At 42.2% G+C, this 216,598-nt stretch overlaps 6 protein-coding genes, 2 non-coding genes and 1 pseudogene across 21 annotated transcripts; 6 read left to right on the forward strand and 3 right to left on the reverse strand.

Moving 5' to 3' along the window:
• Positions 1 to 10,368: 10,368 nt before the first annotated feature.
• Positions 10,369 to 12,050, reverse strand: LOC109270347 (cytohesin-2-like; annotated as a pseudogene).
• A 14,618-nt stretch (positions 12,051 to 26,668) lies between these two features.
• On the forward strand, positions 26,669 to 49,568 carry PTGES3 (prostaglandin E synthase 3). 2 transcript variants are annotated; one of them, XM_019454811.2, is made up of 8 exons: positions 26,673 to 27,005; positions 43,677 to 43,790; positions 43,937 to 44,006; positions 44,508 to 44,606; positions 45,169 to 45,258; positions 47,164 to 47,226; positions 48,081 to 48,105; positions 48,415 to 49,568. In XM_019454811.2, coding segments are annotated over exons 1-8 (483 nt in total). In that variant the 5' UTR covers positions 26,673 to 27,003; the 3' UTR covers positions 48,435 to 49,568. The 2 variants fall into 2 exon arrangements, with proteins under 2 accessions (XP_019310357.1, XP_019310356.1); XM_019454812.2 differs by lacking the exon at positions 47,164 to 47,226 and having other exon boundaries at positions 26,669 to 27,005.
• Positions 49,569 to 58,639: 9,071 nt separating this feature from the next.
• Positions 58,640 to 65,749, forward strand: ATP5F1B (ATP synthase F1 subunit beta). Its single transcript, XM_019454806.2, has 10 exons — positions 58,640 to 58,813; positions 59,287 to 59,469; positions 59,700 to 59,874; positions 60,978 to 61,099; positions 61,338 to 61,522; positions 62,260 to 62,418; positions 62,548 to 62,670; positions 63,838 to 64,050; positions 64,471 to 64,672; positions 65,484 to 65,749. Exons 1-10 carry the CDS (start codon positions 58,687 to 58,689, stop codon positions 65,579 to 65,581), a joined length of 1,587 nt encoding a protein of 528 aa, XP_019310351.1. The 5' UTR covers positions 58,640 to 58,686; the 3' UTR covers positions 65,582 to 65,749.
• On the forward strand, positions 59,535 to 59,609 carry LOC128775188 (small nucleolar RNA SNORD59). Its single transcript, XR_008419831.1, has one exon. It is a non-coding gene; the product is annotated as a small nucleolar RNA SNORD59 (small nucleolar RNA).
• Positions 61,185 to 61,255, forward strand: LOC128775187 (small nucleolar RNA SNORD59). The gene has a single exon (XR_008419830.1). It is a non-coding gene; the product is annotated as a small nucleolar RNA SNORD59 (small nucleolar RNA).
• Positions 65,750 to 67,435: 1,686 nt separating the features above from the next.
• Positions 67,436 to 101,983, forward strand: BAZ2A (bromodomain adjacent to zinc finger domain 2A). Of its 7 annotated transcripts, none has more exons than XM_019454799.2 (30): positions 67,436 to 67,618; positions 72,394 to 72,478; positions 82,812 to 82,949; positions 84,525 to 85,118; positions 85,999 to 86,184; positions 86,783 to 87,001; positions 87,433 to 87,933; positions 88,071 to 88,131; positions 89,433 to 89,541; positions 89,708 to 89,809; positions 89,969 to 90,179; positions 91,473 to 91,573; positions 91,902 to 91,967; positions 92,152 to 92,385; positions 92,533 to 92,787; positions 93,167 to 93,381; positions 94,150 to 94,224; positions 94,440 to 94,620; positions 94,729 to 94,788; positions 94,981 to 95,125; positions 95,669 to 96,327; positions 96,484 to 96,706; positions 96,796 to 96,951; positions 97,059 to 97,210; positions 97,372 to 97,661; positions 97,760 to 97,892; positions 97,984 to 98,130; positions 98,515 to 98,741; positions 98,862 to 99,005; positions 99,108 to 101,983. In XM_019454799.2, the coding sequence occupies exons 3-30, from the start codon at positions 82,814 to 82,816 to the stop codon at positions 99,271 to 99,273; spliced, it is 5,748 nt and encodes a 1,915-aa protein (XP_019310344.2). In that variant the 5' UTR covers positions 67,436 to 67,618; positions 72,394 to 72,478; positions 82,812 to 82,813; the 3' UTR covers positions 99,274 to 101,983. The 7 variants fall into 7 exon arrangements, with proteins under 7 accessions (XP_019310344.2, XP_019310350.2, XP_019310346.2 ...); XM_019454805.2 differs by having other exon boundaries at positions 98,518 to 98,741; XM_019454801.2 differs by lacking the exon at positions 67,436 to 67,618 and adding an exon at positions 68,835 to 68,911.
• Positions 101,984 to 102,378: 395 nt separating this feature from the next.
• RBMS2 (RNA binding motif single stranded interacting protein 2) lies at positions 102,379 to 174,088 on the reverse strand. 4 transcript variants are annotated; one of them, XM_019454809.2, is made up of 15 exons: positions 173,719 to 174,088; positions 173,543 to 173,618; positions 134,252 to 134,418; positions 126,127 to 126,185; positions 125,188 to 125,279; positions 123,576 to 123,733; positions 117,375 to 117,454; positions 117,130 to 117,239; positions 116,748 to 116,794; positions 116,485 to 116,578; positions 109,888 to 109,965; positions 109,489 to 109,599; positions 108,821 to 108,901; positions 108,333 to 108,418; positions 102,379 to 107,575 (listed from the first exon to the last, which is right to left on the reverse strand). In XM_019454809.2, the coding sequence occupies exons 3-14, from the start codon at positions 134,392 to 134,394 to the stop codon at positions 108,338 to 108,340; spliced, it is 1,134 nt and encodes a 377-aa protein (XP_019310354.2). In that variant the 5' UTR covers positions 134,395 to 134,418; positions 173,543 to 173,618; positions 173,719 to 174,088; the 3' UTR covers positions 102,379 to 107,575; positions 108,333 to 108,337. The 4 variants fall into 4 exon arrangements, with proteins under 4 accessions (XP_019310354.2, XP_053751429.1, XP_019310355.2 ...); XM_053895454.1 differs by lacking the exons at positions 108,333 to 108,418; positions 173,543 to 173,618; positions 173,719 to 174,088 and adding exons at positions 107,929 to 107,950; positions 108,455 to 108,458; positions 172,560 to 172,903 and having other exon boundaries at positions 102,379 to 107,403; XM_019454810.2 differs by lacking the exons at positions 173,543 to 173,618; positions 173,719 to 174,088 and adding exons at positions 145,113 to 145,146; positions 172,560 to 172,889.
• Positions 174,089 to 196,348: 22,260 nt separating this feature from the next.
• On the forward strand, positions 196,349 to 211,191 carry GLS2 (glutaminase 2). Of its 4 annotated transcripts, XM_019454794.2 has the most exons (19): positions 196,723 to 196,837; positions 196,984 to 197,080; positions 202,298 to 202,397; positions 202,806 to 202,927; positions 203,540 to 203,669; positions 204,178 to 204,257; positions 204,344 to 204,507; positions 204,728 to 204,786; positions 206,089 to 206,121; positions 206,405 to 206,463; positions 207,191 to 207,257; positions 207,410 to 207,460; positions 207,682 to 207,858; positions 208,534 to 208,665; positions 208,779 to 208,871; positions 209,041 to 209,102; positions 209,804 to 209,880; positions 210,323 to 210,386; positions 210,520 to 211,191. In XM_019454794.2, exons 3-19 carry the CDS (start codon positions 202,317 to 202,319, stop codon positions 210,674 to 210,676), a joined length of 1,608 nt encoding a protein of 535 aa, XP_019310339.1. In that variant the 5' UTR covers positions 196,723 to 196,837; positions 196,984 to 197,080; positions 202,298 to 202,316; the 3' UTR covers positions 210,677 to 211,191. The 4 variants fall into 4 exon arrangements, with proteins under 4 accessions (XP_019310338.1, XP_019310336.1, XP_019310339.1 ...); XM_019454791.2 differs by lacking the exon at positions 196,984 to 197,080 and having other exon boundaries at positions 196,350 to 196,837; XM_019454792.2 differs by lacking the exon at positions 196,723 to 196,837 and having other exon boundaries at positions 196,848 to 197,080.
• Positions 211,160 to 213,886, reverse strand: SPRYD4 (SPRY domain containing 4). Its single transcript, XM_019454796.2, has 3 exons — positions 213,837 to 213,886; positions 213,086 to 213,406; positions 211,160 to 212,763 (listed from the first exon to the last, which is right to left on the reverse strand). The coding sequence occupies exons 2-3, from the start codon at positions 213,168 to 213,170 to the stop codon at positions 212,225 to 212,227; spliced, it is 624 nt and encodes a 207-aa protein (XP_019310341.2). The 5' UTR covers positions 213,171 to 213,406; positions 213,837 to 213,886; the 3' UTR covers positions 211,160 to 212,224.
• Between the last annotated feature and the right edge of the window lie 2,712 nt (positions 213,887 to 216,598).

Below are 216,598 nucleotides of genomic sequence, written 5' to 3' on the forward strand. Positions count from 1 at the left end.
AATAAATATTTAAAAATATATATATACATACACATAACTCCATATAAGTCCTATGAAGAGTAAAATTTCCGAGTTTTGGTTGTTAGGAAATGGTTTGGGGGGAAAGCAGAGAACTAAAATTTGGAAATAGGAAGACTACAAGTAAATAGGCAAGAATCCTAAAACAAAGAAGTGATAATACACCTAGAAGGAATGTTAGAATGGGAATATATCGGATGAACTTGGAGGGCTTTGGAGACTAAAGTTTAGACACTTCTTTGTTTTCTTTCTTTTTCTTTTAATGTTTATTTTTTTTATTATTTTTTTTTAATGTTTATTTTTGAGACAGAGCATGAACGGGGGAGGGGCAGAGAGGGAGACCCAGAATCGGAAGCAGGCTCCAGGCTCTGAGCCATCAGCCCAGAGCCCGATGCGGGGCTCAAACTCACGGACTGCGAGATCGTGACCTGAGCTGAAGTCGGACCCTTAACCGACTGAGCCACCCAGGCGCCCCTAATGTTTATTTTTGAGAGAGAGTGCAAGCAGCCGAGGAGGCAGAGAAAGAGGATGACAAAATCTCAGGCAGGCTCTGCACTGTCAATGCAGAGTCCAATGCAGGGCTTAAACTCCCAAACCATTAGATCATGACCTGAGCCTAAGTCAGGAGTCGATACTTAACTGACTAAGCCACCCAGATGCCCCTAGACATTTCTGTTATTGAATTCAGTTTGTCTTAGTAATCTCTACACCCAATGTGGGGCTTGAACCCACAACCCTGAGATTGAGTATAATATGCTCTTCTCAACTGAGCTAGCCAGGTATCCCTTGAATTTGGTCTCCTCGATTCCTATGAGAGTAGGTATTATTTTAACACGTGAGTGGAAGCTGAGGACCAAAGAGATGAAATGACTTCCCCAAGAACAGCTACGGAAGAGCAGGGCCTTTTCATTGCGGTAGGCTCCGTTGATAGAAAGTGGTAGGCTCCTGGAGAAACACAAGTTGCCATTGGGCTGAGAATGATGACTCGTTTCCATTTTACTGGGGTATAATCATTTGCTAAACAAAAGTCTCATGAAAATAATGATCGGTGCCTTGGCTGCCAAATCTGAGCCTAATTCTTTTTTAAATTTTTTTAATGTTTATTTTTGAGAGAGAGACCGCACAAGCAGGGGAGGGGCCGAGAGAGACAGGGAGACAGAATCTGAAGCAGGCTCCAGGCTCTGAGCTTTCAGCACAGAACCCTATGCAGGGCTCGAACTCACAAACCATGAGATCATGGCCTGAGCCGAAGTCAGACACTTAACTGAGCCATGCAGGGGCCCCATAAGCCCAGTAATTCTTATTTAGGGAAGAAATCTAGGGATGTTAACTACTACTAACCTTACCCTTCACTCCTGCGGAGTTAAACTGCCAATTCTTGGTTACTTTTTTTAATTTTTTTTTTTTTTTATATTTATTTTTGAGCGTGAGGGAGACAGAATCCCAAGCAGGCTGCATGCCATCAGCACAGAGCCTGATGCTGGACTCAGAACTTAGGAATGAACCGTGAGGTTATGACCTGAGCCCAAATTGAGTTGATATTTAACCAATTGAGACACCCAGACACCCTCTTGGTTACTTTTTTTGGGGAGGTATCTTGTTCAAGGCTATTACTGCTACCAATGCTATAGTTCTATTTCTTCCCACCTCAAGGACTCTTCTTCAGCCATTCATTAATCCCCCAAAAGCATTTCTTTTCACCACACTTGAAATGTACAACTAACTTTCTCTGTCACAGAATGATCTCAAATAATTTTGGCTCTCAAATTAAGGAATGTATATAATTGGAGCAAAAACAAAAATTTTGAAGAATTACTCTCCTGGTTCTTAAAATGATTAAGTCTCTATTCAAATACTCAATAGTCCATTTAACAATGATATTTTAAGTAACCTCTGACTTCATCTTTTAAAAAACAAGAAGCACCTAGATGGCTCAGTCTGTTGAGCATCCAACTCTTGATTTAGGTGAGGTAATGATCCCGGGGTCTTAGAATTGAGCCCTACATACAAGCTCCATGCTCAGTGTGGAGTCTACATGAGATTCTCTCTCTCTGCCTCTACCCCCTCTCCCATGCTTCCCCTCTCTTTTTCTCTCTCCCTCTGTCTCTCAAATCAAACAAAAAACCAGGCGCCAGGATTGCTCAGTTAAGCATGTGACTTAAGGTCATGATCTTAAGGTTTGTGAGTTCGGCCCCACATCAGGCTCTTTGCTGTCAGTGCAGAGCCTACTTTGGATCCTCTTTCTCCCTCGCTCCCTGCCCCTGCCCCACTAGCTCTTGCTCACGCACACACTCTCTCCTCTCTCAAAAATAAACATTAAAAATTTTAAATTGAAAAAAACCCTGATACTCCAAAACATGTATAGGATTGAAGAATCTGTGAAATTCACAGGTTATTTACTGAATGACCCTTCTGATTTCTAAAGGGAAAAAAAAAAAAAAAAGGCCAGTTTAGTTAGCTATGCTCTCACCGTGTTTCTCCATTAGATTTTCCTTTTATTTGGGAAATACTTCAAACATGCAGATAAAGGACTGTATGAACTTGTTACCCAGCTGTTTTGTTTTTTAAAAATTAAATCCTACAGATACATATGGAGACCCCTGTATACCCTTCCTCATTCCTATTTTCCCTCCCTCAGAGATCCAGCTATCCTGAATTAGTGTTTTAGAACTAATTCCTATAAGTGAGTTGGTACTCTCTCAATCCATATTTATGTACCCAAAGAAGTTAGTGATCTGCAGGTTTTATTTTTTCTTCTGCAAGTTTTGAAACTTTAAACAAAATTGTACATTACATATCTTGCAAATTTCTTTCTTTTTTTTTAACGTTTATTTATTTAGAGAGAGCACAAGGAAGAGAGGGAGACACAGAATCTGAAGCAGGCTCCAGCTCCGAGCTGTCAGCACAGAGCGCGACGCAGGGCTTGAACTCACAAATTGAGAGATCGTGACCTGAGTGAGCCAAAGTCAGTTGCTTAACCGTCTGAGCCACCTGGGTGCCCCACATATCTTGCAAATTTCTTTTCACTTCAACTTTGTTTCCATGATTTCTCTGTGGTAATTGATGTAGTTCTATTCATTCCCTTTCTAGTCCACTGTAGTCTGGCTTTTATCTGTACCTTTACCTGAATAGCTCTCAAGTTCATCTAGTTCCTATTTCCAATGGACACTCTTCATGCATGGCTACATGTGTATTTTCCTCAAATTAGTCTCCTTGACATCTCAGTTTCTCTTAAATCTGTTTATCTTCAGTTTCAAGATACCCAAAATTTGTTACATTACCTATCTACCTTGTCAAAATATTGCTATATGTATTCCCAAAGAAACTTGGTTTTTGCAACAAGTGGTGGTGGGAAAATCAGATACCCACATAGAAAAGAAGGAAGTTGGATTCTTATACCATATACAAAAACTAACTACAAATGGATCAAAGACTGAAATGTTAAGACTCAAAACCATAAAACTAAGAAGAAAACATAGGAGGAAAGGCTTCATTCCATTGATTTGGCAACGATTTATAGGATACCAAAAGCACAAGCAACAATAAGGGAAAAAGGTAGGGGCACCTGGCTGGCTCAGTCAATAGAGCATATGACTCCATCTCAGGGTCGTGAGTTCAAGCCCCATGTTGGGCATAGAGATAACTTTTAAAAAAACAAGTAAATTGGATTTCACCAAAATTTAAAATTTCTCTGCAACAAAGGACATAAATCAACAATAGAAAAGGCAGGGGCGCCTGGGTGGCTCAGTTGGTTAAGCGGCCGACTTCAGCTCAGGTCACGATCTTGCGGTCCGTGAGTTCGAGCCCCGCGTCGGGCTCTGGGCTGATGGCTCAGAGCCTGGAGCCTGCTTCCGATTCTGTGTCTCCCTCTCTCTCTGCCCCTCCCCCGTTCATGCTCTGTCTCTCTCTGTCTCAAAAATAAATAAAACGTTATAAAAAAATTTAAAAAAAAAGAAAAGAAAAGGCAAACCACAAGATCATGAGAAGATATTTGTAAATGACCTATCTAATAAGGGGTTACTATCCAGAATATATAAAGAACTACAAGATTAAGAAAATGGGCAAAGGGCTTGAACAGATATTTTCCCAAAGATGGTACAAATGGGCAATAAGTGCATGAACAGATACTCAACATCACTAATCATTAGGGAAATGCAAGTCAAAACTACAGTGAGACAGCACCTCACACACACATTAGTGTTGACAAGGATGTGACAAAATCAACCCCTGTGCACTCTTAATGGGAAAGTAAAATGGTATAGCCACTATGGAAGACGGTATGGTAGTTCTCAAAAGATTAAAGATAGAATTACCATTCCACTTCCGGGTATATACTCTATACTCCAATTGAAATCAGGGCCTTAGAGATATTTGTATATCTATACAGCATTCACAATAGGAAAAGGTGGAAGCAACCTAAGTGACCCTCACAGATAAGCAAAATGCAGTATATGCATACTGCATACAATATATACTGCATACTGTATATACATACAGTAGAATAGTATTCAGCCTTAAAAGGGAGGAAATTCTGGCACATGCTACATCATGCTACAACTTTGAAGGCGTTAACTCTGAAATGAGCCAGTCACAAAAAGGCAGACTTGTATGATTACATTTATATAAGGTAACTAGATTAGTCAAATCATAAAGACAGAAAATAGAAGGGTGTTTGCAAGGTGAGAGGAAGAATTATTTTGTTTGTTTACATTTTATTTTTGAGAGAGAGAAAGAGCACAAGCAGGGGAGGGGCAGAGAGAGAGGGAGACACAGAATCTGAAGCAGGCTCCAGGCTCTGAGCTTCAGCACAGAGCCCCATACAGGGCTCAAACTTACAAACCGTGAGATCATGACCTGAGCTGAAGTCAGATGCTCAACCAACTGAGTCACCCAGGTGCCCCAAGAATTACTGTTTAATGGGTACAGAATTTCAGTTAGGGAAGATGAAAAAATCCTGGTGATGGGTGGTGAGGTTGTACAACAATGCAAATATACTTAATCCCACTGAACTATACACTTAAAAAAGTGGTTATGATGGTAACCATTTATGTTTTTTTTTTAAGATCTTTTATTCTTAAGTAATCTCTACACCCAACATGGGGCTAGAACTCACAACCCTGAGATCAAGAGTCACATACTCTACTGACTGAGCCAGCCATGTTATGTAAGTGTATTTTTTTTAATTATTTTAAGGAGGGGTCCCTTGCTGGCACAGTCAGTTAAGCTTCCGACTTTTGATTTCGCCAAAGATCGTGAACTCACAGTTCATGAGATGAAGCCCCACATCAGACTCTGCACTGACAGCACAGAACCTGCTTGAGCTTCTCTCCCTCTCTCACTGTACCTCCCCCACTTGATCTGTCTCTCACACTCTCTGTCAAAATAAACATTTTTAAAAATTATTTTAAGGAAAGAAAAGAAACCTCAGTGTCAACCTAATCCAGTCACAGACTTCTTCATAGCCATTCCCTACTATATTTACTTTCTAAATATTTTCTGTTTATCCCCTTCCCCCCCCCCCCCCCCCCCCCGCCCCTTTGCTTCATTCCTAATGCCACTGCCTTAACTGAGAACCACCTGAACAGGCTATTGCTATCATTTCCTAATAGTTCTTCTACCCTCGGCTAAGAATCCCTCTACACTTGCCTCCATACGGTGGGTAGATTTCTAAAATCCTCTTCCACTTGGGGTGCCTGGGTGGCTCAGTCAGTTGAGCGATCAACTTTGGCTCAGGTCACAACCTCATGGTTTGTGAGTCTGAGCCCTGCGTCAGGGTCCGCGCTGACAGCTCAGAGCCTGGAGCCTGCTTCAGATTCTATGTCTCCCTCCCTCTCTCGGCCCCTCCCCTATTCATGCTCTGTCTCTCTCTGCTTCAGAAATAAAATTAAAAAAAAAAAAATTAAATCCTCTTCCACTTAAAGCCCTGTTGAATAAAGCAGCAACTTTCAAACTTTAGTCATGAAATCCTTTGTTCAAAATAAGTCTCTTTTGGGGCACCTGGGTGGCTCAGTTGGTTAAGCGCCGACTTCAGCTCAGGTCATGATCTCACAGTTCGTGAGTTCAAGGCCCGCTGTGCTGACAGCTCAGAGCCTGAAGCCTGTTTCAGATCCTGCGTGTCCCCCTCTCTCTCTGCCCCTACCATGCTCATGCTCTGTCTCTCTTGCTCTCTCTCAAAAATAAAAAATAAACATAAAAAAAATTTTTTTAATAAGTCTCTTTTTTAAAAAGTTTATTTATTTACTTTGAGAGAAAGAAGGAGAGAGAGAGAGAATCCCAAGCAGGTTCCACACTGTCAGTGCAGAGCCCAATGTGGGACTCAAACTCATAAACCATAAGATCATGACCTGAGCCAAATCCAGAGTCGGACACTTAACCTAATGAGCCATCCGTGCATCCCTATCCCTGTTCAATATAAGTCTTAATTAAAATTCTAACAGACTCTGACTGAAGAATCTAGGTCTGGAGACTTGCCTACTCAGCCTTACGTATCCCTCTTATTATAGAATAGAGTTCAAAGGGGTGTCTTGGTGGCTCAGTCACTTAAGCAGTCAACTTTTGATTTCAGTTCAGGTCATGATCTGGTTCATGAGTTCGAGCCCCACACTGAGCTCTGCACTGACAGTGTGGAGACTGCTTGGGATTCTCTCTCTCTCTCTCTCTCTCTCTCTGCCCCTCCCCCACTCATGCTCTCTCTATCTCTGCAAGTAAATGAATAAACTTAAAAAAAAGAGTAGAGTTTGAAAACAATGGGAATCAGTATTCATTCAATAAATTCCTCAATTTCTACTATTTGCTAAGCAGTGAGAATCCAACAGAATAAGATACGATATCTGCCCTTGTGGAAATTACAGGCTAATGGGAAAGGCAAATAGGACATTTTAAATTCCTTAGCTTAGTCTCCATATATGTCTCTACACAACTCTGAGCCTATTCATTTAAGGAATATTTATTCAGCATTGGAATAGGCTCTAATTATTGTTTTATTATTGTTGGGGTAGTGAAAGAGACAAATAGCTTTTCACTCATTTTTTTCTCTCAAGGGGTAGGATATTTCAACATTTTTGTTGATTTCATTTTGGGGTTTCATGGATAGGTGTGTTTTGAGAACTTTAGTTGAAATATAATGAATAATACTGTAATTATTGATATGGTAATAAGTCAAGTTGCTGTATCTGGTGTAGCTTATCATTAAGGAGGGGTTTAGACTCTTAATCTTTAACTTAAAAGATTAATGCTTTATAGGTTCTCAATGATATTACATATGGATGGAGACCATTTTTCAAAATATTTTAGTGGAACTAATTCAAGAACAATTGACAACAATGGTATAAAACTAATACGACACACAGATTCCTGAGCATTGTCCATAGTATAGTCCTGGTCATGTAGATATCAGGGTTGTTTGATTTAATCATCCAAGAATGGCATCTGTTTTCAGACCTAGGGAGGGAATGGTTCATAAGTGTAAGATGTCTTCAGATGAAATTAGTATTCAGAATGCTATTTCTTTTTTGTTTGTTTGTTTCAATTTTGAGAGAGTGCAAGCAGGGAAGGGCCACAGAAAGGGAGAGAGAGAATCTCATATAAATAAAACTTGAACATTACCAACCAACTTAACCTAATTTACATTTATAGAACACTCCACATAACTGCACCAGAGAATACACACTCTTTTTAGATACACACAGAACTTTTACCAAGATAGATCAATTCTGAACTATAATACAAGTCTTAGTAAATTCATAAAGATTCTAGTTATACAACTATGTCCTAGGGCCACAATGGAATTAAATTAGAAACCAATAGCAGAGGGGCACCTGGGTGGCTCAGTCAGTTAAGCATCTGACACTTGATTTCAGATCAGATCATGATCTCTTGGTTCATGAGTTCAAACCCTGTGTCAAGCTCTTCACTGACAGCATGGGCCTGCCTGGGATTCTCTGTCTCCCTCTCTCTCTACCCCTTCCCCACTCACTTGCTCTCTCAAAAGTAAATAAATAAACTTAAAAAAAAAGAAAGAAACCAATAGCAGAAAGATATCTTAAAAATCCCCCAGTATTTTATTTAGAAAATTGTTTTAATGTTTATTTATTTTTGAGAGAGAGACAGAGTGCAAGCAGGGGAGAGGCAGAGAGAGAGGGAGATACAGAATCTGAAGCAGGCTCCAGGCTCTGAGCTGTCAGAGCCTGACACTGGACTCAAACCCATGAAATAAAACAATTCTAAGTAACCCACAAGTCAAAGAAGAAATTGAAGGGAAATTTAAAAATATTGGAACTCAATGAAAATATCATAATTTATGGAATTCAGTAAAGCAGTAGTTTTGGGGATATTTGTTCTAAACCTACTAATTACTCAGCATTTAACAGAAACAAGCTATTGATTTATACAGCAACACAAATGAATCTCAATTACTATCAGTGAAAGGAGCCAGTAAAAAAAAAGTATATCTTGTGGGGCACCTGGGTGGCTCAGTTGGTTAAGCGTCCAACTTCCACTCAGGTCATGATCTCACGGTTCGTTCGTTTGAGCCCGAACTCTCTTTTTTGAGAGAGCGTTGAGCTCTGTGCTGACAGCTCAGAGCCTGGAGCCTACTTTGATTCTGTGAGTTCCTCTCATTCTGCCAATCTGCTGCTCATGATCTGTTCACCTCTCAAAAAATAAATGTTAAAAAAAATTTTTTTAATTAAAAAAAAAGTGTATCTTGTATCATTACAGTTCCAATTTTGATTTTTTTTTAATTTTTTTTTTAACGTTTATTTATTTTTGAGACAGAGACGGAGCATGAACGGGGGAAGGTCAGAGAGAGGGAGACACAGAATCTGAAACAGGCTCCAGGCTCTGAGCTGTCAGCACAGAGCCCGACGCGGGGCTCGAACTCACGGACCACGAGATCATGACCTGAGCCAAAGTCGGCCGCTCAACCGACTGAGCCACCCAGGCGCCCCTACAGTTCCAATTTTTAAACATTCTGGAAAATGCAAACATATCTCTAGTGACAAAATGGTCAGTGGTTATCTGTGCCAAAGTTTGGGGTGGGGAAAGAGGAGGGATTATAAAGGTGCATTAAGGAAGTTTTCTGGGGTGATTGATACATTTATTTTTATTTTGGTGATGGTGTATGGGTGTATAAATATGCAAAAACCTCAAATTGTCCACTTTAAATATGGGCCTTTTATTGTTAATCAATTATACCTCAATAAAGTATTTAAGAATTTTTTAATTTTTTTTTTTTTTTTTTTTTTTTTGAGAGAGAGCGAGCATTAGCAGGGGAGAGGAACAGAGGGAGAGACAGAGACTCCCAAGCAGGCTCTGTGCAAAGCCCAAGGTGGGACTCAATCCCATGATGCTTAACCGACTGTGCTACCCAGGTGCCCCTGTTTTGTTGGGTTATTTTAAACATTGCTCTCTTATGATGGAAAATTTTCCACTGGGCAATTAGTCACAGAAAGCAATAAACTTGGCCAAGCTTTTTTTTTTTTTTAATCCTAGTCATGTTAAAATAGTTCTTTATGTTCTATATATATATGTAATTTTATGTACTTGGAAAAATATCATTATACAAGTCTTTGGTTACTGCTTTCCAGTGCACACAGATTTCTTGAATAACAGCCTTGTAAAAATACTCTTAAACATTTTTCTGCATGTTTTATTATTCATAGAAATTCATGTTTTCTATTTCATAGAAATCTATTCAAAGCAACCAGTATAACTCTTTTTATTAGGTGCATAATAATTGTGGGAATGTCACATAATTTATTCATCTATTACTACTGGTGACATTCACATTGTTTCCAGGTTTTTGCCATCATGAACAATGCTATGATAAATGTATTTATTTGGTTTCTGTAATCTTTCTTGTTAACTTCTAAGTATTTTATGTGTTTGGTACTATTGGGAGTAGAATCTATTCGATTTGCCACATGCCTATTGCTAAAATAGAGAAAAGGTATTGATTTCTATATGGTTCCCTTTATGAAGGGTTGACTCTGAGAAAGGAGAAATGGGGAGTAAGGCGGCTGGGCGTGATTATTTTTTCATAACATGTATTACAGAATTAAGAGACCTTTTAAAACACGTGCATGTGTAATTTTTATAAAAATTAAATACAAAATAATAAATGGTAATGGGGCATCCCTATTAGTTTCTGATTTTATCTGAAATGCTGTAGTGTTTTACCAGTTAGGATAATACTGGCTATTTGTTTAGATATATAGCCTTGACTATTTAAGTTGTTTCCTGGAATTCTTATTTAAACTTATTGTTATTATTTATCATTTTATCATTTATATTATGATGTATAAATGCTGACTTATCAAAGGTTTTTCAGCACTTAATAACAATGTCACGATCCTAATATTATCACAATAAATTATAGTGATTTATTTTCTCAATATTAAGCCACCCCAGCATTCCAAAAATAGTCTTTACTAAGTTGTAGAATATTATTCTTTTGTACATTGATGAATTCTCTTTGCTAATATGTTATTTAGAAGAATCCCTCTCTGAGGAGGAATTCTTTCTCTTTTTAGTGGTTAAATAATGAATATGATTACCAACAGTGTTGATTACAAAGAAGAGAAAGGTGCTAGAGGTAGTGAATTTTTCTAAATGGGAAACCAGAATCTGGGCCCAGGAGTTCAGCTGCCAGGGAGGGGCAGCTGTGTAGTAAGTAATGGAGTTGGGGGCAAGGGGTCAGGGCTGCTCCTCCTTCTTCTCGACAAAATTAGCTTCTTCCTTGCCACCAGCATCTCACAGAAGGGGGTCTGTGCTCCCAGCTGCCTGGATGGACTTGATCCACTTGTCCTTCTCTGCCTGCATGGGGGCCAAGACCAGGTATACCCCCCTGCCACCTGCCTCCGTTTTGCAGAATTCAGTGAGCTGCCCCATGTTGTTGGAGATGCAAAACTCAAAGCAGTTTGGTTTCTGAGGCTCGTACGCTTCTTGAACGTTCAGATTCTCCACAGGGATGATTCCTGCCAGCTCCTTGTCTGTCATATTCTCAAAATAGTAGAGGCAGTTGTGGTGACAAACCAGCACCAACTCTGCGTCTTCACCTGACCTCCTCCCAGCTTAAGGAGCTGGCCCTTCTGGTCCAGGTTGAAGAAGGTATGGGTTAGACCATTCCCATCATCCTCAGGAATACTAAAGGGCTCATTTCAGATGCTGTCATAGAGGTTCCTGAGCAGCAACTCAGGTCCCACTCTTGTCGATGCCTTGGTTCATGGCCCCAGAGTGCTCGAGGCCGGACTTCTTCTAGACATTGGGATTGTGAAGGCTGGTGTTCAACATGATGAGGCGAATAACGGCACCTCACACGTATCTGTAGATTAAAAAACACTGGGATTGCACAGGCAGATTCACTGGGCGAAGGCTTCTATCATCTGGTCAACCATCTGGGCCTAGCGCAGGAAGCAGAAAGCTCCATAGAAATTGCCTGAGGGCCTGCACCACATCAAGGTCTGGGAACTCATACAGATCCACAAAGGCATGGAGCAGTGGCAAGTTCAGCCCTTCTGTCTGCCAGAGGTAGACCCCATGACCATCTCATTCAGGCCCTTGCCCTTGTACAGGATACCGGCATGTTCCGGAGAAGTTCCTTCTCCACCAAGAACTAGATCGCCTTCTGGAGTCCATGCTGAAGTTCCTCCTGACCACTGCTGTCTTTTGGTTCTGTTGCAAGGTTTTAGCTACCTTCTTTGGCCTCCAGACCCTCCACCTTTCCAGTGGCTTCACTGAGCTCCTATGGGCGCTGGATCTCTACCAGCAGCTCGGGCCTCTGCCACTAGAAGTTCTCCAGCTGCATCCACTCCTCCAGAGTTGGGTCTTGAGGGCTCACCGGCACCAGGCACTGTCCTCCATAGTGACTAGGAAGGTCTGTGGGCCTGGCCAGGATCCACTTAGGCCGGCAGGCTCGGGTGAGCCCACTCAAACTCCCAGGAGCCAACGCCTCCTTCTGTGTGCCAGTCTTCCACACTGAAATCTCTTCCTTAGCCTCTCAACCGCCCTGACTATAGGGAGTTTTGCACCTATAAGTAAGATCAGTCACTAGTTTTCTCTTAAGAAAAAACCAAAATAACAAAAACAAAAACAAAAACAAAACAAACAAAAAACAAAAAAATGGGCACTTGGGTGGCTCAGTTGGTTAAGCATCCAACTTCAGCTCAGGTCATGATCTCACAGTTCATGAGTTTGAGCCCCGCATGGGACTCTGTGCTGACAGCTCAGAGCCTGGAGCCTGTTTCGGATTCTGTGTCTCCCTCTCTCTATGCCCCTCCCCTGCTCATGCTTTGTTTCTCTCTTTCTCAAAAATAAATAAACATCAAAAAAAATTTTTTTTAATTAAAAAAACAAAAAGCGTATAGCAGGCTGCAGTGGAGAAGATGGAACAGCTGTGATGTAATAAAAAGAACATAACTTTATAAATCAGAAGATGACATTTAGCGTTAAATATTTACTAGCACACCAAAACAAGATCATTTTCAAAATCTAAGCACTATGTTCTATGATTCTACCACACTTTGGCATGAAACTTCAATCAAGATAAATGCAGTAATACAACAAAATTAGGATTTTATTACCCTTAGAGTGGCATCAGGCAACCACTGATCTTCCACTGCAATAGCAAGACAATGAATTTTTAGGTATCGAGCATCGGGTTCCATCCCTAAGGATAGAGGCTGTTAGTCTCTTTTTTTTAATGATTGTCATTGTTGGGGTGCCTGGGTGGCTCAGTCGGTTGAGTGTCCGAATTCGGCTCAGGTCATGATCTCACAGTCTGTGAGTTCAAGCCCCGTGTCGGGCTCTGTGCTGACAGTTCAGAGCCTAGAGCCTGCTTCGGATTCTGTGTCTCCCTCTCTCTCTGCATTCTGTCTCTTGCATTCTGTCTCTGTCTCTGTCAAAAATAAATAAACATTAAAAAAAATTTTTTTTTAATTATTGTCATTGTAAATTTCTACCTTTTTTTTTTAATGTTTACTTATTTTTGAGAGAGAGAGAGAGAGCAAGCAGGGAAGGTACAGAGAGGGGGACAGAGGATTCAAAGCAGGCGCTGCACTTACAGCAGAGTAGGCTGTAGGTCACTGATTTTAACTGAAATGATTTCGTGTTTTATCATTTTGTGTACGACTACCAAGTCATATAAGCATGAAAAGCATTTTAATTATTTTAGCTAATCCACAGTACTACTATTTTCACAATGAGAGCCCATCCCTAAGATCCATTATTCGAATTAATAATCCATTAATGTCTTCAATAGAAATTAATTCCTGTCATTCATTGGTTTAATAAGCAACATACCTAATGTTGATTAGAGTTAAGACAACTGAAGTGCTTCTAGCAATCCCTTTGGAGTATGATTTCCTAATTAGAATGCTAGCTGCACCTAGAGTATAATTTTAACCTAATATATCCATAATATTTTACTCTCTGTACTCAAATATTTTAAATTGTTTTAACATTTATTTTTGAGAGAGAGAGAGAAATAGAGTGCGAGTGGGGGAAGGGGCAGAGAGAGAAGGAGACACAGAATCTGAAGCAGACTCCAGGCTCTGAGCTGTCAGCACAGAGCCTGATGCAGGGCTCAAACTCACGAACCGTGAGATCATGACCTGAGCTGAAAGTGGATGCTTAACTGGCTGAGCTACCCAGGCATCCCTGTACTGAAATATTTTAAACTAAATTATAGATATTGTAACACTGGATTCATATACCAATTCTGCCACTTAATAGCTATGTAATATTGCATATGAATATAATTTGATCCCTCGAGACTCAGTTTCCTAATTGAGGATAATACCCAGCAGAATGGTGAGAATTGTATAATGGGTAGGAAAAAGCATTATAAACTCTAAAATAGTCTACAAATTTTAGGCATTATTATTGGATAATAATATCTCAAATAGAGGTTAGGTTCTTTTGAAGTCCTTTGAGGATTTATTCATGACAAGTAAGATTCGATGAGGTCTAATGTTCACCTATTATAAATATTACAGTTTTGATATTCTCTTTGTTTGTCTACAAAGACAGGGAAAAAAGCAAAATAAGTAATTATGAGGTCCCTTACCCAGAAGATCAAAATAATTACCCTAGACTGGCCCTGGGGCCATAATCCTCACTAATACTATTACAGTGGAGGATTCTCATATGAGAGCAGACTTAATAGATCTAATAAGAATAACTAATATTTGGGGCGCTTGGGTGGCTCAGTAGGTTAAGCATCCTACTCTTGATTTTGGCTCAGGTCATGATCTCACAGTTAATGGGATCAAGCCCCACATCAGGCTCCACACTCAGATTCTCTCTCTCCCTCTGCCCCTCTCCCCCATTCACACACTCTCTCTACATAAAATTAAAAAAAAAAAACAACTAATATTTATCCAGTGTTTACTATCTTCTAGGCAATGTGCTAAATATATTATCTTATTTAATCCCCTTAATAACCAATAAAGTGGTTATTGTTTTAAAATAAGGAGGGGTGGGGGCGCCTGGGTGGCTCAGTTGGTTAAGCACCTGACTTCCTCTCAGGTCATGATCTCACCGCTCATGAGTTCGAGCCCTGTGTTGGACTCTGTGCTGAAAGCTCAGAGCCTGGGGCCTGATTCCAGTTCTGTCTCCCTCTCTCTTTGCCCCTCTCCCACTCATGCTCTGTCTCTTTCTCTCAAAAATAAACGTTAAAAAAAATTTTTTTTTAATAAAATAAGGAGGGGTGCCTGGGTGGCTCAGTCAGTTAAGCATCCAACTCTTGGTTTTCAGCTCAGGTCATGATCTCAAGGTTTGTGAGTTCAGGCCCTACATTGGGCTCTGTGCTGATGGTGCAGGGTCTGCTAGTATGATCTCTATCTCTCCCTCTCTCTCTGCCCCCCCCCCCCCCCCCCCGCTCCCTCACACAAAAATAAACAAACTTCAAAATGAAGAAACTAAGTCTGGCTCAATCAGAAGAGCATGTGACTTCTTTCTTTCTTTCTTTCTTTCTTTCTTTCTTTCTTTCTTTCTCTTTTTCTTTCTCTCTTTCTTTTGGAGAGAGAGAAAGAGAGAAAGAGAGAGAGAGAGAGAGAGAGAGAGAGAGAAGAGAGGGAGAATCCCAAACAGGCTCCACACTATTAGCACGGAGCCTGATGAAGGGCTCAAACCCATGAACTGTAAGATCATGACTTGAGCCAAAGTCAAGTCAGACACTTAACTGACTGAGCCACCCAGGTGTTTCTCTTATCTTTTTTTTAAGTTTTTAAATTTATTTTGAAAGAGAGAGAGAGAGAGTGCAAGCAGGGCAGGGACAAAGGGAGAGAGAGAGAATCCTAAGCAGGCTCCATGTTCATCTTGGAGCTAGACTCAGGGCCAGACTCAGGGCTCACCAACCCTGAGATCACGACCTGAACCAAAATCAAGAGTCAGATGCACTTAACCAACTGAGCCACCCAGTCACCCTAGAGCATGTGACTCTTGATTTCAGGGTCCTTGAGTTAGAGCCCCATGTTGGGTATAGAGATCAATTTAAAAAATAATAATAAAGAAAAAAAATAAAGAAAATGAGGAAACTAATGGAGCATCTGGCTGGCTCAGTTGGTAGAGCATGTGACTCTTGGTCGTAAGTTCAAGCTCCATGTTGGGTGTGGAGCATCCTTTAAAAAAAAAAACAAAGTTGGGGGGGTGCCTGGGTGACTCAGCCAGTGAAGTGTCTCATTTAGGCTCAGGTCATGATCTCGAGGTTTGTGGGTTTGAGCCCACATCAAGCTATCAGCTCAGAGCCTGGAACCTGCCTCAGATCCCATATCTCCCTCTCTCTCTGTCCTTCTGCCACTCACACACTGTCTCTTTCTGTCTCTCAAAAATGAATAAATGTTAATAAATAAATAAATAAATAAATAAATAAATAAATAATTTTTTCAAATGAAGAAACTAAGGCTTAGAGAAATTAGACAACTGACCAAGTGGTGATTCAAGGATTTGAGCTCAGGCAGTTGTTGTTGTTGTTGTTGTTGTTGTTGTTGTTCTTTTTTTTTTTAATGTTTATTCATTTTTGAGAGAGAGAGACAGAAAGAGTGCAAGCAGAGAAGGACAGAGAGAGAGGGAGACACAGAATCCGAAGCAGGCTCCAGGCTCTGAGCTGTCAGCACAGAGCCTGACATGGGGCTCAAACTCAGGAACCGAACTTAACAGACTGAGCCACCCAAGCACCCCTCAAGCAGTTGTTCTTAACCTATATTCTAAATACAACAGTTAATATGTGAATTTTATATCTATATTTAGATGTTTTGTATGACCATATATATAAATTTTCCCTGACATCCTGGACTTAAGAACAAGGAGGCAAACAAAATGCATGATGTTGCCTTCTTTTACTAAAAACAAACATATATTCATTCATTTATACATTCAGCTAGTTTTCCTGGGGAAATTCAAGAATATTAACTGTGCACTCTCTCTCTCTCTCTCTCAAAATAAATAAATAAACTTTAAAAAATAACATTAGGGAATTCTGAACATAGATTTTTTATTCAATCATTACTGAATTACTAATTTTGTTAGGTGCAATAGTGGTAGTATAGTTTTGTAAAAGAAAACTTTTTTTTTAGAGATGCATGCTAATGAAGGTGGAAATGTCATTGATGAGATTTGGGGGTGATGGGGGGCTTAATGGGGTTCAGAGCTGGTGGCCAAGAAAGAATTCTTTTTTTTTTTATTTTTTTTTTTAACGTTTATTCATTTTTGAGACAGAGAGAGACAGAGCATGAATGGGGGAAGGTCAGAGAGAGAGGGAGACACAGAATCTGAAACAGGCTCCAGGCTCTGAGCTGTCCGCACAGAGCCCGATGCAGGGCTCGAACTCACGGAGTGTGAGATCCTGACCTGAGCCAAAGTCGGACGCCCAACTGACTGAGCCACCCAGGCGCCCCAAGAAAGAATTCTTGAAGATGTCTTTCGCGTAAAAAGGTGATTTTTAAAGGAAATTTTTCCTCTTCAATGTTTATTTTTGAGAGAGACAGAGTGCAAGGAAGGCAGGCAGAAAGAGACAGAGACACAGAATCCGAAGCAGGCTCCAGGTTCTGAGTTATCAACACAGAGCCCGATTCGGGGATCAAACCCACAAACCATGAGATCATGACATGAACCGAAGTTGGACACTCAACTGACTGAGCCACCCAGGCACCCCTCTCCGAGGTTACTTTTATTCATTCCTTTAGGATTTTTGGTCCTGAATATCTCTCCAGGGACAACTATCGAAATTTTTGGTGATTTCAATACCTTCATTTTAAGTTCCTTGACCTCTTCTCCTCCAATGATATTGTTCTTCATCATATCTGAGCCACTCATTTCAAAGGCCATACTTCTGCCCTTGTCATCACCAATAAATACAACTTGTCCATAATTTCATTTTATTACAAACTTTTTTGGCCACATACTTTAAGATATGTAATTTTATTAATTTAGTAGTCTCCACATCCAACATGGGGCTCAAACTCCTGACCCTGCAATCAAGAGTCACATGCTCTAATATCTGAGCCAGCCAGATGCTCCAAAGATGTGTAACTTTAATATACATTAAATAATTTGGAGATAATTATTACTTACATCTGTCTTAAAGATTTTGTTCTTTAAAAAAAAAATTGTTTAATGTTTATGTATTCTTGAGAGAGAGAGAGAGGGAGAGCATGCGACAGAGCATGAACGCAGAATCCAAAGCAGGCTTCAGGCTCTGAGCTGTCAGCACGGAGCCTGACATGGGGCTCAAACTCACAAATGGTGAGATCACGACACGAGCCGAAGTTGGACACCCAAACGACTAAGCCAGCCAGGCACTCCTCTTTTCTTTTCTTTTTAAAAATTTTTCTTTATTTTTGAGAGACAGACAGAACACAAGAAGGGGAGGTGCAGAGAGAGAGAGGGAGACATAATCCGAATCAGGTTCCAGGCTCTGAGCTGTCAGCACAGAGTCCGATGCGGGGCTCGAACCCACAAACCATGAAATCATGACCTAAGCCGAAGTCGGACACTTAACTGACTGAGCCACCCAGGGGCCCCAAAAAGGTTATTTTATTGAAGCACTGGGACAGGACCTATGGGCAGAAAAAGTTGCACTGGGGTTTTGAGGGGCAACTGGTTATATACCATGGACTTGGGGGAGGTAAAGTCCAAAGGGAAGTTTCCAAGGAGACTTTCATATGCTAAAGACACAGACTACTGGAGGCCTAGCTATTTATCAAGCTAAGGTTGTTTTTCCCTCTAGCAAAGCATTAACATTAAGACAGTAGGGAGTTCCTAGAGAAATATTTTACTCTGCCTGCCTCAAGTATCTGTCAATGGACTGCAGGTTATAAGAAAATTTAATTTTACCTGCCATTTCCTTCTTGCTTTTGTTCCCCATATCACTTTGGAGGGGTGATGTTGGGGCCCCAGGAAACTGAGTCTACAGGTTTCCGGAGATTAGGTTATTGATAAAATATTTGTAAACTGATGGAGACTCATGTCCTGTATGACTGTGATCTCTATCGGTTAACCATTTGTCTTCTTTTCTTTGCTTTGTTTTTGAGCAGCTAGAAGTGCCTGAGGAATATCACATACATCCCACTTTGGGTCGGGGGTGGTGGGGGTAGGGGGCAGCAGTATGTGCCAGCTTGTACTTTGTCCTCAGCCTTCGTTATGCTACCTTGTCAACATGACATCTGTAATTTTCATTAAAGTTGTTCAGCAAATAAACAAATATGGCCAAATATTAATTGTTGATTCTGGAAAGGAATATAGGTATTCATTGTACTAATATTTCTACCTTATGTGTGAAAATTTTCATATTAAGGATAAATATATAACAATTCTTACACATGAAAAAATCAAGAAAGTAATCTCACACATTTTCCTATGCCTACTTTTTTTTTTTAATTTTTTTTTTAACGTTTATTTATTCTTGAGACAGAGAGAGACAGAGCATGAACGGGGGAGGGTCAGAGAGAGAGGGAGGCACAGAATCTGAAACAGGCTCCAGGCTCTGAGCAGTCAGCACAGAGCCCGACGCAGGGCTCGAACTCACATACCGCGAGATCGTGACCTGAGCCGAAGTCGGACACCTAACTGACCAAGCCACCCAGGCGCCCCTCCTATGCCTACTTTAACTCCCTCACAGAAGTGAGAATCCGTTTCTCAAAAAGAACCTTTTAAATCTACCTACTTCAATCACCATTTCTCCCCTTCACCCTCTGTCTTTTGGAAACAAAGTTGATGGCCCTCCTGTTTTGTTTTGTTTATTTATTTTGAGAAAGAGAAAGGGAGCATAAGGAGGGGAGAGGCAGAGAGAGAGGGAAAGAGAGAGAATCCCACGCTGACAGCGTGGAGCGTAATGCAGGGTTGGAACCCATGAACCATGAGATCATGACCTGAGCCAAAACTAAGAGTTGGTGAGACATTTAACCGACTGAGCCACCCTGGCACCCCTATTGTTTTAATTTTAAAAAATGGGGGGGTGGCACTTGGGTGTCTCATCGATTAAGTGTCCAACTGTGGCTCAGGTCATGATGTCACAGCTCGTGAGTTCAAGCCCCATATCAGGCTATCTACTGTCAGCATGGAGCCATGCTTTGGATCCTCTGTCTGCACCCCCCGCCCCCAGCCCCTCCCGTGCTCGCTTGCTCCCTCTAAAACAAAATAAAATAAATAAAAATTATTTTTCAAAAAATTTTTAATGTTTATCAGAGAGGGAGACAAAGAATCAGAAGCAGTCAAAAAAAGCACTGTCAGCAGGAGCTCAACCTTTAACCATGAGATCATTACCTGAGTTGAAGTCCAATGCTCAACTGATTGAGCCACCCAAGCACCCTGATGTTTCTCCTTTGTATTTAAAGATGACCTTTAGGCTTTTCTTTCAGCCTCCTTTCCTCTGTTTCATCAGAAGCAACTCTCAATTTCTCCTTCTCCCTGTAGTAATTGTGGGTAGGGAGGGGAGGAAGAGAGGGATTTTGTGCCTTGATTTTGTCAAGTTGGCACTGTCTACTCAATGCTTAAACTTTTTTTAAAGTTTATCTATTTATGTTGAGAGAGGGAGAGCAAGCAAGAGCAGGTGAGGGGCAGAGAGAAAGGGAGAGAAAATCCCAAGCAGGCTCCACACTCAGCACAGAGCCAGAGGACAGGCTTGATCTTATTGATGAGGGAGCATAAGGCAGCCTGAGGGCAAAGTATGAGCTAACAACCTCCCCACTCCGCCCCAGGTGGGATAAGTGTGATATTGCTTGGAGACTTCTGGCTACCCAAAAACAGGAAAGGACAAAAAAAAAAAAGTTAAACTGGTAAGAGTCTCCACCAGTTTACAAGAAAAAAGCAATCCCATCAATGGTCTAAAGTCCAGGAACTTCCAACTGTCTTAATGTTAAGGCTTTGCTAGAGGGAAAAATAACCTTAGCTTGACAATAGCTAGGCTTCCAGTAATCTGTGAGCCTTTAGCATATGAAAATCCCTTTAGGAACTCCTTGAAGTTATCTCCCCTTACTCCATAAAATGGTCACCCCCCCCCCCCACACACACACACACATACACTTATAGTGCAGCTCTTTCTGCTCATGGGTCCTGTCCCTGTACTTTAATAAAATCACCTTTTTGCACCAAAGGCGTCTTCAAGAATTCTTTCTTGGCCATCAGCTCTGAACCCCACAAACTCCTCCATCACCACAAAACCTCATCACCATGACCCTGGTATCATGCCCTGAGCTGAAGTCAAGAGTCTGCTGATCAACCAACTGAGCCACCCAGGCACGCCTATGCTAGTTGTTGATCTAGAGTTGGATAATAAAAACCCAACTCAGACACATATATTACTTTACTGTTTCAAGCTCTTTTGTAGATATCACAAAAACAGTCATCTCTTTAACAGAAGACATCTCCCAAGGATGTGACTGGCCATTCTATCTAAATGTTTCTGGCCCATCATATTGCAGTTAAGTAGCCTTTGTTGCATAACAAAGCACCAGAAAGTAGCTTTAAACAACAATTTATTCTTACTATTTTGTGTGTTGGCTGGCCACAGCTGTGTGGTTTTTGTGCTTCATGTGATATCATCTGGGTTCACTCATGGGACAGTCATCTAGAGGCTCCACTAAGTCTGAGTGTCCCAAGGTAGCCTCACACATTGGTCGGTAGATGCCTGCTGTACAGTAGAATAGCTGCACTTCTCTACAAGGCTCCAAGAAAGTGAAAAGTAAAAGCTACCAAGTCTCTTGATCCTGATTCTCAAACTGTCACAGCTTTATTTTCACCACATTCTCATGGTTAAAGCAAATAGCAAGGCCAGTCCAGATTCAAGGGGTGGTGAAATAAATGCCACCTCTTGAAAGACCAGCATGCATATACAGGAATGAAAGGAACTACATTGGTCGTCATCTTTGCAGACAATCTATCACATACTAAAAACAGCTGAGGAGGGGCAGAAAGAGTAGGGGAGAGAGAATCTCAAGCAGGCTCTGTGCTGTAAGTGTGGAGCCCTATGCAGCGCTCTGATCTCAAGAAACTTGAGATCATAACCTGAGCCAAAATCAAGAGTTGGGCGCTTAACTGACTGAACTACCCAGGAACCCCCTGCCATGTCATTTTTTAAAGTTTATTTATTTATTTTGAGAAAGAGAGAGAGAGAGAGAGAGAGAGAGAGAGAGAGAGAGAGAGAGAGAGAATCCCAAGCAGATTCTGCTCTGTCAGCACAGAAGCTAACGCAGGGCTCTTTTTCACGAACCTGAGATCATGACCTGAGTCGAGATCAAGAGTCTGACACTCATCCATGTTTCAGGCATGATTTCAGGTGCCCCAAACATGAAAATTTTGATCCACAGGTTTTTGATTTCTGAATTGAGCACAATGATTCCTGACCTCTGTCCTGAGAGCTGCCTGTGCAGTCCCACCAATTAATTGATCCAGTTCTTAGAAATCAACATGTCAGATCTTTTCCGCCTTTCCATTTTGGTATAATTTTGGTTTAAAGAGGAAGCCACTGCCTAGATCCAGTTGGCAGCCTTGAGTGTGAAAGTGGAAGCTCCCAGGGGACACAAATTAAGGATGAAAGTTGCTAACTGCGCTTGGCCAACGGTATGATGGATAGTTGTGTCAGGGAACAAAGAAACTTCATCTTTTGTTATTTTAAATAAAGACAGGGACAATGGTTAGCAATTCACAATAGTTTGTGTCTCCAGCAATAACAGTCACTTGGGACCTAATAATAAAAACTCTTGACTTCCCCACTGAGCATTTCTGGTTATTTTTATATTGTTCAAGTAGTTCAGGAAAGCCTCCACCAAAATTGCAAGGAGAGACCACAATGCTGGGAAATGATCCATTAAAATGGGGATTTACTTTAATTGGGTACAACTCCTGTTTCTCTACCCAGGAGATACCCTAGCCAGACCGGGCAATCATTTTTACCCTTCATTAAAAAAAAAAAAAAAAAAAAAAAAAAATCTTTCTTTGATCCCACTCTCATCCCAAAGAGTGAGAAGAATATCGAATACTGAATACCTAGGCACACCCATGCTGTCACAGGTATCTGCAGGATAGGGGACCTTTAGAAAGCCATAAAAGTAGGACCTAGAAATGAAGTAGCTGGTATTCATGCAAGCCTCTGCCCCTAATTATCTCCAAAGCTCTTCTTTCTGCTATGCCTTCTCTTCTCTCTTGAAAACAAAAATATAATCAAATGTTGAAGTTATAAAGTAATTCTTCCAACCTCCACCTCTGGGAGGGGCCATGAATACCACCCAGGAATTACAATATAGTCTGTATTAAAGCTACCACAGAAATGCAGGAAATTATTGATAGGATGTAATTTACAATGAATTTACATTCAACAGCTTAAAACAATACTTCCTGTCCTTTGCCGCTCCCATACACACCCATATTCTCTTACCTAGGCAAACAGAGATTAATTTTACCTTTAAGAAACTATGAGGAGGGGCACCTGGGTGGCTCAGTAAGTTGAGCATCAGACTCTTGATTTCCTCTCAGATCATGATCTCGTGGTTTGTGAGATTGAGCTCTGCATGGGGCTCTGTGCTGACGGCCCGGAGCCTGCTTGAGATTCTCTCTCCCTCCCTCTCTCTGCTCCTCACCCACTCACACACACTCTCTCTCAAAATAAGTAAAAACTTAAAAGATACTACAGGGAGATAAGATGGCTAGAGTAGGAAAAACACAGGAGCTTTGGATCTTCACATTTCTTGGAGGCTTCTGGGCTACTACAGAGAACCTTGGATAGGGCCCAGAGAAGAGGGACTAGGGACCTGAGTCCTTAGGATTTTCTCTAGAATTTAAGAAATGAGGTAAAGGTAGTTGAAGTTTTCTATATAGTCAACCCAGTTCATTGGGGTAGGAAAGGAAATCAGGATTTATTCTTTCAAAAAATATTGTGCATTTATTTGACTTGTAGGTCCCTGCTGTTACATCTTTTCAGGAACCTTTGGATTATATACAACAGGCATGGGTGAGAGCACCCTCAAAACCTCAATAGTGTGCTGCTGGGATAGAGATATAAAGACAAGTTTGTATCCCTGCTTCAAAGAATTCAAGGGTTTGTTGTTGTTGTTGTCGTTGTTGTTGTTGGAGAAAGGCAGGTACATAAGACAAGTACATTAATAACAATAACTGGTAGTGTAAATTTTTAATTTGTAAATATACATATACATATATAGTTGATCCTTGTTATGCATAGATTCCATATCTGTGAATTTGTGATCATCCACAGACATGCAACGAGCAGCAAAAAACCTGAGTTGCCTGATGTGCACATCCCGGTTGCTGAACATTTATCTTCTTGTTTCAACTCTCATGCTATAAACATGTTTTTGTAGTGTAGTGCCACACTTTTTGCATTTTTAAAATATCACTGTATTTTTTAAATGTTTATTTATTAAGAGAGAGAAAGAGTCAACAGGGGAGGGGCCAGAGAGGGAGGGGGAGAGAGAAAATCCCAAGCCGACTTCGTGCTGTCAGCCTAGAGCCCGAAGTGGGGCTCAATCTCACGAACCTGACGCTTAACCAGCTGAGTCACCCATGCGTCCCTGATGTCTTGTTTTTTAAGATGGAAAGACCTAGGGGCACCTAGGTGGCTCAGTTTATTCAGTGTCCGACTTCAGCTCAGGTCATGATCTCACAATTCATGAGTTCAGGCCCTGCGTGGGGCTCTGTGCTGACAGCTCAGAGCTTAGAGCCTGCTCCAGATTCTGTGTCTCCCTCTCTCTCTGCCCCTTCCCTACTCACGGTCTCTCTCGCTCTTAAAAAGAAATATCAAAAAATAAAAAATAAAAAAAACAGCATAATTGCTAACCCACAGTCCCATGAAAAACATGTTTCCTAACTATATCATAGTATTTATGTACAGTTATTTTTGTCTTTAACCTTGCAGTATCCAGACAAGATGCTGCTTTCCAAAGTTACTTAGGGTAGTTCTTTTCATCTTCACTATTTCAGTGTTCTTAATATAGTTAGGTTCACGTGTTACTGTATGCATCCCATTTTGAGTTCCCTCCGCTTTCTTATTGGTTTGAATCTTTTGTGAATGTAAAGCATGTGGAGCACTACTATGGTTCTATATAAAAAGTTATTCTCGAAGAAGTATTAACCCTACTGTCATCCTCACCAGCTATTCTCATTCTCTTTTTACCCCTTTTCCAACCATCCTTGCAACCAATTTGATAAGTTTCTGAGAATTGCACTTTTCCCCCACCTTCTTAAAAATGGTATAATATGTGAACCTGTCTGAAGTAGAGACTGTTAGCCACCTATCTCAACATTTCTTCATCTTCCTAAATCACACTATCTCTGATTTTAGCCTGGCACTAATCACCTGGATTAAACACTCCCATTCTCCAAGTCTCCTTTGCAGATGGATATGGTCACACGAGTTGTCAATGAGGTGAAAGTAGAAATGTTGTAACACTTTTGGCAGACTGATTTAAGAGTGCTGGCAAAAAAAAAAAAAAAAAAAAAAAAAAAAAAAAAGAAAGAAAAAAAAGCTAGGAAAATGTCTTGTTTTTTTCTCTTCTCCTTCAATCCTCCATCCTGCTGACCGGAACAGGAATGTGATGGCTGCAACTCCAACAGCTATCCTAGTGCATAAAGAAAAGGAAGGGTCCTAGAGATAGAGGAGTGGGAAATTTTGGGGTGCCTGGGTGGCTCAGTGGTTAAGTGTCCGACTTTGGCTCAGGTCATGATCTCATTGTTCATGAGTTCAAGCCTCCCATGGGTTCTGTGCTGACAGCTCAGAGCCTGGAGCCTGCTTCTGATTTTTTGTTGTTGTTGTTGTTAATGTTTATTTATTTTTGACAGAGAGAAAGACAGAGCATGAGTGGGGGAGGGGCAGAAAGAGACAGAGAGGGAGACACAGAATCCGAAACAGGCTCCAGGCTCTGAGCTGTCAGCACAGAGCCTGATGTGGGGCTCAAACTCACAGACTGTGAAATCATGACCTGAGCGGAAGTCGGATGCTCAACCGACTGAGCCACCCAGGCGCCCCTGGGATTAATTTTTCTTAACAAGGCCTGTCCTAATACTTCTAGTCAATATCGACCTCTCCTCCTTCTATGCTCCCATTACTTTTTGTACTTCCATTATAGCACTCAATAATCTTGACTTGTGTATTTTGCTTTCCCAACAGGCAATAGACTTCTTAAAAACCACAGTACTTGAGAACTGGGATTTAACAACCCTCTTAAACGAGGTTTGAGATTTGAGCAGTGTCCAATGTCTATAGTTCCCCAACCCTGCCATGCACAGCATAGACCACCAAGTCCTTAATGCTACGAAGCCAGTATTTTCCAAAATGTCTTGACACTTAAACTTCCTTTGTATTCCAACTAGCAGTGCACTGATGTATTTGTCCCTTACTCCACTGTTAAGTGGCCTTCTAGAGTAGGCAGTAAGTACTGTTTTCATTCTCTTGGTTACTATCCCTCATTACAGCCCAACCACGTTCAAGGGACAAAGCGGCAGTTCAAGAGATAATGGTTGAAAACAGATGGGGTAACCTTCTCCCCCTAATGATGTGCCTGAAGACAAGGAGTGTCCTCATCTCATCTCCCCATTCCCACAAACTTCGACTCTCCACTGACAAAACCCCCCTGTCTCACCTATAGGCCTAATTATCTCAAAACAAGGGCAAATGCCCTCCCCAAATGACAAACGTTTCTCCTCAACCAAGACCTCAGATTTCCGCTGCCCCTGGATAAGAGTCTCCAGCCCCTGGGGAAGCAGAGAAAAATGGCCAGGTGCACCCAGCTCTCGATTCTGAAGTTAGATATTTCCCGCAAATATCACGAGCACAGGCTTTTCATATCTTTTTTGCGAGAGAATGTTTCCTCAGTGTACTGGCTTACTCCCTCAAAAGTAACCAATCTGTTTCACTTTTCAAGTCTCCCGACTTGGCCTCCCTCCGCTTCGGCCTTCCTCCTGCTGTCAACACAGCCGTTTCTCCCGGAGATCGCCCAACGCGCGTGGCCAGGCGGTTAGGGCGGCCAACGGTTTTCTAACGCGAGGGGGGAGCGCGAGAGGAGAGGCGGGAACCCGCCGGACCGAAGGGAGCAGACGCAGGGCGGGGCCAGAGCTAGGAAGGATCGCGAAGGAGCTGGGAGGCCCCGCCCTTTCCGTAGATATCTCTAGAAAACCGCGCAGGAGCCCGAAAACAAAGAGTGCGCACGCGCGGCGGCAGGGCCCGGGCATTTTGCTGCGTCACCAGCCGCCGCCCGGCCTCACCACCCCTCGCTCGCACGCACGCACGTTCATTTTCCGTCCTCGCGCCCCTTTTCCTACACTTTCCTCTTCTCCCCGATCGGAGGAGCCGCTCTCTCCGCGCGGTGCATTCTGGGGACCCAGGTCGAGCCCGCCGCCACCGTCGCCTGAGGGAAGCGAGAAGAGGCCGCGACCAGGAAGAAAACGCCGGAGTCGCCACCGGAGTAGAGTCGATTGCCCAGCAGCTGCCGCCGGAGAGGCCCGCCCACCCGTTCGCCCGTCCCCCCTGCCCCGTTCACGATGTGAGTGCGACACCCCGCCGAAGGAAGGTCGCCCCGGAGGGAGGCCGAGGCCGCGCAGGGGGCTGCCGGGAAGCCCCCCCCCCCCCAATCCCCCGCTTTCGACCCCCTCGGCTTTCTCCCTTCTGTGGCGGCAGTCGTTCTTTCTTGTGGTGGGAGGTCCAGTATCCTTGTTCCGGTTACCGTTGGCGGGTGGAGGACATTTTTCCTCCAGATGTCCGCTTTCCCCACCTCGGAACGGTTCCTCGCCTTCCCCGCGCCGGAAATCCCACTTTTCCTCCTTTGCCAGTCCCAGTTACTCTAACTCCGTAACTTAGCCTTAGGCCTTACTCTTCTGTGAGTTTTCTGCCGTGCGGGCTTTCTCAAGGCGCGGGGCCTCTTGGATAGCCACTTCGCTTTTGGGGCAGTCTGGTTCTGCCCCTCGGTGATGTTGGGACCAGGCCCTGGGCCAAGTGCACCTGTGGTGGGTGCTACCAGAAGGCTGGCGGTGCTCCCCGCAGAGCACCACGCGGCCTTCCGCCGTGAGCGACAGTACTGCTAGGCAACTGCGGGGAGGTCACACCGTCCCCACAACTTATTTTCCTTTCCGGGGTCGTGATTTCTTGGGTATGGACGTTTCCAGGCCTCCTAACTCCAATCCCTTGAAAGGGGGGAAGCTTGCCAAAACTCACCCTTGTCCATGGCTCGAGGAGTTAGCATTGAGCAGGTCGTTCCGCACGTGTCGAGTGGAAAGATACTTGTGGACGTTTTCAGTGTTCTGCATTAAACTTGAGGCGAGGTTGCATTATCCTATTTTAATTAAGGGTGAAATAGGTATGTAGTTGCCTTTTTGTTGCCTTTAAGAGCTTACATTTATTTACGTTGAGGTGACAAGGATTTTTTTTTTTTTTTTAAGAATTTTAGTTTGATGATGGTAAAGAAAAACCTTAGTGATTTTTTTTTTTTTTAAACCTAATAAAATTTTTGGCACTCCCACTTTCAGGGCTTACATTCTTTTCAGGAAAAACTCTGTCTTTCCAGATGTGAGAACTATCGGTTTTATAGGATTTTTTTTTTTTTTTTTTTTTTGGTACTAACTGCTCCCTGAAAGATACGTACAGAGAGTGATTGAAAGGTAACAAGTTTAATTCCTGTGAAAAGTAACGCACTTCCAAAGGGTTACTTAATGATACTGATGATGATTCTATTGGGTTAAAGGATACGCTGCTGTTGGTTAATGATGGAGAGCAAGCCTCTGGAACACAGTATTATTGTGTAAAGGGGACATCTAGAATTTTGGAAGGGTTGCCCCTCCCCATTGGTATTCAATATAATATCTTTATGTAAAGTAGCTTTCACTTTTCTTTGGAAAAGCTTTATTCCAAAAAATGTAGCAGGATTGTTAGTCTTAAGGTGCCTTTTATATTTTGAAACTCACTGAGGAAATAAATGCTTAGGTAAGCTGCCAACTGTTAATAGACTAATGTAGCCAAACAAAATACCTTTTCACTAAGAAATATGTTTAAAATTATTTGAAATATACTTTTGGGAGGTCACATGAAATAGTTAAATAGAGATGTTAAGTAAATAAATTCAAACCTCAGATGGAAAGTGTAACAGTATTCCAAAAAGCAGTCTAAGTTACAAGAATGCTTTCAACCTGAGTGTTTTGAAGACACCACATAAATCTCCTTTTTATTTTTATTTTATTTTTTTTTAACGTTTTTATTTATTTTTCAGACAGAGAGAGACACAGCATGAACGGGGGAGGGGCAGAGAGAGAGGGAAACACAGAATCGGAAGCAGGCTCCAGGCTCTGAGCTATCAGCCCAGAGCCCAACGCGGGGCACGAACCCGCGGACCGCGAGATCATGACCTGAGCCGAAGTCGGACACTTAACCGACTGAGCCACCCAGGCGCCCCATAAATCTCCTTTTTAAAATAAATGCCATCTTGCAAATTTAGGAGATCTTGTTGAACTAATTGTATTCAACAAACTTACTGTTTCAAGAGGAGTATTATGAATCTGTTATTTGAGTTAGAAAAACCCTTCAGTGGGTCTTCCAGTCCTGGGAAGAACCTGGCTTATTGATAAGGATCCATTTGTTGATGTTTGATATAAACATTTAAAAAAATTTTTTTAAGTTTATGTATTTGTTGAAGTAATTTCTACCCCCCAGCTTGGGGCTTGAACTCAACACCCTGAGATCAAGAGTCATTCATTCGCATGTTCTAAACATGATATAAACATTATTTTAGATGTGGAGAGAGACTTTTACGTCTGGATATTTTAAGAGTTTTAAGGTCTTTTTTTTTTTCTCATTTGAATACTCTTTAGTAGTGATTGTCTAGGTACATTTTTTTCGATCAGGTTTTTTTTTTTTTTTTTTTTTTAATTTTTTTTTTCAACGTTTTTTATTTATTTTTGGGACAGAGAGAGACAGAGCATGAACGGGGGAGGGGCAGAGAGAGAGGGAGACACAGAATCGGAAACAGGCTCCAGGCTCCGAGCCATCAGCCCAGAGCCTGACGCGGGGCTCGAACTCACGGACCGCGAGATCGTGACCTGGCTGAAGTCGGACGCTTAACCGACTGCGCCACCCAGGCGCCCCTCGATCAGGTTTTTAAGGTTTAGTCTAATAGTTTACATAAAAACTCAACCTGATTTTCGAGAAGGCTGAGATTTTAAGACCTCTCTCCTTCAAACTAGGGTGGGGGAGAAGGGAGGTGTGCTAGTTAATTGTTACTGCTTTTTTTTTTTTTTTTAAGCTATTGTAGTTCTAATTCTTTTTTTTTTTTTTAATGTTTATTTATTTTTGAGACAGAGGGAGACAGAGCATGAATGGGGGAGGGTCAGAGAGAGAGGGAGACACAGAATTGGAAGCAGGCTCCAGGCTCCGAGCCATCAGCCCAGAGCCCGACGCGGGGCTCGATCTCATGGACTGCGAGATCGTGACCTGAGCTGAAGTCGGACGCTCAACCGACTGAGCCACCCAGGCGCCCCTGTAGTTCTAATTCTAATTTGAACTCAGTAACCATAGATAGAAAGTAAATGTTTTTTTAAAGGAAAGGTTTTTGTTTTTATTTAAGTTTTTTTGTTCTTCTTTTTAGTAATCTCTACACCCAACGTGGGGCTCGAACTCAGGACTCGGATATCAAAGAGTCCCATGCTCCTCCAACAGAGCCAGCCAGGAGTCCCTGTTTTATTCAGTTTTGAGCTATTTGAAGTCATTCTTTCAGTGGTCTTATACTTGAATTAATAAATTGTCCAGAAACATATTGTGACTGTCTCTAACATTGGTTGAAATCTTGAATACTTTGCCATCATTCAACTTTATAGAATTGAGTCCTAAAAACAAAATCATTAGTTTTTCTTTAGCCTCCAACATAAATGGTAATAGTGAGTATATGCTGTATGGTTAATTTCTGTAGTTAAGGAAGAGTAACTGATGATGGTTTTTGTTCAGTGTTGATTTCTTAACCACTGTAACCTAGCAACTGGATTTTCTTTTTTTTTTTTTTTCTGTGCTTAGTTAGACTTTAACTAGAAAGCAGTAGAAACTGGAAGGGATAAATCAGTGCAGACCAGTATGTACTGTTAATTAAGATACCCATGTTTAATTGTATTTTCTGTTTTAAAATCTTTTTTTTTTTTTAATTTTTTTTTTTTTAACGTTTATTTATTTTTGAGACAGAGAGAGACAGAGCATGAACGGGGGAGGGACAGAGAGAGAGGGAGACACAGAATCAGAAGCAGGCTCCAGGCTCTGAGCCATCAGCCCAGAGCCCGACGCGGGGCTCGAACTCACGGACCGTGAAATCGTGACCTGAGCTGAAGTTGGACGCTTAACCGACTGAGCCACCCAGGCGCCCCTTCTGTTTTAAAATCTTGAAGCTATTATCATTTTGAGGTCTTAGGTGGTAGTGATTGTCACTTTTCAGGAAAAAATACTTTTGTGATATGAACTATTCAGAATTAGTCTCTAGCCCTTAAATTTTTACAATACTTTATCAGAGTTCTTAAATTGAAGATTGTTGCACCTAGTGTATTTTATTACAGAAATGCAATGTGTGTTGTAGTAAACTTTGTATTATTTACTCTGTAGATTGGCACTGATAGATTTTAAATTGAGGCTGACTTCTCTGCTTCACCAGGACACCTTTGAACTTCTGGTTTTTCAGGAAAATGCCAATTACTTAAATTTTTTTTTTTTTTAACGTTTATTTATTTTTGAGACAGACCGAGCATGAACGGGGGAGGGTCAGAGAGAGAGGGAGACACAGAATCTGAAACAGGCTCCAGGCTCTGAGCGGTCAGCACAGAGCCCGACGCGGGGATCGAACTCACGGACTGTGAGATCATGACCTGAGCCCAAGTTGGACGCTTAACCAACTGAGCCATCCAGGCGCCCCACCAATTACTTTAAATATTACCTTGAGCAGTAGTATGAACTCCTTCATATTGTAGTCCAAAGTCAAAATGTGCTATTAGGGATTTTCTGTGCAGTAGTTAATCTTCACATGTTGTCATACTTTATTGCTATAAAGTGTTTTCTTTGGGCCCTTTCTAACTCAGCATTTTAATTATCTTTGTGTACTGAAAGGATCTAAGTCACAGGTGTTCTTAAAATTTTTAATATGTATTAAGTTCCAGGATCTAGTTTTTCAAATACTAATTCACACAGTGCTAATTAGTATGAGGAACTGTCCCAAATAGGATTGGAACTCAGGATTTCTGACAGAAGCCTTATTTTTTCCACTTTACAAAAAGGGAGAATAATTTTCCAGGTGAAACTTTTAATTTCCAAAGAAATAACTATATCTCTGTAGTTTTGCTAATATCGTCTAAATTGTTTGTTAAACCTGTGTCACTTCTTGACATATGGTTGTGGAGCCCCAAGGCTCTGAAATTTGTGACGGAGGCAGTGAGACATTGACCTTGTTTGAATTTTATTTGTATGAAGAAAAATTGTTGTGTTTGCTTTGAGGATGTTTAAAGTGATGTGTGCAGAAGTAGGAATGTACGAAGGTTGGAGTTGGATGGAAGAAAGGCACTAAGTTTATCGGGGGAAATCCTGTCTTTAAGAACAGCTTTCTTTCATTTTTTTGTTTTAAATTTTTTAAGTTATATATTTATTTTTATTTAAAAAAATTTTTTTAATGTTCATTTTTTGAGAGAGGGAGACAGAGCATGAGCCTGGGAGGGGTAGAGAGAGAGGGGGGGGGGGGGGAGAGAGGGAGACACAGAATCTGAAGCAGGCTCCAGAGAGAGCGAGAGAGAGAGAGAGAGAGAGAATGAATCTGAAGCAGGCTCCAGGCTCTGAGCTGTCAGCACAGAGCCCACGTGGGGCTCGAACTCAACCATGAGATCATGATCTGAGCCGAAGTCATTTAACTGACTGAGCCACCCAGGTACCCCAAGTTTATTTTTTATTTTGAGAGAGAGAATGCCCAGCGGGCTCCACACTGTTAGCACAGAGCACAACATGGGGTTCAAACTCAAGAACTGTGACATCATGACCTGAGCCAATGTCAATAGTTGGACTGAACCCACTGAGCCACCCCTCACTTTTTTTTTAGAGTAGGAATTACCAAATAAAGGAACTAATATAGAGGTTTCACAAGTGTTCTTGGTTTACCCCTTTTTTGTCTTAGTAGGGCGTGTGTGTTTATGGTGTTGGCCAAAAGGAATAACAGTTCTGTTTATTAGGTAGCTAGGTCCAAACAACTTAAGTAATTTGCCTAACAGCCTAGTTAGTAGTCTTTCAAAAACTAATCCACGAAAGTTGAAATAAGTAGCTTCTTTTATAATCACCATTTAGTAATGGAATATGTATGTGTTTTGGGCATGTGTACCTTTTTCCCCCCTCAATGTCTATTTTTGAGACAGAGCATGAGCCATCGGGGCAGGGGCAGAAGGAGAGAGGGACAGGGGATTCAAAGCAGGCTTCATGCATTGACAGCAGCGAGCCTGATGTGGGGCTCGAACTTCCAGACCTTGAGATTATGCCTTGAGCTGAAGTCAGATGCTCAACTGATTGAGCCACTCAGGTGCCCCGGCACTGCGTAACTTATACCTTGAAGTCAGATTGGATACTTCCATTTCAATTTCTGTTTCCCGCTGCTTTTTTTTTGTAGCCCCCCCCTTTATTAAATTATAGCAACCACCAGAAATACAACTGTGCAAAGATGAAGGTTAATGGAGAGGGATGTAGTGCAGTCTACCTTGAAACTGAACCACTTGGTGTCTTGAATGAGATTGAGTATCACTAAATTTTTCTCAAACTTAAAATCTCAGCAGCCCTCTTAAGTTTCTCATGGTGCCCTGATGCACCTTGGCACATAATTTGGAAGCCACAGGAGTAGCATGTGTATTCAGATCACCTTTCCGGAAAGTTTTACGTGGTGGTACAACTGATGTACAGATGATCTGAAAGTATGAGAAGCAGATCTTGGGGTTTCTTTAAGGAAAGAATATGTGTGTAAGAGACTGGTTTTAGACATTTGTAGACAGGGCTTTTGAGGGAGGAAAAACTGCTCAGTCTATGAACCTGGAACTACTTTTTTCCCTTTATATAACAGAATTTCATGTTTCCATATCATTCCTCACTTACTACAAAGTGAAAAAGATTTACCACTGTCTTGATTCCCTTTTGCAAATGATAGACTAGTTTAAGCTAAGTTGAAAACTTAGTTTTAGAAAATCAGTAATTCTGAATTTTATAACATCTTTTTATTGCTGACTTTTTTTCTTGATTTTAATGTTTTCATCTGTAATCTTGATATTTAAAGATACTTAGAGATGTATTAAAAAAATGAGTGAATCTAGTCTTTAAGAAACTTCCTATTTAATAGAAATATGTTTATTCCTAAACCTAGAAGATATTTACTTGATTATTAAGCTCTAGTAAAAAGCTAGTTATTTGATTTCTGTTGTTTTATCTTAGAATTCAAAGTGATCTTTTAATTCAGACAAATAATCATGCTCCATTAACAAATTTATAAGAGGAAAAAAAGAATAAACTTGTAAGGAAACTGTCAATAATTAGTTAAGTACAGTTAATCCTTGAATAACACTGGTTTGAATTCTGTGGGTCCACTTAGGTAGATTTTTTTTTACAATAAGTACAGTACTGTAAATGTATTTTTTTTTAAGTTTATTTATTTTGAGAGAGCACATGCAAGGGAGGGGCAGAGAGAGAATCCTAAGCAGGCTCTATGCTGACAGTGCAGGGCTCAATCCCATGAACTGTGAGATCATGACCTGAGCTGAAATCAAGAGTCAGACACTTAACCCATTGAGCCACCCAGATACCCCATAAATACAGATTTTTTATATACACACACACACACACACACAGACACACACGTGTGTGTGTGTGTGTGTGTGTGTGTGTGTGTGTATACACACACACACACACATACACATATATATATTAATGTTTATTTTTGAGAGAGACAGAGTGTGAGCAGGGCAGGGGCAGAGAGAGAGAGGGAGACACAGAATCTGAAGCAGGCTCCAGGCTCTGAGCTGTCAGCACAGAGCCCAACGTGGGGCTTGAACTCACAGTCCATGAGATCATGACCTGAGCTGAAGTTGGCTACTTAACCAACTGAGCCACCCAGGTGCCCTGTTTTTTTAAAAAAGTTTTTTTAATGTTTATTATTTTTTTTAATGTTGAGAGAGAGAGAGAGAGAGAGACAAGAGCATGAGTGGGGGAGGGGCAGAAAGAGAGGGAGACAGAGAATCTGAAGCAAGCTTCAGGCTCTGAGCTGTCAGCACAGAGCCTGACAGGGGTCAAACCCACGACTGTGAGATCATGACCTGAGTCGAAGTTGGACACTTGACTGAGCCACCCAGGTGCCCCTAATGTTTATTATTTTTGAGAGACAGAGCAAGCAGGGGAGGAGCAGAGAGCGATCTTGTGATTTTTCTTAACATTGTTTTTTCTCTAGCTTCTTTGTAAGAATACAGTGTATAATATATATAACATGCAAAGTATGTGTTACTCGTGAGGGTCTGATCAACAGTAGCTAAGTTTTAGGGGTCATAAGTTCTTGGATTTTCAACTGCTTAGAGGGTCCCTACTCCTGTGTTGTTTTTTAAAGCTCAGCTGTGCTGATAACCAGAAAATGTTATCTTTTTTTGTTTGTTTGCTTGTTTTTGAGAACCTTGTCTTATGATATATTGCCTGTTTACACATTAATAAAGGCCACTAGTAATGGATCCGATCCCTTTACCCCCATATTTCTTAGGAGATTTTTGGACTAAATTTCATCTAACTTGAATTGTAAGCTTTGTCTATTTTGTTCATTGCTCTGTCTCCAGAACAATTCCTAGCCCCATGCTTAATACATATTTATTTATTGAATAACATTCAAACTCTAAATGTATTTTAGCTGTTAGACTTGTCTACATGAGGCCATTTTTTTAAGTTTCAAGGAAGCAGCTCATCTCCTGCACAAGTGGAGGAGGGGCAGAGGAGAGAGAATCCCAAGCAGCCTCTTTCTCTCAGACCCATCCTTCACCATCAAACTCTTCATGTAGCACCCCTACATGAGGTGCTTGATGGTGAGAGTTGAGCATAAAAGGGGTCTTTTACTAGTAGTCCTGTATTCTGCTCTGTCACATTTGAACCAAATTCAACTGTATCTGCTATAGATTAGAAAGTAGATCAGTGGTCAGTAGTTGAAAGATAAAGCTGATGAGAGCTACTTATAAATCAACTATCTGATTTTATATTCTGTTAATTGAGGCTTTGCTGTATTTTGGGAAACCTGGAAAAGAAGTACTACTAAATCAGTATATATTCTCCAAGTACATTTGACTTCTGAGTCCTTTATTTTGGGAATATTTATTTTGGGAATCGTTTATTGGTTATGTTTTGGATACACTATCTTTCTTAATTGTGGGTAATTGCCATTAGGTTCCCCTTTAACTGATTCTGTCCTACCTCCTCCCCAACAGTTTTTTAAAATAAGTTTATTTATTCTGAGGGGCAGGGAGAGAATCCGAAGCAGGCTCTGGGCTGACAGGCACCCACTGTTTGATTGATTTCTTCAACGTTTTTTTTTTTGTTTGTTTGTTTGTTTTGTTTTTTTATTTATTTTTGGGACAGAGAGAGACAGAGCATGAACGGGGGAGGGGCAGAGAGAGAGGGAAGACACAGAATCAGAAACAGGCTCCAGGCTCCGAGCCATCAGCCCAGAGCCTGACGCGGGGCTCGAACTCCCGGACCGCGAGATCGTGACCTGGCTGAAGTCAGACGCTTAACCGACTGCGCCACCCAGGCGCCCCTGTTTGATTGATTTCTTAATGAGACCATTAATTAAAGATAAAACAGATTAAAAATATTTTTGCCTATTGGGGCTCCTGGGTGGCTCAGTTGGTTAAAGGGTACAACTTTGGCTCCAGTCATGATCTCATAGTTCATAAGTTTGAGCCCCACATTGGACTCTCTGCTTTTAGCACAGAGCCAACTTCAGATCCTCTGTCCCCTTCTCTTTGTGTCTCTCCCCTGTGCACACGCCCTTGCGCGTTTTCTCCCAAAAAATAATATATATTTGCCTATTTTATCATAAAGGTTATTGTTAATTAGCATCTTTGTATCACATTTTTCAGTTCCTTAAATACTTTTACAGAAGTAGAACTTTTTTTAAAAAATTGTCGTTATTGCTATTTTCTCCAGTACATTTGTCTGTATGTTTTAACCAATTTTTTTTTTTAATGTTTATTTTTGAGAGAGTGCAAGTGGGATAGGGGCAGAGAGAGCAAGAGGATTCCAAGTGGGTTCCGCACTGACAGCAGAGAGCCAGATGTGGGGCTGAAACTGGAACCTTGAGGAATGTCCCATATGTTGGGGAGGGGGTTGGTTTTGTTTTGTTTTAAGTAGGGGATTATTTACATAGCATATGCAGAAGTGAAAAAAGTTTTTACATCCATAGGTATTTACTATTAAGGTGAACTGACAGACTTGGACAGTGGTTACAGGTTTTGTCAATGTTAGTATAAGGCTAGAGATAAATCCAATATAATTAGTTTATGAGCTAGTGTTCAAGCTAAACCTGCTCCTCTTTTGGTTACTAGAAAAAAAGGGATGTGAGTTTCACAGAAGACAAGCAGGATTTCAAAATCAAGCTCTCTTCCAGTTGAGTGAATATATGTGTTTTTTACTGGTTTTTGGTTACGTGTAGGGTCCCCTCTTGTATTTTTGATAGTTGAAATCAGCATTACCTAGTAAATGCTAAGCTTTGCAGACCACAAATATCTCTGTCCTACATGCTTGTTTTTATAACTCTTTAAAAATATAAAAACCATTTTTGGCTTCTGTGCCAACCCCTGGTTTAAATGATCATTTAATTTTGTTATTTGGAAAATGATTGTATTAGCTTGCATAACAAAGTACCAGAAATGGGATGACTGGGCCTCTTCTCCTGCGTCTTCACAAGCTCTTTCTTCTGTGTCCTAATCTTTTGTAAGGACACCAGTCATGTTAAATTTATGGCCCACCTTAAGATTTCATTTTAAAGATTCTCTTTCCAAACCTATTACTCACATTCTGAAGTCTTAATGTGAATTTGAGGAAAAGAAAAAGATCTCTGGTTCCAGTGTCTTCAATATGAACAAATTAAAGAGTAGTGTACTACTTGGCTTTTTATACAGCCATTGTAATAACCATGTCACCATTAGTGTGCTTGTCTAGAGTTTATTGAAATACTATTTGTAAAATGTTTTGGGAAAAGAATCCTCCTGTTAAACTAAGTGTAACACAATTTCAAAGTTAGACTTGGTTACACTTAAAAAGAAACTAGTCCCTGCTAGAATCATTTAATAACTTTTTTTATATGAAATTTATTGTCATTGGTTTCCATACAACACCCAGTGCTCATCCCAAAAGGTGCCCTCCTCAATACCCATCACCCACCCTCCCCTCCCTCCCACCCCCCATCAACCCTCAGTTCTCAGTTTTTTAAGAGTCTCTTAGGCTTTGGCTCTCTCCCTCTCTAACCTCTTTTTTTTTTTTCTTCCACTCCCCCATGGACTTCTGTTAAGTTTCTCAGGATCCACATATGAGTGAAAACATATGGTATCTGTCTTTCTCTGTATGACTTATTTCACTTCCAGTTCCATCCATGTTGCTACAAAAGGCCATATTTCATTCTTTCTCATTGCCACATAGTATTCCATTGTGTATGTAAACCACAATTTCTTTATCCATTCATCAGTTGATGGACATTTAGGCTCTTTCCATAATTTGGCTATTGTTGAGAGTGCTGCTGTAAACATTGGGGTACAAGTGCCCCTATGCATCAGTACTCCTATATCCCTTGGGTAAATTCCTAGCAGTGCTACTGCTGGGTCATAGGGAAGGTCTAACTTTTTTTTTTTTAAAAGTATAATGAAGAGGGGTGCCTGGGTGGCTCAGTTGGTTAAGTGTCTGTCTTTGGCTCAGGTCATGATCTCATGTTTCGTGAGTTCGAGCCCCACATTGGACTCTGTGCTGACAGCTCATAGCCTGGAGTCTGCTTCAGATTCTGTGTCTCCTTCTGTCTGCCTCTCCCCCAATCATGTTTTGTCTCTCTGTCTCAAAAAATGAATAAACCTTTAAAAAAAAAAAAAAAAAAAAAGCATGGGGCGCCTGGGTGGCTCAGTCGGTTAGGCGGCCGACTTCCGCTCAGGTCATGATCTCGCGGTCAGTGAGTTCAAGCCCCGCGTCGGGCTCTGTGCTGACTGCTCAGAGCCTGGAGCCTGTTTCAGATTCTGTGTCTCCCTCTCTCTGACCCTCCCCCGTTCATGCTCTGTCTGTCTCTGTTTCAAAAATAAATAAACGTTAAAAAATAAAAAATAAAAAAAAAGCATAATGAATATAATCCTCATCTACCTGTCATCCAGATTAAATGCTTAGTAGGCCTTTGCCACATTGCTTTATTTATCCTCTTTTCCTTTTCCTGGAGTCTTTTTTTTTCTTCTTTTCAAGTTTATTTTTGAGACAGCACGAGAGACAGTGTTTGCAGGGGAGGGGCGAAAAGAGGAGGAGACTGAGAATCCCAAGTAGCCTCCACACTGCCAGTATGGAGCCAGACACGGATCCCATGACAGCGTGAGATCATTACCTGAGATCATGACACTTCATCGACTGAGCCATGCAGACATCCCTCCTGAAGTCTTTTAAAGCAAACCCCATATACTTAAGTTTTCATCTTGAATGGACTCTCCCCCCCCCACCCCCCCGTAAAAACAATGCCTTTCATGCCTAAAAAAACTAACAATGATTTTCATATTCTCTAATATCTAATGCCCTGTCTGTATTTAGGTGGTCACAGTTTCAGTAATCTCTTTTTATGTCTAGGTCGGCGGGGGGGGGGGGGGGGGGTGGTTTGCAGACCAGGTGCATAAATTGGATATGTTTTGTTTAATGTTAGTTTATTTTTGAGATAGTGAGTGCAGCTTGGGGAGGGGCAGAGAGAGAATCCCAAGTAAGCCCCTCGCTGTCAGCGCAGAGCCCGATTTGGGGCTCCATCTCATGAACTGTGAGATCATGCATGACCTGAGCTGAAATCAAGAATCATGCTTAACTGACTGAAAAACTACTCAGGTGTCCCTCTACGTGTTTGATAACTCTTCGGTTTCTTTTAATCTAGAGCAGTCCCTTCTCTTCTTTATAGCATTGATTTAACAGTATTCTGGATTTCTCCCTTCCTCATTGTATCATTAAAAAAAATTTTTTTGGGGGCGCCTGGGTGGCTCAGTCGGTTGAGCGTCCGACTTCAGCTCAGGTCACGATCTCGCGGTCCGTGGGTTCGAGCCCCGCGTCGGGCTCTGGGCTGATCGCTCAGAGCCTGGAGCCTGCTTCCGATTCTGTATCTCCCTCTCTCTCTGCCCCTCCCCCGTTCATGCTCTGTCTCTCTCTGTCTCAAAAATAAACGTTTAAAAAAAAAAATTAAAAAAAAATTTTTTTTTCCTCTTCTTATAGACTGGAATTAAGTTTTCTATGGAGTATATCATGTTGCATCAGATTAGGAGGTTGTAGGTCTGGTTGTCCCACTTTTAGTGATGCTGAATTCTTTATTAACTATTAATTGTAAATTCTTTATTAACTATTAATCTAATCTTTAAAAAAATTTTTTAATGATTTTACTTTTTGAGATAGAGCATGTGTGGGGGAGGGGCAGAGAGAGGGAGACACAGAATCTAAAGCAGGCTCCAGGCTCTGAGCTGTCAGCACAGAGCCTGACGTGACGTGGGGCTTGAACTCAACGTGAGATCATGACCTGAACTGAAGTCAGACGCTCAACCATCTGAGCCACCAAGTGCCCCTAATCTAATCATTTTAATGGTTTCATCCATTGATCATTGCCAAGTCAGTTTAAAGGTTGCAAAATGGTGACACATGCCCCCCCCCCACAATTGTATTCCATTCCAAAGCTGAAATTCTATAAAGAAGTTTCCTTCTATGAATTGATCTATCTATCCAGTTACCATAAATAAAGTTTCATAAAGAGAAAGAAGGAAAAATGCCTAATTCTTTTTCTGTTAACAGCCAATTTGTAGAGAATTGGATCTGTAGCATCTTCTGGTAACCTAGAATTCTCATTGGCCAATGCAGGGAGACCCTTACTATTGCCTCTGGTTCTGACCTCATAGTTTTGTTTTGCTCTCCCCCACCCCCCAAGAGCCCGCAAGCGAGTTGGGGAGGGGCAGAGAGAGAAACCTAAACACGCTCCGTGCTGTCAGCGTGGAGCCCAATTCAGGGCTCAATCCCATGAACTATGAGGTCATGACCTGAGCCAAAATCAAGAATTGGATGCTCTGCTAACTGAACCACCCAGGTGCCCCATAACTGACCTCATAGCTTTTAATAGCTTCGTTTGCCCAAGATGTCCCAACCTCATCCCATCTTATGCCTGAGGTCAGTCATTTCTGTATAGGAAATCTGTTTCCTTTAGTTGGAAATAGTATTTTGTCACTGTGGTGTTCATTGCTCTGGATGATTTTCATTAGCGCTTTTTAAACATACTGTATGGTCACTTCAGTTTGAAAATCTGAACTTAGGGATGCTTGGCTGGCTCAATTGGTAGAGTGTGCCTGCAACTCTTGATCTCGGGTTGTAAATTTGAGTCCCATGTTGGATGTAGAGATTATTTAATAAAATCTGTGAACCTAGTCATTTAAAATTTTATCTATTAAGTTAGCAAATATTGTCAGTTAAAGACAGCATGTTGGGGCGCCTGGGTGGCTCAGTTGGTTGAGTGTCTGACTTCAACTCATGTCATGATCTCATGGTTCATGAGTTCGAGCCCCACATAGGGCTCTCTGCTGTCCTTGCAGAGACTGTTTCAGAACTCTGTCCCTCTCTCTCTCTGCCCCTCTCCTGCTCACACTCAAATACGTATTTTTTTTAAATGTTAATCACAGACCACTGTTTTGGAAAGAAAATGAGCTGCTAATGTGTGGTCTATTGTCACCTATTCATAAAACTCTCAATTTGTTAGCCATATTAACATAATACTAGAAGTTGTGATTCCTTAGTCCAACAGAAGTTTGGTTAGACTTTTCTTCTAAGGCATGTAAAAATCTGGTTTTTGTTTTTAATCTGTTGATAGATGCCTAAAGAAATAGCTTTACTCTTGCTGATTTGCTGGTATTTTTGGACTTTGAAAACTTCCATCCGTAATGACTATAACCCACTTCAGATCTGATATCAATATCCCAAAGTGGAATGTGACTAGTCAGATTTAACAGTTGTGTAAAAATGTTGGTGAGCAGTTGGTTGCAATTTTTTATTTATTGGAGGGACTTTAAACTGCTACTCCTTAGGGTTGGGAATTTCAGCATTTGGAAACAAAACAGTTCCTTTCATTTGAGTTGATTTATGAGTAGTGTCTGAACATAACGATGATTAATAGTTTTTAACTTATATCTTAGGTTTATAGAACAGTTCAAAAAAATACAAAGAATTCTGGTATAGCCAAATACTTCAGTTTTTAGATTATCAAAGCAGAACATGCTTGCTTTAAGAAAATAAGTGAAACCATTGAGAATTATGTGGTTCTGCTTCCTTGCCCTCATTGTCTTTCTGGTTCATTCTGTAGAGGCAAATGTAGTTGGGGTCTGTGTGTGAATTCTAGGAATTTTTACACATATAAAGATATTTGTCTAAAGATTACAAAGAACAACTTTATTTTTTTTTTTTTAAGTTTTATTTATTTTGAGACCGCGAACACGAGTGGGGAAGGGGGGGCCAGGGGGAGAGAGAGAGAGAGAGAGAGAGAGAATTCCAAGTGGGCTCCGTACTGTCAGCACAGTACGCTGACATGGGGCTGAAATTCATGAACTGTGAGATCATGACCTGAACCAAAACTAAGAGTTGGGACGCCTAACCGACTGAGCCACCCAAGTGCCCCATACGAGAACAATTTTAAAGAAAAGTATTTACCACATACAGTCTTTATCTCCTATTAATCAACTATATTTGACTGCATTTGCTTCTAGCAGTTTTTTAAGCCTATTCTAAAACATAATTTTAATGGATGGATAGAGTTCTAAGCAGCTGACACCATGAAGAGGACCAGGTACATTGCAGGAGACAGCAGAAGAATAATGAGGAAGCAAATACTCCAGGCTTCTTCTAGTATAGTATATATCCAATACATTTGTAGATAGAGTAGAAGATGAGGCTGTAAAGAAGCTTAATTCTTAAGTATCATTATTTAGAATCATTAAAGTTGGTTAAGAAAATTTGTTCCTCAAAAAAATGGTTGTTTGGTATAGTCAGAAATAAGCTACAGATGAGAACTTTCTGGAGACAAACACTATCAGTTTTACCCACCCAGCCACTGCCATGCAAGCTCCTGGCATTGTAACATTGTAAGTAAAAATGTTGAATACATATTTCAATATTTCAATTGACGGTGGATCAGTTCTGTCTGATTTTTAACGTTTATTTTTGAGACAGAGAGAGACAGAGCATGAACGGGGGAGGGGCAGAGAGAGGGAGACACAGAATCTGAAACAGGCTCCAGGCTCTGAGCTGTCAGCACAGAGCCCAACGCGGGGCTCGAACTCACGGACCGCGAGATCATGACCTGAGCTGAAGTCAGCCGCTTAACCGACTGAGCCACCCAGGCGCCCCAGTTCTGTCTGATTTTTTAATTCTGTGACATTGACATTGAGTAGCCAGGCTCTAAAGGAGTAGCACATAAATTTTGACAGGGCTACCTAATGGTTAGCCCTATTGAGCACTGATTCATTTTTTAATTCCTTCATATTCTGAAATTAGTTATAGTTGTGTTTTAACTTGGAATGCACTTGTTAAGAGTAAAGATGTAGGTGTTTTTTAAGTTTATTTATTTATTTTGAGAAAGAGCATGATCCCCTGTGAAAGTGGGAGAGGGGCAGAGAGGGAGAAAGAATCCCCAGGCAGCTCCACACTGTCAGTGCAGAGCCTGATGTGGGACTCCAACTTAGGTACCATGAGATCATGACCTGAACTGAAGTCAGATGTTTAACCTACTGAGCCACTCACTTGCCCCTAAGGATGTAGTTTCTGTTTGAAATTATAATAAGCTGTTTCCAAATAATCCGTCTTCTAATGGGAAAGAGAAATGTTACTTATATACCAAAATTTTGGAGGTTATGTAAATACTCAGTTAATGAATTCCAGCTTAACTTTGTCTAATTTTATCTCTTTGTAGGCAGCCTGCTTCTGCAAAATGGTACGATCGAAGGGACTACGTCTTCATTGAATTTTGTGTTGAAGACAGTAAAGATGTTAATGTAAATTTTGAAAAATCCAAACTTACATTCAGGTAAATTACCATTTTACATCATTGGGTAAGAAGCTTATTTCAGACAACCAAGTAACTTTGGCTTGCTTGTTTTGTTTTCACTGAAGTTATTACTAATCTTTATCTCTTTGAAGAGGTTCATTTTTTTTTCTTTTTTTTTTACACAGTTGTCTTGGAGGAAGCGATAATTTTAAACATTTAAATGAAATTGATCTTTTTCACTGTATTGATCCAAATGTAAGTAGTCTTAAGGCTTTAATTCCAGTTTAAATCATGAAGAAATGGACATAACATCAAGTACTCTTTTTAGCAGTAACCAGTAATTGTTTTTCTTAACAGTTCAGAGGCTATCTAGAGATTTATATTTTCACAATATTTCCCCTTTGAATTACTTTTCTGCAGCCCCCTTTTGTTCTTGCTGTCACTGTTCTTTAGGCTTGTCTTAGTCTAGCCTTTTAGAATTTTTAAACTATTCTGTGAATGTACCATATTTAGTCAAAAAATTTTTTTTACTTGATTTTTTTTTAAGGCTTTATTTTATTCACCGTGTGCAGGGAGGGAAAATTTTTTTGCAATTTGGATAGCTAATGAAATGTTTAGTAAGCTAGGGGATGTTTCTTTGCCTTTAGAGAAAATGTAGAGAAAAAAATTAGAGTTGAGGAATGACAAGCTACTTTTCTATTCTGTATGATACTGGAGAGATAAGTGGTGTGATAGTGCTTTTGTTTTTGTTTTTAGGATTCCAAGCATAAAAGAACGGACAGGTCAATTTTATGTTGTTTACGAAAAGGCGAATCTGGCCAGTCATGGCCAAGGTTAACAAAAGAAAGGGCAAAGGTATGTGTCTTTTCTTGGGGGAGTTTAACATTTTTAAGTAATAAAAGACACATTTGTTTTCCATGAGGAATATTATGTTTTTATTTCATAGTTAAGTGTTATTAAAGTCTTGTGTTCTTATAGGTTTTTTTCCTTGTTTTTTTTTAGTTTTAACTTAAAACCAAGTATGGTCAGAAGAAGATCAGTCACTAGATGCAGAACTTTTGTTGAATTCAAGAGGCAGATTTTGCCTAGAATCTAAAAGTTACATATCACAGAGGAGCATACTTGGTGCTACAAAAAAAAGTCCATTGTGCCTGAGAATAGTTCCTACCAATGAGTTTTGTTTTTGTTTCTAGTGGTTAGGATTGTTTAACAATTGTGAAAGAAGCTTCGTGAAACTATCTTTGCTAGTACTGCATTTGACTTTTGATTTTGCTAGTCTGTTCTTTTTTGTGTGTGTGTGTGTTAATTCCATGCCTCACTAATAACGAACCCACAGTTCAAGCAATGAAGTCTTAAGGTACATACCAATAAGTGTAAGTTAAGCTAATCATAGGGTGATGTTTGTATTGATTTGTAGCTTAACTGGCTTAGTGTGGACTTCAATAATTGGAAAGACTGGGAGGATGATTCAGATGAAGACATGTCTAATTTTGATCGTTTCTCTGAGGTAAGTTCTTGTAAATGGCATTTTTCACCTCCCTCTCTGTACATTTCTGTGTGAATTTAATTTGGTTTTAAAGCACCTAGTGGTATTTTAAGACCTGCATTATTTTACTTTCAAGGTCATTCTGCAGCAAAACCAAGTAAGATCTTAAAAATGGTCATTTAATCCTGAAGCTTAACATAGTATAATTTTTTTTAAAAATTAGTGGTAAGTTCTAAAGTTGATGTATAAAGACAAAAAATAAACTATACAATTCATGCAATATAGCTAGTTTCTATTCTAAACTGATTTTTTTAGGAGCGTGGATTGGTTTGCATTTTGGAGCCATGTAATATGAATATAAACCTTTAAACACAAAAATGGTAGTGAGATGTGCATGATAAGTGGTGTGTAAAGATGTTTTAGTTAGCAAAATCAAGGAAAGAATTTAAATACATATTGCCAAAGGCTAAAGGGGCAAAATCATTGATTTCCCTTTGGATAGAATAAACCTTGTGAAGTCAGGTTTTAATTGACTAGATTTTGTTATGTTTCTTTGAAAACTAAGAGCTAAAATAGTAAATATCTAGTGTCATGTTTGCAACTACTTAACATCTTACATGGTTCTGGCACCTTGATTTCAAATTAAAGAGGAAAAAGAAGATGGGGCAATTCTTTTCAGCTGTGCTATTCCCATTTCTTACCTGTAGTAATTGGTGCCGCCATTTCGCCCAGCTGTGCATGTCACAGCTTAACACTATTCTTTTACTGCCTGTATCCAGTATAACATTAGCGGCCATCTTTTTTTGGTTTTTTTTTTTTAACCTCCTGAATAGCTCTTGAATGTATTTAGTTCATCCTATTTCTATTGCCATTGTATCTTCAACACCTAATATTGTATTTGGCACATTTTGAGCATTTTTCTTGCTCAAAGAAACTTAACCAAAGTGTTCAACAGTGCTATCAGACGTAGGGAGACTCTTTAATAGTTACTCATATTATTTAAGACTAGATTGCCCAGAACTTTTACACTGAGCAATTTGGTGATTAGGGATCTTTCAAAGGCCCCTTCTAACTGTAAAGTGCAGGTGAGCGTAGATTTTAGAAGTTTTAAATTTTGTGTATAAAGTTGTATATGGTTATTGAATTTTTTAATTTTAGGAGATTTATAGAAAAGTTGTAGCTTGGGAAGATAAGTCCCTCCCCATCTGTTAATAGTTTAGTTTTGGGTTATATGTACTTTTTTAAATAATACATTGCTTACTTTATGATCAGAAACAACTAAATAGGAAATTAGTACTTCATGTAAGTATGTTGTTATTAGTCCCAATGTTTTGTATGTCTACAAGAGTACTTACATATGCAAGTGTATTTTCTCCATAATAATATGTGTCTTTTATTTCAAGAATCATATTTCTTTTCTGTTTTTAACTTTTATTGCTGTTTAGTCTTTGGTTCAGTGTTCAGGTCTTTTATACAACCTAATCATCCTGAAGGACTTTATTTTAAATCATTTATTGGTTCTTCACAATATTTAAAACTGTAGTGAGAATACCATAATACACATGCCACTTAGCTTAAGATACAAAGCTTTAGAACTACAAATGAATCCCATTCTTTTCCTTAGGCACCAGAGGTAAGCACTATTTAGGATTTCGGTGTTTAATTTCTATATCATATATAAATAACTTGCTGGATAAGTTTTAATAATTTCACTTTTCTTCAGTGAGAACTTAGTCTTAACTTCCCTACAAGTTGTCAGGATTTTATAATTTACTTTTTCCGGAAAGGAAGGTACTTAACATTTGTTTTGCTTTTTTTATTGGTGGAAATCTATGACAGACTTAAGGTTTATTCTGGAGCTTGCAACCTAATAATTAGGGCTTAATTTAACATCATTTTTAAAACTAATTTTTACACTTCAAATAGATGATGAACAACATGGGTGGTGATGAGGATGTAGATTTACCAGAAGTAGATGGAGCAGATGATGTAAGTCTATAAATTCTTTTCTCTGTTTACTTAAATAGTAAGAAACAATGTATTTATAGGTTGTTTTATATAGATTTAGGATTGCTTTTTTGCCACTTCTTGTTGGGTTGGTTTTTTTCCCCCTCTCTCAGAAATACAGCAAAAAGCAGATTTTAAAATGTGCTAATTTTTGAAGGATAGGTACCTACCAGGAAACTGGTGTCCCATGGGCCATTCTTAAGGGACCAGATTTTCAAGAGAATCATTGCATCGTATACCTTATTCAATTAAGAATTAATTTAGGGATTATTTTGACAGAGTTAAACAGGTTTTGCAGCAGAACTGGTCAGAAACTAGAGTAAATAGATGGACATTGTGAATCTATAAGAAGGATAAACTGGATCACTCTTCTCAACATTCCGCTCTGGCATCCTGCTAACATCTTCAAGAAAGTTGTTGAGTATAGTTTGAAAAATGTTTAGACAATTCAGCAGCTAGGGTTGGAGTTCTTTGTCTTCTATCAGTCCAGTGGTCTTCGCAGTGAGCTGTTTCCCTGTTACACTGAATGCTAAGAGAGAAGTGAAATCCATTTTATACTAAAATTCAGTCTACCCGACAGGAAGGGATTTAAAGGGTGAGCACCAATTCCCACCAAAAGGCACACATCTTACAGGAAGATAGATCCTCAGCTGTACATCTGTTCATCTTCAGTGAATCTATTCTTAAGTCCAGTGATTAAATTCATAAGCTTGATATAACCACATATTTTTGCTACTTTAGTAAAAGTACAGTGCTTCAGCTTTTTAAGGCAAACTGTTCAGTTAGCAGAGGAATGTTTCATCAACTTGGTAACTTTCAAAATTCTTCTTCTGCAGGATTCACAAGACAGTGATGATGAAAGTAAGTATCTTTGTAAAAAGTATGTTTTACAGTGATATTTCACATCAAAGACAAAACTCTGAAAATGGAGACATTAACTTCTTTATAATTCTTGAGAGAAAAATTATTTTTTCATGGCCTATAATAGCCAAAGCAGAAATTTGAATGCTTTGAGATTTACATTTAGAAAAGGCAAAAAATAATAAAACGACAGTTCCCTAGGAAAGTATTAACTCTGTTGTTGACTGCTTTTTTTTTTTTTTTTTTAATAAGACTTTGAAGTTGATTGTTCCCTTGTACTTCATACTAATCTTTTTTAAAATCTTTCAGAAATGCCAGATCTGGAGTAAGGAATGTTGTCATCACCGGATTTTGAGAAAGAAAAATAACTTCTCTGCAAGATTTCATAATTGAGAGAATTCCTGAGTTGATAGCTCTAAAGGCAGATGCTGTATTTGCCTCCTTTAACCCATTTTTCAACCTGTTTGTTTTTTTAAGGCTTCACTAAGGGTTGATATGTACCATTGTATGGGGCAGTTTTAAGTCAGCTAAGGCAATAACCTTATGCATGAACTTTTCCCAGACTTCCATGATGCTGTTGAGGTCCTAGACAATTGATACAGCAGTTGTGATAAATAAAAACATTTCACCTCAGTCTCCTTTACTTCATAACATAGATACTGACATGATAGGAAACTCTTGGCTTAGAAGAAAGAACTAAATTTTAGATTTTAGAACATGGACTCAAAAGTGGCTGATGAAACAAATTGGTTGATACCTTAAACTGGTAACTTGTTGTTCTTCTGGTATATCCTCCAGGATTATTCCACTAAAGTTTTATTTTTCAAAAAATTTACTTCACATTATTGTAAGTGATCACTTGTCAGTGTTCCAGATGTATCTTAGCTAAAACTAGTGAATGCCCTAACTTAGATGGTTTTGAAGCCTGTACATTTGGTATTGTTTGACCCTTAAACTTTTACATCTCTTAGCATGGAGGACGAAGAAAGGCTGTACATTGTTGCTTGAGAGTCTGTACATTTAGACCAAATTGTATTTGCACTGTCAGTATGGCAAATGAGTGAAAAAAATGTTAATACACTATTGGATTTTTTATTTCTTTTTTTGATTCAGCTTGTCCCAGGCTGAAAACCTCAATTTATGTTCATGACAGTGGGGATTTTTTTTTTTTAATGTCTACCTACATTCTTTCTAATAAACTGTTGGAAGACTTTTTGGCTGTCCTTTTAAGTGTCTGGTTTACTGTAATTTCATGTATTACCATTTACTGGAATGGAGTTTTTATTTGAGGAAGAATTGGGAATATTCCTCTGTTTGGAAAAAAAGAGGCTTGCTGTAATGTCACAGGAAACCTTTTAAAAGTGGATCTGTAATAGCAAATTGTAGATGCACTTTGCAGCAGTTGGAAAAGAAAGTGTTGTGATTTGATTGAAATAAAACTAAATGTGTTGTCCTCCTGTAAATGTTTGAGCTTCTGCATTTGGCAGTTTTTATTCCCTCTAACTTCTGTGTATTTGTCATAGCATAGAAATGCTTCCTATATCAGTACTTTATGTCTTATATTAAGGACCTGTGTTACAGGAAGTTTTAAGTGCTGGGGATACAAAGACAATCCTTCAGGTACTTGCTGTGCTCAGGGAGTCGCAGGCTAGACAAGAGCACAAACAACAAAATCTTGATAAATGGGAAGTGTGCCATAATAGGTTTGCATGGGACATTATGGTGGTTTAGAAGGGAAAACATTTTTTCTTTCCCCTGTTGAGTATATGACTTCAGAGTGATATTCACAACCATTTTCTTGAAATGGTACAGCTAGAAAAATCATCTACTTTCCAGGAGGCCTGGGCATAACACTTGAAATTCAACTCTATTTTCTTATATTATAGAAGTATAACATGGGTTCTGGGCCTGTTAAGGGAATGCAGTTTTTATTATCTTTAAGTAGGCTCTATGCCCAGTGTGGAGCCCAACATGGGGCTTGAACTTGCAACCCTGAAATTGAGTCAGATGCTTAACGGACTAAGCCAGGTAGGTACCTCTAGTCCTTTTAAGTTATTGTTTTAAACTTGGTCGCATTTGTCTGGAGTATGCCAAAGGTATTAGTGTGATTGATAAGTAGAGTGTAGTTTTTAGCTTCAGGGGGAAATTTTTTTGAAGTTAAACCCTTCTATTTTTAGTGTAGTTCTCTTGCAAAACATTTTGTGTATCAGTTCTAGAAGTTAAAGAGTCATTAAGGGTTCTGGTGGTTTTATTGCCAGCCATTGAGCTATAGAAATAAAGTATAGCTTGATGGGTTTCTGACTGTGTCCTGTCTCGTAAGATTTTCTAAATTTAATTAAATTTATTTTGTGTTCAAACACTTGAACCTATTCAAGTGTTTCATTAATCCCTTTTGCTCAGTCAGGTACCAAGCCTTACGGATGGCATCTGATCCCTCTAACTCCAGTATTTCTGGCCGAAAGGTGAATCAATAGGTCAAAACTTGAGAAATATTATTATCTCATCTGAATTGTAGTTAGTATTGCTTTAAAGAAAATTATTGGGGAGAGGATCACTTGAGTGAGTTTTTAAGTTTGGCATCTGTTCCCATAGTTTTTGTCCATTTTGACATGTGATAAAGGTGCTTATATTCAACTTTCAAAAAAAAAAAAGTAATAATCCATTGATTTTTGAGAGAGCACAAGCAGGGGAGGGGTAGAGAGAGAGAGGGAGACTGAGAATCCAGAATCTGAAGCAGGCTCCAGGCTCTCAGCTGTCAGCACAGAGCCTGATGCGGGGCTCCAATTTGTGAACCATGAGATCATGACCTGAGCCAAAGCCGGATGCTTAACTGACTGAGCCACCTCACCTTTATACTGTGAAGTTCCCTTCAAGGAAGGGAAGGAAGGCAATTAGTTGTTATAATTGCATGAAGGTTTTATCTACCAATTTAGTTTGGGCTAGTTTTAGTTTCTTCTGTTTGATGGGGATTTTTTTCTTTTTTCTTTTAATTAAAAAAAAATATATTTATTTTTGAGAGGGTGTGAGTGGGGGAGGAAGAGAGAGAGGGAGACAAAGAATCTGAAAGCAGGCTCCAGGCTCCAAGCTGTCAACACAGAGTCTGATGCGGGGCTCGAACCCAAGAACCGTGAGATCATGACCTGAGCCACCCAGGTGACCACCCCCCACCCCCCACCCCCGCCTTTTAAATATTTTTAGAGAGCACAAGCACTCAGCTTGAAGCGCAATGCAGGGTTTGATCGTACAGATAATGGGAGAGGCAGAGAAGGGGGGACAATCTGAACCAGCTTCCAGGCTCTCGGCTTCGAGCTATCGCACAGAGCCCGACAGGGGGCTTGCACCCGTGAACTGTGTATGAGATCATAATCTGAGCGAAAGCTGAATATTCTACCAACTGAGCCACCCAAGCTCTCCTAGCAGTCTTCTAAAGTGGAAAATCATGTCACTTGCTTATAACTTTTATTGTCCTGTCTGAATAATTTGTTAATGTGAAGAACCTATCCATAAGTGTAGCCCAAATATTTCAGCTTTAATCCAGTGACCTTCACTTCCATTGTCCGTCTAGCAACCTATTTCCATGGCTATATGTAGTAATGACCAAAGTTCAGGAGAGAGAGTACTATAAAGCTGCCTCTGCTACAAGTGTAACAGCTTTGTCCCTTAACCGCTGTTCTTTGTTCTCACAAGTAATAAGCCTCACAACTCTATAGAGTTGGATCCTTCTATTTCTCTGTGGTCATCTCAAACCCAGTGGTTCTCAACATACCAAAATCATGGGGCTTTGTGATAATGTGGATTCCTAGGTCCCAATGCTAGATAGGCATGTAGGTCCATGTGGGGGCCAGAAATTTGCACTTTAACTGATACTTGAGGTCAGTGATTCTTGAGGTGTGATCGCTGGACTTAGCAGGAGTCTCTAAACAGGTCTACTGAGTCAAACAGGATAGAGGCCAGTGATCTTTTTTATTAAAAAAAATTTTTTTTAACATTAATTTTTCAGAGACAGAGTGTGAGTGGGGGAGGGGCAGAGAGGGGGACACAATCTGAATCAGGCTCCAGGCTCTGAGCTGTCAGCACAGGGCCTGATGCGGGGCTCAAACTCACAAACCGTGAGATCATGACCTGAGCTGAAGTCGGGCACTTAACTGACTGAGCCACCCAAGCGCCCCCAGTGATCTTTTTTAAGTCATCTAGGTGATATGTGCCAAAATTTGACAACCACTGTTTTTTGTTTGTTCAGTTTTAGAATATTTTAAAGAGAGTGTGAGCAGGGGAGGACAGAGAGAGGAAGGTACAGAATCTGAAGCAGGCTCCAGGCTGCAAGCTGTCAGCACAGACCCTAACATGGGGCTCAAACTTAAGAACTGTGAGATCATGACCTGAGCCAAAATCTGGCGCTTAACCAACTGAGCGATCCAGGTGCCCCCAGAATCTGAATTTTAGATCCAAAACTGGTTGTTGGGGAGACAGTGGTTCAGCTCACGTCATGATCTTGCAGTTCATGAGTTTGAGCCCCACATTGGGCTTACTGCTGTCAGCACAGAGCCCGCTTTGAATCCTCTGCCCCCCTCTCTCTGCCCCTCCCCTGCTTGTGCTCTCACAAAAATAAACATTTAAAAAATACAGATTCTGAATCAGTTTATGCTGCAGGTATATCAGCTCTGTTCAGTGAGACTGACTGATGAAGGAAATATTCTATATGTTTATTGTCTGATAGAGTAGCTACTAGCCACATAGTTATAATCTGAAACGTGGCTAGTGTGACTGAAAAAAGGATTTTTTATTTAATTTTAGTGAATTTAACTCCACCCCATATGGTTATAGTGGATAGTGTAGTTTTGGTGATTCTGATGCTGGTGATACCTGGCCCACTTGTTAAAACAATTCATTAATCAAATTCTAACCAAATGCTATGGGGAAATCCTTCCAAGCATGATGTAAAATGTAAAAGCTATAAAAGAAAAGTTAAATCTGACATTAAAAATTAACATGGGGGGTGCCTGGGTGGCTCAGTCGGTTAAGCGTCCCTTCGGCTCAGGTCATGATCTCGCGGTCTGTGAGTTCAAGCCCCGCGTGCGGCTCTGTGCTGACAGCTCAGAGCCTGGAGCCTGTTTCAGATTCTGTGTCTCCCTCTCGCTGACCCTCCCCTGCTCATGCTCTGTCTCTCTCTATCTCAAAAATAAATAAAACGTTAAAAAAAATTAAAAAAAAAATTAACATAGGTTGGGGCACCTGGCTGGCTCAGTCGGTAGAGCATGTGACTTGATCTCAGGTTTGTAAGTTCGATTCCCACATTGGGTGTAGAGATTACTTAAAAATAAAATCTTTAAAAAAAACAAAACAGGTCAAAAGCTATTAGGTTAAAGGATAAGTGCTGTACTAGAAAATATTTAACATTTTTTTTTTTTAACATTTATTTATTTATGAGACAAAGAGCATGAACGGGGGAGGGTCAGAGAGAGAGGGAGACACAGAATCCAAAACAGGTTCTGGTCTCTGAGCTGTCAGCACAGAGCCCGATGCAGGGCTCAAACTCACGGACCGCGAGATAATGACCTGAGCCGAAGTAGGACGCTTAACCGACTGAGCCACCCAGGTACCCCTTAACAACCTTTAACAAATATTTGAAGAGCGTCTGACTTCGGCTCAGGTCATGATCTCGCGGTTTGTGAGTTCGAGCCCCTCATCAGGCTCTGCTGACAGCTCAGAGCCTGGAGCCTGCTTCGGATTCTGTGTCTCCCTCTCTCCTTCAAAAATAAACATTAACAAAACATAAATTTAAGGGGTGCCTGGGTGGCTCAGTCGATTGAGCATCCAACTTCTGCCCAGGTCATGATCTTGCGATTTGTGAGTTTGAGCGCTGCATTAGCCCCGCATTCGGATCGTGTGTCTCCCTTTCTCTTTGTGCCCCTCCCCTGCTCGTGCTCTGTCTTGGTCTCTCAAAAATGAATAAATGTTTAAAAAAATTTTTTTTAAATTTTTTTTTTAACGTTTTATTTATTTTTGAGACAGAGAGAGACAGAGCATGAACGGGGGAGGGGCAGAGAGAGAGGGAGACACAGAATCGGAAGCAGGCTCCAGGCTCTGAGCCATCAGCCCAGAGCCCGACGCGGGGCTCGAACTCACGGACTGCGAGATCGTGAGATCGTGACCTGAGCCGAAGTCGGACGCCCAACTGACTGAGCCACCCAGGCGCCCCTAAAAAAAAATTTTTTTAACATAATTTAAGCCAACATTTCTAGGAATCTATGTTAGAAGTATTAGTGCACACTGTGTACAAGATTTATTTTTCATTCATTATTGCATGTAATAGCCATTTGAAACAATCCAAGTGACCATTAATGGGGAAAAATAAATTATTACATGTTCTTAGGGCATAATGTGCAGTCATAATCAATAAAATAGATGTATTGGGGCTTCTGGCTGGCTCAGTTGGTACAGCAAGTGATTCTTGATCTTGGGGTTGTGAGTTTGAGCCCCAAGTTGGGCATAAAGATTTACTTAAAATCTTTAAAATTTAAAGAAAAGAGTAAATGTACTGACACAAGGTTCTGCAAAACAAAGGTCATACAACTTAATTTTTCTGGGGGCACCTGGGCTAAGTCAGTAGAGCATGCGACTCTTGATCTCAGGGTTCTAAGTTTGAGCCCCACCTTGGGTGTAGAGGTTACTGAAAAAGCGGCTCCTGGCTGTCTCAGTCAGAAAAGCTTGTGACTATTGATCTTGGGGTTGTTAGTTCAAGCCCCACATTGTGTATGGAGATTACTTAAAAATGAAATCTTTAAAAAAAAATTACTAAATAAAAATAAAAGTTTTCTGCAGTGTGCTTCCACTGAGGTTTAAAAAGATGCAAGGGTGGGGGTAGTATATAAAGTTCTATGTGTAAGGAATTGGATCGAAAGTGAATGGGGTATATGCAAAACTTTTAGTAAGAAAGGGGAAGTGTGATTTTGGGGGTAATTGTACTGTTGAAAGGATTTATTTCCTGTGTATCAAGAATATGTTCATGTATTACTTGTGTAAAGAAAAAAACCAAAACTGGTGTTACAAGACAGTATTCAATTTCTGAGGTAGAACTTTTTTTTTTTTTTTAATTTTGAGACAGAGACAGGGTGAGTGGGGGAGGGGCAGAGAGAGGGGGAAAGAGCCTGCTTGGGAGCAGACTCCACACTGTCTGTGCAGAGCTCCATGCGGGGCTTGAAATAATAAACCACGAGATCATGAACTAAGCCGAAATCAAGAGTTGGTCGCTTAACCAATGACACCCCCCCCCCCCCCCCCCCCCAGCAACCCTCTGAGGTAGAACTTTTAAGGATTACATTTGGGAATGACTGAGGAGTTAAGATGCTTAAGTGAAATGTGAGTGTGAAATTAATTGGAATTCAGAGGTTAAAGAACTCTAGAAGCTAGAATATTGCATGGATTGTTTTCATGAATTTGAAATCATCCAAAATGATAATAAAAAATGTAGAGACAAAAACATCCTAGCCATTACAGGGTACTAGAAGAATGTGTGGCATGACCAAATAAAATCGGTAAGTTTTTCAGTCACACATTATGCAGTCATTTGGAATTAACTTCAGGTAAAAAGCCAGATTAGGTCTACGGGGTTCCTATTGTCTCATTATAAATAGCTTCTGTTTCAAGTAAAATATTACCTTGGGCTATCCGGGAATCAAGAAACATGATATAGGACCAAAACATACCAGAACTCTAAACTAAATGACACAATTTGTTCAGAAAGTTCCATCTCAATTCAAACTAACCACGTTTACATTTATTTTAGACAGTATTTACAAATTTAGCAGCTTTTCTGATTTCAGAACAGGACCTAAAGTTGCTGAGGGCAAACACTGACAGCAAAAATAAGTTCACAAACTTCAGGGGTCCCTGGGTAGCTCAGTCCGTTAAGCATCCAACTTTTGGGTTTCGGCTCAGGTCATGATCCCATGGTTCGTGAGATTGAGCCCCGAGTCAGGCTGTGTGCTGACATCACAGAGCCTGCTTGGGATTCTCTCCCCCACCCTCTCTTTCTGCCCCTCCCCTGCTTGTGTGTAAGTGCTCTTTCTCAAAATAAGTAAACATTAAAAAGTTCACAAGCTTGGGGCTGGGTGGTTCAGTCAGTTAAGCGTCTGACTTCCACTCAGATCAGGATCTCACGGTTCACGACTTCCAGCCCCACAATGGGCTCTGTGCTGACAGCTCAGAGCCTGGAGCCTGCTTCATTCAGATCTTGTGTCTCCCTCTCTCTCTGCCCCTCCCTCACTTGCATTCTCTCTCTCTCTCTCTCTCTCTCTCTCTCTCTCTCTCTCTCTCAAATATATAAACATTAAAAAAAATTTTTTTTAAGTTCACAAACTTAAGCATAATGGAGAAACATCTCTTAGACATCTACCTTAGTAACACTGAAAGTTAGCATTGCAATGTGATTCAAAGATGTTTACTGATAAATATCCAAGAAAAAGTTAAATTATTGATTATCTGCTAAGGGAACAAAGAAATATGTGACACATTTGAAAAAGCAATGAGCTTCAGTTATCTGGAAATTTATGAAAATCTAATACCTGGGTTTAGTGAAGTGTCAGGATAAATGTGTTTGATGATTAATAAAATTTTGGCCAAGACCAAAGTTGGTGATACAAAACCAAAGGATCTTAACACTAAGTCAATAGGAAGTTGTAATACTAGCTGACATAAATACAGTGTTAATTATGTGCCAGGTATTGTTTTAAATGCTGCTTTCATTAATAATCTTAAATCTCAGAACAAACCCTATGAGATTATTTCCATTTTATTATTGCCTTTATAGATTAGAAAACTAATGCTCAGAGAATTTAACTTGCCCAATGACATCTATTAAGTAGCAAAAACAAGATTTTAACCTTGACAGTCTGGCTTCAGTGACAATACTCTAAGGAATATCCTAGCCTATCTATACAAACTTAAGCTCTAATAGTTGAGGGAGGCTAGTAAAATATATAGGATCTTATTAACTGGGATACTGTGCCCAGCCTAATGGAAAGCACACATGGGTCACAAATCAAAAATGTGGATTATGTCATATGATGCAGCCCATTGAAATCTTTGACCCTACTTACCCAGGATATAAATCCCCAGTTTTCAAACCTAATTGGTTCTTTTCAGCCCTTATTTTACAGGATGTTTATGTGATTGGTGCTATTGACCACTTTCTCCTTAACATTGTCTTTCCTAATTCTTAACATGGTTTTGGTCCTCTGCTTCTTCCTTCGCTATTTTTCTCTACCTGCTCCATACATGTTGCTGTTTTCTTGGGTTCTTTCCCTTTTACTAGGCAAGATTACCCAAATTTTACATTCTCTTCCTGTTTTCTCCTTCAAATTCTTTAATAGCTCTACCTGCCAAACAGGAAAATTTTTCACTATCATTCAGAAAGATGAGAACTAATGGGAGCTGGTGGGGAAAAGTCTGGGGAGGTAGCACCATTATAAACTCTATATAGCCAGGTTCTAATAGATTAAGGTCTCGAATCCCACCCCCAAACACAGAAAAGGATGCCCTGTTTCTGCTTTTCCATACTTCAGGAACACTTCCTCACACCTACCTCTGCCAGTCTCCATTCCATCCAAAGCACTGAGAGCTGGCTCCTGTTAATCTTACTATCCCTTCTCTTTTTTCCTTCACCTCTATCTAACCTTCCTCACCTGCAGTTAAAACAAAAGGAGCATACGGTTTCATGCAAACGTGTGCTTGGAATAGTCTTCCTACTTTATCCTAGGAATTTCTACTCGGTTTCACAACAGGTATATCCATCTCCTACTGTTAGAGGCAATTCCCCTACATCTCTAGGTGACCCATATTTATCCCCTCTTTCGTGCACCCACTTAACCCTGTACTAATCAGGACCCATCACATTTTACTGCATTGTTTTCTGTTTTTAAAAGGGAGGTCTTAAGTCTTTTGTTTCCTCAGTGCCTAGCACACATCTGTTAAGTGACTGGGTTCCATTAATTTCTTTCATTGTACGGTTTAAAGTGATTTAGATTGTCCGGATTCGTGACATGCTGAACGGCCTGGAAGCTTCCAAGAGTACTACTGCAAAAGAAAAACCGAGTTCTGAGTCTGGAGAAGTCTCCGGACTTTTCCAAGGTCACCGTCAGTGGTGTTTCCCCAGGCTACTACTTCCCCAACCCCCGCCCCTGAGACTGTCAACCTACTTCAAAGTCCTATCTAAGGTGAGAGCCCAAGGACAGTCAAAAACAGCCCACGTGCTTCACAACAGGAACTCTGCCCCTTTCTTAAACGTAGTTCCGCCAAGTACTCTCTCCAATTGACATCGCTGTTGTCCAATTACATTTCGAGTCTCTGAGGGTTGCCCCTAACCAGACAATATCCAATGAAAAAGAAGGAATTCAGATTGGCACCAATTTTGACCAATGGTTGAAAAGATCAGAGATTATTAACCTATAGGAGCAGCACTGAGAGTGATATTCAGCAAACTCATCCAATGGACTTGCTTACTGAAGAGTAGGCCTCTCCCCAACGGCGGGGGAGTTGGCGGCCGGGACCGCAGCAGCCCTCAGTCCCCACCCGAGCTCCGCCATGTTGGGTTTCGTGGGCCGTGTGGCCGCTACCTCGGCCTCCGGGGCCTTGCGGGGACTCAGCTCTTCAGCGCCGCTACCCCAAGCCCAGGTCTTACTGCGGGCCACCCCGGCGGTGCTCCAGCCTGGTAAGTGCCTTCCTCTAGGAGCTGGGGTTTTTTCTGCCGCCCCATGACCTTGAGCCGGGGGCAGATTTTCACTTGGGCCTAAAGCTGTCTCTGGTGTTAGAAGGACGTCAGGGCCAGCGACCTGCCCTCTAATGGCGGGAGAACCAGAATAGGACGCCCACGGGAGGTTTCTTAGACCTAATTCGTCTCATTTTGGAGAAGGAGTTCTCTGTGACGGAAAAGTGCGGGCAGGTGCACTGACCTTACTGTGAATGGGGGCACTGAGCCCTCGAATCATGGGGTTTTGTGCATGGGAAAATTGTGCAGACGCATTCTCGGTTGTTGCGCGGCCTTCCCTCCGGACTCGTCTTACTAGCAAGCGAGACGAGGCCGGTCATGGGCCGAATTTACCAGTTCTTGGGGGTTAAGACGGGGCTTCCGATTACCACTAACAGCCCTGACCCCGATTCCTTCCAATCTTTTTTGTTTGTTAGCTAGAGACTATGCCGCCCAAACATCTCCTTCGCCGAAGGCAGGCGCTGCCACCGGGCGCATCGTGGCAGTCATCGGTGCTGTGGTGGATGTCCAGTTTGATGAGGGACTGCCACCCATCCTAAATGCCCTAGAAGTGCAAGGCAGGGACACCAGGCTGGTTTTGGAGGTGGCTCAGCATTTGGGTAAGTAGAATTTGTTAGAAATGGTAAAGAGCTTGTTTAGTCCAAATATCCCCCACATCAGTCTTCCTTCTATGATGATTTTATCAAAATGACTTTCGTTCTTCTGAGTATGCTGAAGCCACATTTAGGTACTGAGAAGGAGTCTTGGTTGATTTAGGCCTTTCAGCCAGCTGAACTTCATCATATGAAGCCAACTTGTCCTTCTGTATAACTTGCAATGCCTTTAACAGGTGAGAGCACGGTAAGGACTATTGCCATGGATGGTACAGAAGGCTTGGTTAGAGGCCAGAAAGTCCTGGATTCTGGTGCACCAATCAAAATTCCTGTTGGTCCTGAGACCTTGGGCAGAATCATGAATGTCATTGGAGAACCTATTGATGAGAGAGGTCCCATCAAAACCAAACAGTAAGTATGCCTCTTCCTGTATCTACATGCAAAGGAACTGCTTTTTCTGTAGGTTGTTTTGGGGTTTTTGTTTTGTTTTAAGTAAGCTCTACATCATACCTGGGGCTTGAACTCCAGAGCCACATGCTCAAGTAGACTGAGCCAGTCAGACACCCCTCTTGCAGTTTTGTACATTAAGGCAACACCTAGTGTAGCAAAATTTTCCTGCAGAGAATACTTAAAATGCCGATACTGTTATTAAAACCACAAATGTAGTTTTTTCTGAGGAAAATTGAGAACGTAGAAGTTCTAATTTTAGAAAACTTGATTCTTAGGACTCAAATTAAGTGACTTTTAATACCAATGGCTTAGGTTGTGGAGTTTCCAGAAGTAGCAAGTCTTTGTATTTCCTAATGATATATGAAGAAGTGCTGTTAGGTTAGGGCTTATTAAAAAGAAAATCTTTACGACGGTTAGGAAATGGGGACAGGGACCTGGGTGGCTCAGTCAGTTAAGGGTCTGATCTAGCCTCAAATCATGATCTCACGGTTCATGGGAATGAGCTCTGTGTTGGGCTCTGCAAGGACAGTGTCGAGCCTGTTTGGGATTCTCTCCCTCTTTCTCTGCCCCTTCCCTGCTGGCTCTCTCTCTCGCTCGCTCTCTCTCAAAAATAAATAAACATTAGAAAATTTTTTAAAATGTTAGGAAATGGGATCATTGCTTCGTGAGATAATGGAATTCCCTTTATTGCAGAACATTAGGCTAGGTGCCACATGACAACTTGTCTGGAGTGTTATATAAGAGGTGAGAGGGGCACCTGGGTGGCTCAGTCCGTTGAGCGGCTAACTTCCGCTTAGGTCATGATCTCGCAGTCCGTGAGTTCAAGCCCCACATCAGGCTCTGTGCTGACAGTTCGGAGCCTGGAGCCTGTTTCAGATTCTGTGTCTCCTTCTCTCTGACCCTCCCCTATTCAGGCTCTGTCTCTTTCTGTCTCAAAAATAAATAAACGTTAAAAAAAAAATTTATAAAAAAATAAGAGGTGAGACTATGAGTAAAGGGTTAGAATTGGGAGGAACCTTTCAACAGGATGAATAGACCCTGCTCCTCTTTTCCAACCTTTACAGATTTGCAGCTATTCATGCTGAGGCTCCTGAGTTCATGGAGATGAGTGTTGAGCAGGAAATTCTGGTTACTGGTATCAAGGTTGTGGATCTGCTGGCTCCCTATGCCAAGGGTGGCAAAATTGGTATGTTACTGGTGGTACATATTTTCCAAACCTAACGTGGGAAGAAAAAATCCTATCATGTAATGAGTGGGTACTGAGATCTATCCCTCACTGATGAGTAGCTTCTGACTTTCGTTCTTCTGAGTTTGCTGAAGCCAGATGCCATTCCTGAGAAGGGAAAAGAGAAAAAAGGGTTTTTTGAAGTTTGCTTATTTGGGAACACAGCACTCAAATATTGCTTCTTTTCAACCTCTTCCAGGGCTGTTTGGTGGTGCTGGAGTTGGCAAGACTGTACTGATCATGGAGTTAATCAACAATGTGGCCAAAGCCCATGGTGGTTACTCTGTGTTTGCTGGTGTTGGTGAGAGGACCCGTGAAGGCAATGACTTATACCATGAAATGATTGAGTCTGGTGTTATCAACTTAAAAGATGCTACCTCCAAGGTAAGGAGTAAGCTGATTTATGTTCACATAGTAGTTGTGCCAGGGAACCATTTTAGTTGACTGCAATGCTAGCTGAAACCCTGTGTTAGAGTTTCATTTTAGTGTCCTATGACACTTTTTTTTTTTTTTTAAACTTTTTTGTAATGTTTATTTTTGAGAGAGAGACAGTGTGAGCAGGGGAGGGGCAGAGAGAAAGGGAGACACAGAATCTGAAGCAGGCTCCAGGCTCTGAGCTGTCAGCAGAGCCCGACGCGGGGCTCGAACTCACAGACCGTGAAATCATAACCTGAGCTGAGGTCAGAAACTTAACCCGACTGAGCCAACCCAGGCGACCCACAAAGGAAATTCTTGACAGTGTTTTCCCCCAACAATCTAATACATTAACACACATTTTCTTTTCTCTTTGATATCAGATTACATTTTCAGACTTTGTTTTTAGTAGGTAGTCCCATCATTTGAAAGTTAATTTTGGAAAGCTGGAGGTAATTCAGATGTCTCAAATAGCCCTATTTTGTGCCCTTCACTTAGTCTTATTTCCTATTTCAGGAATTTTGCTTCAATAACATAAATCTTTGTGGTGTTTGAACCACGTCTCTAAAAGGGAAAAGAAATTTGCAAATCATAATGACACTTGCTGAGAAGGAGGGTTTTTTGGTAGTTTCTCTGGTTTGGGGTCCTTGGGCATATGGCTTCCATATTCCTCTCCCAGGTTTTCTGATTGTGTATGATTACTTCAGGTAGCGCTAGTGTATGGTCAAATGAATGAACCACCTGGTGCTCGCGCCCGAGTAGCTCTGACTGGACTGACGGTTGCTGAATACTTCAGAGACCAAGAGGGTCAAGATGTACTGCTCTTTATTGATAACATCTTTCGTTTCACCCAGGCTGGCTCTGAGGTAAGAGAAGAAGGTTTGGGAGGATCTGTTTCATTTGACCTTTTTATGGAATGATGCAGATGAGGCTAAGATGTAGACACCTAAAACCTGTGTCCTCATTCCCCCTTCTTTTCTTTTTTTTCCCTATAGGTGTCTGCTCTATTGGGTAGAATCCCTTCTGCGGTGGGCTATCAGCCTACCCTGGCCACTGACATGGGTACCATGCAGGAAAGAATCACCACCACCAAGAAGGGATCTATTACCTCTGTGCAGGTAAGAAAAATGAAATGGATGAAGGTCTAATTTATGTAAAGTTAGATACAGAGAAATATAAAACCTAGTTACTTCTCTCTCGAGGTTTGTTTTTTATTTTTTTTAATGTTTATTTATTTTTGAGAGAGAGAGAGAGAGACAGCACGAGTGGGGGAGGGGCAGAGAGAGGGAAACACAGAATCTGAAGCAGGCTCCAAGCTCTGAGCTGTCAGCACAGTTGCAGGGCTCGAACTCACAGACCGCGAGATCATGACCTAAGCTCAAGTCAGACGCTTAGCCAACTGAGTCACCCAGGTGTCCCTCAAGGTTTTTAACAAGGTTAATGAGCTCCCTGAAATAATGTGTAATATTCTATGGATTCATGTTAGAGACTAAAAAGTTAAGAAATGCTCCTTTAAGGTAGTTAAAGGCATGTATGTGAATGTAGATTACAAAGTGTAGTGGTTTCTAGCCTGAGGAGTCTGGAGATGCATGGAAACCGGACATTAATTATTCAGTGTATTTATGCACTGTACTTATGTGCTACACTATGCATTTTCAGACATATATGTAGATGGTATAAACAGTAAAATTATCTAAAGGGTCTAAATTGTAGTAACTTTCAGTGAGGCATTCCAATCGTGCAAGGTTTTTTGTTGTTGTTTTTTTTTTTTTTTTTTTTAATTTTTTTTTAACATTTATTTATTTTTGAGACAGAGAGAGACAGAGCATGAACGGGGGAGGGTCAGAGAGAGAGGGAGACACAGAATCTGAAACGGGCTCCAGGCTCTGAGCAGTCAGCACAGAGCCCGATGCGGGGCTCGAACTCACATACCGCGAGATCGTGACCTGAGCCGAAGTCGGACACTTAACCAACTGAGCCACCCAGGCGCCCCAGGTTTTTTGTTTTTAACTAAAAGTGTAAGTATCAGTATAATAGGGTTAAAATGTAGGATGAAGAACAAAAGGAAGGACAGTGAAAATTTTTCATCACAGCTTGGAGGGACCAGATCATCTATAAGCTCACTCAGCAGGTGTTAGGGATGGTAAGAAGTCTTTTTGGGGGTGGACTCTTAAATGCTAAGAAGTTGTAATGAAATAATGAGGAGAGGGCAGAAAGGCAGTGTGGCTTTTAAACAGAATTATTTGGCTTCCTGCTGCTCTTCATGGGTTCTTGACTCACTCTAGGCTATCTATGTGCCTGCTGATGACTTGACGGACCCTGCCCCTGCCACTACCTTTGCCCATTTGGATGCTACCACTGTGCTGTCCCGTGCTATTGCTGAGTTGGGTATCTATCCAGCTGTGGATCCTCTGGATTCCACCTCTCGAATTATGGATCCCAACATTGTTGGAAATGAGCATTATGATGTTGCCCGTGGGGTACAAAAGATCCTACAGGTGAGTACTGCAGGTGAGATCAGTGACTAGAAAGTCATATAGTGGGTATATGGGTACTATATTAAGACCAAAGCCTTCCTGGTGACTTGTGTGATTTGCTTTGGAGCAAAGAGGAGACCTGCAGTTTCTATTAAAGAGTATTAATGAGGGTCTCTTGGGTTTCCAGGTACTTAGATTTAGAATCCATTTTTTCCTAATGGCAGTAGACTAGAAGTGGGGAGAATAAGACACTGATCTTAGCTGAGGGCCCTCATGCTTCCAAGCGTGTAATTTCACCACTATTTCACTTGCAAAGTGAGGTAATGTGCTAAAATGCTTTGTACTAAGCTCAGTGTGAATACAAGGTGGTATTAACCCTGAGGTTTTTGTCCAAATTTAAAAGAATCTGAATATTTATTCAGGCCTCCTGTTTTCTTACAGGACTACAAATCTCTCCAGGACATCATTGCTATCCTGGGTATGGATGAACTTTCTGAGGAAGACAAGTTGACTGTGTCCCGTGCACGGAAAATACAGCGTTTCTTGTCTCAGCCATTCCAGGTTGCTGAGGTTTTCACAGGTCATATGGGGAAGCTGGTACCTCTGAAGGAGACCATCAAAGGTTTCCAGCAGATTTTGGCAGGTGAGACTGCCAGTATAAAGCTGAATATAAAATAGCAGAGAAGCTGAAATCTCTAATGTTCACTGTGCTATGTTCCCATGCCAGCCATCATCAAGCAATGTATAAGCATGTTGTGTCTAAAGAATTTTTTTAGTTAAAAACTATTGTCTGTCAGTGTTCTTTGGAAATAGTCTACTTCTGAGAGTGAAATTTGTATCACTTGATTGTTGTCATACAATACTCAACACTTACTGAGTGCTTTCAGTCCTAGCTACTCTTCTGAGTGAATTACAGATCCTTGTTTTTACAAATTAGGAAAATTGAAGCACAGAAAAGTTTAAAATAACAGGTTCTGATACCATCCAGCCAAGGTAGAGAGCAAGAATTTGAACCCAGATTATGTGGCCAGGACCATTCTTTTTTTTTTTTTTTTTTTTTTTTACGTTTATTTATTTTTGGGACAGAGAGAGACAGAGCATGAACGGGGGAGGGGCAGAAAGAGAGGGAGACACAGAATCGGAAACAGGCTCCAGGCTCTGAGCCATCAGCCCAGAGCCCGACGCGGGGCTCGAACTCACGGACCGCGAGATCGTGACCTGAGCTGAAGTCGGACGCTTAGCCGACTGAGCCACTCAGGGGCCCCAGGACCGTTTATTCTTAATCCCTACTATATCGTCTTGTAAATTGGATTTAAGACAGAAGTTTGTTAAAAGATTTCTTGGATGACACACATTTATCATATTCTGACTGGTTGCCCCAAGTGGTGAAGTATTTATATACCACAAAAAGTTTATCATTCCACTTCTCACCATTGAATTTTTTTCCCATACAGGTGAATATGACCATCTCCCAGAACAGGCCTTCTATATGGTGGGACCCATTGAGGAAGCTGTGGCAAAAGCTGATAAGCTGGCTGAAGAGCATTCGTGAGGAAATCCTTTTGGCAAACTAAGCGCTTGTCCTCTGTGCTGTACTTTTCCTTGCCCCTAATCCAAAAATCTGTTTACTCCTTAGGCCACAATCAGAGCCTTGATTGAAGACATTGTGTTCTGTCTGAAGAGTATTTAAGGTTTCCAATAAAATGTACACCTGTCAGAATTGGTCTGTTTTTCTTGGTCCTGACAACATAACCAACACTGAACATTAGAGTGGCTGTAAGAAACAGCACAAAGTAGACCACATATGTTTGAAATGGGGTCATCAAAAATGAAAAGCCATTGTCTTGATGGACAGCTGTGGGTCTTGTGAGGGGTTCCCTGTAGATGATGTGATCTCAATAGTAGGGCCTCAGCTTTGGCCTTTTTGTTATTTGTCAAAGCAAATTATTTGCTTCTTGAATATTCTATGTAGTTTATTCCTGTTGGTTAAAAAGCACGTATTTTTTATTTTTAGAAGAGTATATTGTGGAAAAATGGGTCTGGAGGGGACTATTCTAAGACAAAGCAGGGGTTAATGAATGAATCCAGTTTTTAGGAAATGAGTGTTCTGAAGGATTAATAACAAATATGCAAAGATTGAGTCAAAAGGGCCCCCCCTCTGTTTTACCTAGGCTTTTTTTTTTTTGGCTTTGCTCCTTCCCCTCCCCCCACCCTCCTTTTTTCAGAAAGTTCCTTGACTACTGCCTGCTGATTTATATTTTGGGCAAACATAGAGTTGTATGATTGTTTCAGGCAGTGCATGGTGTAAAATAACTATGAGGCCTAATCCTGAGCTCTGCTGAGATCCTTTAGGAAAGTTAGGGAGATTGAATCTTAAAAGGAATGCCAATTTCCAGAGTTTGTGGGGGTGGGGTTGGGCTTCTGAAATACATAATGGAATTAGATAAACTACCCTTCATTTTAGCCACTAAAAGTGCAGGGTTAGGAGTACTCAAAAGTATCGTTTCACAGTGAAACAAGTGCAAGGTCAGATTTGGTGCCCCTTAAGTGTTTTCTGAGCCAGGGCCCATCTCCTACTGCCCTCTGGTGGGAGGACTGGAGGCTGCAAGAACTCTGATCTCACCATTTTGAAATCCATAAAGGCCATTTGCTGGGATGTGGTTCTTCGCTAATGACTGTTTACAAACCAGCTGGGGCTTTTGTCCTGAGGAGGAGCCTGCGTCTATAGGCTCCACCCCTGAGGCATTCAAGTTGGGTCGAAGCAGGGCGGGGACAAACTGAGATCCCAATTCAGAGGCCCCTGGGGGCTGAAGGTTGAGGAGGGGCCTTGGGAAAGGTGCCAGGGGTGGAGTAGAGGCCTGTAAGTTTCCTCCCATCTGCCTATGACGTCCTTGGCACTAGTCTCTCTTGTGTCATGATCTGGACAGAAGGTGGAGCCCCTGAGCCGACTGTGCCTGGTCGTTTGCACCCAGAAAAGCCTGGATTTGGGGAAATGCTGAGTTATAGGGGTGGGGGCATTTTCTCCAGGTTCTGACTCGAATGGGTAAGAAACTGGTGCAGAAAGGCCCCAGGATATGGGTCAGCTCTTTCTGCTTTGTTTTTCCATGTTACCCAGATGCAGACCTGGTAACTGTGATCCTTAAGGTCGTTTGTATCCCTCCATCCCCTCCCCCACACGTTTACGTGCCTCAGCATTCATCGAGAACCTTCTCCCTCTCACTAGCTGCAACTATTTATTTCCTTCCCCCTTTACCACTCTCTTCTACCACGCCTCTGGAGTGTCAACACAGATCTAACCTTCCTCCATATTTCTCCTGGTTCTGCCCTGTCCTCGCCTCCTCCTCCCTCTCCACCCAGAGAAAGCCCCGCCCTTCCCTCCTCCCTCCCCACCCCAGTCTGTCACACAGGGACATCACCCTACAGCAGTTCAGGCTGTGGTTCGCAGGAAGCATACATTGGCTTTTTGATTCGTGCTAGTTCCCAGCTCACAGTTTAGGAGGATCTAACACCAGCCTTCACGTGAAGGGGGAACCAAGGACAGTGAGGAGCTGGGTGGTCCCAGCCTTGGAGCCCTGCCAGCTGGACATGGGTAAGTATGAGGACCAGCCCTGGGGGAAGGCCTGAAGGATGCCTACCTCCCTCCCTGGCTGACTCAGCAGGGGTGGGGCCTAACCTTTGCTCTTTTGGGGGGTGAAGGAGGGGAAACGGGACTATAGGGGCACAGGGCTCAGATAGTGAGGCTGCCGACCAAGGGATCATGAACATTGGCAAGCTCGGTTCCCAGGAAGAGCCTGAGACTGTGCACCTCAGGTCGGGGCTCTCCCCACCTCACTGTCTCCCCCACGCCCCCACACAGCCCCTTGCTCCTCCCCATTTAAGCTGCTGAAGATTCAAGTAATATTTTACAGTATTCACTGCTGGCCTCCCCCCCCCCCCCCCGCAAAGTAAAGCTCACTTTTGGCTGCGTTGGAGAATTTTTAAGGTGCCTCTCTTTCCCTTATTTTCTCCCAGGCCTTTTAAGTCCCTGACTTCTCTCCTCCCCCACCGCGACCCACCACCAGGTGGGGGCTGCACTGAGCAGCTGCTTCCTGTTGCCCCAGAGGTTGCTGCAAGGGTGGTGGTGGTTGGGGGAAAACTGAAATAAAGCCTATTCTCACGGTCCCACAGCAGTCCCACTAGGGCTGCTACTGGCGGCCCCCTAAGCTCCAGTCACTAACACTGAGTGAGAGAGTTGAAAGGCAGGATTGAGGTTGAAAGGCCTAGGAGGTCTTTGCCCTCGTGGCTTCCTGATTCCAGAAGCTTTTAAACGTGGGCAGTGCTGGGGGAAGGAGACTATGCCTTTCCACAGCTGTAGGAAATCGGGCCCTGTGGAGCTGAAACACAGAGAACCTGTTCACCTAGCAGGGCCTCTGTGTGTTACCCCCAGCAGCCTCGGCCTTCCTTCTTCCGCACCCCCACTCCTCCTTGGCGTCCTTAGGACTCTCACTGCCTTCCCGGCCCTCCTTTGTGAAGAGATCTTTGCCGGAGTCCCGAGAGCGCGGGCGGAGCTCTCCCAACTCCTCCAGTTTGGACCCACCACCATCCCCCACTTCACCATAGAAGTTTGTCTCTTCTTCCTGGGATCTCTTCTCTTCCTCCATCTGGGATCCTTCCTGGTTCTGGCCCCTAGGAGACGCCACCCGCTTCCCCCTCCCCCAGCGGATTCTTCGCGACTGCCTTACCCTAGCGCTTGTCCTTACCCCAGTAGTTCCTGCCCCTTTAAGTGCTACCCCCCCCCAACCCCCACACACCGCCGGCGGCCCAGGGCTGGGGGAGGAGGCGCCGCCGCCGCCACCCGGCTCGGGCCACCTGCGCCGCCGCCCGCGGCCCGGCCCTGCTCCAGGTGAGGCCCGGCAACCCCATCCGATACCAGAGTCCCCGGGCAGGCCGCTCCTGCGGTCCCCTGCCCCGGGGATCCCCGCTGCCCGGGACTCAGGATCTGACCCTCCCCCTGCGGGAGCTGCCCTTCCTCTCTCCCCCGCACTATCTACTCGCCTATTTCTCCCCTGTCCTCTGCGACCGGAATCCGAAGCCGCCTCACGCTTCTCGGCCAACCTCTCCCGGGTACCCGTCCTGTTCTACACCCAGGATCTCCCCCCTCCCCCGCGCCTTCCTCGCCAGAAAAATCTCCCGCGGTCTGGGTTTCGCCTCCTCCCCTCTGGATCCAGAGCTTTCCCACGCCATCCTAACCTCCAATGGGAGGGGGAATAACCGCCACCCCAATTCCTCTTCCTCGTAGTAAGTGAAGGTTGGAGGGTTAGCCTAGGCTATAGGCACTTTCGGGCCCTGCTCCACTTAGACCTTCAAGTTCAACTAAGCCCCATCTAAAGCTTCTCTGTAGCTCTCACCCCACCCCACCCCTCCTGGAGTTTAGGGGTCCGACCTCAGCACCCGCCAACCAGTCTAGGTGGGAGAGGCCTTCTTGAACCTGGGGTGGGCTGATCCAGCTTAGGAACGCTCCTCCAGAGTCAGGGAATGGGGGGAGGGGGGGTGGCAGAGAGGGCACACCCAGAATCTTCTGATTATGGGCTTAAGGGGCTGTTGGAAGATAGTAGGTGAGGGGCTGGAACTGAGCCTCTAAAGGTGTTGGGAGAGGCGTGGGAAGGTTAGCCTTCTCTGCTCAGATGCAAAAGTCCCCCACCCTAAGGAAGTTCAGACTTTCTCCATCCTCTTCTAAGACCACCATGGAGAAGCTCATTGGGGAGTTCCAAACAGGTATGTGAGCTGAGGGCGTACATATACCAACTTGCAGAGAAGAGGAGGAGGGCTTATGGTCCTTTTGATGGGTTATAAGAGAATCTAGCCTCCCCAAAATATAGAGGGGGAGGAGACTGTTTTGCACTAACCTGAAGAGGGAGGGGAGCAAGTTGGAATGGTTATTGGGTTGGGGGCTTTCTCTCTACTAGATCATATTAACACTATAAACTATTCAGCCAGGGAGGGCAAGGGAAATCTTTAATAATTACATCACCTCTGTTGGGGAATTCCCCCGCTCCAAGTCCAGCAGTGCCCCTAGCTCTGCCCCTTCTTGTGCTTTCATCCTTCCCCACTGTTCCCCACTCCAGGATGAGGGGACAGGGTGTCTGGATTTGCTTCAGACTTTGAGTCCTGTTCCATTGGCTGGGAGGTAGCTGGGGGGAGGAAAGGATGGTCAGCAGTGGTGTTGGGCTTGAATTCCAGGGATATCTGGAGGGGGAGAGAAAGAGAGGTGGGTAGAGGGATGCAAACAAATTCCCTTCTTTCTTCCTTTCTTTTTCTTCCTCCCAGCCCCAGCCATCTGGCTCCAGAGTGGAGCCAGGCACTGTGGCAGCTGACCCCAGAGTCAGGGTGGTGCAGCAGGATCACAGGGAGGGTGAGAAAGGGGGAGCAGGTGCTAATTTTTCCCTTCTCATTTTCTTCATTACCCGTCCACTGGCGTGGCTTGAGAGAGGTTCAGAGTATTCCCTAGATATCCTTCTCACAGGTTGCTGAAAAGATGACCATTTGCCCCTTCCCCTTTCTAGTAGCTTCCTAAAGGGAGATGGGGTGGGTGATTGGCCACATCTGATGGGACTGAGGAATGTTTGGGGACATATGGGGTCAGTCTGCCCTCTGTTGTCTGAATGGTGGGGAGAAGCACAGCTGCTGCCTGGGGTGGCTTCTGACTAGAAGTAAATACCCAGCTGTTGGGCATATTGACACCCCACCCTCACCCTTCTTCAAAGAGTAAGGAAGATCTCTGCTTAGATGGGATGAGGAGGGGTCTCATTCAGGGAGGAAGGTAATTGAAGTCCTTCTGCACCAGATGGGAAGAGTGGATCTTGCCTCACTTTCTTTTCTAATCCCAGGTGGCCTTTCTATCCAAACACCCCTCTTTCCTACCGCTCCTGGCTGGGATAGTCCTAGGGGTTGCCCTGGAGACTAGGCCTGGGGCTCGGAAGGGGTGGGGGCAGTCAGTGGGGCACAGGAGTAACCGGCTCTTCCGGAGCATAGTGGAGCCAGCGGGTGGGTGTGTGTGGGTGTGTGGTGGTGGGGGAAGAGGCGTGGCTACACCCGTCTGACTGGAGCAGTCTCCTCCCCTGCCTCCCGACTCTGACTGGCCAGCTCTATGATTGGGGGTGGGAGGTAGGAAGATTCTCCCTCATCTGTCCTGGAAAAGGGAAGAGAAAAAGATATGTAGCTGCCCTTTAGGAAACCATTTACAAGCCCTAGCTCTCTTTTTCATCTGCCTTTATTTTTTTACTTTTTTATTTTGGGGAAGGTGGGGCATTCCTTAGCAGAAGTTTGCTGGATCCCTGCTTTCTCCAGAAGGAAGGACCTCTGTCCCCTGAGTGTGGCTCCTATTTAATTCAGATACTTAAGGTCAGCAGGCTATTGGGGTCCTTATTTTTTTCTTAACGGTGACCTATAAATCTATTATTTAGTCAGGGAAGAGAGAAGGGTTTTGATTTCTACCTGTCTGCTCCTTCCCCCTGGTAATCTGCTTTTCTCTGGAGAGGGAGAGAAACCCTTTTAACCCTCTTAAACCTCCTCACTCTGGCCCACACACTTTAAGACTCTGCTGAAGTTCGCTTTTTTATTAGCCTCTGAGCCGTTTGTAGTGCGGAGTAGTGTCTGTTCCCAAAACTGAGGAAGAGTCCACTCCTCTGTGAAGTAAGGAAATCCAGTCTAGACTGATGTATTTGGCCCTGCCTTGCCCCCACCCAGTTTTCAGATTTTCTTCCTCGCAGACCCACATAAGAAAAGGTATTTGTTGACCCCTCAAAACTGCCAGAGTTTCATTATTCACACTCCATTCCTCTTCCAGAATATTCAGCCTGAGTTTTGCAATTGTTTGTATAACTGCATTGCATTGCACTGAATAGGAATTATCTTGAAGCCTGCAAAGTCTGTTGAGTTACAAGGAAAGGAAACCTGGTTTCTGGTCACAATTTATCCACTCTTTGACCTTGAACAAGTCAGTTAACCTCTCCAGGCCTTAATTCATCTGCCAAACAAGAGCAGATTGAGCTAGAAAATCTGTAAATTCTAACCTTATGTGACACTGTTCTCCATCCTGGGGCCCTGCATTAGACATTTTAGATGAGAACCAAACCCTAGTCCTCTATTTTTTTTCTTTCCTGTTCTTGAGTTTCATACAGTCCTCTAATCCTGTCAAAAAAAAAAAAAAAAAAAAAGTACTGGGATTATAGAATAGGTGGACATTTGGGGCATCTTAATTGCTGTGTCAATTTTCCGGGTAGTCCCCTGCCCCTCTGACCAGGTTTGGGCTAGACTCAGGTCTTGGCTAGACTCAGGTCTTCCTTGTCTGGTTCCAGAGCCAATGCTTCATTTTCCTACGCACAGGCATCTTCCTGACCCCCAGAGCCCTGCAGATGTCGCTGGGAAAGTGGTGATCCAGGCAGGACCAGGCTGCCCCCACGGGACAGAGGTGAGTGGTCAGCAGATGCTGCCGGCTCTTTCCTTTCTCCACCCCTTTATCAGGACTGAACTTCCCTGACTTCAGCTTCTACACTTCGTCTTTTCCGCTACACAGCCTGGGAAATAACTGCCACTGAAATGATCCCCTTCACTTCCACCCCCACCCCTGTTAAGGGACTGGATATGCCTTGGTCCTAAAATTTTGATCTAGTCTTTTAGGTTAATCTTTGGGACCTTGGCACGCCTTTCTGTTTGCTCATTGTGAAACAGGACCACAAGGAGACTTGGTGCAGAGGGAGCTGCTCGCAGGCTAGGGAGACACCGCGGCGCTAGGACCCAGATCCAGGTCTGGGAGCTAGGATGCCCGGCGCTAGGACCCGGTGGTGGAGGCCGAGGAGGGCGGCTCTCTCCCGGCCGTAGCTTCCCCGCCCCCCTCCGGCTTCGGCTCACTCCTCCCCCGCCGGCCATGTTGGCTCCGCTTGGGCCCCGCGGTTGAGCCGCGTCCCCCTCCCCCCTCCCGGACCCCAGACCCCCTCCCCCGCGGTCCCCTCCCCTCCTGGCGCCCGGAGCGCGGCCATGTGAACCGCCCGTACCCCGGGGAGAGACAAGCCCCGAGCCAGGCTGGACGCCGCCGCCTCAGGTCTGTTGGGCTACGTCTGGGGGCCTGAGGGGAGGGAGCCCCGCTTTTATCCTAGGCTTCCCTCAGGGAAGAGAGGCTCTAGTGCTGCCTAGAGCCTCGCCTTGGGCGAGAAGCTGACTTGAGCTTATTTCCAGTTAGGACCCAGCCCCGGGCGGGAGTCTCTCTGCCCAAGGGGCTTGGAGGAGAAGGGGGCTGCTGGGGCTGCTGAAGACCCGGGCGGGGGCGGGAGGAGCTATGGAGGCTCCCGGCGACGGCCGCAGCGACGACGACGAGGAGGCGGAGAAGCCGCCTGGCTGGTGGAGATGACTCCTGTGGGGGACTCGGATGGAATCCCCGGGAGGGGCTCCACCTCCTTGGGTGGGGGTGGGGACTGCACGAGTGCGAAGGGTGGGTGAGGGGGTTCCCTGGGCGGGTTAAACACTCTGTGGGGATTGGGGCGTTTTGGCAGCGGCAAGTGGAGGGTGGAAAGGGGTTCGAGTGGTCTCAGGGTGTCTCCCTCACTGAGCGGCGCAGGTTCTCTTGAGCGTGGCGAGCAGGAGAGGGCCTTGCTGGAGTGGTGCTGTGCTTGGCTTGGGGCCCTCGAGTCCCGGGAGTCTCCCCCTCCGGGGATGGGGGTTCACAGGGCTGATGCTGAGACGTCTGCATTTGAGCTCGGCTTTTAGGGGCTGAAGGGAAGAATAAAGAGGGATCCCCCTTGGAAGGGGATCCCTCACTAAGGGGATCCCCATTTCCGTGACAGAAAAGATGACCCTGTATCATCCCTTTCTTTCCTAATGTTCCCAATTTTCAGAGGAAAGGAAATGCCTATAGCAGACATCCTTTGTAGGATTTATTGGAGTGCGAGATGTGCGTCCTTGGGGGGGCGGGGGGGGGGGGAGATGAGGGGGGTGGCTTCCACCTCCATCTGTACACAAACAGCCCCTCCCCCAAGCCTCCCGCAGGAAGTGGCCGGGAAATGGCAGCTGTGCGTTTGCTGCTGCGTCTCGTTGTTTTGAAATGTCCATTTTAATCAGATTTGGTTTCATTTTCTGAGGCCTTCTGGGCAAGCTTGGATCCTGCCAACAATGTGGTCTTAGAGTCCTTTCGTTTGACTTTTTCTTTCTTTCTTTCTTTTTTTTTTTTTTTTTTGTAAAGTTAATTTGTCAACTGGAAGTGTAGTCACTGCAGTTGACTCACAGAATCCCCATCCGTACCCCCACACCCCCCTCCAGAGCATCTCTGCCTCCCTGTCTGGATTCTTTTTTTCCTTGAGCTAGAGGTCATCGAGAAGCAAACTTAGTCATCCACCAGCCCTGCTGCACTTTCAATACAAGTGATGCAAATTCTCTCAGCATGGAAAGCTGCCAGGAAGATTTGGAATCTTTTGTGGCATGAGAGTGGCTTTTTAGGGTCCTGCTTAATATATTTTTAAGTATAACTTTCTGTATTGCAGAGCACCTTGTCAAGTGAGCTTGTGAGGTGACAAAGGGTAGACTCTGAGCATGGAATTTATTATGTGTTGGGATAGGTACTGATTTGCAGAGTGCAGGTGGTGGACTTGTTTCTCACTGGTGATTCTAGCCTAAGTCCCTATGGGAAGCCTGTTAGTTGATGTAGGGTACTGGAGGGTGTACCTTTTTAATAAGCAGAACCAACTAATAAGGAGAGTTAGCTGTCATATGACTTACTCTTTAGTACATAAAAGACACCTTCTATCTTCTCACTTCTTAGAGAGTGGTAAGCTTTTCCTTTGTTCTGCACAAAATCATGCGTCCAGGTTTTCTTTTTCTCCCCCCAGATAACTGCAGAAGATTTCAACTATAGCATATAGTGATGGACTGTGTGTACTATGTCCTGAGGCACTTTGTTAGATGCTGGGTTTGGTTTGAGAGGAGTTGGTGACAGGATTTTACGTTTTGAGAGGTGAGATTTTAAGATCGTTTGGACTATCCTAAAAACTGTTTAATGTTTAAGACTGGCATTTAAATAATTTTTTCAGGGGTGCCTGGGTGGCTCAGTCCGTTGAGCGTCAGTCTTCGGCCTGGGTCATGATCTTTCTGTTCCTGAGTTCAAGCCCCACGTTGGGCTCTGTGCTCACAGTTCAGAACCTGCCTGTTTCAATTCTGTCTCCCTCTCTCTCTCTGCCCCTCCTCCACTCACATTCAGTCTCTCTCTCTCTCAAAAATAAGCATTAAAAAAATTTTTTTTTTAAAGAATCTTTTCAGTATTTTCCAGTCACAAACCTCCCACCTGAACTGTTAGAGGTCCAGGATAAGAATGGATATATGGTTATGTGACAGCAGCAGCATCACTGTTAAGATAGTATCATTGCTGTGTTCAGTGGAGATTTTGGGGTTGATATTATGGAAATAATAACAAGTCCGGTGTCATTGTCCTTTTTTCTTGCCCCTCTCTTTGACTCGTTGGTTCTTTTGAGTTGCTTTTGATAGGGTGGATTTGATGCTGATTTTAAGTTCCCCTTTCTTCAACCTTTTTTTTTTACCTAAGTTGGGACCTGACAGAATAGTAGTAAATTGATTTTCCTTGTTAGGGGTTAAAAAGTGAAGGAAGGGAAAAGACCACCTTTTTTTCAATGGACTCTTTAAAGGAAACCGTAGATTTTAATTCATTTGATACATGATTAATTAGCTGACTGAAGCAGACCTTTCCATGTCCTTCTTAAAAATTTTTTTTTAAACATTTATTTATTTTTGAGACAGAGACAGAGCATGAACAGGGGAGGGTCAGAGAGAGAGGGAGACACAGAATCCGAAACAGGCTCCAGGCTCCGAGCTGTCAGCACAGAGCCCCACGCAGGGCTCGAACTCACGGACCGTGAGATCATGACCTGAGCTGAAGTCTGATGCTTAACTGACTGAGCCACCCAGGTGCCCCTCCATGTCCTTCTTGTAAAATGGATGCATTTTTCTATCAGAGCAGTGGATTTCTTAATATTGACTGCTTCTTGTCTGTATTTCCTTCCTAAAGGAAATTTGAGGAATAGAGAGAACTGTGTGCGCTAACATCAAAGCCAGTCAGAAATCTAGAATGTGTGGAAAGGCTCATCTTGCCCTCTTGGTGGTTCTGGAATCAGGGGTTGCCAAGAGAGAAGCAAAGCTTGTTACGGTTACTGTGTCTTGCTGCTGTTGACCTTTCTTATTACCTTTGAAGAGGTTTGCTATGTTATATTCTTTTTTTTTTTTTTAAGCTTTATTTATTTAGAGAACAAGTGGGGGAGGGGTAGGGGGGAACAGAGGATCTGAAGCAGGCTCTGTGCTCACAGAAGAGAGTTCGATGGGGTGCTGGAACCCACAGACCATGAGATCATGACCTGAGCTGAAGTTGGACGCTTAACAGACTAAGCCACCCAGGCACCCCTGCTATATAATAATATTCTCTCGCTGTTAAAATAGCATAGGAGTTAGTCCAATAACTAGTATGATGTTTGACCTTGTATCTGATATGTACAGTAAGGCAATAATGCTGAAGTTTTTATGTCTTAGAATGAAGTATAAAACTTAGGAGGTATTTCCTGGGGCAAATAATCTTCCTAATTTTTTCTTGGGATATGGATGTCTTCATATACCCCATAGGCCAAGATTAATACTTAATCAGCATTGTTGCACATGGGTCAGAAGGACTATTTATGTATGTATTTATTTATTTATTTTTGAGAGCGCGCGAGAGAGAACGCGCATACATGAGCATGGGAGGGGGCAGAGAGAGAGGGAGACACAGAATCTGAAGTAGGCTCCAGGCCTGGGCTGTCAGCACAGAGCCCAACGTGGAGCTCGAAGCCACGAATCTGGAGATCATGACCTGAGCCGAAGTTGGACACTTAACTGACTGAACCACCCAGGCGCTCAGAAGGCGCTCTTTAATCTCTGTGCTCAACATGGGGCTCAAATTCAGGACTTGGAGATCAAGAGTTGCATGCTCTACTGACTGAGCTAGCCAGGTGCCCCCAGAAGGACTTTATTTATTTTTCTTTACCAGCTTGTCAGTCTGAATAATTTTGAAATTATGAAATCCTGCAAAATAGAAAACCTGTCTTTGAAGAACTCTGCAGATGGTTCTTAGATTGGGTCCTGGCAGTAAAAGTAGCATTGTGTTACTGTGTTATTCAGTGCTTTGTCCATTTCCTAGTTATCGAGAATAATTAAGAGGGCATTTTATGGACTAAAAGGATAATCCAACTTTACCAAAAAATTCATCAAAAAACTAAAACATGAGGGTACTTAAGAGAACGGTGGTCTCACTACTTTTGGTCTCCTGAGATTAGATTCTTCATGACCTATCCCACTAAACAGGATCCTTAACCTGCCTGCTCAGTTCAGGTTTTTTTGGGAAGGGGATGTCTTCTTGAAGGAAAAGGCCAAGTCCTTAACTGTTAGAGCTGAAATTCTGAGAAACGCTTAGGGCTGAAAGAGGGAAATAACCTTGTTACAACCTCTGGAATGTGACTTTTACTGTCCTGCAATTTCAGACACACTTCCATTTCTCTGACAGTGGAGTGACCAGAGAGAACTGTGGCAGAAAACCTATCCAGATGATTATATTGTTCCTTTATTCAGTCAACAAATATTTTAATGTTTATTTATTTTTGAGAGAGAATGTGAACAGGGGAGGGGCAGAGAGAGGGAGACACAGAATATGAAGCAGGCTCAAGGCTCTGTGCCGTTAGCACAGAGCCCGACATGGGGCTCGAACCCATGAACCATGAGATCATGACCTGAGCCAAAGTCGGACAGTTAACTGACTGAGCCACCCAGGTGTCCTGAGTCAACAAATATTTTAAAACCTACTATGTAACTTGAGTGTTCAGTTAAATCAAGCAAAACATTTTACTAATTTAGAACTCAAATTTATTGCCTCTGTACATTCTCACTACTTTCCTGTTTCCAGGCCTTATTTTCTGTAGGGGATAGCTGTGTAAAATATGTCAAAGTATGGGACCTCTCTTCTAGAAATTGTTACCTCTGTGAAGAATTAATTTTTGGGTTCTCTGAACAAAAACTACAGCCTTTATTAGATGAGTAAGCTGGCAGTGGCATAAAAGATAGATTTATTCATTCATTTGTGTAATCTGTGCATTCAACAAATATTTCTTTTGGTTCTTTTATGTACTTAGCTCTAAATTAGGTGCTGGACATACAATGGTAAAACATAATATCCAATTGATGCCGTAAAACCTACATAGTTTGGAAGAAATAAGGACAGAGAACAGTCATCTTTGTGTTCTCCTGAGCAGCCTAGACATAGCAATTGTCTTTGAGTAGCCCCCCTTAGTATATATAGTCTTCTTTCATCATTCTCCTGCCTCACTGCCCTGACTATGAAAGGGGTTAAAGAAACCACATTTTGAGAGAATGAGCCTCAGTCTGTACATGCTGTAGTCTGAGTCAGAGTTCCAAGGGAAGATTGTTACCAGGGCTGTCAGAATGGGCTGTCCTTTACTAGAGAAGAAGGCATGGGTTGGCACTTTGCACTCTGAATTAGTGGAGGAGAACAATTTAGCCAGGGAAGGGATTTTTAGATATAAAAGTAATCCCTCAGGGTGTGGGACAGGAGTTGGGGAATGGGGCAGTTTTTGTATTAGAACAAGATTTTTCACCCTTGGCACAAATTATCTCTTGAACCAGAAGATTCTTTGTTGTGTGTGGGCTGTCTTGTGTATTGCAGGATCATTAGAAACATCTCTAGCTTCTGCTTACTAGATGCCAGTAGTATATACTTTTCAACAACAATTCTAAATGTCTCCAGAGGCAAAATCACCCCTGGTTAGGAACCACTTATTAGGGTATGGTAGGTGAATCCAGAGATGAGTAGAGTTGACAAATATCCTTTGTAACATTCACAATTATGGAGCCAAAAGATAGCGGTATGATTTATTTACTATACAGTAAAATTTGCATTTCCTGTTTAATAAAAAGAAAACATTTGAAATCTCTTCCTACCTCTTCCCTCCTACCCTCCCTACTCCCCTGACTGCCCCCCCCCCCCCCCCCCCCCATTTAGGAACCTCTCTGTGGAACTTTGGTATACTATATAGGAAGAATGAACCAAAAAGCTGCAGCTACTGCCAAAGTATCAGGCTGGATGGTTAATGTGTGTTGTCTTTCTGGGGGTAGCCTCAGAAGTCTGGGTGTTAGAATTGGTCAGGGCACCTGCAACAGTGTTGAAATCTATAATCTGTATTTCAACATTTTGTGCATTGTCAGCCTTTTTGTGTTAAAATCATGTCACAGATCCACAGGGTAAGTAGCTCTTCAATTGGGACTGAGGAAAACAGTTAAAAAGCAGCCTTATTTGGCTGTGTGGCAAGGGCTTTACTGCTTCAAGCATAAGGAGCAATGTCCCTTAATTCTTAAAAATGAAGCATAGAGTCTCTTAAGAGATCCATTTACATACTCCTGGGACTGGGCTGGGTGCTGGCCTGATTGTACTTCCTGGTCATGAGAGCTGTCTGCTATTCTGGGGGTTGGGTGCTGATTTCTTTTTTCATTTGGCCAAAATCCTATTAGTTCAAAGGGAGAGACTCTCCTTTGCTTTACCTGTTCTCCTTAGTAGGAGGGAGAGTATAGATGGGAGGGCATAATTTACCTTCAGGCATTATTGTGAAAAGCATCTTGGGTAGGAAGGTTGAAATGAAATAACCCTGGCTTTATTGCTGTCCACATTTTTGCATTCCTATAGTATGATCCCGTAGGTAAGTGACATCTGAAATCAAGAGTCAAGGGTAAAGAAGTCTGACTGGAAGGATTACCCCTAGTTTTATAGTACTGGTAATGGTTTCAAATTATATTTATATTTTGATCTTTGGGGCTGGTTATCTTTTTATCCTCACAAGCCATGGAGGTGAGTACTAAAATTTTTAGTAATCCTGAAACTAAGGCTCAGCAACATTAAGTAACTTGCCCAGGGTCACACAGCTAATAGTAGTAGAGTTGGGATTTGAATGTAGAGCCCACTATGTTGTGCTATTTTCACTGCACAGCACAAAGAGTATTTTATATTTCTAGGAATCTTCCTGTAAATGAAGCGATTGTGGTCCTGATGACCCTTCAGTGGAGGCTAGTGGGGAAACAGACCTCAGGCACTAGATAACTTCCCATTCCTTTTACTTATCTGATTTCTGTGAGCCATCCATTTATTCTTATTAGTATGTAATTTATGAGACCGGAAATGCTGTGCTCTCCCAGAGTAGCAGAGAGGAGAAGGTCACTAGTTTCCTCACAGATTCAAATAGAAATTGGAAAAATGAACTGTGGCCTATCATTGAGTGGAAGCATATCCTTTGGTGTACATAGGAGAGAAGGTGTGTATATGTCACACACACACCATGGGGGGTAGGGCTATGCATAAAACTGGGGGAGGAAAGAAGTGGGGATCCAATGAGATTGGCTCTCCAGGAATAGCATTTCTAGGACTTCCGAAATGAATTACTGCATGTCCTCTTTGCTCTGTGATGTAAGCTTTGGAAGGAACCTAACCTAACCTAGAAGATTAGGGAATGAACTTTCCTCCTTTCATTTCAGAAGGATCACTAATCTCATGATGCTTATTTTTCAGATCCCTCATTACTGAGGAGTGGCCCTTTTTAAATTGTAGGGAAATCCTGGGGGATCCTGAGGTCTTTTCTCTATAAGACCCAGTTTCTTTGACGCACAGCAGGTTTAGGTCTGTTGCTTATTTTAGAGTGAAGATGGGAAGCAGATCAATCCTAAAAACTTTTCCTCTTATATCAACAAAATACAGATTGCTTTTATTTTATTTTTATTTAATTTCAGTTAAAATTGATAAAGGTAGGGACAATTAGGGTATTTAGCCTGGAAAATCTTCTAGCTATCATGTCATAAATACAGTTCATGCTTAGAACACCTAATGGTGTCTAATTTGCGTTATCTAGCGTATTTAAAAACATGATTTTTCCAAACCTTGGGCAGTGGTCATATGGTCATATATGTTTTTAATTCTTTAAAAAGTTTTACTTCTGATTCTTTTTAAAAAGAGGTTATTTAAAATGTCATCTAGATTTGCTTATTGCCTCATCTTGGGAGCTTGATAAAGAAATCTTTCTACCTTGCACCTGGTGGTTCAGTGGGTTAAGTGTCCCACTCTTACTTTTGGCTCTGGTCATGATCTTGGTGGTTCATGGGTTCCAGCTCGGAGCCTGCTTGGGATTCTCTGTCTCCCTCTCTCTCTGCCCCTTCCCCATTCACATGTGCGCCTGTGTTCTCTCTCCCTCTGGAAATAAATAAACTTTAAAAAACATTATTAAAAATATAAGTAAATAAATAGATTTTTCTACCTGAATTCTTCTGCCCTTTTTAAAAACATAGTAACCCAAGGAGTTGCTTTTTCTGTATTAAGACAGATCATGTTTCTTTTTATTTTTTATTATTATTATTTTTAACGTTTATTTATTTTTGAGACAGAGACAGAGCATGAACGGTGGAGGGTCAGAGAGAGAGAGGGAGACACAGAATCTGAAACAGGCTCCAGGTTCTGAGCTGTCAGCACAGAGCCTGACGCGGGGCTTGAACTCACGAACTGTGAGATCATGACCTGAGCTGAAGTCGGACGCTTAACCGACTGAGCCACCCAGGCGCCCCGATCATGTTTCTTTCATATCAAATTAATATGCACTACTACATCATAGGTATCTGATTGATGTATCAGACTTTTACAATAATTCTGGCTTCTGCATCTTTTCTTTCCTCTTATCTTTGCTCTGTCAAAGTTAAATATATTCTGACCAAGGGCTTTACTACTTCTTCTTCTTAGTAGTATATCACCTCATATTCAGGACAAGGTGAAGAGCTTTTTAACCATACTGCCCCCCAAATGAGCCACCACCCTTTATAAATGTAAGATGTCCAGCTATTCTCTCTGTCACCCTTTACATTTAAGCCACAAAACTAAAACATTAGGAAGTAACCATATAGGTATAACAGACCAATATTCCTTTGGACACCCTCTTTAATCAGTTTTCCACCTCTGACATTTTTCTGAGCTATGTTCTTAGAAAACCATGAAAAAGGAGTAGAAGTGTTGCTGGACGATTTGAGTTTTGCTATTATGGTCCCCTTTCCTAAAATATATTCCTTCCATATTCCTTTGCTAAGGTACTATACTATCTTCTTCAGATGTTTAGGGCTGTGGATAGGATAACATGGAAATTATTTAACTCAAGTATAATAATAAAGCAGCAAATGTATCAAATGCTTTTTCTGCCAACAACCCCCATCTCCATGGCTTCCTATCAAAAAGATGGCTTTGAGAACCTTCTGTGGTCCCTGGGAATGGGACTCTGGCCTTACCTTGAGGGGAAAAGAAAAAAAAAAAAAAGGATGGAGAAGGTTAAAATGTTATAATAGAGGGTTAATATCTAACATAGAGGGATAACCTAAACTGGAAGTTTAAGAAGTATGATTCACACAAGGGAAAGATTCCTTCAGGCTTATAGCTTGGTTTTTCTCACTAACTCTGTATCTCTATGAGTCTGACTTTAAAAGACTGTTTCTGTACGGTCATTGTCCAGTTAGGGGTATATTTCCTCCACCTCATCTTTCAACCTGTACCCTTACACACTCCCCAGTACTTAGGTAGGAGAAGGGTAAGTAGATGGAGGGGAGGGGGCATTCCCTCTAGAAGATTCCAGGTGACATAACCTTGTTTAACCGCCAGTATTTTTTTTTCCCCTCTCTCTCCCCTCCTACAGAAATGGAGGCAAACGACCATTTTAACTTTACTGGCCTTCCCCCTGCACCTGCTGCCTCAGGACTGAAACCCTCTCCCTCCTCAGGGGAGGGCCTCTACACTAACGGGTCTCCCATGAACTTCCCCCAGCAAGGGAAAAGTGAGTGTGAGGGCCACATGGCCTGGGGAGGGAGTGGGCATCATTCCTTTAGAGCAGGTTGATGGGATAAGATTTGGCTCCCCTACCTCACAACAGCTCTTTTTCTTGCCAGGTGGGGAGGGAGGAAGTAAATCTTCAGAACTTCAGCTGCTGGAGAGAAAGCAAGTTTCTAAGAACAAGTTCTAGGGGTTTATGAAGTGATACTCTTAGTCTTGACTTAAGGTTGGAAAGGGTTAGAAAAACATCCTGGCTTTTTCATCTTAGCCTGCTCTTCTGTCAGCCCTGTTCCCTGGCTACTGCCAGAATGGTGAGGTGGCTACTGCTTCTGATAACTACTTGTGGACCCATGAGAGAGATAAAGGTCCAGCCCTCTGAGAAGCTGTTTTTAAAGCTTGGAGAAGCCAGCCCTAGGATTGGGGGTGGAGGGATTGGGTAAAGATTGGGATGTATTTGCCTTTCAGTTTGTGTAGCAAAGAAGAGGGCAGATGCTTGAAGTGTGTGTGCCACCCCTGTCCTTGAGAGTTGAAGATAGGGACAGGGAAGTTTTAAATGCTTACCTAGTTCCCTAGAGAGAAACGTCTATAATTCCAGACAGAAGTGTTGCTGCCAGGATCAGGTCTTTTCCTGGATTTGGCTTATCAATTGTTCTGTACCATAGCTGTGCCAAGTACTTCTCTAATCTTGCCTGGGTCTCAGGTACTTTATGCTTGGAAGCAGAGAGAAGCCCAAATGGTTTCCTCCTTCCTTGCAGCAGAAAAATACTGCTGTAGGCTTATACTTAACCACCTCTCCCTTCTGTTCTCCACAAGGGGGTTGCGGATAGAAGCTCCTTTATTACACTGAGGACCCTCCTCCCCCTCAGCTTCTTTAGTATCTGGTTCCTTTTATTTGAATTGTCCTCCAGTCTAGAGGTGGCCATTGGTGTTGAGAACTGAAGTCTGTAGTACTAGTCACGCAGTGATTTTTTTTTTTCCCCCCTGCAATATTACCCTCCAGTTCCAATGGGGAGGGACCAAGCCCAGCCTTCTGAGTTGGGATCTTGCCGCTGTGGTGACTGCAGATTCTATTCTTAGCCCAGCACAAAGTGCTGGATCTGCATGTGCCAGTGAGGTGGAGGCTGTCCCTTCTGGTGCCACTGTGGGGCCAAACAGGCTCTGGGGTAAGGGGGGGCCTGGAGAATTCAGTCATGCCACTTCCAAGGGAAGAATTCCTCTAGGGAATGAGGGTGGAGAAGAATGCAAGTCACTGTAGGGAGTCTGCAGGCAGCTTCATATAAAAAAATAAAAAAACCCTGAGCAGCAGCAGCAGCCAGCTCTCTGCTGGTCGCTCCTGTGGTAGGCCAGGAGAGCTCCCCAGCCCCCTACTCAGCAGCCTCAGAAGCAGTTGCTAAGCTTACATCCAGGAGCATCTGGGTTTGGTGTTCCCTGGAGACTGAAAAGCTATAAATATAGTGGAGGGGGAATCCCCCTCCCCTTCACCTTCCCTTTTTCTAGTCAGTGCTGTTCTTTTGGTAGAGGTGGTAGAGTTACTTGCATACATATCTGTAACTGACCCTTTTTCCTCTTTCTCTGCCAGGTTTGAATGGGGATGTGAATGTTAATGGCTTATCTACTGTATCTCACACTACTACTTCAGGGATTTTGAACTCTGCTCCCCACTCCTCCAGCACCTCACACCTCCATCACCCCAGCGTGGCCTACGACTGTCTCTGGAACTACTCACAGTACCCATCTGCCAATCCTGGCAGCAACCTCAAGGACCCACCCCTTCTCTCCCAGTTCTCGGGGGGACAATACCCACTCAACGGCATCCTTGGGGGCAGCCGGCAACCTTCATCCCCAAGTCACAACACTAACCTTCGGGCTGGGAGCCAAGAGTTCTGGGCCAACGGTACCCAGAGTCCCATGGGGCTTAACTTCGACTCACAGGAACTGTATGATTCCTTTCCTGACCAGAATTTTGAGGTGATGCCCAATGGACCCCCTAGTTTTTTCACCTCCCCACAGACTTCTCCTATGTTGGGATCCAGCATCCAGACCTTTGCACCCTCCCAGGAGGTAGGCAGTGGTATCCATCCCAATGAGGCGGCAGAAAAGGAGCTGACTTCAGTTGTGGCAGAGAATGGCACTGGCTTGGTAGGCAGCCTGGAGCTGGAAGAAGAGCAGCCAGGTATAACTATGGCTCTGTGAGTTGGGTTGGGAGAGGAAAAAGGGGTCTGTGGGGGGCAGTGGCTTTTTGAGGTGAGGAAAACTTGTCTTTCCAGCTCTCTGCAGTGGAGGCTGATTTGCATGTTGGTGATTAGCAGAGCCAAGTGGCTGGTGTTTTTGTGGCAGCAGCACCAGCTCGAGAGTGGGAGTGCAAATTATTTCAAGCTCATGCAGAGCTGCTGGCCTGGAGAGGGCAGGTGGGCGAGCCTGAAACAGCCCCAACAGACACCCTGCATCAAGAAGGGCTTCTTCCAAAATATAGGAAGGGGTTGGGGCTTTAGCAGGGGGCATTGAGGCCAATTTTGACTTGGCTGTGGCAAGGCCAGACTGGGCTGCTAAAGTGGGCTGAGCCCTAGTAGTGATTGACACCTGAAGGAGGGAAGAAACAGGCAGAGCATACCATTGCTTGTTTACTCAGTTTCCTGTTGCTTGTTGTTGTTGTTAGCACTGGTACATGTGACAATCCTCTTATCTTTGTCCTCAAAATAGATAAATGCTTAGTTTGCTATTGATTCCACATATAAGGGTGACCACCCTGTAAAATCACAGGGTATTTTCTCTGTTTACCACCTGTTCCCACTAGATGGGGGAAATAGCTGAGAACATGACAGGGTTCTTGTCTCAGACCCCACTCTCTTCTCCCTTCTCTTTACCTGCAATAGGATTTTACTAGCACTGCTCACTAGAGTATCTTGGTATGATTGGGAATCCGACATAAAACTGGTACCCCTAATTACTGAAAGAATGAACATCCCTCTAGCAAAGACTGGCTGTCTACTGTAGCTGAATGAACCAGTTTAAGGCCCTGATTTTGACTTTTGCCCTCCTCTGGGATTTCCTAGAACTGAAGATGTGTGGCTACAATGGCCCTGTCCCTTCTGTGGAATCATTACACCAAGAGGTCTCAGTCTTGGTCCCTGACCCCACAGTGAGCTGCTTAGATGATCCTTCACATCTTCCTGATCAACTGGAAGACACTCCAATCCTCAGTGAAGTCTCTCTGGAGCCCTTCAACCCTCTGGCACCGGGTAGGCTTGGAGGCTGGCTCCATTCAATATGTCCATGCAGAAGGTAGCCAGCTCTGTCACCTAGAAGAGATAGTAAACCAGGGAAAGTATTTAGGAATTTGGGGCATTGGGGCCTCCAGATAATCCTGTGGCCAACCACAGGTTCATGCCACTGGCTGACTGGGCCAACTGCACTCTGAGCTGAATTGGTTCATTTCCCAGGTTCTCTCCTAGTGTTCCTTTTGGCCAAGAGCCCTGAGCTGTAATAATTCACTGGATAAGGACTTATTACCACACAGTTGGGCTATTTGAGTTCTCAGTAACTAGAAAGGAAACTGTTGCCAGTGAATAATTACCTTTTACCCCACTGAAATATAAGAAAGGCCTATTTTGTGATGGATGCTAGAATTTTCCGTTGGTGAGTGGGTTAATACAGAGTCAATGCTTTTCCCTTCATTTCTATTTCAAGCTTTTACAATCCCTAAAGTCTGGTGACTACTGTTTCAGGGAGAGACCTGTGATACGTCCTTAATTTAATATTAGAAAGATGGGAACTAGAATTGGGATATAATACCAGTATTTCTTAAATCTTGTTTTCTGATTTTTCCACATCCTGAAGAGCCAGTGAGTGGAGGACTCTATGGTATAGATGACACGGAGCTGATGGGTACAGAGGACAAGCTGCCTCTTGAGGACAGCCCTGTGATTTCTGCCCTTGATTGCCCTTCCCTCAATAACGCCACTGCCTTCAGTCTCCTGGCAGATGACAGTCAAACTTCAGCCTCTATCTTTGCCAGCCCCACCTCTCCACCTGTCCTTGGGGAGTCTGTCCTGCAAGGTAAGTGAAGAGAGGTAGGACGGAGAGTCTGTGGCCCAGGAAAAGGTGAGAGAACCAGTTCCATAGTTATAGTCTTAGGGGTGGGTGCCTTGCTGGGAGCTGAGGGGGCTATGGGATAGACTAAAGGCATAGGCTGTTACACTCTGACTTCTGCCCTCACCCAGAAGAACTTGTGGGAAAGGAGGAAAAAGGCCAGGGGCCTTACTGGCTCCAGGTAGAAGGTACTTCTTCACACAGTGACAGCAGCATCTTTGCTCTTTGACCTTCATGAATGGTTGGGGAGGATAGCCAGAGGCTACTTCTCATTTTCCAACCCCAGGGGAAAGCACTGGAAGTAATTCTGTTTAGCTTAGTCTAGGTTTGACTGAGTAGATTCTCTTTCTTTGTAGGACACTATTTTTTCTTATCCATCTTATCCCTTTCAATTCCAGATAACACCTTTGACCTGAACAATGGTAGTGATGCAGAACAGGAAGAAATGGAGACTCAGTCTTCAGACTTCCCACCATCTCTGACCCAGCCAGCCCCTGACCAGTCATCCACTATTCAGCTCCATCCAGCAACTTCACCAGCAGCCCCACCAACAGCCTCCCCGGCAATCTCCCTGGCAGTTTCGCCAGCAGCCTCCCTGGAAATCTCTCCAGAAGTCTCCCCAGCAGTTTCGCCAGCAGTCTCCCCAGAAGTTTCTCCAGTCATCTCTCCAGCAGCATTCCCAGCTGTCTCTCCAACTTCCTCAGCAGCCCTTCCACCAGTCTCCTCAGAAGTCTCCTTGACGGCCTCCCCGGTGACCTCCCCAAAAGTGTCCCCTGCAGCTTCCCCAGCAGCTGTCCTCCCAACAGCCTCCCCGGCAGATAAAGATGTCAGCAGCCTCCCTGAAACCACTGCCGACCTGGAGGAAATCACTGGAGAAGGAGTCACTACTTCTGGTAGTGGTGAGTGTCCAGATTCTGTTTTACTCCTAGCCAGTTCCAAGAAAAGTTTCTGTCCTATGTGACATTTAGCCCTTCCCTGCTGGCCTTCCCTGTTTTGCTTGAATTCTTAACTCGATATTCCTTGTCTTCCTCCCAAGGTGATGTCCTAAGGAGACGTATTGCTACCCCAGAAGAAGTTCGTCTTCCCCTCCAGCATGGGTAAATGCTCTAGTTTGTTCCATATGTTGACCTTGACAAATTTAACGAATGACTCTAGGAAGAAGGAGAGAGGTCATCTCTTCTGAGATGGAGAGGAATGGGCTAGACAAGAATGGATTAAAGGACAGTTATCTGCAATGATAATGCCTGACATTCTTAGGCTATTCTTCTCCCAGCATCTGCCTCCCCTCACCTATTCTTCCCTCATCTAGTGGCTACTTTTTTTTTGCTCCAGGGGCTGCAGCTGTTATCTTTTCCAAAGTCCGCCGGTGACCCTAGAGCTCAGATATCCAAATTAGCTGACTTGTTTTATATGCTTAGAGAAGGGATAGCAGTGAATGAGGAATGGCTGAGTTCTGATAAATTGGGATTGATTATTTATTCATTCATTCATTCATTCATTCATTCATTTATTTATTTTTTTTTTAATGCTCTTTGGAGAGGTAAGGGCAGGAATGGTATTTGACCAGAATGAGCAAGCCAGTTGACATCAAGGGACTTATAAGAATAACTGCCTTCCTGATCTTCTCCACTCCCACCCCTCTAGGCTACTTGTGGTCACCAAGTCTGAGTTCTGCTTAAAGGGTTGATTTGTTTTTTAATATATATTTTTGAGAGAGAGAGACAGGCACACACAGTGCGAGCAGGGGAGGGACAGAGAGGGAGAGACAGAATCTGAAGCAGACTCTAGGTTTTAGCTGTCAGCACAGAGCCAGATGCAGGGCTCGAACTCAAACTGTGAGATCATGACCTGAGCTGAAGTTGGAAGCCCAATTGACTGAGCCACCCAGGAGTCCCAGAATTCTGCTTAATGTTTTGAGAGAAAGATAGGGCTTAGTCTTAGAATAATCTGTTTCTCAGAACAGAGTTCCTCACTAAACCTTGGCCTGTGAAGGCATTTCATGGAGTCAGCAGCAAGTTTACTCTTCTGCTTGCCTCCCCACCTGTCTTTTCTGCCTTTACTCCCTCAAGTCTTCTTCCTCTTTGCTGGAAACCCAGACATTGCCATGAATGGCATCAGGGAGGGGGTTCCTGGCTGCTCATTATACTGACTTTATGTAAAGGCAGGAGTGGAGGTCTTTCTGGGCACACGTAGTTGGGTGGGTTACTTTTCTCCAAGGCCCTGAGGGATTTGTGGATCTGCTTTCCAGCCAAGTTTGTGTCTCATGCTGTTTGCGTCTACATGCAGTTCTAGCGAGACAGATGCAGGGAGGGTCATCTCAGTGGGCTTGGCTCCTGGGGTGGCTTGTGTGTGGGTAGGGGTGTGACCTGGCGGCAGGGCACGTGTGCTTCTCTGGCAGGTGGCGGAGAGAGGTGCGCATCAAGAAGGGTAGCCACCGATGGCAGGGGGAGACATGGTATTATGGCCCCTGTGGGAAGAGGATGAAACAGTTCCCAGAAGTGATCAAGGTAATGTAGCTTTCACGGGTTTTTTAAGGGAAGCACAGGCCCCTTTCTTGGGCCCAGTGGCAACAGGCTAGCATTTTCTGCTCTTTGGCTTATCCTTGTGCTATTGCTGGACCAAGGCATGATAGGGCTGTGACTTCATTAATGCCACTTTTCCTTCTCCTTTTAGTACCTGAGCCGCAACGTGGTACACAATGTCCGTCGTGAGCACTTCAGTTTCAGTCCCCGTATGCCTGTTGGAGATTTCTTTGAAGAGAGAGACACACCAGAGGTGCACATTGCAGGGTTAAATACACTTTTGTCTCTGAGAAAGAGTTGGTGGACAAGCTGTAGCTTCCTCTTGTGGGGTTTGGAGGTTCTGGGCATTGAATGATTCAAGGATCTGGTGGCTTGCACCCTCACATTATAACAGGTTTCTTCGTTACCTTAGGGCTTGCAGTGGGTGCAGCTCTCAGCAGAGGAGATCCCTTCCAGGATTCAGGCAATTACGGGGAAACGGGGCCGACCTCGAAACACTGAGAAGGCCAAGACTAAGGAAGTCCCCAAGGTGAAACGGGGACGAGGTCGGCCACCGAAGGTCAAAATCACTGAGCTGTTGAATAAGACAGATAACCGCCTCCTAAAGAAACTGGAGGCCCAAGGTACAGTGGTGTTTCTTACTTTAGGATTCTGCTTGCTATGTGAAGTATTAGAAATGTTAAGGACTTGCTGATGCCTGGGTTTCTCAGGAGCATGACTGATATTAATTGTCTGGACAGAATGAACCTTCTGAATCACCTTCTCCTCCCTGGAAAGCAGCACCAGGGTCCCAGCGCTTTTGTGGTACTTTTTTAACAACCAGTTTCTTCTTGAATTGCTTATCCTAGTGGAGCCTTGGGCAGTCCCCAGATGTTGATAGGAGAGGAGAGGGCTTCCATGTCCTTTCTTGCCATCTTTTAGCTCCTTGGCTTATTGGTTTGGGTTGTACACTTTTACCTTACTCATTGCCACCATCATGGAGGTTCAGAATTCACATCTGAATCTAAAGATTATTCATGCTGTTTTAGTGGATAGACAGGTAATATGTGTAATTTTTCAATAAATATTGCATGTACCCTGCTGTAGAGTGAAGAATTTGAAAAAATTTGAAAAAAAGTCTTCTGACTCCTCTTCAGAGTTCCAGCTCTGCCACATTCTGACCACATGACTTGGAGCAAGACACATTTTACTAGAAGTGTATACTGGTTTATCTGCAGATAGTGTCTATCTAATTTGGAGGGCTGCTGTATAGCTGTGGTGCTGGTAGTGTGTCCATGCCAGAATAGAATATGTATTATGCTATCAAGAACATCAATTCTAAAATATTCTATTGTTTGCAGCATTCCACTTCAATATGCAGTCTTGCAAAAGCAAAGAAATTTGTATTTTTTAGTAGAGTAAGGCATAAGAGCCGAACATAAGCAATAGTTATGTCACTGTTGATCCAGTTCTACTGCGATGTCCATTACTTGAGCCCTTTCTTTCTGGCACATTTTTTGTTAATTGGTGCCTCCAACTTTGGAGACGACCCTCTTTCCCTGGCAGTTTTCTTTCTCTGCTCTAAAATCAGTGTGTGGGTAGCTGCCCTTGTTGGGTAGCCTGGGAGAAAGATGGGCTACAAAGCTACTCTGTTGGGGCTTCTAGGACCCCTTCTAAAGTAGTCCCACCTGTTTTAGGGGCTGGGACTTCTGGACAGGAGATACCATTTGAGTTTTTTGTGCTACCCCACAGCCAGTGTCTCTTCTACATTCCCCCCCCCCTCCCCCGCCCCCAACATTTTCTTATGTGTACTAAAAACCAAACTTTTAGATTTTTCAGGGAGCTGCTTGGGAAGCCAGCTTTGTGACAGGCATGTGCTACTCTGAATGCTGGAGCTCTATCTGCCACACCCTTCATTTTTCTTTCTGCCCTCACAGAAACACTGAATGAGGAGGATAAAGCAAAGATGACTAAAATCAAGAAGAAGATGAAGCAGAAGGTACAACGAGGAGAGTGTCAGTCTACTGTCCAAGGGCAGGTGAGGGACATCAGAGAGATTACACAGTGGGTTAGCTTTTCCTACAGTCTGCTTTGTTGTCTCTTCTTCCTTCTCCCTCATTTGCCACCTCCCCACCTCATGTAGCAGCATACCTTCATTACCTGGAATTTTGGGGGGCTTGATTTAGAAAATTGGGCTTGTTCGAGAATCACATGGGTAACTCCAGGGTGAGAGAATTGATCCATTGCCAACCCCTCATCCCATCTCTCACCTCTCCTCCCCAGCACCCTTGTCTGTTTTTGAATCCTAGCCCAAGCAGAGATGCTTTCAGAGTTTGAGGAGAAATGACTTCCCTTATGGTTTACAGGCCAGAAACAAGCGGAAACAAGAGACCAAGAGCTTAAAGCAGAAGGAAGCTAAGAAGAAACCCAAGGTAGGTGCATGTACACACAAGTATAACTTTGAAGTCACCAAACTGATTTTGCAAGACATGTGTGAGTTGGTCTTGTTTTATAGCCATGTTTGTGGGTTCTGAGGTCGGGAGGATGGGGACCAGGGAAGGGTGGTGACTGGAATCTTTATGGAACTCTTGGTTCCTCTCTCCCTTGGGTGAGTAGGTGGAGAAGGAGAAGGTAAAGACAAAGCAGGAAAAACTGAAGGAGAAAGTGAAGAGAGAGAAGAAAGAGAAGGTAAAAGTGAAGGAAAAGGAGGAAGTGGCCAAAGGCAAGTCAGCCTGTAAAGCAGATAAAACGCTGGCCATGCAGAGGCGCTTGGAGGAGCGGCAGAGGCAGCAGATGATCTTGGAGGAGATGAAGAAGCCCACAGAGGATATGTGTCTGACTGACCATCAGGTAGTGAGGGGACAGTAACAGGTTCTGGGTTTCTGGGTTCTAGAAGGGCCAGTTGTGCAGACATTTCCATTCAAGGAAGAACTTCCTAGATATCCGGACTGTTGCCTTCAGTTATGTTTGACAACCCTACCACTTTTATCCTTACAGCCTCTACCTGACTTCTCACGCATCCCTGGTCTGATCCTGCCCAGTGGGGCCTTCTCAGACTGCTTGACCATCGTGGAATTCCTGCATAGCTTCGGCAAGGTGCTGGGCTTTGACCCTGCCAAAGATGTACCCAGCCTGGGGGTCCTACAGGAGGGACTCCTGTGTCAAGGCGACAGCCTGGGTGAGGTGCAAGATCTGCTGGTGCGGCTCCTGAAGGCTGCACTCTATGATCCTGGCTTGCCTTCCTACTGTCAGGTGAGGGCCTTTCCCAGATGGGTTGGGGAGCCTGGGATCCAGGGCTTTGTCTCAGTTTTGTTTTCTCTTTTAGTTAAACATATGAAAGCCCCTCCCTAAATGAGGGCAAGTGAAGGGAGATCTGATTTCTTCTTATTTCTGTTTTCCTTATATTTTCTCTTCTGTTTTTCTTTCTGACTTCCCTCGGCTTATTTTATTTTCCTTTAGTTTTACTCCTTTTGTACCTTTTCTTTGTCTTCTCATCACATCTTAGCAACTTTCATTCTTTACCTCTTCTCACCTCATAGTTGTCTCCTAGTGTATTTTCTTATTCCAGATTCTCTCAACTTGTGTTGTTCCACTTTTTCTTGTAACTCCTATTCTGTTCTCCTCCAAACAGTCCTTAAAGATCTTGGGAGAGAAGGTGTCTGAGATCCCACTGACAAGAGACAATGTGTCTGAGATCCTGCGCTGCTTCCTCATGGCGTATGGAGTGGAGCCAGCCCTCTGTGATAGCCTGCGCACCCAGCCTTTTCAGGCCCAGCCACCCCAGCAGAAGGCTGCTGTCCTGGCCTTCCTTGTACATGAGCTCAACGGTTCCACGCTCATCATCAAGTGAGGGGCTGGGGTGGGGAAGGTTACTGTATGCCTTGGTGGGAACGAGAAGGGGAGGAGTTTAGCCATCCTGAAGTGTGTGGTGGGTGTATCCACTGCCATGCTCTGGAGATGCTGGAGCAACTTGGGACTGTATCTTCGTACCTTCCCAGGGAGAATCTAAGACTTTTATCCAACCTAGGCTGTAGGATGAAACTCCTTTTTTCTTTTCTTTTTTTTTTTAACGTGTATTTTTATTTTATTTTTTATTTATTTATTTTTTTTTAATGTTTATTTATTTTTGAGAGAGAGAGACAGAGCATGAACAGCGGAGGGTCAGAGAGAGAGGGAGACAAAGAATCGGAAGCAGGCTCCAGGCTCCGAGCTGTCAGCACAGAGCCCGACGCGGGGCTCGAACTCACAGACCGTGAGACCATGACCTGAGCCGAAGTCGGACGCTTAACCGACTGAGCCACCCAGGCGCCCCGACGTTTATTTTTATTTTTGAGAAAGCCTCCGAACGGGGAGGAGGGGAGGGGCAGAAAGAGAGGGAGGCAGAGGATCAGAGGCAGGCTCTGCGCTGACAGCAAGCTCCATGTGGGGCCCAAACTCAAAAACCATGAGATCATGACCTGAGCCAAAGGTGGAAGCTTAACTGACTGAGCCACCCAGGTGCCCTTCTAGGATGAAACTCCTGTTCAGCTACAGCCCCTTCACCCTTGAGTCTCCCTTCTTTTCTGTGTTTGTTACCACTTCTACCTCAAAATCTCATTCCCTGTTCTCCTCCAGTGAGATTGACAAGACTCTGGAGAGTATGTCCAGCTACAGGAAAAACAAGTGGATTGTTGAAGGCCGGCTCCGGAGGTAGGCACAGGACAGAGGATGGAGCCCAGAGAGGAGAGAAGGGGAAAAGGGTGAAGCATAGCCAAGACTTCCTTTTGCCTGGAACTCGATGCTGCGCATATCCTCTCCCCTGGGGCCGGGATCTTACCCCAGGGCTCAGGATGGCTTAGATTCCAGGTGTTCCTTTTGTGGCAGTCTCAAGTTCCTCACCACAGCTTCCTTTAATCTGTTTCAAGACTGAAAACTGCTCTGGCCAAGCGAACTGGGCGACCGGAGGTAGAGATGCAAGGGCCAGAGGAGGGCCTGGGGCGGAGGCGCAGTTCTCGAATCATGGAGGAGACCAGTGGCATGGAGGAAGAGGAAGAGGAAGAGACTGTGGCGACTATCCATGGCCGTAGGGGTCGAAGAGATGGAGAGGTACTAGCCACACATTGAGGACAGTGGGAGTTAGAAAACCGATTTTTTTTTCTCTTTCTTGATTCTAATAATTCCCTTTCTCTCATTGTCCATTTGTTTCTTTTTCAGGTTGATGCCACAGCATCAAGCATCCCAGAGCTAGAGCGCCAAATAGAAAAACTCAGCAAGGTATTGTGCTCCTAACCTCCCAGGAGCTGGAGATGTGGGCTGCAAGAGATTTGATCACCTTATGAGTGGGGTCCCAGATGGTATCAATTTTATAGGGAAGCTGAGAGCCATTGCCCTTTTCCCATGTATCGGACAGAGTTACTCTTTGGAAATGTGTTTTTTATTCATCTTCTTTTTCCGCTGCCTACCCAGCGTCAGCTCTTCTTTCGAAAAAAGCTGCTTCATTCATCCCAGATGCTTCGGGCAGTCTCCTTGGGTCAGGACCGCTACAGACGCCGCTATTGGGTCTTGCCCTATTTGGCTGGTATCTTTGTGGAAGGAACAGAGGAGAGCTTAGGTAGGTATTTCATGGGAGCCTGAATTGAGTCCTATCTAACCAAAGTTAACCAGTTCCCTTTCTTCTATCTAGTCTTTTTGGGCTTTTTTCATTTTATGAAAATCAGTGTAGTATAGTGGTTAAAAGAACAGGCTCTGGAGTAAGACTTCCTACCTACTTGCTCTGCCATTTACCAGCTAGCTATATGCTTCAGTTTCTTCATTTATAAAGCGGAGATAATAATAGTATGTGTACTTCATAGGGTGATTGAGAGGATTAGAATGAGTTAGTTCTTAGGATAGCGTTTTACATCTGTCTGGTTCTTAATGAATGTTAGCTTATGATTATGCTACTTCTGATGATTACTTGAGAATAGTGTTTCTTTCCCAGATACTTTGTTTATTGGCATAACAACTTGTTCCCAACTGAATCTCAAGCCGAGGAGGGGGCAGGGCAGGGGGATTAAGTCCGAGAGAAAAATAAAATGTATATCCAGTATTATTCACTCTTTCCTTCTCCTTATATATCAGTGTATGTCTTAAGCTCTTCACTTTCTCTTTACAGTTCCTGAGGATGTGATAAAGCAGGAAACTGACTCCTTAAAAGTGGCAGCCCATCCAGCCCCCAGCCCAGCCCCCTTCTCTCTGAAGAAGGAGTTAGCTGGCTCCAGCACCTCTGCCAGTACTCCTGCCCGGGCCCGAGGCCGACCTCGGAAAACTAAGCCTGGGTCTATGCAACCTAGGCACCTTAAATCCCCTGTTAGGGGTCAGGGTTCAGAACAGCCTGATGCCCAGCTTCAGCGTGAAATTCAGCCCCATCCTCAGCTTCAGGCTCATGCTCAGCCCCAACCCCAGCTTCAGCTCCATCCCCAATCCCAAAATGGGTTCCTAGAGCCAGAAGGCTCCCCCTTGTCCTTGGGTCAGAGCCAGCATGACCTCAGCCAGTCAGCTTTCCTGTCTTGGCTGAGCCAGACTCAGAGCCATGGCTCCCTACTGAGCAGCTCAGTCCTCACACCTGACAGCAGCCCTGGAAAACTGGACCCAACCCCAACACAGCCCTTGGAGGAGCCAGAGCCTGATGAGGCAGAATCCATCCCCGATTCTCAAGCTCCCTGGTTTAACTTCTCAGCCCAGATGCCTTGCAATGCTGCCCCTACACCACCCCCTGCAGTTTCTGAGGACCAGCCTACACTCTCCCCTCAGCAACCTGCCTCCTCCAAGCCAGTAAGTGGCCAGAATTAGTGGTATGCAATTGACTTCATCTTGCTACAGGCTCCACTGCTTGCGTGCGGGCTGTTGCTGAAGCCGGGGCAAGGGGTAGGGCCATTAGGTTCCTCTAAACACTAAAATACCCTCATCTCCTTACGTTTCATCTCACAGATGAGTAGACCCAGTGCTGCCAACCCCTGTTCTCCAGTGCAGCTCTCTTCTACCCCTTTACCTGGGATGGCCGCTAAGAGGCGAGCAGGAGACCCTGGGGGAACACCACAGAGTCTCACAGGGCTAGGACAGCCAAAACGGAGAGGGAGACCCCCCAGTAAGTTCTTCAAACAGATAGAGCAGCGTTATCTAACCCAGCTGACTGCCCAGCCCGTCCCCGCAGGTGAGTACCCTTGGGGTGGCATCAGATAGAGGCCATGGAATTCATAGCTAGTTCCCCACTCCCCACCCCCACACGTAAAATCTTCACAGAGATGTGCTCTGGCTGGTGGTGCATCCAAGATCCTGAGACACTGGATGCCATGCTCAAGGCCCTGCACCCCCGAGGCATCCGAGAAAAGGCACTTCACAAACACCTAAACAAGCACAGGGACTTCTTACAGGAAGTCTGCCTACGACCTTCAACTGGTAAGATACTTTGACCCAAAGCTGAAGAGCCAAGAGTAAATGTTGAGCTGCTGCTCTGGACAAGAGCCTGATTGATGGGCCTTTCCCTCTGTCTTCTGTGTTCTCAGACCCCATCTTTGAGCCCAGTCAGCTACCTGCCTTTCAAGAAGGGATTATGAGCTGGTGCCCCAAAGAGAAGACCTATGAAACAGACCTGGCTGTGCTTCAGTGGGTAGAGGAGCTGGAACAGCGGGTTATCCTGTCTGATCTGCAGATTCGGGTACACTGGGGCTGGCACCGGCTAGGAAGTTGAGGGGGAGGTGTTCATCTCTTGGACTCTGTTAGGAAAAACCTTGGGTCCTCACTTCACAAGTGACCTCTTATGATGCTTTTTTTCTATGCTTATTTACAATGAGTTTTGTTCCTCTCTCCCACCTGCAGGGCTGGACCTGTCCCAGCCCAGACTCTACTCGTGAAGACTTGTCCTACTGTGAGCATCTACCTGACTCTCAGGAGGATATCACCTGGAGAGGTCGAGGTAGGGAAGGACTGGCACCCCAGCGTAAAACTACCAACCCTCTGGACCTGGCTGTGATGCGGCTGGCTGCCCTGGAGCAGAATGTGGAGCGGCGGTATCTACGGGAGCCCCTCTGGCCAGCTCATGAGGTGGTGCTAGAGAAGGCCTTGCTCAGCACGCCCAGTAGTGCCCCCCAGTGCACCACTACAGAGATGTGAGTGATCCCTCTCGCCCATTCTCAGTCTTGGGGGAGAAGGGGTAAGTTTAATGGGTCCTGCTCCTCATCCAAAGATCGCCACCTTCTCCCCCCAGATCATATGAGATCACCCCTCGCATTCGAGCATGGCGACAGACACTTGAGCGGTGCAGGAGTGCAGCCCAGGTGTGCTTGTGCCTGGGCCAGCTGGAGAGGTCGATTGCCTGGGAGAAGTCCGTCAACAAAGTGGTAAGAAGCTGGGACAGCCAGCCGGGTGGGTGGGGTCACTAGCAGGCAGAGGCTTGAGGGCTCACCTCGCCTCTTCATATCCTGGGTCTAGACCTGTCTCGTCTGCCGGAAGGGTGACAATGATGAGTTTCTTCTGCTTTGTGATGGGTGTGACCGCGGCTGCCACATTTACTGCCATCGGCCCAAGATGGAGGCTGTCCCAGAAGGAGATTGGTTCTGTGCAGTATGTTTGGCCCAGGTAAGGCTTCTGCTTTCTCATTCCCACTTCTAAGCAGAAGTCAGAGGTTTTCTTTCTCACCCCATTTGTTACTAGTCCTACAGATAACCACTTCTTACCATGCCACAGTCTCTCCTTGGAAAGAGCTCCAGGCTGGGTGCTGGGAGACCTGGGTTCTTTCTGGTCCTTCTTTGGAAAAGTCACTTAAATTCTATAGCCTCACTTGCTTTCCTCATGATTATACTTTTTCCTTTTACCTCCTTTATTGGCTTACATGAATAGATGCACATGTGTGGAAGTATTTCGAAGCCTCAATCACACTTAGACAAGCAGGGATTGTAATGAACTGGAGGGTAAGCGAGTACTCGTCCAGCTGTTACTCATCTCACCTTTTCCCATCCTCAGCAGGTAGAGGGAGGATTCACTCAGAAGCCTGGTTTCCCAAAACGAGGCCAGAAGCGGAAAAGTAGTTATGAGCTGAACTTCCCAGAGGGGGATGGCCGCCGACGCCGGGTACTGTCAAGGGGTCGAGAAAGCCCAGCGGCGCCCCGGTACTCAGAAGAAGGGCTGTCCCCCTCCAAGCGGCGGCGACTCTCCATGCGGAACCACCACAGTGATCTCACATTTTGCGAGTGAGTTGAATGAATTCTGGGGACTTCTGGCTCTACCTTTGCCTCAGTAAAGGGCTAAGAGGGGTCAGGGTATGTGCTTCCTGTGATGCAGCCTTCTCTGTCCCTTTAATGAAATGACAGGATTATCTTGATGGAGATGGAGTCCCATGACGCAGCTTGGCCTTTCCTGGAGCCCGTGAACCCACGTTTGGTGAGCGGGTACCGGCGCATCATCAAAAACCCTATGGATTTTTCCACCATGCGGGAGCGACTGCTCCGGGGAGGGTAGGTAGACATCAGCACCTCCCCTGGCTGTGTGTCGCTGCTGTAACTCTTCCTCCCCCCACCCCCCACCCCTACTCACAGCTCTGCCTCCATCCTGCCCAGGTACACCAGCTCGGAGGAGTTCGCGGCAGACGCACTCCTGGTCTTTGACAACTGCCAGACCTTCAATGAGGATGACTCTGAAGTGGGCAAGGCTGGGCACATCATGCGCCGCTTCTTCGAGAGCCGCTGGGAGGAGTTTTATCAGGGAAAACAGGCCAATCTGTGAGGCACGGGAGGTGGGGAGTCACCTGGTGGCATCTCCCCCTGCCCTCCAAACAAAAAAATACCCTGCCATTCTTACCTGCTGATGCTGCCCTGGGTCCAGACTCGAGTCAGAGATCTAATCCTGATTTTTGACCCCACCCTTGGCAGCGCCCTACATCCTCTTATCCCTACCTACACCCCTTTCTCCCTTTCCTCCTCTTGCCCCTCAAATAAGAGGGGCAGAGATGAGGTCCTTCTGGACTGAAAGCCAAAAAAAGAAAGAAAGAAATAATTTTTCCTTTCTGTTTTATTTCCTAATTTAAAATGAGGAGGAGGAAAGAAGTCCCTGCTTCCTCTTCCCAGCTTCTTCTCCTTCCCTGTACGTGCCCCAGCATTCTGGGGCTGTTTAACAATAGCAATAGTTCTAGTGAATGTGTGAAACCGAGAAACACTCTGTACTGTGTGTGGACCCGCAGTGACGGCCAGTAAAGTGGACTTAACTCCCAAGTGTGTCGAGCCGGACACCGGGCCCTGAACATGCTGCTTCCATGTTCAGTCCCTCCCCTGCTTCTCACTTTCTCAATTTTTCCTTTTCCCTACTTTCAGATTTTCTCTCATCCAATAATGTAAAACTATCGTGTACGGGTTCCTCTCCCCCTCTCTCTTCCCCCAAATCTTTTTTCCCTTCAAAGGAAAAAGAAGTTCAGAGGTCCCTTTCTCTCTGTCCTCATCTTCCTGCCAATAGCTATCCCATTTATAATGTTGGATACTCCTCATGTGCTGAGTTTCTAGCCTTTTTTGAAACTCAGTAGCTGGGGAGAGGGCAGGGAGACACCCTGGACCCTGGGCCTTCCAGCCTCCTTCCCCACCTCTTACCCAAACCTCCCTCTTGGGAACTCCTCAGGGACAACTACTGCTGAGTTTGGGCGCACTCCCAAGATGGAGGCCAGGTAGCAATCAGCTGGCCTCAGAGAGAGGTGTGTGTGTGTGTGTGTCTGTCTGTGGGTATGTGTGGTGTGTGTGAGGGAGTGGGAGAAGGGGGGAGGGTGGGAGGATGCTGTGATTGTGCCCTGTGTTGTTTGATGGCATCCAGGTTCCCTAAGTATCTGTTTTTATTTCCACCTTCCCTAGTGTTTCAAACCATCGCATTTTTGTCCTTGGGAAACCACAGGAGCAGTTTTTCTGGGTATAAGGCTGTGTCTCCTCTCCCAGGCATTTCTGTTCCAGCCTCTTCAAACTGTGCAATCTTTCAGCAGGAACTTCCTCTCCTTTCAGTAGCTTGGAGTCTTAAGCTTCTGTAGGGAGAGGGGTAGAACTGGATCTTCTCCTAATCCCATGAGCTTCTGTGGGTTTAGTTGTGCTTTTCTTCCCTTACCTACTTCATACCCGGGGCCCCTTTCCCAGCAGCAGAGACCCCAGAGCACAAGAGAGTAGGGAAGAGGGCTCTGGGCCCACCGCTGCCCTACATGTGACTATGCCCAGGTTAAGCCCCAGCTTGTGAGAGGAAAGCTGCTAACTCCCAGCCACAGCCATGGGCCCCCACCCCCTGCTCTCCTGCTCAGCAGAGCCCCTCCCATCAGAGATTACGGGTACTTGCACTGGGGAGGCGGCTGCTGGCGGCCCAAGCAGAGAGCCCAGGTGACCAAGAAATGTTTCATTGGTGGGGGAGGGCGTGCCAGGCAAGGTGGAGCATTCCTTGTCCTTCTGGCAGCACTGGACAGCCACTGAAGGGGGTGGGGGGCAGTGTGGGGAGGTCCTGGGGCAGCCCCTTTCTTATTCCTTTATGCCCCCCACCTCCCCCATGGCCTATTTCTAAAGTCGCCTTTTCTGTCAGATAAACCTCAAAACTTTTAATTTTATGTTTTTTTGTTGGTTTTTTTTTTTTTTTTTTTTTTTTTTTTGCTTTTAAGAGGTGGATTGAAGAATATTTGAATTGACTTTATATTATGCATAAATATTTATATTTTATCTAAATAACTGCGCTGTAACAAAGTTTGTGTTAGTCAAACGTTTGGAACTGTTATAGTTGGGGGCTCTTCTTTCTCCCCATGGCAGTTTTCCCCTGGTGTAAAATGTACTAGATTAATTTCTATTGTTGGAGGCGAGGTGGACGGGGGAGTGAAATCTCCATGTTCCTGTTTTGTATTCCTCTCCCAGCTCCATCTCTTTCCCTAGGGACCAGGCACTCTTAAGGTGGGGTGGAGTCCTAGCCTCAGTTTGAAGAAGTGGGGGCTTTAAGGGGGGTGGGGTAGGGCATGATCAAAGGGGCCATTTCTCATGTTTCTTTCCCTCATCTTCACTGCCCCTTGAGCTAGGTGGATTTTTCTCTTCTTGTCAAATAAGAGTATTCGGTAGGGAAGGCAGGTAAAAAAAAAAAATAATAAAACCCACCCCCTGCCCCTTTGTTTCCCCTCCCCTCTATCAGTCTGGTAACAGGAAGAAACCACACCATCGACACCAACAAGTTTCCATGTTCCTTTTACAACAAAAGGGACTTGACTTTTTATATAACCAAATGTGGTGTTTTAGTGACTTTTTGATAATGTACAGTTTTTTGTGAATTTAAATTTATTTCTTTCTATATTTTTAGGACCAATCTCATTTTTAATAAGGTTTAAAAAAGAAAAAAAAAGGTCTAGAGAAAAAACTCCTGTTTTTGCCATGTGATGTTCCACAAGTGCAGCTGTAGAAAAGTGCTTGTCAGTTGAAATAAAAACCACATTTGATAGAGATTCAAAAGACTCTTGTGTATTTATCTTCCCTTCAGCATAGGTTCTCACACTTGCCTAAGGGAAAGACTGGGTGTTAGGGTATGACTTGTATAGGAGACAGCAGGCAGGGGAGCAATATGCCCCTAAACTTCCAAGGTGTAGCCCCAAACCTCCAAGCTTGGCCTTTGCTGTACAAGAGGCATCATTGAGAGTAGGATTTCTGCTTACGTGGATGGAACAGATTCTTCGTGCTCCTGGCCAAGGTGCTGGAGCAAAGTGGGATTCAGAGTGCCTAGTGCCCACCTTGTGAGATGCCGCCTTGGCTTCCTAAGCTGCCACTTGTGTTCCCACAGTAGCAGATACGGGCCCATCACCAACCTCCCAACTTCCCCCCCAATGGATAAAACACCAGGAGGTAGACTTTTGTGTTTTATTTCAAAACAAAAGTTGAAAGACAAAATGAAGCTCTACCAAATTGTAGGGAAGGAACATGAAAATACCAAGGGTCAAAAAGGAAGAATAAGCTAAAAGGTAGGTGGCACTGGCATAGACACGAAAAGAGTATACAACTAGAAGCTTCCGGATAAAGGAAAAAATGTACAAAATGTATTTGAGTATAAATTAAACTTCTCCTGTCCAAGATGACGAGGGCATGCTAGAAAGCACCACTCACAAAAAAATGGGATAGGGACACCATAATGGAGTGAGGACCTTTACTCAGGCTGGGAAATCTCCCCACCCTCCAGTCTGGAAGTTTTATTTTGGTGAACCCTCTAAAGATACAAGGTACAGGAACACCAGCTTCCAGCACCATAAAAATCAAATTCCCTTTTTGATACTTGTTAACCCTTCTTGGCTATACAGCAGCCACACTGGTCAACTCCCTCAATCCTCAAGTTCTGAGATGTGCACCAATGGTGGTGGTTCTGGCAGTGGCTCCCAAGCATTAATTAACATCCTAGGCAGTCATTACATGGCCTGTCCCCGCTCCTCGAGCCTATCACAATGAGATCTAACTGAAGAGTGCACACTATTCCAGGGTGATTAATGAGCTAAAAATCCCAAAGGAGACATTTCAGAAATAGAAATTATTGCATTGGATCATGAACCCTTTCTAGCCTCCAGCTCATGAAGGTAAGGACAGAGTACAGAGGTAAACCAGGTGCCTATGCCCTTGTTTAACTGTGAAATTGTGAGGTAGATGTGTAACAAGGACAAGGAAGTTCTGGTACATGGAGTGGATGTGGCAGGGAGAAAGAGCAATGGTAATGGGCAAGAGGGCACCTGTCATGACTGCAGCCGTGTGGGGAGCACCCCTGGCAAGGTCAGCAAAGATCAGAAGGGTGACACAACTCACAGGCTGGCCTTAGTGGCTGAAGGAAGACCCTCCTTACAAAAGAAAGTGGTTAACAAAAGCTGAGTAAATAGGGCTCTGCTAATGCCTGGAAGGACCTAAAATGTAGCTAAGCACCAAAACGGAGTAATTGGTTTAAAGAGGAATCGGTGTGGCCAGGCACAAGTTGAACACCTAGCCCTTACACACGAGCTTCACAACCCCCACCTTCTTCTCTGAAGCTAGTTTAACAGGGCCTGGGGACAAGTTGAGACCTGATCATTGACCCAAGTTTCTTAACTACTGGTTAAGAAACTCCGTCGCCCTTCATGAGTGCAGTTCTCCTGCTCTCCCAGAAGGTGGAGCATGTGCACAACAGAGCAGGGAGGAAATTCCACCCCCCACCTCCCACCCCTCCAAAAAAAAGAGACTAAATCATCCACGATCCCCGCAACATCCCATCCCAGCTGGGCCTCTCAAGCACCTATGTGGTGCAAACTGGCAACCCATACTTAAGGAGGACACTGAAGCAGCAAGGAATGAGCACTGCAGGCATCAAGGGGGTGAATGAACTCACCGACCAGGTTAAGAAAGGAAGAGGAATGGAGCTAGGCTGAGGTGGCCCAACCCAGGAATGGTTGGTAGAGCAGCACGTCTAGTCTTCACCCTCGACGAACGTAATGTCCTCCACCCCTGCCTATCTATTACTGACAATGGCTGTTGCCTCTTCAGAGCCACCAGGCTTCCTAGTCTGGGCAGCTCTCCAAACTCTTTGGTTTAAAACAGTCTTAAAAAATAACATCTCTCCCTATCATCATTCCCACATCTTCTGTACCCTCTACCCACACCCTCCTCCAAAAAGTCTAATCAGCCTAGGGTTTGAATATCACCCCAGAGGGTGAAAGGAACAGTAGGAACACTGATGTGAGATAGGACAGGCAGGCTCTGAGCCTAGTAAAAGGATTATATCATCAGAAGGGACTCTGATGTATTCTATTTGACCAAAAACAGAAAAGCACAAAATATTTTCAGAATGTTACAAGCATCTGTAATGAGTGGGGGTGAGATGTGACATGCAGACAGTATGATCTTGGCTCTTGTGAAGACAATTCGGAAAATACTAGGCACAGTGTTTAAAGACTTTAGCCCGGCCCGAGGCTGTGAGCTTGAAGGCCCTCCTACAAGTCCCCTGCCACTGCTGCCACTAACAGGCTATTTCATGAGAGAAAAAGCATCCCTCATTCTCCCCTTTCTCCGATCACTCACCCATGTTAGCAACTGACTGTTAGAAATGAACTAACAACTAGGGGGAAAACAGGAGCATAACCCAAACACTAAAATTCCACAGTGCCATTAACTACTACAAAAATAACTTCAGGCTCCCACCACTTCCCATGCTCCAACCTGCCCAAACCAGAAACACTCAACAGAACCCATTATGTAGATTCACATGAATCGAATACACAAAAGGTAACTTCATGATTTAAAACAAGCACAACCCTGGCCCTTTAAACATTAAAAAACAACAACAACACAGAAAATACTATCAAGAGTTCTGGGGAAAAAATTTTTTTTAAGTTAAAAAAAAAAAAGTCTGGGAGGGCGGAGGAGAGGCAACAGTTGCATGAACAACAGTTTCCATACCTGAAACGCCCCTGCTGCACTAAAGCTCCTGGGTATAGCAAGGCGCCTCCAAATTATCAATTAAATGAACAGGATTGTGGATTTCTTTTTTCCTCTTCAAGTCCACTTATAAGAAATCTATGGCATACTTGGAGACTCAGAAACAAGAGCTACTTGCCCAGTCGGCCAAACCCTTCTAGAAAGTTACTGGGTTTGGGGCTGTTTTACAAGGGATAAGCCCTTCCTGAGGTGGGACTTACTTATGAGAAAATTAATAGTGGCAATTATGTCCTTTACATTTTATACATGACCCAAGCCGTCCACCTCCCCTGCCTGCAGGGCTGTACAAAAGGGCAGTCGAGGGGCAGAGAGCACAAAGACTCACTTCTGGGACAGGGGGAGGGGTGGGGTGGGGAAGCTGGGTCCAAACTCTTTGTACAAGAACTGACACCACAGCTTCTTTTCCCTCCGCATCATCCCTTTGCTCTCCCAACAGCCAGCCTACCAAACACCCATCCATCTCTCCATTCTCTATCATTCGGCTTGGCTTTCTGTCTCATGGACTGGTGAAAAGCACCTGACCTTGCAGTGAAGGGGAGCACAACTCATGGTGCGCAAGGTAGTGGCTGGGAGAGGACAGTCACAGGATCTTACTTCGAGGGGATGCGCGAAGGCCTTCTCCTCTCTGTCTCCATGTCACAGAGTCCGGGCTCGCAAAGGAGATGGAGTTAAAGAGCAAAATATAGATTTTAAAGGATTCCAACCTTGGAAGTAATGAGATGGGATTTATTGCCCTTTTCTGTCCTAGCTCCCTGTAGTCCTTCCACAAGAAGGAAATTTATTGTTGATATTCCGGTTCCCTGGAAAAGGGATCCAAACACACACGAGGGTAGAGCAGGTTGCCCCGGACAGTTACAGAGAGCTTTGTCCTTCTCACCCTGCACAGCGCACAACACAGAGCGGTCCCCATACCTGGATCCCGCTGAACGTGTGTGTGCACGTGCCTCTCGAGGGCAGCTCTCACTGCATGCAGAGGTGTCCGAGGTCAAAGCCTGGGGAAAATTCAAGGGCCCTAGTTCCGTCCCTCTCAACTAGTTACGCTGAGTGTCAAAGGACACTGTGTAGCCAGGGTTAGGGTGGGAACTTACCAAGTCCTCTGTTACAGGAGGCAGTACAACACTGTCCACAATGAGGTTTCTCAACCTTGGCACTACCAACATTTGGAGCCAAATAATTCTTTGCTGGGGGAGCTGGGGCCGTCCTGTGCACTGTAAGATATTTTAGCAGCACCCTTGGTCTCTGGCCACTGGATGCCAAGAGCACACAGCCCCCAGCCCCAGGCAAGAGATTTCCAGAGATTTCCAAGTGGCCTCTAGGGGACAAAACCACCTTCTTGGTTTTTTCATCTAGACCAGAACTACTGGTCTAGATGAAGCAGATGATCTTCCACAGTGGGGAAAAAGCCCAAGTCGATTCAACAAGGTCACAGTTGCAAAGGCTCATCTGAGTACAGCAATGTGTGATAGGAAGACAGGACAGAGACCCCGGGCAAAAAAGAAGATCCTTCAGGAAAACAGGAAAGCTGGTATTCCTGTAAACCTGTCGCTGGAGAAGAGACACTTCCTCACACGGTGTTGATCTCAGTGATCTGAAGAATCAGTCAGAAGTCAGAAAGTCCACCCTTTTGGAGCTTTCCAGGAAAGACCTAGTCTTCGTCCAAATTTGGCTCAAGGATGGCTTCCAAAGACTGTGGGACTGTCTCTTTAACAAGCCTGCATCACATCTCTCTTTCCTGAAGGCAAAGTCTGGTCTTTCTTCCAAGGTCGTGAGGGTGCAGCAAGGCAGAGGGAGGACAAGCTGCTTCCACTGCCTGCTTAGTGTTCTACCTTGTCCCTTGCCCAGGCCTCTAAAAAGTCCACACAAAATTTCATTCAAAAAAGAAATTCACAAAATTAAAAACTGTAAAAAGGCAAAGTGGGCAGGCTCTGCTGTATGAAAAGAGAAAAAGAACAGTCTGGATGAGAGAAAGAAGGCATAAAATGTGTGAAGAAAAGACAGGATGTATGAACTAAGACTTTATAAAATGAAACTTCTGAAGTCTGTATATTCTTCTACACACACCAAAATAAGCCCATAACTAAAATCTGTGTGAGGGTCCACAGTAGGACTTCTGCATCTTTCTTTCTTTCACACCTTTTTTCTTTTTTTAAAAAAAGAAATGACAAAAATTTTTAAAGCCTCCCCAGAGAAGCCCAACACATCAAACACTGTTTTGCGTAAAGATGAGAAGAAGCTCCAGGCACTGTCTCTTTGGGATATGGAAAGAGTATATTGCAGTTGAAAACAAAATAGAAAACTTTCTTTGCAAAAAAAAGAAAAACAGTTCTTTTGATCTCCTTGGCTGAAGCACACACAAAAAGTGACGGCTCCCCCAGGCTCCATCAGGAATGGAGGAATAAGCAGAGGGCAGGGAGTGCGTAGATTTCTCTTTCCAGGGCCCCGCCAGTGAAAAACGATGACCGCATGTTAGTCGTTAGCAGGACCCCACAGATGGTCTGTATTCCTGGTTGGCCCTCTGGAGTCTGGGAGCATCAGCATTGCCGAGAATTCGTTTGCACAGGCATGCCTTAGAGAGATTGCAGTTCGGTTCCAGACCACTGCAATAAAGCAAGTATCGCAATAAAGCAAGTTCAAATGAAATTTTTGGTTTCCCAGCACATACAGAAACTATGTTTACATTATACTGTAGTCTATTAGGTGTGCAATAGCATTATGCCTAAAAAAAATAAGCATACCTAAATTTCAAAGTACTTTTTTTTTTTTTTTTCAACGTTTTTTATTTATTTTTGGGACAGAGAGAGACAGAGCATGAACGGGGGAGGGGCAGAGAGAGAGGGAGACACAGAATCGGAAACAGGCTCCAGGCTCCGAGCCATCAGCCCAGAGCCTGACGCGGGGCTCGAACTCACGGACCGCGAGATCGTGACCTGGCTGAAGTCGGACGCTTAACCGACTGCGCCACCCAGGCGCCCCTCAAAGTACTTTTATCGCTAAAAATGCTAACCATCACCTGAACTTTCAGAAAGTCATAATTACTGATCACAGATCACCATAACAAATGTATAAAAAATTTGAAATATTTTGGAATTACCAAAATGTGACACAGAGACACGAAGTGAGTAAATGCTGTTGGAAAAATGGTGCTGACAGACTTGCTCAAAGCAAGGTTGCCATAAAACTTCAATTTGTAAAAAAAAAAAAAAAGATGTAATATCTGCAAAGCTCAATAAAGTAAAACACACAAAAAAGAGGTAGGCCTGTACTCAGCACAGACGGGGAGGGGGATCCTAAAGGAGGCAGAAGCCAGAGAGGGGAGGGAGGAGGATGACAGACATGAGAACCTATGGTTCTTACCGCTGTTACTTGTTGAACTGGAAAGAGTAGACCCCATGATCTGAGGGAGCATCCACCGTCACCTGATTTTGCTGGCCGCCACTCTCCTGCACCACAGCCAAGGTAGGAGGGTCACCTTACACATGCCTTTGGTGACTTCCCACTAAAGTAGCCTAACTAGAACCCACCCAGACCCACCCCCTTCTGCACACCCGTGAGAGCACACACACACATGCGCACACAGCATCACCTCCTCAACGATTAGAGCACTCTGTCTTCTTCCCAAGACACTACTCAGTACGAGCAGCATTAACCACTGTCTGTCCAATGTGAGGAAGGGCCTCATTCAAGGACACAGACGAAGTCCTTATTTCCTACATTCACTCACATACCTACCAGCTGACTGGGAACACAGAACCAGCATCACTGTTAGAGGGAGATCTTGATCAGGTGAAAGTCTGCCTGTTTGTTGTCCTATCCTCAATCCAAAGAGACGAGAAAGCTCTTACCTCAGCTGAGACACTAGACGGCGGCACAGGCGTGTACTGGGAGATGTACGCTCCTTGCATAGCAGCAGCCGTCGGCATGTACTAGAGTGAAAACCAGCAACAGGCTCAGAGATGGGCTCTTTGGCTACATTTAAAGTCCCTGGGAAGCTTTAAAAACCACTGATGCCTATGTTCCATCCCCAGAGAGTCTAATCTAATTGTCTTTTTCAAGAGCACTTCAGGTGGTTCTAAAATGCACTGGCTTAGAGAGACATCCACCTCCATGCCTTCCTTTCCTGATCTTTCCTGCCTTCTGCTTTTGCTCATCACACAGCCTTGAAGCTCTCCTGTGCAAGCCAGAATGCAGCCGACCTACGAGAAACTTCAAGAGCTTCATGCATTCTTCTTTCTATGATTTTCGTAAGGATTTCTAAGGACATGTGTGTGAGCTCCTGGATAAACTGCTATGAAGACAGAAGCACTATTTGTTTAGTTTTCCAAGTAGGAATCAGTTAAAAGGAGTGAACTGGGGAACAGAACGGCCGTATTCTGTTTCTCTCCTCGTCTGAGTGTGCCTTCACTGATGCCGAAGTAACCGCCGCCCTCACTCACAAGTATTTATGCTGAAGAGTATGACACAGGGACCCCTTGCTCAGTATGAGTTGAAAATCAGAAATGTCCTGCTTTACCGTGCCTGTACTGCTGAGGGAGAGGTGGCCCAACTGCTGGGTAATAGGTCCCATCATGGAGGCAGGCTGGAGAGAAATGGGGTGATCCATCCCTGGTGTCAGAACTGAACCCTACAGGCAGCACCAAAGGACAGGGTTAGTGATTCACATCTATCAGGACCACTGAAGGCAGACATTTAAAATTCCTGGGAAACAACACGTGAGTAGTAACCCAGCTGTACAACAGAAACGGGAGCTCTGCTCATTGGTGTGGAGGAGTCCTTGTCTTGGAATAACAAACTCTGAGTTTGTTCTAAGCCAGAACTCACACCCACATTGTTTTTCTTTACATTGTTTTTCCCATTGTTTTTCTTTACATCAAATTGCCTCTTTGGCTTCTGCCCACTTATGAACACTCACTGAAGGCTGCATGAGGTATGACTGGTGGTGCATCCAAGATGGGTTAGGTACTTGTACAGGAGATGTCTGAGTTACTCTCTAATGCAAACAAAATAAACAGACAAACACATTAACTGCCTAGAAACCACTGTTTCTCCCAGTGATCTGATAGTTTGGTTTCAGCAAAACCCCAAAAAAGTTGGAATGCCCCCTCACAACATAGAAACATTAAGAATAAACTCTTTATAAAATATATTAGCAACTCTTACATGTCAACAAATAACCCAATTTAAAAATGGGCAAAGGATAGGAATAGATACTTCTCTAAGAAGATTCACAAATGGCCAATAAGCACATGAAAGAGGTTCAACATCATTCGTCACTAGGGAAATGCAAATCAAAACCACGATGAGATACAACTTCATACGCACTAGGATGGCTGTATTTAAAGGGAGAGGATAACAAGTGTCATATACTGCGGGCAGGAATGTAAAATGGTACAGCAGCTTTGGAAAACAGTTTGGCAACTGCTCAAAAAATTAAACACAGAGTTCCTATGTAACCCGGCAAGTTCACTTGGAGGTATATACCCAAGAGAAACTAAAACATGTGTTGACACAATAATTGTACACAAACGTTCAAAGCAGTATTATTCACAATACCCAAAAGGCAGAAACAACTCAAAGAGACATCAACTGATAAGTGAATAGCAAAATGTGGTATAGTCCCACAAAGGAATGTGACTGATTCAGTCATAAAAAAGAACCAAGTACCACTATATGCTACAACACGTTAAACCTTGAGAGCATGCTAAGTGAAAGAAGCTTGACACAAAAGACATATACTGTATGCTTCCATTTATTTTTTAAAAATTTTTTAATGTTTTATTTTTGAGAGAAAGAGACAGAGCACGAGTGGAGAGGGGCAGAGAGGGAGACACAGAAGCCGAAGCAGGCTCCAGGCTCTGAGCTGTCAACACAGAACCCGGCATGGGGCTCGGACCCATAAACTGTGAGATCATGATCCAAGCCAAAGTCGGAGGCTCAACCGACCCAGCCACCCAAGAGCCCTGTATGCTTCCAATTATATGAAGTATCCAGAGTCGACAAATCTATACCCATAGAAAGTATATTAGTGGTTGCCAGGGGGTGGGGGTGAGGGAGAATGGGCAGTGACTACTAATGGGTACAGAGTCTCTTTCTGAGGTGATAAAAATATTCTGGAATTAGACAGTGGTGATACTTGCATAACTTTGCAAAATATGCTAGAAATTACAGACTTGTCTACTTTAAGTGGGTGAATTTATTTTTATTTTTTTAAATTGTCTTAAATATGAAATTTATTGTCAAATTGGTTTCCATACAACACCCAGTGCTCATCCCAAAAGGTGCCCTCCTCGATACCCATCACCCACCCTCCCCTCCTTCCCACCCCCCATCAACCCTCAGTTTGTTCTCAGTTTTTAAGAGTCTCTTATGCTTTGGCTCTCTCCCTCTCTAACCTCTTTTTTTTTTCTTCCCCTCCCCCATAGACTTCTGTTAAGTTTCTCAGGATCCACATATGAGTGAAAACATATGGTATCTGTCTTTCTCTGTATGACTTATTTCACTTAACACTCTCCAGTTCCATCCACGTTGCTACAAAAGGCCACATTTCATTCTTTCTCATTGCCACGCAGTATTCCATTGTGTATAAAAACCACAATTTCTTTATCCATTCGTCAGTTGATGGACATTTAGGCTCTTTCCATAATTTGGCTATTGTTGAGAGTGCTGCTCTAAACATTGGGGTACAAGTGCCCCTATGCATCAGTACTCCTGTATCCCTTGGGTAAATTCCTAGCAGTGCTATTGCTGGGTCATAGGTAGGTCTATTTTTAATTTTTTGAGGAACCTCCACACTGTTTTCCAGAATGGCTGCACCAGTTTGCATTCCCACCAAGAGTGCAAGAGGGTTCCCGTTTCTCCACATCCTCGCCAGCATCTATAGTCTCCTGATTTGTTCATTTTAGCCACTCTGACTGGCGTGAGGTGATATCTGAGTGTGGTTTTGATTTAAGTGGGTGAACTTTATGGCATATGAAGTATATCTCAATTTTAAAATGGAAAAAAATTAGCAATGAGAAACTAGAAATGCATCACAATAAACAAGTAGGTTTACCCCATAAATATAAGGATTGTTCAACATCAGATACTCTATAAAGAAAAGTCAAAACTGAAGGAGAAAGCCATAGTATGAGATGCTGAAAAGGCATTTGATAAAATCCAGCAGCAATTTATTAAAAACAAACAAAAAAACACCAAAAAGTGAAATAGAGACTAGAAACTACATACATATATTGAAAGCTATTACCAAAACCTAGCTGTTAACATTAACCTAAACAAAGAAATATTAAAACCCCTGCACTTATGAAAATAGTAGTTTACAGTAGGGTCAAACAGGTTACAATTAGATAAGAACACAATGGCATAAAATTGGAAAGAAAGAGAAAGCTATGATTTTGCACTGATGATATAACTGTATACCTAGAAAACTTAAAAGACTCAGTAAAAAAAAAATGCTAGTAGTAGTATTTAGCATGGTAGCTGCATACAAGATAGATGAACATAAACCAATAGCTTTTCTTCAGTGTATCCAGAAGTATCTAGAAATGCTTATAAAAACTATGGAACACTTAGGAATATATTCAACAAGAAAAGTATAAGACCTATGTAAACAACACGAAAACCTTGTTGACGGACATAAAAAGAGATTTAAAAACATGAAAAGAAATACCAAATCTTGGGTGGAGGGAATACTTTTTAAAAAGTCAATTCTCAAAAAAAAAAAAAAAAAAAAAGTCAGTTCTCTTAAACTAATCAATTTAATGTAATTCTAATTAAAATTATCAGTTTTCCGGGGCGCCTGGGTGGCTTGGTCGGTTAAGCGTCCGACTTCGGCTCAGGTCATGATTTCACAGTCTGTGAGTTCGAGCCCCGCGTCGGGCTCTGTGTTGACAGCTCAGAGCCTGGAGCCTGTTTCAGATTCTGTGTCTCCCTCTCTCTCTGCCCCTCACCTGTTCATGCTCTGTGTCTCAAAAATAAATAAACGTTAAAAAAAATTAAAAAAAAAATTATCAGTTTTCCAAAAATTAGATAAAATGATCAATCATAAACTTTACACAGAAGAGTAAATGCCAAAAATAGCAAAAAGACTGAAAAATTTGGAACAGGTTTGTCTTATATTGGACCATATTATGAAAGCCACTGTGATCAAGTCAACGCATCACTGGAGTAAGAACAGACACAATGAGCACTGAAAGAGGATAAAGGATACAGAAACAAACCCCAATATTTATTATATGACAAAGGTGACAATTTAAGTCACCATTTTTAATAAAAAAAATTTTTTTAATGTTTTATTTTTTAGAGAGAGACAGAGTGTAAGTGGGGGAGGGAGAGAGAGAGGGAGACACAGAATCTGAAGCAGGCTCCAGGCTCCGAGCTGTCAGCACAAAGCCTGATGCAGGGCTTGCAAACTGTGAGATCATGACCTGAGCTGCAGTCAGATGCTTAACTGACTGAGCCACCCAGGGGCCCCACCATTAATTTTTAATTTAATTCACCATGTTAATAATACATTAATTCAAATATGATGATATAATAATCTGGTGCTAGGACAACTCGCTAACGTTCTGAAAGAATTCCGTAAAATCCCTATCTGGTGGGGTACCTGGCCGGCCCAGTCAGTGGACTGTGTGACTCTTGATCTCAGGGTTGTAAGGTTGAGCCCCTGTGTTGAATGCAGAGATTACTTATAAAATCTTTAGGGGTACCTGGGTGGCTCAGTCAATTAAGCAACAACTCCTGATTTTGGCTCAGGTCATGATCTCATGGTTCATGAGATCAAGCCCCATGAGTCTGAGCTCTGCACTGACAACTCAGAGCCTGCTTAGGATTCTCTCTCTCCTTTGCTCTCTGCCCCTCCCCAGCTCACGTGGGCATACACGCACTCTCTCTCAAAAATAAACATTAAAAAAAAATCCCTATCTGCTACCATATACAAAAATAAATTCCTGGGGGCGCCTGGGTGGCTCAGTTGGTTAAGCGTCCAACTCTCTTGATTTCGGCTCAGGTCATGATCTCACAGTTTATGAATTCAAGCCCTGCACTGTCAGCACAGAGCCTTCTTGGGATTCTCTCTCTCCCTCTCTCTCTGCCCTTCCCCTGCTCACACTCTCTCTCACAAAATAAACTTTAAAATATATATATTAAAAAAATAACTTCCTGATGATTACATATTTAAATGTAAAACAACCAAAATAAATCTTGGAGGGGGCACCTGGGTGGCTCAGTTGGTTAAGCGTCCAACTTCAGCTTAGGTCATAATGGTTCATGAGTTTGAGCCCCGCATTGAGCTCTGTGCTGACAGCTCGGAGCCTGGAGTCTGCTTTGGATTCTGTGTCTCCCTCTCTCTTTGCCCTTCCCCCACTCATGCTCTCTCTCTCCCAAATAAAACATTTAAAAAAATAATAATTAAAAAAAAATTCTTGCCTCCTACCCTAGATGTATTGAATTGGAAATTCTTTGTGTGGTGCCCAGTAATTTAGGTTTGATAAGCTCTCCAAGTGATTCAGATTTACAGTTCAAGACTGAGGACCACAACACAAAGTCAATGGACAAAAAATAAATTTGGAAAAAAATATTTGTAAGAAAGATAACCAGAGGATTAATACTTAAATAATATACAAATAAGTTTTTTATAAGTTGATGGGAAAGGAATAACCAAACAAAAAAATGGGCCAAGCATATGAAGAGCAATCAGAGAAGAGCAAATCAAAATATGATAAATGCAAAAAAAAACAACAACAACAACAAAAAAGCTTAAACTCAGCTATAGTCAGGGAAGTGCAAATTAAATAACAATGCAGGGGTGCCTGGGTGACTCAGTCGGTTAAGCATCCCTTCTGACTTCAGCTCAGGTCATGATCTAACAGTTGGTGGGTTTGAACCCCATGTCAGGCTCTGTGCCTGGAGCCTGTTCAGATTCTGTGTCTCCCTCTCTCTCTGCCCCTCCCCGACTCATGTTCCATTTCGGTCTCAAAAATAAACATAAAAAAAAAATTTAAAGCAACAATGCACTTCACACCTATCAAAACAGGAAAAACTTAAAAAGAGCAATGTCACTTATGGCTGGAGGGAAATGGGCACTCCCATACATTGTTTCAGTTCACTCTCATAATGTGAACTGAAACATTATGGAAAGCAATTTGGAAAGCCTTTATGGAAAGCAATCTGGCAACATCTATAAAACTGAATGTCCAAGGGCGCCTGGGGGGCTCAGTCGTCAAGCGCCAGACCTTTGGTTGCAGTTCAAGGCATGCATGATCCCACTTTTCCTAAGACTGTATCTACCCCCACCCCCCAACTGTGTTCGGCTCCTGTGCTGACAGTGCAGAGCCTGCTTGGGATTCTGTCTCTCCCTTTCTCTGTCCCTCTTCTGCTCACATGCACATGCGCTCTCTTCCTCTCTCTCAAAATAAATAAACTTTAAAAATACGTATTAAAAACAAAAAGAACCCTGAAAGTCCATATATTATTCAACCTAGCAATCATGCTCCTTGGACTCTAGTCCCCAGAAATAAAAGTACTCAAACTTAAGGATGTAGCCATAGGGGTCTTTACTTATGAGTGGTTTTATTTCTGGGAGCTAGAGTCCAAGGAATGTGCCTGCTAGGTTGAATAATACATGGATTGGAGTGTTAATTGTACCACAAAAACTCTGAAATCCAAGTGAATACCCTTCACCAAGATAGAGTTGAAGAATTCTGGTATATCTGCAGCATGAAATATAATGCAACTATTTAAAAAAAGAAATAATTAAAATAAAGAACCTCAACATTAACTACATTAGAATCACATGTAGAGCTTGTTAAAAATTTAGCTTTCCAGGGGGGTGGAGGGGTGGGGTGAAGATGGACGAAATAGGTGGAAGGGATTATGAGCTACATACTACCAGGTATGAAGTGAGTCACAGATATGAAAAGTACAGCATAGGGAATACAGTCGATACTACTATAATAACTTTGTATGGTGACAGATTGCTGGGACTCATCCCCAGAGTTTCTAATTCAGCAGATATGGGGTGGAACCCAGGAATTTATGTTTTTTTAAAATTCTCAGGTGATTCTACTGGTCTAGGGACCACACTTTTGAGAATCACTGGTTTAAGATACTGTTAAGTGAGAGGAGAGAAGTATAAAAATATATTTAATATGGCCAGATTTCTGTAAAATAAACGATGACTTCCAAAACTGTATACACATTAAACGATGACTTCCAAAACTGTATACATATGTGTATACCACATGAAGAAAAATATGGAATTTTTTGAAATATATGGAATAGGAAATTAATATGGGTTTACTTATGGGGTGGTAGACAGAGAGTAAGAGGATGCTACCATAACAGTCTATATATATGTAATGTGATCACATGTTATGCTTTCAAGTAAAATGATTTGTGAGCAATATACATAAAGGAAACACCAAAAAATAAGTAGTTTCCAGCCTTATATTCCTTTACCTAAAGCACAGTGATAACGGAAAACCACCACACCCTTTTTTGGGCATGAACACACCTGATATGAAGACACAGGAGATGGAAGATATGGGGAGAGTGCAGACTGAGCAAGCATCCTGCTGGGGGTGATGTTATAAGGAGCTGGGTAAAACCTGGAAGAAGGAACCTCATCAGTAAGGAGTCACAGGAAACCACAAGGGCCCCATTAACAGACACAGCCACTTCCCACTAACTGCTGTTTAAAAATCAAGATGAAACATCCCAGTACCAGGACAGGCTGTTGTCATTTTCAGGTAGCCCAATGATAGCAAACACCCTTACCCATTCTGAAGAGCTGTGGTGGGATCATAGGTCAAAGCCATACCACCCTATAAAGGAAGAACACAGTGATCAATCATATTGTGAGCCCTTGGGTGGTAACAGGAGGAAGCCCAGAATGTCAAGACTAGGATGTGTTTGATGCAACAGATTAGAGCAAAGTCTGGACTGGTCCCATTACTGCTGTTCTGGAGTTTTTCTGGTTGTGCAGGCTGCAAAATCCTGCTCAAGACCCACACTGAAGATCATGTTAAGCAGCCAGCCATCTCTCAGTTACATGCTATAGCTCTCAAGCTTGCCACTAAACTCACAGAAATCAGGCCATGGTAATTTCCATTCCACTTTAATAACCTTAGTACTCCTGTCTCCTCAGAGGTCCTCTTACCACATCTCCATTCCTTGGCCAGGCCCGTCCATTTTGCACATATTTTCCTTGGTTCTGTCGTTTCTTTGGACCACCATCAGCAAATTTGCAAAGCAAGGGATCAGAAGGGGCTGCCAAGAAAGCAAGCAAACAGGCAGCTGAGTCCTACCTCACTTAGTCCATTCACACTCATGCAAAATGCCTCCAGAATCTTCCCTGGAAGTAACAATCTGTGACTCTCTCAGCCTGATTCCCAGATGCCTCACCTGGTACTCCAGCAGGTGTCTTAATATATTTTCCATTAAAGTGGGTGATGATGGCTTCACACTTCTCTGTGGACTCCATCCTAAGGAGCACAAGAGGGGTTAGGCTCTAGCTTCTCCAGGATCTGTGCTCCCCCTACATTCAAAGAGAAAGCTCTAAGTTCCCAGCCCCACAAATGCTCTAAAAATTATGACTCTAGAAACACAGTTTTCTCCACACAAATTCAAGGTATCTTGAAGAGGCAACCGCATCTTTTTTTTAAATGTTTATTTTTTGAGAGAGAGAAAGAGCACAAGCAGGGAAGAGGCAGACAGACAGGGAGACACAGAATTCAAAGCAGGCTCTAGGCTCTGCACAGAGCCCGACACAGGGCTCAAACTCAAGAGCTGTGAGATTGTGACCTGAGCCGAAGTCAGGTGCTTAACCAACTGAGCCACCCAGGCACCCTGTGGCAACCCCAGGGTCTAAAAGCTCCCTCAACTGGTTCGTATAGGGCTCCTAAAAGGAAAAATGAAGACCCTCATGCTATGAATATCCCAAAGAAGTTACTGATGGATAGGCCCACTATTAGGTGTGGTTCACAAACAAGAATAGAATAAATAGTGGCTGTCACCATTATTTATTTTATTTTATTACTTATTTATTTCTTAGGAATAACTTTTTTTTTTATGTATATTTTTGAGAGACAGAGAACAAGTGTGAGCAGGGGAAGAGCATAGAGAGGGGGGCGGACAAAGGATCCCAAGCGGTCTCTGTGCTGACGGCAGCGAGCCCAATGTGAGGCTCAAACTCATAAACCATGAGATCATGACCTGAGCCGACATCTGGACACCTAACCAAATGACCCACCCAGACACCCAGATTTTTTTATTTAAAAAATTTTTTAATATTTATTTGAGAGAGAGAGAGTATACACAATACAACTGAACGAGGGACAAAGAGAGAGGGAGAGAGGGCATTCCAAGCAGGCTCCACGTTGTCAGACAGAGCCCAACATGGGGCTCAATCTCACAAACTGTGAGATCATGACCTTATCCAAAATCAAGAGTAGAACACTTAACCAACTGAACCACCCAGGCTCCCCTGCCTTTTTTTTTTTTTTTTTTTTAAATAAGCTCTATGCCCAGTGTGGGGCTTGAACTCATGACCCTGAGATCAAGAATCACATGCTCTACCCACTGAGCCAGCCAGGTACCCCATGTCACCATTAGTTTTTATTACAAAATTCCTAACTTCACGCCAATAAAACTGTATAAGCTAAGAACTTGCTAATGTTTATTTTTTGCTTTTGTAGTCTAATTAGCTCCTAATAATATTAAGATTTTATAAAACTGTAAGAGGAAAGGGAAGACAGAGTTCATGGTCTATAGTGACAGAAACAATGTTGGGAACTACTGAGTTAAACTGTCTTATTGGGGAAAGACGACAAGTAAGAAACTAGAAAATCTAGGTTCCAGCACCAGTTTACTACCCAAAGTTCTGTGAGTTAGGACCTGCACAAAAACCCACTGGACCTATTCCTCATTTCTGCTTTAGGGATAATATCCACCCTACCCTACTGCAGATCAAATGAGATCATGTCTTTTAAGTGTGTTCTAAAAATTCTAAGGGTCTGTATGACACAAGGTACAGTATCTTCCCCTCCTTCCATATTTAAAGTAAATCTCATTGCATTTTCTATGCCAATAACCACTAAAAATATGAACCATTCCTATGAAGGTGGTCATTTTAAAACGGTCTCAAATGGAACCTTTTAGGGAAAAACCACAACCTAGGTATTCCACAGCAGCAGTCTTTAGTTGGGTTACTTCTACTCCTTAATCTTCCAGAAGGCTATGCAGGCATGGGGTATTTTAAGAGAACTGTTTTCAGACCCTCCACTTCCTCATAAGCTCTTTCCTAAAACTGGTCTGCCTGGGGAGAGCCTGTGGCCACCAAAGGTCAAGTGCCCTCTCACAGCCACCCCTTTCCACAGATTTTGCACCCATCCCCAAACTCCACAAGAGGCAATGATGCCTGGCTTTTAAATCATTTTGTAAGTCAGATGTTTCTAATTCTTCTTTCCAACAAGCTGGATAACTCAGTAGGTTGTTAACGGACACATTAAAAAATCAATTTTGACAAATCAATCACATTGGTTATTGGCATATAAATAAGAATTCAAAGAATTCCTATTTTAACAAAACTCTATTCCCATTTACTTATTTATGTGAACAGGTTTCTCAGCATGAAAACAAAAAAACAGTTACAGAGAAGTACGACAGAATGATCCATAAAAAGACTTTCAACTATAAAAATATTTTATACTGGAATACAATTTTGTAAGGAAGTGGAATGGAAATACAAGATCAAGAAAAGGGGGGGGGGGGGCGGCGCCTAGGTGGCTCAGTCGGTTAAGTGTGTGTTGATCTTGGCTTAGGTCATGACCTCATAGTTTGTGGAGTCGAGCCCCGCATCTGGCTCTATGCTGACGGCATGGAGCCTGCTTGGGATTCTCCCCCTCTCTCTCTGCCCCGTCCCCCGTCAAAATAAATAAATAAAATTTAAATAGTCCCTAAACACATCAGTCTATTAAAAAAAAAAAAAAAAAAGAAGGGGCGCCTGGGTGGCTCAGTCAGTTAAGCATCTGACTTAGGCTCAGGTCATGATCTCCCAGTTCATGAATTCGAGCCCTGTTTTGGGCTCTGTGCTGACAGCTCAGAGCCTGGAGCCTGCTTCAGATTCTGTGTCTCCTTCTCTCTTTGCCCCTCCCCTGCTTGTGCTCTCTCTCTCTCAAAAATAAATAAAAAACACTAAAAAAAAATTTTTTTAAAAAGAGAAAGAACATCATAATAAGAATGATCTAAGAGTTATGACTACTGGGGCGCCTGGGTGGCTCAGTCAGTTAAGCGTTTGGCTCTTGACTTGAGCTTAGATCATGATCTCGTAAGTTCAAGACCCACGTCGGGCTCTGCCCTGGCAGTGTGGGGCCTACTTGGGATTCTCTCTCAATCTCTCTGCCCCTACTCCATTTGCATGCCTCTCTCTAAAAAAAAAAACAATAAACTTAAAAAAGTTATAACTATTAAAAAAGAAATGTCCTATATATTTTTAAAAGGATGATTTTGTATATCACATTGCTATGACATTTAGATATATTTGCATACATTTGTAAATGACATGACAGTTTTATTTAAAATGTCAATACTTGTAATTTGCTGGAAATTATACTTTGCAAGATCTAAATGTATGAAGAAAATATGTAGATAGTAACATAGAAAGATGCAAAAGATTTCAGTTTTTCAAGTCTTCAAAGCCACAGTTTCCAAACTGGGCTCGGAGGTACCCTGTGCCTCTGCAGTGAGCTCACAGAGGCACATACAGGGAATTTTTGAACTTTCTGAAGAAAATACAGCAACATCTGTTGGATACTGGATGGACTACTAACTCTAAACAGGTCACTATTTCAATATTAGATCACCCTACAATCCTTTGATAATGTATTATTACAAAGCTAGTTTTTCAATGGTGGCTACGACAAAAGCAAATACCATAAGAAAACCAATGTGTAACAGGAAATAAGGGTGTAAGTGTCTAATCTGATTCCAAGGCTTGGGAAGTTGTGCAGTGTTCAACAGATGAGAAGTTGTGCAGTGTTCAACAGATGCACATCCCATTTATAAGTACAGTAAGTATAAAGATTGAAATAAAAATATTTTCTCTTTTAATGCATTTTTGAAATAGCTACAATTTTTTTAATTAAAATTTTTTTTTATTTTAGAGAGAGCGCACAAGTGGGGGAGAGAATCCCACAATCCCAGGATCATGACCTGAGCCAAAATCAAGCAAAAACTAACTGAGCCACCCAGGCACTCCAAAATAGCTACAAAATTTTTAACATAAAAACTTTTTGAGTTGTTTAGACCATTAAATTACTCAATAAACTGAACTGTTATGCATTTCTTTTGCTCAGTTTTTTTTTGTTTTTTGTTTTGTTTTTAAATAAACTCTACCCCAATGTGGGGCTCGAACATACAACCCCAGAATCAAGAGTCGCATGCTCTACTGACTGAACCAGCTGGGTGCCCCTTCAAGTATTTCTTTTGGTCTAGAGCAAAAAACAAAGTATTGAGACAACATAAGGTGCCATGAACTGAAAAAGGTTGAGAACCTCTGCTTTAAGAGTATGGGAGCAAAAAAAAAAAAAAAAAAAAAAGATGACTTCAAGCCTAGGAACTCTCTTTCAGTTATACTTGGGATTGCCAGCAGGTGGTGCTACCAAGATTGAGTTCCCAAGATCTGAAATACTCCAGAGTAAGGGAGTGTTCCTGGACCAGACAAGATATTTTAACACAAAATGGGACCTTCAGATCACTTATTCCAATAGTTTTCAAACTTTTAGAAAAAGTGACAGAATCTCCGTTTAAACAAAATCTTAAAATAAAGGCAGAACCATTTCTTAAGTGGGCTAGGAGATTATGAAACCCTACAAATGACACTTAAGCCCAGAAGAGGTAGGCAACCTAGAGAACTCCGCAGCTGTACGGTATACCTTAAGAAAACCACTCATCTATATCAATCTCCACTTCACAGAGTAAACCAAGTCACATAAAGGTCTGATATCACAGGGGCAATTAGTGGCAGAATTGGTCTAGGATCTAAGTCTCTCAACAGAACTGAAAAGGTAGACCAAATCTTCATCCCACTGATTTTAAAGCCAGAAGGATTACCACTCACTGTGGGACCTTGCACAAATCACTTTATATTGGGGACTCTGGTTTCCTTATCTATAAAATGGCTTTTTTTTTTAGAGTATCCTTTTATTTTTATTTTTTTGAGAGAGAGAGAGTAAGCACATGAGTGGACAGAAGCACATGAAGGACAGAGGGAAAGACAGAATCCCAAGCAGGCTCCACACCCAGTGCAGAGTGCAACACGGAGTTCAATCCCATGATCCTGGGATCATAACCTGAGTCAACAAGAGTTAGAAGCTCAACTGACTGAGCCACCCAGGTGTCCTGGTTTCCTTAAAACAGAGAATATTTACAGTAAAACCTTAGATTGCAAGTAACTTGTTCTGTGAATGTTCTGCAAGATGAACAAACATTTCCAATAAATTTTAACTTGATAAATGAGCAATGTCTTACAATACAAGTTGTATGTGATGCCAAATGTCACATGATCACAACTGAGCCAATGGTTCTTCTCTCTCTCTCTTTCTGCGGGACTGTGGATGATCATCTCTATGTTTGAATGCTCAGTCTTAGGCCGCAGTGTTTGGCAGAAATCAGTGATTTTTCAGAACCTTGGAAGATGCCCACAACAGGCACTAGTGCATTTTTTGTCACTTCAAAGCACCTATGGACAGTCCTTTGCTTTTGTATGGACAGTCCATACAAGAGTAAACTTAGGAATGCTTTGCTTCGTTCTAGGTCAGGCTGCCTGCAGGTATACAGACCTTTCCCTCTGCTGCCTTATTGCCAGTTACATTAAATACAGTATATGATAAGAGTTTATTAATATTGCACTGGAGTCAACATCCGTGTGACCATATACTATGGCCGCCACGTAGAAAAAGATTCCACTGAGCCAACAGATAGCAGTGATTCTGTTAGTGAAAGTCGCCCTACACAATAACCCAACTCTCTCTTGTCTCCCTCACACCAGCCATGAAGGTTTTCAAAGGTAAGTGCAGGTTAATTTATTTTTCTTTATATTTTTATTATGGTAATCATTTAGTAATAATTTTCATATGAATATTTTTGAGTTGTAGCACAAATCATCTGAGTTTCCATTATTTCTTATGCAGAAATTCACATTGATATTCAAGAGCTTTGGATTACAAGCATGTTTCTGGAATGAATTATGCTCGCAAACCAAGGTTTTACTATATTTCGTGGGGTTGTTGTAAAGATTAAATGAGATAATAGAATGAGAAACTATTCAGTAAACTGTAAGAAGATATAGAATTATTGTATTCTGCTTGGGTCTGGATCAAAGGAACAAATGCTACAGTAGCAAGAAATAGTGGAGAAAGGATAAAGATTTGGGAGCAAATGGGTTTTTGAGTATTGTGACCTCTAATTAAATGAATTTCTGATTCACTGTCAAGTACTTTAGGCCAATAATTTGTCCCTTGGGGGAGGGAGTACAGATTTTTTTGGTGATCTTCTAAGTGACATTCTTTATTAGCTTCATCATTTCCCATTCTTGATATCCCTCACCTTGCAAAGCCAACCCCTCTGCTGGTCCCACTGGTATCTCGAAGGATTCGAGTAGAGATAACCTGGCCAAAGGGCTTCAGCATCCCCTCCAGTTCTTGTTCATCCATTGATAATGGAAGGTTTGATATGTATAAATTTGTGGGGTCCTGCTCCTGTTGCTATGGGGAAAAAAGTGAGAAAATGAAGCTCACATCTCTTATCCCTCTCCCACCCTAAGCCCTCATCACAATACGACATCTCAGAAAAGAGACAGTAGGAAGGGGCCCACATAAACAAAGAGTATCTTAACTATTCATAACACCTAGTCTCACTACCATGGATTGTATGTTGAGTCAAGGGAAAAAAAAAAAAAGCAGATTCAATATTTCCAGTACTTTACACACCCATAATAGAAGTCATTGGTGATGTTTTGGCTGTCTCTTTAAGAACTAGGCAGAGCAGCTACTCCTCCCTCCCCAGCACTGGATTCCCTTGGCCAGCACTGCTTCCTGGCTGGCCTGTTTTAAGCAATCCCCCTCCCTCCTCTTCCGGCCACAGCAGAATCCTCTGAGTAGGAATGCCTGTTCAATCCTCTGAGTTGGAATGCCTGTTCACTCTCGACTGAGGGAGAGCAGGAAGAGGGAGAAGGGGAAAGGAAAGGCAACGTGCTGGGGGCTGTGCTAAGGGGCAGATGTTTAGCTCTCTGGGTCACCATGCAGCCCTCAGAGCTCTAATCTCGTAGGAACTCTGAAGTCTCCTAAACGCCATTGTCAGAGGGCTTTTCTCAGAAAAGAGGAAAGAGGTGGAAGAGCCCCCACCAGGGGGCAGAATGTGCAAAATGGCAATAACTTTCCACAGCTGTATTTTTAAGAATTTAAGCAGTCACTGCCCTAGAGAGTAGGGTCAGGTCACCAGCAACTTCAATCCCTCTTCTGCCTTTCCCCTCAGGGCTTTGTTTTTCTTTAACCATACAGAAAAGAGTGACGGTCAGGCCCACCTCATCAGCTCTACAGAGTATTCACAATGACTTCAGAAAGGCAAGGGGGCAATCCCGCCTCAAAACAGAAGGGAGAGAAAAGCCTCAGGGTTTCTAGTAGTCTGGATTAAAACAAAAGCTCCCCAGAGACATGACAAAGAGGGTCAGCTTCCTTCCTTGCTGTGGCTTCCCTCTCCCCAACCCCTAACAATTCCCCTACAGATACCCCACCCCCAGCACAAGCAAAGGGAACAGTGTTGGGAAGTGAAGAGCACTTCTTAACTTCTGAGTTGCACAACTGGCTTCTTCATAGAATGTTGCTAAACTACCACAAGCTGTCTGGTAGGGAAGTGGGGCCAGGGTGTAAATGGAGAAACAGCAGGAGGAAGGGAAGCTATCTTGACCCTCTTACCTGCTTATAATACTTGATGAGAGGAAGAGTCGACAGAGCTACCTACCACAGATTTTGAAGAACACCTTCCTCTGGCAGCCAAGGGATGCTCAATGGGACGCTGGCCCAGCCTTTCTTTGGTCAGATATAGTCAAAAACTACTGCACATGGCCCTTGCCCATCAAATTCATGGTCTTACACCCTCTGGAAGCCTTAGAACTGGACCTCTGGTGCTAGGAGGAGTAGACATGGGGTAGAACCCTTACCTTTGCCATCTGTGCCTGCACACCACTGGCTTTCAGTGCTGTGACAGCTTTCTGTGCTGCCGAAGGACTGTCAAAGTCCACAAAGCCATAGCCTGGAACAGGGAAATAGCATCACTGGGAGGTGGGGGTGTAAGGGAGGCAGGAGGCCCAGGCTTGTCAGAAGACAGAGGAAGAGTTATGACCCATGTAACAGAGTAGAAGGGAGAAAGAAATTAAGAGGTTTCAAGTGGTTATCCACGTGCTCTTCAAACCCCATGAGATTTAGTCTATTTTACAGCTATGCATGCCAAGGGCGATGGGGTCCTTGTGATGTTCTTGCCTTTTCCCCTCCCCCTTAAGAAATAGGAGGTTTCAGAAACTAGGCTCTTCTAATAATCCACAGCCCCCACCCCTAACGAACTCCTTCCTGTTTTCTAGCCACATCCCAGGAATGCCAGGCATGTAGGGAATATAGCCTCTCCATTGCAGACAGCCAGCCACCTGTGAGAAGCCCCACCCCACCCAATAGATAGTCCTTCACCTCCTTCTATTCCTCCATCCACACCCAGCGCTGCTCGAAAGCTCAACAAATTCATCCTTACAAAATAATACCCACCAAGTCATCGCACCACTACCACTACTGCAAGGCATTTACAATGCTTTACTAAATAGAAACAATCTTACCTCCCATATCCACCATCCAATCTGGGGAAACAAGAAGTCCAAAACAGGCTGAGGGACTCTGTGCAGGCTTCTAGCCTTGGGTCCCCAAAATAGCATTTTCAGCTCTAGCTATCTGGTCACCAAACAATCTAAATATCTATTAGTCTTTTAAGCCTGAAAACCTTAGAAATTCCTCCCCAGCACTGAGTACTAGGAGCTTTGAGCAGTAAAGATAAGAGACAAGGGATGGCCTCACTCATAGGTGCTCTCCATCACCAAAGATAGCTGTTCTCTCACCTTTGCATTTGTTTGTACTCTTGTCCAGTATGGCCTTAGTGGAGACAATCTTGCCATATCTAAGGGAAAAGAAAACGCAAAGTGATAATGTGGGGCAGGGATTTAGAACAGGACAGAGATCAAGACATCTAGATGAATCCATGCCCTTTCTTCAAAACTGTTCCTACTCAAACCTTAATAAAAACAAGAAGAAATAAATTTAAAATGTCAAGCTCATCATATAAACCTATTCTCCAAAGATGCCTACAAGAAATAACATAACCGCAGTCCCTACAATACCAACATGTTTCTCTCTTCTTCTCCAAATAAGACTTAGAAACTAGGTGGGAAGAGACTATTATCTTCTTGGGAAAAGAAGCCTGGTGATATCCACACAGTGTGTGTAGGGGCAGAGCTCTGGCTGGAATTCCTTGGGGACTAAATATAATCCTTAATAATCAATTACCTTCTTCTGGACAAACACCATTCCTATGAAAAACCTATAGACATTTCTCTTCTCTGCATCCCATTACCCACCTCTGATTGAAGGTTAACCTGAGCCAAACTTTTTCTTTTTGTACAATTTTTTTCCTTCTATATAATTTTTTCTACATAACTTTATATTTTTTTCTTCTATATAATTTCTATATATAATTTTCTTCTATATAATTTATTTTTTAATTTACATCCAAGTTAGTTAGCATGTAGTGCAATAATGATTTCAGGAGGAGAATCCAGTGATTCATTACCTACATATAACACCCAGTGCTCATTCCTTAATGCCCCTTGCCCAATTAGACCATCCCCCACCCAAAACCCCTCCAGCAACATTCAGTTTGTTCTCTATATTTAAGAGTCTCTTATGTGTTGTCCCCCTCCCTGTTTTTTTTAAATTATTTTTGCTTCCCTTCCCTTATGTTCATCTGTCCTGTACCTCAAATTCCACACAGGAGTGAAGTCATATGATATCTGTCTTTCTCTAATTTCCATTAGCATAATACACTCTAGTTCCATCCACATTGTTGCATATGGCAAGATTTCATTCTTTTTGATTGCCGAGAATTACTCCATCACATATATATATGTATATATACATATATATGTATATATATACACACACACACGTACGTATATATATGTATATGTATATGTGTGTGTGTGTGTATATATATATATATATATATATATATATATATGTGTGTGTGTGTGTGTGTACACACACACACACACACACACACACACACACACTACATCTTTATCCATGCATCAGTTGATGGACATTTAGGCTCTTTCCATAATTCGGCTATCGTTGACAGCACTGCTATAAACATTGGGGTGCATGTGCCCCTTCGAAACAGCACACCAGTATCCTTTGGATAAATATCCTTTGGGTTGTAGGGTAATTCTATTTTTAATTTTTTGAGGAACCTCCATACTACTTTCCAGAGAGGCTGCATCAGTTTGCATTCCTACCAGCAGTGCAAAACGGTTCCTTTTTCTCCACATCCTTGCCAACATTGGTGGTTGTCTGAGTTGTTCGTTTTAGCCATTCTGACAGGTGTGAGATGGTATCTCATTATGGTTTTGATTTGTATTTCCCTGATAAAGAGTGATGTTGAGCATTTTTTTATGTGTCTGTTAGCCGTCTGGAATAGGGGAATAATTCCAGTAGCCTTCTTTGGAATAGTGTCTATTCATGTCTTTTGCCCATTTCTTCACTGGATTATTTGTTTTTTGGGTGTTGAGTTTGAGAAGTTCTTTATAGATTTTGGATACTAACCCTTTATCTGATATGTCATTTGCAAATATCCTCTCCTAGTCCGTCGGTTGCCTTTTAGTTTGGTTGACTGTTTCCTTCACTGTGCAGAAGCTTTTTATTATGATGAGGTCCCAATAGCTCATTTTTGCTTTTGTTTCCCTTGCATCTGGAGACATGTCAAGTAAGAAGTTGCTATGGCCAAGATCAAAGAGGTTGTTGCCTGTTTCATCCTCTAGGATTCTGATGGCTTCCCGTTTTACATTTAGGTCTTTCATCCATTTTCAGTTTATTTTTGTATGTAGTGTAAGAAAGTGGTCCAGGTGCAGTCTTCTGCATGTTGTTGTCCGGTTTTCCCAACATCATTTGCTGAAAAGACTGTCTTTATTCCATTGGATATTCTTTCCTGCTTTGTCAAAGATTAGTTGGGTATACATTTGTGGGTCCATTTCTGGGTTCTCTATGCTGTTCCATTGATCTAAGTGTTTTTTGCCAGTACCATACTATCTGGATGATTACAGCTTTGTAATACATCTTGATGTCTAGAATTGTGATGCCTCCAGCTTTGGTTTTCTTTTTCAGGATTGCTTTGGCTATTCAGGGTCTTTTCTGGTTCCATACAAATTTTAGGATTGTTTGTTCTAGCTCTGTGAAGAATGCTGGTGTTATTTTGACAGAGGTTGCAATGAATATGTAGATTGCTTTGGGTAGTATCAACATTTTAACAATATTTGTTCTTCCAATCCATGAGCATGGAATGTTTTTCCATTTCTTTGTATCTTCTTCAATTTCTTTCATAAATTTTCTATAGTTTTCAGTGTATAGATTTTTCACCTCTTTGGTTAGATTTATTCCTAGGTATTTTATGGGTTTTGGTGCAATAGTAAATGGGATCACTTCCTTGATTTCTCTTTCTGCTGCTTCATTATTGGTATATAGAAATGGAGGGGCGCCTGGGTGGCTCAGTCAGTTAAGCGTCCGACTTCGGCTCAGGTCATGATCTCACGGTCTGTGAGTTCGAGCCCTGCGCCAGGCTCTGTGCTGACAGCTCAGAGCATGGAGCCTGTTTCGGATTCTGTGTCTCCCTCTCTCTCTGACCCTCCCCCATTCGTGCCCTGTCTCTGTCTCAAAAATAAATAAATGTTAAAAAAAACTAAAAAAAAAAAGTAACAGATTTCTGTACATTGATTTTATACCTGCAACTTTGCTGAATTCATGAATCAGTTCTGGCAGGTTTTTTGTGGAATCTTTTGGGTTTTCCACATAGACTATCATGTCATCTGCAAAGAATGAAAGTTTGCTTCCGCCTTGCCAATTTGGATGCCTTCTTTTTCTCTGTGTTGTCTGACTGCTGAAGCTAGGACTTCTAATACTATATTGAACAACAGTGGTGAGAGGGAACATCCCTGTCGTGTTCCTGACCTTAGGGGGAAAGCTCTCAGTTTTTCCCCATTGAGGATGATATTGGTGGTGGATCTTTTGTATATATGGCTTTTATGATCTTGAGGTATGATCCTTCTATCCCTACTTTCTTGAGGGTTTTTATCAAGAAAAGATGCTGTATTTTGTCAAAAGCTTTCTCTGCATCTACTGAGAGGATCATGTGGTTCTTATTCTTTTATTAATGTGATGTGTCACACTGATTGATTTGCAGATATTGAACCAGCCCTGCATCCCAGGGACAAATCCCACTGGATTGTGGTAAATAATTCTTTTAATGTATTGTCGGATCCAGTTGGCTAGTATAAACTGCTCATTTCAAACCCTAGTTCTGACACTCTATAGCTGTATGTCATCTCGGACAAGTCATTTAACCCCTATGGGCCTCAGTCCCATCGTCTGTAAAGCAGAGATAGGATTGTTGGGAATATGAAATGAGTTCATGGATATAAAGCACTAATGTCTACCATATGGTAAACGCTTGAAAGTTCTTAACTACTATTATCATCGTTACTACAGTCAAGGAACCTCAACTTTAGTGCAAATGGTTCTCTGTCCTGCTTTACTTTATTCTAAGACTTCTATTTCTCACTGTCAAGATTTGAGCATGTTAGGGAGGTGAGTGGGTACAAAACCAGGTGCAACAGCAGTGTTAAGAAATTACCCAAAACTTGACGATAAGGTAAAGTGAAGATCGTGTATCCTTTCAATGTCATTCTGAAACACTGTCTAAAAGGCCTACTTGAAATATATTTAATTATCTAGGGGGATGTTTCTTTTTTTGACTTACTGTTTACTACTGCTTAGGGTCCAGGCCTTGTGAAGATACATATTAACTTGTAGATTTTGTCCAGTAAATGCAAATAATTTCTGTCCAGTAGAAAAGAGATCCCAAAAATTCCTGTTTTATATTGTCCTATAGGATATGAACCAGTTTTGTATATAACCCAGCCATCTTTTTTTTTTAACATTTATTTTTGAGAGAGAGAGAGAGAGCGTGTGTGTGTGTGTGTGTGTGTGTGTGTGTGTGTGTGTGTATGTGTAAACCGAGAAGGGGCAGAGACAGAGACACAGAATCCGAAGCAGGCTCCAGGCTCTGAGCTGTCGGCACAGAGCCCAACAAGGGGCTCAAACCCATGAACCATGAGATCATGACCTGAGCCAAAGTCCACCACTTAACTGACTGAGCCACGCAGGTGCCCCCAATCTTTTTTTTTTTTTTTTTTTAAATAGGCTTCATACCAAGCATGAGCCCAATGCAGGGCTTGAACTCACAACCCTGAGATCAAGACCTGAACTGAGATAAAGAGTTGAATGCACTGAGCCACCCAGGCACCCCTATAACCTAGGAATCTTATTCCAACATTATTTCTTCAGTATCTATAAATACTCAGTCCCTCAAATGTCTTTGAATCCATTTTACCATCCCTCTGGTTCCCTTATTAATGAATGAAATAAATCTTGGGCATGTGTTTACCTATATTTGTATGAGAATCATGTTTTTCAACTTTTTGAAAATTATACTTTGGCAGCAGTCATGTGGAGTCCCCCAAACTCAGCAGTGGAGTATCCCAGGTCAGGATCATATTAGAAGTGTTCCACTAGAAAGACATCTCTACATCCCACCCTAGGAGGGTGAAAATATTAAAGATACAGAACAGAAATCACTAACAGAATCAGAAGTATAGGATTTACCTGAAAATAGCTGGCAGGGACTGAATTTGAGACCAATACCCCAAACAAGTGTTTTGTTTTTCACTTCCCCTCTCATCCCTAAAGAACATATGATGACTGATATATTTGTTTTGTTCCTGGGCAGGCTCTCACTGACTTTTTTGGTGGGGCTTCTGTCATCCAATGGATTAGACAGAAAAAGCCAAGTAATGCCTTGGAGGCTGGGAAAAGAACACATCAAAATGGGGGTGGGGATGAATATGATGATCCTAGCCCTTCAGGACTACATATTTGGATTCTTTCCCAAACTTAGGCAAAGGAAGAGATGCAGGAGACTGGCCAGAGGGCATACAGGTTGCTATCCCTACCAAGGCCCCAAGGTGGAGCTGGCTGTGGGTCTGAGCAGGTTGAGACCTAGAGCTCAGAGTCTGCACTGCAGTTGGCAACAGACGGTTTGGGTTTGCTTCCTCCTTGGAAGAAGAAGCCCCTCTAAGAGAACAAGGATTCCAGTCCTACACTCCATGCCTTTTCTTCCTGCCCACCAGGGTTTAGGATCCAGGAATATTCACTTCCCCTACAACCCAGAGAGAGATAACTAGGAAGAAAACAGGAAGTCCTTCTATGCGTGGGAAACACCCTTCCTAGAAAGGTTTAACTCCCAGCTTGCAGCATCCAGCAGGGCTCCAGCCACCTGCTCTTCTCAGCTCCTTTTTGTCATAACTCATCTAGCACCTATTCTTTCCCTGCCTCATTTCTACGTCTCTATAGTCTCCTATTGAGCTCCTCAGTTCCATCCTATATGATGACCCTGACTATTCTCATCCCTTCTTCAGACACATTCAAAGATAAGGCAACTGTTGTGAAGGGCAAAGTGAAAGTCTAAAAGTATTGTGAAGTAGAAGTGAGTTTTGTCTGTCTTGTGAAGTGAGAAGATTTTTGTAGCATATTATATTTCGTGCAAGAAACCCAGCATGCAGAAATCAAGGAACTAGACTGATATGATAGCCTTTTCCTTCACAAACCAACATTTCTGCCAATTCCCATTCCCCTCAAAAATTACTAGTCCTAGACTAAGTTCCCTCACTCTCATTTAAAATACCTTTCGGGGCTCCTGGGTGGCTCAGTCGGTTAAGCGCTGGACTTTGGCTCAGGTCATGATCTCATGGATCGTGGGTTCGACCCCGCATCAGACTCTGTGCTGACAGCTCAGAGCCTGGAGCCTGCTTCAGATTCTGTCTCCCCCTCTCTCTCTCTCTGCCCCTTCTCACCTCACACTCTCTCTCTCTCTCAAAAAAATAAACGTTAAAAAAAAATTTTTTTTAATAAAATACCTTTTAACCAAGGTAATCTGAGGTAAACAAAACAAAACAAAACAAAAAAACAGTTTCAAACATACATCTAGCCTTTAGAGACTGAATCTATGCAACCTGGTGCCAGCAAAAATCCCTATGATTTGCATGGACCAAACCTCAGAAGAGTAAGGGATTTATAAAGCATCTCTGATGCCTCTCACACCTACATTTTGGGGGCAGAATGTTCTGCCTTTCCAGGATTTGGAGCAGCTGGAACTTTACACATACTGTTGTGGGATTTTGAATTAGTTTAACCACTTCAGAAAATTATTTAGTAGTATCTACAAAAGCTGAACAAATGTATATCCTATGACTCAGCAATTTTACTCCTAGGTATAAACCCAACACATACGTACATCAAAACACATGTACAAGTTCATGGCAGCACTATTCATATAGATAATAGTCACAAACTGGAAACAACTCAAATGTCCAGCAACAGTAGAATGGGCAAATAAACTATGGTGTATTCCTATGATGGAATTCTATAAAGCAATAAGAATAAACAAAGTTTTGTTATAATTCATATGAATGAATTTCACAAATAACACTGAGCAAAAGAAGCCAGACATAAAAGGGCATGTATGCTGTATCATTGTTTATATGAAGTTCAAACAAACCACACCAATCAGTCATTTAGAATACAGACAGTAGAGGGGCGCTTGGGTGACTCAGTCGGTTTAGTGTCTGACTTGGCTCAGGTCATGATCTCATGGGTTCGTGGGATTGAGCTCCACATTGGGCTCTGTGTTGACAGCATGGAGCCTGCCTGGGATTCTCTCTCTCCCTCTCTCTACCCCTCCCCCACTTCCTCGTTCTCTCTCTCTCTCAAAATAAATAAGTTAAAAAAAAAAAACAGTAGATCTTTGTTTGGAGGTAGGGGGATAGAAATTGACAAGTGGGCTTCCAAAGAGTGGGTAATGTTCTTTTCCTTTTCATTTTTTTTCTAAGTACACTCCATACCCCATGTGGGGCTTAAACTCATGACCCCAAGATCATGAGTCAGATGCTTTACTGACTGAGCCACCCAGGCACCCCAGTAATGTTCTTCTTCTTGATCTGGTTACAAGGGACCGTTGCGAGGATACGTGTACCTTATGAAAAGTCACTGCTGTATATACACTTATGATTTGTGTACTTTGTGTTATATGTCAATAAAAGGTTTTTTTTGTAATGGTAATTACACAGTCTAAGGTTCCTATTTCTATTTCTTTCTACCATTCCCTACCCAAAATCAATTTTCCTCTTCCCTACCCCCAGACTTCTTCCTATAACCATTCCCCCAAATGTATCATTTGAAACACGTATTTTTCTGCCAAATGGAACGGAGTTTGCATCTTTGGACTCTTGCAAATTTTTCTAGCATTCTTAACTGGGCTAATTCCATGGTAGTTATCTCTACCTCATGACTCAAATCCACTCTGAAGAACCCCAAAGGTCTTTAGGGGGGTATATGCAGAGTGTCAGCCTCTTTCTCCACCGTCTCCTTTATCCACTAATTTGAGAGCTCCTCTGGTTCACTGGGATTACTTCTATCAGCAGAAACTCTCCTAAATGTACAATTCAATTGTTTACTTCCACTTTCTTCTATCCCTACTGCACTGCCAACTCTGTCTTCTAATCAGTATCTTTAGAGATACTGAGCATTTCAATTTGAGGTGTAAGGATGGGAATCTCTCCACAAAGACCATCAGTTCTGGGTACACAGTCACCTATTAGGCTTCAAAGGCCAGCCCTATGCTGGCTTTCCTCAGAGAAACGCAAGAAGGTTTCATGTATTAATAACAAGTAGAATTTAAGAGGGGCTGCTAAGAAATCTTGTGACAAATAATACTGCATTTCAGGACAAGAGTATTTGGCAAGAAGTCAGTATCGCCAAACCTGTACTGTCCCTCGAAGCCTACCCACATGTCTGCCAACTTACGACTGGCACAATTTGACAAGGTCTTGGTCAGTAGTGCCTGGTTGCAATCCCCGGATATAGAGGTTGGTTTTGCTCAGCTGGTCATTTCCATTGCTCCCACTGTTGCTGTTAGGGGTACTGCTGCTTGGACTAGGTGGTGCCATTTGCTGAGACAGTGACACATATGGCTGCAGAGAGACATGAGCAACAGAAGATCAGAAGATTATACATTTAAATACTGGAGAGTGAGGAAGATCCTGGCTCCTTGCACAGAATGATTCCAAACTTTAATAGCAATTAACTCAATAGAGAATTAAAAAACAAAAAAAAACAGAAACTAAAGAAATTCCTCTCTGCCATTCTGCCATAGAATAAGAAAATATAGAACTGTCTTACCTGTGTTTCAGGAATGAGAGGCCAAAATAAGCTTGTTAAAGGTTTTTAAAAAAGGTACTTTGGGGGCGCCTGGGTGGCTCAGTCAGTTAAGCATCTGACTTCAGCCCAGGTCATGATCTCGTAGTTTGTGAGTTCAAGCCCCACATCAGGCTCTGTGCTGACAGCTCAGAGCCTGGATCCTGCTTCGGATTCTGTGTCTCATTCTCTCTCTGCCCCTCCCCCACTTGTGCTCTGTCTCTCTCTGTCTCTCAAAAATAAATAAATGTAAAAAAAAAAAAAAAAAAAAGGTACTTTGTTATAATGGAATGTTTTTATCATACCGATACTGAAGAACACAACGTATGCCTCTTAAGTAACTTATGTAATGAGACAGGGCTAATGAAATCTAGATTCCACTTAAAAATGATAAAGAGAAGGGGCGCCTGGGTGGTTCAGTCGGTTAAGCAGCCGGCTTCAGCTCAGGTCATGATCTCACAGTCTGTGAATTCGAGCCCCGCGTCAGGCTCTGTGCTGACAGCTCAGAGCCTGTAGCCTGCTTCTGACACTGTGTCTTCCTCTCTCTCTTCCCTGCTTGCTGTCTGTTTCTCTCTCAAAAATAATAAATATTTTTAAAAATGATGAAGAGGAAATAATAAAAATTTATCAAATCATGGAAGTGTAAGTAAGTTTAACATAGATTATTCAAAAAACTGTAGAATATGTGAACTGCAAAATACCTGGAACTTGAACATTACTATAAACTTAGACAAATAAAATGAAATACTAATGACCATGTAAAAATACTAATTACCAGTAAAAACTGAAATTTGTTACCTTAGTAAAAAGAATTTAGTCCTAAGTTACTTATAAATGTTTTAAAGTTTAAGTGAATGAACAACAGCTACATTACGGTCAAGGAAACCCAAGATTTGAGATGAAGCATCCCAAATCTTTCACTACTAATACCAGGACAAGCAACCAGACTGGGCTACAGTATTTTTTTTGGTACTTCTATTAGAAGAAAATACCAGGTTGGCTGGAGCATGGATCCATTCCTTCATGAATATTTTAACTCTTTATGTTCTAATCAGGCTTTTAGTGTTTACATTTATATTTGGTTCATAATACTCTAAATTTACATAGTTACCTATAATATCGTGCATTTTACTACCTCACACTCATATTCCAGTTCTCCCTAGGTGCAAAGCACTTCACAGTATAAATCTATTTGGAATTACTTCCCTCTCAAATGCTAGTTTCATCTCCAGGTTTTTCACTCCGTTCTCTTTTTGGTGGTGGTGTTGAGGAAGTAGAGAAATAACAGAAGAAAAAGAGAAACATGAATATCAAAGAGTGAAAACCTTCACCCGAAGAATCTTTAATATGAAATGTGCCTCTTATATTTATGCCCCTGACCTTTAGCAAACCTCAAAATTAAAATCTTTGCTTGAGCTAAAATATGTTGTAGCAGGTATTTTTCTATCTTTATCACTGTACACAATAAAAATGTGTACCTGCTTGCACACACACAGTTTATCCCTGCAGCAAAGAAGAAGAGACCCAATATCACATTCTGGGATGGACGAGACTCATGACCTACTACCAACACAACATTTATATTTCCTATTCCTGTCCCCCTCTCTTTGCCAGCGCTTACACTAAGATCTCCCATACAGAACAATCCATGTGACAGTGGTAATGATGATCATCCATATGATGATGGTGACAGTCACATTATACAGTCAATAAGTGCAGGAGGGTGCATCAGACATGGTGTATTTTTTAGCAACTTTCAGACAAGACAAAAATAGGGCAAAAAAACCTAAAGGTCATACATTCAGCTCTACAAATTGCAGTACTTTTTTGCCAGCGCCTGGGTGGCTCAGTCGGATGAACATCTGACTTCAGCCCAGGTCATGATCTCGCAGTTTGTGAGTTCGAGCCCTGCGTCGGGCTCTATGCTGACAGCTCAGAGTCTGGAGCCTGCTTCAGATTCTGTGTCTCCCTCTCTCTCTGCCCCTCCCTCATTTGCTCTCTCTCTCTCTCAAAAATAAACAAACATTAAAAAAAAAAATGAATGACATTGAAATCTCCACTGAATTACTAGATCTGCAATAATAATCAAATACTAGGGGCGCCTGGGTGGCGCAGTCGGTTAAGCATCCGACTTCAGCCAGGTCACGATCTCGCGGTCCGTGAGTTCGAGCCCCGCGTCAGGCTCTGGGCTGATGGCTCGGAGCCTGGAGCCTGTTTCCGATTCTGTGTCTCCCTCTCTCTCTGCCCCTCCCCCGTTCATGCTCTGTCTCTCTCTGTCCCAAAAATAAATAAAAAAACGTTGAAAAAAAAAATTAAAAAAAAAAAAATACTAGTGGGTCTAGGCCCCCTCTATTATCATTACTATCATAATTGCACCACCCGATTTAAAGTACAGTCAAGGGACACCTGGGTGGCACAGTAGGTTAAGCGTCCGACTTCGGCTCAGGTCACGATCTCACAGTTTGTGAGTTCGAGCCCTGTGTCGGGCTCTGTGCTGACAGCTTGGAGCCTGAAGCCTGCTTCAGATTCTGTCTTCCTCTCTCTCTCTGCCCCTCCCCTGCTCATGCTCTGTCTCTCTCAAAAATAAACATTAAAAAAAATTAAGTACAGTTAAGAAAACTGTGACCTATATTCTAATCATGGCTGTTCCTGAGTTCAGAGCAAGATCACTACTGGAGATCATTCAATAATATAGGTCTTTCCTCATCTCTAAGGAATTACTATTGTTTATCCTTAGGCTGAGAAAGCCAAAGGATATTCTATGCCTGGGGTGATGATGATGATGATAATGATGACACCAACAAAACAGAAAAAGCAACTCTAGTGTCATAAGACCATGTGCCAAGCACTGGCACAGGAGACCATTTGCCTGAGTTTATCTATCCCCTGTCCCAATATGAGAGAATATGTCTAACAGAAAGTATCAAGGATGCCAGTACTGTCCAGAAAAGAACACAAGGGTTACTAAGTAAAGAAATAAAATTATTGATTTGCTACATAGCTATAAACCTTGGTTTTAACACTAAGGTCTTAGCTATAATTTAAAAATATGGCTTAGTCAATAATAAACTTGCTGTAGGCCAGAAAAATTCCTAGGAAAAAAGATATGGCTAAGAAAAACAAAAACAAAAACCAGAAAACGAAAAATGAAAAAAAAAAAAAAAAAACCACGACTTTTTTTTTTTTTTTTTTTTTTTTACATTTTTTATTTATTTTTGGGACAGAGAGAGACAGAGCATGAATGGGGGAGGGGCAGAGAGAGAGGGAGACACAGAATCGGAAACAGGCTCCAGGCTCCGAGCCATCAGCCCAGAGCCTGACGCGGGGCTCGAACTCATGGACCGCGAGATCGTGACCTGGCTGAAGTCGGACGCTTAACCGACTGCGCCACCCAGGCGCCCCTAAAAACCACGACTTTTGTCTCTTGATATTTTTATGCAGCTTCTGAAATTGCCACATAGGTTTGGCTCCGAAGAGAAATGGTATATATATTTATTTATTCATTTTGAAAGGTAAGACAATCCAAGAGAAGGAAAAAAACAAACAAACAAACAGCTGAGAAAGCCCCTAAGAATAGCTTACCTGGCTTCCCAAAACAAAATGATTTGGAGAGACATAATAACTAATGTAAACTAAAAATCCATGTTTACCTATGTAAGAGAGAAAAAGGTAGTATTTAGAAAGGTCCAGAGAACTGAGATATTCTTATCAGTAAGGGAAGGACAGGGCAGTTTTATCTCTCTTGACTCCTACTGAAATAGTTCTCTGAGGTCACTGGTCATCTGTCAGGCCTAACTTACAAAGTGAAGCGCAAGATATTTCTTTCCTTAATCCTGCTGAACTATGGAAGATTTCATAACTCAAAGCAGACCATAAATCTTAAAGCTAATTTGCTTTTTATAGTTATGTCCTAAAACATGTCATTTTCATGTGAGGATAAAATTCAGGGTTATTAGAGAAGCTAAAATGGCTGACTTGTTAGTATACCAGGTTCTCTTCAGGAAGGGATATAAATCTACTATAGTATCTATCAATTAACTTCATCCTTTTGAATGACATGTAATTTTGTTTTGCTCCCAGAAGAAAAAGAAAGATAGGTAAGTTTTTACTTATAACCTTGGTTTGTATTCATGTAGGTGAAACTCCTGAAGTCATTTGGATTAGTGGCCATGTAGAACATGATTCAGAACTGTACTATGCCCTATAATTCCAATGTTAATGTGAATTCTTTAAACAAGGTCCCTCACATTTGGCCTAGAATCTTAGATACATGAGATTATTAAATATGCCTTCAGAGGGATTGCCTGGGTGGCTCCATTGGTTGAGCGACCAATTCTTGATCTCGGCTCAGGTCATGATCCCAGGGTTGCAGGATCAAGCCCCCTTGGTGGGCTCTGCACTGAGTGTGCAGCCTGCTTGAGATTCTCTCCCTCTGCCACTCCCCCGCTGGTATGCCCATGAACGCTCACATACTCCCTCAAAAAATAAATTTAAAAAAATTCTTTCTCTCCCTCTCCCCCACTCATTCTCTAAAAAACAAAACAGAACAAAAAAAAGCCTTCAGAAATAAAGGATGCTAGCATATTATGTATCAAAGAAATACATATAGTTACCCAGTAAAAGAGTACCAGTATCAGTATTCTTAAGAAGGAGATTTAATTCTGGAAATGAATAGGAAAGATTATGGGTTTACAACAGAGAAACGGTATCACATATCTCAATTGCATTATCAAAGCTGGTTCGGAGAGGTGGGAGACCAGAGATGATGAGAGTATTTAGACAGTATTAGACATGAAGGAAGGTGAGGAAAAAGCCTAATTAAATGATTGGTAAGGTGGTATTTAAAAGGATGTGCAGAGAACGCTGTGATATATCCCATTAAGAATATCTAACGATAGGGGCGCCTGGGTGGCTCAGTCAGTTAAGCGGCCGACTTCGGCTCAGGTCATGATCTCGCGGTCCATGAGTTCGAGCCCCGCGTCGGGCTCTGTGCTGACAGCTCAGAGCCTGGACCCTGTTTCAGATTCTGTGTCTCCCTCTCTCTGACCCTCCCCTGTTCATGCTCTGTCTCTTTCTGTCTCAAAAATAAATAAACGTTAAAAGAAAATTAAAAAAAAAAAAAAAAAAAGAATATCTAGGGATAAATACCTGGGGAAGGGCTGTTAGGATGGGGAAACAGAAATGTATAACTCCTTCAACTTCAACCAGGGGAAAAAAAACAAAAAATCAAACTCCCCTCTTCCTGTAGCATGAATTTTATGTTTCCAGTCTTGCTGAGTTATAGGAAACTGGGAGACAAGACAGTGTTCTTCCTTTGGCTCTCTTTCAAGAGATCATAATGATAGAGATGATACGATGCCTACTTACCAATCACGAAGTTTTGTTGTTTTTTTTTTTAAGTAGGCTCCATGCCCAACATGGGGCTTGAACTCATGACCTGAGATCAAGAGCAGCCTGCTGTACCAACTGAGCCAGCCAGCTGTCCCCCAATCACTAAGTTTTCATCAGATCTTTAAGAGAATGATCCAGTCAGATTAGATACTTGTTAACCAAATTATAATGTAAGTAAAACACTGTCTTTATTCTGAAAATTAGATTCTGATCAAGCGTTCATTTTGCATTTCAAAAAATTTGAAAATCCTATATCCATTCATTTGCCATCAAGTTTATCCCCATCCTGGGCCCTTAACATTATTATCATCAAAGCAGGAGAAAACCTCATCCCAGCTAGCTGAGTTCCTAGCACACAGTATACAGGCATGGACATTAACTAAAAGGAGTAAAACAAACTTAGGGGATTTGCTAATTGTGTTACCTTTTTTTGTTTTTTAATGTTTACTTATTTATTTTTGAGACAGAGAGCGAGCACAAGCAGGGGAGGGGCAGGGAGAGAGAGGGAGACACAGAACACAAAGCAGGTTCCAGGCTCTGAGCTGTCAGCACAGAGCCCGACGTGGGGCTCAAACTCACAAACCATGAGAGATCACGACCTAAGCCAAAGTCAGTTGCTTAACCAACTGAGCCACCCAGGTGCCTCTAATTGTGTATCATTTTAATAAACCCCTAAAGAATCTCAAAGATATACAATCCACTAGCCTGACATCAAAATTCCTATTGCAACTTGAATATGGATAAGACATGTCCCTGGAGCCAATGATCTCTAGGACGTATGATATATCTAAACATTTTTTTAAGTTTATTTATCTATTTTGAGACAGAGCAAGTGTGAGTGGGGGAGAGGGAGAGAGAGAGAATCCCAAGCAGGCTCTGCACTGCCAGGGTGGTGCCTGATGCAGGGCTCGAACCCACGAACCGTGAGATTGTGACATAAGCCAAAATCAAGTCAGATGCTTAACTGAGTGCCCTTATATCTGAACATTTTTGTCCAAAATACATTATTTCCTTGATTCCATCATAGTATCTCCTAATAAAAGAAAGTTGACTTTCCCTGAGAAATAACAGACTTCCTGATAATCATTCATGAGACCCTTTGCACTATTTGAGTCAGTCAATAAATATCTGAATACCAACTATGTGCAAGCCCTACGTGATGCAGTGGGGACTCACAAATGCGTAAGAGTAGGAGTGAAATATTTCATAATAAATTTAAACACACACCCACAAGGAGCCATTAAGGAATTCACAAACCAGAGCTTACAATCTAGATAACTAGCAGAATGACATACGTGTGCTAACGGGGATCCAAGCAAAATTGTACAAGAGTATGAAAGAAAAAACAGTTAAATCCTGAGGAAAAAGTTTCTCAAAAAAGATGGTTGTATCTTTATTTTTTTAATATTTAGCTTTGAGAAAGACATTACATGCATGAACTGGGGAGGGACAGAGAGAGAGGGAGACTGAGAATCCCAAGCAGGCTCCAAGCGGTCAGCACAGAGCCTGTTGCAGGGCTTCAACCCACGAACCATAAGATCATGACCTCAGCCAAAACCAAGACCCAGATGCTCAACAAACTGAGCCACCTGGGCACCCCCCAAAAAGACAGCTGTGTCTTGAAGGATGTGTAGGATATTAAATTCTTAACAAGGAGCTTTATGGCAATGCAAATCATTATCATAATGAGATACCACTTTATATCTACTAGGATGGCTAGAATATAAGGATTATGACTTTAATCAAAAGTTCTAAGTTTGATGTTATAATAAAAAATAACAAGTGTTGGTGAGAATGTAAAGAATTTGGAACCCTTCTACACTGCTGATGGGAACATAAAATGATACAGCTGCTTTGAAAAACAGTTTGACAATTCCTAAAACAGTTAAGCACAGAGTTATCATATGACCCAGCAATTTCACTCCTAGGTATGTACCCAAGAGAATTGAAAACATTATGTCCACACAAAACCTGTACACAAATTTCATAGCATTTTTTATAGTAGCCCAAAGTGGTAACAACAAAAATGTCTACCAACTGATGAATGGATAAATAAAATGTAGTATATCCATACATGAAACTATTATTCAGCTATAAGAAAGAATGAAGTACAGATATATGGATGAACCTTGAAAACATGCAAACTGAAGAGTCAGTCACAAAGAACCCCATATTGTATGATTCCATTCATATGAAATGTCTAGAACTGGCAAATCTATTCTAGATTAGCAGATTAGAGATTACCTATGACTGTGAGAGGTGAGTAATGAGAGAATGGCAGCAGGGGGTGGGGGTAGGAGGGGCTGATGGTTAAGTTAGTGGGGTTCCTTTTTGGGGGTAATGAAAATGTCCTAAAATTGATTATGGTAATGGATGCAAACTCTGTGAAAACACTAAAAGCCACTGAACTGTACACTTTAAATGGGTGATTTGTATGGTATGTGAATTATATATCAATAAAGCTGTTGTAAAAATTTGATGGGGATGGGTGGAAAGAGGAGCACATTCCAACCACTAAAAACATCTTGAGATGTCAGGCAACCACGGGTAGCGTGGACTAGCACAGAATTCAGCCTAGGCTGGCATCACCACACTTCATTTCCAGATAAAAAAGTCATGATATTAATGTATTTATTGAAATTCAAGTGGAAATATAGATTAACCATCAAAACATATCAGAACAAGAAAGGGATATTTCCGGGGCGCCTGGCTGGCAGAAGAGCATGTGATTCCTGACCTTGGGGTCATGAGTTTGAGCCCCATGTTTGGTGTAGAGATTAAAAAAACAAAAAAAAACAAAAAAAAGCTTTGGGGCACTTGGGTGGCTCAACTGGTTGAGCATCCAACTCTTGATTTTGGCTCAGGTCACGATCCTAAGGTCGTGGAACTGAGCCCCAAGTTGAGCTCTGTACTGAGCATGGAGCCTGCTTAAGATTCTCTTCTTCTTCCTCTGACCCTCCTACACTCATGCTCTAAATTAATTAATTAAGCTTTATGGGGAAAAAAAGGGGATATTATCTTACAGTCCCCCTTTCCTAAAAACAAACACTAACAATATTAAAACTAAAACAAAAAAGGCATCTCTGGAAAATGCAGAGCCTGCGCCAGAGAATACATACCTCCTATCTGTCCACCATAGTTGGTTGATTGATTGATTTTAAGGATTTTTTTTTAAATTTTTATTTATTTTTGAGAGAGACAGAGTGCGAGTGGGGGAGAGGCAGAGAGAGGAGGAGATACAGGATCCGAGGCAGGCTCCAGGCTCTGAGCTGTCAGCACAGAGCCCGACGCGGGGCTTGAACTCATGAACCTTGAGATCGCTACCTCAGCCGAAGTCAGACACTTAACAGCTGAGCCACCCAGGCGCCCCACCATAGCTGATTTTAAAAGCTGACTTGGCACTTTCTACTACTTCCTCTGAACTCAAGTAAACCTGACACCATCTCTAGCTCCTCATCTCCTCCTCCTCTTTCATGGCTCTTACACTAGAACAGCAATCTGTTTCCCCACATCCCTTGAATACCAAGATGGGAACAGTAAGGTACACCAAGCATATGGCCTCCAGCCAGTTTCTTACATTTATACCAGGTGGTATTCAAACTGGGTCTCAAGTATACAACAGACATTTAAAAGCCCTAAGCCAAAATGACTATAGAATCCTCAGTTAAGCATGTAACCACAGAATGCTACCCAGGAATCTATTTGCCTTTCCAGATCCACTCACCATTCTTGCTCTCCTTGCTTTGTGTACCAGGAAGCTGACCATGTAGAGTGCATGCACAGGCTCCCTTGCCCTCTGGCTTCCAGCTGGGTTTGGGTAACCAGATGTATACCAGCAGAAAATCAAAGGGCAGGAGGAGAAGGAGGTCAGAGTATTTATTTCCCTAGCTCCTGCCAAAACACCATGATTTGCAGCCCACAGTTCCCTCCATATAGCTACTCTTAGATTCTGGTATTCTCTCTCAATACTTTGCCCTATTAGACCTAGAGGTGATGAAGTAATGTAGGCTCTGGAATTGCTGGCTATAGGGTACTCTGCTCTCTCACTGGTTTCCTTCAACCCATTTGTAAACAGTCTCTTTATTAAATCTTTCTCAAATTACTCAATTTGGATATGCCATCTGTTTCCTTTTAGGACCCTGAATAATGAACCAACCAGTCTACTTTGAAGACTCAGGTGGAAGATTTGATGGAGAAGGTCTTAAGAAAAAGTCTTCTTCAAAATCGGATTAAAAAAACCCTCACTGTGCAAACATCCTCAAGGCCAAGTTTAACACAGAATTCTGTTCTATATCCATTTGTTTAACCTTCAGCAGTGTCTTAAATCCTATCACATTTATGATTTCATTTGATTTTCCTCACAACTCTGAGCTGTAACAGGGAGTGTTATTCTCTTTTAAAACTTAGAAACTGAGGCTCAGTCTTATTTCAACATTTCCTCTGTTGTTATCACCTTGCTTTTTGTTAAGCAGAACCAAATAACAAAAAACCTGAACACTGAAAGTATCCAAACCATGCTAACAGCTGAGTAAACACATAAAGCAGCCCTTTACAGGACCTGTATCTTTTGTTTCTTTCTCTTCTGGAAAGAGAACAGTTCTAAGTTCTTAGACAATGGGTAACGTCCAGTCAGAGTAGAACATGTAAGGAACAAAGGTATCTGAACTATGACTTAAACAAGCTAGAGGAATATCTCTTATGTAATACTGGTGCTTACATAAACCAACCAGAGAAAGAGCCCTCAACTGAAGTATATGGGCAATTTTATGGTGGGCAGAGCCCTTTTAAGCACAGTCTTTTTAGGGAGCACACGCCCATGCCTGCAATCCTGTAATAACCATGTCACCAGTTTGTGGGTACATGTCAGTGTGGCAATAACTCATATGTACCAGGAAACATACAGCAAAAAGTTTAATAACTTCTTAGGACAGAAGAAGGATCTTTAAAGATTAAGCAGCTGCAGTAGGAACAGGACAGCCGACTGCTTGGGGAGAATATGTGTGGAACACAACTGAGCCCCCACTGAGTGTTATTCTGCATTACCAAATCCCTCCACTATTCAGCTTGGCTGACGGATTACCTGTGTTCAGGAGAATATATGGCCCAGGAAGGAACTGCAAAGTGAACAAAAATAGCAGCATCATTAGAACTTCATGGCTTTCAGGGCACCCGGGTGGTTCAGTTGGTTAAGCATCTGACTTCGGCTCAGGTCATGATCTCACAGTTCGTGACTTCGAGCCCTGCTTCAGGTGAACAGGAGCCCCGCTTCTCTCTCTCTCTCTCTCTCTCTCTCTCTCTCTCCCACTCTGTCCCTTGTCCACTTGCTCTCTCTCTCTCTCTCTCTCAAAAACAACTTCATGGCTTACAGAGAAATGTTATCTGCCTCTTCCACAAGAGAGAAAAGGGAGAGAAAAAAACAGGAAAGATAATGCCTGCCTATAGTTTGTTGTACCCTACCCCATCATTTACCATATGTTCATCATTTGACACAATTTCATTTTGGCCAGAAATAGATCAAAAACCCACAAGAAGTCAGGAAACACCAGCACTCCTCTTTTCCACCCTCACTCTACCTGTTCAAAGAATACACAGATTGGTAGACTGAAGATCTGGTCTTATTAAGACTCAAAGTCAGAAAGATTCTGCTCCTTTGGTCATTATAGATTTTTTTTTCCTTATAGAAAAGACAATAAATACTGGCAATACTACACACCTAAAGGAACTGGCCTAATCCAAGGATATGAAAGGTATGTATGCCTAGTCTATTTCCAGATCAAAATAAAATGTGTATGTGCAACCACCCAGCAATACATCAGGTATATAAAGTCCTATCCTTGTTCTAGTCTGCTTTTACAAGTCACAAAGAACTCACAAAGTTTGATATAATGTGTATACAACTATCTCTAAAAAGATACAAAAGAAACAGTTTATAATCCTGGCTACTAGGTAGAAAGGGACTAGGTATACGTAGGATGGGGTGAAAACACAGGCTTTTTCTATGTGTGTTTCATTAATACCCATTTGAACATTTTGTTTTATCCCAAGGCCATACATCTATTATCTATTAAAAAACAAAAATCAGAGGATGTGGCTGGCTCAGTCAGTAGAGCATCTGACTCTTGATCTCAGGTTGAGTTCGAGCCCCACACTGGGTGTAGAGATTACTTTAAAATAAGTAAATAAGGGGCACCTGGGTGGCTCAGTCAGTTGAGTGACCTGACTCTTAATTTTGGCTCAGGTCACAATCCCAGGGTGATGGGATCCAGCCCCACATCGGGCTCCACACTGACTGAGTGTGGAGCCTACTTAGGATTCTCTCTCTCCCTCTGCCTCTCTCCCCAGCTTGCGTGTTCTCTAAAAATATAAAATAAATGTCTTTTAAAATCTGACATACTATATATTTTTTTTTAACTAGGATAGAGGGCCGCTTGGGTGGCTCAGTTAGTTGGGCATCTAACTCTTGATTTTGGCTCAGGTCATGATCCCAGAGTCGTGGGATCAAGCCCTGTGACAGGCTCAGCACTGAGTGTGGAGCCTGCTTCAGATTCTCTCTCCTCCTAACAAAAACAAAACTAAACTAAATTAGTCCTTGGAAAAGTGTTAACCTACTTTCTCAAACTCATGATCTAAATCTACAATTGGAATGGGGCAGAGGTTACAGGTAAGAGGTGGAAGTGAGGACTGATTGCCAAACTGAGCACTGAATACCAAAAATGGATTACAGTTCATCCTTAACAACATGGATTTGAACTGTACAGGTCCACTTATACGTGAAATTTTTTCAATACAGTATATTACTGTAAATGTATTTTTTCTTCCTTGTGATTTTAATAAGATTTTTCTCTTCCCTAGGTTATTGTGAGAATACAGTAATATGTAAAACATATGAAATATGTCTTAATCAACCGTTATTGGTAAGGCTTCTGGTCAACAGTAGGCTATTAGTACTTAAGTTTCAGGGGAGTCAAAAGCTACACCTGGATCTATCGACTACACAGGGGTTCAGTAACCCTAACCCTTGCATTGTTCAAGGGTTAACTGTATAAGCAAAAGGATAAATTCTCCAAAAAAGGAAGAGAAAATTCTATCCAGTTCTTGGATAGTAATGTGGAAGATGATGTAAGAATTTCTACAAGGTCCAGTACCCACAGTCTCATAAATATGTACTATTTACATAACAGCTACAATATACTACATCTATAAAGAATATAGGAAAAGGCGTGGTGGGGGGGAGGGGCGCACCTGGGTGGCTCAGTCAGTTAAGCACCCAACTTTGGCTCAGGTAATGATCTCACGATTCACCAGTTTGAGCACTGCATAGGGTGAGCTCAAGCCCTGCTTCAGGTAAGCTTGAGACAATGCTCTGGGCTCCACACTCTCTCTCTGCACCTTGTGGGGTTCTCTCTCTCTCTCCCCTTGTGCTCTCTCGCTCTCTCTCTCTCTCTCAAAACTTAATTATTTATTTAAAATGGGGCACTTGTGGCTCAATCAGTTAAGTTCCAACTCTTGATTTCAGCTCAGGTCATGATCTCAAGGTTGTGAAATCAAGTCCCTCTTCGGGCTCCACTCTAGGCATGGAGTCTGCTTAAGATTCTCTCTCCCTCTCCCCTGTTCTGTCTCTCTCTCTCTCTGTTATTCATAAATAAATACATACGTAGATACATACATAAATATATACATAACACAAAATTCGGGATGCCTGGGTGGCTCAGTAGGTTGAGCGTCCAACTTCGGCTCAGGTTATGATCTCCCAGTTCATGGGTCTGAGCCCCACATTAGGCTCTGTGCTGACAGCTTGGAGCCTGGAGTCTGCTTTGGATTCTGTGTCTCCCTCTCTCTCTGCTGCTCACCTGCTCATGCTCATGCTCTGTCTCTGTCTCTCTCTCTCAAAAATAAACAAACATTAAAAAAACTAAAAAAAAAACCCAACTACTTTCTCAGCTCACCAATAAGAAGCAACTCCTCATGCACTCAAGTTTTATTATGAGATTGCAGCAATTCAGTCACATATTCAGACTCCACTTCTGATTCCAGTTCTCTTGCTATTTCCACATCTACAGTGACTTTCTCCACTGAGGTCTTGAGCCCTTCAATGTCATCCTTGAGGGTTGGAATCAACTTCTTCCAAACTCCTATTCATGTTGGTATTTTGACCTCTTCCCACGTATCATGAATGTTCCTAATAACATCTAGAATGGCGAATTCCAGTAAGGCTTTCAATTTACTTGGTCCAGATCCATCAGAGGAATCACTATCTATGGCAGCTATAACCTTTCAAAACGTAGTTCCCTTTTTTTTTTTCTTAATTTTTTTTAAGTTTACTTATTTTGAGAGAGAGAGAGAGGCAGAGCACAAGTGGGGTAGGGGCAGAGACAGAGGGAGAGAGAACTCCAAGTAGGCTCTGCACTGTCAGTACAGAGCCCAACGTGGGGCTTGAACTCACAAACTGTGAGATCATGACCTCAGCTGAGATCAAGAGTCAGAGGCTTAACAAACTGAGCCACGCAGGTGCCCCCAAAATGTAGTTCTTAAATGATAAGACTTAAAAGTCAAAATTCATCCTTGATCCATGGGTTGCAGAATGGATGTTGTGTTAGTAGGCATGAAAAAAAACATTATTCACATTGGATAGCTCCATCAGAGCTCTTGGATGATCAAGTACATTGTCAATGAGCAGCAATACTTTGAAAGCAATCTTTTTTCTAAGCAATAGGCTCAACAGTGGGCTTAAAATATATGGTAAACCATATTGTAAAACAGATGTGCTATCATCCAGGTACTGCTGTTTCATTCACAGACCACAGGCAGAGTAGACTCAGCACAATTCTTAAGGGCCCTAAGATTTTCAGAATGGTCAGTGAGCACTGGCTTCAACTTCAAGTCACTAATTCCATTAGCCCTAACAAGACAGTCTGTCTTTTGAAGCTTCGGCACTGACTTTTCCTCTCTAGCTATGGAAGTGCTAAAGAGCATCTTCTTCTCATAGAAGGCTGTTTCATCTACATTGAAAATCTGTTGTTTAGGGGCACCTGGGTGGCTCAGTTGGTTAAGCGGCCGACTTCGGCTCAGGTCATGATCTCGCGGTCCGTGAGTTCGAGCCCCGCGTCGGGCTCTGTGCTGACAGCTCAGAGCCTGGAGCCTGTTTCAGATTCTGTGTCTTCCTCTCTCTCTGGCCCTCCCCCATTCATGTTCTGTCTCTCTCTGTCTCAAAAATAAATAAACGTTAAAAAAATTTTTTTTTTTTTTTAAAGAAAATCTGTTGTTTAGTGTAGCCACCTTCATTTAACTCTCTTAGTGACATCTGGATAACTGGTTGCAGCTTCTATATCATCACTTCCTGGTTCACCTTGTACTTTTATGTCATGGAGGTGGCTTCTTTCCTTAAACGCTATGAGCCAACCTCTGCTAGCTTCAGACTTTTCTTCTTCAGCTTCCTCACCTCTCTCAGCCTTCACTGAATTGAAGAGATTTAGGCCCTTGCTCTGGATTAAGCTTTAGATTAAGGGAATGTTGTGGCTGCTTTGATCTTCTGTCCAGACCATTCAAACTTTCTCCATATCAGCAATAAGGCTGTTTCACTTTCTTATCATTTGTGGGTTCATTGGAGTAGTGCTTTTACTTTCCTTCAAAAACTTCTCCTTTGCATTCAAAACTTGGCTGCTTGGTACAAGAGGCCTAGCTTTAAGCTTATTTCAACTTTTAATAGGTCTTCCACACTAAGCTTAATTATTTCTAGGTTTTGATGTAAAGCGAAAGACACTGAACCCCTCCTTTCACTTGAACACTTAGAGGCCACTGTAGGGTTACTAACTGGCCTAATTCAACATTGTGTCTCAAGGTATATGAAGGCCTGAGGAGAGGGAGAGAGATGGAGGAAACAGCCAATGAAGTGGTAAAATCACACACACTTACCACTTAAGTTCACCATCTTATATAAGTTCACAGCACCCCAAAACAATTACAATAGTAACATCAAAAATCACTGATCACACATTACCATAAATATAATAACAATTAAAAAGTCTGAGGGGCGCCTAGGTGGCTCAGTTGGTTAAGCGTCCGACATCAGCTAAGGTCATGATCTCATGGTTCGTGGGTTCCAGCCCCGTGTTGGGCTCTGTGTTGACAGCTTGGAGCCTGGAGACTGCTTCAGATTCTGTGTCTCCCTCTCTCTCTGCCCCTCCCCTGCTCACACTCTGTCTCTCTCTCTCTCAAAAATAAACATTCTGGTTGGGGCGCCTGGGTGGCTCAGTCGGTTGAGGGTCCGGCTTCGGCTCAGGTCATGATCTCACAGTTTGTGGGTTCGAGCCCCACATGGGGCTCTGTGCTGACAGCTTAGAGCCTGGAGCCTGCTTTGAATTCTGTGTCTCCCTCTCTCTCTGTTCCTCCCCAGCTCATGTTCTCTCTCTCTTCTTCAAAAATAAAGACATTAAAAAAAATTTTTTTTAAGAAAAAATACAAAATAAACATTCTGGGGCGTTTGGGTGGCTCAGTCGGTTGAGTGTCAAACCTCAGCTCAGGTCACGATCTCGAGGCTCGGGAGTTTGAGCCCCACAGTGGGCTCTGTGCTGAGAGCTCAGAGCCTAGCCTGCTTCAGATTCTGTGTGTCCCTCGCTCTCTTCCCCTCCCCCCCTCACACTCTGTCTCTCTCTCTCAAAAATAAACATTTAAAATAAATATTTTAAAAAATTTTTTAAATAAGCATTAAAAAATTTTTTTTAAGTTTGAAATAGCACAAGGATTACCAAAATGTGACATGAAGTGTGCAAATGCTGTTGGAAAAATGGTGTCAATCAACTTGTTCAACACAGCATTGCCACAAATCTTCAATATGTAAAAAAACACAATACCTGCAGAGCACAATAAAGTGAAGCACCATAAATGAAGTATGGCTATACACATTTAGCTTTGCTATTCCACACTGGTTAAGTTTTAAAGGGGTAAGTCACCAGATGGGGAAGTCTATAGCTTTCTATTTTTGTTTTGTTTTGTTTTGTTTAATCACTGCTGTATCCAGGTAGATAAATCTGTCTAATTCTGGGGCAGTAGTAGAAATCCACTGGCCCATAGATATAAGCTACCTCCTTGAATATTAGTTTTATTAGAAATAAAAGCAATACCTTTATTATTATCTCTCAAACTTTTTCTTATTTCTCACATGGAATGGAGGAAGAGGAATGCTTCAAAGTGAAATCCCTCAAACCGCAACAATCTCTGAGAGCAAGGCAAGTACCATCTTTGGTAGTTGAAATGAGAGAGGGGATGGGTAAAGTGTTAGCATGCCTGGCTCTCCTAGTTTGTAAACCCTACAAATGTAAAATAATGATTTAATAATAATTCAACTTAGGTTAACAAAAAAAAATCATTTCTTTCCTTTTTTTTTCTTTTAACATTTATTTATTATTGAGAGACAGAGAGACAAAGAATGTGAGCAGGAGAGGTGCAGAGAGGGGGGTGGAGACAGAATCCAAAGCAGGCTCCAGGCTCTGAGCTGTCAGCACAGAGCCTGATGTGGGGCTCGAACCCACAAACTGTGAGATCATGACCTGAGCTGAAGTTGGATGCTCAACCGAGTGAGCCACACAGGCGCCCCATTTTCTTCCCTAATGTAAAGTTTTTATTTTATACATAAGGAAAAATTTTTATACACATGTAAAAATTCAGTTTTTATATAGGCACTCAATTATTCACTATTCATTTAAGAATTAAGTAGGCAATGAATCATTGTTTACTAAATGTCTTTTCAAAAGTATCTTTAACTATATGTCCCATTAACTAGCAGGAAGTGGTTAAAACACAGGCTCAAAATTCACAAAGACTTAGGTTTAATTCTTCTAGTGTTGCCATGTATTAGCTGTGTGACTTTGGATGTGTTGCTTAGCCTTACCTGTAAAATGGCAACAGTAACAGCACCTATGCAACAGAATTGTTATGGAGATGAAAATAAATACATGTAAAGCTCTTATACTAGTGCCTGAAAAATTAAAAGAGTTCACATCCATTTACTCAACATACACTGAATGCCTGCTTTAGAGTACCAGGCTATGTCAAGTACTAAGGATGAAATGCTGAGCTAAATCAGAGATAGTCTTGGTACTAATGAAATTCAGCGTTTAGCAGGGATAGAGACATTAATCAAATAATCATAATGTAATTGCGTAATTACCCATTGTGATAAATGGGCTAGGAAAAAAAAAAGAACAGAAAGCTGTGACCTAATTTAGTTAGTGTGGTCAAAAAGGTGGCATTTAAGTGAAATTTCAAGGATGAGAAAAAACTAGCCATACAGAGAATGAAAGAGAGGATCCTTTCAAAGAGAGGAAACTTGGGCAAAAGATATAAAGTGGGACATTCAAATGAACCTAAAAGGAACAGAAGGTCAGTAAAGCTAGAGTGTAATAAAGGATGGAGAGGGAGGCAGATCCTTCCAGCCTGTGCTGAAGTATTTGGCTTTCATTCTCAACACATTAGACAGTCAGTGAATAATTTTAAGTAAGAAAGAAGTTACAAGATCTGATGTAGGTTTTGAAAATATTACTGTGGCTAGTCTGGGAAGAACAAACTAAAGTGAGGCAGGAGTTGAAATATCAAAACAAGAAACAATGCAACCTATAACTGGAGAAACAGCAGTAAAGATGAAAAAAAAAAAGTGGAAAGATTTGAGATTTAATTTATAAGGCAGAATCAACAGGACTTCTTTATAGATTGGATGTAAGAAAGGACAGTATCTAGCTTGAGTAACCAAACAGATGGTGGTATCATTTATAACACCACATAGAGATCAGGGGAGTGCAATTTGAGGACTACAAAGCAAGCATTACATTTTAAATATGTTAAATTTGAGGGGTGCTTGGCTGGCTCAGTCAGTAGAACATTTGACTCTTGATCTCGGGGTCATGGGTTCGAGCCCCACATTGGATCTACAGCTTACTTTAAAAAAGTAGAGGGGTGGGGCGCCTGGGTGGCTCAGTCAGTTGAGCGTCCCACTTTGGCTCAGGTCATGATCTCACAATGTGAGTTCGAGCCCCGTGTCGAGGTCTGTGCTGACAGCTCAGAGCCTGGAGCCTGCTTTGGATTTTGTGTCTCCCCTTCTCTCTGCCCCTCCCCTGCTCGTGCTCTGTCTCTCTTAAAAATAAACAACAATTAAAGGGAAAAAAAAGAAGTCTTGCTACCTTTAATAAATTAATCAGTCAATAAATAAATATCTCATTCTTTCTCTTCCTCCTCCTGCCCCTCTCCCCAACTCACGTACTCTCTAACATAAAAAAGAACTTGAATAACTTATAAAATTTCCAGGAAAAAATATCTATTAGGCAGCTGGATACACAGTGGAGAGATCTGTCTGGCAATTATAATCTGTAAATCTGTTAGCATACTAATAACTAAAATCTAGGGAAAAAAGTATATTTAAAGAGAAGGTAAGGTAGGAAGGCCTAAAGAATTCTAAATAATCAGGAATTGAACAGAATAACTGACAAATAGACCAAAAGAGAAGGGCCAAAAGGGCATGACCCAAAAAGGTTGTGTAACCAGAGGCAAGGAAAGAGAGCGTTTCAAGAAATGGAGAATAGTCAACTCTAGCAAATATTGCCAAGAAGTTATGTAAGATGTAAACTAAAAAAAAAGCTAGTTGGATCTGGCAACTTACAAGTACCTTATAGGCTAGACCAAACAAAAGAATCACTGAGCCTGAAGAGTGGTCCTTTGAAATTATCCAGTCAGAAGAAAAAAAGGAAAAGGAATGAACAAAGTTAATGGGACTTAGGGACATGTTAACAGAAACAATTTATACATCCCTAGAATCCCAGAAGGAGAAGAGAAGGGGTAGAAAGCTTATTCAAAGAAACAATGACTAAGAACTTCCCAAACCTGGAGAGATATTTGGACATCCAATTCATGAAAGTAATAACTTACCCCAAAATTTCAATCCTAAACAATCTTCTCCATGATAGATTATAATAAACTGTCTAAAATCAAAGACAAAGAATTTAATTTATTCAAAGTAATCTCTACCCCAATGTGGGGTTTGAACTCATGACCCTGAAATCAATAACTGCGTGCTCAAACTGAACCAGTCAGTTGCCTGACAAAGACAGAATTTTATTTATGCTTGTAAGTATTTATTTACTTATTTAGAGATAGACACAGAGAGAGAGAGACAGAGAGCGAGCAGGGGAAGGGCAGAGATAGGAGAGCTGTCAGTGCAGAGCCCAATGTGGAGTTTGAACTCACGAACCGTGAGATCATGACCTGAGCCGAAATCAAGAGTCAGATGCTTAACCAACCAAAAGAGAGGTGCCCCAAAGACAGAATTTTAAAATCAACAAGAAGGGATGTCTGGCTGGCTCAGTTGGAAGAGTGTGCAACTCTTGATCTCAAGGTCTTGAGTTCAAGCCCCACATTGGGGGTAGAGATTACTTAAGTAAATAAAACCTTAAAAATAAATAAATAAATAAATAAATAAATAAATAAATAAATAAATAAATAAAATCAACAAGAAAACAAATTCCCTCATACAAGGAAACCTCCATAAGGCTATCAGTGGATGTTTTAGCAGAAACCTTGCAGGCTAGAAGAGAATGGGATAATATAGTCAAAATGATGAAAGAAAAAAGAAAAACGCCAACCAAGAATAGTTTACCCAGAAAAATTGTTGTTCAGAAATGAAGGTCAGGGGGTGCCTGGGTGGCTCAGTTGGTTGAGCGTCCGACTTCGGCTCAGGTCATGATCTCACAGTCTGTGAGTTCAAGCCCCGCGTCGGGCTCTGTGCTGACAGTTCAGAGCCTGGAGCCTGCTTGGGATTCTGTCTCCCTGTCTCTGCCCCTTCCCTGCTCATGCTCTCTCTCTCTGTCTCTCAAAGATGAATAAACGTTAAAAAAAAAAAAAAAAAAAAAAATTAAAATCTAAAAAAAAAAAAAAGAAAAGAAATGAAGGTCAGGAAGACTTTCCTTAACAAACAAAAACTAAGAAAATTCATCACCATTTGACCTGACTTACAAGAAATGATGAAAGAAGTTGGTGAAGCTGAAATGAAAGAATACTAACTGGCAACATGAAAACATATGAAAAATACACAACACACTGGTAAAGGTAAACATATAATCAGATTCAGAATATTCTAATACTGTAACATAATGGTATTAACCACTTAACTCTAATATAAAAGTTAAAGAACAGAAGTACTGAGGCACCTGGCTGGCTCAGTTGGTAGAGCATGCAACTCTTGATCTCGGGGTCATGACTTCAAGCCACCCATTGGGTGTAGAGCCTACTTTAGAAAAAAAAAAAAAAGTCCTACAATAGCTATACTTAAAATAATTTGTCAATGGATATACAACATAAAAATATGTAAACTGTGATATGAAAACATAAAATGTCAGGGGGAGGTTAAAAGCATAGATTTTGTATACAAAGACAAGTTACCAGTAATCAGTAATTATCAGAAAATCATCAATTCACAAAAAAAGTCAGCAAAAGAGGAAGAAAAGAACTACAAGACAGCCAGAAACAGGGGTGCCTGGTCCTTGATCTTGATCCCAGGGTTGCGAGTTCAAGCCCCATTGGAGGGTAGAGTTTACTTAAGAAAAAGAAAAAGAAAAAAAAAAAAAAAAAAGCCAGAAACAATTAACAAGATGCCAATAATAAGTCCTTACCTAGAAATGATCACTTTAAACGTGAATGGATTAAATTCTCCAGCCAAAATGCAGAGTGGCTGAATGGATAAAAAAACAAGACCCAACTTAACATGTTACTTACAAAACACTCATAAGAACAAAGTGAACGGTTGGAAAAAGATATTCTATGCAAATGGAAACCAAGAGTGCAAGATAACTATACTTACATCAGAAGAAATAGACTTTAAGTAAAAAACAAGAGACATACATTATACAATGATAAAGCAGTCAATTCATCCAGAGAATATAAAAATTGTAAATACGTATGCACCCAACATGAAAGTACTTAAATATATTAAGCAAATAATAACAGATCTGAAGGAAAAACAGACAACAGTACACTAATAGTAGGGGACTTCAACACCCCACTTTCAACAATGGATAGATCACCCAGCAGAAAATTAATATAGAAATGCAGGACTCAAAGTATACTTTAAACCAAATGGCCCTAAGAGACACATACAGGACATTCCAACCAACAGGAGAATACACATTCTTTTTGCAAGTGTACACGAACATTCTGCAGATTAGAGCATGTATTAAATCACAAAACAAGTCTTAGTAAATGAAAAATTACTAAGCCCATCAAGTATCTTTTCTGGCCAAAATGGTAAAAAACTAGAATCAATAACAGAAGGAAAATTAGAAAATTCACAAAATGTGGAAATCAAACAATACACTCCTGAACAACCAATGGGTCAAAGAAGAAATTTTTAAAATCCTGAAACAAAAAAAAATGGTAATACAACATACCAAAACTCATGATATGTAGCAAAAATATTGCAAAGAGGGAAGTTTATAGCAATAAATACTCACATTAAGAAAAAAATCGGGGCACCTGGGTGGCTCAGTAAGTTGAGCGTCCAACTGGCTCTGGTCATGATCTCGCAGTTTGTGAGTTCGAACCCTGCATCTGGTTCTGTGCTGGAAGCTCAGAGCCTGGAGCCTGCTTCAGATTCTGTGTCTCCCTCTCTCTCTGCCCCTCCCCTGCTCACACTCTGTCTGTCTGTCTGTCTCTCAAAAATAAACATTAAAAAAAATTTTTTTTAAAGAAAAAAAAATCTTGGGGCAGCTGGGTGGCTCAGTCAGTTGGGTGTCGGAATCTTAATTTCAGCTCATTATCTCACAGTTCATGAGACTGAGCCCTGTGTCAGGATCCACATGGACAGGATGGAGCCTGCTTGGGATTTTATCTCTCCTCTCTCTCTCTACCCCTCCTCCTGCTTGTACTCTCTCTCTCAAAAGTAAATATTTAAAAATTTTTTCAAACAACCTCAAGGACCTTGAAAAAGACCATATTAAGCCCAAAGTTAATAGAAAAAATGAGAGAACAAAGGTCAGAGAATAAATAAATCAAATAGAGAATAGAAAAACAATAGAAAAGCTCAGTGAAACTAAGCGTTGGTTTTTTGAAAAGATAAACAATTGATAACACTTTAGCTAGACTTACAAAGAAAAAGAGAACTCAAAATTGTACAGAAGAGACATTACAACTGATACCACAGAAACATAAAGGATAAGAGATTGCCATGAATAATTATACACCACCAAATTCGATAACCTAGAAGAAATAAATAAATTCATAGAAACTTATGCCTACCAAGTATTAATCATAAAAACAAACAGGGGCGTCTGGGTGGCTCAGTCAGTTAAGCGTCCAACTCTTGATTTTGACTTAGGTCATGACCTCATGGTTCATGAGGTTGAGCCGTGCATTGGGTTCATGAGGTTGAGCCATGCATGTACTGACAGTGAGGACCCTGCTTGGGATACTCTCTCCCCCTCTCTTTCAGCCCTTCCCCTGCTCACGCTCACTCTCTCAAAAATAAATAAAACATTAAACAAACTACACAGAAAATCTGAATGGATGAGTAACAAGTGAGGAGCCTGAATCAGTAATCAAACACCTCCCAAGAAAGAAAAGCCCAGGACCAGACAGCTTCATGGGAGAATTCTACCAAACATTTAAAGAATTAACACCAGTTCTTCTCAAACTTTTCTAAAAACTAAAGAGGAGGAAACATTCCCAAATTCATTTTGTAAGGCCACCATTATCTTGATACCAAAGCCAGATGAGCACACTAAGAGAAAACAACAGACCAAAATTTCTGATGAATATAGATACAAAAATTCTCAACAAAATACTAGCAAAATAGGGCGCCTGGGTGGCTCAGTCGGTTAAGCGCCCGACTTCGGCACAGGTCATGATCTAGTGGTTCGTGAGTTCAAGCCCTATGTCGGGCTCTGTGCTGACAGCTCAGAGCCTGAAGCCTGCTTCAGATTCTGTGTCTCCCTCTCTCTCTGCCCCCCCTCCTCTGTTCACACTGTTTCTCTCTCTCAAAAATAAATAAACATTTTAAAAAATTTAAAAAAAATACTAGCAAAATAAATTCAACAGCACATTAAAAGGATCACATATCATGATGAAGTCAGATTTACCACTGGGATGAAAGAATGTTTTGACATACAGAAATCAATAAATGTGATACACCACAACAGAATGAAAGATAAAAATCATACATCTCAACAGATGCAGAAAAAGCAACTGACAAGATTCAACGTCCTTTCACTATAAAATTGCTCAACGAATTTGGTATAGAAGGAACATAATTCAACATACAAAGGCCATACACAACAAGCCCACAGCTAGTATCATACTCAACAGTGAAAGGCTGAAAGCTTTTCCTCTAAAATCAGGAACAAGACATGGATGCCCATTCTGACCACTCCTATTCAACACAGTACTAGAAGTTCTAGCTGTAGCAAGTAGGCTAGAAGAAATAAAGGCATCCAGGGTGGTAGCAGGTGCGCCCTTAACATGCAGAATGACACCAGGGAGTTCCTGGACTTGTATTACCACAGAAATGCTCCGCCAACAACCATATCATCCACCAAGAACCACACATTCAAGGACGAGATGAATGCGGCCAAGGTTGACAAGGTTCAACAGTCAGTTTAAAACCTACGCTATCTGTGGGGCCATGTGCAAGATAGGCAAGCCAGATAATAGCATCCTCTGACTGGCCAAGGCCCATGGCCTCATTTCAAAGAACTTCTGCCAGGGGCACCTCAGTGGCTCAGTGAGAGGAGCATGTGACTCTTTATCTCAGGGTCATGATTCAAGCCCCATGTGGGGTGAAGAGATTACTTTAATAAAAAAAAATTTAAAAAAAAGAGGATCATAGATGTGGAATATTTGTCATAAATAAATAGCAACTTGCCACCCAAAAAAAGAAAATAAAGGTATCCAAATCTGAAAGGAAGAAATATAATTGCTGATAACATATCCTATATACAAAAAATTATAAACCTCTACCAAGAAAGTGTGAGGCCTAATAAACGAATTCAGTAAAGCTTCAGGATACAAAATCAACATTAATAAATCAGTTGTTTTTCTATATACTATCAATGAAATCAGTTACATCTCCATATAGTATCAGAAAGAAAACAATTCCATTAACAAAAGCATCAAAAACAATAAAATACTTAAAAATAAGGAAGTGAAAGATCTGTATAATGGAAACTACAAAACACTGGTGGAAGAAATTGAAAGTGGAGTGCCTGGGTGGCTCAGTGGGTTAAGGGTCTCGCTCTTGATTTCGGCTCAGGTCATGATCTCACAGTGCCTGAATTAGAGTCCGACGTTCAGTCTCTGGGCCATCAGCTTGAAATTCTCTCTCTCTCTCTCTCTCTCTCTCTCTCCCTCTCTCTCTCACTGCCCCACCCCCACTTGCATACACCCACAACCCTCTCTCTGTCTCTCTCAAAAATAAATAAACCCTCAAGAAACTGGGATAGAAGGATCATACCTCATGATCATAAAAGCCATATACGAAAGACCCACCACTAATGTCCTCCTCAATGGGGAAAAACTGAGAGCTTTCTCCCTTAGGTCAAAAACACGACAGGGATGTCCACTCTCACCACTGTTATTCAACATAGTATTGGAAGTCCTAGCCTCAGCAATCAGAGAACACAAAAGAATAAAACACATCCAAATTGGCAAGGAAGAAGTAAAACTTTCACTCTTCACAGATGACATAATACTCTATACAGAAAATCCAAAAGAGTCCACAAAAAACTGCTAGAACTGATCTATGAATTCAGCAAAGTCGCAGGATATAAAATCAATGTACAGAAATCTGTTGCATTCCTATACACCAATAATGAAGCAACAGAAAGAGAAATCAAGGAATCGATTCCATTTACTATTGCACCAAAACCCATAAAATACCTAGGAATAAATCTAACCAAAGAGGTGAAAAATCTATACACTGAAAACTATAGAAAGCTTAAGAAAGAAATTGAAGAAGACACAAAGAAACCCATGCTCCTGGATTGGAAGAACAAATATTGTTGAGATGTTGATACTACCCAAAGCAATCTACATATTCAATGCAATCCCTATCAAAATAACACCAGCATTCTTCACAGAGCTAGAACAAACAATCCTAAAATTTGTATGGAACCAGAAAAGACCCTGAATAGCCAAAGCAATCTTGAAAAAGAAAAGCGAAGCTGAAGGCATCACAATCCCGGACTTCAAGCTGTATTACAAAGTTGTAATCATCGAGACAGTATGGTACTGACACAAAAACAGACACTCAGATCAATGGAACAGAAGAGAGGACCCAGAAATGGACCCACAAATGTATGGCCAACTAATCTTAGACAAAGCAGGAAAGAATATCCAATGGAATAAAGACGGTCTCTTCGGCAAATGGTGCAGGGAAAACTTGACAGCGACGTGCAGAAAAATGAACCTGGACCACTTTCTTACACCATACACAAAAATAAACTCAAAATGGATGAAAGACCTAAATGTAAGACAGGAAGCCATCAAAATCCGAGAGGAGAAAACAGGCAACAACCTCTCTGACCTTGGCTGCAGCAACTTCTTAGTCAACACATCTCCGGAGGCAAGGGAAACAAAAGCAAAAATGAACTATTGGAACCTCATCAAAATAAAAAGCTACCCCCAAAATACATAAAATAAATAAAAAAATACAATAAAATAAAAATAAAAATAAAATAAAATATAAATATAAATAAATAAAAAGTTTCCAGGGATGCCTGAGTGGCTCAGTTAGTTAAGCATCCAACTTCAGCTCAGGTCATGATCTTGCGGTTCGTGGGTTTGAGCTCCACATTGAGCTCCACATTGAGAGCCTGGAGCCTGCTTCAGATTCTGTGTATCCCTCTCTCTCTGCCCCTCCCCCACTCACACTCTGTCTCTCTCAAAAATAAATATTAAAAAAATAAAAATACATAAATAATAAAAAGCTTCTGCACAGCAAAGGAAACAATTAGCAAAACTAAAAGGCAACCAACAGGGGCGTCTGGATGGCTCAGTCGGTTAAGCATCTGACTTCGGCTCAGGTCATGATCTCGCAGTACATGAGTTCGAGCCCCGCTTTGGGCTCTGTGCTGACCGCTCAGAGCCTGGAGCCTGTTTCAGATTCTGTGTCTCCCTCTCTCTCTGACCCTCCCCCGTTCATGTTCTGTCTCTCTCTGTCTCAAAAATAAATAAACGTTAAAAAAAAAATTAAAAAAAAAAAGGGCAACCAACAGAATGGGAGAAGATATTTGCAAATGACATATCAGATAAAGGGTTAGTATCCAAAATCTATAAAGAACTTATCAAACTCAACACCCAAAAAACAAATAATCCAGTGAAGAAATGGGCAAAAGACATGAATAGACACTTCTTCAAAGAAGACATCCAAATGGCTAACAAACACACGAAAAAATGCTCAACATCACTCATCATCAGGGAAATACAAATCAAAACCACAATGAGACACCACCTCTCACCTGTCAGAATGGCTAAAATGAACAAGTCAGGCAATGATAGACGTTGGTGAAGATGTGGAGAAAGGGGAACCCTTTTGCCCTGCTGGTGGGAATGCAGACTGGTGCAGTCGCTCTGGAAAACCGTATGGAGGTTCCTCAAAAAACTAAAAGTAGAACTACCCTACAACCCAGCAATTGCACTTGTAGGTATTTATCCAAACGATACTGGTGTGCTATCTCGAAGGGGCACATGCACCCCAATGTTGATAGCAGCACTATCAACAATAGCCAAGGTATGGAAAGAGCCCAAATGTCCATCGACAGATGAATGGATAAAGAAGATGTGGTGTGTGTGTGTGTGTGTGTGTGTACATACACACACACACACACACACACACACACACACACACACACACCAGGAATAGTACTCAGCAATAAAAAAGAATGAATCTTGCCATTTGCAACAATGTGAATAGAACTAGAGTGTATTATGCTAAGTGAAATTAGTCAGAGAAAGACAAATATATGACTTCACTCATATGTGGAATTTGAGATACAAGACAGATGAACATAAGGAAGGGAAGCAAAAATAATATAAAAACAAGGAGGGGGACAAAACATAAGAGACTCTTAAATATAGAGAACAAACTGATGGCTGCTGGAGGGGTTGTGGGTAGGGGGATGGTCTAAATAGGCAAGGGGCATTAAGGAAGTCACTTAGGAAGGAAGATGAGCACCGGGTGTTATTTGCAGGGGATGAATCACTGAATTCTACTCTTTTTTTTTTTTAAATGTTTATGTATTTTTAAGAGAGACGGACAGAGAGCAAGCAAGGGAGGGACAGAAAGAGGAACAGAGACACAGAATCCAAAGCAGGCTCCAGGCTCTGAGCTGTCAGCACAGGACCCAACTTGGGGCTCCAACTCACAGACCGTGAGATCATGACCTGAGCCAAAGTCAGACGCTTAACCAACTGAGCCACCCAGGCACCCCTGATTCTACTCCTGAAATCATTATTGCACTATATGCTAACTTTGATGTAAATTAAAAAAAAAAAATTTTTTTTTAAATTAAATTTTAAAAGAGTACCTGGTTGGCTCAGTCAGTAAAGTATGCAACGCTTGATCTCAGGGTTGTAAGTTCAAGCCCCATGATGGGCACAGAGCTTACTTAAAAAATAATAATAATAAAATTTTAACTAAAAAATTTAAAAAGCAGACACAGACCAATGGAAACAGAATCAAGAACCTAGAAATAAATCCACATATACACTGGCAACTCAAATTTGATAACGGAACCAAGAACATTCAATGAGGAAAGAACAGTCCCCATCAATAAATGGTAATGGTAAAACTGTATATCTACACACAAAAGAATGAAATTGCACCCCTATATTAACAACCACTCACAAAAATTAATTTGAAATGGATTAAAGACTTAAATGTAAGATCCGAAACCATAAAACTCCTAGAAGAAAACAGTGAAAAAGCCCCTTCACATTGATCTAGTTGATGTTGTTTTTTTGGATATGACACCAAAAGTGCAAGCAACAAAAGCAAAAAATCAGTATTGGGGCTATACCAAACGAAAAAGTTCTGCACAGCATAAGAAACAATCAACAAAATGAAAAGGAAACCTAGAGAATTAAAGAAAATTTTGCAAACCATATAGCTAATGAGGGGTCAAAAAACCAGAATATATAAGGAACTAATATAAATGTATAGCAAAAAAAAAAAAAAAAAATTAAAAAATGAGATGCCTGGGTGGCTCAGTAGGTTGAGCATCCAACTTCGGCTCAGGTCATGATCTTGCGTTGCAGTTTGTGAGTTTGAGCCCCACATCAGGCTCGCTGCTGTCAACACAGAGCCTGCTTCGGATCCTCTGTCCCCTTCTCTCTGCCCCTCTCCCACTCATGTTCTCTCTCTCTCTCTCAAAAATAAATAAACATTTTTTAAAAATGGGCAGAAAACCTGAATAGACATTTTCCCAAAGAATACATACAAATAGCCAATAGCTAAGTGAAAAAGTGCTCAATGTCACTAATCCTTAGGGAAACACAAATCAAAACCATAATGAAATATCACCTCACATCTGTTTTATTGTCATAAAAACAAGAGATAACAAATGCTGGAAAGGGTGTGGAGAAAAGAGAATCCTAGTGTACCATTAGTAGGAATGTAAATTGGTGCAGCCACTATGGAAAAGAGTATGGAGTATGGAGGTTCCTCAGAAAACTAAAAATAGAACTCCATTAGATCCAGCAATCCCACTTCTGGGTATAGATACATGGGAGATAAAATCACTTTCTCAAAGAGTATCTTGAGTCCCATGTTCACTGCCACATTATTCACAAGCGCCAAGACATGGAACCAATCTAAGTGTCTACTGACGGATGAATAAAGAAAATGTTGTATATACATACATACAAATATTATTCAGTCATAAAAAGAAGGAAATTTTCCTATTGGTGACAACACGGATGGACATGGAGGGCATTACACTAAGTGAAAGAAGTCAGAGAAAGACAAATACTGTATGATCTCATTTACATGTGGGATCAAAAAACATCAAACTCATAGAAACAGAGAACAGAATGGTGGTTGCCAAGGGTTAAGGGGTAAGGAAAATAGGGAGATGTTGGTCAAAGGGTACAAACTTCCGATTATAAGAGGAGTAAGTTCCAGGGATCTAATGTACAGCATGGTGATTAATTATGGTTAATACCACGGTAACGTATACTTTAAAGCTGCTACGACAGTAGAGGTTTAATGTGCTCACCATAACAACAACAACAACAACAACAACAACAAGGTAACTATTTGAGGTGAAGGATGTGTTATCTGACCTTAAAGTGGTAAACCTTTTGCAATACAGATGTATATTAAATCATCACATTTTACACATTAAACTTACAGAATGTTATATGCCAATTATATCTCAATAAAGCTGGGGTGGGGAAGTTGGGATGGGGGGGAAATACCTGATGATTATGATGATTTCTCTTAGAGGGCTAGTAGGGGCAGAAGCCAGACTGGAGGGGGATGAAGAATGAATAGAAGATTTTGAACTGAATATATGTAATTACCTCTATAAGCTTCCCAAATCCCACTAAAATCATAAAAGTTTTAGAAAGACACAGGAGTGTTCTGACTGGCTCAGTCGAAAGAGCATGCGACTCTTGATCTTGGGGTGGTGAGTTCAAGTCCCACACTGCATTTACACCCAGTAAAAAAATATAAATAAATAAATGAAAACTTTAATTTAAAAAAAAATAGGAGGGGCACTGGGGTGGCTCAGTCAGTTAAGCGACCGACGCTCTTGGGTTTCGGCTCAGGTCATAATCTCACAGTTTGCAAGTTTGAGCCCAGCATCTATCAGTGAGAAGCCCACTTGGGATTCTCTCTCTCTCCCTCTCTCTCTCTCTCTCTCTCTCTCTGCCCATCCCCCCACCTCATTTTCTATCTCTCAAAATAACTTAAAGAAAAAAAAAAAAAGGAGCACCTGAGTGACTCAGTCCGATAAGTCACTGACTCTTCATTTCAACTTGGGTCATGATCTCACAGTTTTTGAGATGGAGCCCCGTATCAGGCTCTGCACTGACAGCACAGAGCCTGCTTGGGATCCTCTCTCTCTCTCTGCCCTTCCCTTGTTCACATTCTTTCTCTCTCTCAAAAAAAATTTTTTTAATTAAAAAAAATAAAAAATAAATTAATAGGAGTGCCTGGGTAGCTCAGTCAGTTAAGCACCCAACTCCTGATTTCAGCTCAGGTCTTGATTTCAGATCTTACAAACTGTGACATCGAGCCCCCCCTTAGGATACTCTCTCCCTGTTCCTCTCTGCCCCACCGCCCCCCGCCTCTATGGTTGCAAGCACACTCTCTCTCTCTCAAAATACATACATAAAATAATAAGTAAATAAATAAAGCATTAAAAGAGGCTTTTTTGATAAAAGAAGTAATAGTTGGGGTGTCTGGCCAGCTCAGTGAGTGGTAGAACATGTGACTCTTAATCTTAGGGTCATGAGTTCAAGTTCCATGTTGGGCATAGAGTTTACTTAAAAAAAAAAAAAGAAAGAAAAGAATAGGCCATTTACATCCTAACATGTGATTATAAATATTACACATTCTCAAAAGAATCCAATAAAGTATATCAGTACTTTAGATGAAAAACTCAAGGTCTTAGAGAGCCTAAGAAACTTGGAACTAGCACCCAGCTAGCAAACTGACAAAAGCCACAATTAAATTCAGCTCTAACTCCATATTACACAATTTGTATAGAATACAATGCTGCCTTCCTTTGTTTAACCTTAGTTTAATGCCTAACATTAGCTTAATTACATTTATTAGGGTAGATTTTTTTCAGGATCTACGAGTAGGCTTTAGAAGCTATTATCAGGAGGCGCCTGGGTGCCTTAGTCGGTTAAGCGTCCAACTTTGGCTCAGATCATGATCTCACGGTTTGGGGTTCAAGCCCCACATCGGGCTCTGTGCTGACAGCTCAGAGCCTGGAGCCTGTTTCAGATTCTGTGTCTCCCTCTCTCTCTCTCTGTCTCTCCCCTGCTTACACTCTATCTCTCTCAAAAATAAATAAGCATTAAAAAAAAATTAAAATCAGGTGTTTTGGGGGATAATAAACTGAATGACACCGTATCTACCTTTACAGAGTTTACACTCCAGCAATGAAAATAAGACAATCACCTAAATGATTCCAAAACAACACAAAGTTACATAAATTACCATATATGAAATACAAAATTTTATAGAGGCTCAGAAAAAAAAAAGTCCTCTTTGGGGGTGGGAGGTAGAGGGATTAGGAGATGCTTTATAGAAGAGGTAACTTTTCAGCTGAACTTAAAGAGATAGATAGGGTTTTAAAAGACAGTTTTATTTGAGCTACTGAACAGCCTCAGTCATGCTGTAGCCCCAGGGCCTAGCACACTGGAGCAGTTTAATGAATGTGGGTGGAGTGAACAAATGAACAGAAAGGCCATTCCAAAAGGAAGGGACAACAACAAAGGATCAGAGGCTGAATACATGAGGCACAACAAAAATAAAAGGATCACAAAGAAGGAACACAAATAGGCACATACATATTTAGAAAATAAGAATAAAGTACCTCGCCATGATTCTTTTTACATTTTGGCTCCCATATCTCCCATCTCTAAGAAAATTCTCTCAATATCACCCCCATCCTGTTTCTGCCTTTATCTCATTTCTCTATTCCCTATCTTTTTAAAATAATGATTTTATTGACATATAATTTATACACCATGTAATTAGCCCACTTAAAGTATAAATTCAATGGTATTTAGATCACACTTTCACAACCATTACCACGATCAATTTTAGAACATTTCCATTACCCCAAAAGGAAACCCAATACCCGTCACTCCCCATTTACCCCCAACCATCACCCTCCCCCCCTAGACCTAGGCAACCATTAATCCACCTTCTGTCTCCATAGATTTGCCTATTCAGGACATTTCATATAAATGGAAGCATAAAATATGTGGGCTTTCGTGAGTGGCATCTTTCACCTAGCAAAGTATTTTTCAAGGTTCATCCATTTTGTAGAATGTATCAGGACCCTATTCCTTGTCACTGATGAATAAAATTCCAAAAATTGTACTGTATGGATATATACAACATTTTATTTATTTATCTGTTCATCAGTTGGTAGATACCTGGCTTGCTTCTACCTTCAATGTTGCTATGAACACTGGTGTACAGTTTTTATGTGGACATGTTTTAATTTTTCTTGAGTATATACCTAGGAGTATGCTTAACCTTTTAAGGAACCACCAAACTCTTTCCCAAAGAAGTTGCACCATTTAACATTCCACATGCAGTGTATGAAGAGTCCAATACTCCATGTTATTACCTGTCATTTTGATTACAACCATCCTAGTGGGTGCAAAGTGGTATCTCATTGTGGTTTTGATTTACATTTCTTGATAGCTAATGATGCTGAACACCTTGTTCATGGTTATTTGTAGATCTTCTTTGAAGAAATGCCTATTCATATCTTGCCCATTTCTTAATTGGGTTCTGCTCTCCATCTTAAAGTTCTTAAATTTTTTTTTTTTAATGTTTATTTTTGACAGAGAGAGAGAGAGAGAGAGACAGAGTATGAGTGGGGAGGGGCAGAGAGAGAAGGAGACACAGAATCCGAAGCAGGCTCCAGGCTCTGAGCTGTCAGCACAGAGCCCGACGTGGAGTTTGAACTCACAGACCGCGAGATCATGACCTGAGCCAAAGTCGGAAGCTCAACCGACTGAGCCACCCAAGCGCCCTGACTCCATCTTAAAGTTCTTAAACGATTGGGGAGCCTGGGTGGCTCAGTCAGTTGAGCGTCCGACTTCGGCTCAGGTCATGATCTCACAGCTCATGAGTTCGAGCCCCACGTCGGGCTCTGTGCTGACAGCTCAGAGCCTGGAGCCTGCTTCTGTGTCTCCCTCTCTAGACTCTGCCCCTAACCCACTCACATTCTGTCTCTGTCTCAAAAATAAATAAACATTAAAAAAAATTAAAAAAAAAAAAGTTCTTAAACGATTACTCTATACACACCATCTACACTACATTACCTTTTACAATCATCAACCCACTCCAACCTTGCTTTTGCTCCCCACTCTGAAACTGCTCATCAAAATTATCAACCACCTCTGTAGTGACAAAATCAATGGCTCATCTTCAGTCCTCATCTTCCAGGATAAAACTCTATGGTTTGCACATATGTATTTTAATTCCATCTGACCTCTTATTCTCATCTATATTTTATCATCCTGTTTCTTGTATTTTCTTACTGCATATTTTCTTATGGAATTAAAATGTAAACTAAAGGGTATATCCAGAGAATTGCAAGTAAAACAACTGGGTGGGGCAGAGTGAAGGTAGTGGAATCAAGGCGGGTAGGTGGGGAAGATAAGAAAAGGCTGGATAAATAGTGAGTATTGGGCTACGGATTTGGACTTTGTTTGGCAGGTAATATGTAGCCATTAAAGGTTTTTATACAAGAAATGCTCAGCACTAGACCGTTGGGATGTTGGAAGACTATATCAGCAGCAAGTATAAAGTTATTTAGAGGGTGGAGAAACAGGAGGCAAGGAGATCATGTGGGATACGTATTACAGTAGAAAAGATAATCAGTGTAGTAGTGCTCAAAACGTAAAGGTGGAATCAACAGAGAGACATTACCACTAAACTCTAACCGAGTCCACTTTATTACCAGTAACAGAATAGCCGCCCCCAGACAAGAGATGTTAGACCTAAACATTCTTAGTCCTCAGTTCTACTAAGTTTGATTTGATAGAAACTAGCTGAATATGTAGTAAACACACAATTATCTTTCCCTGTTGTAAATACATAAACAATTATAGTATTGCTTCTCTCCTGAGTAAACAAAAATTTCAAGTAACTCATGCTTCTCAGAGTGAAGATCTGACAATGCCCAGCAGTCAGTTCTACTCTCATCATTACTTCCAGCCCCGCCCCCCCCCCTACTGATCTTCAATAAATTAAGATCAAGAGGAAATAGAAATTTATGCAAAATAGGCTGGGGAAGGCAAGTTATCCCAAGTTAAACACAATCTCCTTTCTTTTTTTTTCCACAGGAAATAGTTGTTGATGCTCTGAGGAGTTAAATTATAATAACACATGCCAGGAAGATGATGTCAGGGAAGGCGTGGTTAGGCCCTTTACAAGTCTGAGATTCCTTCAGTTCCAAACATTGCCTCTTTCAATCTCACCTATACTCAAAACCTCTCTACTGAGCTACTCTTTCTAACACTGAAGAAAAGAGTTGAGATCCTAGAACTCTGATCTTTTTACCTTAAAACAATTAAAAAAAAAAAAAGTTTTAATGAACCAAAGAGTAAGTGAAGGCCATTAAAACAGCTGTTTTTAAAACATGTACTACATTGTTCTGTAGAATCAGTCTTTGAAATCCACATTCCCCCCTTCTGTGACCATTTTAATTCTAGAGAAAAGAATGAATATTCAACACTACATCTTGAGAAAGAATCTGCCTTTATTAGGAGTTATACATTCCTTGACTGTATTCCTTTTTTACCATAACCAAAAAAGAGTAAGAAAACTACTGTCAAAGACTCCTCAGGTAACAAAGTCCCTGACAAATGAAGTACATGAATATGTTTCAAAATAAAACAAACCTACTTGTTAAGGTCAAGTAAATAAAATTAATACACTTTCAAGCAAGTCACAACACTAGGTAAAAATGGCTTTTCTGAGCTCACTGGCAATTATTCTTACTCTACAAACTAGAAGTGATGACTACAGTAAATTATGATGTAAAAATTCCCTTAAAGAAAGCAGATCTCTACAAATCTATTATACTAGATTTTTGTATAACATAATGATGGACAATAAAAGCAGATATTTATAATTTGTATTTTTCAAAAGTTTAAATTTTTATTGTTATTTCAGTTTTTTAAACATTTTGGACAAGTCCAAGAACTTTATTATACAGGCTTGATCTACTTGAGAAACAGCTCTTAATAGAAATGGCAAATAAGCCAAAGTCAAAATTAAAACTTTATCTTGTCATAGAAAAGCCTGGTAGGATACACATACCAAATTGCTACCAGTTATTTTCCTTGAGGGGTGGGATTTGGGTAGGGAACTTCCAGACATGAAGGGAAGACTTAACTTTTTATTTTATATGCCTCTTTATGCTTAATTTTTTTTTTAATGGGCAGGTCTTAAATTTATTACTAAAAACAAAAGTTATTTTAAAAATGTGACCTTGGTTATAAAAATTTACAAATTACATGAACAAATCCATCCAAACATTCTTCCTAAAAGAGAAATGAACACATGTCAACACAAAGACAAAGAACAACATAGTAATGTTTTAAATATACCCAATATTCACCAACCTATGTACTTACACAAGGAGTCATATACATTGCTAACAAAGTGATGTCATCATAACACAGACCTATAAAAACCCAAAGAATTCTTTTTTTTTTTTAATTTGAGAAAATGAGACAGAGAGAGAGAGCGCACATATGTGTAAGCAGGATACAGGGGCAGAGGGAGAGACAGAATCCTAAGCAGGCAATAAGTTCAGCATGGACCCTGACATGGGGCTCAATCCCACAACCCTGGAATAATGACCTGAGCCAAAATCAAGAGTTGGATGCTCAACTGAGTCACGCAGGTGCCCCATGAGCCAAAAGAATTCTTGACAAATACATTAATAAGCATGTACCTAACCATGTTTTCTCAATGGCTTCTCAAACCTTACAAGTTATCAGAAGAGACATGAAATTTGAATCCAAGTCCATAATTATGCTTCTTTGTCCCTTATGCTGCCCTAGATTTAGAAGCTGGTTAAATATTTCCTATACTACAAGGCAGAAAGGGAGTGAAGAGAGCTAATTTAGACAGCATCAAATACATGAAACCCCTAAGAGGGAAAAAAACTAACTTCCAGAATTCATTTTACTTTATTTTAATGGGTCTGGGTAACCTGAGAGACTTGGAGAAAAAAAATTAAGAAGGAAAGTTTCATATAGTACTATATAAATTTTAAAAGGAACAAAAACAGATGTAATATCCTTCTATCAAAATCATATACTCATGGGGCACCTGGCTGGCTCAGTTGTAAAAGTGTGCAACTCTTGATCTTGGGGTCATGGGTTCAAGCCCCATGTTGGGTATAGAGTTACTTAAATAAATAAAACTTTTTCCTTTTTTTTTTTTTTTAAGTTTATTTATTTTGAGAGAGAGAGAGAGCATGAGCAGGGGACGGGCAGAAAGAGAGGGAGAGAGAGAATCCCAAGCAGGCTCCTTGCTGTCAGTGCTGAGCCCCACACAGGGATTGAACTCATGAACCATGAGATCATGACCTGAGAGGAAACCAAGAGTCAGACGCTTAACTGATTGAGCCACCCAAGCGCCCCAAAACTTTTTTTAAAAATCGCATATTCATAAGTGTATGTCTATTACTGATAACCAACAAACATATAAGTACCCATATTTCTTAAGGATATAAACCAGAATGAATGCCATTATAAACTGATTCTAAGTGTTTTGGGTCTAAACATTTACCAACTGCCTTGATCAGACACTTTAAGTTACCTATAGTAGCATCTTTAGGTATAGGAGAAAGCAACAGGAATCTTTCCCACACCCTCTAACACTCCATTAGATGGGCAAAAGATCCCTACACATCTAAGTCATCTTTTTTCTTCAAAGAACAGTTACAATGCCAAGAAAGAGGCTAAAGGGTCTTTCTCCTACAGCACGAAGTTCCTCCTGATCAGCACCGTGTGCCCTGAAATGCCAAGAAACTGCCAAGGATACTCCTTGGTGAATGTGGGCATAACTGTCCACCTCTCATTAGACTGCCCATGTCCCCAAGCACAACACAATTCTCTGGCAACCCTGGGTTAATCACAAAAACTCTAAGGATCCCTGCTGAGCCTGGCCATCAGCAGAGGTCTAAGCAGCAGCTCAGCAGCAGAAACCAAAGAATCACAGAACTTTCTGCCTTAATCCCAAAGTATGTCTTCTCTTACCACTCCTTCCCTATGGCTAGGTGGGGCAGTCTAGAGTATACCCTGTTCTTGATGAAGCTGTTGTGATTTCCCTGACTATAATTCCCCCACCTGATAAACCTGGTTGAGTGAGTAGAAAGGAAGGTTGCCCGAAAGGGGGAAAAACAGTTATTCAAAAAGATGAAAATAACTTCGGAGAGAGTGAGCACAGGACCAGGGTTTGAGATGACATTATTATCCCAGTGGAGACTGGGTATATCAGCAGGAAGTCAAACTAACTTCATTTCACAAAGATACAAACTTGCAACTTTGATTTGTTTTTAATTCCCCTGCCTTCTCAGGCCTCACACACAGGGACTGTAAATTGCTGGAACTTCAAAACCAGGTGAGAAAAGATGCCGAAAGAAGTGGTGGAAAAGGGAGAAGCGCTGAGCAGAGAGAGGAATTCCGTTCCCCTCTTAAGAAGAATGTTAAAGCCAAGGGCACTCCCGGATCCCCAGGAAAGGAAGTAGCTGGATTCCAAAAAAGCACTTTTCCCTACCTTCTTGTTGTTCTTGTTATAGCCAAAAGTCGAAATCCCAGGCCTGGAAGTCACTGATAGCAGCATTTTCTCTTTAATGTAAGGGAGCTGAGAGAGAGAGGAGGGAGGGAAAAGGAGGGGGAAGAGAGGGGGGGAAGAGAAAATGAGAGGGAAAAGGGAGGGGGAGGAAAAAGGGGGAGAAAAGGAGCAAGAGGGAGAGAGATGGGGGGGCGGGAGAGAAAGAGCTGGGGCTGCTTGTTTACGTCACTGAGAGAAGTTAACCAAGAGTCTGAATAAGGCACTTCCACTGGGTCCTAATGCCCAAGATGTTATTTATTTATTTTTTTCCACAGTCTTAGTAGTTAAAGCAAAAGAAAAGTTCTTAGGTCTACCCCTTTCAACTCCATCCCTTCTCCAATATGAACAAGTTCTGTTTCTCCTGAAAAGACACTGAGGATTTTTTTCCCCTTAGAGTTACAAGATTTAGAAAAAGCTTTCAAGTTTGATTTTAAAGGGGCCACTGAGATACACTGCCTTAGAGAACTCATGAAGACAACTCTACTGAGAAAGAATATGTGAGATGAGCTCAGGACTTTTCCCACACTTTATACTTACAGTGATCTTAAGACACGAAGAAAGAACAAACAGAAGAGCTCAGCAAACAGCAGAGACAGACTGCGGGGAAATAACTAGTTTCAGATCTGTGGATAGTTCTATTCCTCTTGACTCATGCTGATGGGCTGATGCTTCTCACCCCTTTTCAGATTCCCCCAGCCATCAGAATCCCCAGGCATGATTTCACACTTAAGAAGGAATTATCAAACTTAACTATGCCACGAAACTTGGTGCCTAGTGATTTCTTTGCTTTCCCCCCAGCTTTATTAAGATAAAATTGCCTACTTAGCACTTTCTTCAACAACTGTAAGCTATCTTGTTTGATTCTTTATCCCACCATTTTCTAGTCTTCAAGGTCCATGAAGCTGAAACAGTTAAGAGTTACTCACCAAATCTGGAATTTATGCCCAAACTGAAGTTCACAGAGTTGGGATGTTTGCTTCAAGTTGTCTCTGAGCTGTAGAGCTGTAGGAAAAAATAACCGTAAAAAAACATAAGCTTCACAGAGAAAAAAATACAAAGTTCTCAGGGAAGAAGAACCTAACACAGTTGAGACAACACTCACCTCAAACAGTTTCAAAGTAATGTCCTGTGGAAGTAGCCTTAATAAGAAACTTGTAGGAAACCAGAAATTCCAGAATGACACCCAGTAATTCTTGCCAATCCAAATGGAACAGGGATATAGAATCAAAGCCTTCAAATCTCTTCTTCAGGTCACCTTGTGCCATCATACATGTTCTCTTAAATTAACCTTGTCGGCTTTGCCACGACAAACATTAAGCCCAAACCCTTTCTTAAATGAAGTCCCAGTAGTCTCTAGTCCAGTTTTCCTGTCACCTTTTTGCTGTGATAATGGGACCCACAGTACTAACATTCTGCAGAAAAAATACACACATATCACATACCACCCCCAAACTCTAACTTTCATTTCCAATAGGACAGGAAGTGCCTGCTCAGCTCAAGGGACACAGGAAGGGTGGGAGCAGCCTCAATGTGGGAACTGCAACTGAGATTGGAAGAACAGCAGTCAAATGCAATAAATAAATTACTAAAAGGTATCTCTCAGCGCTACCATATTTTTTTAAGTCCCTTTTCTGCCCTCATAGATTTTCATTCATTATATGCCAAGTTATCCATGCCATTTAGGCCCTTAGTTGATTTCTTCTCCCTTACCCTAACAATGTGGCACAAAAACCTTAATCTCTAAGGCCTGATTTATAATGCCAGTCAACCTATTTTTTTTTTTTTTAATTCTAACATTCTCGGGGGTCCTGGGTTGCTCAGTTAAGTGCCTGGCTTGATTTCGGCTTAGGTCATGATGTCAGAGTTTGTGGGTTTGAGCCCTGCAACAAGCCCTACATCTGGCTCCATGTTGAGAGCCTGCTGCCTGCTTGGGATTCTCTCTCCCTCTCTCTCTGCCCCTCCCCAGCTCACACACATGCACGTGAGCTTTCTCTCAAAATAAATAAACATTAAAAAAAATTCTAACATGCTCAATGTGTTTTGTTTTCCTACTGCATCCTTTAACACTCAATGGTATTTTAGAATTTAAAATAGTTAAAACTATGAGTTTTAGAGAGAGGCAGACATGAGTTCAAATGCTGACACTTTTGTAGTTACTACTTATGTGACTTTATGCCAGGGTACTTAACATCTCTAATTCACTCATTTGCAAAATGGAAATAATACCTACTTCATTAGCCTCTGGAATCAAATCTAAATTTTAGCTCAGTCCTGTCACTTACAAAATGAATGACACTGAAAATAACCCACGTCTGGATTTTTCTCATTTGTAAAATAGGGTAAATAGTATCTACTTCCTAAAATTGTCATGAAATGAAATAAGGCAATACATAATAAGCCCCTTAGGAAGGTCCCTGGCACTTGGTAAACACTCAATAGATATTAGCTCTGTTATAATTAATTGCTCTATTATCTCCAGCATGTATCCCTCTGGATATTGTATAACCCAGATTTAATGATCTGAAGTGAGTATTTCCAAAAACCAGTATCTTGATTACATTCAAAAGATTATACTAGGACTAGGCAGGCTAAACTATAACTAGAAATACTAGATATGAAATTTCAGGAATCACCCATCCATTTATTTCCCTACCTTCTATAAGCGGATAATCTGATCATTCAGAAATTCTTTTCTTGAGCACCTGGGTGGCTCTGTTGGTTAAGTGTCCAACTCTTAATTTTGGCTCAGGTCATGATCTCACAGTTCATGGCATCGAGTCCTGCATCAGGCTCTGTGCTGGCATTGTGCAGCTTGCTTGGGATTCTCTCTCTCCCTCTCTCTGTCCTTCCCCCGCTCATGCTCTCTCTCTCTCAAAATAAATAAACATTAAAAAAATTATTTTCTTAACTCTGATCTCCTGGAAATTAGTGAAACATTTCTTATCTCTAGAAAAAAGGAAATAATACAGAAACAAAGCTCATTAGATTTAAGACACCCCAGCCTCCACTTCTCTAGAGTCCTACTACTCCAAGAAATAGAAACAGATCTAGAAAAAAAAAAAAAAGGAAAAATAAAATTTTCATGCACCCTAAGATTTAATACCATTTCTCTCCTCTAAAAGGAGCAGTATCAGGAGGAGGTTGGAAGATAGAGGCAGAGCAGGAGGACCCTAGGCTTGTGTCGTGAATACAACTAGATAACTATCATTATCATCCTAAATACCCCAGAAATTGACTTGAAGACTGGCAGAACAAACTCCACAATTAAAGGGCGCCTGGGTGGCTCAGTTGGTTAACCAACCAAATCCTAGTCTCAGCTCAGGTCATGATCTCATGGTTCGTGGGTTTGAGCCCTGTGTCCAGCTCTGCACTGGTAGCACAGAGAATGCTTGAGAGTCTCTCTCTCTCCTTGTCTGTCCCCCGCTTGCATGTCCACACACTCTCTCTCAAAATAAATAAACTTTTTTAAAAAACATTAAAAAAATAGACTTTAGATTTTTGTAGTCTAAGAAGTTCAAGGCCATAGAAGTAAAATGTCCTAGGTTTGTGAACTGATGCTTAAGGCTAATTATGTCAGAGCACCAATAAGACTGCAAACTACATCCTTTATTCTAAGTACATTTTTAAAAAATTTTTTATTGTTTGCTTTTATTTATTTTTGAGAGAGAGACAGAGGGCGAGCAGGGGAGGGGCAGAGAGAGAGGGAGACACAAAATCTGAAGCAGGCTCCAGGCTCCAAGCTGTCAGCATAGAGCCCGATTCAGGGCTTGACTTATGAACCGTGAGATCATGACCTGAGCCAAAGTCAGATGCTTAACTGACTGAGCCACCCAAGCGCCCCTCTGGTAAGTATATTTTTAAAGGAGGTTATGGAGTTTTGTAGAAGTGACAGAGAATATAACAGAGTTCAATGGTGAGATTCAGAAGGCATATGAGAGGAGGAAGAATCCTATTTTTTCCATTGTGTCTATTTTGATGCCCACCCCCAACTGCTTTGCCTATTATATTGGCAACATGTTTCCAGATCTAGTCAATGCCTCTCAAATTCTTGGTTCTTATGGGCCCAGCACTCAAGAGTTGTTTTGAGGGGAAAAAGTAAAATAGAGGAGTTACTGGAAACCTCTTGGAAAGAGACATTTGCACCTCTGACTCAAGATAGACTGTTTTTTTTTTTATTTCTCAAAAAAACCAACACTTTTAAATAAGTGTCTCAAGTAAAGGGGCTGGGGCTAGATCAACTCTGATTTTTATGTTGAAAGATGTCTGCATGCAACTATCAGCCCTTCCACATCAGGGTGGAGAACTCAAAAGAATGTATTACCTGCAGATGCGCTAGCCCTAGATAGACATTCAAAGGGAGCCAGGCTGAAGTAGCACATGCATATGAAAGCAGGGAGACAGGGCAGTTTGCTAGTGAAATTCTAAATTAGGTTTGGAAAACTAAACAAAGTATATTAGGGCTGAGGATGCTCCCCACCCCCACCTCCACCCAGCTATTAATATTCTCTTGTGGATTATCTTTCCTCCCTTTTATTAATTTTTGTGTCCAAAGAATAGGTAATGGAAATATACCAAAAAGTTATTTCGTGGTAAAAAGATGAGATAATGCCTTAGGAAACAGTGAAAAAGAGTTTATTTAACATATCAGCTTCCTTAAGCAGGAAAACTTAAGGATTGGCAGCAAACAACAAAGAAATTTTAGCCCCACCTGCTTCTGATGTAGGATGGAATGACAAAATTGGCTTAAAATCAGAAATTGGGGAAAGCTGGCTTAACTCCTTGACTCAATTTATTGGAAAACAGGGAAAAAGACAACTCTGAAGAATTATTTAACTCACATGCTGGATATCAGCACTTATAATATGTGCTCCTCTCCTATAGCAACAGATACTTGTGGCCAAAAATTACTGTAAGGAATATCCTACCAAAATTTTCAAGTAGACTTTTCCCCTGCCAAACACTAAAGAAATGCAGGAATCAAATCACCTAGAATCACTAGGCCAGAAAATTAGCACAATGTAGAAAGAACAGACTAGACTGGATTCTATACACACCCAAAATGGACCATATAGGTTATATGGTAATATTATATTCTTTAAATGTATATTTCCTTCACACCTGACACATTAATTTTACTTGGTCTCAACTATTCCTAAAATAAATAACTCAGATGATCCCAATAGGGACCACAACTGAATTTAACAACTAGGTTGAAAAAATGGTTGTCTCTTGAGGTCAAATATGAATGTCTTCAAATAGCTGAACACTGGCAATTTCATACAGTTAAACCTAACATTGCGAAAACTGTGAGACTGTGGAGATGATAAAGAGAATACCAATTAACTTGATAGTTCCTTTCCTTTGTCCTCTCTCATTTTCAGATGAGAAAACAAACCTAAAGAGGTAAACTCACTTGCAAAGGTCATGACAGTCAAATAATGGCATAACTGACACCAGAATCCAGACTTTCTGCCTCTCAATTCAAACTTCTTTCCATACCAATCTAATTTGCCTATAAAATTAAAAATTCTCATAGGGGCCCCTGGCTTGCTCAGTCTGTGGAGTATAAGACTCTTGATCTCCGCATTGAGAGTTCAGGCCCCACATGGGCATGGAGGCTACTTTAAAATAATTTTTTAATTAGAAAAATAAAAATGAGGGGTGCCTGGGTGGCTCAGTCGGTTAAGCGTCCGACCTCGGCTCAGGTCACGATCTCGCGGTCCGCGGGTTCGAGCCCTGCGTCGGGCTCTGGGCTGATGGCTCAGAGCCTGGAGCCTGCTTCCGATTCTGTGTTTCCCTCTCTCTCTGCCCCTCCCCCGTTCATGCTGTGTCTCTCTCGGTCTGAAAAATAAATAAACGTTAAAAAAAATTAAAAAAATAAAAAATAAAAATGAAAATTCTGATAAATATGTATTTTGAGGTTAGAAGTAATAAAGGAATAATCCTAGGATTCCAGAGGTGAAAGTTCAGTTATTCTCCTCAAACCAGCTCTGATAAAGCTACTACTCACGTAGCAGTAATGAACAATATTTTGGCCTATTAAACTGAACACTAGATAATATTTCTAGAAATAAATTTATAATGGAAACAAGAAGATTTATATAAAACTACAACTGTATATAGACACATGAAAAGATGCTCCACATCATTCATTATCAGGGAAATGCCAATCAAAATCACACTGAGATATCACATCTGTTAAAAAAATAAAAAACTCAAGAAATGACAAGTGTTGATGAGGATGTGGAGAAATAAGAACCCTCATGCACTGCTGGAAATGCAAACTGGTGTACCCACTGTGGAGAACAGTATGGAGCTTCCTCAAAAAGTTAAAAACAGGGGTGTCTGGGTGGCTCAGTCAGTTAAGTGTCCCACTTTGGCTCAGGCCATGATCTCACAGGTTCATGGGTTTGAGCCCTACATCAGGCTCTGTGCCAACAGCTCAGATCCTGGAGCCTGCTTGGGATTCTATGTCTCCCCACTCTCTCTGCCTTGCTCCCATTTTCTCTCTCTCACTCTCTCTCTCTCAAAAATAAACCTTAAGGGGCGTCTGGGTGTCTCAGTCAGTTAAGCGGCCGACTTCAGCTCAGGTCATGATCTCGTGGTCCATGAGTTCTAGCCCTGCATCGGGCTCTGTGCTGACAGCTCAGAGCCTGGAGCCTGTTTCGGATTCTGTGTCTCCCTCTCTCTGACCCTCCCCCATTCATGCTCTGTCTCTCTCTGTCTCAAAAATAAATAAACGTTAAAAAAAATTTTTTTAAATAAAATAAAAAAAAAATAAAAATAAAATAAAATAAAATAAAATAAAATAAAATAAATAAAATAAATAAAATAAAATAAAATAAAATAAAATAAAATAAAATAAAATAAAATAAAATAAAATAAACCTTAAAAAAATAAGGGCACCTGGCTCAGTTGCGGTTAAGCATCCCACTTCAGCTGAGGTCATGATCTCACAGTTTGTGAATTCGAGCCCCACATGGGGCACAGCTGTGCTGACAGCTCAGAGCCTGGAGCCTGCTTCAGATTCTGTCTCCCTCTCTCTCTGCCCCTCCCCTGCTAGCACTCTGAATCGCTCAAAAATAAACATTAAAAAAAATTTTTTTTAATAATAAACATTAAAAAAATAAATTAAACAAAAAAAAATTTTTTCAAGTTAAAAATAGAACCACCCTATGATTCACTAATGGCACTACTGGGTAGTCTGACTTCAGCTACAGTCATGATCTCACAGGTTCATAGGTTTGAGCCCCGAGTCAGGCTCTGTGCTAACAGAGCCTGGAGCCTGCTTCGGACTCTGGGTCTCTGGCTCTCTCTGCCCCTCCCCCGTGTCTCTCAAAAACTAAAAACAAACCGACAAAAAAAAGACACTACACCAAAAGGTCCACTATAAGTTTGTATTCCTATAGCATTATGTACAAAATTGCAGTAGGCTTTTTTTTTTCTTTAAGGGGGGGGGGGGGGAGTGTGTGTGCCCGTGGGAACACAGACACAGGGCTGGCTTAATCCCACAATCCTGGGATAATGACCTGGGCTGAAATTAAGAATCGTATGCTCAACTGACTGAGCCACCCAGGTGCCCCTCAGTAGGCTTTTAATTCTGCTTGACTCTCCCATTTCTTGCACCCAGATTGTGAGCTCCTCAGTAGAGGCACCAACTTAACTTTTTTAACACCCAAACATAATTTATGCTCAAAAATTAGCTGAAAGAGGGGCGCCTAAATGGCTCAGTCGGTTAAGTGTCTGTTATGAACTCACAGTTTGTAGGTTCAATCCCTGCATGGGCCCCATGATGACAATGTGGAGTCTGCTTGGGATTCTCTCTCTCCGCGCCCCCCCCCCCCACTCATGCTTTCTCTCTCTCTCAAAATAAATAAATAAACTTAAAAAAGAAGAAAGAATTAACTGAAAGAACACAATTTTCACTTCCTTTTAAGTTACTTCCAATGGGAAAATGCATTCTCAATGAATATTAAGATAACACTGCCGCCTCCTGGGTGATATAGGTCATGCAACCTTTAGCAAATACCAGGAAAACAAAGCATGGAATTTGTACACATTTAGACCAGAAGTTTGAAATTTAAAGCCAGCTCTACCCCTTTCTGTGTTAAACTGGAAAAGCTCAAAAATTTTAAAGATTTTTAAGTAATCTCTACACCCAACATGGGGCTCAAACTTACAACCCCAAGATCAAAAGTTGCATGTTCTGAGTCAGCTAAGCACTTCGAAATCTTAATCTTTTAAAACATCAGTTTTCCCTTCTACAAAATGGGCACAGTATCTCTCAGGGATTATTATGACAAATCAGATAATGATTGTAAAAGTACTTTTGTCAATTATAAAGCATCTTACATGCTTACAAGTACAAGATGTATTTTTTCACCCATACGTGATATTTAGATGACACTATGTTGAATATCACAAATCCACCATTTTTCTTCAAACTGAATTTTTTCAAATTGAATATTTTAACATGGTAGTTGTCTTAACAAATCCATCTTATTCTTTACTACAAATCTAATAACCTGCAGCCTGATAATCAGAGCCAACTCACTGAATTTTAGATGGCTAATGGCAAATTTCTTTCTTTATATGTTAGAGTCACTATCATCAACTTACTAAAATATGTTGAATATGAAAATATGCTAAAATTAGGGGTGCCTGGCTAGCTCAGTCAACAGAGCATGCATGCAACTCTGAGTCATCAGTTCGAGCCCATCTGGCACTGAAATTACTTAAAAAAAAATTGGATTGTTGTGGGGCATCTGGATGGCTCAGTAGGTTGAGCATCTGCCTCTAGGATTTCCGCTCAAGTCATGATCTCAGGGTTCGTGGGAGCCAGCCCCAAATTGGGCTCTGTGCTGACAGGAATTCTCTCTGCCCTTCTTCCACTTGCTCTTTCAAAATAAACCTAAAAAAAATTAGATTGTTGTGATGGTTGCATAACTTTGTAAATGTACTAGAAATCATTAAAGTATACTTTTAACATGAGTAAATTAAAAAAAAAAAATCGATGTTAGTGCCCACTGGTGGTGGTTAAAAGTTGAATAAAGATTATTTATTTTTTACTTTTTTTGAATAAAGATTTTTTTAATATGCTAAAATTGGGGCACCTAGGTGACTTGGTTAAGTGTCCGACTTCAGCTCAGGTCATGATCTCACAGTTCATTGGTTCAAGCCCTGCATCAGGCTCTGTGCTTACAGCTCAGAGCCTGGAGCCCACTTTGGATTCTGTGTTTCCTTCTCTCTCTGCCCATTCCCTGCCTGCGTGCTGTCTCTCAAAAATAAACAAACATTAAAAAAAAAATTTAAGACAAAAAAACTATATACAAATATAAAATATCCTTTATGAATAAAGATGTAAAAAGCCCTAACAAAATATTAGTAAACTGAACTCAAACATATTTATAAAAGGGTTTATACATCATGACCAATTGCTATTTATTCCAGGAATGAAGGCTGGTTAAACATCCAAAAATCAAGTAACATGATATAGCATATTAATATAGGAGAAAAAGCACAGATCATCTCAGTAGATGCAGAACAAGCAACTAACAAAAGCTACTATCTACTCATGACAAAACCTCTCAATAGAAGGGAATTGCTTTAATTGACAGATAAGGAACAGTTACAAAAACCCTACAGCTAACATAATGCTTACTGTTGAAAGACTGAATGCATTCCCCGCAAGATCAAGGCAAGGGTGTCTACTCATAATTTCTGTACATTATGCTAGAACTTCTAGACAATGTGCTAAGAAAAAGAAATCAAGCAACAACAAAACCAAATAGCTTACAGACATCCAGATTAGAAAGGAAGAAATAAAATCATCTTTATTCATAAACAACATAACTGTCTATGTAGAAAATCCCAAGCAACTCACAATAAAACTATTAGAATAAATTAATCCAGCAAGGTCATAGGCTACAAGATCAATATACAAAAATCAACTGTATATCTATACACTAGCAATAAACAGATCGAAATGAAATTAAGAAAATAATTCCATTCATAATAGCATCAAAAGGAATTAAATATTTAGAAATAAATTTAACACAGCAAATGTAAGATTTATACACTGAAAATTATAAAACATCACTGAGAGATATTAAAGAAGTAACTCTTAAAATAGTGATTTTCCCCAAATTGATATGTATATAGTTTCAGGACAATTCCTATCAAAATCTTAGCAGGTTTCTCTGTAGAAGTTGACAAGCTGATGGAAATACAAAGGACCTAGGAGAACCAAAACAATTTTGAAAAAGAAAAAAGTTGGAAAAAAGAAAAAAGTTGAAAGATTTATACTAACTGATTTAAAAGCTTACTAAAAGCTAAAGCAAACAAGATAACGTGGTATTGCTGTAAAAAGAGGAATGTAGGTCAATAGAATAGAACTGAGACCAGAAAGAAACCCTTATATTTATGGTCAATTAATTTTCAACAAAGGAATCAAAACAATTCAATGAGGAAAGAATTTTTCCATCAACAGTGCTGGGATAATTGGATATCTGCATGCAAAAAACACCAAATAACAAAAACTTAGACCCCTAAGCTCATACCATACACAAAAGCTAACTCAAAATGGGTCACAGAATTAAGTGTAAAAACTAAAATCATAGTCTTCTACAAGAAAACATAGGAGAAAATCTTCATGACTCTGGGCTAGCAGAGCTCTTAGACACAACACCAAAAGCATGAGCCATAAAAGAAAAACATGATAAAATGGATTTCATTAAAATTTAAAACTTTTTACTTTCACAAGATACCATCAAGAAAATGAAAAAACAGGGGCACCTGGGTGGCTCAGTCGGTTAAGCGTCCGACTTTGGCCCAGGTCATGATCTCACGGTCTGTGACTTCGAGCCCCATGTCGGGCTCTGTGCTGACAGCTCAGAGCCTGGAGCCTGCTTCAGATTCTGTGTCTCCCTCTCTCTCTGACCCTCCCCCATTCATGTTCTGTCTCTGTCTCAAAAATAAATAAACATTAAAAAAAAAAAAGAAAATGAAAAAACAGGTCACTGGCCATAAGAAGACATTACAAATGATATACCTGATAAAAGACCTGTATCTAGAACATATAAAGAGTTCTTATAACTCAACAATAAGACAAAAACCTAATTAAAAAATGGGCAAAACACTTGAAGAGACACTCCACATCCATGACTAATAAGCACATGAAAAGGTGCTGAGAATTATTAGGCATTAGGGAAATGCAAATTAAAACCACAAAGAGATACCTACTAGAATGGTTATAATAATTAGAGAGACAGAGAGAGAGCGTGCACGCACGCAAATATTGGTGAGAATGTAGAGAAACTAGAACCCTCATACATTGCTGGTGGAAAAGTAAAATGGTACAGCCACTTGGAAAAATGGATTGGTGGTTTCTTAAAAAGTAAATCACATCTTTACCACACAGTTGTTTGTTTGTTTGTTTAGAGAGAGAGAGCGTGCACACGCGAGCTAGAGAATGTGTGCACTGGATCTCACGAACCATGATATCATGACCTGAGCCAGACTGAGCCACCCAGGTGCCCCTGCCACACAGTTTTATAAAAACTGTTTTATCTTTCATAAAAATTTTAGATTTAAAAATAATTTTTAGATTTCTTATAAATTCTATGCAAAATCCTGTTGAGATTTTGACTGGAACTGTATTGAATTTATCAATTACTCTGGAGTTTTCCTCCACTGAACATGGTGTATTAATTATCTATTGCTGTATAATAGTATTACTGCCAATTTAGGGGTACAAAACAACATATATTTATTATCTCACAGTTTCTATAGGTCAGATGTCTGGCCATGGCTTAGCTAGGCTGCAATCAAAGTGTTGTCCAAGGCTCAGCTCTAACATGAGGCACACGTTTGGAAGGATCAACTTCTCTGACTTGATTTTTGGAAGCATTCAGTTCCTTGCAGGCTGTTGGACTGAAGGCCTAAGTTTCTTGCTCAGTGTTCGCTGGGAGCTGCCTTCAGTTCCTTGCCATGTGGCCTTCCCCTGAGGACAGCTCATAACATGACTGCTTGCTTCTTGAAAGCCAGTAAGGCAGTTTATCTCTGCCATATTCTATTTGTGAGCTGGAAGTCACAGGTCCCATTTATACTCAAGAGGAGGAACTTAAAGGCAGGAATATCAGAGGCAAGGATCATGGGAGCCAGACTAGAGTTTGCAATATGTGACATGCCTTTCCATTTAATAATTTCTTAGGGTGCCTGAGTGCCTCAGTCAGTTAAGTGACCACCTCTTGATTTCGGCTCAGGTCATGATCTCATGGTTCATGAATTTAACCCCTATGTAGGGCTCTACACTGACAGTGCAGAGCCTGCTTGGGATTCTCTCTCTCTCTGCCCCTCCCAAATGCTCTCTCTCTACATAAATAAACTTAAAAAAATTCTCTATAATATTCTTGTACATCCTACATTTATTCACATGTACTTTTCAGTTTGTAATGCTATCATAAATGTAGCTTTTAAAGAATAGGCATAGGGGCGCCTGGGTGGTTCAGTCAGTTAGGCGACTGACTTCGGCTCAGGTCATGATCTCACAGTTCATGGGTTCAAGCCCCAGGTTGGGCTCCCTGTTGTCAGCACAGAGCCTGCTTCAGATCCTCTGTCCCCCTCTCCTTCTTCCCCTCCCACACACACCCTTTCTGTCTTAAAAATAAACATTAAAAAATATAAGTAAATAAATAGCCATAATTATTACTTCAGTATAGGAACAGTACTAAATTTTGGATACTGATCTTTTATCTAACGATCTTATTGAACAACTTTTTTTTTTTTTTTTTTGAGAGACAGAATCCCAAGCAGGCTCCATACCCAGCATGGAGCCCCAAAACAGAACTCAATCCCTGGTATCATGACCTGAGCTGAAATCAAGAGCTGGACACTTAACTGACTGAGCCACCTTGGTGCTCCCTCCCCTTTTTTATTTTATTTTTTTTTTTTCAACGTTTTTTTTTTTTTTTTTTTTTTTTTTTTTTGGGACAGAGAGAGACACAGCATGAACGGGGGAGGGGCAGAGAGAGAGAGGGAGACACAGAATCGGAAACAGGCTCCAGGCTCCGAGCCATCAGCCCAGAGCCTGACGCGGGGCTCGAACTCACGGACCGCAAGATCGTGACCTGGCTGAAGTCGGACGCTTAACCGACTGCGCCACCCAGGCGCCCCTCCCTCCCCTTTTTTAAATTTTTAAATAATCTGTATACCCAATGTGGGGCTTGAACTCAACCCTGAGATCAAGAGTCACATGCTCCACCAAATGAGGCAGCCAGCTATCCCCCAGTAAACTCTGTCTAGATTAGGTTCTTTTTAAGATTTTATTAAGTAATCTAGGGGCGACTGGGTGGCTCAGTCGGTTGAGTGTCAGACTCCTGATTTTGGCTCAGATCATGATCCCAGGGTCATGGGATCAAGCCAGGCATTGGGCTCCACACTGAGCATGAAGCCTGCTTGAGATTCTTTCTCTCTCTCTCTCTCTCTCTCTCTCTCTCTCTCTCACATTTCCCCCACTCTGTCCCTCTCCCCTGCCCATACTCTGTCTCTCTCAAAAGAAAATACAAATTAAAAAATCTGACTATATAAAGATAAAAAATTCCTACCTGGCAAAAACCACAAAAGGAAAACCAAAAGTCAAGTGATAAACCAGGAAGGGGGGGAGGAAATGTATGTAACTCATTTCATAGAAAGCTAATTTCCAAAATATATGAAGAGCTCCTATAGGGGCACCTGGGTGGCTCAGTCAGTTGAGTGTCCAACTCTTGGTTTCAGTTCAGGTCACGATCCCAGGGTCATGGGATCAAGACTTGTAATGGGCTCTGTGCTGAGCACAGAGCCTACTTAATATTCTTTTCTCTCTACAAAATAACATAAAATAATCTAAAAAAAAAAAAAAAAAAAAAGATTCTCTCTCCCCCTCTCCCAGCTCTCTCTCTCAAAACTAAAAAAAAACCTTTAAAAAAAAGGTAAAATAAAAGCAAACACTCAGAAATTATTTTATACTTACTTGGCAATCAAAAAGAATGAAATCTTGCCATTTGCAACTACGTAGATGGCACTGAAAGGGTATTATGTTAAGCACAGTTAGTCAGAGAAAGACAAATATCATACGACTTCACTCGAGGAATTTACGATACAAGACAGATGAACATAAGGGAAGGGAAGCAAAAATAATACAAAAACAGGGAGGGGGACAAAACATAAGAGACTCTTACATATAGAGAACAAACAAAGTTGCTGGAGGGGTTGTTGAGGGGGGATAGCCTAAATGGGTAAGGGGCATTCAGGAAGCTACTCCTGAAATCATTGTTGCACTATATGCTAACCAACTTGGAAATAAATTACAAAATAAAGAAATTAATTAATTTAAAAAAGAAATTATTTTATGCTTATTGTAATGGCAAACATTTAAAAAAGTGATAATTACCTGAGATGATGGCAGAAAACAAGTGCTCTCCTACTGCTCTCCTATGCTACTGGAGACTAAAATGGTATGAATGATAAAGAAACAATTTGGCAACATCTATCAAAATTACAAATGTATATACTTTTTGACTCAGCAATTCTAATTCTAGGAATTTATCCTACAGTTATATTTGTAAACCTACAAAATGACAAGATTTTTAATATTATTCCCTGCAGCAATGTAATAGCTAGGGTAACCATAAAACATATTGTCCAAATTGGGACACTTTTATAAAAGAAAGAAGACACTATTAATATTTAAGTTAGGACAACTGGCACAGGTGAGACTGCACCAAGCAAACCAGGAAATATGGTCACTCTAATAATAACAAAAAAAATGTAAAATAATACAAATACTCACCAATGGGGGACATTTAAAATAACAATAAAACCAGACAATCAACTACTACATAGCCATAAAAGGAAGAACATTAAATAGTGATTTGGAAGGTTCTCCAAGATGTATAGTAAAAAAATTTTTTTAATTTTTTTTTTTTTTTTTTTTTTTTTAAGTAGGCTTCACACCCAGCAATGCAGGGCTTGAACTTGCAACCCTGAGATCAAGACCCGAGCTGAGATCAAGAGTCAGACACTCAACCAACTGAGCCACCCAGGCGCCCCTAGAGTAAAAAAAATTCTTAGAGGAAAAATACAAAATAGTGCTTATAGTATGGTACCATTTGTGTAAAAGAGAAAAATATATAATTGCTTACATTTGGATAAAATATATACAGGAAAGATATACAGACAACTGATAACAATGCTTGCTTCTGGATAAAGTAGGTAGCTAGGAACAGACAAGAGGGTGACTACACTATATGCCCTTTTGTACCCTCTAAATTTTGTGGGTTAAAAAAAATTTTTTTTAATTTTTTTAATTAAAAAACATTTTTTTTTGACGTTTATTTATTTTTGAGACAGAGAGAGACAGAGCATGAACAGGGGAGGGTCAGAGAGAGGGAGACACAGAATCCGAAACAGGCTCCAGGCTCTGAGCTGTCAGCACAGAGCCTGACGCGGGGCTCGAACTCACGGACGGTGAGATCATGACCTGAGCCAAAGTCGGCCGCTTAACCGACTGAGCCACCCAGGCGCCCCACAAAAAAATTTTTTTGACGTTTATTCATTCTTGAGAGACAGAAAGACAGAGCATGCGTGGGGGAGGGGCAAAGACAGACAGACACACACACACACACACACACACACACACACACACACACACACACACACACAGCAGGCTCCAGACTCTGAGCTGTCAGTACACAGCCCGATGCAGGGCTCAAACCATGAACTGTGAGATCATGACCTGAGCTGAAGTCAGACGCTTAACCGACTGAGCCGCCCAGGTGCCCCATGTGGGTTTTTATTTTTTTTTAAGATTTTATTTTTAAGTAATCTCTACACCCAATGTGGAGCTCAAACCCATAACCCTGAGATCAAGAGTCACATGCTTCACTGACTGAGCCAGCCAGGCGCCCCTGTACCTTCTGAATTTTGAACCAAAATTCAGATGAATAAATAAATATGCAAAAGAAAATAGTCCTAGCAATGAATTTTAATTGGTCACTTTTATGACCTGTGTTTTTCCCCTGCTTGAGCTTCTACGCTCAATAAAAGAAATTCTGGGGTGCCTCAGTGGCTCAGTTCATTAAGCATCTGACTCTTGATTTCGGCTCAGGTCATGATCTCACAGTTGGTAAGTTCGAGCCCTACGTCAGGCGTCAGGCTCTGTGCTGACAGTGTGGAGCCTACTTAGGATTCTCTCTCTCTCTCTCTCTCTCTCTCTCTCTCTCTCTCGCTCTCCCCTCCCTCTCTCTCCTCCTCTCTCTGCCCCAACCCCACTCACGCTTTCTCTCTTTCAAAATAAGTAAGTAAACTTAAACGTCCAGCTCCATGCTGGCAGTGCAGAGCCTGACTAGGGGATGGAACTCACCAACTGTGAGATCATGACCTGAGCCAATTTTCTATTAGCGCTTCTCTCTGCTCCTCCCTCCCACTCTCTCTCTCAAAATAAATAAACTTTTAAAATAAAATTATAAAAATAATTCTGTTAAACATTGTGATCCTACACACTTCCCTAGTTTTAAATCATTTTAATTCTACTATAAATATGTGAATGAGAATTGCACAAAACACTTAATAAAAAATTTAGGGGCACTGAGTGGCTCAGTTGGTTAAGTGTCTGACTCTTGATCATGACTGACTAAGCTCAGGAAAGGAGCTCACAGTGGGTGTGTTCAAGCCCCACCTGGTGGGGCAGCATAGGGATTGTTTCCCTCTCCCTGCAAGTCCCCCACTTGAGTGCACATGTTCTCTCTTTCCCAAAAATAAACATGAAAAAAAAAAAGAAAAATTTCAAATCAAGTGCCAGTACTGTCAATAACTATCACAGAAATATGTACATATTACTTTTTTTCCAATTTCTGTATTTAGTAATTCTCACAAAACAGCAATTATATTAATCATTTTCATACATCATAAATTTATTTGGCACTTTCTGTACTTTTTACTGTGATTTTTTTCATCTAAGTTAAACTGGAATAGTAAATGCATATAAGTAAATATACTTAACCTTGAAAATTTCTTACTGTACATATTACCTGATAATCTGATTTAGGCAGGGAGATGGGTTAAGTGGGTGATGGGTATTAAGAAGTGCACCTGTTGAGATGAGCAGTGGGTGTTGTATGTAAGTGGTCAATCACTAAATTCTATACTTGAAACTAATATTACACTCTATGCTAACTGGAATTTAAATAAGAACTTGAAAAAAGTAAAAAATAAAATCGTTTTCTCTAAAAATTTCCCAAAGATCAGAGGGTTGGAACAGTAGCCTTTAGCAAATTGACAGGCAAAAGTGGGTGATGTATAAAAATGTTCAAATGATGTAAAATCTTCAGAAATTAAGGTTTATAGAGTGTTCAAGTAGAAGAATGTGGTTAAAATTAGTTTTACTTAGTTTTTTACAGAATGGTTTTGTTTACTATATGGTAACACAAGATTCTGAAAACACTTTTCATGTTTTTTAGCTTAAAAAAAGTATTAAAATGCTATCAACAACAACCACACGCAAAAGGTTTTTTCTTTTTGCTGTTTCAAATTCTTTCAAATTAGCACTGAAATCTTTTTTAGGTACCCCGGCAAAATCTACATTCTCTTAACACATTATAATGATTCAGACTTGCTATAATCTATTCATGTGGCCACCAGAGAAACCAATTTACAGGAGAGATTATTTGACAAAATAGAGAAAATGTATATAAATGTATATTGGGCATTATAAATTTGACCAGTATGATGATATATTGTGATTTTTTTTTACATGCTCATGTCTGTACTTTTTCAGTCCTACAAAATTTAGTTTTGTAACTGCAAAACTAAATAGGAATTAGAAAAGCACATTTGGATAGATCATAGATACATCTGAATTTATACAAAATTTCATTCACTCTGTGAAGGTCTAGTCGATAAAATCAAGTTAAAACATGTGCACCAGTACCATCGTGCTACTCTAGCCAGAATCTAAATCCTATTCAAATACATGTGCTTACTAATGAATACTTAGCAATATTTAAGTACATTAACTGATCTAGTGGCCTTGATTAATAATATTATTTAAACTTTCAAAGCCAATGAATGCCTTAAGCCCATGAACTCAAAGTAACACAATGGCGGCAGCAGCTTAGTTCACCACTATCACAGACAGAATGAGAAGTGATGATAAGTGGTTAAGTGTAATGGCTCTTCAAAAAACTTGGCAGAATGAAAACAGGTAAGAAAGAGACCTCCAGTAGGGGAGGGGCAGAGAGAGTGGGAGATACAAAATCCGAAGCAGGCTCCAGGCTCTGACCTGTCAGCACAAAGCCCAACTCGGGGGTTAAACTCACTGACCGTGAGATCATGACCTGAGCCAAAGTCAGTGCTTAATCAACTGAGCCACCCAGGTACCCCTTAATTTTTAAAAAAAGAATAAAAAAAAAGAGTAATACTGATGGAAAATCTGAATTGCATAAAGCTGCCTAACTGAAATATATTTTAATTAAACACTGAGTCAAAACATACTCAGTGACTGTTTCTGCAGATGGAAAGACTTGAGCATATTCAAATGGTGAAAGATAGACTCATTACAGAGAAATAATTCGAAAAATACCGCAAAGTAAGTGAAGAGATTAACCAAGAATGATGGAAGGATTCCTCTTCAATAGTATCTGGAGGGATAAACACAGAATATAAGTGTAATGGCAGGAAATTGAGGATTTCTTTGTGAAGCAGTGGGGTGGCGACTTCAAGTGAAGTAGAGAATCTTTGAAAGAAGGTTGACAATGGACTTCAAGCTGTATTACAAAGCTGTAATCATCAAGACAGTATGGTACTGGCACAAAAATAGACACTCAGATCAATGGAACCGAAGAGAGAACCCGGAAATGGACCCACAAACGTATGGCCAACTAATCTTTGACAAAGCAGGAAAGAATATCCAATGGAATAAAGACAGTCTCTGCAGCAAGTGGTGCTGGGAAAACTGGACAGCGACATGCAGAAAAATGAACCTGGACCACTTTCTTACACCATACACAAAATAAACTAAAAATGGATGAAAGACCTAAATGTAAGACAGGAAGCCATCAAAATCCTAGAGGAAAAGCAGGCAAAAACCTCTTTGACCTTGGCCACAGCAACTTCTTACTCATCTCCAGAGGCAAAGGAAACAAAAGCAAAAATGAGTTATTGTGACCCCATCAAAATAAAAATCTTCTGCACGGCGAAGGAAACAATCAGCAAAATTAAAAGGCAAGCAATGGAATGGGAGAAGATATTTGCGAACGACATATCAGATAAAGGGTTAGTATAAAATCTATAAACAACTTATCAAACTCAACACCCAAAAAACAAATAATCCAGTGAAAAAATGGGCAAAAGACATGAATAGGCACTTCTCCAAAGACATCCAGATGGCCAACCAACACATGAAAAAATGCTCAACTTCTCTCATCATCAGGAAATACAGATCAAAACCACAATGAGATACCACCTTACACTTGTCAGAATGGCTAACATTCACAACTCAGGCAAAAACATGTTGGTGAAGATGCAGAGAAAGAGGATCTCTTTTACACTGCTAGTGGGAATGCAAACTGGCGCAGCCACTCTGGAAAACAGTATGGAGGTTCCTCAAAAAACTAAAAATAGAACTACCCTACGACCCAGCAATTGCACTACTAGGTATTTATCTAAGGGATACAGGTATGCTATTTCGAAGGGGCATATGCACCCCAATGTTTATAGCAGCACTATCAACAATAGCCAAAGTATAGAAAGAGCCCAAATGTCCATTGATGGGTGAATTGATAAAGAAGATGTGGTATATATACACAATGGAGTATTACTCGGCAATCAAAAAGAATGAAATCTTGCCATTTGCAACTACGTGGATGGAACTGAAGGGTATTGTGCAAGCGAAATTAGAGAAAGACAAATATCATATGATTTCACTCATATGAGGACTTTAAGACACAGAACAGATGAACACATAGGAAGGGAAGCAAAAATAATATAAAAACAGGGAGGGGGACAAAACGTAAGAGACTTAAATATGGACAACAAACAGAGGGTTACGGGGGGGGGGGGTTGTGGGAGGGGGGATGGGGCATTATGGGATCTCCTGAAATCATTGTTGCACTATATGCTAACATGGATGTAAATTAAAAAATTAAATTAAATTAAATTTAAAAAGAAGAAGAAGGTTAACAAGGAATTGCCTTTGGGATGTAAATATTCTTATCATAGTGTTTAACTCTTCATAATGCAGGGGTGCCTGGCTGGCTCAGTCAATAGAGGAGATCCTTCAAGCCCCATGTTGGGCATGGAGCCTACTCAGATACGTACATACATACTTACGGTTTATGATGAGACCCCACCTATATACTCAACTTCACTGATCCACACATTCTCACACCCAACCAAACTTTCACTCCAACCAACTGACCTAGAGTCCCTCAAATGTTCCTCTCATGCTATGTTATGGAAGAGCTCTGTCTAGAATACCTTTTTCCTCATCTCCATCCAGGGAAACACTTCTCATCCTTTAAGAGTTGGCTCCCATCACCCAACATTTCTTGAGGTTCCTTCCCCTTTATCTCAGCTACCTTTTACCTGACCCTGGTTAGGTGCCTCCCCCCTTTTTTTAATGTTTATTTATTTTTGAGAGAGAGTGAGGGAGGGAGGGAGAGAGAGGGGGGCGGGCAGAGGATCCCAAGCAAGCTCCACACTTACAGCAGAAAATTCGATGTGGGGCTTGAACTCACAAACCATGAGATCATGACCTCAGCCAAAGTTGGACACTTAACCAACTGAGCCACCCAGGGGCCCCAGGGGCCTCTTGTTTATACTTCCTTCTACATCTCTTGTCTTGGCATTTTTCTTAATTTTAAACACTGCGTTCTCATTTCTTCCAATAGTCAGAAACTGGTGTTTTTGCTTAATTTCTGGATTCCCTAGATCCAGGCCTGGCACACCATAGGCCAATGAATAAATACTCACTGAATGAATGGAAGATGACTATGTCAGAGCTCCTAGTACTTATATAATTATACAAGATTATCTTTTGCAAATGGAGAAACGAAGGCAGGAAGGCATGTGCACCAATAGTAACATTAGCAGAAAAATTAATGAAAAAAAACTTAAGGTGAAATAATCTGTCACTTGCACTAATCAACATTCTAGCTACAATCTAAAGAGAACAAATGAGAATCTCTAAATCATAATAAGCATTTCTTAAACACCAAGTTTCCAATTTTGTCCCAGAGGATTTAGCTTTTCTGATTTAGGTTTCAAAATCATTAAGACCAATCCTCCCTCATATACCACAAAACTCTGGCACAACCAGGGCTGACCTAAAAACCTACTATTAGACATGACAGAGATTTCTTTAACTTATTAAAAACTCATTTCTAGCTGGCCATGTCACAGTTGTCTAATACTTTTGCACAGATTTAACTAGGTGGGTCCTTTTCAAATTTGAAACAAACAAAAAAAGGACCGGACACTGCCAAGCTTTAATTACCTGGGATGACAAGCTTGTTCTTCTTGAATATTTTATACTTTACACAAAACTGTGAGCCTCCCAACTCACTCGTTCATGCTCCTTCCTCATGCAAAGGCAGCAATATTGTAGTGGAAGAAGAGTCACTGCAAAAGTCAAAGGGCAGCTAGGGGCTAGTTCTCCAAGCAAAGAACCTCCCCTTCTACAGGCAGATTTTATTCACTGACCAACCAGTTCCTCTTATCAGAGACAACTGGAAAGAAAGAAGAGTGGGGAGCTCATCGCTCACTGATTACAATTAAGGCTAATTCATAAAAGCAGGGGTAGGAAATAAAAGGAAGCAAATGACTTCTAGGTAATGTTTAGAAATCCCTAACATATGGTACCTTTCTCTCGACGGCTTAAAAAGCTTCAAAGAAATAACATTCCTGAGTCAAACAAGGATAAGATTAGCCTGTTACATTTGGAAAAACTAACGTTAGCTCTAGTTTATACTACTAGAACTTTCTTAAAGTCATGGACGAAGCCATGCAGGAGGCAGCCCAGGGCAAGCCTGGGTTCCTCAATTAGAGAGAGTCTGAATAGGTGAGACAGGGCAGATAGGGAATGACTGCAGGAGGGAAAAACAAAAACAAAAGTCACTCTATCTGGTTTCAAACCAAATAAATCCTCCAGCCCTAACCAACGCAAAGGAGAACTGCCTTTTCACAAAACAAAACACACCAGAATATGGTTTTGATATTTTGTCTCCCACAGTTACACCTGATGTTCACGCTAATCCAAAACTGTAAAGTGACGGTAGAGTGTGCAACTTTTGATCTCGGGGTTGTAAGATAGAACCCCCACATTGGGAGTAGAGATTACTTAAAAAACAAACAAAAAAATTAAAATCTTAAAAAAAAAAAAAAAAAGGTGATAGTTTGTGATACAGCCAACCTTAGACAACTCCCAGTACTGTATCATAATGCTTCCACATAAAATGCTTCCTTTAGGGATGGTGTCATTTCCTGAGATAATTTGAGTCAACAGTTAATTTTGGGAAGAGCTGCATTGATGGAGAAAGCCTTGTAGTCAGAGATTTGAGTCCTATTCTTAGCTCTGGTATTAGATAACAACTGGGTTACCTTATTCAAAGAAGCCCTATTTCCGAGTCTTAGTTTCCTCATCTTCAAAATGGGACTAATAATAACTACTTTGTAGGTCTCTGGTAAGAGGGAGAGATGGACTATATAAAATAGCTGGCACACCACAAGCATTAGATGATACCTAATATTTACATGAGTTTCTACTCAATATAGATACCATGTTAGGCACTGTGAAGATACAGACGAGTGTTTTCCTAATTGCAAATGATAAAATTCCTGAATGTGTTTAGCTTTCAAAATTCGTCTCCTAGGGGCGCCTGGTCGGCTCAGTCTGTGGAGCGTGTGAATCTTGATCTTGGGGCTTTAAGTTCGAGCTCCATGTTGAATGCAGGGATTACTCAAAAATAAAATCTTTAGGAAAAAAACCCACTACTTTTCTATATCACTTCTTTTACGTGAGGAATACAGGGTGTGGTAGTTCAAATAACTAAAATTTTGGGAGCACTTAACGGCTTATAAAATGTATAAAGGCTCTATCGAGAACAGGCAAGCCCTATACAGCCACCAAATAATTGGTAGAGATAGCACGTGAACGTAGGCAATCTAATAACCACCAGGTTGACCTCTTCACCACCTCAGGAACTCCCTAAAGTGCCCAGGGGCTGTTTCTGGTCAGGGTATTTTCCGGCCATCTGACTCCTCACTCACCAATACCGCGTGCCGGAGACCACGCGTTCATTGGACCTCCGTGCCGGTCTACGCGGCGGGTTACCGTGGCCTGTTCCGGCCTTGGAATGTTGAAGGTCACTAGGTGGCCTCTTGAAAAGGGCTCACTCTTATCTGAGTGCAGACAGGTACCGCTCTCCTCTCTCTCCGAGAATTCCATGGTTCTGAAGCCACCGCGTCCTCCGGGAGCTTCGCAAATCGCCAAGCCTCGGCTTTCCCGCCCTCAACGTCTGTACGCCAGGCTGCCGTAGGGTGTCGAGGCACTAAAGAATCCGCAAGGCTTTTGCGGACGACCCACTGCCTTGCTCTCAATTGGGTAACTTCATCTTTTCTCCGCCCCCAAGGTCTTTGCTTCCCCAATGATTGGACCTGGGCATTGTCCATCCCAACTTCGGGCACGGCTCTCTGGTTCCACCCGCTAAATATCCTCCGCAGCTTTCTCTCCTTAGATACTTTGCACTCCTCGCCCATCCCCTCTCTAGGTGGGGCTTGAGTGCACCTGGCAGGGGCCGGAGACATTTAGAGACCCGGAGACATTTAGGGCCCCTCCTCCTGCTCCAACCCCACCCACTGGGCCCCTCCTCCCCGCCACAGCCCGAACGCCGCACTCCAACATAGAGCTCCTTCCACCTCGCGGCGTTCGTGATTCCTCCGCCCCTCCCTCCAGCCACGGCTCAGACTCCTAGGTCGCTCGGGCAGAGCGGGCGGCGCGCTGGGGGGATGCGCTCTATGAGGGCTCTGCAGTATGCGCTGAGCGGGGCCGGCAGTCACTGCTGGCTGGGAGGCTGGGGTCACCTGAGCCGGAGCCCTCTTCTTGGCGGGGGCGTCCGGCACCACCTCAGTGAGGCCGCGGCGCTGGGCAGAGAGACGCCGCACAGCCACCAGCCGCAGCACCGGGATCAGTAAGGCTTGCGGGACAGGGGCAGGGGAACAGGCTCGCTCCCACTCCCACTGTCGTTGTCGCCAGCTCGGAGTACCCTTACCCCGAGAGCGCACCTCATCTCCCCTTCTCTTCTCGCTCACTAGCCTGCGATGCCTTTTCTTTTAGATCTGGGGTTTTGGGTCCGCCGCGCTCGGGCGGTAACATGCCGTCCGCCCGGGAGGGCGTTTGGGCAGGTCGGTCCTCGGGATGGTGCCTGTCCAAGGTGCGTACTTAACTGGGAACGCAGACAAGCGCGGCGTGTTGGTTGGTGCACGTGTCTGAGTGCAGGTCCGTGTGCGCACCGCGCATCCTCACCTTCCCTCTCCTAGGTCCTCGGATGTATTTTAGGGGATGAGTGGGTATGGAACAGCCTCCTCCTCGAGTCTTGGAGTACTTGTGTCTGGCCATCTGTATGGTGTGTCTGTGTTTTGGCATGTCCTCAGCGTGTAATGTGTGATGCGCGTGTATTAGTGCGCAGGTACGTGGTGTGTCGTTTGCATATGTGTTGGATGTGTGCGTTATCGGGGCTCCTAATCTGTAGAATGAGGGTGGTTTTCCAGTTGGTTGTTAAATGAGGAAAATCGTTGTAATTGGGTAAAAAATTATAAGGCTCAGATTTCCCAAACCAGAACCAGTCAGCCGTTATTTGTGCTGCTCAGGCTCCCTGATTTGAAGGGTTCTCATCCCTTGGGCTATTTATTATTCTGCCCCAGAGGCTGCACCTCTCTCCTCCACCCAGGAGAACTTGGTGGCTGAGCCTCTTTTCTCCGAGACACAGACGGAGCTGAGCAGGGAATTTTGTCCTTTCCAGCAGCCAACATAGACACTGTCCAAGTAGTCCCTGCACTATCATAGCAGGAACAGAAAATGGACCATCTCTCCTGTCATTGACATGTACTGATGACATTCAGAAAGACATGCATATCATAATTAAAGTAGCCAGATAGACACAGCACTGCCTCACCACCACTGGAGCTCCTGTCCTGACAGGTAACAGACCAGTAAGGTATGATTTATTTATCATTAATTATTAGGCTGTCCTTTTCCATCAGCTGCTTCTCAAGGAAACATGGAACATTTAAATTTTAAAGAATAAGCCCTCTCTCTGTCTCATTCTACTCTCCATTCCAACTTTCCCCAAATAATCACCATGGGAGAAATGGTGGGACAGAGCAAAGCCTTAATCTCCCTCACCTTTAAACCTCCTGGGAAGCAAGTAGTATCCCTGGTTCCTTCTACACATACTTCCTTACCCAGTGGTGTCTGGTGATGGAAGTGTTTGGGGAGCCTTGATCCTCCTGCCTATGGCTGCCTTTGCTCCCAGGGAATTCTTAGTAGGAGCCTTGATCTGGTTCTCCCTTGAGCAAAAGGAATTGAGAGCACTGGAGGGGGATTGGCTCTGGACTGTGACACCATGATGGGGAGGGTTTCTTGTGTTTGGGGGGTGGGGGAGAAGGAAGGCAGAAAAAATGCCCTGGTATTTAGGTTCTTGTTTGTTTTTTTAATATTTAGCTTTGTTATTCCTGATTATAAAAGAAAAATAAGATAGAGTATCAAGAAGAAAATAAAGATCCCAAATTAGAGGTAACCATTAATGTTGTGATGTATATCCATACATACCCTATATATGTATATATAAAATTTTAACAAAAATAGGATTACAGTCTTCATATTCCTTGGTAACCTTTTTCATTTATAAACAGCTTTTAATACCATTGAATGTGTATGTGTGTGATATTATTGTCATTTTAGTGGCTGCTATTTAGCCATTTTAAGATTCCATTGTGTGAGGTATCATAATTTATTTAACCAGTCTTCAATCTGGTTACTACATATTCTTGTGGACCGGTTCAATTATTTCTTAGAGTAAATTCCTAGGAAATTTTGCTCCCCAGGGACACCTGTCATCGATATCTTGTGTAACCTTCTAAAGATATTGTATGCATATATCAGCAAATACATGTTGATATTTTTTTCCTTTCTTTTTTATGAAAATGGTATCATGGTATACACATTGTTCTGCACCTTGCTTTTTCGCCCCTCAACATTATATCATAGATCAATCCTTATCTGGGCCAAAGGGTTTGCAATTTTCTTAAGGCTTGTTATACTTCAGTGGTATGGCATTATTTCCTGTCTTCCCTCAGCTTCCAGGCACAGAGACTTGCCCTCTAAATGTTCCTACATAATTTCCTTCTTGCGTTATTCCTCATATAGCTTTTTCCTCCTCCCTTCTATCACCAGATGGACTCTGTCCTCCTTATAGGCACTAGCCTCATTGTGACAGTTGGATTTCCTCAGAAACAAGAAAACACCCCTCTCCTGGTATTCTTTCTGACCCCTGACCCTAAACACATACATGCCTGGTCTATGCCAAGCTTCTTGAGAGACTTTTAATGTTTTAATGCCTTGTTTCAATAGATAATATGTCCATATTCAATAAATAATATATACATATTCATATGGCTCAAAATATGCAAAAAGATATATAGTGGGAAGTATCCCTCCCACTCCTTTTGCCCAGCACTTGCTTCATCACCCTAGAGGAAGGTAAATCAGGCTTACAGGTTTCTTTTTATTTTTTAACAAGTTTCATATATATCCTTCCAGAAATATTTTGTGCTTGTAAAGGCAAATATACTTTTTCCTTTTAAACATAAATAGTACCATACTATGAACACTGTTTTACAGATGGCTTATTTCAGTTAATATGACATGTTAGGGATCATTCCATATCAGTACTTAAAGAATTCTCTCATCTCTTCTTTTTTATACTGCATAATATTCCATTACATGAATGTACCATAATTTAAGCAGTTCCCTGTTGATGCACATTTACATTGTTTCTAGTACTACTATTACTAACAATGCAATAAATGGGAATATGTTATTTTGTAGGTATGTAAGTACACTTACGAGATAAATACCTGGAAGTCAAATTGTTGGATCAAAGAGATTAAAGGGTCTTAATCTCAAATAGCTGTCATATTTGGAATGATCTGATAAAATAATTTCTCTAAATCTGTTAACATATTAATAGAACTCTTGAAGACCAAGAAGTTTTTTGTTGTTTTTTTTTTATTTTTTTTTTTCAACGTTTTTTTTTTATTTATTTTTGGGACAGAGAGAGACAGAGCATGAACGGGGGAGGGGCAGAGAGAGAGGGAGACACAGAATCGGAAACAGGCTCCAGGCTCCGAGCCATCAGCCCAGAGCCTGACGCGGGGCTCGAACTCACGGACCGCGAGATCGTGACCTGGCTGAAGTCGGACGCTTAACCGACTGCGCCACCCAGGCGCCCCCCAAGAAGTTTTTAATACCTGGAATGTTAAGCATTATAAGCCAGCAAGAGAGATATTTTGGGCAATAGGGACCTTCCTAGAAACGTAACTTGGTAATTCTTTATTGAAGACCCACTGTGGGCTAGGGACTTCGCTCAATGTTAGGAAGACATAGGTATCCAAAACACAAAGACCTGGAGGGAGGGGATGGTAGGATGTGCAAAATGGGTAAGGGGGGGGGTAGGAGATTTTTTTTTTAAAGGTGTTTTCTAATTTCAAATCAGAAAAATTGGAATTAGAAATTTTTACATCTTGGGGCACCTGGTTGGCTCAGTCAGTGGAGCATGCACCTCTTGATCTTGAGGTTGTGAGTTCGAGCCCCACGTTGGGTGTAGAGACTACTTAAAATATTTTTAAAAAAATTTTACATCACTTTATTTTTATTTTATTTTATTTTATTTTATTTTATTTATTTATTATTTTATTTTTTTTTTTTTGACAAAGAGAGTGCATGAGGGTGGGGCAAGGGCAGAGAGAAGGGGAGAGAGGATCTGAAGCAGGCTCCTCACTGACAGCAGAGAGACCCACGTGGGGCTCAAACTCATGAACTGTGAGATCATGACCTGAGCCAAAGTTGGACACTTAACCAGTGAGCCACCCAGGTACCCCTACATCTTTTTATTTTGAATTTAATCTGTAATCCAAAATATTATCATACCTGTTTACGATTTTGCAATGTACTTCTTTTTTTTTTTTTTTTTTTTATAGGCTCCATGCTGGGCGTAGAGCCCAACATGGGGCTTGAACTCGTAACCCTGAGATAAAGACCTGAGCTAAGATCAAGAGTCGGATGCTTAACCAACTGAGCCACCCAAGCACTCCTGTACTTCTAATTTAATAGAAATAAAGAATGTTGATGCTAAACACACACACACACACACACACACACACACACACACACACACACCCCTCTAACAGTGGAGCAAGGGAGTCTTCTGTCAGTAAGATGGTGTGTTGTGTCATACCAGCAGCATAAACAATATTGGGAGGTTTGAGGAAGCCTTTATAGAATTAGTAACATTTGATCTGGACCTTGAAGGATGAGCAGGACTTTTCCAAGTGAAGGGATAAAAAGGTAATTCCATGCAGAAGCTGCAGCATAAGCAAAGGCCAGGAAGCCTAACCATATCTGGTCCACAAGGACCTACCTGTTATCTGGCGTAACTGAAGTGTTGGGACATGGTGGAGAATAGAAAAAGAATGTTGGTAGGTTTTAAGAGCCTTGAATGCCATACCAAGAAATAACTTATGTGTAGGCACTGGAGAGCTATCAAAGGTTTTTGAGTAGAGAAATGATATTTGACTTTTAGAAAGTTAACTGGCACATTGTGGAAGATGGGTTGGAAGTCAAGGGAGGGTGATAGCAGTTAGGGAACAGACAATATGGAGCTGATGATGAAGCATGGTTTACTGAGCATTTACTTTATAAAAGACCATTTTCCACTAAATGTTTTGTTAATTAAGCCTACTTCATCCATGTAAAGCAGACATTACTACCCTTATTTTACAGATGAGGAAGCATGTTCAGCATTATTAAATAACCTGATTTCCTATCTATATTAAGGTCACACAGCTATTAAGGGGCAAACTCTTGTTCTTTATACTGTGCCGTGCTGGCACAAAGGAAGAAAACAGGGTGGATTTGAGAGACATAGTGTGGGTTACCAACTGAACATGGATGTAAGGTATGGGAATTATCCAAATGATTCCACATTTCTGGGTTGGCACCTGGGTGAGTGATACGGCTATTAACCCAAATGGGAAGCACAGAAGAGGAGCAGAGGGAGGGAGGGGAAATGACATTTGGACACTTGGACATTTTGAGTTTGGCAGTGCCCTATGGGACATCTAGAAATGGAAATGTCTAGAAAGCAGCTAGAAATAAAGGTCTGAAGGTTAGGAACAAAAGAAATCTAGACAGTAAGATTTGACTTCTCAGGACAGATGTGAAAGTTGGAATTATAGGGCTGGATCAGCTGGTTCAGGGAAGAGGCATAGAGTGAGGACACCTATCTACTTATAAGGCCATGTTCTAGGAGGAGAAGCAGGGAGCAGTTCTCACGTTCCTATCCTCCTCCCCTATCTCTGCCCCCAAACAGTGATTCATCAGAGAGTGGCATGCTGTCGCGCCTGGGTGATCTGCTCTTCTACACTATTGCTGAGGGACAGGAACGAATCCCTATCCACAAGTTCACTACTGTAAGTTCCTCTCTACCTGCTCAGAACACTGAATCTTCAGGATCTCTGGGAAGTGGGGGGATGGCTAACGGGCCATGGTAGCAATATGGTAGTAGATGTCTAGATTCATAAGGCAATCCAGTCTCTGGACCAGGGTAGGAAGATGAAACCCTCTGACTCAGCCATTCTTCTTGGTTTGAGACTTTGACCCCAAGGGTTCAGGAACCAGCTTCCTTGATAAAAAAGGGCAGGAAACCTTTATCAGTCTCCATAGCTGCACAATTCTCTCCTTTCTTAGTCTGCAAACCCATTTGTTCCACCTATTACAGTAGTTGGGATTGAGCTAGTTGTTATCCATTGGGAAAGAATATTAGGATTGCATTGCTGTCCTTGTAGTTGACCTTACCAGGCTTCTTCTTTCCCCTAAAGGCACTGAAGGCCACTGGACTGCAGACATCAGATCCCCGGCTTCGGGACTGCATGAGCCAGATGCGCCGCATGGTTCGAGAGTCCAGCAGTGGTGGCCTCTTGGACCGAGATCTCTTCCAAAAGTGAGGGCCCCAGAAACAAGGGCACCCACTCTCAAAACTGATGTGGACATAGACTATAATGGCAGGGAGGGCTCTTGGGGATTGGATAGTTTGACCCTTCATTTTATTACTTATTACACAAGTAACATATGAACATGCATATACTCATTATAATAAGTTCAAACAATATAGAAATACATGTTCTCCTTTCCCTCTCTCCCCAATCCCAGTCCCCTTTCCCAGAAGTAAACATTGTTAACAGATTAGTGGGTATCTTCTAGATAACGTCCTATGCATTTACATACATACAGGAATATATATAAATATACTTATATGACTTAGGATTCTTAAAATATAAAGATGGCCCACTATACATATTATATGGGTATTTTTTTCTTATATCCCAAGACACTGTCTTGGGGTATCTTTCCACATCATTACAACAACCCCTCATTTTAGGGGCAAAAGAAACTTAAGACCCAGAAAGATAAAGTGACATGCCAAAGGTTATAGAGCTGTTGGTCCCAAACCTCATGACCACTCACGCCTTCTTTATTCCCAACTTCCATGGCTCCAGAGTGAGTCACAGCTGCATCTCTCCAGCCCCCTAACCCAATCGTGTCTGGGATCCAGGTGTGTGAGCAGCAACATTGTGCTCCTGACCCAGGCATTCCGAAAGAAGTTTGTCATTCCTGATTTTGAGGAGTTCACGAGCCATGTGGATCGCATCTTTGAGGATGCCAAAGAGCTCACTGGAGGCAAAGTGAGGGCCAGGGGACTAAGGGAGGGGCAAGGGCTCTGGGCCAGATATACCTTGCTTCTTGGAAATTTCTTGGGGCTGGGAATCCATGGATGAGAGATAAGAAGCAGAACCTCTAAAAATGGGGACAAATGCTTTATGTATTTCTATACATGTGATTTCTAGAGCAGGTGAAGGAATCTGAAGTTTCTTAGGGGACAAGTGGCATAAAGGATTCAATCAAACTTTGAAAGAGACCTATAGGGTAATTGAGCCTGAGAACCAAAACCCAGAATTTTCCTCTTTTTACTTTCCGTAGGCTTTACTGCCATCTCTATAGGAATAGAGCTACAGAAAGCTAAGGCCTTCTTGGACTTAAGGCTTGGGTGTCCCCGAGAACAACAGGCAGGAGGGAACCCTATTGCCCTTCAGAAGACAGAATTTTCACCTTTATCCTGACTCTGATTATCTCTGTTCCCCCTCTACATCCATATCTCCATTCTGTCTGTTTTGTCTCCCCACTCATGCCCAGGTGGCGGCCTACATCCCTCAGCTGGCCAAATCCAATCCAGACCTGTGGGGTGTCTCCCTGTGCACTGTGGATGGTCAGCGGTAAGATGCTGGGTGAGAGGAAGGGGAGGCAGAGCACGGGTGCAGAACATAGACTGATCCCTTTCATGGCACCTATCTGCCCCCAGGCACTCCGTGGGCCACACAAAGATCCCCTTCTGCCTGCAGTCTTGTGTGAAGCCCCTCACCTATGCCATCTCCATAAGCACCCTAGGCACTGACTATGTGCACAAGTTTGTGGGCAAGGAGCCCAGTGGCCTACGTTACAACAAGCTCTCTCTCAATGAGGAAGGTGAGCACTACCAGGGCTCAGGCCAGACTCATAGATGTCCCTCTTCTTATTCCCACCTATCCCTCCAGCCTTGTTTGTTTCTCTGACTTTGCTGATTAGCTCTGTCATTTCATCCTCCCCAGCAAAGAAATTTTTCTTGTCTAGCCTGCAGAGTGGGCCGGCTGTAAAGGAGGCTTTGCTCAGCAGCTAATAAAACTCTGGGTGGTTTGTATTTCTCCAGGAATCCCCCATAACCCCATGGTCAATGCTGGTGCCATTGTTGTGAGCTCCCTGATCAAGGTCAGTGCCATCCTAGCCATCTGGAAGGTACTGTTCTCTAAACCCCCTTGTTCCTATATCCCACATATCTGCCCAGTTCTCCAGGAGACTGCTGGGCCTTGGTTCCTATGAGGGTCCCCAGGAAGTAGTGAGGGCACAGCAAGGACCCACATATGTCGAAGATGTTAGTAAAAGGAGCTGTACCTCTGCCCCCAACCCTGAGTCTGGAGCCCAGAGCTTCCTGGCCCTTAGAGAAGTGAGCAGGTCTTCAGGTCTTGACCCCTGCCTAGGACCAAGGGCCAAATGCCAGACACAGGGGGAGGACAGCACCGTTGGGTACTGATTGGCCACTTCTGGGTGAGGGACACAGAAAGAAGGGTGAATGGCCAGGCCAGGGCAGCTATTCACGTCACCTGAAACTGTGAGTTGGCCTTGAGCAAGGGTATCAGGCTGGTCTGTCAGCTGTAGGTCTCCCAGGGCTTGAGCAAGAACCTGAGAACAGTGTGGGCCGCAACACTCCAGAGCCAATCACAGCCCCTCCTGGGGAAGGTGGTGTTAGGAACCCTCCCCCCTGGGACTCAGGTGTCAGAGTCCCTATGGTGTTGACACTATAGTTGACATGTACAGGAAGCAATGGAGTGTGGTGGGGGTGGAATGGGAGACCAGACCAGGCTCAGGCTCTCCCCTTGCCCCGGGATAGCTCTGTCTACAGCCCTGTAACTGGCACCTGCCTCATTCCATTCCCATCTAAGTGGGCCTATTGGACCTGACACTCGGCTAAAATCTTCAGCTTTATTTCAGTTATCAATATAATTGATGTAATTGAGTATTAAATGCAACACCCCTCCTGATCCCATTCCTGTCACTCCAGTTGGAGATAGCTATGGGAGTCAGGGATAGGGATAGAGTATGGTTCTAGCTTGGGCCATAAGGGATGAGGATGGGGATCAGGAATAGGAATGGGGCTTGGGGACAGGACTGGAATCAGGAGAAGGAAAGTGAGAGTCAGATGAGGGCTGGGATTGAGAATGGAAATGGAAGTGAGGCTCAGGGATGGGTAAAACTCACAGATGGGGTGAGGTTATTTGTACTCATTACTTGATACTAAAATCTAAATGGTTTGGTTTTTAAGATCATTGGATATGATATGCAGGTATACAAAAAGACTCAGTTGTAAAAAAAAAAAAAAAAGTCACTAGCAAAACCAGTCTAAGACATTAACTCCACTAGGTCCTCCTGGCACTCCTGTCATCCTCCTAGGCTTGGAATGCTGATCTCTCTCTCTCTCTCTCTCTCTCTCTCTCTCTCTCTCTCTCTTTGCAGATGGACTGTAACAAAGCAGAGAAGTTTGATTTTGTAAGTTCCCTTGCTACTCAGCTCCTGGCTGCTTTTCTCGATGGCATGTTATCCTTTCCAAGTGTCCCAGTGCGTGGCTCTAACCCCACTTTGATAATGCACCAGCCCATACTAGAAGCTTTATTTCCAGAGGTGTGGGGATCTGTGGCCTCAAAGGGAAAAAGCCTCTTGAGTCCCTGCTATGATAAGGACTGAGGAGTTCAAAAAAGTTAGGCAGGCTAGTGTGTGTTTAGTAGAGGTTCTCTTTCATGTGGTGCCTTCCATGCTCCTTTTTCTCTTTTAGGTGTTACAGTATCTGAACAAAATGGCTGGGAACGAATACATGGGTTTCAGCAATGCTACGTAAGGCTCTGTTCATAGGATTGGATGAATACATTGTGGGGTGTGTTTGTGTGTGCATGTGTGTGATAGAGAAGGTGGGGGTGGTGATAAATCTTAAGAGCAAGAAATCCAGGGGAATTTTGGCCACATAGCTTCCTCAGAGTCCCTTCATTGACATGTTTACTTTGTAAAAAAAACTTGTTCCATTTCTTTTTTTAAGTTTTTATTTTGAGAGGGTGCGTGTGTGTACGCAAGCGTGAACAGGAGAGGGGCAGAGAAGAGAGAGAGAATCCAGGCAGGCTCTGCACTGTCAGCACAGAGCCAGACGTGGGGCTTGAATCCATGAACCATGAGATCATGACCTCAGCCAAAATCAAGAGTCTGACACTTAACCAACTGAGCCACCCAGGCATCCCTCCATTTCTACTTAGTACTTAAGAGAGGCAGTATGAGGGCTTATTCTTAAACCCTTTCTTGACGAGTCCCTCAAGGCTAAAATGCTCATCAGTTTTCCCAAACTAGATGACCCATTTTGGGTTTGGTTTGTTTTTTTATGCTTTACAATAAAGTTTTGCCCAGTGTTTCCTCAGGGTCAGAAGTTTCCTCCAGTATTACTGTGAGAATTTATACAGGGGCTGCTTTAGTTTGACATGTGTGATCTAGTTCTATCTCTCTCAAGGAAGGTATTTTTCCCCTCTCCTTACACCCACCCTCAAACATCAAGTACTAAATTCAGTGTTTGTTTCAGATTCCAGTCAGAGAAGGAAACAGGGGATCGGAATTATGCCATTGGCTACTATCTAAAGGAAAAGAAGGTAATTGGGAGAGGCCAGTATAGAAAGTCCCCGGGAATTCTGCAGCTGGTGGAAGGGCAACTGGGGCTGGGGACTTTGCTTGAGATCCTGGCAATGTGACAGGATCTGCTGATGGCCTGAAAAGAAATGCTCTCCCTTCTTCTTTCTTACAGTGCTTTCCTAAGGGGGTGGACATGATGGCTGCCCTTGATCTCTATTTCCAGGTGAGGAAACACTTCTGTTTAGCTCTGGGCCAAAGGAACAGGACAGACTGCCATCCTTCCTCTCACCCACAAGAGGGATGCTCCTTTTCAGTGGTTCTGGTGTCCTTCAGAAACACCAGGGGAACTTTTTGAAAGATCAGGATGCCCAGAACATTGCTCTAGACCCAAGAGCACAGTGTTCACATCCACACTGCACCCTCACCTCTGCCTTGTCTCCATAGCTGTGCTCCGTGGAGGTGACCTGTGAGTCAGGCAGTGTCATGGCAGCCACCCTGGCCAATGGCGGGATCTGCCCCATCACAGGAGAGAGCGTGCTGAGCGCTGAAGCAGTGCGCAACACCCTCAGCCTCATGCACTCCTGCGGCATGTACGACTTCTCAGGCCAGTTTGCCTTCCATGTGAGTGCTGCTGGCCCTGCCATCCATTTGCCACCAGTCCAGAGCCGAGACATGAGGACACGGAGTCTCTCAAAGTTGAGGATGGAAGCTTGTTCCCGCCTATCATTCAGTAGCTTCCAGCCAGGCAGTTAGGCTGAGAATCCTTAGGGGAGTTTGTCAAACACACCAAATCCCTCAAACACATCAATACATGATGCTGCAGCTTCTAAGCCACTCTTCTGCTGCTCTTCACGTGCCTGGCACTTCTCTAGGTCTCAGTTTAGATGCCACTTCCTCAGAGAGGCTTTTCTGACCATCCTGTCTCCAGTAGGCCCCCCTCCCACTTCATTCTCTATCCCTGCACCCTACTTCATTTCTCCTGTGTTTTCCCACAAGCTGTGGTTATTTTTCTCTGTTGATGATGTATCTCCTACCACCAGAATGAAGTCAAATGATACTGTCCTAGTTCTAGGGCAGCATCAGGCACAGCATAGACACTCAACAAATATTTCCTTACTGAAGCCATTAATTTAAGGGAGAGAGGGCAGGAGATTAGTAAGAAAAGAAGCTAATTAACAAGCCAAAAGGTTGAGATGGATGTGGCTTTGCCTATGCAGTCATTTGGGATAGACTAACTTATTCATCTGGACCTGGGGGCACCTCTAGCTTATCCTCAGTTTCAACTTTGTCCCCAAGGTGGGCCTGCCAGCCAAGTCAGCTGTGTCAGGAGCCATCCTCCTAGTAGTACCCAATGTCATGGGAATGATGTGTCTGTCACCTCCACTGGACAAGCTAGGGAACAGCCACAGGGGCATCAGCTTCTGCCAGGTGAGTTACTTTGCATGTAGGACTTAATGTTTTTGAATGAGTAAATGAAACAATTTTGAGCTTCTACGAAGTGCAGGGAGTAAGTAAACAATCTCTTTGGCTTATGATTCTAGAAGTTGGTGTCTCTCTTCAATTTCCACAACTACGACAACCTGAGGCACTGTGCTCGGAAGTTAGACCCACGGCGTGAAGGGGGAGAAGTTCGGGTAAGGAAAACCCAAGGTGGCTTATAAGAATATTTCAGAATATAACATTCCATAATGCTTTAGCAATACCCTTGGCTAAGCATCTTTGTAGAACGGTCACAGGGCAGAGCTGGGCATGGGTGAGCTCAAAGTCACAGTTAATCTAAGGTGGGTATAATTTGTTTTCCAGAACAAGACTGTGGTGAACCTATTATTTGCTGCCTATAGTGGAGATGTCTCAGCTCTTCGAAGGTACTAAATAAACACACTAAAATACTCCTGGTCAGAGATCTCATTAGGAGTCAACACAGCAAAATAGTTAAGTGCTTCAGCTTTAGAGCCAGATAAAATAGCACAGATTGCATTTAAATGAGATTATTTTAGGGGCGCTTGGGTGGCTCAGTCGGTTAAGTATCCGACTTCCATTCAGGTCATGATCTTGCAGTTTGTGAATTCAAGCCCCGCATCAGGCCCTGTGCTGACAGCTCGGAGCCTGGAGCCTGCTTCAGATTGTGTCTCCCTCTCTCTGCCCCTCCCCCGTTTATGCTCTGTCTCTCTCAAAAATAAAAACACTAAAGAAAAAAATTTTTAAGGAGATTATTTTAAGTACAGTGACTGCCATGTGATAAGAATTTAATTAACAGTAGTCACTGTTAGGATTAACCTGGGTGTTAAGAGCAGAATCCTAGGAAGTAATTAAGGACCTTGCCTCAAGTAGATCACCAACATCAGCAAACACGTAGGCAGTGATGTTTCTGGAAGCATCACACCCGTCTGATTCGGGAGTAATAGTCTCATCTGGTTATAGAACATGATTACTCAGAGTCTACAGATCTTACCATAAGCTCTGTTTTACTTTTTCTGGAATCCATCCAGTCTGACCCCACTTCAGAAAAGACACTAGTGATTCTAGGCTGATCTGGGTAACTCTAGCTATTTTCCACCACCCTCAGGTTTGCCTTGTCAGCCATGGACATGGAACAGAAAGATTATGACTCCCGCACAGCCCTGCATGTTGCTGCAGCTGAAGGTATCTAAAAGTTAAATAAAAGGGGAAGACCTTTTCTTTATATATATATACATATATATATATATATATATTTTTTTTTTTTTTTTTTTTTTTTTTTTTTTAAAAGTAAACTACTCCCAACATGGGCCTAAACTCACAACCTTGAGATCAAGAGTTGCACATTCTACTGACTGAGCCAGCCAGGCACCCCCTAAGAGCCTTTCTTTTCTAACAAGAGTAATCCCTATCGAATATGCCCTTAAGGTTACAAGGGAAGGAACTGGTTTTGTCCAGATGCCCTGCAGTTTGCAGGCCAACTATTATTGGGTGCTTCAGGGAGCAAAATGGGAAGAGGCCTTTCCCATTTTGGTTCAGACTCCAGCTGCCAAAAGTCTATACTAATGTTAACACCAAAAGGTTCAGGATCTGTGCCATCTCATTTTCCTTCTGCCCATATTCCTAGGACACATCGAAGTTGTTAAATTCCTGATTGAGGCTTGCAAAGTGAATCCTTTTGTTAAGGACAGGTGAGTAGGATTAAGGTAAAAGGAGGGCTGGGCAGCAGCTTTTCTCCCACTGCCCTCCAGCCACCACAGTCACTATTTAACCATAGCGTTCTCAATGTCTTCTTTGCCTGATCATGGGCTTTGTTCCTTTCAGGTGGGGCAACATTCCCTTGGATGATGCTGTGCAGTTCAACCACCTGGAGGTGGTGAAACTGCTTCAGGATTACCAGGACTCCTATACACCATCTGAGACTCAGGCCGAAGCAGCGGCTGAGGCCCTGTCCAAGGAGAACTTAGAGAGCATGGTGTGAGCATGGGGTGCACATACAGTACCTGCTCAAGAAATAGCATGACTGGCCACACACTTAACCCATAACCACCAAACATGCTATGGAGAGCCGCACTGCTTCAGTGGGGACCAAGACTTAGGCTACTGCTTTCTGTGAGAGTGAAAATACCCCATTCCCTTGGCAGACAGAGTATAGAGAAGTGCCTTGGTGGACCCATGCAGTAGAGCAATCCATGGAGACTGACTTTCTTTGAGGTACAGCCTAATGGTTTAGCCCACTCAAAATCATCCCAGGTCTTCACCCAGATCCCCTCTCCCTTTCTTTAAAAAGCATCATGAGAGAGACAGAGATGCTCTGGTAAAGGGGCCCTAGCCACCATGTACAGGTATGTATCCACAAAGGAAGTGGGACAGCTATGCACCAGACTTTAATAGTCTGGAGAGGTCTGCCCTCCTTAGCCAGGAAGTACTGCTGCTACTGCTAATTTTTTAGACAGAGAAAGTATTTTGTGCTCAAATAAACTTTAATTACACAAATTATAATTGTTAAGCCCAGTCCTTCTCTCTCTCCCACAGGGGCATCCAGCTGCGTCACCATCATAAAGGTAGAATAAGAGGGAACCACAAGGTCAGACAGAGCCCAAACAATACATATTTCACGTACATACTCATCCCACCACGTTTTCGTCGACCCTAAATACTACTCTAGGTTAACTGTATCCTAGAGTTGCTAGGATACAGCAACTGCTGGAGGGGGTGGAGGGGAGAGTGGGTGGTAATAGTGAGGGCATGGGTCTGAGCAGGCTCAAAAAGGGATTGTGCAAGACCTCAGGCCTCCCACCTCCCTCTGGAAGTTCCAACTGTGGCACAAGTATCTTGTCTCCTTTGATCATGGTTGTAACTGGCCCAATGATTATAATGGATTGACCAGATGTCAGGGATGTGCAGATTAAGGCAGATGGACTCTGGGTGGTGATAGCTGCAGCAGTGTGGGGCTGAGAGTCTGGCACTGAGGTACTAGGAAAGAAGGGCTCTGTTTCATTCAGAGACAGTAAAGAACTTCCTGGGGAGCCAGAGTCGACTCTGTATGTGCTACAGGGAAAGGGCCAAGTCATTGTACCACTCCTCCAGCCAGAGGTAGAAAGGATTTACTCTGGAGAGATTCTGTAGAGCCCCAAGGTGGGGGAAGGGGGGAATCACATGGGGGCAAAGGGAGGCAGAGGTATCACAGTGATGAATAAATTCAAAGTTGAAAGCTAAGACCCCAGGACTGAATGCAGTCTGAGGTCTGGGCACAGGGAGGCAGAGGGACCGAAGGAAGCCAGTCACATTAAGTACACTCAGGGTAGCCTAGGAAACTGGCAGTAGATTGGGGGAGGGGAGAGGGTGGCTGTGTGCCTAGTTTTCACAGGGTAGGGGAAAGGAAAAAGACTAAGATATTGCACAGAGGGCCTAACACTGAATTGCGGGAGTTGGAGGTTGCTTAGCGGCAAAATTAAAAGGCTTCAGACAGTTTCACCAGGAGGCTACCTAAGGAAGAGCATGATTGGGCACTCCAATGAAACACATACTAGAGGCCTTTAGGCACTTCAAGCCCTGAGTGGGTCAGCAGCTCTCCATCCCATAGGGCAAAGGCAGGTACCACTGGACCTCGGAAATCTGTCTGTAGCGTGTGGACCACAGCGACCCTGCTCACATCCACCAGGCTCAGCTTTTGGGCCTCATACTCCAGCAACAGCCCCACCTTCTCTGGCTGCCCCATGCCCTCAATAGGGGCTTTTTCGTTGGCCAACATGGTGTGCCACTTGCGCTGGGCATACGTGAACACCCAGGAACGATCGTCAACACCGATGCAGCTATCCCGGGACATATCCACATCTGCCACTCCTATTCGGAATTGGTGGGAGCGCTTCACTGTCACTTCCCAGTAGTGCCTGCCACTGGTGACTGCTGTGTCTGCCAGCACTACGGCCCATTCCCGGAAGCGCTCCACATTCAGGGCCAACTTGGTGGGCTCCAATCCTACTATGCCATACTTGACACCTGTGTCACCTCTGAAGAGCGCCAGGCTGCTGTGGGCGGTTTTTTCTTCCAGTTTGAAACTGATGCCTGTGAGCAGAGCAAAGAGATTAGATGATGACGAGGGCTAAACCCCTAGATCTAGTGATATATACGTATTACGATCTGAAACAGTCATGCGCTCACGAGGAAACAGAAAAAATGTCACGCGGGCAAGAGTGAGGCGCTTCAATATGGGCTTTCAGGCTGGAAAAGCCTCGGAATAAAAATAAAAAAAAAAAAAGCCAGATTGTGTCCCGGGTTTGGACTCTCAAGACGAAAGCAGATCAGGGAGGGTAAATGACCCAAGGGGACTCTCGGGAATAACGGAAACCATTTTGGAGATAAAAGAGAGTAAAAGAGATAATCCTACCTCTTCGGGCTTCCGCGACGGCTACCCCCAATCGTTTAGCTCCCCAGCGGCACAAGAACAGGGAACGTGCAAAAGGCAGCGCCATCTTGCGCCAGGGATGAATAGGGCACGCCCTCTGGCCTGGGACCGGGCCATCTGCCCGCCTGCTACTTTCCGACGTGGTGCGCGAAAGGCGGCCGCGCAGTGTGATGACGTAAGGGAGCCTGCGTCCAGCAGGGGAGCCGCCATCTTAGTGAAATGTATTCTTGGTCCGCATGCGCTTGGTACGGTTTATTTCGTTTTTTTCCCGGCAGTGCTGCTCACGTTTTTACCAAGTAGGACCTTTAGAAAGACGGTGTAGCAAGACGTCAAAAAGTATAGATTTTAGAATTAAATAGTAATCGGATTCAAACCTAGCTCCTCTATGTGACCTTGGGCAAATCACTTAATCTGATCCTTAAGTGTTCTCATTTGTAAAAAATAACCCTTTAGACCTTGACAAAAATTAAACGAGAGCATAACCTAGAATACAACTTGACAAATAACCACTAGGTTAAGTAGCAGGCTGTTTTATAATAATGTGTAAATACTGTAAACGTTGGTTTTTATATGTTCAGAGTTACTGGAGAAGGACTTTAAATCCCTACCCCGTATTTCTTTCCTGATTTGTATATCCCATTTGTATATCCAACAACCTATTAGAGATTTCTACCTGGATGTAGCCCACTCCCATCCCTCCCGTGACCTCAAACTTAACGTGTCTAAAACTTACTTTGTCTTCTTACACACCATTCCTCCTCCGCGTAGGTTCCCTGACCCAGTCCGCGTAGGTTCCCTGACCCTGTGAACTGCAACCCATAACCAACCAGTTGCCCAAGCCAGAAACCTGGAAGCCCTTGGATTTCTTTGTCTCCCTCACATATATCTGATGGTCGTTCAATCCCCATCACATTTCTCCCCTGGACTACTTACTGCATTAGCCGCCTAACGACTCCCACTCTCCCTAGGGCTGCCGAGAAGGGAACATTTAAAGGGGCAGCTACTTAGCTCACCCATTAGATTCTTAAGAATGGGAATTAAGAATGGTTTCTTAAGAATTCTTAGGAATGGCGATTAAGCCCTTTGTTCTCTGTGACCTAAGGCCTCGGTTTTACCCTAAACACAGGGTAAGTACTGTTGTTTTTGAATTAGTAAATGAACGAGGATAAAGGGAGAAAGTGTTGCGATCACATTCTTGGAGTGCAATGACTGGTTCATTCTCTCCACCAGGGGCCAGCCTGGTCCAGCCTTCACACATCCTGCCTAAGGTGTCTGAGAAGAGCTGTTTATATTCCTCCTAAGCCTAGGAGCGAAGGCATGGAGGAGAGCATTCCTTCTGAAAAGTCCTGCTCTCTCAGTACTTTGTATTTTGGGGGTAATGAGAAGAAAGTTCCTGAGTTCTGTTTCTGTAGCTTTTCTCCTTTGTTTCCATCCTAGGTGTGAGAGCTGAAGCAATCATTGCAGATTTCTCACACTGTCACTTAGATACACCTCTGTTACTTTATTCCCTGCTGAGGAAATAGCTTCTTGCCTGTCATGTGTTGTATTATTTTACTTTCACAGACTGACCATCTATCTGATAAAAACTCACCTTCATCATTGAGATGATTTACCTACCTCGTTGCTAATGTACAAGTAATTAATTCTTAACGTTTCCATGCATAATAATTAAGAAATGATAGGGTTTCACTTGACATATGAAAGGGGAAAAGACATTCAAGGTGTAGGGAACAGCTTCTGCTAAAGCACTGGGTAATGAAACAGAATGAAGTATGTGAGAAGCCACAAGAAGCACAAAATTGCCAGGGCCTCATGCTGCAGAGATATGGAGAACAGTTGGGAAAGTTGAGGGTAAATGATGAGGAGTCCTGTATTTATAGTAATGTATTTTAATTTGATGTTTATTTATTTATTTTGAGAGAAAGGGAGAGAAAGAATCCCAACTGCAATTCCAACTGCACTGGCAGTGCAGAGCCTGACTCAGGGCTTGATCTCAGGAACTGTAAGATCATGACCTGAGCCAGAATTAAGAGTCAGACGCTTAACCTCAAATACTTAACTGACTGAGCTACCCAGGCTCCCCATAGTAATGTCCTTCAGATGTTCAGGAGCTGTTGAAGGGACCCAGGGAAATGACAAATTACAGGTGTTTTTATAAAGATAAAGCTGACAGCAACATAGAGAATGAATTGGAGAGGGGATGAGACCAGAAACAGGGTCAAACAGGATATAGAGTTCTCAGGTGGGACATGGTGTGGGTTAAGTCACCTAAAAGATAGCGGGGCACCTGGGTGGCTCAGTCGGTTAAGCGTCCGACTTCGGCTCAGGTCATGATCTCACGGTCAGTGAGTTCGAGCCCCGCATCGGGCTCTGTGCTGACAGCTCAGAGCCTGGAGCCTGCTTCAGATTCTGTGTCTCCCTCTCTCTCTGACCCTCCCCTGTTCATGCTCTGTCTCTCTCTGTCTCAAAAGTAAATAAACATTAAAAAAAAAAAGTCATCTAAAAGATAGAATTGGTAGAGTTCTGGTGGTGACTGGTTAGGTGAAAATGGGAGGATAGGGGAAGGAATCAAAGCTGATTCATAGGTTTCTGATTTAATGATTGGATACAGAAGAAAAGCATGTTTGAATGGGGGGAAGATAATCCATTCTGTTTCAGACAGGCTGTATTTGAGGTGTCCATAGGACACGCAGGTGAAAATTTTCTGTAAATATATAGATATAAATTTTGAGGGAGAGGGGTGCCTGGGTAGCACAGTTAGTTAAGCATCCAGCTCTTGATTTCGGCTAGGTCATGAGTTCAAGCCCTGCATCAGGCTCTGCATGGATGATGCGGAGCCTGCTTGGGATTCTGTTCTCTCCTTCCCTCTGCCCCTCCCCAGCTTGTGGGCATACTCTCTCTCTCTCTCTCTCTCTCTCTCTCTCTCTCTCAAAATAAATAAACTTTGAAAAAAAATTTTTTAATTAAAAAAATAATTTTTGAGGGAGAGCAGACATAGGTGAAGTCATCCAAGGATAGGATGTCAATAGAATAAGTAGGGAATAAACTGTGCAGTCCTAGGGAAAACCAGTACGTGAGATAACACATATACTATTAAGTACTTAGAACAGAACCTAACCATAGTGAGCACTGGTCTCCCTGGCTTAGAGTTGTATCTGACTCCCTAGGAAAAGAAGGGGAGAAGGAGCCAAGTACAGGATGTTTCAGTCTATTTTCATTCTGTTTCTTGAATTAGCCCATTTCTAATATGTGGGAGCTCTCACCTGATCCAAGTGCTAATTGGAGCCCTTAACTATGGATGGGAGAGGGATGATGCACAGAGCTTGGTGATTGTTCTGGACTTTGCCAGGAGTCAGCAGTCAGCAAAGCATAACCAGAGAAAGAGAGAGAAGGGGGGCCCTCAGGAGCTAGCCAAAGGGGCTGCTAGGCTGGCGTGTGCTATGCTGGGGCCTTTGTCCTATGAAACTGTCCACACAATGGAGCTGGGTTACATGC

The sequence above is a fragment of the Panthera pardus genome, unplaced genomic scaffold, assembly GCF_024362965.1.
Source record: "Panthera pardus isolate Hobbes unplaced genomic scaffold, ASM2436296v1 HiC_scaffold_6, whole genome shotgun sequence".
Taxonomy (NCBI): domain Eukaryota; kingdom Metazoa; phylum Chordata; class Mammalia; order Carnivora; family Felidae; genus Panthera; species Panthera pardus.

Coding starts and splice junctions, on each gene's coding strand:
- PTGES3 (XM_019454811.2), top strand. Junction 43,791..43,936: donor AAATCCAAACTTACATTCAG/GTAAATTACCAT, acceptor TTTTTTACACAG/TTGTCTTGGAGGAAGCGATA. Junction 45,259..47,163: donor ATTTTGATCGTTTCTCTGAG/GTAAGTTCTTGT, acceptor CACTTCAAATAG/ATGATGAACAACATGGGTGG.
- ATP5F1B (XM_019454806.2), top strand. CDS start 58,687: ATGTTGGGTTTCGTGGGCCGTGTGGCCGCTACCTCGGCCTCCGGGGCC. Junction 64,051..64,470: donor GGGTACAAAAGATCCTACAG/GTGAGTACTGCA, acceptor GTTTTCTTACAG/GACTACAAATCTCTCCAGGA. Junction 64,673..65,483: donor TTTCCAGCAGATTTTGGCAG/GTGAGACTGCCA, acceptor TTTCCCATACAG/GTGAATATGACCATCTCCCA.
- BAZ2A (XM_019454799.2), top strand. CDS start 82,814: ATGGAGGCAAACGACCATTTTAACTTTACTGGCCTTCCCCCTGCACCT. Junction 96,707..96,795: donor TGCCCAGCCCGTCCCCGCAG/GTGAGTACCCTT, acceptor AAATCTTCACAG/AGATGTGCTCTGGCTGGTGG. Junction 98,742..98,861: donor AGTGATCTCACATTTTGCGA/GTGAGTTGAATG, acceptor ATGAAATGACAG/GATTATCTTGATGGAGATGG.
- RBMS2 (XM_053895454.1), bottom strand. CDS start 172,625: ATGCTGCTATCAGTGACTTCCAGGCCTGGGATTTCGACTTTTGGCTAT. Junction 116,795..117,129: donor GGCCAAGGAATGGAGATGTG/GTAAGAGGACCT, acceptor CTTCCTTTATAG/GGTGGTATGGCTTTGACCTA. Junction 107,404..107,928: donor GCGCCTGGGTGGCGCAGTCG/GTTAAGCGTCCG, acceptor CCCTGGAAAGAG/AAATCTACGCACTCCCTGCC.
- GLS2 (XM_019454791.2), top strand. CDS start 196,656: ATGCGCTCTATGAGGGCTCTGCAGTATGCGCTGAGCGGGGCCGGCAGT. Junction 207,461..207,681: donor CCCTTGATCTCTATTTCCAG/GTGAGGAAACAC, acceptor TTGTCTCCATAG/CTGTGCTCCGTGGAGGTGAC. Junction 208,872..209,040: donor GTGAAGGGGGAGAAGTTCGG/GTAAGGAAAACC, acceptor TTTGTTTTCCAG/AACAAGACTGTGGTGAACCT.
- SPRYD4 (XM_019454796.2), bottom strand. CDS start 213,170: ATGGCGCTGCCTTTTGCACGTTCCCTGTTCTTGTGCCGCTGGGGAGCT. Junction 212,764..213,085: donor CGTCGCGGAAGCCCGAAGAG/GTAGGATTATCT, acceptor CTCTGCTCACAG/GCATCAGTTTCAAACTGGAA.